The sequence below is a fragment of the Chanodichthys erythropterus genome, chromosome 21 (genome assembly GCF_024489055.1).
Source record: "Chanodichthys erythropterus isolate Z2021 chromosome 21, ASM2448905v1, whole genome shotgun sequence".
Lineage (NCBI taxonomy): Eukaryota > Metazoa > Chordata > Actinopteri > Cypriniformes > Xenocyprididae > Chanodichthys > Chanodichthys erythropterus.
In genome coordinates, this window is record NC_090241.1 from 5,300,318 (window position 1) to 5,505,441 (window position 205,124).

Here is a 205,124-nt window from a genome sequence, read left to right on the forward strand (position 1 = left end):
GAAGGAAAAGGACAACCCAGTGTGTGGGACATTATCCATTTTTCTGATGCAAAGATACTGATGATATAAAAACATCAGACTCAGAAAGCTGATAGAAGTCTGCTAGAGGTGAGAGATTTGATACCACAATATGATAAAGTCTTAGGTTTGTAGATTTAAATGGACAATTTACACTGGACTTTATGGCATGAGTAGTTCCCCTCTTTTCTTTCGTGTCTCTCAGCATGGCTGAGGCCGGTGTGCGTGTTCCTTCGGACCAGGTGAAGATGAGCGCCATCTCTGATGAGCGAGTGGACTTCCTAAGGGAACAGGCCTTCACCGTTCTACGACTCAAAACAGACAAATGGAACCGTTTTATTGGATTGGAGGAGAATCAGAGGGCTTTGCTTGACTTCCTGGACCAAGGCTGGCGAGAGTATCTCATTTTGTTTATGGGACCAGGAGGAACTCTTCATGCAGGAGATGAACAGGTGAGTATATCAAATACACTAATACACGCTCATCTTCAATGTTGGGACTAACAGAAAGATCAACCTGCCTTGCTTTGTTCTATGTGTGGCATTAGGATGCCGTGTAGCATTTCTTCTGGAAGTGTTTCTCATGTTCAGTGCACTGATTGGGTTTTGGTATTCGAAATAAGTCATCACTTGTTTCGAGTGCTTTCGCTTCTGAAAGCACTACACCCGTCTTTTCCTCCCCAAAGAGCTCCTCTTCCTGGAGGGCCAAGCTTCTGTGTGTGCTTAAAAAAAAGAAGGGTGTCATCTCCAAAACCACCTTCAGGACCCAGCTCTGGCTTGGAGAGGTTGCAGCACAACCCATGGACCACGCTCCTTTGCTCATCTCTCAGGTAACCAGAAGTCTTTCAGGACTGTTGTGTCTTTTAGAATAGAATGGGAAATTATTCATGTTAATTACATTGAAATCATTTTAATATATAATAAATGTATTATATTATATTATACAGAATTCACTCAGTTATCTGTCTATCTATCTATGTATCTATATACAGTATATATATATATAAATATATATATATATATATATATATATATATATATATATATATATATATATATATATATATATATATGTCATTGACAAATAAGGTTTTTAAAAGTGTAAAAAAAACATAATGGAGATATAATATATTTTGAAGTTTTATTAAATGTTAACAATAAGATTATGTTGTTTTTATAATCAATTAACACTGCTTTTGTCATTTTTTACAAGATGGACAAAATTTGTCACCAAAAAAGTAAATGAAAACGTCTCGGGTTACGAGTGTAACCCTTGTTCCCTGAGTAAAGCACCTCTGTATCCAACCAATGAAAAGACGTGACGTCAGAGACGTCACGGATCAGGAAGCTATAAAGCACACCTGAACACAAAGCACGCCAGCTTCTGTAGGTTGTCTGAAGCAAGCGCACCAGGTATGCGGGAGATACGGCCACGTGACGTAGCGTCTCGTTCCCTTACTCAGGGAACAAGGGTTACACTCGTAACCTGAGACGTTCCCTTTCGGGGGAACTATCGACGCTACGTCGGATGACGTGATGGGAACGCAATCCCAACTACGCCGTCTCTCCAAGTGCCTGGCTGCTATCTTGTAGCACCCTGGCCCCGGGAGTGATATTAAGATGAAGATTATAAAATCTGATAAAGGTGTGCTGGGATGACCATCCAGCCGCACCACAAATGTCGTCCATAGAGACCCCAGACAGAAGAGCTCTGGACGCGGCCATACCTCTCGTGGAGTGAGCCCGCACCATCAAAGGGCACGGGCGCCCCACCGTCTCATACGCAAGTGAGATGGCCTCGACCAACCACTTGCTCATCCGCTGTTTAGATGCTGGACCCCCCTTCTTAGGGGACCCATAACACACAAACAATTGTTCTGTTTTCCTCCACAGGGCAGCTCTGTTGACATACGCATCTAGTGCTCTTACAGGGCAAAGCAGATTCTTTCTTTCCTGATCCACATTTGTGAAAGGAGGCGGGCAGAAAGCCTCCAGTACAATGGGGCCTGGGACCCTCGTCGGAACCTTTGGAACATAGCCCGGCCTGGTATGTAGAAAGGCTTTCACCATACCAGGCGCGAACTCAAGACAGGATGGAGCGACTGACAGCGCTTGTAAATCACCAATTCTCTTCAGAGAAGAGACGGCCAAGAGAAAGATAGTTTTCAGTGTCAGGAACTTGTCTGACACCTCTTCTATTGGCTCGAAGGGAGCCTCAGCCAGCCCTTGGAGCACAATGGTGAGGTCCCAGGTCGGGGTCTTTGTGCGCACCACAGGTCTCAACCTGAGTGCACCACGGAGGAAGCGTACTACTAAGGGGTCTCGACCCAGTGAGGAGCCCCCTTCAGGGATATGATGAGCCGAAATAGCGGCGACATATACTTTCAGCGTGGAAGGGGTTAAACCTTCTGAGAACTTTTCCTGAAGGAACCGAAGCACGTCTGAGACTGAGGAATGGACCGGGTCCAAATTATGCTGTTCACACCACAAGGCGAACACTTTCCATTTGTATAAGTACAGCTTCCTCGTGGAGGGAGCTCTGGAATGAAGGATGGTCTCCACAACCTCGGTTGGGAGACCAGTTTCTATGAGCCTTGCCCCCTCAGGGGCCAGGCCCACAGTTTCCACATATCTGGGCGGGGATGGAGAATCGTGCCACCCACTTGAGACAGGAGATCCTGCCTGAGAGGAAGCTCCAAGGGAGAGCCGTGTAGTAGAGACATTATGTCTGAAAACCATATTCTGGTCGGCCAGTAAGGGGCCACCAATATTAGGTCGACCTTCTCCTGGCGAACCTTTTGCAGAACTCCCGGGAGCATTGAGACTGGGGGGAATGCATACAGACGTAGCCTCGGCCACGTCTGCAGCATGGCATCCAGCCCTAGAGGTGCTGGGTGCTGAAGTGAGTACCACAGAGGGCACTGAGCTGACTCCTCTGTGGCAAAGAGATCGACTTGAGCTCGACCGAAAGTTTTCCATATCACCTCCACCACCTCGGTGTGGAGTTTCCATTCCCCCGGTCTCGCGCCCTGCCTCGACAGGGCGTCCGCTCCCACATTCAACCGCCCGGGGATGTAAGCTGCTCTCAGGAGCAGGAGCGCCAGGAGCGCTGATGGTCCTCCCACAGACCCTGAGGGAAGCATCTGTCGTAAGCATTACACGACGACCAGAAGTCCCCAGCACGGGTCCCTGGGTTAGGAACCAAGGCTTCTTCCACATGACCAGAGCACAAAGGCATCGCCGTGTGACTTTGATCATGCGAAAAGGATTTCCCCTCGGGGAAAACCCCTTGGTCCTGAGCCACCACTGTAGGGGTCTCATGTGCAGAAGGCCAAAAGTAATAACGTTGGACGCAGCTGCCATCAGACCCACCAGTCTCTGAAACTGTTTTACAGTGAGTGACTGGCCTAACTTCACCCCTTTCACGGCCCCGAGAATGGAACTCACACGAGCAGGGGACAACTGCGCCTGCATCGTGGTGGAATCCCAGATTACACCTAAGTAGTTTGCAACCTGACTCGGGACCAGCACACTCTTTTTGGCGTTGAGCCTCAGCCCAAGTCTCTTCATGTGCGACAGAACAACATCTCGATGTTGAACTGCCAATTGTTCTGTTTGAGCTAATATCAACCAATCGTCGATATAGTTCAGCACGCGGATGCCCTGGAGTCTCAGCGGAGCCAGCGCTGCATCCACGCACTTCGTGAACGTGCGGGGTGAGAGGGATAGGCCGAACGGAAGAACCCTGTATTGGTAAGCTTCGCCCCCGAAAGCAAACCTGAGGAACTTCCTGTGTGAAGGATGGATGGATACATGAAAGTATGCGTCTTTCAGATCTATCGCTACAAACCAGTCCTCGGACCTGATCTGAGGGATGATCTGTCTGAGTGTAAGCATTTTGAACTTCAGCTTCTTTACAGATCGATTTAACACACGTAAATCTATGATCGGACGCAACCCTCCATCCTTCTTCGGAACAATGAAGTAGCGGCTGTAAAAGCCCGACATTTTGCTGGGAGGGGAAACCCTTTCTATAGCCCCTTTTTGCAAAAGCGTCGTTACTTCTTGCTCCATCACCAGAGACTGCTCTGGGGTTACCACCGTGGGAAGCACCCCGTTGAACCTGGGCGGTCGTGAACCGAACTGAATTCTGTAGCCCTGTTCATGAGCAGCACCCACTTCGAAACATTCGGGAGATTTTTCCACTCTTCCAAATATTCTACTAAGGGAACCAGTCTCTCGAGACTGGTCTCTGGTGTTTTTTGAGCACTTGGCTCGTCTATCTGACGCGGCGCACCGGCAGACAGGCGAATCACGTGCTGACCGACCCCCCTCGGAGGATCGGTGGAGACCGCTGCGCCCTGACTCACACTTGGTGGCAGGGTTGGCAGAACGGTCCCCTGAAGGCACCGAGGAGGACCCGATATCCGAATCCTCCCGGAGGGGGCTGCCCTCAAGAAGTCCTGTGACACTAGTGTCAGGACTTCTTCTTTGAAGCCTTCCGGGAGATAATGACGGTCCTCAGATCCGCCCTACCTCCGGAAGGCTTTGCCTGTGCCGCCCGTCCCGGTCCCCAGGCACTGCGTGGGGGAGTACGGGAGGCGACACTGGCTTTTTGCTGCGCTCTGTGCGCGGATGATGCTGAGGAGCTGGCTGTCGGCCGAGGCTGCTCCCGCCCAGCAGCCTCGGGGGGATGAGCGCGGCGGGGAATAACTTTAGAAAACGCCGCCGTCTGTTTACGTGACTCCTGAAACCTGTCGACGACTGTTGACACTGCGTCGCCGAACAGGCCATCAGGAGACAGCGGCGCGTCCATGAGCGTGTTCTTATCACGTTCCTTGATGTCCGACAGATTCAACCATAGGTGCCTCTCCGTGGCCACCAGGGCTGCCATAGAACGGCCGATGGATTTGGCCGTTTCCTTGGTGGCCCGGAGAGCTAAATCTGTGGCTTTACGCAACTCATGGATTGCCTCAAAGGACGCTTCCCCGCTCTGATCAATTTCCCCCAGCAGGTCGGCTTGATATGCCTGGAGGATAGACATTGTATGAAGGCATGCCGCCACCTGACCTGCTGCCGAGTAAGCCTTGCCCACCAAGCTGGATGTAGTTTTCAGAGGCTTGGTGGGCAGCGCCAGAGTCTTAAGGGACGACGCGGTCTCGGGCGAGAGATGGCTCGCAAGCGTCTCCTCTACCCGAGGCATCGCCCCATAGCCATGATTTTTTAGGCCAACAATATTGCTGTACAGCGATGTCTGCGGGCTGTACAGCCGATACTGCACGGGTCTCTTCCACGACCTCGACACCTCGGCATGGAGGTCGGGAAAGAACGGGAGACCCCGGCGCTGAGGCAGTGACCGAGGGGGAAGAAAGCGTTCGTCCAGTTTACTTTTCACTCTGGACTCGGCTTTCTCCGCAGGCCATTCTATATTCAACTTTTCAACAGCCCTGGTCACTACCTCTAATAACTCCTCATAAGCCGGTAAAGTTGATGGCGGTACATCATCGACACTCTCTACATCAACCTCCTCGGAGGAAGATATATTGAGCATCGGTGCCTCTCTTCGGGGGGAAGAAACCGCTACGCGTGCTTCCAACACCAAAGGAGAGACACTGGGTCTAGCGGGTAAGGGAAGCGATAAGGCAGGGCCCGTCTCTTCCCCCTCCGCTAGATCCATCTGTGAACCCCACGAGCGCAGCCTACGCTGTGCCTCGGCAACAGCGGGACCGGACCCGCGGGGAACACTGGCCTCGGCGCCCTCCTCGAAGAGCGCTCGACGCGATCGCAGCACTCTGAGGGTGAGCCGCTCACAGTGCACACAGACAGCTCCCTCGAGAGCCGCCTGTGCGTGCTCAACCCCCAGGCATTTTACACACATGTCGTGTGTATCCCCTTCCACAATGAAGCGTGGGCAGGGAAGAACACACTTCTTGAACTGCTGCTTTTCTGCCATAATATTTCTTTATATGTCTTTTTTTTATTGTGCTTGAAACTCTTGTCCTCGGACGAAGAGATCACTGTGTGAATATATCAGACAGACAAACAATAAATAAGACAAACGAGATACAGAGAGCGCTTGCTGAAGACAACAGAAGCTGGCGTGCTTTGTGTTCAGGTGTGCTTTATAGCTTCCTGATCCGTGACGTCACCCGCCTCTGACGTCACGTCTTTTCATTGGTTGGATACAGAGGTGCTTCACGAACACAAAATACAGAGGGTTCCCATCACGTCATCCGACGTAGCATCGATAGTTCCCACGAAAGGGAACATGAATTTTTCAAATAATTAAGAGAGAGTTAGTTACTTTGCTTCACGACCTTTGCAGGTGTCTGAATGATGTCACATCCTATCACATGATACTGACTTGATCCAAAACGGTCCCTTTATATTCGGTTTCTTCGAATGACTTCAATGAAATTAATTTTTCCAGATATTCTTTCTCATAACAAAGCAGCAAATTACACATAATTTTAATACCATTTTGAACTATGTTGGTATATGATGTTATAAAATCATGTCTTAATAAAAATATATATACATTTATTACATTTTAATCACAAATTAAATTACTGTATTGGCCTTTGGGCGGTTTAACTGTTAGGTTAGTTGTACCTTACATACTTTGGATGTCATATCTTTTTTTTAATTATTATTAAGGCCTTTGGGGAAAAAAAAAGACGTCATTGACAACCATATATATATATTTATTTTTTTGAAAATATGTCTTTGTTTATTTTAAATAATATTTGTTTATATATATATATATATATAATTACTTTGACTTCAGCTTGTTTTATTTAAACTAGTAGATATTTTTTATTTTCATTTATGTTTTTTCAAGTTTTTTTCATCTAATATTTAATTTTCAATTAACAAAATACATTTTTAATACTTTTAGTTATAGTTAACAACACTGATTGGAGGTAGGCCATCCTATACAAAAGTTTGATGGGAGTGAAATCATAATAACTGAATAGAAATCCTCAGTCAGTGAGTGCATGTATGTGTAGGTGTTCATCTCAGTGCTGGGAAGTCCCCTGAATCAGTCCGCCTGGCCCCGGGTAGTTGGTCAGGACATTTGCAGGCACCTTGAGCACCTGCGCAGTGAAGCAGTCACACTGAGAGGGCGAGCACAAGGACGAACGCTACTGCCTCTGCCACTGTGTGTGGAGAGAAAAGACGAGCAACAGCTCAGGTGTGAATGTGTGTCTGTCAATCATTCAGTCAGTCATCTTTTTACAACATTTTAGTTTGTGATATCATATAACATTTCTGTGTATGTGTGTGTAGCTCGGATTCCTGTCTGATTGACAGGGTGTTACTGTACTCCATTGAGACCATGGTGATCCAGTGGTGTCAACTGATGAGCTCTGTGCTGCAGCGGGACTCGTCTAAGCTCCTGCACCAGGGGGACAACCCAGGCCCCACAGTGGAGCTCAGTTTCTGGACTAAACAGAAAGAAAACTTACTAGGAATACAGAAACAGGTGGAAAAATAAAGTTGATTTATTTTGTGTATGCTTTCATACATATTACAAATGTTCTGAAGTCAGAGTTTAGTGCTTGCAAGACAAAAATAATTTTCTGCTGTTAATTCAGCTCAACTCATTAAAAATACAATCTTTACTTGAAGATTTTCTTTTGTTTTGTCATCTAATTGGAAATGTATTAAAATCTCCCATTCTTTGGTGATGAATTCTTTCCAAGTATGGTCGGTTTTCAAAATATAAAAAAACGCCAGTGATTGTTTGTAATATTTGTGACCCCATTCTAACATTTACATTAATTATGACTGGCTTTAAAGGGGACCTATAATGCCCCTTTTCACAAGATGTAATATAAGTCTCTGGTGTCCCCAGAATGTTTCTGTGAAGTTTCAGCTCAAAATCCCCCACAGATCATTTATTATAGCTTGTCAAATTTGCCCTTATTTGGGTGTGAGCAAAAACACGCCGTTATTGTGTGTATCTTTTTAAATGCAAATGAGCTGCTGCTCCCCACCCCCTTTCCAGAAAGGGGCGGAGCTTTAACAGCTCGTGCTTCGGTTGCTCAACAACAACAAAGCTGGAGAATCTCACGCAGCCAAATTGAGGATTGTCAGTAACAGTGTTCAGCTTTACATTGTTCAAACCGGAGTCGACACTGATGGAGAGACTCAGGAAGAAGTTACAACTTTTAAAATGAAACTGGACGTTTCTGAATTATTAGTGGATAAATTTATGTAGTTGCTGTGGAGTTGATTCAACTCATCGACTAGCATGTGCCGTCATGTTCATCTTTTGTGCAAATCCAGCGTTGAACTGACCCTCGTTTGTGAAGCAGTCCGGCTTAAAATGACGGCATGACAACAACACTCTACTACAACAACTCTTCCTCTTCTCTAAAGCAGCCCAACATGGCCTCACCCCATTCGTTGCGTGTTCTCAGGGACAGGGTTTACGTAAATTTTGGGGTTTGTGATGTCACCAACCCGGGAAGAAGCTCGTCATAGTATATACCAGCTGTTTGTTGTAGTCATTAAAAAGCGATTTCTGTAATGATAATATCTCCCTTTGCATTGAACTTTGAGCGTCGTAACTTTGCAGATGTTGTTTATGCTCAAACAGCAACATTACACACTAACTAAAGTTAAAAAATTGAAGTCATAATCAAGGACCCCTTTGATCAAATATCTAGGTTATAGATTTTTCTAAAGTAGAGTTTTAATCAGTCTCTCTCTTTCTCCCTCTCCCTCCATCTAACTTCACAAACTAATGTTTACCAAAAATCTACAATATTAATGCGAGTACTGGTATTTCCTTCTGAAAAAGTGAATCAATTGTCATTTATTACAACCTAATTTTATGTTTATTTTAACATTTAAATTGACTGAATTTAAATGAATCCAACTCTGGTTTATTTGTGCAGCTGCAGAACCCAAAAGTTGATCAGGTGCTGGAAATTCTGCGGAGGATCAAGAGCAGTTACTATGCTTCCTTTTATGACATTATTCAAAAAGTCAACCATGGTAATCACATCTTAAATGTGTACAGACGCTCTCATTCTAACATTCTGACATTTATGTAAACTGCATTATATGTATGTTTTTATTTGCATAATATATTTTGGCCTTGTAGTTCAAATCTAGGCTGGTAAGTGAAGGTTGTAGGTTCAAATCCCACATTGGAAGCTATTTCTACTCTTTTTTCTAGCGGTGATGGAGGCAGAGGACATAGACCTACACTTGAGGACCTTACGGCGGCCCATAGCTGCGTTCGATGAACGGAGCTTCACTGATCTGGAGCCTCTGATTCCCACTCTGTTTCACACACTCGCTCTCATCTGGACACACTCTCACTTCTACTGCCGCCCACCACGCATCGTCACACTTCTCACAGAGTTCTGCAACCTACTCATTGACAAGGTGCTTTTGTTTGTTTGCTTATGTGAATTCTTATTAACTTCTTTTATTTTGTATGATGTGATGTTCATATAATGTTTGTATGTGTACATATGGTTCTGCAGGCTTCTGTGTATCTAATTCCTGAGGAGCTCTTCAAAATGGAGTTAGAGGAGGGTATGGACCGGGTTCGGAAGGCCATCCAGGTGTTTTGGACATTCAAGCGCAGTTTTCAGCAGCACAGAGACAAACTGACACCCACCGGACCCTATAGCCGGCCAGGATTTACGGTTAAGCCGTGGGACTTCCCCTCTGAGCTTGTGTTTCACCGCACTGACTGCATCATGGAGAGACTGCGCATGATTGAGGTGTGTGTGCACAAATCCATCCCCACTGAAAAAAAGCTCAGTATATAAATTTGTATTTTTCTGTTCTTGACTTTAGCAGGGAAAAAAACATGAAAAATCCAAATATTTGGCGCAAGAAACAAGCATGACAAGATTAAATATTAAAAATAAACATTAATGCCCAATGTACTCCTTCACACAGAGTTTGTAATATTGTTTTGATATGATCTGTTGTTATAATATCTAGAGGTAGTCAAAATCTTTTTTAAAGCATTTTTTTTTTTAATTAATCACTGTGTTGCTCTTTTCAGGAGTTGTTTGCCTCAGCTCTGGACTTTCTAAAGCTGGAACGGATTGAGCTGGGCGGCTCTAGAGGGAAGATTCTCAGTGAGATGGTGTACAGCATGAACGACGAGTTCCTGGACAGCTGGAGAACTCTGAGAGAGAGCAAATATGACCCACTTGACTACAACAACAAGGTATATAATATTGTGAAATATTATTACAATTTAACTAGTGCTGGGCAACGATTAAATATTTTAATCGTGATTAATCGCATGATTTTTCTGCGATTAATCGCAGCATGCGCAAAATTCAATAATGAAATCAAAAGTAGTGTATTGCGTAATTTTATTCTTTCAAAGTACTGCTGTATGAACAAAAGTGCAATAGAGAATACGAACCGTAGTCACACCTCGTTGCATGCCGGGGCGGCGTCGCCATTTTGACAGGGTCGCCCTCTATTACTCGTACTGAAATTAATACGGATTCTTGCTTACCTTTTGTTTTGTTTCTGCCATTAAGTGGAACGTTAACATTTTTAATGGTATCGTTTGCATGGAATAGAAGCTATTTTATCGCATCGCATGATCATTTTATTTATTTTTTCACTGAAGTTTTGTAGGATTTCGTTTACACTGTTGATCTGTTTACCGAGTCGCACGCTGGACGCTCACTGCTGCTTCAGCCATCGTATGAATATCATCGTATGAATATCCAAATAAATCTATGTAATTAACACACTGAGAAAAGTCGATTCATTTATTTGTTGGAAACGTTTAAATGATGCTTAACCGAACATATTGAGTAGGCCTACAATTGTTGTCATTGTAATTCCCCTTTTCCATGATCACAGATGAGGAGAATCAGAGATTATGGGTCAAATTCAGCGGACAGACGGACACGAACACACTGTATTTTTATATTTATTTTAACAAATGACAACCACACTAAGCTACCTTTGTAAAACCGTTATGAAGAAAATTTATGTTAATGTTTATATTTTGGTGTCATCCGTTTTTCTGCATGTGCTTTATTTGTAAATAGAATTTGGTATCTTTAATATCAGTCTAAGTGCATTAAGCGTTTTCTTTAGATGACATGAGAGGAAACCGTTTAAGATATAAACGTGCTGCATTCATATTTTGGGCTCATTTGCGTATCTCCACACAGTATGCTTTCATAAACATGTACAGAATTGTTGGTCACATGAAGCGTTTTGTTAAGCATTTGAATGTCCCCGTCAAGTTCTGCTAATTCACGAGCGCAGTGAGAGTCAGACTCGCAAAGGTAATGTTAATTATTAAACCAAACGAAATCGAAACGTTCAAAAACACTTAGCAATGTGATTCATTTATTGAGTGATAAGCAGTGGGTACCTTTTTCCATTTTTCTGTCCGCACCAGATATTTTCTTTTTCGCGCTGTAGCTCTCTTAGGCACACAACAAATGCTTTCATTGGTTGAGACGCGTGATGACGCTCATCCCAAGCAGCCAGTAGCCTACTGATAAACATCCCGCCCCTCCTGTGACCCATGGTTTGTGTTGTATTCGGTTGTAGTCTATCTATGTGTATTCAAACGCAGTGAGCAAAGGACTTTCAAAATAAAAAGTACGTTAACGCGCGATAAACTAATTGTCGGCGTTAATTAATTAATGCGTTAACGCGATAAAAACGCGTTAACTTGCCCAGCCCTAAATTTAACCCTTGTGCGTCATTATGGACATTTTGCCCGTGTTAATGCCAACTGCATAAATTTTGGCCCAGGTGTGTATTTTTATTGGTATTTTACTATTTCACCCCCATTTCCTTTAATAAATCTATTTTATACTAGGTACTCAAAATATTTTCTCTCAAAAATGTAGCCATTGAAACCCATTAAAACTGCAGGTTTTAATCCCAGGGCCATTTAACTATAAAATTATGTAGTCTTTGTTAATAGGCTTTCATCTGTAGGCAAGGCTTAAAATTTATACTATTTTTTTTTCCAAATGTGGTGCCATTTTCTCAGGTTTGGCCTGTAAAGTAAATCCTGTTTTCTGCTTATGCATATTATAGAGCCAATTGGATAAATTATGCAGTTATAATTGTGTAGTTGTTTTGGTAGGAATGTCAGAGTGTGGTTTATATGTGTGTATTAAAAAAATTGTGTGTGTGTGTAATATTTGAGAGAGAAAAAACTCTACTGTACTGTAACTGCAAATCACAAATCTAACCATTGTGTGTACCAGTGGACCACCACTGGCATCTAATGGGGAAAATTTGGTACTGCGCCCAAACAAAATCTTACTGAAAGCTCATTTTTTTTTAGATATAAACCTCAAATTTGGAACACATAGATTTATGCTTTTGATTTTCTAGCAATTTTAGCATTCAACATGTTTCATAAAATATATATTTTATATAAAATAATGTTTAAATAATGTTTTATGTAAATAATGTTAATTTTTATAAACTTAAACCTCTATAACGTCTTTCTCATTTCACTTTTTTTTACTTCAACAATGATCTGCCAACGGTCTTTAAAATGAGACCAAACTTGCTCCAAATCTTCAAATTTTTATGACAGTTTTTGGACATGGACATTTTTGTTCTCTTTGGACCTCTGTGTAACTTTTTAAAGTGATGCACAAGGGTTAAAATAGTTGTTTTGTATTTTAATAATATATTTTAAAATGTAATTTAATTCTGTGAAGGCAAAGCTGAATTTTCAGCAGTCATTTCTCCAGTCTTCAGTGTCACATGATCCTTCAGAAATCATTCTAATAGCCTATGCTGATTTGCTGTTCAACAAACATTTCTTATTAATATCATTGTTAAAAACAGTAGTGCTGCTTAATATTTGTGTTGAAACTATGGCACATGATACATCCAGGGTTTGTTGATCAAAAGAAAATTCAAAAGAATTCAGCATTTATTTGAGATAGAAATCTTTTATTACTCTAGAAATCTCTTTACTTCATACTGACAATTTTTTAGTGCATCCTTACTGAATAAAAAAAAAAATGAAAAAATCTTACTAACCCCAAACTTTTGGACAATAGTGAATGTGCTTCCATTCATATATATGTACAATCACACTCTCTCTGGTGTTTTCTAGGAGTTTGTCTGTGACTATAATCGATTCATGGAACAAAACAGAGACTTTGACCAGAGGCTGGGAACAGTGATAAACTTGGCCTTCCAACACTCCCCAGGCTTAGAGTCTGCTTTTAAGGTATCACACACACATACACACAGAGGTTCCGTAATGAAGGAATAGACTGCATACAGTCTGACAAGCACAAACACAAGAATTTACTCTTTAGTTACATAAGTGTGTTTGCAAAAATCCTCTCTTTCAGTCTCTAACAGTGAAAACCTGTGTGTGTAGCTCCTACAGATCTTTGGTACTCTGTTGGAGAGGCCGAGGGTTCACCAGCTTTTTGCTCCAAACTACTCTCAGCTGTTGGACATGTTCCAGGAGGAGGTAAACCTCTGTCAGCACATGCTGGACACCCAGAGAGAGAGGGTTTGTATGACTAATAATTTGTATGACAGAGTGAAATTTGGGAGAATTTCGAAATGTGTTTTAGTAGCTATTGGCGCTTTCAAAACATTGCTTTGTGAAGCTTCAAAAGCTTTATGAATCTTTTTTTTCCCCCCCGAATCAGCGGTTCTGAGATTGTTCCGATTGTTTGTCACTAGAGGACATTGAAGGTTCACCAGATCAGAGCCCTCTAGTGGAGAACCGTCTGAACGTTCATCCTTTTAATGTCTTCATCACTATTTTTTTTTACGTTTTTGCTTTTGTGCTCCTAACAGATGCTTCTTTCTATCCATCCTGTTCTTTCGTGATAGCAGTTAACGACACGAGAGCGTGCTCATGTTCACTTCTTACTTTCTATAATTCACAGATTTAAATTTAAATTTTATTTTTCTACAATATAATCTAAAACTGAAACTAAACTTAAAACCTTGAAACCCTTTTCGTTACTTAATACAATATTTCAGTGTTGTTTGAAATAATATTAATGTTAACTAATGAATTATTTCATTTTCTTATGAAACATAAAAAAAAACAAAAAAAATTCATCTGGAAGAAGGGTGCCCAAAATTATGTGTTGCATACCCCCCATTAAAACTCAATTTGATTATGTTATGAATTATATAACGGCTAGTTCTGGCATGATCAGGATTTTTCTGTTTGTGTCACATCGTTGCGCCAGTAGTTGGCGACAAATGAGTAGTTGTCTGTGAATCATTGTAACAGTGAATTGTTGAATCATCATTCATTCAAAATAATTGATTCAGTCAGCAATAAAACACCACTGTACAAACAAAGTAACGTTACATGAATAGGAGGCATGCGACTGGCTGTTGGTTGTATCTAGCGGTAACATTACACCGCAAATTATGAGTATGCTATTGAGCAAGGCGCTCAACTTCAAGTCTCTTTGGTTAAAAGCATGCTCACTGACTTTTGTGCTGTTGGTTGTGTTTCTCTGCAGCTGAGGAACGGCTGTCCCGTCCTTGGTAAAAACATGCCAGCCGTTGCTGGTAACCTGAAATGGTCTCAAGAACTCAGAGAACGGATCCTGTCAAACCGCAGTAAACTCAGCCAGCTTACACATATGTAAACAAAAACACATCACACATGTACAAGACTCACACAAATACACATCCATTTGCTTCTGGTGCCATATTTAACAATGTAATTTATGCTGTACTGTGTGTGTGCGTGTGTTAGGCCATTAGACAGTCCTGAGGCACAACAGGTGTTGCAGGTGTGTGAGTGTGTATTGGAGGTTCTGGATAAGATGGATGAAGAAATCTACACTAATTGGAGTGTTGGATTGGACGAGTTGTGCCACACACATCTGAATGAACCACTGCTGATATTGGATGAGGAGAGCAGCTTTTACAGCGTGAACTTTAACCCTGCTGTAAGAAACATTCACAAACTCACAGATTTCCCTCTTACTTCTATTGTTCTTAGATTTGGCCAAGTAAGCTATCTAGATCTGCTTACTAAGGAGACTTTTTTATTGTAGGATGTCCCTAAATTATACTTTAAAGATTTAGCTATCGTTTTGTCACACAAAATTTGTGTCCCCCAAAGTACAGCTGAGAAACACACATGTACTCAAACACTCATGCTTTCTCCATGCTGTGTGATGTGGTTGTTTTAGTTGACATCTGTTTTGAGGGAAGTTAAGTATCTTGGAATCCTGAAGGACCACAACATTCCCAAGGCTGCTGTGAGTCTATACTCTAAACGGGAAATTCTTCACATGGTGAGACTGTGTGGCCATCTGTTCCTTTATATTTGCCAAGAAAACAGCTTTGTTTATTCAATTCTTTCAATATTCTTTTGTCCCTCTCTCTCTCTGTGTGCATGTTTAGTACACCAGTACTCTGTTCCAGATCACTCAGTGGCATAATAAACTACACAGCACAATCCTGGCTGTTGAGCTGCGTTTGGTGCAGTCTGAGCTGGAGGAAGTGAGGTGTACCTTAATGCCAGCGTTAAAGGAACTGCGCTGGAGTGATGAGCACCTCGCTGACTACATCAAGAGGTACACAGCTAACAAAAATATTCAATTCAGAAAAAAAAAAAACATTCCATGATCTACACTGCGTTCCAAATTATTATACAAGTGACATATCAGTAAGATTTCAGTACAATAAAATTTCAGATTTGAGTTTTTCTAAGAAAATGTTTGTTTGTTTATTTATCCATGTCTTTTTAGATAACTGGTGTCAATCTCAGACAAAATAATTTGCCAGGTCTACTTAGGTAAATGGAAACTCTACTTAGAGGTTGTTCCACATTATTAAGCAAGTCACAGCAATATGGAGAGGAAGAAAGATCTTTCTGAAGATGAAAAGCATGAAATGGTACAATGTTGTGCAAAAGGCATGGAAACAACTAATATTGTGTGAAAACTGAATGGAGATTATCGAATTATCATAAGATCTGTGAGTGATTTAGAGCACAGCAGAACTCGGTCAGATAAAGGCTTATTAATGAAAGTTCCTGTCAAAAAAAATAATTGCATTAAAAGGGCAGCAAGAAAAAGCCAGTGTTGAGCAGCAAACAGGTATTTGAAGCTGCTGGTGTCTCTGGAGTCTCAAGAAGCTCTCCATGCAGGCTGGCAGTTGTGCATAAAGATGCCTTTTAGACACCACTAACCAAACCTCACAAAGAAAACATTTACAGTGGGTTTAGAAATACATGAAGACTCATTTTTAAATAGTTTTATTTACTGACTAATGCAGTACTACAATGGATGGTCTAAATGGATGGATTTCTGGATGGTTGGTGAATGGCCACCACTTTCCAACAAGACTGTGACGTCAGCAAGGAGCTGGCGGGTGAGGATTTGTGCTGGATTATTGGGAAGTAAGATGGAGGGTATTTAAATGACTTTTACAAGATATGTGGAGCTCATAACTGGCCATTTTCAGCTATGGTATAAAAAGGAGGATAGTGCCTTCTGAAATGCAATGCACTATCCCATGTTGCACAAAAACACCACAGCAATAAAACTGTTTGAAAATGTATTTCTACGCTCACTGTAAATGTTTTTCTTTGTGAGGTTTGGTTAGTGGTGTCTAAAATGCATCTTTACGCACAACTGCCAGCCTGCATGGAGAGCTTCTTGAGACTCCAGAGACACCAGCAGCTTCAAATACCTGTTTGCTGCTCAACATATGTTTTATTATAGCTGCACTTTTAATACAATTATTTTTTTTGACAGGAACTTTCATCAATAAGCCTTTATCTGACCGAGTTCTGCTGTGCTCTAAATCACTCACAGATCTTATGATAATTCGATAATCTCCATTCAGTTTTCACACAATATTAGTTGTTTTCATGCCTTTTGCACAACATTGTACCATTTCATGCTTTTCATCTTCAGAAAGTTCTTTCTTCCTCCTCATATTGCATGAGAACTGTGACTTGCTTAAGTAGGGTTTCCATTGACCTGACCAATTATTCTGTCTGAGATTGATAACCGTTATCTAAAAAGACATGCATAAATAAACAAACAAAAACATTTTCTTAAAAAAACTAAAATCTGAATGTTTATTGTACTGAAATCTTACTGATATGTCACTTGCATAATAATTTGGAACGCAGTGTATGTATGAATACCATTTTTGTGCTAACATCTTAAGAACACTATTAAAGACCAGATTACTTTGAATGAACATTTTATTAACATTACTGGAAGAACATTTGCTCATAACTTTGAGAGAACCTTGCTAGAACGTTAGCTAGTTCTGAGAACATTCATGTAATGTAACATGTAACATAACATATATTCTCAGAAATTCAGAAAGTCTATGTTTGTAATAATTGGTCTACTATGTAAAGGTGCTTATGTTAACGAGTACTCTTGTGTGTGCTTGTAGCACACGTGATCTGGTGCGTGGTGTGTCGGAGCGTGTGCAGAAGAGCAAGGTTAATTTGGAGAAACTGCAGGGGCTGATGGGAGTTTTCAGTCACTCTGCCTGCATTACGCGTAGGACTAATCGTCGTGGCAATCTACTCAACCTCACCGATGTAGAGGAGAACTTCAAGCGGCAGTATGCTCTCATCGCTCGCACAGGAGAAAAGATTCATGAGCTTGTGAAGGTGTTGCTTTCACTGTTTGATTCAACACAAAGAAATAATGACAAACAATTCTGAAGCATGGCCAAGGAACCATTGGTTGATAGAGAGAGCAGGGATCCTGTTACACATTGCCTAAAATAACACATTTTTTACCATATTAAGTTAGTTCTATACTTTACATTAGGAGTGGGTGATATGACCAAAATCTTCACATTAAGAGAAATTTTATTTCAGTGATAATCAGTGTTAGAGATAACGTATTACAAGTAACGCGAGTTACGCAATCATTATGTAATTACTTTTTCAAGTAACTAATAAAGTAATGCATTACTTTTACATTTACAACAAAATATCTGAGTTACTTTTTCAAGTAAGTAACGCAAGTTACTTTGTTTTCTCATGTGTTGACTGACAGCTCTCCTGTCCCAGTGTTGAGACAAATCGGGAGTAATGTGGTTTGTTTGAGCTGCGCCCTCTACTGTACAGGCGTGAATTTGCATTTCCTTCAACCTGAGGCTTATTCATTTCACTTTTGGTGTGAAAGGGCCTTAACATTTGCCAAAAATAGAACTTTTTCTTTTGTAATTAAAAATCAAAAAAGCAAGCCCTGTCCAGGAGAGAAAAAGTAATGCAAAAGTAACTTAGTAACTCAATTAGTTACCTTTTAAGGAGTAACATAATATTATAATGCATTACTTTTAAAAGTAACTATCCCCAACGTTGATGATAATACATGTCATAATATAGTTTATTTTATCTTTGTTGTTTTTTTTTTGTTTTTTTTTTTTTAAATAAGAACAAAGATGCAAATAACAAACAACAGGCCAAATACAGTAATGCCAATTCATACTGCCACAACAAATGGCATCCAATGGCAACATATATGTTTGTCGGGTTTTGTCAGATCAGTATGCTAGCCCTGGTGACCTATTTTGGCAGTGGTCTCCGCTTGTTTTCGCTGAACACTTTGAATCGTCATTTTGCTATTTGCTATTTTGCAAAATAGCAAATAGCAAAATATTTGCTATTTTGCTAGTGTAATTGTATTTATAGTAGATTCTCACATGATTTCTTTCTTTCTGTCTCGTTCAGGAGAACGCTGAGCTGCTTGGTGCTGATTTGGACTCAGAGGCTTGGCAGTCCTACACAGAACATGTGGACAGAAACATTCTTACTGGGTTCTGCAGCGCTGTGCGATGTTCCCTGCAGTACTTGGTTGAGAACACGGACCCAGCACTCCACATTGATCCCCTGTTCGAGGTTCAGCTGACACTGACCTCTGACATGACCTTTCACCCCTCGCTCAACCTCTCCAAGAAGGGCAACTTCTATGATATCATTGACCAGATGGTGTCAGATATTTTTAAAATGGCTTCTTTCATAAAAAGAGTGGCCAAGAGCAAACAGTCTGAGACTTACAAGGTATGTAAAAATATATCTGTATGCATGTCTTGCACATATGTTTATGTTCACAGTGTATGAACTATAGGAAATTTTTTGTCATGCAAGCCTGCCACCTGATAAACTGACTAAATGAGTATTGCTTTCTGGAAAGATTTATAAATATTCTTCATGAGACAACGAGTCTGACTGTTGTTTATGTCAACTATTTCCTAGGCGGATGTAGATCAGATACCTGAGCTAGCGGAGTTGGCTCAGCTGGTGCGATATCGTGCACGTGGGGCCATTGCTAAGGTCAAAGAATTCCAACATTCCTTCGATTCCTATCGTTACCTCTGGACTGGAGACAGGGTGGAGTTTATGAGGCAGTTTCTGCTCTATGGACACGCCCTCTCTGCAGAGGAGGCGGAGCTTTATGCAGATTACGAGCTGCCAAAGAATCCACCCAAACTGCAGAACTTCAGAGAGCAGGTAGATGTCAGTCATGGAGTGAGGATTAAAATACACAATATTTTGTGTAATTTAAATAAATTATATAAATATAGAAACTTGTTTTAATCTTAGACTAAAATAAACAGTAATTGTGACTTTTTTTCATAATTTCGACTTTTTGAAGATTTCTAGGAGGCTATTTCTCATTACTGCTACTTTATTCAAAAGTTGACTATTTCTCACAACTGAAACTTTATACTTCACAGTATAAAAACATGACTTTATTTTTCATTTTAAACTTAATCTTTCAATTATTTTTTTATCAAGTGGCAAAAATGGGAAAATACCAAACAAAACAAATTGCACGTATGGATCTACTATAATTTCCCTTTTCTTTTTCTCTCTTTCACACTTATTTCTCATCAGATCAGTGAGTTTGAGGATCTTTATGAGAAGGTGTGTGTATTAGAGGAGAAAAGAGTTTTCTGTGGCTGGTGTCAAGTGGACATAAAACCTTTTAAAATATCGCTGATGAACATCATTAAAAAATGGAGCTGGATGTTTAAGGAACACTTACTGAACCATGTTAATGCCAGGTAAAATTTATTCAGAAGTGTCTTAAAATTCACTTCTTGAACATTTTTGGTGAAAAACTCCTTAATAAATCGTACAATCAAAGCATTGGAAATCATGTTTGTTTCAATTATAATAATGCAGAGCGACCAATCACATCTTTCTCTGTCTCAGTGTGCAGGAGTTAGGATCATTTATTGAGAATACAGAGATTGGGTTGGCAAAGACTGTAACCGATGGGGATTATGCCAAACTGGTGGACATCATGGGCCACCTGATGGCCATCAGAGACCGCCAGCTGAGCACAGAGCAACAATTCAAACCCCTCAAAGCTACCTCGAACCTGCTTAAAACCTACAACCAACAGCTACCTGAGCATGTTTACATACTGTTGGAGGTAACTTCACCTACATGCATCTGATTCTGCTGCTTAAATACACACTGCTTACATACCACCTCACATGCCCATGTGTTTTCACAGTCACTGCCGGAGAAATGGAAGAATCTTAAGAAGGTGGCATTTACAGTAAAACATGAGGTTGCTCCACTCCAGTCCAATGAAGTTGCTGTCATCCGCAGGAAGTGTGTTCGGTTTGAGGTGAGGGGCTGAAATCAGTAAAACTATAGCCCTATTCAGACGGTAATTGTTTATTATAGGGACGTAAGGTATTTTCAACATTTACAGGGGCTAGTCTGTGATTTTATTGCTGTCTGAATCCAGAATGTCAGTATTTTTCTCCCACCCACCCACGTAAAATGCCTGATCGAATAACCTACTGTTTTTGACAAATGCCAAGGTCGTGTGGTAATTCAATTGCTGCCTGAATCCAGTTAACAATAAGAGATCAATTCAAAATTTGCCATGAAAATTCGCTGCGAAATACCGTACAATAACTGTTGCGCTTCACTATAATTTGCATGCATTTTAAAAATGTACACTTTTATTACTGAAATATTTTCAAGTACAATATTTCATCACCGCTCCACCGCAGTGAAAGGAAAAAGAGAAACCTTTGAAATGGGCCGTTACTGCAATACAGTTTTACAATGTATTATATACAAATACATACATTAAAAATATAAACCAAGCAGCTTTACGTTGTTTACATCATGTAAATAAGTGGCTGCATTAACTTATTTCCACTAATTGCCATATTTTTAAAATGACAAAATGCAAGACAGAAAACCATTTAAACTATAACGTGTCTATTTTCCTATTTTTAAAAAGGCGATTGAAATAATCACATAATAAATAAGATATTATTTTGCTATTATCAAATTAAATATGAATTCATTTGTATTATTCCAAGCATAACCTATTACATTTTATTTACAATAATGCGACAATGTGAGCAGTGGGTTCCAGCAGGGTTCAGTCACTAAACTCACTTCTCCAGCATGAATAAATCGCCATCTGAACACATGAGTTTCAGCACTGAGGTGCCAAGCAAATTTATTTTTACAGACATCCATGTGGGAAACAATTACCATCTGAATAGGACTTATGAAGAGAAAATTACACTGTCATCAGCATAATAAGCTTGCAATAATTAGACCTGTTTTGGTGATGCATTTGGTTTTCTTTAATGTATTACACTGTAAATTCCGTTGATTTAAACGTTACCAAGTTAAAGGGATAGTTTGCCCCCCCCCCAAAAAAAAATAAAAGAAAAGGAAATTCTGTCATCATTCACTCACCCTCATGTCATTGCAAACCTATGTTAATTTCTTTATTTTGTGGAACATAAAAGATTTTTTTTTTTGAAGAATGTTGCTAACCCAATTGTTTTCTCATTGACTTCCATTGTAGTTTTTGTCCTTACAATGAAAGTCAATGGGAACTGAAACTGCTGGGTTACCAACATTCTTCAAAATACCTTTTTATGTTCCATAGAAGAATGAAAGTCATAGAGCAGAAAAAAATCCTTATTGTTGAGCACTTCTGAATATAGAGGGGTGGAGATGTTTAGCATCTGTGGTTTGTTTCCTAGGTTAAACAGCATGAATTCAGGGAACAGTTCCGCACTGAGCCCATATTCTTTATCAGCCTGGAGGAGCCATACAGACTCATCGACAAGGTGCTCTCACAAAAAAACTATTTTGTGTCTGAGTGAGTGAGTGTGTATGTTTTAAATAGGTTTTATTTTTCTGCTGAAATGTTTGTTCTAGCCCAGATGGTGCTTGCTTATTAAAAAAAATATGAATGTTACACATTCTACATAAATGTGCATGTATAAATGTCTTTGTTTATCTGCATTTGTGTGTAGACTAATCGTGCGGTGGCTCATTTGGAGAGTGAGATGTCTAAGCTTCAACAAACAGCCAATCTGTTTGAGGTCAGTTTCCCTGACTACAAACAGCTTCGACAGTGTCGGTCAGACATCATCCTAGTTAAAGCAGTCTGGGATATGGTTATGTTTGTCAAGGTAATCTTTACTACACACAAGATCCACAGCACAAAGTACTCCCAATAACCCACTTACACAGAATACACTCATACAGAAAAAGTAATTTAAAGTCTTTGTTGAAATTTCCAAAATGTTGACCCAATATTCTCCTCTTCGGAATGATGGGTAATGTAGTCCTGCATCTCAGACTGGACTAAGACTCCATGGAAGGAGATCAATGTGGAACAGATGGATATGGAGCTCAGAAGGTTTGCTAAGGTACAGTTTACATACTAAAGTTCTGTCTGTCTTCAGCGTTCACCATATGCAAAAAATGAGAACAGAACCAGTGGTCAAGGAGTTTGTTAATATACATCTAGATGATAAATTAAATGGGGCCTTATAGTGTCTGTTTATTGTCACTTTGTGATGAATTGTCATAGAATAACAGTGCCTGTATATGTGTGTGAATGTGTAGGAGATGAAGACTCTGGATAAAGATGTGCGCGCGTGGGACGTCTACAATGGTCTGGAATCCATTGTTAAGAATTTGTTGACATCACTGAGAGCTGTCAATGAACTTCAAAACTCTGCTGTCAGAGAGAGACACTGGCAACAGCTCATGCACACAACAGGGGTAACAAACACTGACATCAAAAAAACCTGTTAATGCCTAATAAATATCATGTGAGAAATAGAGAGAGGAGCTAACCTCTCTTCCTGTCCCTGTAGGTGAGCTTTGTGATGGATGAGAACACCACACTTGGTGATCTCTTAGAGCTGCAGCTCCACCGTGTGGAGGAAGAAGTGAAGAACATTGTGGACAAAGCAGTCAAAGAGATGGGAATTGAGAAGGTAGAGAGATTTAAAGTATTTTTCAGAAACTCTGAGGCATTTCAGGATCACAATAAAATGTATCCGTTGTGTGTACAGATCCTGGGTGAGATCCAGCAGACATGGTCCATGATGTCTCTGTCGTATGAGACGCACACAAGTACTGGAACGCCTCTGCTCAAAGCTAATGAGAACCTCATTGATACCCTGGAGGACAACCAGGTAACTTCCTGTATCAGTCAACTGGGTTTAGTCGAAATCAGTTCAGTGTAAATCTGTACATTCTCTTCACTTCACATTTTTCTGTTTAGTTTGGTTTTCTTCTGATCAGATCAATTTAGTTTGGTTATGATCAATGTAGATCAGTCTAATTCCGATCAAATCAGTTTTGATCTATTTTGATCTGATCTTTTCAGTTTGGTTCAATTTGGATCAGTTTAGTTCAAATGGTTTTATTCTGATCTGATCTGATCTGAATTGATTGGTTCAGTTAAAGGGTTAGTTCACCCAAAAATGAAAATTCTGTCATTTATTACTCACCCTCATGCCGTTCCACACCCGTAAGACCTTTGTTAATCTTCAGAACACAAATTAAGATATTTTAGTTGAAATCCAATAGCTCCGTGAGGCCTCCATAGGGAGGAATGGACACTTTCTCTCTCAAGATCTGTAAAGGTACTAAAAACATATTTAAATGATTTAATGTGAGTACAGTGGTTGAATATTAATATTATAAAGTGACGAAAATATTTTTGGAGCGCCAAAAAAACTAAATAAAGACTTATTTAGTGATGGCCGATTTCAAAACACTGCTTCAGGAAGTTTAGGAGCACAGTGAATCAGTGTGTCGAATCATGATTCAGATCGCGTGTCAAACTGCCAACGGCTAAAATCACGTGACTTTGGCGCTCCGAACAGCAGATTCGACACACTGATACATTATGCTCCGATAAGTATTGTTTTGAAATCGGCCATCACTAAATAAGTCGTTATTTAGTTTTTTTTGGCGCTCCAATAATTTGTCGCTTTATAATATTAATATTGCACCACTGTACTCACATGAAACGATTAACGAAGGTCTTACGGGTGTGGAACGGCATGAGGGTAAGTAATAAATGACAGAATTTTCATTTTTGGGTGAACTAACCCTTTAAGTTCATTTTGGTTCGATTTGGTTTGGTTTAATTTGAATTTCGTTTAAATCAGATCAATTTAGTTTGGTTATGATCAGATCAGCTCAAAATCGAACCGAGCTGATCTGATCTGTTCAGATTAGTTCAATTCTGATCAGTTTAGTTCAATTCAGTTCACTTTCAGTCAGATTAGATCAATCTGATCTGAATTGATTGGTTCAGTTCAGTTCAGTTTGGTTCGATTCAGTTCAAATTCCATTTAGATCAGATCAGTTTAGTTCAGTCCAAATCCAAATCAGCTCAGTGTGGTGTGGTTATGATCTGTCCAGGTAAATTCAGTTAATATCATTGTGTATATGTGTGATCCTCAGGTTCAATTGCAGAATATTCTCATGAGTAAGTATGTGGAGTATTTCATGGTGGAGGTGAGCGGCTGGCAGCGGAAGCTGGTGGTGGCTGATCTGGTCATTGGTACTTGGTTGGTGGTTCAGCGCACATGGGCTCACCTCCAAAGTATTTTCACCAACTCTGAGGACATCCGGAACCAGCTGGCCCATGACGCAGAGCAGTTTCAGGGCATCCACCAAGACTTACAGGTATTGTGACAGGGTATGCTTGAGTTGCCAGGGAGATCAGAAATGTATTAACACAAAACCTTGTTTCAGGGTTTAATGATCACTGTCGTGGAGAACAATAATGTGATAAAAGTCACTAACCAGCCAGGCTTCTTGGAGCAACTTGAGACTCTTCAACAAAGGTAATGTGTGTGTTAAACTCTCATTAAAAATTGCAAATCACTGTCAGTGTGAACGCCTTTTAATACTCCACCATAATAGATTATTGTAAAACATGAATAATTTTATTGATGTGTTTCTGTATATTGCAGATTGTCAGTGTGCGAAAAGGCTTTGGCTGAATATTTGGAGACAAAGCGTTTGACATTTCCACGCTTTTACTTTGTCTCGGCTAGCGACTTGCTGGAAATAGTTTCTAAAGGAACTCAGCCTAGACAGGTTGCTGCTACATTAATGCACCACACATCTAAATAATGAAAGAAAAAAGTGTCCAGTTTGTGTTTATCTTGTAAAAGAATGTGTGTTGATGCATTTGTTTGCAAATGTGCACAGGTGACACGACACCTTCTGAAGCTTTTTGACAATCTGGCTGATCTCAGCTTTAAAGAGGATGATGATGGAGCCACAGATCCCAAAACAACTGTTGCCTTGGGAATGTACAGTAGAGAGGGAGAGTATGTGCCCTTCTCACAGCCCTGTGTGTGTGAGGGACAGGTGAGACACAATGACACATACACAAAATTTAATCTTTAGATGCTGTAGTTGAAAAACGTTTGTCTGTCTATCGTGTAACAGGCCGAGTGTTGGCTGAATACTCTAGAGAAGGCCATGCGTTCTACTGTTCGCCAGGAGATCTCTGAAGCTGTGGCAGCATATGAAGACAAGCCACGAGATCAGTGGCTATTTGACTACCCGGCACAGGTCTGTTAGTGAGGGTTTGTTCCATTTTAGTTAATGATTTCATTGACTTAAGTGCTTTGAGGTAAACTTAAGCAGTTTTGAACTCACCGTTTTCAGTGGCAGCTTTGCTTAAACCAAATCATACACTTGCTTTCTAAGGTTAAAAATGTGGCTGTTCAAAATGAAGGAAAACAAAACGTCTCAGGTTACAGATGTAACCCTGGTTCCCTGAGTAGGGAACGAGACGCTGCGTGGTAACGCATTGGGAACCTTCTGCGTGATGTCGTCACTGAAGCACTCATGTATCTAACCAATCGCGTAGCGAGACTTCAGAGACGGGTGACGTCACGGACCAGGAAACTATAAAGCATACCCGGATGCAGAGCACGCTAGCTTCTGGATAAGTCTGAGACAAATGCTCGCAAGTATGCAGGGGGTACGGCAAGAGACGCAGCGTCTCGTTCCCTACTCAGGGAACCAGGGTTACATCTGTAACCTGAGACGTTCCCTTTCGTGGGAACTGTCGACGCTGCGTGGTAACGCATTGGGAACGCTATCCCAACTGTGCCGTAGCGGCAAATACTTGCCAGGTTATCTTGGCAGAACTGATGACCCCGGAGTGGAGCCAACATCAAGGTTATAAAACCTTACAAACGTGTGCTGACATGACCAGCCAGCCGCGTCACAAATGTCACCGATGGAGACACCTGACATCAAGGCTTTTGATGCCGCCATACCCCGCGTAGAATGGGCACGGACATTCAGAGGAGAAGGCTGTCCGGCCGCATCATATGCAAGTGTGATGGCCTCGACCACCCACTTGCTCATCCTCTTTTTAGATGCAGGGCCCCCTTTTTTAGGGGACCCATAACAGACAAAAAGCTGATCAGTCTTACGCCACAGGGCAGCGCTGTGGACGTAAGTATCCAAGGCCCTCACAGGGCAGAGCAGATTTAGTTTTTCCTGATCCGAAGATTTAAAAGGAGGAGGGCAGAAAGCCTGGAGCACAATGGGACCTGGAACGTGGGTAGGGACCTTAGGGACATAGCCCGGTCTAGGATGCAGGAATGCTTTCACCATTCCTGGAGCAAATTCAAGGTATGAGGGAGCAACTGGCAGTGCTTGTAAATCTCCTATCCTTTTCAGAGAAGTGATAGCAAGTAGAAAAATAGTCTTTAGAGTGAGGAACCTCTCAGGAACCTCCTCTATTGGTTCAAAGGGCGCCTCGGCCAACCCTTGTAAAACCACGGCCAGGTCCCAGGCCGGAACCCTTGTGCGCACTGGAGGCCTCAACCTCAGTGTGCCACGGAGGAAGCGAGTGACCAGGGGGTCTCGACCCACCGAAAGGCCACCTACAAGGGGAATATGAAAGGCAGATATAGCCGCAACGTAAACCTTTAACGTTGAAGGGGATAGGCCCTCCGAGAACTTTTCTTGGAGAAATGTAAGCACGTGGCTAATAGAGGCGTGGACAGGGTCCACATTAATACGTCTGCACCAGGCAGAGAACAGATTCCACTTGTATAAATAAAGCTTCCTCGTGGCGGGAGCTCTGGAGTTTAATATGGTCTCCACAACCTCGGTTGGGAGACCAGCATCTACGAACCTGGCCCCCTCAGAGGCCAGGCCCATAGTTTCCATAATTCTGGGCGGGGGTGTATTATCCGGCCGCCCGCTTGTGACAGGAGGTCCTGTCTGAGGGGAAGCTCCATTGGGGAGCCGTCTAGTAGGGACACTAGGTCCGAGAACCATATTCTAGTTGGCCAAAAGGGAGCCACCAGTATTAGGCTGACCCCCTCCCGGCGTACTTTCTCCAGAACTCCCGGGAGCAAGGCGATCGGGGGAAATGCATACAGACGCCGCCTCGGCCACGTCTGTACCATGGCATCCAGCCCCAGAGGTGCTGGATGGGTGAGGGAGTACCAGAGTGGACACTGGGTTGACTCTCCCGAAGCAAATAGGTCGACTTCCGCTCGACCGAAATTTTTCCATAGGAGATCCACCACTTCTGGGTGAAGTCTCCACTCCCCGGGCCTCGGGCCCTGCCTCGACAGGGCGTCTGCTCCCATATTTTGGCGCCCTGGGATGTAAGCTGCTCTCATGTGTAAGGGTCTCATGTGCAGGAGGCCAAAAGTTATCACGTTGGACGCAGCTGCCATCAGACCCAACAGCCTCTGGAACTGTTTTACAGTGAGTGACTGGCCTAACTTCACCCCTTTCATAGCCATAAGAATGGCACTCACCCGAGCGGGAGACAGATGTGCCCGCATCGTGGTGGAGTCCCAAACTACCCCCAGATAAGTGATAGTTTGAACCGGAACTAGCACACTCTTTTTTGCGTTGAGCCTCAGCCCAAGCCTCTCCATGTGACGCAGAACAACATCTCGTGGCTGGACTGCCAGTTGCTCTGACCGAGCTAGAATCAACCAATCGTCGATGTAATTCAGCACGCGGATGCCCTGAAGCCTTAGCGGGGCCAGAGCCGCATCCACGCACTTCGTGAATGTGCGGGGTGATAACGATAGGCCAAACGGAAGAACCTTGTACTGGAAAGCTTCGCCCCCGAAAGAAAACCTGAGGAACTTCCTGTGAGAAGGATGGATGGACACATGAAAGTATGCATCTTTCAGGTCTATCGCCACAAACCAGTCCTCGGACCTGATCTGTGGGATAATCTGTTTGAGTGTAAGCATCTTGAACTTGAGCTTCTGGATTGAGCGATTTAACACGCGTAAATCTATGATAGGACGTAGTCCTCCATCCTTCTTTGGAACAATGAAGTAACGGCTGTAGAAGCCTGACAGCTTGCTGGGAGGAGGGACCCTTTCTATAGCTCCTTTTTGCAAGAGTGTCATAACCTCTTGTTCCATCATCAGAGACTGCTCGGGGGTCACCACTGTGGGAAGGACCCCATTGAATATGGGCGGGCGAGACCCGAACTGTATTCTGTAACCCTTTTCTATCATGAGCAGCACCCAATTTGATATATTTGGAAGTAGTTTCCACTCTGCCAAAAAATCTACTAAGGGAACCAGTCTCTCGAGACTGGTCTCTGGTGTTTTTTGAGCACTTGGCTCGGTGATCTGACACGGCGCGCCGGCAGACAACCGAATCAAGTGGCCGGCCCTCCTTGAAGGACCGGCGGGGACCGCCGTGCCCTGACGCACACTGGGTGGCAGGGTTGACGGACTGTCCCCCTGAGGGTGCCGAAGGGGAGCGGGGATTAGATGTATTTTTTCCCGGCTTCCTCCGGAGGGGACCACCCTCATTGGGTCCTGACCCACAGATGTCAGGACCGCTTTGAAGCCTTCCTGGCGATGATAACGGCCCGCAGGTCCGTTTTACCCTTGGAAGGCTTCTTGTGAGCGGACCGACCCGGTCCCCAAGCTGTTTGTGGGGGAGCTCGAGTGGCCATGCTCACTTTCTGTTGCGCTCTGTGGTGCGCTGAGGAGCTTGTGGACGGCCGAGGCTGCTCCCGCTCAGCAGCCTCGGGGGGAATAGAGCGGCGGGGGATGAACCTCTGGAACGCCGCTGATTGTTTTTTCGCCTCCTGGAACCTCTCGACGACTGTATTTACAGCGTCGCCGAAGAGGCCCGCAGGGGACAGCGGCGCGTCCATAAGGGCAGCTTTGTCTCGCTCCCTTATGTCCGAGAGGTTCAGCCACAAATGTCTCTCCGTAGCCACCAAGGCTGCCATAGACCGGCCGATTTCTTTGGCCGTCTCTTTGGTGGCACGGAGAGCGAGATCAGTTGCCATCCTGATCTCTTGAATACAATCATAAGTGGCCTCCCCGCTCTCATCAATCTCCCCCAGCAGGTCTGCTTGATATGCTTGAAGCAGCGACATGGTGTGTAGACATGCCGCCGCCTGACCTGCTGCCGTGTATGCTTTGCCCACCAAGCTTGATGTTGTTCTTAAGGGCTTGGTGGGCAACGTCGGGGCTTTTAGTGACGATGCCGACTCGGGCGAGAGATAGCCCGCAAGCGTCTCTTCAACCCGGGGCATCGCCGCATAACCGTGCCGTTGCAACCCCACTATATTACTATATACAGACGTTTGGGGGCTGAATACGCGGTGCTGCACGGGCCTTTTCCACGACCTCGACACCTCGGTGTGGAGGTCCGTGAAAAACGGCAAACCCCGACGCTGGGGTAGCGACCGAGCGGGCAGAAAGCGCTCATCTAGCTTACTTTTTGGTTTCGGTTCTGCCCGCTCTGCTGGCCAATCAATCTTTAACTTGGCCACAGCCCTGGTCACTACCTCCAGGAGCTCCTCATATGCTGGGGAAGAGGATGGCGGGTCCTCTTCCCCAGTCTCGACGCTCACCACATCAACCTCCTCGGAGGAAGAGAGGTGAAGCGCCGGTGTCTCTCTCCGGGGGGAAGAAACCGCAACTGTGCAACTCTTGTCCTCAGACGAAGAGATATTGTAATGATACGGGACAAACAACCCCAAATAAGACAGACAAGATAACATAGAGCGCTTTGTTGAAGACACAGAAGCTAGCGTGCTCTGCATCCGGGTATGCTTTATAGTTTCCTGGTCCGTGACGTCACCCGTCTCTGACGTCTCGCTACGCGATTGGTTAGATACATGAGTGCTTCAGTGACGACATCACGCAGAAGGTTCCCAATGCGTTACCACGCAGCGTCGACAGTTCCACGAAAGGGAAAGATAATTATAATAACTCATGTGTATGATCAATCAAATTAAAGATGATTTTTATAGTTGGAGTGTTGGAGTGAACTAGTTCCATGTTTTAAAAAATGGCAAAATGGTAGAATTTTTTGATATAACTAGTTTGATATCTGTTTTTTTAGCAGTAGTCTGCTGAAGAGAGCTAATGCATTAAAGGATTAGTTCACTTCTGAATGAAAATTTCCTGATAATTTACTCACCCCCATGTCATCCAAGATGTTCATGTCTTTCTTTCCTCAGTCGAAAAGAAATGAAGGTTTTTGAGGAAAACATTCCAGGATTTTTCTCCATATAGTGGACTTCACTGGGGTTCAATGGGTTGAAGCTCCAAATTGGAAAAGGTCCATTTTCTAAAAAAAATATAAAAATGTATATACTTTTTAACCACATATGCTCATCTTGCACTAGCTCCGCCCTGCATGACGTAATCATGTTGGAAAGGTCACGTGTGACGTAGGTGAAAGTACAGATTCAGTCTCTGCAAAACAAACGTGCAAAAATTAAGCCAAACGGCCTTTACAAAAAAAGGTAAAACAATGATATCGGAAGATTTTGAAGTTTGAGGAGAAAATTAGATGGAGTCTTTCGCCCTACCGCGGTACTTCCGCCTACGTCACAAGTGACCTTTCAACATAATGCGTGGTGCATCGCAGAGCAGTGCAAGATGAGCATTTGTGGTTAAAAAGTATATACATTTTTTTTTTTTTTTAAATGACCAATCGTTTTGGTAGATAAGACCCTTATTCCTTGTCTGGGATCGTATAGAGCCCTTTGAAGCTGCACTGAAACTGACATTTGGACCTTCAACCCATTGAACTCCAGTGAAGTCCACTATATGGAGAATAATCCTGTAATGTTTTCCTCAAAAACCTTAATTTCTTTTCGACTGATTAAAGAAAGTCATAAACATCTTGGATGACATGGGTGTGAGTAAATTATCAGGAAATTTTAATTCTGAAGTGAACTAGTCCATTAAGTGTTATATTGCATTAAGCATTGTATATTGTAAGAACCAATAGAAGAAATCATAATCATTAAAAGGAATCTCAACCAGAATTAAAATTCTTTTATGATTACTATCCTATCACTTTGTAACTTTATAGACATTATGTAGCCCTGTCCCTTTTCAGCGCTGTACTCATTGTGTTATGTCTTCTGTTTTGTATTTTCACAGCATGAAGATAAGATCTTACAGATTTATAAATTAACTGCTTGTTTTAAAAACTTCCTGGTCTACTGACATTTTTAATCAAATCCGCGTTAAACATTACAATGCTCATGATAACTTTCGTTAACTCTACAATAAGTAAATCCACTTTACCCTCTAATTACTCTTTGACAGAGATGCCAAAGATATATATATAGAGAGCTACCACAAAAACAGAAGTTCAAATACAAAATTTTAAAGATTGATTTTTCTGGTGCATAAGGCCTATACTTTAATATAAAGAAAATTGTTTTCAGATCTTTGATTTAAAGGTTGGATAAACAATGTTATATGAAAGCAATAATTTAACAATTATTTAACAGATTAATTCCACATGTTTGTGCATTTGTATGTGTCTGGTTCTCAGGTCGCTCTGACTGGCAGTCAAATTTGGTGGGCGATAGATGTGGGCATTGCCTTCGAGAGGGTGGAGGAAGGTTTTGAGACTGCCCTGAAAGACTACAACCGAAAACAGGTAAATAAAAATATTATCATCTCACTTTATGTTGATAGCTGAGGAAATCACTGTTGTTTGTAACTGACTGTAGATCAGTCAGCTGAACTCTCTGATACACATGCTACTGGGTGACCTCACTCCTGGAGACCGACAAAAGATCATGACCATCTGCACTATTGATGTCCACGCTCGTGATGTAGTCGCTAAACTTATATCTCAGAAGGTAATCAAAGCATTAAATATGTGTTCTGTTGCTTAAAATAAGAGCTTGGAAAGAGGAAGTATGATGACATGTGTCATAGGTGACCAGTGGACAGGCGTTTGCGTGGCTGTCGCAGTTACGGCACAGATGGGATGAGCAGCAGAAGCACTGTTACATCAACATCTGTGACGCACAGTTTCAGTTCTCATACGAGTATTTAGGGAACACCAACAGACTGGTCATAACGCCACTCACTGACCGGTCAGTGTCACACATAGTTACTAATTAGATTTGTGCAGTAATCTTATTCCTGATCTTATTTGACTATGCTGGTCATTGTACCCGTAGATGTTACATCACTCTGACTCAGTCTCTGCACCTCACCATGAGTGGCGCCACCTCTGGTCCTGCCGGAACTGGCAAAACAGAAACCACCAAAGACCTGGGCCGATCGCTCGGGATTATGGTCTATGTGTTCAACTGCTCAGAGCAAATGGACTACAAGGTGTGCAGGCCATGATACATCGGTCTCAGGAACACTACTGGCACAACTCTCTTTACTTTATGTATTGTTTCTTTCTCCTTCTTCCTTCCTCTTTCAGTCCATAGGTAATATCTATAAAGGTTTGGCCCAGACGGGAGTGTGGGGTTGTTTCGATGAGTTTAACAGGATCTCGGTGGAGGTTCTGTCTGTGGTTGCTGTGCAGGTGAAAACCATTCAGGATGCAGTCCGCAACAAGAAACAGAGGTCAGTTTCATCTCATTCCATTTCAGCTCATTTCACACCATTCATTATCATCAAATCCTATCTTGTCCTGTTTCATAACGTTATATTCTATCACATCTTCCTCTATTCCATCTCGCCCCACACTATTGTATCCTATTCTATTTTTTTCCATACAATCTTACACTATTCCATACCATCCAATCGTGTCTTGTTCCATCACATTCTGTTTAGTGCTGTCAATCGATTAAAATAACTAATTAATCATGATTAATCATGATTAAAAATTTAGTTTTTAAAATTTTTATTTTGTAATAATTTCACAGTTACTCTCCAAATTAATGGAGAAACAACTTAAAGACAGTATATTTTAAATATTTGTTTAATGACATCTTTTTATGAATAAGGCCAGTATCACTGATACTAATATAGATACTGACTCTATGAAATAGATTTTTTTTTTGAAACATTAATTATAGACAATCAATATTACAGTATAACTAGAAGCTATTTCAACATTTTATTAGGCTTTAAAAATAACTTTTAATTTAAGTGAACTTAAAACAATCTTCACATAAATATACAAAAAATCATATTATAAAAAAATGTATGTGGACAGGTAGGAAATATACAGAAATTGTCAGAAATACAGAAATATTCACTGCATAAATTATAAATTAAATATAGATTAAAGCTACAATTTTCTCTAGTACCTTTATTCTTTTGATTAACATTAACGACAGACATCACAGCAACTGGTTTATTAGGCTGCTGTCACTTTAAGAGCTGCCGCTTCCGAACATGACATGGATCTGACGTGCATCTCACAACTCAAGTTCATTTAAGATGATATTTAATTCATTTAAGACTGGTTTTATGAGGATACTCAACAAAACGGTCATTTTGGCATAATTCTGTGTTATCGTTTGTTCGAAGGCGAAAGAGAACTCGATGCTTGTGCGTGTCTTTCTGTGTGTCACAGACACTACATTCACAGACAGTGCGCTCTCGTTTTCCATCCTATTCCATGCCATCCATTTCCATTCCATTCTATCTCATAACATGTCAAACCATCTCATACTCCTCCATTCCATTGTGTATTAGGTTCCACTTCCTGGGGGAGGAGATTGAGTTGAGGACAACAGTTGGGATCTTCATCACTCTGAATCCTGGATATGCAGGGAGGACTGAACTACCAGAAAACCTCAAAGCGCTTTTCAGGTTCAGGCTCTGGTTATGCTATTGAATGGAGTGAAATGGACAATAATAATGGATTTTGTGAAAAATAGATTTCATTGTCCATTAAACATGAACTCTATCCCTGTGTGTCAGGCCATGTGCCATGGTGATTCCTGATTATGAGTTAATCTGTGAGATCATGTTGGTGGCTGAAGGTTTTATAGAAGCACGTCTGCTCGCACGCAAGTTCATCAGCCTCTATACGCTCTGCAAAGAGCTGCTTTCCAAACAGGTACACACACATTTATTGATACACTTATTGCTTTTGTTTGTTTTAGACCACTGTGATCTTTTAAACAAGATCATTGTTTTTTGTAGGATCATTATGACTGGGGCTTGAGGGCCATCAAGTCAGTCTTGGTTGTTGCTGGGTCACTGAAGAGGGAGGACAGGAGCCGCCCTGAAGAGCAGGTGCTGATGGGAATTGTAGTTTAGACATTTCTCTGCTTTATATTTGAAATGTATTCAGTAATATTTGTTCTGTAATGTGGTATATGTGTATTTTTCAGGTGCTGATGCGTGCTCTGCGAGACTTTAACCTGCCAAAGGTTGTGACGAGTGATGTGCCAATATTTTTGGGTCTGATAAGTGATCTCTTTCCTCTTCTGGACATCCCACGAAAGAGAGACCATGAACTTGAGAAGAACGTACGCCAGTCAGTTGCAGAACTCCACCTGCAGCCAGAGGAGAACTTCATACTTAAGGTATGTGTGTCGGATCATGTGAGAAATGTTTAAAGGTGCCCAAGAACGTTCTTTCACAAGATGTAATATAAGTCTAAGGTGTCTCCTGAATGTGTCTGTGAAGTTTCAGCTCAAAATACCCCATAGATTTTTTTAAATACATTTTTTTAACTGCCCATTTTGGGGCACCATTAACAATGCACTGATTTACACTCGGCGCCGCCCCCTTAAATGGCGTGCTCCCTGCCACACCCGCTGTCGACTATATTACAGCGCATTTACAAAGTTCACACAGCTAATATAACCTTCAAATGGATCTTTACAAGATGTTCGTCATGCATGCTGCATGCATGCTTCGAATTATGTGAGTAAAGTATTTATTTGGATGTTAAAGTTTTATTCTGAGTGAATTTGAGGCTGTCCTCCGTGGCTAAAGGCTATTGCTACGCTGTTGGAGAGATTTATAAAGAATGAAGTTGTGTTTATGAATTATACAGACTGCAAGTGTTTAAAAATGAAAATAGCGACGGCTCTTGTCTCCATGAATACAGTAAGAAACGATGGTAACTTTAACCACATTTAACAGTACATTAGCAACATGCTAACAAAACTTTTAGAAAGACAATTTACAAATATTAGTAAAAATATCATGCTATCATGGATCATGTCAGTTATTATTGCTCCAGCTGCCATTTTTCGCTGTTCTTGCTTGCTTACCTAGTCTGATGATTCAGCTGTGTGCAGCTCCAGACATTAACTGGCTGCCCTTGTCTAATGCCTTTTATAATGTTGGGAACATCATGGGCTGGCATATGCAAATATTGGGGGCGTACACCCCGACTGTTACGTAACAGTCAGTGTTATGTTGAGATTCGCCTGTTCTTCGGAGGTCCTTTAAACAAATGAGATTTATATAAGAAGGAGCAAACAATGGAGTTTGAGACTCACTGTATGTCATTTCCATGTACTAAACTCTTGTTATTTAACTATGCCAAGGTAAATTAAATTTTTGAATCAAGGGCACCTTTAAATGTTTCATGGTTTTGCATATAGATACCCCTTAGTTGTAAATCTTCTCCCCCTCTGTTTCTTTACACCATTTCTACTTACAGGTGACCCAGCTGGAGGAGCTGTTGGCAGTGAGACACTCTGTTTTTGTAGTGGGAGTACCTGGAACAGGAAAAAGTCAGGTCAGTCCAATGAAGAAATAAAGAAAAAGGCACAGAGATAAATGTTTCTGAGGGTTTGATGAGCTCTTGAGTTTCTAACTAATTTGCTGCTTGTTGTTTTTCATACACAATACTTGATATTTAGAGAGCCTATACTAGCCAGCTCAATTGTGTTGAGTGGGTCATGTTGCTGTTTCAGTAAACTAATTATTTATGGTTGAATTATGTGGTTGTTTACGGGCCAGATTCTGAAGACACTGCATAAGACCTACTCTAACATGAAACTGAAGCCCATCTGGTCTGACATCAACCCTAAAGCTGTCACCACTGATGAGCTGTTTGGCTTCCTGCACCCAGCTACACGGGAGTGGAAAGATGGTGTGTGTGTGTGTTTATGGGAGTGTGGTTTAATTTCTGCGTTTGAAGTTCATCTCTGTAGACAGCTGTCAGCTGTGGTGTGTATGTGTTTATATGCGGTTGTTTCGCTAAACTTTTGAGTGTGTTGCGTTTGTCTATTGCTATGAGGATCCATATGTCCCATAAAGATCTGAAATAAACAACATGGTGGGGAACTTTAATTCATAAAGGGGCAAAATCTGATTTTATTTTAAAGGTGCCCTAGAATTAAATATTGAATTTACCTCGGCATAGTTAAATAACAAGAGTTCAGTACATGGAAATGACATACAGTGAGTCTCAAACTCCATTGTTTCCTCCTTCTTATATAAATCTAATTTGTTTAAAAGACCTCCGAAGAACAGTCGAAACTCAACATAACACCGACTGTTACATAACAGTCGGGATCATTAATATGTACGCCCCCAATATTTGCATATGCCAGCTCATGTTCAAGGCATTAGACAAGCCAGTATTAACGTCTGGATATGTGCACAGCTGAATCATCAGACTAGGTAAGCAAGCAAGGACAATAATAACTGACATGATCAATGATATCATGATATTTTTAGTGATATTTGTAAATTGTCTTTCTAAATGTTTCGTTAGCATGTTGCTAATGTACTGTTAAATGTGGTTAAAGTTACCATCGTTTCTTACTGTATTCATGGAGACAAGACTGTCATTACTTTCATTTTTAAACACTTGCAGTCTGTATAATTCATAAACACAACTTCATTCTTTATAAATCTCTCCAACAGTGTGTAATGTTAGCTTTAGCCACGGAGTACTATCAAACTCATTCAGAATCAAATGTAAACATCCAAATAAATACCATACTTACTTGATTAGACATGCTGCATGATGAACACTTTGTAAAGATCCATTTTGAGGGTTATATTAGCTGTGTGAATTTTGTTTATGCTGTTTAAGGCAAGCGCGAGCTCCGTGGGCGGGGAGCACGAGAATTCAAAGGGGCCGCGCACTGAATCGGCGCATATTTAATGATGCCCCAAAATAGGCAGTTAAAAAAATTAATAAAAAAATCTATGGGGTATTTTGAGCTGAAACTTCACAGACACATTCAGGGGACACCTTAGACTTATATTACATCTTTTAAAAAGACGTTCTATGGCACCTTTAAATCTAAACATTTGATTTAAATCAAACACTACCGTTCAAAAGTCTACGATCAGTAAAAAAAAATATATTGAAAGAAATTAATATCAATTTCAAATAAATGCTAATCTTTTGAACTTTCTGTTCATCAAAGTAACCTGGAAAAATTTATCACATAAATGTAGAAAATATTACGCACTGCAACTGTTTTCAGCATCAATAATAATATGAAATGTTTCTTGAGGACCAAATCAGCATATTAGAATGATTTCTGAAAGATCACTGAAGACTGGAGTAATGATGCTTTGCTATCACAGGAATAAATTACATTTATAAACATTTTAAAACATTAAAATAGAAAACAGTTATTTTGGTATTTAATGCACTAAACTTCATATATATTAATGTGTGGCTTAAGTGTTCAGATACTTTTTGGGGCCACTTTCTGTGTGTATAAAAATGTGCGAGAAGGTGTGTTTGTGTGATCACAGATCCTTGGTTGTTTCAGGTCTGTTTTCTTCCACTATGAGAGAACTCTCTGCCATATCTCATGATGGACCGAAGTGGATTGTTCTAGATGGAGACATCGACCCCATGTGGATTGAATCACTGAATACTGTCATGGATGATAACAAGGTTGTTCGTCATGACTTAATAGTGCCATAAATGTGTGTGCTGTGTGATTGTTTATATTTATTTATGTGTGTATGTGATGTGTATATATTAGGTGCTTACCTTGGCCAGTAATGAGCGGATATCACTGACCCCCTCCATGCGTTTGCTGTTTGAGATCAGCCACCTGAAGGCTGCAACACCAGCTACAGTATCTAGGGCTGGAATTCTTTACGTGAACCCTCAGGATCTGGGCTGGAGTTCGTGAGTGACACTGACCTATACTAAACCAATTTCAATCTTAATGTACAGTACCGTTCAAAAGTTTGGGATCTGTGCGATTTTTTTAAATGTTTTTGAATGAGGTCTCTTATTCTCACCAATTCTGCCTTTATTTCATAAAAAATACAGTAAAAATAATATCCTGAAATATTGTTACAAGTTAAAATAACTTTTTCTATTTTAATATTTTTTAAAATGTAATTTATTTCTGTGATGGCAAAGCTGAATTTTCAGCAGCCATTTCTCCAGTCTTCAGTGTCACATGATCCTTCAGAAATCATTTGATGCTTAAGAAACATTTCTGATTATTATCAATGTTGAAAACAGTTTTGGTTGAAACCGTGACACATTTCAGGATTATTTGTTGAATATAAACCTCAAAAGAAGAGCATTTATTTTAAATAGGAATCTTTTGTAACATTATACATTTCTTTACTGTCATTTTTGGTCAATTGAATGCATTCTTGCATTAAAAACTTAAATTATTACAGAAAAAATCTTACTGATCTTGGGGTCATTTAAATGGTAAACTAGTTTTTTTTATCAAATACTACAGTTTGTGTTTGAGACACTCACTTTAATTAACAGGTATGTGACAAGCTGGATAGACACCCGTCAGGCCCAATCTGAGCGAGCAAATCTCACTATATTGTTTGATAAGTATGTACCCTACTGTCTGGAGCAGGTCAGATGCAACCTTAAGACGATCACACCTATACCTGAGATGAGCATGGTACAGGTAAGAGACACACAGTCCAACACAACTAGGCTACATATAAATATATATAGCCAAACTTTTCTGTTCGTTTAATGTGTGCCTATTGTTTGTATGCATCAGACCCTGTGCTGTCTGCTGGACTGCTTGCTGACTGATGAAAACACCCCTCCGGACTCTCCCCGTGAGCTCTATGAGCTCTACTTTGTGTTTGCATGTGTGTGGGCCTTTGGAGGAGCTCTGTTCCAGGACCATGTTAGTCTGCAAATTCAGGAACACTGTTTGCTATAAGCCACATATCTAATGTGATCTTCACTTAGTGATGATCTATATTTGTGATACTCTATCTTTGTTTTTTTGCTTCGGCGCTTGTCAGCTAATAGACTATCGTTCAGAGTTCAGTCGTTGGTGGTGTAAGGAAATGAGAGCTGTGAAGTTTCCCTCTCAGGGTTCAGTGTTTGATTACTACATCGACCCCAACACCAAACGGTTCACTCCGTGGAGTGAACGCACACCTCCTTTTGAGCTGGAACCCGACATCCCTTTGCAGGTCAATTACGAAAAAAAATACAGAATACAGAAAATATGGTCTGTCTTATATACTTTGTTTTCATAAAACACAGTTTAATTTCCTGCATGGTCTAAAAGGGACAGTTCAACCAAAATTCAGAGATAAAGCTGCAAAGATTCACCTCTTAAAATTGTGTTCATGTGTACAGACGGTGCTGGTGCAATCGGCAGAGACGATCTGCTTGACATACTTCATTGAGTTGCTTCTGCAGAAGGGGAAGCCAGTGATGTTGGTAGGAAATGCTGGTGTAGGAAAAACTATCCTGGTCTGGGATAAGATTTCTAAACTTAAAGAAGAATTCATGGTGGCCAAAGTACCGTTCAATTACTACACAACCTCAGCCATGTTACAGCGTGAGTAAGATGATGAAAGTTGTGTATGTACACACCATATTCTTTCATAAACACAAAGACAATAACGGAGACATTTGCGACAATATAAAAAAAAATCACTTCACATTTATGCATGCCAATGCATGGACACATTTGCAAGGTATGCAGGAGGACATCATCATACAAATTACAGGCATTATTTCCAATGTAGGTGTACTGGAGAAGCCTCTGGAGAAGAAGGCAGGGCGGAACTTTGCTCCTCCTGGTAATAAGAAGCTCATCTACTTTGTGGATGACCTGAACATGCCTGAGGTAGATGCGTATGGCACTGTTCAGCCACATACGCTTATCAGACAGCACCTGGACTACTCACACTGGTATGAGAAAATGTGCATCCAAGCATATAGATGAAACATTTATAGTTTTTAAATGTGCTTTTGATTAAATTAATGTTTCTATTTTGTAGGTATGACCGTCAGAGACTAGTCCTCAAGGAGATTCATAACTGTCAGTACATCACCTGCATGAACCCAACAGCAGGAAGCTTCTCAGTTAACCCTCGGCTACAGGTAACCATAACAACCGATACATATCCAGCCCTCATCTGAAAGTAACCATAGCAATATTTCATCCTTGATTATATGTAATTATAACAACCAATACATATACAGTCTAGAATCCAGTGTAGACATGAATTGGACAAGGAGTTGTGCAGCATGTTATATGTTCCATTAAGTTCATCTGGTCATCAAACAGTACTTCCTGGTTCCTGGCTTACCTGGATTCTATTATTATTGATAAGTCATCAGCGTAGCTGTGATAATAAAATGCAGATGGTAGGGCCCAGTAATGTCGTGTATATCGAGAAAATGAGAGGGCCAAGTACTGAACCCTGAGGCACCCCATTGTAAGTCGGTAAAGGAAAATTTGGTGTGTTTAAGGCTTCAGACAAGTCCAGCACAATACTGAAAAGTAGACTATAGGTAACCATAAATTCCAACTCACATGAAACCCTCAAGCACAGTTAGCCTGCCTTACAGTTTCATTAGAAATGCCATGTTTTTACATTCCCCACTTCTTTCTATCTTCATTCTTCCCTCTGGCAGAGGCATTTTTCAGTGTTTGCTGTACATTTCCCTGGTGCGGAGGCTCTGAGCACTATATACAGCAGTATTCTGAGCGGTCATTTCCAGCAGGGTGGCTACAGTTATGGCGTTAGTCGCATGGTCGGCACACTTGTCCAGGCTGCCATTTGTCTACATCAGAAAATGAGCCAGAACTTCCTGCCCACAGCCATTCGTTTCCACTACATTTTCAACCTCAGAGACATCTCTAACATCTTCCAGGTGTGTGTCTATGGAACTATGGCCTACTTTGTGGCCACTTTATACACATTAGTGTTGACATGCTTGTCTGTGTGTGTAGGGAATTCTCTTCGCTCTGCCAGAGCATGTGCGGTACCCTATAGACCTGGTGCACCTTTGGCTCCATGAGTCTTCTCGTGTGTACTCAGACAAACTGATGGAGGAGAAAGACGTTGAGCTGTTCAACAAGATTCTGCTAGACACAGGCAAGAGATACTTTGAGGTGAGCAGAACTTTTTAAATCCCAGGTGGGGTCACCTGTGAACTGGAAGACCAATTATCTAAAAAGATCTTTTGCTCTTTCTTTTTCTTTCTCTGTGTAGGGTATAGATGAGTCTATATTTATCAACCAGCCATTGATCTACTCTCATTTCGCTTTTGGTGTGGGCGAGCCACGTTATGCACAGGTGACTGACTTGGAGAAGCTTCAGAAGACCCTGATGGATGCTCTTGAGCACTACAATGAGCTGCACTCTGACATGAATCTGGTGCTGTTTGAGGAAGCCATGCAACACATGTGAGCCTGCTCGAAAATAACAAAATCACACAATTCAGGTTTTAAACTGTATTTAACATAATTTTTTAACATTATAAATAAAACATAAAACAGCTCATATAAAATTTAGTTTGACTTTCTGAAGTTGACAATCAAAAAAGTTGACATTTTCTGAAATGTGAGCACCTCATCTGTAATCTATATTATCGCTGAGAAATATATTAAAAGTATATACTTATACTTTTATACTTATAAAATATACTTATATACCTGTTTGGCTTTTATTTCGTTGCAAAGATGTCTCTTTATATAAAGTTATATATATATATATATGTACACAACCGTTCAAAAGTTTGGGATCAGAAAGATTTTTAACATTTTTAAAAGAAGTTTTGTCTGCTCACCAAGATTGCATTTATTTAATTAAAAATACAGTAAAAACAGTAATATTGTGAAATATTATTACAATTTAAAATAACTGTTTTCTATTGGAATATAATATAAAATGTAATTTATTTCTGTGTTGGAAAAGCTGAATTTTCAGCATCATTACTCCAGTCTTCAGTGTCACATGATCCTTCAGAAATAATTTTAATATGATGATTTGCTGCTCAAGAAACATTTATTATTATTTTCAATGTTAAAAACAGTCGTATACTTTTTTTTTCAGGATTCCTTGATGAATAGAAAGTTCAAAAGAACAGCATTTATCTGAAATACAAAGCTTCTGTAGCATTATACACTACCGTTCAAAAGTTTGGGGTCAGTAAGAATTTTTATTTTTATTATTTTTTCAGCAAGGATGCATTAAATGACAGTAAAGACATTTAAAATGTAACAACAGATTATATTTCAAATAAACGCTGTTCGTTTGAACTTTCTATTCATCAAAGAATCCTGAAAAAAAAATATTGTACACAAATAGTTTGTACATCTGTACACATTAAATGTTTCTTGAGCAGCAGATCAGCATATTAAAATGATTTCTGAAGGATCATGTGACACTGAAGACTGGAGTGATGATGCTGAAAATTCCGCTTTGCCAACACAAGAATAAGTTACATTTTCAAGTATTTTCAAATAGAAAACAGTTATTTTAAATTGTAATAATATTTCACAATATTACTGATTTTACTGTATTTTTAATTAAATAAATGCAGCCTTGGTGAGCAGACAAAACTTCTTTATAGAACATTAAAAATGTTACCGATCCCAAACTTTTGAACGGTAGTGTATGTCCAACTATATCTGCATACGTATAGTATACTTGCGTAGGGTGATATGCTATATAGTATAAATCTCAATAGCTTGATTTCTTGTATGACTGCAAAATGTAAACCATATCATCACCCATCTCTAATCTGTGAGCGTTATATGTGTGTGTTTGTGTGCAGTTGTAGGATAAGTCGTATTCTTGAGTCTCCTATGGGGAATGCCTTGCTGATTGGAGTTGGTGGGAGTGGGAAACAGAGTCTCTGTCGGTTGGCTGCTTTTCTCAGCATCCTGGAAGTATTTCAGATCACACTGAGGAAGGGTTATGGCATCAGCGACCTGAGGGTAACACACCCACACTGCCTTTCAATTATCTCTTTTTGTTTGAAGCTTAATAAGATTGTGAAAAGTTGTCCTAATTCTATCCTTATTGCTTTCTTTGTAGAGTGATATCGCTGCATTGTACATAAAGGTGGGAGTGAAGAACATCGGCACAGTCTTCCTGCACACAGATGCCCAGATTCCTGATGAAAGATTCCTGGTCCTGATCAACGACATGCTAGCATCAGGTACGCATTGCAAACTCCTCTCATATTTTCTTCTTCCTTTGAATCCTGAAAGTAACTCTCAGTGTGTTTGTGTTTATATATGTGTTTGTAGGGGATATACCTGACCTCTTCAGTGAGGAAGAGGTTGATATGATCATCACCTCTATTCGTGTGGAGTTGAGGGCGCTTGGTTTTCTGGATACACGTGAAAACTGCTGGAACTTCTTCATTGATCGTATACGCAGGCAGCTCAAGGTTGGTTTCCTTATTAAGAAAACTGTATTCTAAGTATATATGATGTATGAATATGTGAATGTCATGCCCCTTCTGCACTGTAGGTGGTGCTGTGTTTCTCTCCGGTTGGCTTCACTCTTCGTACACGTGCACGGAAGTTTCCGGCCATTGTGAACTGTACCTCCATTGACTGGTTTCATCCTTGGCCCCAGCATGCACTGCAGTCCGTCAGCAGCACTTTTATACAAAACATCTCTGACCTGGAGGTAACAGTCTAGGGACAGTGAGGGTGATATAAAATAATTAAACCATAGCAGCATTCTAATTTGCATACTTTTGTGCATTAATTTCACCTGTGATTGAAAAGTACTGTATATACCGTACTTAAAAACTGTGTCTTAAAGGGATAGTTCACCCAAAACTGAACATTATCCCATGATTTACTCACCCTCAAGCCATCCTAGGTGAATATGACTATCTTCTTTCAGACAAACACAATCAGTTATATTTAAAAAATATCCTAGCTCTTCTAAGCTTTATAATGGTAGTGAACGGTGCAAAAAATGCATTCATCCATCATAAATATAAGTTAATAAAGGTGTTCTGAAGCAAATTTTTAAAAAATTTTTGGATGAACTATGTCTTTATATTTTATCTAAAAAATGCAGTCTTGGTCAGCATAAGAGACTTCAAAAACATTAAAAAATCGTACCTACCCAAACTTTAAGACTGTAGTGTAAATTCATTAACCCAGACATGCTTTTCTTTTGTGTAGCCGGAGGTGAGAGTGTCCATCAGTGAGTTTATCTCATTTGCTCACACCAGTGTGAATGAAGTCAGCGTAAAATATCAGCAGAATGAAAAACGTTTCAACTACACCACACCCAAGAGCTTCCTGGAGTTCATGAAACTTTACGGCAACCTGCTGGGCACAAAAAGAAGGGAATTGAGACAGAAAATGGAACGTCTGGAGAACGGCTTGCAGAAACTACTGAACACTGCATCACAGGTCAACCTGAAGGAGCTGCAAAAATTAAATTTAACCTTAAAATAAATGTTAAATAAACCTAATCATTACACCATATTCTCAGTCCCAGAGCTTTAAGTTGGACATTATCTGTCTCTCTCTCTCTCTCTCTCTCTCTCTCTCTCTCTCTCAGGTGGAGGATCTAAAGGCTAAATTGGCCACACAGGAAGTGGAGTTGCAGCTAAGAAATACTGATACTGAAGCTCTCATCGCTAAAATTGGCCAGCAGAGTGAAAAACTCAGTCAGGAGAGGAGCGTAGCAGATGCAGAGGAGCAAAGAGTGAAACACGCACATACAGATATTCCCACCCTCATGCACAAAATCACACACATCGGCATATTAGAATATTACATAATTCCCCGTCCTTGTTTTTTTATATTAAAAATTCTATCGATGGGTAAGCATCATAATAATTATTGTAAAATGTGTAATAATGATTGCAATATCAGGTAGAAGCAATCCAAGCAGAAGTGACCAAACAGCAGCAGGAGACTGAAGCAGATTTGGCGAAAGCAGAACCGGCTTTACAGGCAGCTAATGCAGCGCTCAACACACTCAACAGGGTGTGTATTAGTGTGTTTACTAGTGAATATATGTACTTAACTATAGTTTGGGGATTAACGAGTGTGTGTTTTGTCTTCTGTGTTGAACTGTCCTCTCGTTCACAATCCAAAAGATCTGTTTTGATGAGCAGACTTGATTTGTTTTGTCCAGAGTAATTGTGTTTATATATGTGTGTGTTTGAGTATAGCTGAATCTAACAGAGTTGCGGACGTTTCCCAATCCTCCCGCCATCGTATCGAATGTGTCTGCAGCTGTTTTAGTGCTGCTGGCTCCTGCCGGCCGTATCCCAAAGGACCGCAGCTGGAAAGCATCTAAAGTTGTCATGAGTAAAGTGAGTGTGTGCAGAGCTGACATTTAAGATTTATTCTCATGGTTTCCATGAGTCAGATTTGCAAATGTTTCTGACATTTAATTTTAGCCATGTTCTTGAAATCTGGCTTTTACCTCGTATTCCATCTATAAGCAAAAGGCTCAAATTGCCCAAATTGGAGCACAACAATTTTCATCGAACGCTGAGTGTTGAAGTTGTCAAATGGCATATTGATTGTCGAGATGTATGAATTATTTGGTACTGAAACTACTGTATACTGTAACTCGACAGGTTATGCAAAGAGGTAAATTGGGTATATTTATTCCTTTTTTTGTTTCTGTGCCTGTTTAGGTGGATGACTTCTTACAGGCGCTGGTTAATTTTGATAAAGAACATATCCCTGAAGCCACAGTGCGTGTGATCAAAGACGAGTATCTGAGTGATCCAGAGTTTAATCCAGAGTTTGTCCGTCTGAAATCCTCTGCAGCGGCCGGTCTCTGTGCCTGGGTCATTAACATCATCCGCTTCCATGAGGTTCTGCTCCTTAGATAATTAATCAGATCCAGTGCAGTCCAATTGCATTAATAACTATTTATAATTAGCAGTAATATGTAATTATTAACTACTGAAGTAGAAACTACAACATGCAAGATTTTAAAATGAATGCATCCATATAAACACTACAAAAACTCAAAAGTTGCCAGTGTGATTTCACTTACTAAAGATTGGTAACAGAGTGCTGCTAATGTCTTTTGTGGGTGTATGACTCTATTATCATTAAGTTTTTGTGGTTGTATTGTTTACAGTGTGTTTTTCTGCTTCTCTCCTCCATGCTGTTCTGTCCAGACGTATGTGAGTAAACACTTGCTGTTTTATTGTTCAGGTCAATAAATTATACAACAACATAGACAAACATTTCAACGTGACCCAACTGAGTATATATAACTATTTAAACTTGGAATTAATATAGAACCTGGTATGTCTATTGTGATTTATAAATATATAAATAGACAACCATTCATAAGTTTGAGGTCAGTATGTTTTTTTGTTTTTTGCAAGAAATTAATACTTTTATTCTGCAAGGATGCATTAAAACATGAGAGTAAAGACATTTATAAGTTACAAAAACATTCTATTTCAAATAAACCTCCTTTTGTATTTCATGCTCATCAAAGAATCCTAAAAAAATCTCTAGGTTTGCACAAAAATATTAAGGAGATCAACAGTTTTCAACATTGATGATAATAATAATAAGTGTTTCTTGAGCACCACATCAGCATTTAGGATCATGTGCCACTGAGGACTGAAGTAATGGCTTCTGAAATTTCAGCTTTGCCATCACAAAAAAAAAAAAAAAAAAAAAAAAAATTTTAAAATGTATTAAAATAGAAAAAAGTTATTTTGAATTTTAATAATATTTCACAACATTACTGTTTTTACTGTATTTGATCAAAGAAAGGCAGCCTTGGTGAGCATAAGAGACTTATTATTATTGTCACCTGTGATTATTATTGCATCTTCAAGTGTTGACCTTCAATGTCTGCCAATAATTTTGTTTTGCCGAAGAATCATCCATCTCCAGTACAATCCAGTGCTCATTAAACAACTCCAGAGTATAACATTCTGGTATTGTGTTTGTGTGTTTAAATATGTGTTTGGCTTTAATTAGGTGTTCTGTGAGGTGGAGGTGAAGAGGATGTGTCTGTCTCAGGCCAACGCGGACTTGGTTGAGGCTGCAGAAAAGTTAGAAGTCATCAGAAAGAAGCTGGCCGTAAGTCTCTCTCGCTTGCTCTCTTTCCCTCTCTCCAACACAATATCCCATCAGTGTTTTACAAAGATGCACTGTATAATGTCAAATGTGTGTGTGTGAAATGTGGAGGAGTTGGATGATAGTTTGGACACACTGAAAGCTGCATTTGAAAAAGCAACCTCGGAGAAACTCCGCTGTCAGGATGAGGTGAACCACACCAACAACACCATCAAGCTGGCCAACCGTCTGGTCAAGGGTTTAGAGGTCAGAATACAACACACTTCTTTTGTCTTTTAGACAATATTTGTATGTGTATGTTGTCACTAATTTTAAATGTAAAACTCTACAATACATGCCGCTATAAACTACGTATACATTTTTAATCAGCCATCATGTTGGTTATCGTAAAAACTGTTATATATCTACCATTGATATGGTAAATTTCTGTATGAGGCATACCAAATGTGCATTGCTGTTGGAGATCAATCATTTATTTAAATTTTCCATATCAGGAAAAAATGTGTTTTTATGTAAATGCATGTGTATTTCAGTCAGAAAACGTACGCTGGGTTCACTCTGTGGCTCAGTACCGCGAGCAGGAATCCACTCTGTGTGGAGACGTTCTCCTCACTGCAGCCTTCATCTCATACGCTGGCTCATTCTCAAAGAGATACAGAGAGGAGTTACTCTATAACCTCTGGATGCCTTACCTGCGTGCCCAGAAGGTACGTGTGTGATTGTGAAACTGTTTATCTTGAAAACTGATTTTCTGTCATTGTTTCCATATCAAAAGGATATTGTGGTGCTAAAAATGTGTATTGTTTCACCTGTTCAAGTTCATATACTACAAAATTAACATGCAAAGAAAAAAAAATCTGAAGTGTAAACTTTACATAAAATAACAGGGTACTTAAATTATTTAGTCAAGTCAAGTCAAATTTATTTATATAGCGCTTTTACAATTGGTAATTGTTCAAAGCAGCTTTACATATTAGAAGCACAGAAAAAGGGAAGTGGTTAAAAATAAGCTGTACAAACAAGCGTGGTAATATGTAACATATACAAGATGGTGCTACATTAAGCCAATGTCGGCTGACTCCCAGGGGTGGAAAAAACCCCCTAGGAGAAAAACCCAGCGTGCTAGCACTGGGAAAAAAGTCCTAGGAGGGAAAAAACCCCTTGGAAGATATATATAATATATGTAAGTGGATACGGGGATTAAAAATCTGAATTATAGATGCAGCCAGAATTGGATCTTTAGGCCCATTGTCTCCTGGGCTACGTTGTAGTCAGGTCCAGACGCAGGTTCTCCATCTGATCTGGATACGGCCTGGATCCAGCACCCGGCAAACCTCAGGATAAGCAGAGAGACAGATATTAGCGTAGATGCCATTCTTATTCTGATGTACAGGTATATCTAGTGTTATAGGAAATGTTCTCGGTTCCGGCCGACCTAATTATTGCAGCGTAACAATCCTTTAACGGATTTGAAAAATGTTAATGTATTGATAATGTGTTATGTGTATGCAAGAGCAAAGAGATGTGTTTTTAGTCTAGATTTAAACTGACAGAGTGTGTCTGCTTCCCGAACAATGCTAGGAAGATTGTTCCAGAGTTTAGGTGCTAAATAGGAAAAGGATCTGCCGCCTTCAGTTGATTTTGATATTCTGGGTATTATCAACTGGCCTGAATTCTGAGATCGCAATAAACGTGAAGGACTATAATGCACCAAGAGCTCACTTAGGTACTGGGGAGCTAAACCATTTAGAGCTTTATAAGTAAGTAGCAAGATTTTAAAATCGATACGATGTTTAATAGGGAGCCAATGTAATGTTGACAGAACTGGGCTAATATGGTCATACTTTCTGGTTCTAGTAAGAACTCTAGCTGCCGCATTTTGGACCAACTGTAGTCTGTTTAAAAGCCGAGCAGAACAACCACCCAGTAGAGCGTTACATTTAAGTATTTAAGTAAATAATTTATGTTGACACTTTTATAGCATTTTATTTTTTCCCACTCATAATGTATGTTTAGTTTTTTGTTACCATTTTAACCCTCTTTCTTAGAATTAAACAGGATGTTTTTGCTACAGAGCCTTTACAAATTGTATGCCAGCTACCTTATGATGTTATAATTGGATAACCTGCTTGTGAAATGAGTATCAATTTTAGCCGCTTTTCCACCATCAGGCCAAATGGTTCTAAGAACGGTATGGAATGGTTCCAGTTATATTTCCACTAGAGCTTGGTCTGGCACGGCACGATTACAAAGCATTCTTGACCTGGAATTTTCAGCATGGTTATCTAACTGTGCTGAAACGAGCTGGTAGAAGGCGTGTAGTGACATTGCCACTTAATGGCCAGCAGCCATATCACCCTGTAGACCAAGACTGGTTGCCGACTGAAGCAAAGCAGGGTTGAGCCTGGTTAGTATCTGGATTGGAGACCTCATGAGAAAACTAGGTTGCTGCTGGAAGAGGTGTTAGTGAGGCCAACAGGGGGAGCTCCCCCTGTGGTCTGTGTGGGTCCTAACACCCCATACTGTAACAAGCACCGTCCTTCAGATGAGACGTCAAATCGAGGTCCTGACTCTCTGTGGTCATTAAAAATCTCATGGCCCTTCTCGTAAAGAGTAGGAGTGTAACCCCTGTGTCCTGGCAACATTCCCTCAATTGGCCCTTACCAATCATGGCCTCCTAATAATCCCCGTCCATTAAATTGGCTCTATCTCTCTCTCTATCCTCTCCACTTACAGCTGGTGTGTGGTGAGTGCACTGGTGGATGCTGCACACTGGTGGTTAAGGAGAGATCTCCGGATATGATTGTAAAGCACTTTGGGTGTACAGTAGTACATATGAAAGCGCTAAATAAATGCCTCATTCATTCATTCACTCACTCACTCAAGACTGATCGTTTGTCTGTTGCCTGTTCTATTTGAGTGAAGTAAACACAAGTTGATAATAATAATAATAATAATACATCTATTTTGTATAACACCTTTAAAGGGGCTCTATGTAAGATTTTTACTTTAATAAAGCATAAAAATACCCCAATATGTTTGCAGATATTTAGGAAACATGCTAAGTTTACCTACTTGTTTCTCAGAAAGACAAAGCTACAGCTAGAAATTCTACTTTGAAATGTGCCTTCAGTGTCAGAATGTCTGTTTTTGTTTTGGTCTGTGCGAAACCTCGTGCTGCAGTTTATCCAATAGTATTTCGACATCACAGGTTGCCAGTTGGCGAAAAACACCGCATATTGCAGCCATGGAAACCAGCAAACAAACTGGTCAGAGAATCGGGCAATAACGTCAGCTGCGCGTTTCCGCTCTTCTCTGTCACGGTGAAGTGACACACACCCGCGCGGGCGCCTCCTCACTCTCTCGTCTCATTCGCTCCGGTTAAGTAGTGCTTGTACTGCGCATAATTTTAGTAATTCCCGCTGGTCTCGCGCTTTCGGTGTGAGTGCGAGACCTGCGGGAATTACTAAAATGACTACTGATCTATTTAAGTGAAGCGTACAAACCACGCTCAGTCTCAAAACAGAGACACAAGTACCAAAATAAGCACCTTCCTACGCTTAAACTGTCAAATACATACAAACGTATGTCAAAACCAGCGGCACAGGCAATCTTTGCGAATATTCAGATAAACACAGCCAGTTTTGAATCATTAAATAGCTAAAGAAAGCGAACCCATTATCGTGTGTAACATTATTGGGTCCGTTGAACACCGTTCATAAACTCTTAAAGGGACAGCAGTCCAATATTCCTGCTGCTGTCTGTCATGTTAATCAAAGAACAAGAGACAAAGAAAATCACTTTCTGCTCTTGACTGAATACGCTTTATAACTTTAATGGTAAGAATTATTTACAATAAAGACTACAGAAATTAAGGTAACCAATGTAAAATAACACTGAATGTTCTTACCTGAATAAAAACCCAGTTAACCCGAAAAACTTAGTTTCATAGCTCTCTTTATTCTATTGCATTTATTTGAGCTGTTTATATTTTATTACTGACTTTTACTTGTTTTTTTTTTTAATGAAAATAAAACTCCTCATTGAAGAAAAGTAGATTTTTTTTCTATATGTTGTCAATTATAGTTCAAGAAAATCGGAATCGGCAAAAATCGGTATCGGCCGATCTCACTAACAAAAAATCGGAAATCGGAATCAGCCAAGAAAATTGCAATCGGTGCATCTCTACTAAAAAGCCTCTGAATCCATCTAAATATCTCTATGAACAACAGCATATCAAACAGATAAATCAACTCATCAGCTTACAGTGTCTCCTCAGCTTTCATTGTCAATTGCGCTCCCTATTGTTGCTGGCAACCATATGCTGTAAAAGGTGGCAACCCGCGTCTTTGAACGAGGGGGCGGGCCAAACAATATTTTGAATTTGGACTGCAGTACCTATTTTGAACACTGGGTGTCATTCCTACATAGAGCCCCTTTAAAAGATGCTTTCTCTAAGCATTTTACAGGAAGCCAATGCAATGATGCCAAAACAGGGATTATATGGTCAACAACCCTAGCCCCAGATAGAATTCTAGCTGCTGAATTTTGCAGATATTGAAGTTTGTTAATACAAGATTTGGAAACTACAAAGAGAAGAGCATTACTATAGTCTATATGTTAGAAAACAAAAGAGTTAATCAACCTTTCAGCAACAGAAAATGTCAGCATAGATGGTAGACGTGCAGTATTTCTGAGATGGAAGAACGTGGTCTTAACAGTGTTCTGCACAAAAAGCTCAAATGACTCCAAGGAAACACCATCAACAGACAAAGCTAAAGATCCAGCATTTCACAGTGGATGGGGAGGTCCCACTTTATATTAAGTGGCCTTAACTACTATGTACTTACATCAAAAACTAAGTACAGTGTACTTATTGGGTTCATTTTGAATTGCAAAACACTTTTGCTGCTATTGAGTTGGGATACGGGTAAGGTTAGGGAAAGCTTTGGTGGTATGGGTAGGTTTAAGGGTAGGGGTGGGTCAACAGTGTAATTATAAATGTAATTACAGAAATTAATTACAGATGTAATTACATGCAGGTGTTTTTAAAATATAAGTACAATGTAAAAACATGTATGTACACAATAAGTGCAATGTATCAAATGATTAATTTAAATGTAAGTACACAGTAGTTAAGGCCACTTAATATAAAGTTGGTCCAATGGGGAGATCCAAGAAGCTTCACTTCAGATTTTTGGAAATATTCAAGCACAGGAAATTGTTAGACATCCATATCTTAATTTCGAAAATGCAATTGGAAAGATGGGAAATGTAAATAGCAACGCGGTACTCTCATACTGTCTGTAAACTCTCATACAAGGCAACGACTGATGCATTTGTATTACATTCCAGAGAGCTTTGTTCACAGTGGAAAATTAAATCAAATCTGTGCCGGCTGGGCCGTATCGGCACGAAATGGAACGGTTAAGCAATGAGAACAGTTTGGCCCAACGGTGGGAAAGTGTGCTTAATGCAGCAACTTTGTTGTCAGGTCCATTGTAGATGGCCCTTCTCCATCATTCAATAACAGAATGTTATTCTATCTCTTAAAAAGATATAAATATTAGTATAAAAACGTAATCTGTTCTTCTCTTTCTGTATTTCCTGATGACTTTCAGGTGCCCATCCCTATGACTGAGGGCTTAGATCCCATCTCCATGTTAACAGATGGTGCCACCATTGCTAAGTGGAATAACGAGGGTTTGCCAGGTGATAAGATATCTACTCAGAATGCCACAATCCTGACTAACTGTGAGCGCTGGCCTCTGCTTATTGACCCCCAGCTGCAGGGCATCAAGTGGCTCAAGAGTCGCTATGGCAACAGCCTGAAGGTCATTAACCTCAGCCAGAAGGGGTGAGCGGTTGGTGAACATACAACAGAAATTACATCCCAAGAGGTTTCACACAATGTGAAAATAGTGACCTTATAAGTATTACATAATATTTTTTAGAATATTTATAATTATTATTAATTTTTTAAATAAAGATTTTGTGCACAATAAAATAGGACATTTTCATCAAAATGCAATAACTGTCTCTGTGTACATTTGATGGATTTAATCCTTATGGATAAAATCGAAGCTTGTCCAACATTCTCTCTCCTTTTTACTTAAAAAATGCAAGTAAATGCATTGCTAATGCCATTTCATGTTGTCTTGGTGTTGTCATTTATTTTAGAAACTTAATTTACTCTGTGTCTGTTTTGCTGCAGGTATGTGGATGTGATTGAACAGGCCGTGGTCTCAGGAGAGCCTGTATTGATTGAGAATCTGGAGGAGACAATTGAACCGGTTATTGATCCACTGCTGGGCAGACACACCATCAAGAAGGGCAGGTAGACCAGCACAACACAACACCACAAAATATATTTACAAAAACACTAGTAAGCAAAAAGTATCAATATAGCGAAAATATAGCAATATAACAAACATTAATCTTAGCCTCGTCATGCCTCTTTTCTCCCCTCTGCAGATGTATTAAGGTGGGGGATAAGGAATGTTATTTCCATCCTGACTTCCGTCTGATTCTGCACACTAAGCTGGCAAACCCACACTATAAACCTGAGATCCAGGCCCAGACCACCCTCATCAACTTTACTGTCACCCGGGACGGGCTCGAGGACCAGCTACTCGCGGAGGTGGTCAGCCTGGAGAGACCAGACCTCGAACATCTGAAGGTGTGAATGTGTGTGTGAGACCTGAACAAGCTTTTGAGTAAAGTCTTACTGATAGCTATCTGTGTGTATTTGTGTGTGTCTGCAGTCAGAACTGACTAAACAGCAGAACACATTTAAAATCGAGTTAAAGCAGCTTGAGGATGAGTTATTGACACGTCTCTCTGCGGCTGAGAATAACTTCCTGGGAGACAACGTTCTGGTCGAGAAACTCGAGAGCACTAAACATACAGCTGCTGAGATTGAGATGAAGGTTTGTATATTTTCAACTATTTTTCCTGGAAAACCAAATATGTGGAAATCATTGTCAAACATTTCTCCTTCCTCCACATTTCTCACTGACTCGCATTAGCTCTGTTCCAACCCAAGTGAGCTGCCTTGCTACTGAAGGCATGTGCATGTAACGGATCCTTAAAGGGTTAGTTCACCCAAAAATGAAAATTCTGTCATTAATGACTCACCCTCATGTCGTTCCAAACCCGTAAGACCTCCGTTCATCTTCAGAACACAGTTTAAGATATTTTAGATTTAGTCCGAGAGCTTTCTGTCCCTCCATTGAAAATGTATGTACGGTATACTGTCCATGTCCAGAAAGGTAATAAAAACATCATCAAAGTAGTCCATGTGACATCAGTGGGTTAGTTAGAAGTTTTTGAAGCATCGAAAATACATTTTGGTCCAAATATAACAAAAACTACGACTTTATTCAGCATTGTCTTCTCTTTCCTTTCCATTGAATTGATTCCATTGAATCCATTTCATCCTTCTATATTAAACTGTGTTCCGAAGATGAACGGAGGTCTTACGGGTTTGGAACGACATGAGGGTGAGTCAATAATAACAGAATTTTCATTGTTGGGTGAACTAACCCTTTAAGATCGGAGTAGGATCAGATGGAATCTGCTGACATTTTGTCATTTCTGCACTGGTTTTGTAGGAAATCTTTTGTGGGATTAGATTACACTACCATTCAAAAGTTTGGTTGGCCAATTTTTTTTCCTTAATTCAGGAAGGATGTATTAAAGGCAAAATATGTAAGATTTTTGGATTAAAATATTCAAAAAACACTAGAACATTGTTATATATTTTGTTGACTTGTGTACTTATATTATCCCAAATGTTTCCAAGAATGTTTAAATAAGCATTTTTAACCAGGACATAGACCATGTCCATGCGTCGCCTATCAGTGACGTCATACCTGCGTTACTCTCGATTTCCGTTTGGATACATTTATAGACAGAACAATAAATTATTGTTATATAGCTCAACATGTTTAGTCTTGTTTAATGCTCCTTTCTTGATTTTCTGCGACTGCATGTTTTCACCATGCCTCAGAGAAAAACAATATTTTGTCAAGTAGCTATCATAGCATAATCAGATGCAGCTTTATTTTTAGTAACAGTAATACAGCATTTTAATTTTCAACACACTCAGATGTATCTAATATGATAAACACTTGCTGCTGAACTACACACTTGATATTATAGCTGAAAAAATAATCAAATTAGCCAATATACAAAATGAACATGATGTTTATTTATGTGTAATGTGGAGAACTTTGTGAGTAATAGACATCAGTTCTGTGATATTTGAGTTCTGTGGTCACAGATTGGCCCAAGCAAAGTATTGTATAATGTAGCATAATTTTGAACAGTCTTCGTTGTTGGGAGCGTTGATAGGCGCTCTGAGCTTCGGGACAGAGCTATTATTGTTGTTTTTTAACCACATTCCCTTGAACATTAGACAAGCCAGAGATTTAGAGTTTTCTTTTCCCTTTCTCACACTCTTTTTAGTTGGCATTTGTTGTTTCTTCTCAGTTTGATTCAGCTTTTGTGTTGTGTAGGTGTTGGAGGCGAAGGTTAATGAGGTGAAGATTAACGAGGCTCGTGAACACTACCGGGCCGTGGCTGTCAGAGCATCCCTCCTCTACTTCATCATCAATGACCTTAACAAGATCAACCCCATGTACCAGTTCTCCCTCAAGGTGTGGCCTTGTTTGTGTGTGTCTGAGTGTGCAGTCTGTAGGACAGGTGTTCAGGTCTTCCTGGAAATATTTAAAGCTGAGGTGTGTAATTTGTGCACCATTATCGTCAGCACAAAGTCCCTCTCCCAACTCAACTTGGCTGATATAGTGTTTGATGTTCGAAAAAAACTACAGAATCAGTCTCACGCTTTTCAGGGAAATCAATTCATTTTATTGTTTCATTAATTCCATTGACTTTGCTTTTGTGTGTGTGTGTTTGTGTTATCTTTGTTCTGCAGGCATTTAACGTTGTGTTCCATAAGGCAGTGCAGAACGCAGATGCCTCTTCAGATGTAAAGACCCGAGTAAACACGCTGATAGACTGTATCACCTTCTCTACATTTAATTACATCAACAGAGGCTTGTTTGAGAGAGACAAGCTCACCTTCGCAGCACAGCTTACATTTCAGGTAACACACAAACTCTTACTGTCATTAAACACTCTTAACGGTCTGGGTAAAACACACACACTATAATGGATGGGTGTGTTTTTTTTTGTTCTGACATACTTTTTGTGGCGTTTGTGTGTATCAGTTGTTGTTAATGAGTAAAGAGGTGGATCCTCGGGAGCTGGACTTCTTGCTGCGCTTCAACATTGACCATAGTTACGTCAGCCCAGTCGACTTCCTTTCCAACACCGCCTGGAGTGCTGTTAAAGTAAGCACAAACCTAGAAACACACACACAAACACATGCTCAAAGAGGTGTCAGTTATCACTTGCAACACTCCTGCTGTCTTCCTGCAGGCAATGAGCTTCACCGATGAGTTCCGTGGTCTGGACCGGGACATCGAGGGTTCCCCCAAACGCTGGAAGAAAGTGGTGGAGTCGGAGTGTCCGGAGAAAGAGAAACTCCCTCAGGAATGGAAAAGCAAGAGTTCGCTTCAGAAACTCATCCTCATGAGGGCTCTCCGACCCGACCGGATGACGTATGCTGTCCGGTAAGTCTATGACATGCAGTATGTGTTTAATAAAGACAGAATGAAAGGGATAACAGAATTGTAGGGAAACAGATTAAAGTAGTTCACCCAAAAATTAAAATGTCGTTTGAAGCCCATTAGACTTTCGCTTGTCTTTGGAACACAAATGGAGGTAAATATTCTCTTATGCTTTTTGTCCATCCATTGAAAGTCCAGACAACTGAAACTTTCACACATTATAAAGTACATGATTAAAATAATCAATATGAATCAAGCATGTGTGAGCATCCGTTTACCATATTTAGAGAGCTCTGTTTATATAAGCCTAAATTAAATCTGTTCATCATATAAAGCAGTCGTGTCTCTTCAGAACACCTGGATTAAAATGGACTATGGATCATTTTTGCAACGTTTTGAAGTTTGAAAATGTTGGTTGCGTTGACTTTCAATGGGTGGACAAAAAGAAATAGAGAAATACCATCATTTATTTTTTCGAAGATGAACGAATGCCTTATGTGTATGGAACGACATGAGGGTCAGTAAATGATGACAGAATATCATTTTTGGACTGACCTGTTAATAATCACACTAAATAATGTTTTAAAATCCTCCTGAGACCCAAGACTTTTGACTGTAGTGGACATTATACTATAGCAAATTTCACTGACAATGTACGTGTCACAGTTTTAAGTCTGTCCTGTAAAAGAGCAGATTCAGGGCTTTTCAGAGATACCAAATGTTTGGAGGTTTCACCATAACTCCCTCTCCTTGGTCTTTAAAAATGAAAATGAAATATGATATTTTGTAATTAACATTTAGATCTGATTAATTTTCAAATTGTTTATCATAAATCATCACCTCAGGAAATTGTTATGGGGCTTCTAATCAGAATACGACTTTCTGTTACGAAATAGGATATCGGTTTCATACGTCCATTGTAGTGGACACCAGGACTTAAAGCATGTAAATCAGGCATTTTGGGAGACAATAGGGAAGAGAGGGAATATGGAAAAAATTGATGAAATATGAAATATTAGATATTATTATGAAAATGTTTCCAATTATTACTCCCATTATTACGCTTATTTTTCATTACATGTTGCACTAAAAACATTATTATACAAATTAGATATAGTGTATAAATGCATTGTATTGAATGGGAAAACCCATTTATGGCCATTTTACACACATTTCACATAAAAGAAAACAGTATATCAAATCATTCTATTATATATTTCGTAACATAGTTGAGAATCATCTTTATACTGTGTTTGGTTAAAGAAAATCCTGAAACCTAAAAAATTCCATTGTTTTTGCTTTTCATGCCTAGTTATTTTTTAAAATAATGTCCATTACAGTGGACAGCATAACATATACAGTACAGTTCAAAAGTTTGGAACCACTAACATTTTTAATGTTTTTAAAAGAAGTTTCGTCTGCTCACCAAGGCTACATTTATTTAATTAAAAATACAGTAAAAACAGTAATATTGTGAAATATTATTACAATTTAAAATAACTGTTTTCTATTTGAATTTATTTCACAAAGTAATTTATTCCTGTGATTCAAAGCTGGATTTTCAGCATCATTACTCCAGTCTTCAGTGTCACATGATCCTTCAGAAATCATTCTAATATGCTGATTTGCTGCTCAAGAAACATTTAATGTGTACAATTGTACAAAATTTTTTCAGGATTATTTGATGAATAGAAAGTTCAAAAGAACAGTGTTTATCTGAAATCTAATCTTTTGTAACATTATAAATGTTTTTACTGCCACTTTTGATTGATTTAATGCATCCTTGCTGAATAAAAGTATTCATTTCTTTAATTTCTTTTCAAAAAAATAAAGATAAAAATTCTTACTGACCCCAAACTTTTGAACGGTAGTGTATAATGCTACAGAAGCTTTGTATTTCAGATAAATGCTGTTCTTTTGAACTTTCTATTCATCAAGGAATCCTGAAAAAAAAAAGTACACAACTGTTTTCAACATTGAAAATAATCATAAATGTTTCTTGAGCAGCAAATCAGCTTATTAGAATGATTTCTGAAGGATCATGTGACACTGAAGGCTGGAGTAATGATGCTGAAAATTCAGCTTTGCATCACAGGAATAAATTACTTTGTCAAATATATTTAAATAGTACACACAGTTATTTTAAATTGTAATAATATTTCACAATATTACTGTTTTTTACTGTATTTTTAATTAAATAAATGTAGCCTTGGTGAGCAGACGAAACTTCTTTTAAAAACATTAAAAATCTTAGTGGTTCCAAACTTTTGGACTGTACTGTATATATATATATATATATATATATATATATATACACAAACATGCCTGTGTGTGTGTGTAGGAACTTTGTGGAAGAGAAACTAGGTGTACAGTACACCGAAAGCAGGAAGATGGAGTTTGCACGTTCTTTCAAAGAGTGCGGCCCTGCTTCCCCTGTTTTCTTCATCCTGTCCCCTGGAGTGGACCCCCTAAAAGATGTTGAGTCCCTGGGTAAAAATTCATACTGGCTCTTCTTTTATCTCATGCATAACCCAGTAAAACCGTAGACTGTAGTTCCGAAAAATTAGTGTGTGGACTGACATTGTGAAGAAAGCCTGTGTGTATTTCTGTGCATGTTATGTGTGTTTAGGGAAGAAGCTGGGTTTCACTATAGACCTGGGGAAGCTCCATAATGTGTCTCTGGGACAGGGCCAGGAATCTGTGGCTGAACTTGCCATGGAAAAGGCCTCTAGAGAAGGCCACTGGGTCATTTTACAGGTGTGTCTTTGTGTATGTTATCTGTATATTTCGGTTGTTTTATTCATATATCTTATGCAAGTGCATGCATTTTGTCTAGAACATTCACCTGGTGGCAAAGTGGCTGGGAAGTCTAGAGAAGCTTCTCGAATGTTGCTGTGAGAACAGTCACCAAGACTACCGAGTGTTCATGAGTGCAGAACCCTCTCCCACTCCACAGGAACACATCATTCCACAGGGAATTCTGGAAAATTCCATCAAAATCACTAACGAGCCACCCACAGGCATGCTGGCCAACCTACATGCTGCTCTGGACAACTTTGATCAGGTAAACAACATGAATAAATGTCTCAGGGTGACATTTCTGTTTTTATCATGCTGTGCCGGTGGCTCCACCCCTAGTGAAATGCTATTGGTCCAAAATCCTGCTTAAATAGCTGTATTTTATACATCAAATATGTTCTGATAGGCTGTGACGAACAAAGGAACACAATTTTGTAAGGCTTCAGACTTGTCTAGGATGAGATGTAACAAAAATCTTTGCTTATGTGTATGATTAAGCCAAATGAGAACACTGAATTACAGGAACTCGTTTGATTACATGCTAATTTGTTTGTGTGCGTCCATGTGTGCAGGACATACTGGACCAGTGTTCCCGTGAGCAGGAGTTTAAGACCATCCTGTTCTCTCTGTGTTATTTCCATGCTTGTGTGGCTGAAAGAAGGAAATTTGGGCCACAGGGTTGGAACAGGAAGTACCCATTTAACACAGGGGATCTCACCATATCAGTGAATGTGCTCTATAACTACCTAGAAGCCAACTCACAGGTGTGTAATTAACTGTTAATTAACAGAAAACAAACTTCCCCATTCAGATCTCGAGAGGTTTCACTACATCTACTAATTTAAACAAAATGTAATCTTAATGTATTGATTCCATGTACTGGTAACTGATATAAACGTGTTTATTTTACTAATATGGTGAGAGAGTGTGTATGTTAACAAACTTGTGTTGCCCAGGTACCATGGGAAGACCTTCGTTACCTGTTTGGTGAGATCATGTATGGAGGTCACATTACTGACGACTGGGACAGGAGGCTATGCAGAACCTACCTGGAAGAGTACATGCAACCTAATCAGGTACAACACACACACACACGCACACATGCACGCTGAATGACTGCAAAAACACTCTACAAAGAGTACCACCACTGTAGTCAAATACAAGTCAGCATGGTAATATTGTATTTGATTGATCAGTCCATATTGGATATTTATCAGGGATATTTACTTTTGGACTCTTAATTTAAGATTTAGATTAAATTAGTGCTAGATAATAGCAAAAATATCAGTAAATAGCACTATATATTATGACAAAGAATCATCGTTTAAGTTTGCGTGTTGGTGTACATTTACAAAGGATCATCTATTTTTTATAATGCACATAATGTTGTGATGCTTCAATCCACTTCTAGCTTTTAAAACGATCTTAGTTTTTACTGGGGATGGACTATATATTGATAAAATATAATTATTACTTTTTTTAATTAATGTATCTTTAAGTTACTTTAACTGTTGTCTAATGATCACTTAAAATGAATCTTTCAAAACACTGATAATTTAACACTGTTAAATGTAAGAGCAAACCTCAAAATGAATATCCATTACATTACAAAATTCACTTTTAGCAATAAAAATGATTGATTTTAGTTTTTAGTGTTGTATTTTAAATGTACTAAAACAAAATAGTATTTAATCGGTAACACTTTACATTAAGGTCCCATTAGTTAACATTAGTTTGCATTAACTTAACTAATATTAAGTAGCATTGAGCAATACATTTGTTATAGTATTTATGTATCTTTGTTAACACGAGTTAATAAACTACAATTAGTCACTGTTAGTACATGCTTAGGTCCATTAAATAATATTAATGACTTTTGATTTTAATAATGTTGAAATCATCTATGATTAATACATGCTTTAGAAGTATTTTTCAGTGTTAGCTCATGTTAAAGGTACAATATGTAAGACTTTTGGATTAATATATCCAAAAACCACTAGAACAGTGTTATATATTTTGTTGACTTGTGTACTTATAATATCCCAGATGTTTCCAAGAATGTTTATTTCTCTGGACTGAACCAATTTTAACCAGGACACAGACCGTGTCCGTGTGTTGCCTATCAATGACATCATACCCACATTACCCTTGATTTCTGGTTTTATTTTGTAGAAACCATGGAAACACCAAAGACTCTTTATTATGTTTTATTAGACACGTGAGCAACTGTCTGGATACATTCATTGATAGAAAACTAATCATTGTTATATAGCTCAACACAGTTAGTCTTATTGTTGAAATCTTGTTTTCTTAATTTCTTACTGCAGTGTGCAACAAGTGTCTCACAGCAGCCACCGAGCGAACGCACAGAGTAGCAATATAACAACTGTCAACACTCAAATGTATGTAATATGATAAAAAGTGCTGCGTTATCCCACATACACATGACCAGAAGAAACGGAAACACTCGTCTGCGGCGTAATAAAAGTTACGCTACTCACGAGTCATGTGTTGGCGCTCGTCCCTCATTTGCAGTCGCTCCAGCGACCTCAATCCGCTCCAATGGCTTTCAGCCACACCTATTAATAAATCTTTAATACATCAGCTCATCCATGAATATGATTTCTGCCCGAGTCCTGTCAGATTCTTTTCCACCGACTGTAGACGTGAAGACAACACCTGATTCCACGAAATCAACGCCTTTGTTTTGAATAAGCGACCTCTAGTGGTGAAAATTACATATTGTGCCTTTAACTAATGCTAATGCCAAATGAAAAGTTATTGTATAGTATTACTAGTATAAAATTTTATTATCTTCCATTTATTGGCCAAAACATGAAAATATTTATCTGTATTAGTATAATTTGATTTTCAATATTGCTTGATCCCCGTTTATTTTGGCTCCTGATAAAAAAAAATCATCACAAACTAACACTTTTCCCATTGTCCTTCCAGTTTGACAGGAAGTTGTCACTAGCCCCAGGATTGGTTGTGCCTTCTAACTTGGATTACCAAGGCTATCATGTGTACATAGATGAGATGCTGCCCCACGAAAGCCCAGTGCATTATGGGCTTCATCCAAACGCTGAGATTGAGTTTCTTACAGTGATGTCAGACAGCCTCTTCCACACTCTTTTGGAGCTGCAGTACAGAGACGCCAACATGGGTGAAGGAGCCTCACAGACCACTGAAGAGAAGGTCTGTTTCTGAGCTGTTGAAAGGGTGCAGATCATTGGTTGAGGTAATGGATAGCTTTGTACAAAGGTTTAAACCATTGCGGTTTCAGGTTAAGACAATCTTGGATGACATCCTGGAGAAACTACCAGAAGAGTACAACATGTCTGACATCACGTCCAAAACAGCTGAACGCTCGCCCTACATTCTGGTGTGTTTCCAGGAGTGTGAGCGTATGAACATGCTCCTCAATGAAATAAGACGCTCACTCAAAGAGCTGGACCTGGGGCTGAAGGTGTGCTATTATTGGAATTTTTCTGTGTCAGTTTATCGATTGTATTATGGTAGCATTGATTTCAGATTTATGAAATCTGCTTGGTCACGGCCTCTACTTGTTTGCGAGACCAGGCTTTTGATTATTGGTTTAAACTTTATTTTCTTATTTTCTCTGGTAGGGAGAGCTGGCGATTTCATCAGAGATGGAGCAGATACAGACAGCTTTGTTTTTTGATAATGTTCCCGATACCTGGACCAGACTGGCCTATCCCTCTATATACAGCCTCGGACAGTGGTGAGCAGTATTCGTATCATTGATATACTATTATAGTGTTTTATTAGATTTTATTTTTATATTTTCTGTTTTTATTTTAATTTTAAAGTTTTAGTAAATTTGTTGTGTTTATGTATTTTTAGTTGATTTAGTTTGTTTATTTTAGTACCTCAACTTACGAAACGAAAATGAGAAATGTTGTCTTGGCTGGATATTATAAATTTCTATAAATTATTATTATTACATAATGTGGACAAAGTCCCCACTGATCACAGATGCAGAACCTGATTTTGCTGGGTCAACATTTTTGTTGATCCTGGAACAACATTCAAATCAGATTTGAGGGACAAGTTTACAGATTATGTCAAGTTTAGGCTTAACATCATGAATTGGTGCTTCTACATCAGTGTTATTCATCTATCATTTCCCTCTGATTTTTGGGATAACTTATGGGTAGGGTTAGGTTTAGGGGTAGGAATAGGGTTAAGACTAAATTTTCAGACTAGAATGTTGTTCCAGGATCAACAAAATATGTTGACCCAGGAACGCATCTAACTCAGCAAAATCAGGACGTGCGATAACGCAGATCACTCTAAATTGTAATGTTGACATGCATTTCCCGTAAAGCTGCTTTGAAACGATTTGTATCTTGAAAAGTGCTATACTAATAAATGTGAATTGAATTGAATATTATGAGAGCTTATATTGTATTGTAGGTATTATATAGATATTATTCTCACTAAGTTTTGGAGCTATATAACAGCTGTACTGTTTTATTATCCCAATATGTGTATGTGATGTCTGTGTGTGTGTCCAATCAGGTATAACGACGTGTTGCTCCGCTGTAGAGAGTTAGATAGCTGGACTCATGATCTCTCTCTGCCTAGTGTGGTCTGGATCTCTGGTTTATTTAACCCTCAGTCTTTTCTAACAGGTGCAGTAACACACATACACAAGCTAATAAAAAGATATAGATATACACTACCTTTCTAAATCTTGGGGTTGGTGTGATTTTTATTTTTTAATGTTAGATTTTTTTTTCGTCTCTTCTGATCATTAAGGGGCAGTTCACATATCGTGTAAAAAAAAAAAAAAACGTGGAAAGCGCGGCCGTGTCGCTTTCTCCTTCCTTCCAAAGCGCTTGCGCTCCCGTGGCATCTGTCGTTGCTATGCAACCATGAACTGCGCTCTTCGGGACGACGAGGAAGTTTCAGCAAAGGATGATTTCTAGCCCTTGCATTAGCTTTAGTACTAGATATATTTATAGAGATGAGACATAAAAACTACACTGTACAGCTATGATCAGCTGTTCGGCTGAGCTTTCAATGTTTTGTTACAGGATTATTCATCTCGATGCGCCTGAAAAAATGCATCGCATGCACGTCACAACCGTGTCACTACCATTATGAGCGCGCCTACATTTGAAAAACGAATTTGAGCGCGCAAAAGAAGCGATCTGTGAACGGCCCCTAAAACAAGGCTTAAGGCTACATTTCTTTAGCAAAAGTAAAAACAGTTATATTGAGAAACATTATAATAATAAAAAAAAAATTACGTTTTGATATATTTTAAAATGTATTCCTGCAATGGCAAAGCAGTAATTACTCCAGATTCAGAAATTACTAAAATTCAGAGATCATTCTAATATGCTGATTTGGTGCTCAAGTATCATGTCTTATTTTATCAATGTTGAAAACAGTTCTGCTGCTTAATATTTTTGTGGAAACCGTGATTCTCTGAAGAATAGACAGTTCAAAAGAACAGCGTTTATTTCAAGTCCCCCTGAGGTCAATAATTTTATCCCTTAAAACTCATCGTTGTTCACTAAAGTGACATATTTAAACATGATTTACTGTGAAAAAAATCTTCATTCCTTAAAAAAGCTTGAATGTATCTCTACACCCTTGCTTCATTTAATATACGTGGATCTATGAGTATGCTAATTAGCCCCGCCTCCACTCGCTCACACAAGCTCAGAGATCCACTCGGTCAGCTTACTGAGGTAAACGCTGCACAAAGGTATCGCTTTTAACAACGTCGGATGCAACGGTCATTAATATGATTTGCCTTTTGCTCGACTATGTTATCAAACAACTTATAATGTGTTGCTAATGTTACATAAACCACGTTCCCATTCATGAGTCAGACAGCTGCCTTCTAACAATCAGTATCCTTACAAACACTTTGAACAACTCAGAACGTCAGTGGTATAGTTCATCATAATATCATAATATACATCATAAACCTGTTATATTGCTAAATCTACATATCAACAGAAAAATATATTCTCTTGAGACTCCCCTGCTTCAGAGCGATCATAGTTAATGATATGCTAAAGCCCACCAGCACGTTGACATGATTGATTACAAGGTAGTTTGTGACGTCCCAGACAACAGCGATTTCAAACCGTGTTTTTGAGACTGTCAAAAAAATGTTTTAAACAGAAAATACTCAACATGAATTTGAACATTAAAAACTTGATTTTCACCACAGGGGGACTTTAAAATAGAAACCTTGTGTAACATTCTGTCTTTACTGTCACTTTTGATCAATGTTATGCAACTTCTTCCAAACCCCCATCCCCCCTCCCTGCCTTTGTAGCCGTGATGCAGAGTTTGGCACGTAAGAACGAATGGCCGCTGGACAAGATGAATTTGACGGTGGATGTGACCAAGAAGTTCAAAGAGGAGTTTAACCAGCCGGCCAGAGAGGGAGCCTACATCTATGGCCTTTACATGGAGGGTCTGTATCATTTCTATCAGTCAGAACCCTCAATGAATCAAAATGCTTTTTTATATTATCTTTGCCATTAAGGTGCATTTGATTCTAAAGCCAGTGTTTGTGACTGCAGGTGCACGCTGGGATATTCAGGGTGGGACAATCATAGAAGCACGCCTGAAGGAACTGACTCCCAGCATGCCTGTTATAGCGGTTCGAGCCATCCCGAACGACCGCCAGGAAACACGCAATACCTACGAATGCCCCGTCTATAAAACCAAACTGCGTGCGAACACGTATATCTGGACCTTCAGCCTTAAGACCAGAGAGAGGCCATCGAAATGGGTTCTTGCAGGGGTTGCTCTGCTGCTTAGTGTGTGATGCTGAGAAACACTCATGTGTGACCGCAGGAACAGAAGTCTTGCTTTAAACAAGCAAAACTTGTTGGTAAAAACATCGCCTGATCTTTCTTACTCTACAATGTGCATTAGTTTAAACAGTTTTGGCTTGATTTAAGCTACAGAGTTAAAATCTATTATATTATTGTCATATTTCAGTGGTGATTTGACATGCATGCAGACATCCAAAACTTGTGTAAACCTGGAAATAAAAGAGGATTTTGAAAAATGTGAAACAAAGATATGCTGTATATGAATAAGAAATGTTTAAAATACTGCACTATTTTTAGGACACATTAAATTAGGATGCCTTTTTGTAAATTAGAAAATAATGCAAAACAGGAATAATTTACTAGAGGATCATATTTTTGGATGTTACTGACATTTAAACTTGGCAGTCGGTTTTGGTCTTTCCCCATTTCTCCCTATTATAAAGGAGCTGTACTGTCCCCGGAAAGGTACCAAGATGGCCACAGCATGAAGACTCGCGTCAAAAGTATTTTGCAGATGGAGGCACATAAAAGGTGTCTCATTTAGGTTTTCCACAGGTTCTTAGAGAAATAAAGTGATTTTCACATAAACAATCTTGTGCAACATTGTAAATTAAGCATTCTGTCCTTTATTAATTTACAGAGTTGTGCATTAACTCTTGTAATATTCACAATATACAGCATAAATATAATACATACCAATATACCCAAGGAAGAAAACATTCTAATCTGCTGTTATGTGTTGCATTGTATAAAATACAGTGTCAAACATTTAAAAAAAATGCATAAAAACAATTTTGTGAACAGCACTAGTTTTAAAAAGTGACACTGTACAAGATGTTTCAAAGAGTTTGTGCAAAAGATCGCAATAATATCGTATCCTTCTCTCGCTCTCTTCCCGCACTGGCACGTGTCCTGGCCTCGTCCCAGAAGCACCCCTGCGGCAAACGCACTCTGGCCAACTTACTAAAACACGAGACATGACTTGGACCGTCTCACAGGAAACTGTTGGGTCAACACATGCCGTGATCACAGCGGTCACACGAGCCAGTGATGATGACGGCCAAACACATATCTGTGTGATGGGAGATGAGGATTTAGAGCCTCTTTCGCATACACTGATATGTCCTGATGCTCCGCCTCCAGATTTCAGCCTACCAATCAGATTCATCCGTTCATGCAGAAGCTCTAAATCTGGTGACCCTATGAGTAAAGTACTAAATTAAGACATGCATACATTTTTCTGCTCTTTTTTTCTTTTTTTGTTTTAGCTGACACTAGGAAGACAGTGTGTTTCAATGCATCTCATTAAATGTGGATTAAGTGATTAATTCAACTAACTAACTTTGGTTAAACATGCAGTCCTTCTACACATGAACTCACTGTCATGTTATACTGCAAGACTAAAAGTGTGCGTTTAATAGGTTCTGTTAACGTAGATCTATCTTCTGGAAGGCCAGGGATTACTGCTGCTACAGAGCAAGAGCTTTCTCCTGCAGATCGCATTGTCCAGAAATATTTCTACAGATAAAAATTAAACTATAACACTGCTACAGCCTTAGAACGTAAGAACCTTCTAAAATGAATCTGTATAAAATGAACTGCATAAAGAAATGAGAACAAACGCATATATAACATAAAAGGGCTTTTTACAGGGCCAGTTTTAACCCTGGGTTAAGCAATTGTATTAGCACTGCCTTTAACCTTGGAAAATGAAGCGTTAACCTTGCTTTAAAGGGTTAGTTCACCCAAAAATGAAAATTCTGTCTGTTACGTTCCACGTATGTTTTTGTATTTTGTTTTAGTTTTTTTTTCTCTCTCTCTCTCTTTCTTATCTGTCTGTCGAGTTTTAGGTTGACGGTAAAGCGGGGCTCATCTTGGTGACGTCATGACGCTCTGACGTCCCAACCAGCGTTCTGCCAATCTGCGGGTGGCTGATCATTTAAAAGGCTTCGGCGGCATTCCACCTGCAGTGAGCGTTTGGGCTTGGACCTCACTCACGCTTGTCGAGCCAGAGCCAGTCATTCTTTGTGTTTGCGAACTGTTTATTTAGTCTGTGGTTCATTGAGACAGTATCTGGTTGTTTGTTTCTGTGTAATAGTTAAGCTGACGGCGTTAGAGAGTGATACAAGTCTCCTGTTAAATGTTTGAGTCCACTCGAAATCTGGCGTGAAGTCATTATCTGTCAATCGAGTGGTTGACAAATAATGAAACCCTTCTCCTGCAGACAAGTCTCTCGTGCGAAATGTTTGAACGCATTCGAATTCTGGCGTGAAGTCATTATCTGTCAACCGAGGGGTTGACCGATAATGAAACCTTTTGCTGCGGACAGCTCAGAGATAACATCAACCTCACTGACCACGGTGAATTCCGCATAGTGCGTGTCAGCTAGCAAATAATGTTAGTTATAATGCGGGTGCTCGCCTTCCCTGTATTTTTGTTTATTTATTTAGTGGAGTTTTAGTTAAGGCGCCGCGCCGAAGTTTTCGGTTTTGTTTTTACATTTTATTTTTGGTAGTTAGTTTAGGGGCGTGGGCGCTAGTTAGTGGGTTTTGTTCTGATTATTTCTTTTCTTTGGCGACATCCTCGTTCTTTCCTTACTTTTACTTTGTTTATGTCTTACTTGTTGACTTATCTCTACCGTGTTAATAAATATCGGATATTAATTGTTTCCCTTGTTGTTTGGTTTGTTCCTCCCCACGCCTCAACAGCTGTGTCTCATTTAAATGTTGCGGTCATTCCACTGAACAACTTTAAGCACGTAACACTGTCATTCATTACTCACGATCATGTCGTTCCACACTCGTCTTAAGATCTTCGTTCATCTTCAGAACACAAATTAAGTTATTTTTGATGAAATCCAATGGCTCAGTGAGGCCTCCATTGACAGCACAACAATTAACAATTTCAAGGTACTAAAGACGCATTTAAAACAGTTCATGTGACTAAAGTGGTTCAACCATAATGTTATGAAGAGAATTCTTTTTGTGCACCAAACAACAACAAAATAACGACTTTGAAGCTTTGAAGCTTTACGAATCTTTTGTTTTGAATCAGTGGTTTGGAGCGTGTATCAAACTGTCAAAACTGTCCAAACCACTGATTTGAAACAAAAGATTTGTAAAGCTTCGAAGCTTCATGAAGCAGTGTTTTGAAATCGTCCATCACTAGATATTGTTGAGTAAAGTCGTTTTTTTTTTTTTTTTTGGCGCACAAAAAGTATTCTCGTCGCTTCATAACATTAAGGTTGAACCACTGTAGTCACATGAACTGTTTTAAATATGTCTTTAGTAGCTTTCTGGGCATCTGAAAGTGTTAATTGCCTTTCTGTCAATGCAGGCCTCACTGAGCCATCTGATTTTATCAAAAATATCTTAATATGTGTTTCGAAGATGAACGAAGGTCTTATGGGTGTGGAACGACATGAGGGTGAGTAATTAATGACAGAAATTTCATTCTTGGGTGAACTAACCTTTTAAGAGTGCTAGAATCCAAAGGTTGTTTAGTTGTTTAAACTTGAGTTGTTTAGCAACAGACAACCAATCATAAACTGCCTCAGCGCTTACCTCATTAAATATTCATAAGCCTTTCACGAATCTCAAACAGCAGCAGCAAATGTGTTAACTGGAGCGGACAACCTGAGCAGATCTATGTGGCGACATTTCCTCGGATGGACAAGCAGTTGTTAAAACAGGCTGTGAGCTGCAAGTATGAGCAGGTCAATAAAATTGATTGCAAATAAGATTTGCCCAGGATTAAAATGACCCTTTAAGTGTTAAAAACCCACAACTGTTTCTGTGGTGATGGATCTCTCATCTGTGGTTTGAATTACCCTCCATGAGGGCCAATAAATGGTGACATTCACTTGGACCAACAAAGTTTTGTCAAATTCAATACTGAGACATGATACTGCAATACTGACAATGCTAAAATGTTTAGTTGGCTCTGAAGGGACAGTGTGTCATTGTGGAAATCTGATATGGGTGGAATAATGTGCTATTTTAAAATGATGACGATAGTGTTCATGATGAGGCTTTGCTTTGCAGAGTTCAGTTCAAGTAAAGATTCTTCCTGAATACCAGGAAATTCATAGTTAAATACATATATAAATCTCAAATATAATATAAGGACAAAAAACCGAGCTCATGTCACCAATTTACCAATGCAAGTGTTTTTTTAAGAAACATGCAAAAAAATAAACAAACACTGCATTTTTTTGCCCTAGCATGCATCTTTCTTTCATTAACATGGTTGTATGTCCAGTACGTTACTTCCTGAACACCGCTCTATTTATATATTATTTACAAATATGAACAACCTTTAAGCTGATTCGTACTGCATTAATGCATCTGTTCACCTGCTTTTGTTTGACTACAACATTTTTGAAGGTAACTATATAAGGGACATGGAAGGTTCTTTGCATATGACTCTTCGGTTTTGTGTTCTCTACCCTGAGTCTAGCTGGAGGGTGGTTTTGAAGGGAGGAGGCTGAGTTTACTGTAGTTTGTTCTGTCTATGCATAGTTACATGAAAGCATACAGGAGTGTGATTCCTCTATGAGGAATATTAGAACTCAAACCTCATTATTGAACACTGCTCTTACTGTACTTGTCCCTATGAATTCTGTTGTTATTGAACTCTGCTTCATTACCATCAAAACCTTTGACCTTATGTTACTGCCCTGGAAGTCCAGGATCAGAGGAGGGCCTGTGGAGACCCGGCATCAATCCGCCTCCGGGTGACGAATCTGGGAACGACGCTTGTCTGATTGACATTTGGAAAGATCTTGGCTGCTGTGACGCAGAAGGCTCATTTTCCAGTGGTTTCAGCTCCGCCTCCCACTCTGAGTCTGTCACTAACGGAGTTGCCGTGCTGACATCAGAGGTCATCTCCATGGTTACGGCAGGCATGGAGTCTTTGGCTTTGTAGGCGTTCTCTAGATCAGGACTCTGCAAAGAAGAAAACAGATTAAACATTTCTGCAGTTCAAATGTAGTATGTTAGTATTCTATTGCAAATTCAATCAGCTGTAATCTCCTTCTTGACTGGCAAAAATTTGAGATCAAATTGCTCTGATATGGTGCACAGCACTTATACGTGGGCGAATGCTCTCTCACTGTCGATTAAAATAAGATTCTGCTACTGTTTTAAACTATTATTGTTCCATACTGCATATTTTCACACACTATTTTTAAAAATAGTATGCCGTAGCATTGCTAGACAGTTGCTAGGGTATTTCTGGTTGTTATTAGTCAGCTGTAAAGAAGGGTGACCAGATGTTTCTTGATTTTTGATGTGATGTGCCCGGAAATATCCGTTTAACAGCACATTCAAAAACATGCTGCAAAAAAGCATGGCCAACATAGCCTACAAAAGCACAAACATTAAACAAAAGTTGAAAAATGTAAAAATAAATATATATAACTACATTTGTAATTACTGAATACAGTATATTGTGGAAGCTTGTTTTCACCACTAAATAAAAAAAGGTTATTGCAAGTTTGCATCTCACAATTCTGACTTTTTTCTCAGAATTGTGAGATATAAACTCACAATTGTGAGTTATAAAGTCAGAATTGTGATATAAAGTCAGAATTGTGAGTTATAGTCAGAATTGCATGATAAAAACTCTTTTTCCCCTCACAAAGTTTGTATCTCAGAATCATGCAATTCTGACTTTATAACTCGTAATTATGACTTTATATCACACAATTCTGACTTTATAACTCGTAATTATGACTTTGTAAGTTTGTATCACACAATTCTGACTCTATCTTGCAATTCTGATTTTATAACTCATAATTATGACTTTGTAAGTTTGTATCACACAACTGTGACTTTATAACTCGTAATTATGACTATATCACACAATTCTGTCTTTATAACTTGTAATTATGACTTTATATCACACAATTATGACTTTATAACTTGTAATTATGACTTTATATCACACAATTATGACTTTATAACTCGTAATTATGACTATATCACACAATTCTGTCTTTATAACTTGTAATTATGACTTTATATCACACAATTCTGACTCTATCATGCAATTCTGACTTTATAACTTGTAATTATGACTTTATAAATCGTAATTATGACTTTATATCACACAATTTTGTCTTTATAACTTGTAATTATGACTTTATAAATCGTAATTATGACTTTATATCACACAATTCTGACTTTATAACTTGTAATTATGACTATATCACACAATTCTGTCTTTATAACTTGTAATTATGACTTTATATCACACAATTCTGACTCTATCATGCAATTCTGACTTTATAACTTGTAATTATGACTTTATAAATCGTAATTATGACTTTATATCACACAATTCTGTCTTTATAACTTGTAATTATGACTTTATAAATCATAATTATGACTTTATATCACACAATTCTGACTTTATAACTTGTAATTATGACTATATCACACAATTCTGTCTTTATAACTTGTAATTATGACTTTATATCACACAATTCTGACTCTATCATGCAATTCTGACTTTATAACTTGTAATTATGACTATAAATCGTAATTATGACTTTATATCACACAATTGTGAGTTTATATCTCACAATTTTGAGGAAAAAGTCAGAATTGTGAGATAAAAAGTTGCCATTACCTAATGTATTTTTATTTCATGGTGGAAACAAGCTTCCATAGTATATTTATTTTGTCAAACTGGAAATATTAAATACAATTAGAAAATGTCAAAAATATTTTAATACAGTTTTATTTGTCATATGTTCTCATATTTGCTTTGTTTTATTTTGTAAAGTCATCATTTTGTTGTAATATCCGCCTTATTTTTCATGTAAGAGCAGTAATTTATAAACTGAATGTGTCTGGCTTCCGGTGTCTGCTTGTCATGCTGCTTGATATTGCAAAATAATATATGTTATTTTCATGTACTGTAATTATAAACACATTGGTTTGTAGCACAAATAGTTTGATCATTTACTGGACTTAATTTTTCATATTTATTTACCTATAATGGCTAATGAATTGTGCACATTCCAAGAAAACACCTTACTTCCACATTTTTCACAGTGTAAACTGTATTAAAACCAGTTAGCATCAGTTTGACCCACAAACATCATAATTATTAATTATATTATTTGGAACCCACAACAATTAAAAAAACGAAAAATACAAAATTGTATGTAAAAAAACAAAGACATTCAAAAATCTACTTTAACGGTGTTTTTAGTAATTGCAAATCAGTTGCTAGGGTGTTCTTATTGGTTGCTGGGGTATTCTGAGTGTATAACGTGCAGTATGCACACTAGCTTTCCACAGCCGGTGTGTTACCTGTGTCTGCATGGCGGTGACGGGCTGCACGGGTTTGTGGTACTCTGGGCTGACGGCCACAGTGCTGTACGCTGGAGGTCCAAGAGCGCTCTGCCTCTGGAGCAACTGTAAAATAGCCTGGATGTCTGATGTCATCTGCGCTTCCAGCCTACACACACATATATATATATATATATACACATACATACATTGACGCAGAAGTACAATACCGTCCGTGACCAGCAGATGGCGGTAGGCACAATTCTATCAATAGCACAAAATGTTCTGGATGATAAAGTTGATGCTTTAACTTGTATCCTCTTTATTTACTCTTTCATGTGACCTACTTTATGTCCATTTCTCTCTCTCACCTGTTCAGGTGTTCCTGTAGTAGATCCAGTCTTTGCTCCATTTCACCGAATGTGATGTCACTTTCACAGTCGTCTCCTCCTTCTCTGTCCTGAGATTTCGCTGAGTCATCTGCATTCCCACAAGGCCATTCTTCAACACGCACATCTAGAGAAACACAAGTCCCAGTGCAATTAATCACAGACACACACACAAACATACCTGATACATACAAACTTAATGCATCATGCACATATGTAAGATTAATTGGGTTCGTATGTGTCAATTGTACTGCAATCATACACACACACACACACACACACACACACACACACACACACACACATATATATATATATATATATATATATATATATATATACATATATACACACACACACACATCACATACACACTTTAATAAAACATATATCACTCCAATAAGACAAATTATACATCACATGCGCACACACACACACACACACACACACACACACACACACACACACACACACACACACACACACACACACACACACACACACACACACACACACACACACACACACACACACACACACACACACACATCATTAATAATCTCCACACTGCACCAAGTGTCCCCTAATATAATAGCCGCAATCCCCAGAAGCCAAAAGAATGTGTTTGTGTGTGTTTGCCTCAACAAGATATTACACCAAGCTCAATCTAATCATGAGCTCTAGGGTTGTTTTGTAATATTTAGAGATCTGGAGAAAGAATGAGAGAAGGAAAGAGAGGGAAGTTCTCTGGCTGTATAATTATATCAGCAGTCATTAGCTCTGTCCCAATTCAGAGGCTGCATCCTTTGGAGGACTCAAACTTCAAAGGCCGTGATGGTCAGACCGAGCGTTGTTAAATGGGATGGTCTAGCTTACGGATGATTGTTCTTGTCGCCTAGCAACTGTGACAGCTGCCGTTGACGAGTGGCAGAAACGATTGTACTGGACTGTTGAAAGTTATATTCAACTGTCTGAAAACAACACAGGATTTATTATCTGTCTAAATATGTTCACCATGGTCTATTTCTGTAGATAATAAAGAGTATAAACTATATAAAATCACATCTTAGTAAGATGCAAGTCAGCATTTGTATCATTGGATATTCGAGTAAGTTGAAACCCAATATTTACTTTTAGAAGTGTAATCCGACAATTTCTTTTTAAAAAATATCCTGTTGTCATAGGCACACAATAAATTCTGGCAATGGTAGGCCACGAAGGATCCATCTGTTGCATCCGTCATTGCTCAGGAAATGAAGGACACATTACGAGGACACATTTGGGACAGCCTTTGTGACACAATCGTCCTTCGAAGGATGCAGCCTCTGAATTGGTACGTGGCTATTTTTCATACATTATAAAACCTCTTCTTCGCAGTACACAGTCTCAGTAAAATTGCAGCACTTGTCTGAGTCATTGTTTTCTTCAGGTTATTTATGAATTCAATTTATGTACTCAGTCTGTTGTTATTATACTAAATGCATTCATAATTCCATATAATACACCTTAAGATGTGGTCACATTAGTGCAATTTTGCAGGCAAGGAGGGTCCAATATCTATTGTCAAAAGTGTAGTGATGTATGAAGCACAGCTTTTAAACAAAGCAGCTTCTGTTGGTCAATGTGGTGAATGCGTTACTAACGTGAATCAGTAGCAAAATCTGTGTGGGAAAATTTTCAGCCCTTGTGCAAATTTTCAGATCGTGTGGGATTCCTGTTGAAATGACTAGATTTCACCTGTGAAAAGTTACCTTTTTAAAAAAGCAATATGTTATAAACCTGTTACAAACACATTTTCATGAAATCATTCTAAATGGCAAACTTTCTCTAGATCAGGGATTGTCAAACTAGGGCCCATGGCATGCTAGAAAATGTGAGGGAAAAAAAGAAAATTATTTTTAAAAATGCATTTTTAGCAATATGTAAAGACAATGTGTTAACATTTATCAGATTGATTACTTATATGTTTAAACATGTTGCTTTGGAATGATATTCATGAAAATAACTTTACAAATAAATCCAGATTTAAACAAAATAATTCAAACATCTAACTAAAATGTCACAATACAAAGGAAATAGTCTGTTGCTTTTTAGCACAGTTACAATACAAAAGCTAATTTAATTTAGGAAATGTCTTTTAAGTTTTTCTGGTGAACTATGCCTGACTTCTCTTTATCTGCACAAACCCCGGCCCTTTCTTACAATCGACTGCTAACTCGCATTCAGATCTGCCTCCATCCAATCAACAAGTGATGGACAGAATGAAGTCCCACACTACATTCTTTACTTTTTAGATAATCCATTTCACTACTAATGTATGTCACAATATAGAAGAAATGATCTGTTGCTATTTCTGTTTCACTGCAACTTTAAATTATCATAAGGGATATATTTTGAATAAAAAATAGGACTGGACGATAACCTCGATTAATTAAACATTTTACCTCGATTATGATTAATGAACAATTATTTTGTTTGTTTGCTGGGTTTTTTTGCCCTCGTAGTTCACTGACAAATTTTGTACTGTTTGTACTGTACTGTACTGTTCTGTAAATATGCTTCAGTTTGTACTGTACTGTAAATATGCTTGACTATTACAAGTGGGATATTTTTTCCTAATGAAAGAGTGCTCTGATATGGCAGCTCACTTTCAGCAGTTATTTTGTCTATGGTTCATAACATTTCTTACAGATTTCTGTTGTAAATCAGACACAGATAAATTAGCACAGTACTAGTACATATCTGAACGCATTAATGAGAGCGACTGCGTGTGTGAATTAGTCATACCGTCTCTCTATTAATTGTGAAGCTGTGGGTTGTAAGTAGTTACTTCAAAAGTAGAAAATTATATGCTATAACTTGAGTTTCTAAGCTACTTTAGAGATAAATCACAGGACAGCGTTGTGCGCGCGATCTTCACATGATGTGCGAGCTGTTTGTATGAGTCTACGTGTGCCACAATGCAACAGCGTAGCAGCTCATAATGATAGGGTCAAAAATCATTTGAGTGTTCATACTGGCAAGCCTTTAAACACATACAATTGACAAACTTTCGTGAGGATGCAGTCTCACTTCAGGGATCGTCTGTGTGTCTTGACTCTGTGTTTGAGTTTGCATCCTTGTTGCTTCCATGCCGCTGACTGGACAGGGTGGAGTTATGTGACTACACATGCGGTAGTTTGTTTTTAAGGGGAAAGTATTAACAAGATTAAAAAAACAAAATAACCGACATGGGAAAATTACGTCAGTTAGAGGTTCTGAATTTCTGTTTTGATTACTTTTTGATTAATCATCCAGCCCTAATAAAAAAATCTACAAATAAAAAAACATATGATTACTTTTGTAACTGTTCACAATGAACAGATGAATTTCAATTTGTATTATAAGGCATTATAAACATCTTGATACAGTATGCTTCCAATCACTTTTTTCCCACAGTAGGACACCCTTATGAATGAGTATGTTTATGTATACCTTTATGGAACAGACTGTTTTCAACACAATCTCTAGTGTATGTGTCAGGGATGGTGTTCAGGTTGTAAGGAAGGGATTGACCCAAACTCAAAGGCCTCGCTGTCTCTTCCTCACCCTCCTCTTCCTCCTTCTCCTCTTCCTCCTCTCCAGGCAATGAGCGAACCTCGTGATCTCTTCTCCTTTCCCGGTCTGTCCCGCTCGGTCTGCTCGGAGAACCTGAGGGAACACAAAGTCCTCACAGCTTTACACAAATGGTTCTCACGGTCACTCTCCAGATTGCACCTTGAACAAAGAAAAAAAGAGAGTGAGGAATGTGCCAGTAAGAGAGTGAGAGATTTGGCTGAGATAAATAATCCAAACAGTGGGTTATACAGGGACGGGGGATAAAACGGCTCTTGACCGTTCAGGTAAAATCTGGCAGGGTGCAACCACACAATAACAAACATCTGTCTGTGGCCAACAATCACCATGGCAACAGCTTGAAACCCAGTGGGAGAGAAAAGAGATGGGTGGAAAGAGGAGGGGAGGCGACGGGGGGAAGGGAAACAAAGGAGGGACCGAAAAAGGAGAGAACAATGGAAGAGAGGAAGACAGAAATGTGAGCAGAACATGAGGAGAAGGTCCTGACCTGAAGAGTGGTTCCTTTTAAAGCAGGGTTTAGTCCTGACGTCAGGGTCTTCAGTGTCTGAATCACTCACGGCCGTGTAAAGGTTCCTGTGTGGAGCTGTGGCGCCCTGCCACACACAAGAAATGACATTACATTAGGAAAAGCATTAAACAGCATTTAACTTTATTTACTGCAGCAACATTAGTAGGGGAAAAACAGATTGGCTTTCTTCTGAGGAGCCCAAAAGTGGATTTTTCTGTAGAAACTTCCTGCCTATTCTTTAAATATAATGACAGTCAAACTGCCATAAAAGAGATAAAATTGCATCATAAAAGTCATCAATAGACTAATTTGGTAACAAGTGGAGGAAAACAGGCAAAGTCTCAGGCACAGAATAAGAGAAAAATGTTTTGTTGTGCCCTTGGTGGATGTCAGAATCGGAATGCAAAAAATATAATCTTAATTTTTATAGAATACATTCGTTGAAGATGTCCTTAGAAACTAAACGCAGACATTTATGTTGCAAGTCACAGACAGGACTGATGATATCGGCAACGATTAGTCTACTATTAAAGCGTAAATTTGATGTAAACAGATATTCATATTTGCAGTTCATACATAGCAGTTACAGCATAAAATAATATTTAAACCTATACCATTTTAACTTAGATAACCTTTAAACATAGCCTATAAGATTTTTTATCTCACAATTCTGAAAACTTTTCACAGATCTTTTTTTCTTGCATTTGCGTGTTTATATCTCCCAATCAAAATCTGAGGAAAAAAGACAGAATAATGATTATATCTCACAATTCTGTTCATCCTTCTAAGAATTGTGAGATATAAACTAGGATTTGCGAGAAAAAAAGTCAGAAATGTGAAATTTAAAAAAATTAAAACATTATTTTATTATCTTTTATTCTGTGGCTTCCATTTTATGCTATCAGGTAGGCTCCACCAACAAAAAACATCATCGCTGTTTGCAAACTCGTGCCAAGAGGAATTACACATCAAAACTGAAGTCATTATTCACTGAAACACAATGGCTCAAGGAGAGGGATGATTATCAGAATAACAACATAAATCTTATGTCCATTCGTCAAAAAACTACCTAGCTAATTGTATGGATTCAGAAGACTTAGAATATACTGTCTCATTGTCCACAACAATATTCAAAAGCTCCATGATATTTCTACATTATTTACTTGATAAGGATCTTTACAAAAATATATTACTCACAATTTCAAGACCCATAGACATAAAATGTTTTATTCATTTACATAACTTTTCCTTATAACACTTTTAAAATTAGCCTTCCTCCTATATCCAGGTTTTTAAAGACCCTGTGCTTTTCACTGTATGCCCAAAACTACAGTAAATTACCCATCTAGGATTAATAAAGTTATTTAATTATTGTACTAATGTGCTCATAGTTTTTGAAGATGTTTATACTTAGTTTCCATAAAAGGTTGGGGTTTGACTGCGGAGGGAGCTTTATATAGTGAATGTTAGTGTATTTTGCATAGTAAATTCATCTGTTTTTTTGAAAACTGTAAGTACTTAGTAATAGCTTGCTGTTCTACCTTGGTGTTCTCATCGCGCAGGTTGAACGTGAGCTCCAGATTGGACAGGAAGTAGTCAGAGAATTCAGGATACATGTCCAGAACCTCCAGAAGATCCTCTCTGTGGATGGTGTGCAGGTCGCAGTAGCTCAGTGCCCGAACATCTGCGTTGGCTTTCCCTGGCTTGGCGTACAGATGAATCATCTCTCCAAAAATATCATTCTTACCTGAGAGGTGGGTGTACAATGATCAGAGAAGAGAGGGAAGAGAAGATAAAGCAATGAACAATGAAGGAAATGGACAAAGAGTGAGAAAGGGGAAAGCAAGTTTCCATATTAGAGCGTGTGTGATTGTATGTAGGCAAAAAAGGTTCATTGTCTATTGTAGTAGTGATATATGAGGCACAGCTCCCAGAAGTCATTTAAAAACCAAGTAGTGTTACATGGATTAATGCGATGAATCCGTGTGACCAACCTGAACCCATTGCAGAATCTGCATGAGGAAATGCGATTCTGAGTTTAGATCTCTCAAAGAAAAACATCTCTCAGTTCATAATTTTTTTTTCTGTTTGCAACACATTTTTGACTTTTTTTCTCACATTTCCAAGATACAGACAGACACTTTTATCCATGAAATTAACATTATCATTTTCACGACCTGTGCCACATTGTTTAAAAAGCAAATACACGCGCGCCCATCTCTTCACCCATGGGTGTGCTGGTCTGAAAACAAGGTGTGGTCAGGTGCATTGTTGGCGTGTTGCTATTTTGAGACAAATGAAAATGACTGCACAATTGACCAACAAAAACCCAGTCTTAAATCAATGGCACAGTATTTTTGTTTGTTATTTAAAGGGCATGTTAGTAATATGCACCTTTAGGCAGGTGCACAACGTGCGTACACTCTGCTTGTTACACACATAGGGAAGCGCAACAGCACATAAACATGCCAAATATTAAAAATAAAAGGCCTACATGTCATAATGGATAGTCATTGTATGTATCAGAATTACTTATTCATGCAGTAATGACAATGAAATTGGCTAATTATTTGACTAATCATGGCAATACACACATGTATTTAAACTGACTCGTCAGGTTGAGAGTGTCTGTATTCCACCATGGTGCAAGCGCAACTGACTTTTAAAGGGAATGGGAGATGACACCCTGATTGGTTTATTGCATGTTACGCCCAAAACACACACATAACTCATTAAGAGACTAGGTACAACCTTTTGGACCATGCGACTGGCGCACCATTTTTTTCCGTTGTTAAACTAGCAAAATGGTTCCCTTTCATGGTAACATCAACGCTGCGTAGTCACTTTGGGAACGCCTCTGCGTGATTACGTCTTGAAGCACTTGTGTAATTGAACCAATAGTGTAACGGTACGTCAGAGCGGGTGACGTCACGGACCAGGAAACTATAAAGCACTCCTGAGAACAAAGAACGCTAGCTTCTGCATCTTCAGCAAGCGCTCTGTGTATTGTGTGTCTTATTTGGTGTTGTTTTGTCTGTTATACAGCTCGAAAATAACTCTTAGTCCGAGGGCAAGAGTATTTTCAGTCCACCAAGCACTTATATATATATATATATATATATATATATATATATATATATATATATATATATATATATAGAAAGACACATTTATAAAATATGGCGGTAGAACAAACAGGCAAGCAGCAGTTCATTCAGTGTGCTTCTCCCTGCCCTCGCTTCATCACGGGCGGGGATACACACGAGTTGTGTGTAGCCTGTTTGGGAGTGGAGCATGCCCAGGCAGCTCTTGAGGGAGCTGTCTGTGTGCATTGCGAAAAGTTAACGCTCCATACACTCCGTTCACGCCGGGCGTTCTTTGACAAAGATAAAGAGTGCAAACTGGATGAGCGCTTTCTCCCTGCCCGGTCACAGCCTCAGCGTCGGGGATTACCATTCTTTCCCGACCTCCACACCGAGGTGACGAGGTCGTGGAAAAAGCCAGCACAATATCATGTATATAACCCTCAAACATCTATATATTCCAATATATTGGGGCTTAAACAACATGGCTATGGGACGATGCCTCGGGTTGAAGAGACGCTCGCGAGCTATCTCTCGCCCGAGTCCGCGCCGTCCCTAAAATCCCAGACGCTGCCCACCAGACCACTAAGAACAACATCAGCTCTGGTGGGCAAAGCATATGCCTCAGCAGGTCAGGCCGCAGCGTGTTTACACACGATGTCTGTCCTTCAAGCATATCAGGCTGACCTGCTGCAGGAGATCGATGAGAGCGGTGAGGCGAGCTTTGATGTAATTCAGGAACTTCGTAAAGCCACTGATCTATTTCTCCGTGCCACCAAGGAGACGGCAAAAACAATCGGTTGCTCTATGGCAGCCCTGGTGGCAACGGAGAGGCATTTATGGCTAAACTTATCAGACATAAGAGAAAGAGATAAGAGCGTCTTATTGGATGCGCCGCTGTCTCCCCTGGGCCTCTTCGGCGACTCTGTCACTTCGGTCGTCGAGAGGTTCCAGGAGGCAAAAAAGCAGTCAGCGGCCTTCCAGAAGTTCCTTCCTCACGGCTCTCTCCCGTCTGAGGCTGCTGAGCGGGAGCAGCCTCGGGCGTCTAGCAGCTCCTCATCCGCGAAGAGAGCGCAACAAAAACAGAGTGTTGCTGCCCGTGCTCCCCCGCAAAGAGCTTGGGGACCGGGACGGGCAACGCAGCCGAAGCCTTCCCGGGTTAGAACAGATCTGAGGACTGTTATTATCGCCAAGAAGGCTTCGAAGAAGTCCTTACACCAGTGGCCCAGGACTTCCGAGGGTAGCCCCCTCTGGAGGGGGTCCTGTATTAAAATCTATAAAATTAACTCCCCTCCGGCACCCTCAAGGGGACGTTCTGCCAACCCTGCCACCTCGTGTGCTTCAGGGCACAACGGTCCCCACCGACCCTCTGAGGGGGGTCGGCCAGCGCTTGATTCGGCTGCTCCCTGCCGGTACGATTTAGGACGTAAATAGATTTACGTATGCTAAATCGTTCAGTACAAAAACTCAAGTTCAAGATGCTAACACTCAAACAGATCACCACTCAGATCAGGTCCGAGGACTGGTTTGTGCAATAGATCTGAAAGACGCTTACTTTCATGTGTCAATCCATCCTTCACATTGGAAGTACCTCAGGTTTGCTTTCGGGGGCGAAGCTTACCAATACAAGGTCCTTCCCTTTGGCCTATCCCTTTCACCCCGCACCTTCACGAAGTGCGTGGATGCAGCCCTGGCTCCTCTGAGACTCCAGGGCATCCGCATACTGAATTATATCGACGATTGGTTGATTTTAGCTCAATCAGAGCAACAGGCAGTTCTACATCGAGATGTAGTTCTGTCACACATGAGAAGGTTAGGGTTGAGACTCAATGCCAAGAAGAGTGTGCTTCTACCAGCTCAGACTACCAACTATCTAGGGGTAGTTTGGGATTCTACTACGATGCAGGCACATCTGTCTCCTGCTCGAGTGAATTCCATTCTCTCAACCGTGAAAGGGGTGAAATTAGGCCAGTCACTCACTGTAAAACAGTTTCAGAGACTGTTGGGTCTGATGGCAGCGGCGTCCAACGTGATACCTTTTGGCCTGCTGCACATGAGACCCTTACAGTGGTGGCTCAGGACCAGGGGGTTTTCTCCGAGGGGAAATCCTCTCCGCATGATCAAAGTCACGCGGTGATGCCTTCGTGCTTTATACATGTGGAAGAAGCCCTGGTTCCTGTCCCAGGGTCCTGGTGTTGGGAGCTCCTTGTCATCGAGTAAAGCTAACGACGGACGCATCTCTCACAGGCTGGGGGGCGATCATGAGTGGTCGCTCGGCTCAGGGTCTTTGGGAGGACCATCATCGTTCTTGGCACATAAATCGGCTGGAAATGATGGCAGTATTTCGAGCACTCAAATACTTCCTCCCAGACCTGAGGGGCCACCACGTGTTGGTCCGTTCAGACAACATGTCGGTGGTCTCATATATCAACCATCAGGGGGGTCTGAGGTCTCGTCAGTTGTACAAATTAGTCCTTCGGATCCTCCTGTGGTCCCAGGGGAAGCTCCTCTCCCTGAGAGCAGCTTACATCCCGGGGCATCAAAATGTGGGGGCAGACATCCTGTCGAGGCAGGGGCCGAGGCCCGGGGAATGGAAACTCCACCCCGAGGTGGTGGAGTTGATATGGAAAGAATTCGGTCGCGCAGAAGTCGACTTATTCGCCTCGAAAGAGATGTCTCACTGCCCGCTGTGGTACTCACTAACTCATCCATCCCCCCTGGGGTTGGATGCCATGGTTCAGACGTGGCCGAGGCTGCGTCTGTACGCCTTCCCCCCGATTGCTCTGCTCCCCGGAGTTCTGGAGAGGGTTCGGCGGGACAGGGCCCGTCTCATATTGGTAGCCCCGTTCTGGCCAACCCGAGTATGGTTCATGGACTTAGTGTCCCTTCTAGACGGCTCCCCCATGGAGATTCCAATCAGGCAGGACCTTCTGTCTCAAGCGGGCGGCACAATAATTCATCCCCACCCGGAGTTATGGAAACTGTGGGCTTGGCCTCTGAGGGGGCCGAGCTCATAGAATCGGGTCTCCCAACTGAGGTTGCGGAGACAATACTCCACTCCAGAGCTCCGTCCACGAGAAAACTATATGCATACAAGTGGAAGCTGTTCGCTACTTGGTGTAGCCAGTCTCAAGTGGACCCGTTCCACTCCTCTATCAGTCACGTACTGCAATTTCTCCAAGAAAAAATTCTCGGATGGTCTAACTCCTTCTACATTGAAGGTTTATATAGCAGCAATCTCCGCTTATCACGCTCCTTTAGAGAGTGTTTCTGTGGGAAGAAACCCACTAGTCATACGTTTTCTCCGTGGCACCCAGAGGCTGAGGCCGGCTGTACGTACAAAACTCCATCCTGGGACTTAGCTATCGTACTCGAAGGGCTGTCTGCGGCTCCCTTTAAACCTTTGGAGGAAGTACATGAGAAGTTCCTCATGCTAAAAACTGTATTTTTGCTGGCTATTACATCTCTTAAAAGAATTGGAGATCTTCAGGCACTTTCAGTTGCTCCTTCATGCTTAGACTTTGCGCCTGGAATGGTCAAAGCTTTCTTGCATCCTAGACCTGGGTATATACCCAAGGTCCCTACTCATGTCCCAGGGCCTATTGTACTGCAGGCCTTTTGTCCTCAACCTTTCACAAATGAGGATCAGGAAAAACTAAATCTGCTCTGCCCAGTGAGGGCTTTAGACACCTATGTCCACAGAGCTGCCCTGTGGCGAAAAACAGAACAGCTGTTTATATGTTACGGGTCCCCTAACAAGGGAGGTCCCGCGTCTAAGCAGAGAATGAGCAAGTGGGTGGTTGAGGCCATCTCTCTTGCTTATAAGTCATCCGGACAGCCCTCGCCTTTGGCCGTCCGGGCACACTCTACCAGGGGTATGGCTGCCTCTGATTTCGGGGGTTCCCCTCAATGATATCTGTGATGCTGCGGGGTGGTCATCTCATCATACCTTCGTTAGGTTCTACAACCTTGACTTGGGCTCCACTCCAGGGTCCTCAGTACTGTCATCCTGAAAGGTGATTCAGACAGGCATTTGGTCTTATGGCCTAGTTGGGATAGCGTTCCCAAAGCGACTACGCAGCGTCGATGTTCCCATGAAAGGGAACATCTCGGGTTATATATATATATACTCCCTGCACGCCTGTGAGCGCTTGCTTCATCCGTATCAGAAGCTAGCGTTCTTTGTTCTCAGGGGTGCTTTATAGTTTCCTGGTCCGTGACGTCACCCGCTCTGACGTCCCGTTACACTATTGGTTACACAAGTGCTTCAAGACGTAATTGCGAGATGCTTACTTAGTGAAGTTCCTAAACGCAATTTAGGGAGGAGCGAGCCCATCTAATCTTCCAATCAAAAGCATATAGAGAGCTCGAGTTGAAGATGCTTCAGTGGACAGCAAGCCAAATTAGCTAACCTAATACCCTAAAGATTATATGGGCAAACAAACTCGTTAAAAAATTGTAAAATATAAACTGCAGAAATAAATTTAGAATTGTGAGAAAAAAAAAATCCGCAATTACCTTTTTCATTCCGTGCCAAAAACAGGCTTCCATTGATTGCAAACTCACAATTTGGTTACAATGTAACTTGACACACACTGATGTGAGCGCATATTTCTGAAAGCCCCTGCAAGCTTCTTGAGGACATGTGCCAACAGAAAAGTCGAGGCCTGACAGCACATTTCTGCAGCGATACATATCAAAGGTCAGACCTGACAAACAAACGACAGCCACCTGGGCAGTGGCCACCTGCCACCGTATCTAAATCCGGCTCAGGGTCGTGGCTAAAACAATTTGTGCTGTATATTGCACATTAAGTATTTGAGGTAAGGCTATAAGCAATATGATATTAGAGTAACGGAGCCCGAGCCAGAATTATTGTACAGTGATTAAGTGTCCATCTGCAACACTTTCATAAGACAACAGATTCTTGCTGAGGTAGTGAATCCTCATCTGAGACCTAAGAATACATACAAACCAGGAGGTAGCTTCTCTCAGCAATTTCGTGCAGTGTACACCAGGTTTCTGCTGAGTTGCATGAGTATGTTAGTGTGTGTGTCTTTTTTTCTTCCCCTGGCCTTATTCTGTTAAAGCCAGCTTGCGTAGGAAGAGAGATGGACCATTTAAATTCGGCTTACCCTGCTCCACCTGCCCACTGCACCAATGTGGCTGGAGCATGTGTGCACGAGTGTATAAATGTGCCTGTAAATAATGAAACTAGCACTGTCACTCATGGCTCTCCGTCACACTAAGTGACACTTCGTAAATCTAATGAACAAGGGAAACATGCACCACACTGCTGCCACTCTCATTCCCTCATCTTATTTAATTACAACCTTTCTCTCCCTCATTCTCTCATTTTCCCTCAGCTTTCCTCTATTTCAGTCTCTCTCTATCTATAAAAACATGATGAGCTCATCACAGGAGAGATATCCTTGAATGAAGGACAGCACTTCTTTCATTAAGTCTATTATTACATTGTGAGCCTCTGAGCTGTTTATATTAAATTTAGATGAGTGTGCAAGAACCATACTGTAAGACCCAATTTCCACAGCATTTCAGTAATCTGCTATTTGGACAATGATACTGTATATATATATATATATATATATATATATATATATATATATATATATACACACAGGGGTGCACATAAGTTTTTCAGTCTGGTTCTCATGAGAGCACCTGGAGATTCGGGTTGGTGCTCACACTGCACATAGTGTGACCCATTAAATATAACTTTAAAAAATAAAATAATTAATAAAAGCATTATTGCACTTTATTTAGTTCGTTAAAAAAAAAAAAAAAATAATAATACTAATATTATAACACTATTATATTTTAAAAATAAAAAATAAGTATTAAATAAAAACACAATTATTTTATAGCACACTTAAAAATACAATGCTGATATAAAATAATTGTGTTTTTATTTAATACTTATTTTTTATTTTAATATATAATAGTGTTATAATATTAGTATTATTATTTTTTTTATTTTTTTTAAATGAACTAAATAAAGTGCAATAATGCTTTTATTAATTATTATATTTAAGTTATATTTAATGGGTCACACTATGTGCAGTGTGAGCACCAACCCGAATCTCCAGGTGCTCTCATGAGAACCAGACTGAAAAACGTATGTATATATATTTTATTTGTATATATATATTATTTATTATGTATATATATTTTTATTTTGGTCATGCAAGCGCACCACTTATCTGCACCCCTGGATATATATATATATATATATATATATATATATATATATATATATATACAGTCAAACATTTTTTTATATTTTTAATAAACTGTATTAATGAATGAAATGGCCTGGCGATCAAAGGACAACATTTTTGTGAAAGTCGTGGAACAAACTCCATTTTAAATATAGATTCTAATCAAAGTGAGATGTCATCACCATGAAGTTTTGATGGTTTTACTAGCAGGTTTACAAGCTTACAGTGAAGGTTTGTTTAATTGTTCATCGCTCACCCAAGATAGCCACCACTATATCGTCTCTCAGAATCTCGATGGATCCCCTGGCGAGAAAGTAGAGAGCTGTGAGAACGTCCCCACAATGCACCAGCGTGTCACCTGGTGGGGCATGGGTGGTCTTAAAGCGCATCGCCAGTGCTCGCAGACATCCTTTGGTTGCTCCACGGAATGCTTTGCAACTTTGGAGCAAACTTGTATTCAGATGAAGACAGATATCAGCCTGCAGGCACTCTGGAAAGCCCTTCAGTACCTGCAGAGAGGGGAAGAGAAAGAAAAGGACAGAAGGAGTATTCCCCATGGAGAAGAGGAGAAGGAGGGCAGAATGATTGCAGGTTTTTAAGAGCTTTGCGTTAGAGCTCAGATTATACAATGCTAATATAGCCCTGTCTCCCTCAACTGCAAATACATAAAAGATGAAGCAAAGTATGAATAGATCTGGGAGCCTTTGTTTCTGCTGCATTGCATTGTGTTTGACTTTGATTTGCTTTTGCTTCATATAAAATGATATATGGCACATTAAGCAGAGGAAAATGCAACTAGCACTTATGTTCTGACTCATCTAAAAGAAAAATGTCTAAAAAACACTATGTTTCTTGTTTAAAGTTAGATTTGGGATGTCAGCCAGTGAACAACAAAGACTGTTATGGAAAGCATAAATCTGCAGTACTGACTGACTAAATTGACTGACTAAATAATCTGATGCCTAATAAAACAGGAAATGTCAATATGACCTAGGTCCATCAAAGTGAAACTAATTTAATAGAAGGAAAATAACTGAAAAAGAAATGCCTGTGTGCACGATGAGTCACAATACCCATGGCCATTATCTTTGTAAATAGAGTTTTTGATTTAACATCAGTCTTTAAATGGACCAGACTTTAATTACTTTGATTGGCTATAACATTTAGACTACGCTTACCTCATAAAACGGTATGTATTTGACCGACACTGCTCAAGGTTATGCACAGTTAAAAATCAACTGTATGCTTCAATAAAATATACAGACATTATGGAAAACATTTAAGGGATAATGAATGCAGCTTTTTTGATAAAAAGCAAACATTACTCTATACCTCCTGCTCACCAGGGTGTTGAAGTCAGTCCGTTTGAGTGCGTATAAGAAAGAGACAATGCATATCAGATCACTGCGTAAACACATGAACACATTTGACATTAATACTGTGTGACTGAGATTGTGTGATGTTAGAAACACTAGATAGCTTAACACACTGACACATATACACTGATTGTTTAATGCATGTCTTCAGAAATTCATGTTTAGTGAAATAAAGCCTGACTCGTACCATGTTCATGTCGATGCCATTGGTGTATGTCCATGCGTGTTGAAAGTACTCCTCCAGTCTTTGTCTCAGCGGGTTAGGGATCTGATGGAAGCGAATGAATTCTTTGACCCGAAGCATCTGCAGATGGTATCGAGCTGTTCCAGAGTACAGGCGCTGAATTATAGCAGACACATTCCCAAAGATACTAGCATACATCAGAGCTAAAACACAAAGCGAGAAAGCAAAGGTCAGGATTCAAGTCATTTATAAAGTCAAATCAAGATTTTTCTTTTTTTAAAGTTTCTGAAAGTCTCTTATACTCACCAAGGCGGAATTTATTTGATCAAAAATATATTAAAACTAATATTGTGAAATATTATCAATTTAAAATAACTGTTTTCTATTTTTAATGTACTTTAAAATGTAATCTATTCCTGTGATGACTCTTGATGACTCTTTACCTTCGCCCACGGCACACCTCCAAGGGCTCGGAAAGAGCTCGGAAATACTCGGTACAGTGTATCTGTCTTTTATAAATCTGATAAAACTAAAGGATGCTAAACTACTCTATAGATACTCAAGATTAACATGAGATTGACCGAAACTGTGTGTGTTATGCACACTTTAAGTATTCTTTGATGAACAGAAATTTCAAATGAGCAACATTTATTGGAAATAGAAGTCTTTTATAACATTATATAATGACTTTACTGTCACTTTTTCTCAATTTAAAAGATATTTGCTGAATAAAAGTATTAAATTCTTTGAAAAAAAAATTAGATGAACAGTAGTTTATAACGTTCCAAACAACCAATTAGATTTGAAGGACAGTTTAAGTTTACAGTTTATGTCAAGTTTAGGCTTACAACCAGAGTTAGGCGCTTCAGTGTTATTCATCTATCATTTCCCTCTGATTTTAGGGATAAGTTATGAGTAAGGTTAGGTTTAAGGGTAGGGATAGGGCTAGGACTAAATTTTCAGATACGAATACAAATATACAAAATATGTTGATCCTGGAACATGTCTTACTTAGCAAAATCACAGTGACCAGGTTTAAGAGATTGAATATACAGTTTGTACAGTATAAAAATCATTATGTCTATGGAATTTCCCCATAAAACATGGAAACCCACTGTGTGTGTGTGTAACCTGTTTGGGAACTACTAAGATTAAACTGACATAAAAAGGTTGTTCTGTCTGCTGTACTGGTGATTTTGATGGCATAAGTTAGTTTTAAAGGTGCGACATATTGATACCCACAGCCAATGAGCATGACACAGATGGAGAAGATCTTCTCTGAGTTGGTATTTGGCGACACATTTCCAAAGCCCACGCTGGTCAAACTGCTGAATGTAAAATACAGAGCTGTCACATACTTGTCCCTGATTGAAGGGCCCGAGGAGCGGTCACTGACGTTGTACTGCTTGCCGATGGACATGCCCAGATTATCCAACCAGCCAATCGTGTGTGCCAGATAGGGCCTTTCCACATTGCCGATTGCATACCATATGCAAGCCAACCAATGAGCAATCAGCGCAAATATACACATGAGGAGCATGAGGACAGCCGCCCCATACTCTGAGTAACGATCCAGTTTCCGTGCCACTCGGACCAATCGGAGCAGTCTAGCAGTCTTCAGTAGTCCAATCAGAGTCGTGGTCTGAATGAGAGTGAAGAGCAATAATGTTACATAATGTAAATAAAATATATATATATATTGCAAGAAAGCTAAAACAGCCTGTCATACATTCATATCTCTATCCATATTTGCGCATTATAACTCAGCTGTTGCTGTATTTTATATTTAATACCTTTTTTTTTTTTTTTACATTTTCACTTTGAGGGTGTTGGATTTGTTAAAATCCAAAACTCAGAGTGTGAACAATATGAATAGCATGAAAAAGCATTAAATTATAAAACGCTTCAAATAAATCAACCCACACATACATATGCATATACATATGCTCACCTCTTCTGATCCTGCCTCAAATATGAGCAGGTCAAAGGGTATGGCTGCCACCATGTCTATGAAGAACCACCCCTTGAAGTAATGCACAGCTATCTTAGCTGGATGGCTGACCACCTCCTCGTTGGTGTTGACGTAAGTAGTCCGGAAATTGATAAGAATGTCTACGATAAACATAATGTCCACTATGAGGTCCACCACATTGAGAGGACTGCAGGAATAACCACACTCACGTCTCCTCTCCTCCTCCAGGTCATTGAGCAGGAAGGCCGCACTGTAGGGTGTGAAAATAGCGGTGTAGATGACTAGCAGCAGAATCAGCCAATCCCAGACTGCCTTAAAGGGGCTGTAGTGTAGAATGGTGAACTTGTTGATGCGTGGTGTCTGAAGCTTATACTCTGGAAGCACGTCGGCGCCTAGCGACAACACCTGTAGAATAGAGATGTAGTTACTATGACAGCAATAGTGCTTTTATATTTTGCAACTATTAATAGCACAATATAATATTAGAATCTGCTAAATCAGAAGCTGGAAACAACGCAGTGACTCCTGTATGAAATGCACACTATACAGTTTGTAGAATGTTAAGATCATTTGTCTTTAGTTTGGATTCAGCTATTCAGTTAATTTTTTTAATTAGAAATTATATTATTAGTATGGCAATTTGTCATGTTCATGGATTCTACAATGTCTTAAAATTTGGTATAGCATACGTTTACTTGACAACATGCACCCGTGCTGAAGTTTATGCAAATCATAATGAGCATGTTATCCGGAATTATCTGAAAATGGAACAAATTGTTATTCAGTTTAAGCCAGTTTTTTTCAACCTAAAACATTCCAGTTTAATTTTGAATTTAGTCTAAATTAGGGATTTTTAATCCCAGTTTTCTGATGTTAAGACTTTTAGACTTCACAGTATAAATAAAATATAAAGTATTTAATATAATTTTACCTGACACCCGGCACAACGTGGCATCATGCGCGCCAACAATTTTTCCCATCCTTAAACTAGCAAAAGTGGATTCGGACACGCCCAAAGCGCTTTAGACCATGTGCTTAGATCGCTAAAATAGGGCCCTTAGAGTTTTTGCTACTGTACCTTTAAGACTAAAATCTGAAACTTGCATTTTTTTTGTACTGGCACAGTTCATACCATTGTTCAAGGCAGACCATGTTCCTGAACAATAAATAGCCACTGATGCATAAACGTGGGAGGTAGTATGTTAATGTAATCCTAGTTAGGTGCCAATATAGTGAAAATTTCTGATCAAACCATTTTTGCAGCTTTGTTTCAAGAAATAATCTATTTGGATTGGTGAGGATGCCTTAGATCTTGAATGTTAAAGTATGTCTACTTAGTACATTGAGCTCCTTCCTTTTGAAAGAGCATGGTACTGTGTGTCTACTTTGTAGAAATTTGGGGAAACTAAAGAAAGAGAGAGAGCAATACATCATTGCTTATGATTCAAATTTCATGATCCAGCTTTCAGATGGTAATGTGAAAAGCAGAGAGAAGGCCACATGGTGACAGGTCACGGCTGAGGCAGCCATGAGTTAATAACGGACCACAGCACACCATCCAGCCGGAGAAAAAATTACATACAGAAACACTGTTATGTCCTTCCCATCAGGGAACCAGCCTGAACGAACAGGACCAGTCTGGGTGTTCAGTAAGCAAACGAAAGCACATCATTATTTATATCGCATAATATTACAGCATACAGAAATTCCCTGGATGCCTATTATTACAAATGAGTCAACAGCAGCTTTTGGTCTGTAAAGCATGCTATGACAGCATGTGTGTGGGGCATACTAGGACAGTCTCAATGTCACAGTGGCAATTCTCATACACTGATACAGAGAGGATGAGAGAAAATTTCCACTTTTGAATCTCATTTGATGAAAACCATGAAAAGGACTTCAGAGAGTTAACGAGGAAATGTTTCAAATATATATATATATTTATGAAAGATTATAGGCACTATATATATATATATAAGTCTCTAATGCTTAGGAAGGTAGCATTTATTTGATTAAAAATGCAGTAGACACAGTAATATTATGAAATTACAATTTAAAATAACCATTTTCTGTTTAATATAATATATTTTAAAATGTAATTTATTCCTGGGATGGTGAAGCTAAATTTTTAGCAGCCATTACCCCAGTCTTCAGTATCACATGATCCTTAATATTTTTGTGGAAACTGTTAAACCTTTTTCCAGGAATCGATGATAAATAGAATATAGAATATGAAATAATATGAAAATAGAATATGAAAATATTTCAAAGGAAGAGCATTTATTTAAAATGGAACTTTTTTTTTTAATATTATAAATGTCTTTACTGTCGCTTTTGATCAAATTAATGTGTCCTAGCTGAATAAAAGTATTAATATACAGACCCCAAAAACATTTATTTTTTATTTAGTGCACAACACTCAAAATGGGTAAAATGTCTCAAAATGGTGCAGGTCACAAATACTCTGCATTGATCAAGTCCGTCATAATTAGTTGAGCAATTGGCTGTAAACCATGTGTTCTCCTAATTACTATATCTGTCAGCGTCCCTGGGTATACGTAAGCACATCTGTGTGTCACTTGACAAGTTGTGTCCTGCCAGAATGAAGTTGTCCATGCAGTGGATAAATAAATGATTGGGATTTAATTATTAATCAATAGTGCAGTGCAGTAATCAAACTCTTGCTTTTAGTGACCTTTGTTGGCTTACTTCACATTCACCTTTACTGCACAGTAGATACTGTGGAGAGCTTGGTTATTTTTATGCTTTTATGAATGTGTTAAAAACACATGGTTGAATGTGAATATAAGTGACTACTTTGAGCTCATGAGGAACTTTTTAAGTTTAATATTCTGAGGATTTTATTATTATTAAGAAGAGAATAACAAGATGTATTAAAAAAGAAATAAAAAGGGTGAATCAAAAAGAGTGAAATCACATTCTGTATAAAGGTTGAGGGTGCGTGGGAGGCTGAATTTCAGGATTAGATGCCAAGACCCAGTTTAATTAGAGTCCAACTCTCCAACACGACACAAAGAATGGAAAAGACGAAACAAGCCATCTGTGTGTGTAACTGGCCATCTGGTTAGTTACAGGCAACAAGTCTATAATGTGGCAAACAAACAACAACAGCACCACTGACAGAAATAGACAGAAGAGGAGGGAGAGCAATACAAAATGTGCCAATATTTTGCATATATGTGTTTAGTCATTAATGATGCATGTATGCATATACTGTACATTGTCAAACCTACTATGCTATGTACTAAAATAAGTTTTATTTACTTCATGTTTCATGATTATTTCCTACAACTTATTGGTTCCTTACAATGTATGTGGTTATAAAATACATGTATGTTAAATACAGTTCTTTTTCCAACTTCGTTCTGTGTTTCACTATTGGGAATTGCCTTGGGCGTGACCAATTACGGAAGCTCCTGTGACACCACGTCTGTCTTTGACCTTTAAACCCACCTTTATCACTCAGGTCGACACCTATCGAAATCATTTGCGCTTTCTTCCCGTGAGGGACTATAATCTTTCTCAGTAGTACATCCGAATTTTTCCTGTTTTCACATAACTAACTGTTCAACAGGCGGACTGACATTTCCTCCACCGAATGCAACATCAGTTGGATGGATTGTGTTGAGTGACATCACAAAATTTAGAATAGTGTCAAGGCAAGCTATTCTTCAGACTAAAGTGTATTAAATCACGACAGTAGTAACTTAAGTGGCATCAAGTCATCTTCAGGCTCCTCTGACCTCCTCAACTTAGACATGGATGACAAGAAAGAGGAAGATAACTCTACCTTTCTGGCCCAACAGTCTAGACCCTCCACCACAACTGACTCGGCCTCTCTCAGGCAGACAGTAAGCTGCACAAGGTGTGTAAATGAGCCGCGGTGAAACTGGGCCTCGCCTGGCCCGTGACCCAAGATGCAGAAGGAGCAAAGAGGGACCTTTACAATGGAAAAAAGCTACCACCTGCTCAACCCACAGACAGACAGCTCCTGCTCGCTGTGCTTGCTTTCATGAAAAGGATGTCTTGCCATTGGTCAAGCCCCTTTAAGAGTAGGTGGAATTAATTCAAACACAACCGCTCTCTCACTAATGCATTCATATAAATGTAATCTTTACTTTGCAACTTTATCTTTATACAGTAAAACTGTAATATACTATGCCAAATAACTGTTTTCTATTTTAATATACTTTTTCTTATTTATTCCTGTGTTTGTAAAGCTGAATCTTCAGCAGCCATTATTCCAGTCTTCAAAGTCACATGATCCTTCAGATATCATTCTAATATGCTGATTTGGTGCTCAAGAAACATTTCTTATTATTAACAATGTTGAAAACACTTGTACTGCTTAATATTTTTCTGGAAAGGGTGATACTTTTTTTCAGGATTCTTTGATGAGAAGTTAATTGTAAATGTCTTTACTGTCATTTTTGTTCAATTTAAATTATTCTTGCTAAATAAAGGCATTATTTAAAAAATATATATTACTGACTAATAACAGTAGTGGACATTTAATTTAGCTGATACTTTTATCCAAAGTGACTTACAAAGGAAGAAAACTACAAAGCGATTCACCTTAAGCAGGCAAGAACAAATAAAGTGCTAAACAAACTTTCAAACATTGTCTAGAACAGTACAGGTTAGAACAGGGAAGGATTTAACAAATGGTGAAAGTGTAGAATTTTTTTTTTTAGAGTCAACATCACCAGCATGCAGTTAAGTGCTTATGAAAGAGTGAATATTTCAGCCATTTCTTTAATATTGGTTCGAGTAGGGTTCAGAAGGCCATGAACGTGAATGTTCAGGAACATGATTTCATGCCTTTCTATAATAATACAATGATGTGCCATTCACTCAGCAACTTCAGGCTTCTGAAGTGGACGAAAATTTCTAAAAGTGAGTGGTGGCAAGTTGTGTGTGCAAGAACACTGTTTTGGCTGTGCTTCAGCTCTACGTGACTGTGTGGATGAATATGCATATATCATAAAACAGTCACTACTAGGCTTAAGAGATACAGTGGTGGTCAGAATTATTTGGCACCCTTGGTAAATATGATCAAAGATGACTGTAAAAATAAATCTGCATTGTTTATCCTTTTGATCTTTAATTCATAAAATGATAAAAAATCATCACAATGAGTAAAACCAAAGAATATAGTTTTGATGGGCAACAAAAGATTGTTGAGCTTCACAAAATAGAAAATGGCTGTGAGAAAATAGCTGAAGCATTGAAAATCCCCATTTCCACCATCAGGGAAATAATTAAGAAGTTCCAATCAACTAAAGATGTTACAAATCTGCCTGGAAGAGGACGTGTGTCTAAATCGTCCTAATGCGTGGTGAGGAGGAAAGTTTGAGTGGACAAAGACTCTCCAAGGATCACAGCTAGAGAATTGCAGAGAATGGTTGAGTCTTCTGTCTCAGAAAGCCTAAAAAATGATCAAAACAGCACCTACATTCCCACAAGTTGTTTGGGAGGGTTTCAAGAAAAATCCTTTGCTCTCATCCAGAAACAATCTCCAGCATATTCAGCTGTCAGACAAGACTGGAACTTCAAACACGATTGGCTTCTACGGTCAGATGAAACTAAAATAAGAGCTTTTTGGCAGCAAACCCACCAGGTGGATTTGGTGCAGACATGGATAAAAAGTACCCCATGCCCATGGTTAAATATACTGCTGGATCTTTAATGTTGTGGGCCTATTTTTCTGCTGGAGGTCCTGGACATCTTGTTCAGATATATACTGTAGTATCATGAATTCTATCAAATACCAACAGATGAAAAATCTAAATCTGACACTTCTGCTAGAAATTCAATAATAGGCCATGGTTGGATCTTCTATCAGGACAATGATCCAAAACAAACACCAAATCCAACACAAAAATGTGTCACTGAGCACAAAATGAAGCTTCTGCCATGACCATCCCAGTCCCCTGACCTGAACCCTAAAGAAAATGAGTGAAGTGAACTGAAGAGAAGAAGCACCAACATGGAGCTGGAATCTGAAGGATCTGGAGAGATTCTGCATGAAGGAATGGTCTCTGATCTCTTGTCAGGTGTTCTCCAAACTCATCAGGCATTATAAGTGAAGACTCAGAGCTGTTATCTTGGCAAAAGGAGGTTGCAAGAAGTATTGAATAAAAGGGTGCCAATAATTGTGGCCATCGTGTTTTGGAGAAAAAACATTTATTTCATAATGTGATTTTCCCCCAACTTTCAATTCTTTTCCTTCAATGAATTAGATTTTTGCTCATTTTATGAATTAAAGATCAAAAGGATAAACAATGCAGATTTATTTTTACAGTCATCTTTGATCATATTTATCAAGGGTGCCAATAATTCTGACCACCACTGTATAACCAGTTTAGATGGAATGGATCTCAAGCTGACTTGCTTTGCTGACTTGACATTACTGTAGCTATACCCATTAATAGACACGGTTCTTCCTTCTAAATAAACTCCAGCACAGCGCTACAACAACCCATAATAAAAAAGACCCTTCACAATAGATAATGCTTTACAATGAACATGTTAGAGAGCTACATATGGCAATTGATCAATAAAATAAACAACATTTCATATCCCTCAGTTCTCGCCATCTCTGAAAAGCCAAACCAATGTTGATTCTGGTTTTATTACGAGCCCTGTTGCATTCTCTTTTTGCCAGCAAACTCTCCTCTGTTCTGCATTATTTTTTATATAACGGTGATTCCCCGGAGGTTCGAGATTTAGTGTGCTCCATGTCAACCTTTCTCGTTAAACTACTTTTGAATTTTGTTAATTTTTTACAAAAAAAGTTACATAGCATACCTTTAATTATTTAAATGACTTGTTTTGCAGTGTTTTGAGAAAGGTTGCAACAGTACCCTAAAACAATGACTAAATGTTGATTTGGCAAATTGGTTATAACTTTTTGTAGAAAGATTTTATTCACTGAAATAATGTGCACTGATGAAAACACAGCATCAGATCACTTGGTGTTCGTGATGTGAAATCTCTAAGTGGTGTCTTCGAATTCATATTGTCAGAAGTCAATATTTTGAAGCATGCAATTCACTGTGGTCTCTCTTCATTACCCACCATTGCACTGGTGAATCTGAGGGTGAGATATGCCTCATCATATTATCTTGTCTTTTCACCACACCGGACACGACGGCCACACTGCGCAACAACAGCTTGAGGCAGCTGGAAGCGAAAAAGCGAACGTTGCAAATCCATTTGTCCTTTGTGTCTGAGCACTTGGAGTATGTCAGAAATAGAACGGGGCATCAGTTTACTGTCAAGGATTTGTCCTGTTGCATTGCACCACATCCAGTAGACAGCATCACCGATTATAATGGGTTCTACTTCTCGACACATTGTTTTGGTATTTGTGAATATGAAGTAGATTAATCATCTGCTTTACATTTACCTGGCACTTGCAGTCCTTTCACAAACTTGTCCATGCTTAGTGCATAACCATGCATCATTAATTTATTTTACACGGCTCCCTGCAATACTCAATTCTGATTCTTCAACTACACCACCTAGTGGTCTGTTATTGCACAACAACAACCGCTACAACTGATAACAGACCGCTCAAGCAGGTACTGCAAGTCATCTTGTGGTAATAAAATGTCAAATTAATCAAGTAGCCGCATAATAAGTGGGATAATTACGCAGTTGGACCTTGTATAACACTGAAGAGGTTTCTTTTGCATAACAATCTTCTGACTGTACAGGGGTCGTGCCCCCCAGTTTGGGAACCACTGATAAAGTGTGTGTTAGTCCTGCCTAAATTTTACTCCCAGCTGCAGGCCTCTTCTTTCTATAGTTATTGAAACAACTCTTTATATGTCTGACTTTCCCACAGAGAGACACTAATATAGTATTTAACAGTAATTAATAGCCTTTTGTGAGAGCACTTTGTTAACTCCACTTTGTTTGGGTGCTGCATTTATAATAGTAAATGTCTCTCACCTGTGTGACCTTCTCTGTGACATTGTGTGTCCGATCTTTGACCTTTGGTGCAATGATGGTTTTCTCTGAGGAATGCGGAGATGATGCCCGCTTGTCATTGCTTGTCTCTGAGAAGTTTAGAGTGATGAGAGGGATCTTGTTGATGGTGCTGTACTTGGTGAGGTTTGAGTCAGACGTGGAGCCCAGAAGGCTGGACTTGATCTGATTAAATGGACCTGAAGCACACAAACACAAATTATGAGCAGGGTACAAATCTCGTCTAGCATGAGTCACTTTAATAGAGACATCAACACTGTTCATTTTAAGAATCTGCATTTCCAGACCAATATTATTAAAATTATCACTAACAACAACAATAACATTTAAGTCAGTTGCAAACACAAAATACAAAGACAGCAGACGCACAGACAACAGAGACATGCCAACGATTAAATCAAAGAAGTGAAGCTTTAGCCATACCCCCAGCCATCCAAGAGCGCGACACTAGCCAATGAGAAAAGAGCGAAAGAAAGAGGGAAGGGGAGCAGAGAATGATTTAACTTTTGAAAAAGTGAGGAGGTCAAAGGTTAAGAGAATTTGGTATCATCTCAAGAACTCTACTGATGTAAACAGATCGCCGAACTGAAATGGTCCACACAGTCTTGTAAATCGGAAAGATTTATGTCAAGAAAGCTTCCAGAATCTAAACAATCCATTCTCCTGTGGAATACATTAACCTTAACTCCAGGGTTTGAAAACCATGTTGGTTTAGAAAGAGATTTAGAGAAAGAAAAGGTTGAGGAAGAAAAGAAAAAAAGAAGAAGCTGCAAAAGCTGAAACTTAGTTCTTAAAAAAGGTATTTCTATCCCATGCACTTTCATGTCACGTAAGTCATTACGCATGCAAATTTCTCCTCTGTCTCTCTGTCACATGTACACTTATTTATCAGTATTTTCTTTGAAAGTATTCTGTGGTTGTAAATTTGATGCATTTCGGGAGCATTCAGTGTAAGCCCGGGCATGCTTCATACAGGCAGGCAGGCAGGCATGTGCTGAGTAACAGCTCTGTTACCTTTAATACTACGCCCATTATCTGAGAGAGCAACAGATCATGGATGGACAGGGTGAAAGGAGAGAAAGACAGTGAAAGGCAGTCACCAAGCATCAATGATAGGTGAAATATATTAGGTTTTTAAACTGTGCGTGAGGGTATGTGTGAGTAAAGAAATCCTGAAGAAGTCCTCAGAAGAATAGCAGAACCTAAAACTCATCTTGTGGGGATGAACCCAGATGGAAAGTGGGTTCATAAAGGTTCATAAATAATTTAGGTGGGGAGGAACTATTAGCATAAATAATGATTTTGGTTGGATTTAAACAAATATGAACTTCCCAATATTTTTGCTACAATTAGAAAACATCCTAAGGGGAAAAAAAAAATAATAATAAAAAAATAATTTTTATATGTATCCTATATTACCAGTTAAATTAGTATTATCTTTCAAAGACCACTTTCTTAAAGGGGGCCATGACATATGAAATCAAATTTGTCTTGATCTTTGACATATTAGAATCTTTGTACCGTTAAAACATTCTGCTAGTTTCATACCTTAAAACATCCTCCTCATTATAAACAAAGCATTTATTAAATCCAGTAACAGCTCGTTTGGATATTGTGGGATTTACTCACACGCAATAACAAGTGGATGTTGATACTGTTCTATGCAATGACATTAGGCAATCTGTTTACTGACAAGCCTTAAAGGAGCCGGATCATTAAAAAACGGATCATTTAAGACAGAGGGTCAGAATGAGGGTTGAAAATAATTGTTTTTACACAGACATTTGTTGTTGTTTTGTGCAAAATCCATGTCACGACCCCCTTTAAAGTGGCATTTTTGCTCATATAACAAATGTGGTTACACTATTTTAAGGTGACCTTGTTACAGTGTAATTATGCGTACATAAATACTGAATAATATTAATTAACTACATGTACTTTCTATAGGGTTATGATTAGGGGTGGTTTAGGATTAGTTGCATGTAATTATGCATAATTTTATTTATTAATATAGTATCTACATGTAACGTGTAACAAGGACACTAAAATAAAATGTTACCGCAAATGTACACTTTTTTAAATTATATATTATGTAGAGACCAATAGTTTTAAAATGTGCTTAAATGATAATGCTGTGAGATGGTTTACTGGAAATTAGGGGTGTGACGAGACAAGTAGCTCACGAGACGAGACACGAGATTGAGTTCAGGAGAACGAGACAAGATTTTTACCCACTATTTTTAAGAAATCCTCTTTCTAAATTAACTAAAATAGTGAAGTATTGTTCTTCCTTAGTTCATGTAAAGTTAACTAACGTTAACTAATGAAACCTTATTGTACCTAAGTGTTACCATAAAAATGAATAGCAGTTTTCTTTTAGTCTTAAGTGCAATCAATAAGTGCAACCATAATCAAAGCACTCTCTCAATATTCAAAGCGCTTTTCTTCAAGCATGATACAGAGCTGAGAGATGCTTACAACTACACAGCCCAGCCTAAGTTAGCTTTCATATTGGAAGATTATGATGCATGCATCAGGGAGCCGCTTTCAAATGTGGGGTTTTGACATCGGATTTGAATACGCGGTCGCGAAATTGAAAGTAAACGCGAGCGTATAGGGAGCGGCAGCAACCGTTATCCAACTGAATTAAATGGTTTTTATTTCTATAAAAAGCAAAATGACAGTGGAGGCATAATGTAAACATAGTGGTGGCATATTCTTTCCTAATTTCACCTTCACACTATCACGAGACTGCTTTCCGCCTCGACAAGAAATTTTCTCACAATTTAGTCTCGCGAGATCTCGTCACACCCCTACTGGAAATCTTTTTCCAAGTTTTATTAAATATCTTGGTCAATAAACAACCTTTAGACAATTACCAATCAAAATTATTATCATATTAAATAAAAATATCATATTAAAACAAGTTTCCTTGGACTATATATTACTTTTGATATGATATGCAAATGTGTGCATAATAAGATTGTATTTTGCATATTAAAATGTATATTTGGCATTTCATTCAGATTAAAGCAATGGAAATCAGGTTTGTAAAGTACTTGAATTATGATACTTCATTAAGTATTACTTTGGGGAATTTGTACTAGACTACTAATGAAACATGCATTTCTAGTATCACATTATCAAAAGCAGCATATTTTTTACCTTACTATTTATATTTCAAAGTACAGTCTACATATTTCACTGGTTATCATGATGGGATTCTATTAAAAACACATATTTTTAGTCACATCACGTTCCTGTGAATTTTATTGCACTTTTATTTAACACAGCCAATAAAATCAATTTCAATGTGAAACATAATTGGCCTCAGCTATAGTCAATCGTCCTTGTGAAGATATATCTCTACAGTCACAACAACATTTTAGGCCTTTGACCCAAAGCAATCCTTTTTAATTAAGTTATAGCTATTGCTGAAGAAGAACGTGACCCGAGTGCAAATATGGTCAGTCCAAAAACAATGATATTCAAGTTCCAAATAACTATAAAATGAGCTGCAGTTGCATTTAATGCTCAGTAATTTCAGGTAACAAATTTCAGGATATAGGTCAAAGTTTAACACCTGCTGTATCCTAGAGCCTTACAAAGTCATGGCATTGAGAAAATTATTAATTTATTGAGAAAATCTGCCCTGTCTCTTGAATTCATCAGTCAGTTTCAAGGGTAAGTACAGTTAAATGTGGAAATCTTGCTTTGACTCAAGTATATTTTTGGCTAGATACTTTGACTGAGTAAAAGTCTGACACTGCGCCCATACCCAAGTATAGTTCTCAGTACTTTTTACACTCAAGGAAATATCTTACCCTATTCATATGTAGTACCTCCTTTTTTATTTTAAAATGTTTCTAAATTAATAGCAGCATGCAGATATAGGATGATAGAATTGTAGTGGACAAGTTACAATGGATATATATTACAATGGATATAATAAAATCAACAGATGTGAATGGGAAGTCCCCACAAAGATGAGCAAACAGCGTATACTGTATGTGTAGCTGTTTTTATTTTCTGCTCCTTCCAGTTCATCGGTTGCTGTGATTTTACCAAATCAAGTCACTTTAACAGAACCACAGACTAAATGTGTGTAAAAAGTCTTAAAAGCTTATGCTTGTGTATTTAGAAATGTGTGCATACCTTCGCTAGCATGGCGATCACGGTACGTCCTCTGTGTGTGCGTGCTAAGTCCTTCTAAATCTTGTGTAGATGATGCTCTCCTAAACGTGCACATACTGGCCTGTGATGCCCTCCTGGATGCAGTCGGCAAAGGCTCCTGGGGGTCCACCCGTTCCCAGGGGCCCCGTGGAGACGAGTGATCCTGTGGCCCTGAGATCGGCGAGCATGACCCCAGATAACTCTGGCCAATCAGAGCCCGGGTGTCGTTTCCGTAGGAGGGGCTACAGCTCTCACCGGTTGGTGGATGGAGTTCACGTGGAGAGAGGGAAAGGGAGAGAGATGAAGAACAAGAAGAGCGTTTCTCATTCTGATCAGCCGAATGGATGGTCACCTCATCCGGGTCTTCTTGGGGTAGGGATTGCTTACTCACTCCCAGCATGCTTAGTGGCGCAGGCAGACGAAAACGGAAGAAACGTCCTTTTTCTACAAAAAAGTGACAGAGCAGGTTTCAGGGGAGGTAACAAGAAAGAGGCATTGTTTTTTTATATTGCATAAAATGTAATAAAAAATATATGTGTCCTTCTCTAGGGTTGGAAATTAATGCCACCAAGGCCAAGCATATTCCCCATTTCTTAGACTGAAATAAAACTAAAGGGCCTGGCACACATAACTAGCATGCACACGGTTCCTATGGCTCTCTGGTACATTTTTTGTTGCCGCAGGGCCTAAAACTAACTTTTTGCTACACCTGCCAATGGCCGGTGACTTAAGAAAATCTTTTACTGGCCATTTAACAGCCAGTTATGACAGTTATACCAATGAAAATTCAATATTCTCCATTCCAACTTAGATACCACAGCTTAAACTACTAATTTAACTAAAATAAATTTAAAACATTGTTAAAGACAAGAAACAGTACTTTTCAGGTACAGACATTGAATAAAGTAATCAAATGTAAAATAACACTGGATAGTCTTCGCTTCGATTAATCCTTATTAAAGTTTCAAAAGTTATTCAGTCAAGAGCAATGAGTGTTTTTTTCTGTCCTTTTTTTATTTGATGAACATTAAAAACAGACAGCATCAGCTGCTGTCACTTTAAGACCTCATGCACAGATCCAATACACTAATACTGTACACATGCGTTGTCTTTCTCGACTGTTTGCGTTTACTCAAGCCATAACTGCCTGTATTTACTAGGATACTCATGGTGCGTTCAAGCCATGTCAAAAAGATCGTATTTACTAGCTGAACAACCACAAAGTCGTAAATATGAGTTGGGAGTTTCTTTAAGCCCCGATCTGTACGAGTTGGGGGTGTGTCAGCGAGAAACATGGAGGAATACCACAATATTATAGGTATTCAGCAGTGACATTGTAAGGCTTTTCTATTTTATATTTCTATTTTATAATATAATTTATAATAGAACAATATAATATGTAACGATAAAGTTTACAGTGGCTTCATAAATCAATTAAAAACATAAAAAAGCTAAACAAACCTGATGCACATTATTTGTTATTCATTTTCTATAAGTAGAAGTGCTGTATTTTTGTGAGAGAAAGCACATCGCAATCTTACTCCGACGAAAGTGACTTGAACGCACCTGCTGTCGTAAACATGACTTCCAACCTCGTAAATATGAACTTCCCAGGAGGACTTGAATGCACCATCACTGATTCATGCATTTTTTGACATAATTTTGTATGAATATGTCCATTCAAGCACTAAGATGTGGCTTTCTGGAAGCGCACTTTGGATTTGTGTGCACACAAAACTGTCCACACAGTGAGCAACGAATTTGTGTCTTCTGCGCTTAAATATTTAAAGTGTCAAGGCTTGAACTTTCGTGACTGCTCCGAGCATTGTTCATGTTTGTTCTGGTTCTTGTTCTCACAACATTGCATAGTTTTACTTTCATAAAAATGTTACCAGTCAACTGTCAATTGACACTGTTTCATATACTAGTTTAGTTTTAGTATAGTTTTACTCATTTTTACTCACATATTGTGCTTGCCGAGTGTTAATATTAGGCCCTGTTTTGCTGGTATATCTGCTGGGGGAGTGGGGGGGGCTGAATCATGTCCTTTGTCTCCTGCATGATGGGGGATTTTCTATGACGTACATTTTGCTTGCATTGTTCAGTATTCATTGTTACTTGCTCTGTTGGGTGCTATTTTGTACAGCAGCAGCATGTTGTTTATGTATTGGCAGTAGGAAGTGAAATTTCTTAGATTTCATTAAAACATCTTCATTTGTGTTTCCAAGATGATCAAAATTCTTACTTCAAAATTCATAAGGGTGAGTAAATGATGACACAATTTTCATTTTTGGGTGAACTAGAGCCGTTTCAGGGTCTCAGCCATCAGGTGAGAGGTGGCAATGAGGGTCATTGCATTATTTACATAGACGCAGTGAAGGAATAAAAAAAAAATGTAGAATACATATGATTATTTTTAACACCAGAAGAACTAACAATACTTTAGATGTATAGTGCAAATCGCAGCATGACAGCAGTTGTCAAACAAGGTTACTGTGATGGGGTCTATGCAAAAAAACTCTGAAGCCACGTGGTCCTACCCACCCCGTGAATCTTTAACAAGAACTGCCTGAACATTAAACAAGCAGAAATGTCTCTGTTGGAGGGAAAACTGGGGCATCAGCATCAATGAAATTCAGAGAAAAGACGAGATGAAACATGGATTAAATTAGAGTTCTCTCTCTGTCTCGTTCTCCTCTGGAGGGTAAGACAGCCCAAGGACTCTACATGGATTTCATTACCTGAGCTTTATACCAACAACAGAGAAAATACAGCTAAATTATTTATGAACCAGTGAGACCACCTTAATCAAATATATTATTGGCAATACCACAACACTGGGTATAAGGGAGCTTTTTGAAAGCTTGATGCCCAACAAAAAAATTACTGGTGTTCTAAGAAAGCTCATGATATCTGTTTCTGTTGTATTCGTGTTCTTGACATGACATTTCAAGGAGTGTCAGCAGTTTTCTACAGTCTGAGGCTACGTCTATACTAATCTGGATACATCTAAAAATGCATCTTTTTCCCTACATTTTCAGGAAATTTTACTAATGGCAAATCATGAGGGCAATTTCATTTTAGACCATACATGGAACAATGATTGAGTGTAGTAAGTGGTGAGGTATTTTGCTAATAAAATGATCATGCCAGAAAAATAACGTTAGAACCGTATTATGTCTGGTCTCTCGGTATCATCTCAGTGTTGTAAGATGATTTCTGCATTTTCAGATGTTTCGGTGTGGACGAAAAAATTGATTTAAATTATTTAAAACTTTGATGTGAATGGAGAGCATTTTCCCCCATCAGCTGTTGTTTGTCACCACCTTTTGCCCCGTTAGCGACGGTCCTGCTTGCTTGCACTGACACTTTGACTCTGAGTGCCGAAGTACCGGCAACATGTGAGATGTGCCGGTATGCAAGAAAAAGTGAAGGTACACTAAAGATTAAAATATAGAATAGGTACGGCCCACTTTGAGCACTGGTCATGGCTGTTTTACATCTTCTCTCTAACCCTTAGTATTAAACAGGCTAATTTATGCCACCACTGTTTAGACACCTGTGTAAATTACTGTACTTCTTGATATGTGACATGACATTTATGCTATGGTGCACTAATTTGCAAGCTGTAGATTTGCATTTGGCTGCAATATAGTTTTTACTGCTTCATACTTCATTAACAGCCTCCTTGCAATGCCTGCATCATTTATTAAGACAATATAAATTCTTACAATCATGAAATGATCAAGGACCTTGACAAAAATATTTCTAACATATTTCTGACATGGGTATTCCAGGATGTGCATATTCTTATCTTTATCATTCTCATTCTTAACATTAGTTCTTCTGCTGTTAGGAATAATTGCATGTATTCTACTCTTTCATTACCGAATAGTATGAATATGCACTGTTTAAATGTACTCATCTGGCTGACATCAGAAAAAAACTTAAAGTGCCCCTATTATGCTTTTTCGGATATTACCTTACATGTGGAATGCAAGCAACACAGCTGTTTGTGAATGTAAAAGATCTGCAAAGTTTAAAACATCAAAGTGCACAATAAATGGAGGTATAGTCTCACAAAAGAAATAACCGATTCTGAACCTGAATTGGTCAGTAATTCTAGTCTTTCTTCCTGCACAAGCCTACATGGGTGATATGCTCCAGAGAATCGTTAGGAAAGGAAAAATGTCACGTCGCATAGAAATATTTCACCCAAAAGGCAAGTCCGTGGATCCACACATGCAATTTGCAAATTTTGCAAGAGATTTATGCCGGTGAAGAAGTCTCAAACCACAGTCAATTATTCACCGAAAGTGAACGCAAAAACTGACCGAGCTTTTGGCATCTGACACTGCATTAATGGTGCATTAATTCTCTCAGACACAAGGAAAGCTGAATACCTTAGTGCTGATAACAGTATATCAGTTTAATTTATTGGCTTAATATTAATGATAGTGTAAAAATTAGATTTTTTTTGTAAGCTTGAAGCTGCTTATGATTTTCATCAATGACTAATTATTGTGCTTTATTAGGCCTATGGGAACAAAACAAAATGCTGAAGAACAGCAAAGCCCTTTTTTGTCTTGGCTTAAAAAACAACTGTATAAGACTGATGCTTCTCTTTTATAACAAACACTCTTGACAATTTGTGAATAGATCACCTTGCAATTCAATTTTGATGTGGGATTTCACTGAGTCCTCAATCCTCATACATGCATCGGCGTTGGTTACGTGGTGATGTTGTTATGAAATTAGAGAAGGAAAATGAATTGATATCGTCAAAAGCATCAGCCATCTAAAATTTCTCTGACAATCATTGATACACAATTCTATTGTCCATCAGCACAACCCTATGTAATAAATTTGCATAATGCCAGCCTATGGTCTTCACTCGCTGCCCGTGAACAACGTCTACTTTGACCCACCCTCAAACACTGTAGCTGAGGCCTGGAAAGTTTGGGTCGTGTTATCGGCATGTAGAGATGAGGATTCAAGCTCGAATTGATATTGTAAAACTGATGCCTTAATTACTGTTCATATAACTATAAGTGCTGAGGAAGCCTACGGAGCTTGTATTCAGTTATGGTAATGAGCGTTTTGTTTCCGACACATGCTGTAAGCAGAAGACCAATCACAATCACTGAGCCATCTGACCAATCAGAGTAGGCTTATGGAAAGAAGGGGTTTAGAAAGACCGAATCCTTTAGTGAACCGTTTCAGACACTGTGAGAAAAGAGTTAATGCTGCAATGTGTATTCTGAGAAAATGAAAGTGTTTTTTGCATGTAAACCTTTTATAGGAGACCTGCAAAACAATATTATGAACCTTTAAAACAGTATAATAGGGGCACTGTTATTACACATTTCATTTCATTCAATGCTAAAAGAAGTTATAAGACCTCGATCTTGTACATAAGTTATCTTTTTTATATTATTACCAAGAATCTTTATTTTCTTTTATCTCTGCAGCGTGATTTTTCTCTTTCTCCATTTCTCTCTGTCTGTCTGTTCCCTGGGGTTTCAGTGCCACGCCAGCATTAATTAAAAGTCTCTAAACTGGGCTATTTATATCACTCTTTCATCAAAACAACCTAATGCACCCCACAAAAGAGGCTTTTTTGACTGGGACATCCTTCAATTTTTGATCAGAGTAAAGCCTAATAAATTATTGACACAATCAGGATAGAAAGGCTTGTACATTTTACTAGCTAGTTTCTCTCTGCTTTGCTGGTTCAGTGCACATCTTCTAAACTTAGCCGTCAACCTTGTTCTCAGAGGAAGCGGGATCTAGGAAATCTATATTCATCCCAGCTGGAATTTTTCGCCACAGCTTTTTAAAGCATCATGTTCTGTGTCTCAGCATAATACTGACTACACTGCCATAGCAAATCATCGGTTTATAACAGCCCTGACTAAACAGTCTCTCTAACTTGCTCACATATGAACACACGCAGATGTCCTTTTCAAAACATTCCCAGTTGCTATGATACCACAGAGACAGTATTAGCATTGGATATTAATTGGATTTCATAGTTCCGATGTGACTTTCCAATACAGAGTTAGAGGAGGACATCAGGCAGGGTTTGTGTTTGTGTGTGCACATGTGTGTAAACTGATGCTGTAGCATATTTTGCAGAAAATGCAGTGCAGCGGTTTTATTGCTTCCAGGTCTTTATGAACACTTGTCATAATTATAGCATGTGCACACATACTGTTTGCATTGGGTGGTTTAGTGTGCACAGTTGTCCTATAAATGAAGCACCGTTCAGCACCTGGCCTCAGGGATCCAAATAATTGTAACACTGTGTTACATAAATAATTTCCCCCCACTTCATTTCCTTTCTAGCTGACTGGGTTTGGTTTTGACAGTGTGTGCTGGTGAGCCAGAGCAACTGGAGCAAATAAAAACCTTTCTCTCTTCCTCTGCCTTCTCCATATTTCTTCCTGCACACCTCTCCATCCATTCCTACTCAGCAACCACACGCCATTTGTTTAAATGGAAGAGACAGGAAGTAAGCAATTAAGACAGATGTTGTCAATATACTGCAATGATGGAAATGAAAAAAAAAATGCATTACAGATAGTGAACGAGAAAAGAAGCAATCTTACTTTGTTCTTGTTTGGATGGGGAGGTGTGGTTGAGTCGGTCTAGTGAATCCATGCTACCCTCCTTCAGCACGTAATCAAAGCTCAAGATGAACATCATGACAACACCCTCTTCGTTCTTCACTGGAATGATATGTGTCGCACACAGGAAGTCTGATCCTGCGGATGTAAAGAGACAAAAACATTATTTTTTCTTCATTATCATCTTTTGGTTTTGATAGCAAATCAAATCCAACCATTAAGTTCAATGAGCATCTTTGTATTTTTTAAATGACCACTAACCTCTGATTAATTCTGGTTAATTGTGATTACTTTGTATTAATTTGCTTAATTAGTATACGATTACTGATAAATAAACAGAGGCATATTGTGGTTGTGGAGAGCAGGTTACATTCGCTACTTTACTACATAAACAAACATGCAGTTTCGTGTGCAGATGTTGATGCTCATTCAGTTTGACAGGTTCAGGATTCATTCCTGACAGGCAAAGATGGGGGTCGCCATGGTAACTAAAGGGCAAGACAACCCTTGAGAAAAGCACAATGGAGCAGTGGCTCTGATTCGTTATCACATTTGATAGAAACCTGTGGATTGATGAGTTGATCATTACTGGGGCATGAGGGTTATCAGATGTGCTAATTAGCCATAGTCCGCCATCTCAAGACACAATTATCCTCATCATTGTCATAACCATGATCATTTTTTAAATCATAACTCAGTTTTTCCAGTGCATTCATATAAGCAATTAACTTTATTTGGTGTTTGAGAAGACAAGATTTGCACACAATATCACTGTTTCTGCAAAAAGATTCCCTCTTGATGATTAAACTCCACACAGTTCTTGGCACTGACCATGGATTTATTTATTTTTTTTAAACAATAAAAGCATATCCCATGTTCTTTAGAGATACAATATTGTTGAACACTGAATTATTATACGAATCTATCACAGTGTTTTTCAACCTGGGGTTCAGAACTTACTAGGGGGCCTCAGTAAACTTTAAATTGAAAACTTAAATAAACTTAAAGTCACTTAAAATTGTTTAAATTAATAATTTATTATTAATATAAGTGATATTAAGGTTATCAATAATATATTAAAACAATCTAAATTAAAATATTAAAACGGCAGGAATCACAAAATTAATTTAACGGTTATTTTACCTTAATAATACATTATAGTTAGCATCATGATCATGGTTTAATGTTATTTCTAGTAAAGAAGTATGGCTTTTAAACACACTGTAAAACCGAACAGTGAAATTGATTAAATGAAATGAGTTCGTTTCATTTAAATAATACTTAAAGTTCATTGCACTTAATAGAAAAAAGTTGCGTGAACTCAAAATTTGATTGTGGTAAGCTGAACTTAATATGATTGAGTTGCTGCAGATTTCTAATTCCCAGCATACTTGTGTAAGGAAAATAAATGTTGAAATTAAGTGTTATTTTGTGTGTTTTTGCACAAGATTAACATAGGGAGACATAAGTTAGTGTTTAATGTTGTGATATTTACAGGGGGTTCTGTTATGTTTTGTAGGGTTACCATTGTGGTGAAGAGTAGAGCCTGTGGTTAGGTTGAGGATGGGCTGCAAAACTTTTAAGACCACATTATTGGTATGTTGTTTGATTATATACATGCAGTATATAATGACAGTCTCTTTGATAGTTATAATAGCATGTATTATTTGCTATCTAACATTTAAGGGTGGGGTAAGTAGATTTTGAAAAACACTGTTCGGAAATTAGTCGAGCTGACACCAACAACAAACGTGTAACCAATCAGCATTTCGAGGAGACAGAACGAGTAAGAGGGAGATTTGAAAAGAAAAAAAAACTGCAGAAAGAGAGATGAGAAACAATACAAAAGAGCTCAAAAGAATATCACTGGAATGAAGGGTTATGACTGGGCAAGATCTTTAGGACCCACAGAGAGAGAGCTAAGCAGGAAGGCCTTGATTCTGCTTCACATGTGAATAACACTGAGTTTGAGTGTCATTGATTGTCTGGAGCTGCTGTGCTTGGCGACTAACAACAAACTCTTGTTTGTATTTACTCCAGTGTACTGTACATTCATTTTTGGTGCTTCTTTGTTGTTCGCTCATCATCTGCACTTTATTTTTCGTGAAGCATTTTGTTGTCCGTCAGCTCGGATAAACAGACATCCACTTTCGCACTGCATGTGTAACAGTGGCCAGATAGTGAGAGTTATGCAGGCCAGAAGCGGACGGGCCGGGGTTAGAGACTAGTGTTGTCAAAAATATTGATATTTCGATAAATAGCGATACTGAAATATCTGAACGGTACCAATACTAATTTCCCGAAGTATCGATACTAGCCGTGCTTTCACTTTCACTTCTCTCCAAAGGCGCGTTGACGACCACCACATGCACACTCGCACTCGTCTCATTTGCTCTGGTTAGCAAAAGTGAAGTGAATGGAAACATGGCGAGTGCCAGAGTGCAACGCCCGCGCGACCGGCTTTGGTTGATAAGGAACACAGCAGAAGTGCTATCTGGAAATATTTTGCATATGAGGCAAATGAACATGGAAAGCCGAAGGACACAAGCAAGCCAATATGCAAGAGATGCTACAGAACAGTGCTAACAAAAGGCACTAACACCACTAATATAGCAAATCACCTGAGAGACCGACACCCGGATCTGTATAAAGAATTTCTCGAGGTTGGTATTATTATTATTATACATTACTGACACTCTATCCTCCAATTTGATACTGTTAAGAGCTTTGACACAATCTGTATTGTTAAAAGCAAAGCAATATATAAATAAAGGTGACTTGACGACTTCATGTCGATACAGTGAGCACTGTTTTCGCGTGTGATGCACGCACGTTTGCGTTTAAATCTGTTCATCAAATAACGTTAATGTATTAACCAGCTTTTATGACCGATGAGCAATGCATTTGTTACAGTATATTTTAATCTTTGATAACAGTAGGTATTAGGTAATAAAAATATAACGGATCATGTTAGCTCTGGTCCAATGAAAAAATATTAACAAATAGAACTTTGGATTTTAATTAGTACATGTATTAGTGAATGTTAGTTTAAATCAACTTTTAACTTTGATTAACAAATGTTTTGTAAGTATTTTTCATTGCATTACAGTAATGGGTGTCAATCTCACTCACCTCTGTATAGAAAATCTGCATAAAACTGCAGCAACAGATTCCATTTAATTATTTTGTTTACTAATTTGATACTTGATGCATAAGATTGCACTGATTTTGTTTTTGCTTGAAGTTTAAGTATCTTTTGTTGACATTGTGATTTGATTTTACTTGGAAATACAAAAGATTGCACTTTTTTTTTTACTTGCAATTTATTGGTTTTTGAATGTAATGCAATCTGAGAGGCTTTTGAACAAGTGCACTACCTCAGGACAGTTTTGTTAATGTAAAATATATGTTCTAGACTTGTTATATTTAGCTTTAAATAAAAAAATAACCCCTTAATATTGTGGCAGTTTTTTTCTCTGTGGTATCGAATATCGATATTTTTCAAGGTATCGTATCGAAGTTAGAAATTCTAGTATCGTGACAACACTATTAGAGACCGACTCGGAGCAGGGTGGTTAGCGTTGGAGGGTGAGTTTTGGAGGCGGAGCAATGAAGAGAGGGGTGGGTTTGGGTAGATTTCAAATATCAACAATGTCCAACAGCGTTTTTCAAAATCTACTTACCCCGCCTTTAACCAAGATTGGAATGTGATATTTATGTAAATGAATTGTGTGTAATTAACATTATGATGAGTGGGGCGAGGCTGAGAACTGTGGGAGTGAAGGGATGCCGTGATGTGATTTTTTTAATGCACCTGTGCACCACATTGGCCTTGCTCCGCTTCCACGGCTCTCGGCCCCACCCCGCTTGTCACAAAAATTTAAATTTCTAACTCAAAAAAATGAGTTAGCTTACTTAAATGTTTTGAGGTTATAAGTTTTCTCAAATGTTTTGAGTATTCTGAATGTATTGAATTTTACAGTGAAGTTGTCCAAATTTTGTGTAAAAGGGTTGTATAGATCGCAAATCTCACATAAGATGGATAGAAAGGAACACAGCTCTTACACTGACTAAACATTATTACATATAATATAATATAAATTTATAATATAAATTGATCTGACCTCCTTAGTAAGCACCTCCCTTCATTCACTAATACATTTTGAGTGGAAAAGTTTACATTATACCCTTCACACTGAACATGGAAAAGTGATCTCAGCTCAACTGTGTCACATCACCAATGGTCACTGTCGCTCATGGACGCTGCAAATTGCTGTCAGTGTGATTGCCCTTTCAGCGCAATGAGGTTATCTGCTTTGACGGCTACTCGTGTTAGTTTTTTGAGAATCATCTCAAGAACAATCAGAGAGCAGTACAGAGTTTTCCATGACATGAATTCCCTGTTCGATTATTTTGGCCTGCAGGAGCAGGATCAACTCAATTCTAGAATCAGCTCAATTCACAATGAAATCGGTTACAGAGTGGAGCAGAAGAAATAAGTAATGTTCGTTTGTGTGTTTATTTGGGCATGTGATCTATAAATATGTGAGAGTGAGCTTTCGTCTGGTGTTCCTAGAGTTTCTCTGTCAATCTGTGATATTATTAGCAGTTGTGCAAGCATACACACATACACACTACAGACCTTCTGTAATCACCACCGGCAGGATATCTATAACGCACAAACACTCACACACCTGGAATTAACGACAGCAATCAGTGCTTAAAGAGCTCAGATAAACAACATCATCGTTATGGCAACAGCAATGACACAGTTCAGAGCACATGGTTATATGTTTGGTTATATATATGTGACCCGGGTCCACAAAACCAGTAATAATGGTCATTTTTTTAAAATTGAGATTTATGCATCATCTGAAAGCTGAATAAATTAAATACAAATATTTGTTGGGATAGGACAATATTTGGCAGAGATCTGGAATCTGAGGGTGCAAAAAAATCTAAATACTGAGAAAATCGCCTTTAATGTTGTCCAAACAAAGTCCTTAGCAATGCATATCCACTCACAAAAACTCACTCATGGTAGGAAATTTACAAAATATATTCATGGAACATGATCTTTACTTAATATCCTAATGATTTTTGGCATCAAAGAAAAATCGATAATTTTGCCCCCTTCAATGATTGGCTATTGCTACAAATATACCTTTGCGACTTATGACTGGTTTTGTTGTCCAGGGTCACATATCATGGTTATATATCATATATCATGAGAGTTTTTTTGACTGCTGTGCAAAGGCAAATCACAGTACATTGTATACATTTACTCAAAAATTAATTATGATTTTCAAAAGAAGCATGCACGTTTGACATTTTGGCTGGTCAGAAATAATTTTCTTGTAATGATAGCAATAGGTTTATGTTTCTCTTCAGGTTTAAATGCTGCTTTAACGGTGCTTTAAATGTAATTTTAAAAATACAGTGCTAATTTAAAAGATAGTAAACAATTTCCAGATAATATTTTACACATTTACACACTCATTTTTCACAGCATAAATGGGTGTTTACAAATGAAAAATATTGCTGCCTTTATATTTTAGGGGGTTCCACAAGGAAATCATCATATTGTAGGGTGGCATAGAAATTTTTGAAATGTCCCTGCTGTGAAACAGGAAAATTCAAAGAAAACAGAATGTGAAAACTGATATAAAATCAATCGAAATGTAATCCAAAACATCAGAGTTGCAGTATAATGCGTTTAGGCTTTGATGGGTGGCATAGCTTTGGAAAAAAAAAAAATAAATTAAGTTAACACTTCTACACTATAAACCTTAATCAGGGTAGACATCATATTTCATTTAACTTGAATGAAAATGGAGCTTTGAGGGATAGTGCTTTCAACGGTTTGTTGGTTTTACTGTTGTTTGCCTTTCAGCCTACAACATGTTGACAAAAAATCTCTGCTCAGTCAATTGAAAATGACATTTATTATTCCAAATTCATATTCAAATTCTATTTTCAATTTCATGAACTGCCATCCTTCTGTTAGATAAAATCTATAACAGAGTGTGTTCTCTAAGGGTACTGTGCAGTAACACAGTACACAGCATCTAGTTGAACAGGTGTTCCAAATAATAGTATATTGAGTATTTTTGCACAGCTAGAACACTGTATTGAATAATTAGTATCCAGGACTGGAGGTTTGAAAATGAATGATACTGATAAAGTGTAGTAATGAATTTAATGTAATCTCTCCCTCTCGTTCTGCAGTTGACGAATGGAATACGAGAGGCAGGTATGCCCAGAGTAAGCAGACTATGACCCTCTACTACATCACTGTCAATATTACCACATAATGCAATACATCCTGAGAGAGGGAGAGAGAGACAATATGATCACTCTAGGCCATGGGAAAAAAACTGCAAGAAAAGCATTTTGTGCTCCAGTAGTTAGCTTTTATACTTTACCATGTCAGAACCTTTCAGATATGACAGGTGATGGGCAAATGTTTCACAGATTTTCTACCTCCACATCTTGAATCTTACCCTTCAGAAAACTGAAAACTGTCTTTTCACGCATTTACAATTGATGAAAGGAGCATCTTGATATGATAAAATCTAATGACTGAAAAAAAGTACAAATATAAAATTATAAAGACTAAAACTGCAGCTACATTATGCTAAAAGATATGTAATTTTTACCATAAAAGTGCAATCTAAAAACTAGTATACTAGTATATATGTTAAATAAACTAGTCTGGAGTGTTAATTTACAGAGTTTGCAATGCCATTTGGATTCTTTAGATACTGGCTTAGCTCAGTCGTGCAATAAATTCTATTCCACACAGAGCATAGATATCCGTTTTACAGCATGAATGTTTGCAGAGTGCAACAACCTGCCAGTTTTAATCTCAAACAGTCCTGGTTGGTTATGTTCGGTATTAACCTAGGTGAGAGGCAAATTCAGGAAACCATCGAGGGAATTCTTGTTTGCGTGTGTGTGTAGACTGAAAGCACAAGAGAAGCTTAAAAGATTAGCCCTATGGAACTGAATAAGTGCTTGAATTTCATGCTGCTGCGGTGCTGTTTAAATTAATTAAGTAGTCCAATATGGGCAGATGAAAAACATTCAGCAAATCTTATATAATTATATATATTTTTAAATAAATTACACACACATATATTATATATATATATATATATATATATATATATATATATATATATATATTAGTACATATTATATTATTATAATTATATTATTTAAACCAATTTCCCTTTGATGCATGTACAAAAATGGCTCTTTTAATTACTTAATGAAAAGGTCTTTGCATTATGTAGGAAGAACAATAGGTCAATTATGTGTAGTACAACACTAAAATCAGTCTCACGGTTTGAGAATGAGTATGATGGTGTGAATGTATGGTATATATACACATAAACAAACTTGCACACGTTTGTGAAATGTGGATTTACAGAGGTATTTTAAAATCGCTCCATTACCATGACCTCCATAAATAAAGAATGAATCTGTTGACTCAATGACGTCTTTAAGGAAATGTGATCTAATGCTTGTCTTGAGTGTGTAAAGGAGGAGAAACCACAGTCAAACTAGCAAGATACACTGAGAGAGGTTAACAGGGCACACCAAGCTCTCAGCATTAATTATTTTAAACTATTAAAGAGTTTAGACGTGCTGTTGTCCATTGCTACAAAAAGAGCAGACCTGAAGTTCTGGATGCTGCATTTATTGATGATTGATATTTTACAGCATCCCCACTTTTTCAAAAAAAAAAAAAAAAAAAAAACAGTTAACCAAAAAGTCTGCTTCATGTGGTAACATTTAAATTAACTGGTTTTTATTTAAGTCAAAAATGCCATTAACCTGAGAAATTAGGTTGAAATTATGGGTTAAATCAAGTCAAAATGGTAAATGCTTGCATTTGTTTCTTCATTATCAAGATTCTTTTGTACTGTGTTTTACCTCAAGGAGATATTTCTGCCTGATCTGAGCCTTATGTATGGATTTGAAAGTACTGATTTTTGACTTGAATAAGTATATTTAGATGTTACCAAAAGCAAATGGTTAGCAAATGGTTGCTAAACAGTTTATCATGTAATCACATTGTGTCTCATTTAGGCCTACTAATCGTGCATATGCACAAATTTATGAGTGATATCACAGTATGAACAAACAAATCATGATTTATCAGAAACTTTCGTACTAAAATTAATCATGTCATACACCTGCAAAGTTGGATCTGAACATTTCTATCAGTTTCCAAGTTTCCAACTTCAAGGGCCCTATTTTAACGATCTAAACGCAAAATGTAAAGCGCACGTGCACTCAGGGCGTGTCCAAATCCACTTTTGCTATTTTTACGATGGAAAAGCTGTCCGTGCGCTGGGGCGCATTTTTGAAATGGGTTGTCCCTATTCTCTTAATGAGTAATGGCCGTAACGTTCAATAAACCAATCAGAGTGTCATCTCTCATTCCCTTTAAGAGCGAGATGCGCTCGCGCCATGGCGGATTGCTATTTACATGGCGGAATTTGTTGGCGGAAAAGCTGAACGCTTTTCAAGCGAAGAAACCGATTTGCTCGTGTGGGAAGTTAAAGCTGGCTTGCAAATGCAGGCTTTCAAATAGCTCCACGCGATATATATGTATATATATGTGCGTTTATTGGCACGATTGTTCAATTAATTAGCCAATTTCGTTCATCATTCTAAGTAGTAATAGGCTGAATTGAAAATAGGTAGCCTAATTCTAATACACGCAATGACTAGGGCTGGGTACCGAACTCGATACTTTTTAGGTACCGATCGAACTGCCTCGATAATACCGAGTATCGAAAAGTGTCTTGTCATTCGGTACCAAATTTCGGTACCTCAGAATGGAGCCGATCGAGGAGAGGGGCGGAGAAATGCTTTCGCTGTCTCGTTGAGGAGCAAGTAACGTTGCGCTACATTGTTATTTATATCTAAATATATAAAACTATACGCGCTAGAGAGACCCTATGTGCGAGAGGGCGATTGAATCAACGGTTTCGTTTTCAGTTTATCTCCGAATGGACGGGTGAGAAACGGCTGTTTATGTGAGCAGCCGGTTCACTACAGATACTGTTAACAGAAAACAAAAGTGTAGCACTGCCTGCAGAAACAGCGGAACGCGCAATGTTTTTTAGACTAGTTATGGACAGGTACAACACACAGCAGCTTTACATCAGCGTTCTTCCCTCAAGTCTATGGAAACACGCGACCGGTTCGTGACAGGCTCGTTCGCCTGCACGAGCACAGGCTCTGCCTCTGGCTCCAGAACGCGAACAATTCTGCTGAAAAAGAGAAAAAGAGCCTCACATACTTAATTTTTTCCATTGAAAACTAAACTTTATTAAAACTATTTGCACTGATTTATTGTGTTGGGTAAATTTTGTTAATTTGTGCTTTTTTTATTCCCCGCAGTGGCTCAGGAGATGAGTCTTTGAGTCTGATAAAAAGTCAACAAAGTTAAAATATAAAACCAAAGATTTTTTTGAGGTTATGTAATCTTGTTTAAACAGATTTTATAAAACAGGTACCGAAAAAGGTATCGTTTAGGTATCGGTATCGAAGTCAAGGTATCGGTATCGTCTCGGTATCGAAAATTTTTGAACGATACCCAGCCCTAGCAATGACTATTCATCATTACATTTTTATATTTATGTAGCCTACACAAAAATATTATTTTACACTGTAATCCTTTTGTTTTTAATATTTGGCATGTTTGTGTGATGCGCATCCCTGTGTGTAATAAGCAAAGTCAACGCGCACTGTGGACGCGCCCAGAGGCGCAGTTTCTACCAACGCGCAAAAAAATATTGCGGCATTGACTTTAGACTTTAGACCAGGTTTGAGTTGGTCTATGGCGCAGTCTATTTTCAGCTCCTTAAAATAGCAATGCACCTGAACACACCTCTTTTTTAGACCAGCACGCTCATGGGCGCACTAACTGGCGCAAATGCATTTACTAATTTAAGGACGTGGCGCTGAACGGGAAAACACAAACGGCACCGGACGCAAACTAGCAAACACACTTGCGCTGCTCCTTGTGTTGAATTGCGCCGGGTGTATTAAAGGGCCCCAAGTGTTTTGTTTGTATGTTTTTCTTTTTTTTAAAAAAGATTTAGAAGAAAGTTAGACATTTTAACTTTCTGTACTGAGCAATAAATCTAGCCAGAGAATAAATGTTGTATTGTAACACAAACATTTCTCAAAGGAAATTCTTTTGTCTTTGATGAAATATTACTGTCATGTGGAACCAGCACTCTTATTGTAGTACAATTTTAGCAGCATTTGTATGAGTTTGATCATACTGCTCTCTTTCAAATTCTGACAAGTTTCTCTGAGCAGCAGCAGCTGCATCGATCAGGCGACCATCACAGCATGAAAGCAAAAGTAAATCAGCTCAGGTACCGCTCGGGTTGCAATCTTCATTTCTCACACATAGTGAGCTGAACTGTGTAATGTGTTGGAGAAGAGTATCATAATTTTGCAGCTTTTACACATTGTCCCCTCGAGTTGAAGGAGACGCAGACTACAGTTTTACTGTCTGAGTGTTCAGCTGTTACTTGAGATGTTGTGCCCCAAGGAGATATATGTCCACAATGACACTTGTACTACTAAATGTGTTTGATGAAAAAGTCCAAGCAGGAACTCTAAGAAATAATGTCTGACAGATCATATGGATCATATGTATTCCCAAAGACATTGTTCCCTTGCCCTTTCTTAAGGTCACATGCTTTCTAATCTGAAGGAGATCATTCTGTTTTCTATAGAATGCAGGTTAATGAAATGATTTTAAGGTGTGTGTGTGTCTGTGTATGTTCATTTTCTTCTGTATATGAACATATAGAATGTATCAAGCTCAGTTCTTGTTTCAAGATGATGGAAATTTCATTAGATTAAATTTCCACTATCAATAATTAAACCTACAGAGCCTGTGGAGACTTCTTTAAACAGAGTAATCCATACGCACCTACACACCAGCACACACACACCAAGACACACAAGTATTCACATTCACCTGTCATACGTTTTCAAATCAGTACATACAAGAGCATTCATTCATTTCATTAGGTCTACCTTTTCTGTTTTTCTTTATGGAACCGGTCACATTTTTGCCAACAGATGCTTTCCTGAGCAATACATTCAGTGGTGTTCATCATTACTGTGCATGTACGTGCCGATGTGCTTGTTTGCGTTTATGTCAATAGGTATACATTACATTTATGAGTATATCCTGAATATATTGGGTGAGGAAACTGTCTGGCTGAATTATTCATTGTCTGCAACCTCAATTTCCCAGCGCAGCCATCCAATGCAAACACACACACACATAAACACACAGGTTCAAACACTGTGACTGATTGCCCTTTGAGGAGAGTGTGAAAGGTTGGTTATTACGGTGCTACAGGAGAGAAGAAAATACTGTAACATACTCACACAATGGATGTCAGCATGTCAGACAGCCCCAAATGAGCTGCTTCTGCCTACTTTTTCCAAAAATTTCAGGGTTTTGCTTGTTTGTTTGTGTAAGACAGGGTGAGAAAATGAAGGCTTTGATTTCTCTCCAGTTGTGTTCATTTTTAAGTTTATCTACAGTGTAATTTAAAGACTAATTCAACCCATCTAATTCAAAATGGATAGGATGAATTTTCATTTCATGAAAAAAAAGATTGGTCACACTTTAGTTTAGTGTCCAATTCTCACTACTAACTAAGTATTAACTACAACGTTTGCCTCAATAAAGTCCTAATTTCCGCTTATTAATAGTTAGTAAGGTAGTTGTTAAGTTTAGATATTCGCCTTATTCACCTCGAACGTTCTAAGGAGCTTGAGGGGTACACCTACCACTTCCGGGAATTCTCGCGTTGCGATTTCTCTTAGTGGCAATGGCGCGGCACTGCTGTGTTCCCCAGTGCTCGTCACACAGGAAAAAATCCAACAGTGGACAAACCTTTCACCGTTTTCCAGATGATAAGGGACTACGTCGAGAGTGGATAAAAAATATCAGAAGGCATCCTGGTCACTGGCATAAAGTTGGTTTGACGTCAGACGTTTGATATTCGCAAATTTAAGAACTGTCTCTAAAGTTACATCCGATATCGGTATGCACGATTCTGAACTTCAATAACATTTGAAGGGAATAATTAACAGCCATAAAACCAGCTGTAAAGTGTTCATCTACATGTCAGCTATGATGCACACCTTTTATATTTTTTATATTTATTAAAATAAACTGTCAAATCATGTGTAAATATGGCTATTTTTCACTACTGTATATACGCTCATACATAAATATGCCATAATTTAATGCTCAATAATATTTAAAGGGAAGAACTAACAGCCATAAAAACAACTGTAAAGTGTTCATCTACATGTCAGCTACGATGCACACCTTTTTTTAAATTAAATTTTTTAATATTTATTCAAATAAACAGTCAAATCATATGTAAAAATGGCAAGATTCATAGTCGTTTCCATTGCTGCTACTGATTGATAGTACTGTATCGGAGTCCAACTTCAGGGTTTGTGTACCCCTCAACGGCGTTCGAGTTTTCAAAATGGCCGCCAGGTGCATAAGGTGAATTGGGTAGGATTATGGGATGTAGAATATGGTCATGCAGAATAAGGCATTAATATCTGCTTTATAAGTACTAATAAACAAGCCAATATCCTAGCAATATGCATGCTAATAAGCAACTAGTTAATAGTGAGAATTTGACCCTAAACTAAAGCGTTACCCAAAGATTTTTATTGTGTTAAATAATTAAAATATCATGAACCTGTCAAACTTCACCAAAATCCAATGATTGATACATGCTTGGAAATGTTCATTATAGCAACTAGGCAACTTGTAAACAGGACTTTTACACTGAAAAAAAAATCTTAGCCCAAAAATGGGTAACATCTTAATAACAAATTAATTATATTATTTAACATCACTAAATCAGCAAAAAATACATTAGGTTACACTAAACTCAAGGGTTAGATCAGGTAGAAACCGCTCTACTTTACAACTTAATGTACAACTTTTTACAGTGTAAAAGGCAACGTGCACCCAAACTCATAATTTAGCCAGCTCTATGATGGTCCGTGGACATACTGTCTGAGGCTGAGGCAAAATAATGTGGCATGTTGTCTTGTAGGACTAAAGATGAGGCATGTCATGTTAACAAAATCCCTATCTGAATGTGGAGCTCATGGGTTCAGACTATCTGTATGTCTTTACAGAACTCTAACACCCATCTGCTCAGTGCTTCTCTAATTCTGCTCATGGTGATGAGACAAGGTTTATAGTCTGCCAGAAAGTATATGTGTTGATAGGGATAAAACACCCCAGTGTTTCCACTAACCGACCCTTGTATTCTTGTTCCTTTCGCAGAGTGCTAAAAGCATTCACAATCTGACAAAGCATGTTCATTCTTGGCTATAAAAATGATAATAATAATAATGACTTGTGCTGATGGGGTTTGTTCTCGCTATATTGCTGTGGGTTCACAGTACAGCAGTGCAGTCTGTGTCTCTGTTCCCCTGAGCAGAGACTCCAAACATCATACCTACCAAAAGCACAAGAGCTATAAATACCTCTGTGTGTGTGCGTGTGTGTGTCCTCCTCTCTATTCTGTCTGTGCCAAAGTGAAACTGTAACTTTTAATCTGCACATAATAGAAAGAGGATCTGTATCGACAGATTTCATTTTCACAGAATTAAGTTACAAGATAGAGAGACACACGTGTGAATAATTCCAATTTTATTAAGAAGTAAATCCAGATGATTATGTTTGCTAGAGGAACTGAGTTCGGAAAAAAGGAATAATTGAGCCAGATGTTGTAACGGATTTTTTATATGTGTGAACAGATCATTATTTGCCATTCATCACTTGCCATTTCTATACTAACAGAATTTATACAGCCTTTGACATGGTTGTGTTCAGTCTTTAAAATGACTGGTACACGGAGCTACGTGCTGATTGGTGGAGCCGTGTGTTAATAAACACAGCTCATTAATCATATAGAGCAGCCTGCAGGGCAACATGACAGCATATGTTCATTAGTGAGCATAGTGCAAAGAATAAAAGACAGAGAGAGTCATGGGTCACTTTTTTCCAAACACTTCCTAATCTGAAAATATACAGTAATGAGCCAAGACCATTTCTTAACCCACAAACACAAACCTCAAAGTCATCTAAAAATGTTTTGGTCACACTTCATTACTAAACCAAACTATGATGCTTCTCAGAGTAGTGGTTTATGTCATGATTTGTATTATTTTAGAACTGTACATTTCTGACACATGGACATTATTTTGACACACTCACCTCTGATAACAGATTACTCTAAACTGTAATGTAGAAACATGCATTATGTATAAAGCTGCTTTTAAACGATATAAAACACTATAACAAACTTCACCATGGTAAACTGGGCTAACGTTTCATTTGTAAACGACTTTGTTAGCTTATTGAATAACGAAATTAAAATTATTTAAAATTACATTAACATTAAGTTAACTAATGTAAAATTCTGTTCAGGTGTAGTTAACGTTGGCCGGAAGCCTAGTTGAGAAAATAACATTGTATGTTAAACAAATGTTTTATGGCTAGTCACCTTTGTAGTTTTAGCATTAGATTGTTATATTTTTTTAATGGAAGTTAAGATTTACTGCATTTTTTTGTGGTGCTTTAAAGGCAACCGCGACAAAGCATTAAGAAAGACATGAGCATGCCAGCCACACCGAGACTGAAAATTCTTCTTAAGAGAAGACTTGCCTGATTTTGAGAGGTTTGTTTATTCCATATGGTGTGTAAAAGTGTGTCATTTCTCCATAAAAGTGTGTCATTTCTACTCCTTGTTTTTCAGGGAACACATTTCTCCCTGTGTAAGTGCTGTTGTGTAAATATTCTATGCATTTATTTCATAATTAATTCATAAATAAAACCCATAAATGCCTCAAGTCAAGCGGATGGTAAAGAGGATTTTCATAAAACTAAGGATTCAAGGACCTCTTTTCATAACAAGCAGCCAATGAGGGTTTTTTTACACTTGCTTAATGTATTGGAAGCATCATTTTGTATGTTTTTTTTACTTTTAGACTACATGTTGTATAATCTGCTGATGTGTGTACTATGTTTATTTACGACGATCTGCTGAAGCTCAAACTGAGCATCAGAATGGAGAAGAAAGGTGACTTAAGGGACTTTGAACGTGGCATGGTTGTTGGTGCCAGATGGTCTAAAACTGTTGGGATCTACAGGGATTTCCATGCACAACCATCTCTAGGGTTTACAGAGAATAGTCAAAAAAAGAGAACATATCCAGTGAGCGGCAGTTCTGTGGGCAAAAATGTCTTGCTGATGCCAGAGGTCAGAGGAGAATGGCCAGACTGATAGAAAGGCAACAGTAATTCAAATAACCACTTGTACAAGAGAGGTCTGCAGAAGAGCATCTCTGAACGCACAACATGTCGAACCTTGAAGCAGATGGGCTACAGTAGCAGAAGACAAACCGATGCCACTCCTGTCAGCTAAGAACAGGAAACTGAGACTTCAATTCACACGGGCTCACCAAAATTGAGTCTCAATTTCTGCTGCGACATTCAGTCATGGTATGGTCAGAATTTGGCATAAATACCATGACAGCATGATCCCATCCTGCCTTGTATGAACCATTTAGGCTGGTGGTGGTGGTGTAGAGGTGTGGGGGATATTTCTTGGCACACTTTGGTCCCCTTAGTACCAATTGAGCATCATTTAAATGCCACAGCCGTTGCTGACCATATTCATCCCTTTACGACCACATGATACCCATCTTCTGATGGCTACTTCCAGCAGGATAGCGCTCCATGTTACAAAGCTCAGATCATCTCAAACTGGTTTCTTGACAGTGAGTTCACTATACTCAAGTGGCCTCCACAATCTCCAGATCTCAATCTAATAGAGCAGCTTTGGGATGTGGTGGAAAAGGAGATTCATATCATGGATGTGCAGCCAACAAATCTGCAGCAACTGCATGATGCGATCATGTCAATATAGACCAAAATCTCTGAGGAATGTTTCCAGCACCCTGTACCAGCAAGGTGTAATAAACTGGCCGATGAGTGTATTTACTATTTTTATTTTTTTTAACACATTCTCAATTTCTTAGTTTTTAAAAGATTAATTGACTTACTCAGGAACAGCTTATAAAGGAATTGAGTTGAAACCACAATTTGTAAAATGTTGCAAATACAACAAAAAGAGCACTCTGAAGAGAGGAGTGTATTTGCAACATGAAAACATGTACAAAAGCTGAATGTAAAAATGCTGCAAGAACTGGGTTTAGCAGAATGTTATTTATTTTATTATTGCTGAATGAAATCCTTTGCAGCAGGGAATTTGCCAAGCCAAAAGTGTATAATAGTGCCAGTGCTCAGACAGGAAGACTCAGAAGAATTATTCACATTCTACTGCAATATAAATGCTAAATAAGGCATGACCCATTCTCATGAGCACCTAGCTTTGTATGTGTATGTATGTGCGTGTGTGTGTCTGTGGAGTGTGTGTAATGGAATAAGCATCCTCTAATATGACCACACACTCAATGGTTATTCAGTGTTTTTTGCAGCAATTTATAGGCTCAGCAAAGAGCATTCTTCTAATAAAAAAAAAAACTTTGTTATTTAGGGCTCTGTAACGAATTCGGACTCATGGTAAGATCCATTTGCTAGCTTTATTAAATGTGAGCGTGGTCGTACAGGCAGGGTTAAACAGGAATAAACAGGAATAGCAAGGGACAGGCAGAATCGTAGTCAGGATACAAGCAAGAGGTCGAGGCAAGCGGCAGACAGGGATAAACAGGGTAACAATCCAAACAGTAACAGGCAGAACAGGCAGAACAGACAGGGAAACGCTCAGAAATGCTACAATAGTAAACAAGACCTCACGGTGAGGTGGTGTGAGTGAAAGTCCTTTATAGTCCTGTTAATGTACTGCAGCTGGGTGTGGTGATTAGTGATAGTGATTGGTGGAGTGAGTGCAGGTGATTGGCAGAGAGGATTATGGGTAATGTAGTCCGGGAACTGACAGGAACAGACGGTGATCATAACAGGCTCAATATGCACAATGGCATTTGAGTATTTGAATTTATATTTTCCACACCCATATGTGCAATATTTTGGGCAAAATAATAATGCAAATTTAAATTCAATCATTTCTTACTTACAATTCAATTTAAAAATTAAACTAAATAAGTGATAATTGGCTTAATTAAAACTGAAATATGCTAGCTGATATTTTTAATGTTAATAAGAGCAGCAAAATGATTTTTTGAAATGTCATTTTTCTTAAATTCATTTACACTCACAATTTGACATTTAAAAATGAATTTTCATTGATAATTTGTGATGAATAAAGCAAATGTAACAAGTTTGTAACAAGGGTTTATCCATCCATAAAAACTGACACAAGTGTCTTATTCAAACAGAAATTAAGTGACATTGTGAGGTTTTTACCAACAGATTGTGCGTAGTTTAAAAGTGAATAATTTTGAATGTTATATGATATCCAGTTTCCGAAACAAACACGTTTCTGGTTTGGTGTTAATTAAACTTTAAAGTCACCATTAATGGTAGGGTAGGCAATTTGGAGAGGCTAGCAATTTACATACAAAGTTAATGCAAAGACACAAACAGACACGAATTCGCACTGGACGATGCAAATGATGCGAATTGGGCAACGCGATTGCTGCAAATGAGCGATATTCTCCTCAATCGCGTCTTCCGCACAAGTTGAAAAATTTCAACTCGAGTGGGAAATTTGCATGACACGTTGTCACGCAAAGCCAATCAGCAAACAGCTTATTGACACGTCTGGATGGACATGTCCGGTTTTATCAGAAAATGAAAGAGAGCATTATTGTAGCCATCTGCGGGCACCCCGAATGTTATGACACAACTTCTTACAGAGGCCGGACAAAAAACAAGATAGCTTGGAGAAAAGTAAATAAGGAAGTTGTGCTACCTCGTAAATGATAAAAATATGCGTCTGTTTCTTTGATTCTAGCTATGAGTTTTACATTACAATGAACTGATTAGCACTGGCATTAGCCAAAGTTGTTGTTGTTGATGTGCCTGAAGACACTCTTCATCGCGCAATGTTTTTATTTGAGCGGATGACGTGGAAAACAAGTAATCCTAGAGTGAGTAAATTGATGCAAATATTTGCTTCGTTTTTGATGTTTACACACCATTAGTTTTTAATCAAAATATCTATGAAGACATTTCTCTCTGAGCAAGAATGGGACAATCTGTCACTCACATGAGATTGCAGCAATTACAAACCACAACCATCCAATAATCCAATCAATTCTTGATGGACTAAATAAAGCCCCACCCTACATATTTTCTTGTTCAAGAAGCCGTTTCACTTGGATATACATCAAAATAGAACTTCCATTTAATGCTGATTTTAATGGTGAGGCTTTTGAGATAAATATGGTAAAGCACCAGTACATATAGCTGAAATTCTAAAAAAAAAAATATATAGAAGAACTATGTGAAGCTTAAAAAGATTATAAACAGACATAAGGATGCTTACGTCTTAACTCTTTTTGTTCTAATTTTAATCTTTATTTTTATGAGTGATTGAAAAGAAGGATGAAAAACGAGGAAGGAAAGAAAACACAGAGAGAAAGATACAGAGGCTTTCTAAAAATGCTACATTGTTCACAGTTTAATGCAATCACAGTAAAAGCCACTAAAATCACAATTAAAAAAATGTGATTTTTCAAGCAGGTCCAGGACGTGCTGTACTGTGGCTCAGCGAGAGGAGAGCAGCCTCATTTACACCTCAGAGAGAGAAGTGAATTTATATGCTGTCTCTAGGGTGGAAACCAGCATAATGACATGTCCAATAGTTCATATGATATCTAAGAGGCATTCAGAACAGAGTCGACAGATTTCGTTGACAAAGGGAGGTCTAGAAAGAGAAGCTCAAAGTTTCCCCAGGGACATAACTATGAAGAGAAGCCAGGGAGTTTAATAGAGAAGGGATGTCAGATAAATTGCGGCTGCTTTTTATGCTGCTAGCATTATGATTGACAGGATTATATGAACGATCTGTAGCACTTCAGTTAGGAAGTATTTAAAAGACTCTTAAACTGCTACTGAATTTTTAAAAGGCAATAATGATCTATGATGGCTATAATGCATTATATCCTTTTTGTATAATGCACTATTACAAATTTACACTTTCAATTGTGAGTGAGTGTAAGAGTTGTGTTAAGACTTTGCAGAATTGTGGTTTGCCAAGACAGAACTAAGCGGATTGGCTCTCCTATTACAATTCTCCAGAGAATCAACATATGAGAGATGTAACACAAGGATGGACATATGAGATAGGGAGAATATAAGAAGTGCCTTACATGCACTGCAGTAACCAGATAAAAAACATAAGAACAGAATATTGAGTTGAATATATTATTGAATGAGAGAATTCTCGGCGGGTGGACAGGGAGTCTTTTTGTACTGCTGTAAGGAAGCTTGGATGTACAAGAGATTCAGTATACTAGATGCTGAAGAAATGATCTTGGAAAAAAAAAAATCAGCATTTGCTTTAAGAACACAGTTTCAGACCTGAAATTGTTTAATGTGAAATAATGTATTAATTCATATTACCTCCTGGCACTCAGCAATTAATTTTGTCCTGTAGAGGACATTTGTTTTTTTCTCTCAGAGCATATATGTATATCCTGATGAATACTCTCTCTTTTGCCGGTGATATTATATTTGGCAATTACAATTGTATTTGCTTGGTTTGCCATTTTCTTGTAAATTAACATGCCAAGAAATTTTCAAAGCAGATTATAGCCCCTTTCACACATACAGTCTTTAGTGGTAAATTACTGTGTGAATGTGTGAACAAGACCTTTTCAAAAATACTGCTAACTCACGTCTATTATGCAATCTGTGAACAAAGCATAAGACTACCATTATGAGCTTGTACAAGATCAGGATGCAATAATAAGAAGTCATGCATAAGAAGTCTGCTATGAGCCAATCATAAAGCTCAGATACAATGTACAGAAAGCTTTGCTGCTTTTTAATTGTTTTTCATTGTAAACATGCACTAGTTGTATGTCTTTGCCCATTGCGCCACATATCCCGCACGTTTTTAAAAATATGCATATCTTTTCCTGCCTTCTTTTCCATACATCAGCTGTGGCTCTGCAGGTGGATACTATCGGATAATATTGTGCACCGCCTTGTGTTTTTAAGAGCAAAAACAGGTTCTGTGTGATCAGCCTGTCACTCAAGCCAAAAAAAATATTCTCAAATTGGGCAGATAGTGAAACTAAAAGGCAGGTGAATACAACTGCGCAGCGTTTAAAGGTCATTTCAGATGAGTGACATCACAGAGCTTACCAGTATTTTGGTGCTGATGGCCCCTTAAAAGTAAAAAGATTAATGCATTTGCTTGTGTGAACAGCATATTTGTGTATTTTCAGAAAATGGAAGAGAGCATTATTGTAGCCATCTGCGGGCACTCCGGATGTTATGACACAACTTCTTATTCATACAGAGGCCGGACAAAAAACGAGATAGCTTGGAGAAAAGTAAGTGAGGAAGTTGTGCTATCTGGTAAGTGATAAAAATATGCGCCTGTTTCTTTGATTCTAGCTATGAGTTTTACATTACAATGAACTGGTTAGCACTGGCATCAGCCAAAGTTGTTGTTGTTGATGTGCCTGAAGACCTTCCTCATCGCGCAATGTTTTTATTTGAGCGGATGACGTGGAAAACAAGTAATCCTGAAAGTAATCTAGAGCGAGTAATGCAATGCGAATATTTGCTTCGTTTTTTATGTGTACACACCATTAGTTTTTAATCAAAATAACTCTGAAGACATTTCTCTCTGAGCAAGAAAGGGACAATCTGTCACTCACATGAGATTGTAGCAATTTAAAAACAACAACCATCCAATAATCCAATCAATTGTTGATGGACTAAATAAAGCCCCACCCTACATATTTTCTTGTTCAAGAAGCGTTACACTTGGATATACATCAAAATAGAACTTCCATTTCATGCCGATTTTAATGGTGAGGCTTTTGAGATAAATATGGTAAAGCACCAGTACATATAGCTGAAATTCTAAAAAATATATATATATATAGACGAACTATGTGAAGCTTAAAAAGATTAGAAACAGACATAAGGATGCTTACGTCTCAGTACATGTTTTTCACTACAAGAGAGACTACAGCTGAACAGGGCAAAAAAATGATCTCAGCTGTTTCTCTGTGATCTGAGGCAAAATTTTCCAAGACATCACGAACTATCATTTCATTGACACAATGTCTTTTCTCCTCAATAATTCAACCACACACTCTCTTGACATTTGCTCTCTCTCTCTATCTCTTTTATAGTCCATATCCCAAGTATCAGTTTATTCCTAGAAAGACCATATTAAAAGGAAATAAAAGTACCAATGAATAAAAAAATTACATGTCCCAAAATATATTACAGTGACACACAAAAAAAATTATACATAACCTGTCTCACAAATCAAAGTACATCATTAATTTGGATCCTAAAGCTGAAGAGTGTAATTTCTGTGCCAAAAGTAACAACAAATGGAACTGAAAAAATTGTTCTTAAACAAGTTTCACTTCCTGTCTGCCATTGGTCAGCCAAAAGATAGCTCCGCCCAAATCTCACTCTTTTGGATAAGATGTTGTTTATGTGTCAGGCTAGTCGGGATTCACACATAGTTTTAATAGCGTCACAAAGTGTGAATCAGCCTACTAACTTATAATTGTTTAATGCCATATTTTCTTTTTTTCTTGTTCTTTTCCATTAGGCAACGGGCTTATTTTTCCTTTCACAGATATTTCAAATGGAGGTTATATTAACCAAAACATTAATATACAGCGTAACATTTAATAAACTCAACCCACAGACTCTCTCAGGTTCACTGAACTAATATAAAAATGTAAAGCTCACACACTCACCGTCCTTGCGGTGGTAGGTGATCTCCACTTTGCGTTCCTCCGAGCCCATGAGAGCCTGTGCTACCTGCGCAATAGCATGCCGCTTGGTCAGCTGTCCGTGCAGGAAGTCGCAGGTGCACGGCTTCTGCATGATGTCCGGCCTGGAAAACCCTGTCATCTCACAGAAGGCATCATTGCAGTAGATGATGGCACAGTTCTGGACACGTGCATTGGCTATGACAAATCTCTTGTCTGTAGAAATGGACAGAAGAGAGTTATTGGGGTAAGGAAAGTGTGTAAAATGAGATGAGGTGAATTAGTAAATCAATTTGAAAGCTTTCAGAAAAGTGTTACTTATGCTGCCTTAGTGCTTTTGGCAGTGTGTACTTATGTAGATTAGCAAATGTAGGGTTGTAAATTTGAGTAATTAGGCTGAATTTTATGACGTTACATTGTGATTGTTGACAAAGTCTTTGCTTTTCGAACCAATAAGCATATAAGCACAATAAACAACACACTCTTTTTTGCATTTTTAGACAACTTATATAAACCTACCAACCGGGCAGGATGGAAATAAACCTCAATGCCTCAAGGAAACATGAAATTATGGAACAATTTAAAGGATTATTCAGGGTTCAGTATGTTTATCTTAATCAACAGAATTTGTGGCATAATATTGGTTGTACTTTGTATCTCCTTTTGTTTAAAAAACAATGGGTCAAATTTGTTTCAAAAGTACAGCCAAAATATGCATTTGCATGAATTTAGTGTTTAGTATTTAATGTTTAGTCAAATGTTTAGTAACTTTTTTCCCCCCTGTAAGGTTATGTCCAATTTCCCAAAGGTATCACCATGACAATGCAATCCTAAAATCCTAAAATGACTGTAAAAAATTATTTAAACAGCTTTAAAGATCAAATAATATGAATAAAAGGAATTAATGTACAGTAAGTGCTTCACAATTCTTTTAAATTCTCAAAAAAAAGGTTAAATTTGTTTCCATTTCAAGTGCCCCATGAACTCCATTTATATTTTTGTTTTTTTATGAAGCCAGAAAATATTTTTTGTAGTAAATCTGGTAATCAACACTGACTGAGATTAACTGAACCCAGAATATTCTGATTAAGGAATATTTGCACAAATTGTCATGTCAACAAATATATAGACACAATACGGTCTCAATCTAACACATTGTGCCTATTTTTACCCAAATTAAAACATTTATGCTTTCTTGTGTCCTCCATGTTGTCTACCAGAAACTGTCCTTCTATATTAACAGATATGTTTGAGAGAAAACAGCAGAGACAGTAACACATGGAAGAGAAAGATTCTGGCAGTGGACACTTGGCCCCTCAGCTGAGTGCCTGTGGTAGTGTGAGTAAACATATTAACACTCAAACACATCACACAAACGGTGAATGTGTCATCTGACATGATGTTAGCCGAACAATGGACAACATAAATGGACAGTTTCCTCCCTAAAGAGCCAAACACTATCCAAAATCTATTGAGCTGTTAACCACTTAACTAATCAATGTTTACATCAGTGAGAGACGGTAGCAGTAGCTACAGCACTAATAAATCAAAGTATCCATGTCTAAGTTTGTACATCGAAGAAAGGCTGAAACAAGTTGTACTTTCAATGTGTGGAGGTAAATTCCCACTATTTAGAGGTCACTAACAAAACTGAGACATGCAGCTCTTATTGTTGCATTGAAAGTAAACAAACATTAGAGCAACATCTGGAAGGTGACACTCACTTTGACCCTCGAATTTTCGGATAATAATCCCGAGAAATGTGTTCTGTGGAGCGACGTGACCTCGTCGCACCGGCATAATTGACGGCTGGTTGTGCGCGAGAACCCCTCGATCGCGCGCCCCTTTGAATCCTTTGAACGAGCTTCACGAGCGCAGCGCGAGGAAACGCGTCTCTTTGTGAGGGGTCATTCCGGCGACGTCTTCTCCTTCTTTCCACCTTTAGATTGTCGCTTTCCGTGATTCATTCCCGTTTTGGTCTTCACCGTTAGTCGTCGTTTAAAACGAAAGATGAGAAACGAGGCGCTCTATGAGGAGGCTTTGAGCAGCATTTCAATCGAACTGAAACCCACCAATGTGACGAACGTCCACAAACTGACAGCAGTGACGTCTGTCTCTCCGCGAGGGGCCCTCGCGCTTTGCGCGCGACACTGTGCAAGGAGATGCGCGAGGAAACGGTATCTGTGTTGCGCGAGAGAAGCCCTGAAGGAGGGCACAGTTCACACGGATCGCTATCCGCAAACCACGTCAAACAACACAACACGTGGGGTTTTCTTTTTCCACCTTTAGAATATCCATGACAGTGAACTTAAGAGCGGCTGCGACTAAATTAGTCAGGTCAATTACAGTGTGATTTGGATCTGTAAATTAAAGGGTGTTTATGCAAAAAATGCGATGATAAATGTAAACTTTAACGTGCCAAACAATAGTAATAGTAACAGTAAATGGATTCGACCTTTGTAAAGTGCTTATTCGCATGCGTGGTAAATTTGGGACTGTCCATGGTGCTGGAAATACTCCTATTGAAATGATGTCTACCTCGACAGCGTCCTGTAAAAAGGTTAAAAAAAAACTTAGAGAAAGAGAGGAAGATTCCATAAGTCGGGTGAAGTAAGGAACAAATAAGGAAAGTGATCAAAGGTTTCTTTGCTTAAAAAAAAGGATATCTGACACACAGCCTATACTTATTTATTAGCCTACTCTTTTCTATATAAAGATAGAAAGAAAATAGAATAATGCTAATTAAACCATACAGATAGACTTATGCTATTTAGATACAATTAAATATAGAATTATGCGAATTAAATCACAATGCTAAGGCCTTATCCATATTCAAGTTTATTGACTGTAAAAACATGCGCGCGCGCGCGCGTCCTCCTCCTCCTGCAACACAAAGAAATCACGTCAGCACTTTCCGCCACCTTAACGCTGACTGGATTAATGCAATTAAATGTTTGTTAAGAGATCATTAAAGCGTCTCCGTGACCTCTGATGTCATGGAAATGTGAGGAAACCCCCGCTGAGGGAGAGATAAAAGGAGAATACATCAGTGCTGGCATCTAGTGGTGACAACAAGAGAATGCTTTGTGGAGCTGACCTGCTGGCAACAAAATTAGTCAAAAAGTGTACAAACAAAATTTGATAAGATATTAGATACACACTACTACTCTATAGTTTGTGGTAGGTCGGTAAGATTGTTTTTTTTTTTTTAAATGTTTTTGAAATATTGAAATTTTCACAGTAAAATACTGTTTACCACTGAAACATTGATATACCATAAAAATGCATTCTGGGTAATATTTGTCATTTTAAAGGAAAAAAGGCCTATAGGTTACTTTCTCGAAAACGACAAATACCCAGCATGCACTGTAATATACAGAAGTAATATACTTCTGTATAAGTAAAAACAATGCATTCTGGGTAATATTAGTTGTTTTACCTATAGGTAACCTATAGGTTAGTTTCTTGAAAATGACTAATAATATTACTCAGAATGCATTTTGACGATATTTTACTGTTTCAATGAAAAATGGTATTTTACTGTGTAAATTTGTTTTCGATTTTTTGTTGTTGTTGTTGTTGTTGTTATTTTTAGAGTGAAGGCTGCCTTTATTAAATCAATCCAAATACAGAAATATTATGAAATATCATTATAATTTAAAATGATAATTTTCTATTGTAATATTTTTTAAAATGTAATTTATTCCTGTGATGGTGAAGCTGAATTTTCAGCATCATTACTCCAGTCTTCAGTGTCACATGAACATTTCTTATTATTATCAATGTTGAAAACAGCGGATCCGCTTAATACGTTTTTGTGGAAACTGTGACACTTTTTCATGATTCTTTGATGAATAGAAAGCTTAAAAATAGATTCTTTAAAATAGAAATCTTGTGCTAACATAAACGTCTTTGCCGTCACTTTTGGCCAAATTAATGTGTCCTTGCTACTATTTTCTCTAAAAAAACAAACAAAAACATCTGAAAAAAGAGGAACAACACCAGACGTAGGTCTCCTTTTGTTTACCATTTTGTATCCCTTAAGCTGGTGTTGTTATTATGTTAAGCCACAGTGTGAAAGGAATACACAGAGGAATCTCAAAATCTAACATTTGTGAGTTTTGTGTCAATTAATGATATGAATATAATATTAAACAAACCAATTTCCTTCAGTAAGTGTGCATCTTGTGAGTGATGTGCATTCCTCTTATCAAACATGGCTTCCATTCCTCTGCAACTGTCTCTCCAAGTTTATGTTCTACATGAGAGAAAGTGTCAGGCATTCTTTGGGACTGAATGTAAATCAATAAAGCAATGCAACAGAAGCACTTACAGAAAACTAGCCCTTTCCTTCATTAATTATCAGTGCAACTCATCAATATTCAACTGTATGCAATATTCACAAGAATGAAACTTAGAAAGTGACACAGACCCCTGTGGTAATGTCTGCTCCGCTGTAATGGAGAGGTTTACTGGCACATAAGGAAACACGTGTGTATGTGTGCGTGCCAATGTGCACGTGTGCTTGTAAGTGTTTGAGCCTAAGTTAAAGTTTCTCAGAATGTCAAATGCATAATACTACTGGATCCAGTTTGATTTCTGTCAGTTGTTTAAACAATTAGTAGACAGAACTTGAAGGACAGAGGAGAGAGTTTGTAAGATAATGTGTGTAATAGTGATTTGTTTTTTTGTAGGTTGTGCTTATCTGGAAATTGATTTAATTGAATGTGTAATTCTGAGCAAACCAATTGATAAAGCTGGTTTAAATTGGAGCAGCATTTAAAATTGAAATGACTCCTGACCTATTCAATACAACTTACATCAATCTCTAAAAATCTTAGATTTATAAAAAAAAAAAAAAAAGGCAGTGGTTGCCAAAAATTTACCATAAGTATATGATGACAATGTCTCAGGCATTATGGGATGGCATTTTAGTGCCTAATAAAGCCTATAACTTATATAATGTTAATATCTTACATCCTACATCTACTAAAATGCAAAAATTCAACATAAATCCACAGTGTGCATAAGTAATATAAACAAAGAAGAAAAAAAATAGATAATCAAATATGATGTTACACTGGGGGATGACATTTCAGTGCTTTTCATTAGGTTAAAAACAATATTATTGTAACGTATATGAGAGTGGGGCAATGGAGTTGGAGATCCATGTGCAGGCTTTATTCATAAGAGCTTAGTTGTAGTGAAGTGAAGTGAAGTGACATGTGGCCAAGTATGGTGACCCATACTAGGAATTTGTGCTCTGCATTTAACCCATCCAAGTGCACACACACAGCAGTGAACACACACAGCAGTGAACACACACCCGGAGCAGTGGGCAGCCATTGCTGCAGCGCCCGGGGAGCAGTTGGGGGTGCGGTGCCTTGCTCAAGGGTCTCACCTCAGTCGTGGTATTGAAGGTGAGGAGAGCGCTGGACATTCACTCCCCTCACCGACAATCCCTGCCGGACCTGAGACTCGAACCCATGACCTTTGGGTTACAAGTCCGACTCTCTATCCATTAGGCCACGACTGCCCCTGTACAGGCAGTAGGTCAAACCCCAGCAAACAGAAACAGGAAGGCAAGGCAAAAGAGTAGTCTAATACACAGGCAAAGGTCAAGGCAGGCAGCAAACAATCATCAACAAGGAATCAGTCCAGGGTCAAAAACACAGTCTAGGCTAGGCAAGGGACATGGGACACGGGACACGGGACACGGGACACGGGACACGGGACACGGGACACGGAGACAAGGTTGGATACAAGGCTAAACAATACTCAGCAATGTGTGTGTGTTTGACTGCAGCTTATAAAGTGTCACTGATGGGAAACAGGTGTGAGTGTGTGATTAGTTCCTATCTGGGGAATTGTGGGAAATGGAGTCCACATAATGAGAATAGAGCACGGACCCAGGGCACATGTAACATTTATTAACAAGTTAACAATTGTCACAGTCACATGGACTTTCAGTTTGTTTGTTTGCATTGTCACGTGTTCCTTTGTTCTGTTTCCCGCCACATTCAGTCACCATGGACACTCATTGGACCACGCCCCCTTGATAACCAGTTTAGCTTGTTTGTGTCATTGTATTTAAGTTCCTGTCTGTGTTCAGTTGTTTGTCGGGTCTCGTTTGTATTTGGATATGTTTGGTGTATGCTCTACTCTGGATTCTGTGTTTCTCCCTGTGGATTATCTAGTAAAGACTTATTATACGTTACTCTTCCTCGTCATGTGTTTGATATACCAGCATCTGTAACAACAATATTTTACATCGTCATCGAGCATCTATTTACTTGTTAAACATATCTATTTTTACACAATTAAATTAAAAGGTAATTCATACAAAAATAACTTTACAGTAATTTAATTAAAATCAATGTAGAATAAACTGCAAATCTTATCTGTTAAATTTATTTTCTCAGTGTTTGGTAACAGTTTTTACAATCTTGACAACAATTACAGGTAATTAACTTTCTTTTGCATGTATTTTTACCTTTATCTTTAGATTGACATATGTTCTTACATTTGCACTTATATTTACATTTCAATCATGACAACTCTGAATAGTTTTAGCATGTTATGTACTTGGCCATGGCAGACTAGGGGTTTTTTTGTTTTGTTTTTTTGCTAGTTTCAGCCCGACACAGTTATCATTTTCACGTCCTGCGCCATGTTTAAATAGCAAAAGCAATTACACCCATCTGTTTGCCCATGGGCGTGCTGGTCTGAAAACAAGGTGTGTTCAGGTGCACTGTCGGCACGTTGCTATTTTGAGGCAACTTAAACTTTTACCTCGTGCACAAGCAGATCCGTTTCTTTGCTAGAGAAGTGTTCAGTTTTTCCGCTTGCAAATTCTACCATGTAAATAGCGAATCCGCCATGGCGTGAGTGCAACTGACTTTTAAAGGAAATGGGAGATGCGACTCTGACTGGTTTAATGCACACCTATGACCTATTAAGAGAATAAGTACAACCCTTTTAGACCATGCGCCGGGCACACTAACCATTTTTTCCGTCGTTAAACTATCAAAAGTGGACACGGACACGCCCAAAGTGCACCTGTACCATGCGCTTTAGACCATGCGCTTAGATCGTTAAAATAGGGCCCATTATCTGCTACGCTGCTGTAGAGCAAGAATGGATTTGCTACTGCTAATAGATACACCGATACGCTGCTGTGAACATGTAAGATATGCTGCTGCTGCTGCTGTTGCTGCTACATAAATAGACAGACACAAATCCTGTAGCAGATCTAGGGAGGTAGAGCTGGGGGAGGTGGAGGATTTCAGAGGAAATCTGATAGCACGCTGCAGGACTAGCTTACAGCAAACAATGAACCAGGCTATTTAAATGTTGAGCAAACAATCTCATTGGCTGCAGGATCAGCACTGGCCAATCAGCTTGTGCCATGCGGTAATGATGTGATTGCTTGCAGACTGCATGTAAAGGACCTATGCCATCGGGAGTTTCATGATTGAACTAGATATTTATCCAAAGTGACTTACATGTGAGGAATACAATAATGCGATTCATCCACGAGAAAGCAACAATATGAGAAGTGCAAAAAAATATAGTTTTAAACATATAAATTCTTAATCATCGTTGCATGGTCATACATTAATTTGCTCAGTGTTGGGTTTGCCACACTTCACCCTACTGGGTTTCGTTTCTTACTTTCAAATATTTACAGAGTGGACATTTAAAGACATCTAAAGAAACCTTACACAGCCTCTAAGATTTCGTCTGCCAAACCTTTATCAATTAAACACAGGCTCAGTCCCACACTTTGCAAATTAAGCACTGTTTTGATAGCACGTCTGTATCACTGAAACATGGTCTGACATCTAACCTCTGACCTTGTGATGATGACAATCAGCTGTCTGACAGTAGATTAAGCTGAGCTTGAGCTGTACAGTTGTACAATATGGAGGAAACAGCATGCATTACACATTACATGTATACGAATGATGTATGCAAATGTTTGTCTACTGACATTTATCTTTCATCCACATATACTTTTGCTGATCACACACTAACCATACAGGTCAACAGGAAGAAATGTGTCTAGTAAAATAATTCATTTTAAACCTGCAAAAGTATTTTAATATTAGTTTGATGTCAGAATATGGTTATTGTTGATAATTAATAATAAAACTATTAAAATAATTTTGTTAAATGAAATTAAAATGAATTTAAAATTTAATTTTAAAATTTAAACAGAAATTAGAAATGTTGCATTGGCAACTAACTGAAATACACCAATCAGGCATAACATTATGAGCACTGTCAGGTGAAGTAAATAACTCTGATTATCTCTTCGTCACGGCACCTGTTAGTGGGTGGGATATATTAGGCGGCAAGTGAATATTTGAAAGCGCCAACAGTGGGCATCATAATTGGACCATGGTGCAATGGAAGAAGGTGGCATGGTCTGATGAATCACGTTTTCAGTTTTAACAGAACACATGGCACCAGGATGCACTATGGGAAGAAGGCAAGCTGAAGGAGGCAGTGTGATGCTTTGGGCGATGTTCTGCTTTCTTGGGTCCTGCCATCCATGTGGATGTTACTTTGACACGCACCACCTACCTAAGCATTGTTGCAGATCATGTACACCAGGGATGGACAACTCCGGTCCTGGAGGGCCAGTGTCCTGCAGAGTTTATCTCCATCCCTGATAAAAACCTTACTTGCCTATAACTTTCTACTAATCTTAAAGACCTTGATTAGCTGGTTCAGGTGTGTTTGATTAGGGTTGGAGCTAAACTCTGCTGGACACTGGCCCTCCAGGACCCGAGTTGTCCATCCCTGATGTACACCCTTTCATGGAAACTGTATTCCCTGGTGGCTGTGGCTCTTTCAGCAGGATAATGTGTCCTGCCACAAAGCAAAAATGGTTCAGGAATGGTTTGAGGAGCACAACAATGGGTTTGAGGTGTTGACTTGGCCTCCAAATTCCCCAGATCTCAATCCAATCGAGCATCTGTGGGATATGCTGAACAAACAAGTCCGATCATGGAGGCTCCACCTCACAACTTACAGGACTTAAAGGATCTGCTGCTAACATCTTGGTGCCAGAGATAGCAGGGCAGCGAATGGGGGTCCGACACAGTATTAGGAAGGTGGTCATAATGTTATGCCTGATCGGTGTTAGTTAAGTTAGTTAAGTTAGAAATAAATTAAAACCTAAAACTGAGCTAAAATTGAAAAATAATAATAATTAAAATTAAACGGTAATATTTAAAAAAATACATTTAAAAATGACAAAAGACATAAAATTACTAGAAAATTTTAACTAAAATTAGTGAAAATATAAAACTAAAAGATAATTCAATATATAAATAAACCTATAATAGTACAATACTAAAGTAAAACTGTGTCAGGATGAGTCATTGAGACTCATTCTAAACAATGCAAGCAGGTTTTCATTTAAGATAAGAAGATGAATGTATTTACATTGGAATGAGTTTTCCTATGTTGTAAAGAATCTCATCCAACAGCAGATGGCAGCATATTTACATCTAATATACCTATACTCCAAATTTTTAACTCCTCAGACCCTGCTAGTTGTAGCACTTCAAAGAGGCAGGGGTTAAAGTGTGTTGTAATTGAATCACTGCATGTATGAGGCCTCACTTTTTTAAAAAAAAATTTGAAATATAAACTTCAAGAATTAAATACTAGACAATATAATTATTCTACAGTGTTATTCTCCTCTACATTAACATAAGCAATATGCAACAAGCAATATTTTCCTTTCCAAGAAAGTTTCAGGTCTTATCTAGTGAATGAAAACTCTTTAAGTAATTAGGATGATGGCATTTGCACTGTAGGTAGAGGCACAGCCACAGGGAAAAAAAAAAAAAAAAAAAAATCGAAGAGAACTAAATTATTCAGGATTTAGGTGTTTGCTTATGCGCCCTTCATTCCCATCATTTCAAACAAACAGGCACAAACACCCACACATAAGACCTGCGCTCCAATTTACAACTCATTGTTAAATTAAAAATTTAATTATAATATAATGGATTTAATCTTGTTCCCCCGTCTAGCTAAAAACAAAGATAAAAGAATAAATATATAAATAAATCCCCCCATTTACAAAGTCTGTTTAAAGCGAACTTTTGATTGAAAACAGTTTGATTTAATTTTTTTCCTTTTGAGAGAGAGCATAATTACAAGCTTTCTTCAACAGTTCAAGACATGACCGTCCAACCTTAATTTTCTTTCATTAATGTGAGTAAAATCATAATTTGTCCCCTGAATTGCAGTTTGTCTCTCTAGGCTCAAGGATTTTCAAATGATCATGTCTCATTCTTTTGATTATGCTGCCCACACTGCCCAAGTGTTAAGATGCACATGGGTAGTTCACATAAACGAGGTTGGGAGGTCTATACAATACAATCATCTAAACAAGATTTTGCTAATTCTTTTCTTACTGTTACAAATGCAGATTTGATGACCATATCAAGAGATAGACATAAAATATGTGTAAAAGATCTCTCAAAAAAATCATTTAAGATTCGGAGCACAAATGAATCAGTGTATCGAATCATGATTCAGATCACGTGTCAAACTGCTAACGGCTGAAATCACGTGACTTTGGCGCTCCGAACAGCACATTTGATACACTGATTCATTTGTGCTCCGAATCTTCCTGAAGCAGTGTTTTAAAATCGGCCATCACTATATAAGTCGTTATTTTTGGCGCACCAAAAATATTCTCGTCACTTTATAATATTAATATTGAACAACTGTACTCACATGAACTGATTTAAATATGTTTTTAGTACCTGGATCTTGAGAGAGGAAATGTCATTGCTCCATATGAAGGCCTCACGGAGCCATCGGATTTCAACTAAAATATCTTAATTTGTGTTCCAAAGATTCGGTCTTAGGGGTGTGGAACGGCATGAGGGTGAGTAATTAATGACAGAATTTTCATTTTTGCATGAACTAACCCTTTAACCAAAAAATGATGCATCTCTTGATGGAAATAAATGTTGTGATCAAGATCTTGTATTGACAATGCAAGAGGTGAGCACTCTGTAAAGTCTACTCCAGCACATCCCAAAGACTTTCAATGAAATTAAGGTTTGAACTCAGAGGTGACAATTCATGTGTGAAAATGATTCTTCATGCTCTCTGAACGATTCTTTAACAATTTTAACCCTGGTGAATCTTGACATTGTCATCCTGGAATGTAGCCAATATATGTCTTCCTATATGGTTGCTCTATCTTTAAGGGTTAAAAGAACCGTTGCCAAACATATAACTTGCTAGAAACATAATAATCACTGTAATAATGATCCATTCATAGATTCTTAAGTATCTGCCTATTAAAATCCAAACAAGGTCTTTTTTTTTGGGCCGGGCAGTGTATTAATTTCTCATACTGTATATTAATCTTCTACTTTATAATATTATATAGCCTATTTATATTCAAATATAAACCTAAAATCTTTAAAACCATTTTTATTCATAAACTACCCATATATTTTGTAACATAACTTCTTTTACTGACTGAATTTGACATTATTTGTCTTGTTTATTATCAATACAGAAAGACATTTGGTATGTGAAGATGAACAAAAGACAAGAAAAGGAGAGAAAGAAGGAGTGAATGCTAGATCGAGATCAATATACGTGAATCAATCTGATTCACTCACACAGTAAGATTGATGTTTTCTTTTTTTAAAAATCTTTTGTCTCATTTGTACTTGCAGTTTGTAGTACATCAGTCAAAGTGACTGAGTCATAAAGACATATGTCAATCATCTTCTCGTTTATGACCTCTCAATAGAGCGATGCAACTCCTACTTGAACTCAGAGCGGTTCTCGAACATCACGAGTCAATCAGCTCCACTCCAGAGGTGGTCTGGGGGAAGGGTTGAAGTGTTGTTTAGTCATAACGTTGGGCTCGCTCATGTCACGCACATTTACAGCCGTGGTTATTAACTACTTTGTCCCACACTAAAACTTTGAGGCTCGGCGTTTTAAAGGTTGTCCATCCTTAATACGTTTCCTGTTCCACCCGCATGATCAGCCAATCGGAACAGAGCTTAATGAATCCCCTGCAAGGTTAATTTGCTCAGTAATGGCATTAAACGGATATATGGAAACAGTTTCTCCTCTAAATACCAATTCATTACATCTACGCTTATTAAGAGCGAGGACTATGAAATTATGGCCAGCGTCGCCACATTAAGAGTCATTAGCTCCACACTCTCGTATTTGCCTCAGCGAGGCTTGTCAGTGAAAGCAAAAAGGGTCTGGATCTCCTTCCACAGAACACCCGTAATTACTTCTCGCAGTAACCTTCTATCCAAACCTCATATTTTCGTAATTCTGCCCCACATTTGCATCTTTCCATCCCTCCGTTGCATACTTAGTCAAGGTCTATGAGTGGGCCGAGCCATCTGAGCGGGAAAATGAAGTGATTAACGAAAAGAGCTCTTCCTGACTGAGGGGTTCGAAGAAATGGATTCGCAGCATAAAAAAGGAATTTAATACAGAAAAAAACTCATTATTCCAACCCACTCATTTTTTGTTAGCGTTCTTTATGCGAGGTTGTAACATTTCTCTCTCTCTCCGAGAATTCGCCACTTCAAATTGTATCTCAAGGTTATGTGTGTCTAATGTTAAGCTTTCATTTTAATTTTCAGCCCTCATCCTCAATTAGATTTCTCTACCTGAGAAGGTGTGTGTGTGTGTGTGTGTGTGTGCTGGGTCTCTGTACAGGCTTGATTAGAATGGTGCTGTTGTGGTTTGAAAGGCGGTAATTACATAGTTTCTCTCCTTTTTCTCTCAACCCACTTTGGTCACCCAGAACCGCTGATTATAATGGATCATAGATTCTTCTTTATTGGCTTTTGTTTTATAGAGCCGATTAAACAATAATAACAATAAAAGATGCAATTAATTGCTAAGGTAATTAATGGTAGTTGTGATGGCCATCAGTGTGTATGCCTGTGTGTGTTCTCAGCTATGCAATTTCATAATTACCCACCACACACGCACGCATGTTCGGAGAGCTAGAAAGCTTTGATAGATGTGTAATGCTGAAGCGCTAAAACGGAGGCGAATTAAACTCATAATGTAATTAAACAAAACTGCTATGCATAATTATTAGCGAAAAGCTGATTGCAAAAGCTGGGGGTGTAATGATGTCAAACTTGGTGCTGGCTGAGGACATTAAGCATGTGAAGATATTAACCGTCTTTTGGAAAAGCATTAAATTGACATCCTTATCGACACAAGTTATTAAAGTGGTTTGGATTAGCTGCCTCTCAAAGATTCAAAGATACATCTGCGTGTGTGTGGCGTTTCTGTCCTAGACTCAATCGCGCAGAGAAGGATTTGTGATTATTCACTAGGGTTAGTCGGAGATTGGCTTTCCAAAGCACAGGAAACAGAATCGTCCATTCTGAACACAGAAGCATAGAGACTGTTCAGCCGTCAACCCCACTTGACTTTCTTGGAGAGAGCCCTTTCTCTGTCTCCCTCCCTCTTTCTCACACACACACACACGCCGCTGACATGCATATTGACCCCAAAGTTGCGTGTGCTCACTGAATTCAGATGGTATGCTAATTTACAGAGCATGGAGAGCACCCGTGTAGCGGCTGTTCCGTCTCCACGCATGACTGTTTGCTGGTCACTGCGTAAGCATCCACACAGTGCAATTATGAAAGAGAAACAAAGCCTTTCCTTTGTCTGCACAACTCAAGTATGGAGATACTTAGGCTGCCAAATGCGGCCGAGACATGCTGTGTTTAATATGCTGAGACTGAAATGAGGAGACTCTAGACTGTGGTTAATTATACCTTCATGTGCACTGCGCAGACGAGGATGTACGGATCTTCTGAACGCCTGCATCGGTGTCTGTAGCTATAAGTAATCACAGTAGACACAGTAATTTCAGAGAAGGGCACTTACACATTAGGTAAAGCTTTGACAGAGTGCTTGATGGGTAGGAATGTAAAAGATCCATTTGGAGGGCATGGAAAGAGTTTGAAAATCAAGTGGGATTACTGTGAATTTTATTGCAACACATCATGCCCCTTGAAATTAGTTCACCCAAAAATGAAAATTTTGTCATTAATTACTCACCCTAATGTAGTTTCAAACCCGTAAGACATCTTGCTTCATCTTCAGAACACAAATTAAGATATTTTTGAAGAAGAGGTATCTGCTCCTCCATAGACAGCAATTTAACCACCACTTTCAAGGTCCAGAACGGTACTAAAGACATCATTAAAATAGTCCGTGATTGCAGTGGTTCAACCTTCATCAAGCGACGAGAATACTTTTTGTGCGAAAAAACAAAACAAAAATTCCAGGTTCTACGGCAGAACGCAGACTCGTTATTTGCTGGCTCCTGCGTCAGCATCACACGCATGTGTTGTGCTGCTCACATGAACAGCGTCGGCCAATACTAAGTCTGCGTTCTGACGTAGAACCTGGAAGCGCTGGATGTAAACAGCCTAGGACACTAGCACAGAAGAGAAGGTATTGTTGAATAAAGTCATTATTTATGTTTTGTTTTTGTGCACAAAAAGTATTCTTGTCACTTCATAACATTAAGGTTGAATCACTGCAGTCACGTGGACTATGTCTTTAATACCTTTCTGGACCTTGAAAGTGGTGATTATATTGCTGTCTATAGATAAGTCATAAACCTCTCGGATTTCATCAAAATATCTTAATTTGTGTTACGAAGATGAATGTTCTTACGGGTTTGGAACAACATGAAGGTGAGTAATTAATGACAGATGCTGCATCCCAATTCGCCTACTTATACTATGCCCTAAAAGTATGTACTTTTTTGTACATACTTTTGAGTGTGTAGCGGAAGAGTATGCAAGCTTTGGGACATACTACTTCGTTATAATTGCATCTTTAACGGGAGCACTGTCGCTTAGTTACGTGCAACCTGTAACCATTTAAACTGCCCTGTCAATCATCTTGTCACAGTTAAAATCCTCCACATTCAATTAAATTTAATTTCCCATGTTTCGGAGATAAATGCAGTTGCACATTAATCTGCCAGTCATGGGTCTTTCATACGGAGAACTCTCCTCATGTTTGCATAATTATGCATTTAAAAGTTCATGACTAAACGCACCGTTATAAAAGTTCACAATGCTGTTGCAGATTAAGTATAATGTGGATAACATTTAATAAATATTTTTTCAACAGGTTAGACACTGATTATTAATAACTCAAACCCCTTTATCTTAACGGCTCTGCTTAACCGTCAGTCTCACACATTCGTCATTTTTGTAGTTTTTTAACACTTTTTATTTGTGTTTGTAGTTCTGATCAAATCCTCATCCACAGCTCAATGAATTGTGGGCAATATTAGCCATTAAGAGTGTGCACGGATCTGCACTTCGGATTCTACCCGGAAAAAGTAGACCATCCGGGTATCTTTGGAATACTCATTTCAACATACTACGATTTAGGACACACTAATTCTATAATATACGAACTGGGATGTTGCAAGAATTTTCATTTTTGGGTGAACTAACCCTTTAACTTTTGTAAAGTGACATATTTTCTAGTGAAATAGGATATTCTCTCTTTTAAAATGTAGAGTTTTTGCCTTTATTAGAGTGGACAGAAACCAAAGTATGGAAGAGAGGGGACGCGATCAGAAATCTAAGGTTTGAACTTGGGCTGCAAAATATTTGAAAAAAAAAACAACAACAGCGTAATACTTCTTTCTGCAATATGAAAAATTACAGAAATTTAAATTAGACTTAAATGGCTTTGTTTGGAAATAATGAATCATTCTAGAATGACTGGTGTGATTTTATTGCGAAGTCCATCTGCACAGAACATAATAAAAATGTTAAATAGTTGCAAAATGACTTATTACTCTGAAGACTTATAGTGTGATCCATCATTTTAGGGCTGAATGAATTGGGTAAATTTGAAAAAAATATGGGTGTTTGCAATGTGTGCGATTGTATAGGGCCCCCAAATCACAAAATTCGCCCCTGATATAGGCACTCTCTCATGCTGACTGGGACATGTGGGACAGGACTTGATTTTGTCAATCAGGAATTGCTCATGAAAGTAGGCACTCCATACTAGAATGAAGCCAGACTTTGGCTGAAATTTAAAGTTTCATAACATCAGCCAAAAAGGAATGTTGTTATGTGACGCAACTTATTTCATTTTTATTAAAGATTACAAAAGCCAAAAGATTTTCTGGGAATTACATGTACTGATGAACCATACACAATAAGATAAGAAATGTGTATTTCTAATGTTTTTGCCACCTTATTCATTCAATGGTGGAGAGAAGACTTAGCATGTGTGCTACCACTAGGCCACAGTTATCTTTTATAATGCTACCATTTGCTTTTGTAGAGATATATTTCCAAATAAAATCAGAATGCACACAAATAGATAGGTACATGATTGACTGGTGTTTATGAGTCATAGCAAATAGACAGATACATGGATCTGTTTTACAGGCCTATATAAAAGCAATCTGTTTCATACTGTAAGTACCTGTTGAGTTATGGGCGCTGACTCAAGGTCAGCCTGTCAGAATGTTCTCTTCTCAGATGGCATTTACTGTGAGGGAGAAAAAGAGAGAGAGGGAGAAATAAAAAGGTGGAGGAGGAAGGGTTCGTCCGCTGAAGGGTGGCTTTAGAAATGTATACCGACAGCGAGCCTTTACAGAGAGAGGGGCATCCGAAACTATATATTTATAAACCAATGATATTTGCATGTATGTTTCCACAAGAACAGACGGAGAGTGGCAAAATTGGTGATCAAGAAAAAAAAAAGAGAACAACTGTGTCAAGGATTTGAAAGGTTGTGTATGTGTGTGTGTGTTTTAAAATGATCTCACTATGTGGGATTAAAGCAGTAATGAAGCACGCTCAGACCATTAGTCGTGTAATGTGTCTCCAGAGAGACAATGCATCACACACACAGACGCACGGCCAGCATTATAGAACGAGAGGCCGGTACATTAAAGCTATTTGTATTTCAGTGGGTTAAAACTCACTCTTTACCTCATTTTCAGCCAATCAGATGCAATGCCAATGAGGAAAAGGGCTAAAGTGCAGTAAGTAACAGACACGGTGGGGCCAAAACTTATAAACCTTATGTATTTATTCCTCGTTGGACACACATTTCGCTCTTTGCACCTGTAGTTGTGTAGCTCAGACTGAATGCGGGCAAGTCTGAATTTTCCCCTCGAAACAGCAGCGTCAGAATGGGGTGGGGGGTGAGTAGTGACGTCACTATGTAGCGAAGACTGAAAGTTAATGAATATTGAAATTGAATAAATGAATATTAATTAGCACTGGGTGTTGCTGATAGGTTTTTTTCCTAGACCTGGGTTCCTCAAATCCGGCCCTAGAGGGCCACTCTCCTGCAGAGTTTAGCTCCAACCTTAATCAAAATCACCTGAGCAAGCTAATCAAGTTCTTCAGAATTGCTAGAAAATTACAAGTAGGTGAGTTTGATCAGGGTTTGAGCTAAATTCTGCAGGGCAGTGGCCACTGTTGCCAATTTAGCTATTTTGTCACTAGATTTAGTGCCTTTTGAGAATTTTTTCAAAAGCCTAGCGACCAATCTAGCAACTTCTTGGACATATCTAGATTCTTATCTCACTCTCTGATCTATATTTATATTTATATAAATCAGTGAAATCACCATTATGATGTCATCTAGTGACATTTAGCAATCAGATTTAGCTAATTTCAACCCTGTCCCAACCCTTTAGGAACCCTATCCTAGACTGTCCTGTCACGTTACTTAATCAATATTGAATTATGCACAATAAAAGTTACATGCTATTATGCTATTAATAAAGTTATTTTATCAAAATATAACGGGGAAATAAAGTGTTTATATCAACCAAATGTGTGTACAACTCATTTAAACCATTGGTTCAAATCATGATAGGCTATTTCTCTACATACGTGCCAGGTTGGTCTCCTGAGATTTGAGTGGGTTTCAAGGGTTAGTTCACCCAAAAATTAAAATTCTGTCATTTATTACTCACCCTCATGTCGTTCCACACCTGTAAGACCTTCTTTCATCTTCGGAACACAGATTAAGATATTTTTTATGAAATCTGAGAGGTATATGACTTGTCGATAGACAGCAATATAATCAACACTTTAAAGGTCCAGAACGGTACTAAAGACATTGTTAAATGAGTCGTCATGACTGCAGTGGTTCAACCTTAATTTTATGAAGCACCGAGAATACTTTTTGTGCGCAAAAACAAAATAAAAATAACGACTTCTTTCAACAATCTCTTCTTTTCCCTGTCATTATCCTTACGCATGTGATGCAGTAAGCACAGTGAAGGCTTCTGTGTTTAAGTCCGAATGCTGGCTCAGTATTGGCCAAAGTTGATCACGTGAGTAGCATGACACATGCATGTGATGCTGATGCAGGAGCCGGCCAATAATGAGCAAAGACTAGAATAACACAAGACGCGTCACTCGTATTGTTTTGAATGGGATAAAGTGCAATGCAAAATATGTTGGAATAAGTCCCACCTTCTAAATAAGAGCCAATCACCGATTGGTAAAGTCATCGCGTCACTGCAGCAGCCGTCAGAAGCTACGGTTCCTATAGAAACAGTCAGACGCAAGCCTCCGAAATGAGACATAAGAGGACTGCGCATACGCATTAGCTTGATCCAGCCTGAAAAATAAATTTTTTTGTCATGATTCGAGCATTTAGAAACAAAACTTGTTAGACAGTTGTTGTCAGATTTCATTGGTGATTTCAAATATGAAATTTAATTGAAAGCTTGGCAAACAGCTTTGGAGAATTTGATGTTTCCCCATTCAAAGAAATAGGAGCTTCACTTGCATGCCTGAGAGGCGTTTCAAAGATGCCTGCCGAATTAAATTACTTGTCTTAAAGGGTTAGTTCACCCAAAAATTAAAATTCTGTCATTTATTACTCACCCTAATGTCGTTCCACACCTGTAAGATCTTCGTTAATCTTCGGAACACAAATTAATATATTTTTGTTGAAATCCGATGACTCAGTGAGGCCTCCATAGCCAGCAATGACATTTCTTCTCTCAAGATCCATAAAGGTACTAAAAACATATTTAAATCAGTTCATATACATGATGTAAGTTTGGGGTGAAAAATAACCCTTTCATTTTGCTCAATTCAGTGCTTTGTTTATTTTGAAGCATATATTTATTTCATCATTTACTCACCAAACATTTCTTCCAAACACGTATGACATTCGCTCTTCCATGGAACATAAACGAATACAGCTTGAAGACTGTTTCATGAGCAGGGGCACGCGCTGTTTTCACAGGATTGTAAATACAACGCAAATTTTTGTTCAGTCACATTTATTCATTTTCAGGCTGTAGCAATTTATTTGTAATAAACGCTTTAAGTGGGATATTAAAACGTGTTATTTATATGTTAAATTAATGTTTTTTAAAACGCGCAGAGTGTGACGCCATTTTGTGACCGTTGCAGTGATTCGTCCGCTACTCCTCAGCGCAAGTCCACTTTCGGTGTTGTAAGGTAGGCAGGTTTTTCTGTGCTCAGTTTTATTTCCTGTCAGTGTGCAGGATCTTTTATTGTATATGACAGAAACAGCTCAATAACCCTTTTATTTAAAGGCTTAATCTATGTCCCGGAGACCGGCCTGTTGCATTACGATTGCAAGCAATGTCAAAAATGTGATAAAGTCAAATGCGTGGTCCATATGCTGTTAAAACTAGCGTTCTCATCGATACGCTTGTACTTCGTTGAGTTTTTACGTGTTTTATAGACTCAATATTGTGTCTTATTCAAATGTGGTGAACCCATCGACACCCCCAACTTAAAACGTCTTCCCGCGCCCCGTTCATGAGCGTTCACAAGAGAAATAGCCATGTACGACTCGTGAATGAATTCTTTTGAATGAATCGGTTGATCCAACTTAAAAAACGTCTGAATCATCCATTCACAAACGCGATTTAGCATGCTTTTAATGGCTTTAAATGCCTTTAATTATATTTAATGTACACAAATAAAAAATTTTTTTAAAGGTTTTGTGTTCTATTATCCATTGCATTACAAAAAACAAAAAAACTAATAGTGAACAATGCTTTGAGGGGGTTTCTAATCTGCTGAGGTAAAAACTGTAAATATTTCTTTCTTCTGACTGCTGAAATCCATCTCTCTGTATTTACCCATTTTGTTCTTTCATTTAGCTTTATTCAGTTTGAATAATTAAGTTACATGCAAGAAGATGTCAATGTTTCTCTCTTGACAAGAACGATGTAATTCTGCCATTCATTAAATCTGGATAGATAATCAAATTAGACATCTGTCTTTCCCTCTTAATGCTGGACACTTTTACATGTTTTATAATAATATCAGGTTCTAATAATATAGCAAATTATATCTAAAATGCACTTTTACTGTTAACTAACAGAGGAACGATTTATTTAAATATCAGACAATGGGATTTTGGGCTAAAAAGGGGGCCCTGATTTCTGGTGAGCCTGCCTTGGAAGATAAACGTATGTTTCACGAGTAAAAGACACACAATCAAATGTGACCGTGAAAGCAGAGACAGAAAAAAAGAAAAAGAAAATATATATCTCTGAAAGACATCTCTATGAAATAACAGCTCAAATCAAAAACTAAATGGTATATTTTTAACAGTGATGAACTCATTTGTGAACAAGGGGTCTCAATGCCTGCCAAGGCAGCACTATGATTATTCAAATGAGTACTCTACCTTACATTTTAATGACTTGTGTTGGGGGTAATTAAGGTGTCTATTAAAATAGAGAATCGTGATGATGAATACATCTTCATTCTGGCTTAACCACAATAACATGTAGATAATTGTCTGAGATTAGAAGACATCATCACTGTTATCAGCCCTCATCTAGAACAAAATGTTCCCGCAACTCAGGCACATTAAAAAAGGATCAAATGCCAGGGCAGCTGATTGGACCGTATGATGAGCTGTAGGTCTGTCATTTTTTGCTCCGAGCTCCGAATGTAAATCCAAGATGGTCAGGCCTTTTTGTAGAATTTTTTGTGGCTTTTAGAGATCTGAGAAAAAATAAACTACATTTTACATTTTCTAAAGAAAATGTGAGCGATGCAAAACTGTTATGTGGTCGACAGGGTGTTCTGGGTTTCTCTCCAAACCCAAATAGAGAATGAGAATTGTACACTAAAATGCTAAAAATTGACTGTGTGTTTTTCAAGAAGAACGTAAAAATACTGTTCATAATGAAAAGTACTATTTATATAATAAAACTGATGGTTGCCTTATAGCAGACATTTAAAAAACAACCACATATGTTTAATCTGATAATTATAGGAGTTTTCAGCTAATGTAACCAACACCTTAACCCTCACAGACAATTAATAATAATAATAATAATAATAATAAAATGTATTTTTTATTTTTATACTGTTTTTACAAATTAGGATGTCCCCAAAAAGAGGTTTGGGGAGATTTTGTCATGTTTAGCTCAATTCTGGTACAAATTTGTCTTCAAAATCTGGTTAACTAGGCACAGATTAAACAACTCTGGCCTTTCATTCAAATGAGGGTGTGAGAAAGAAAGAAAGAAAGAAAGAAAGAAAGAAAGAAAGAAAGAAAGTTAAAAAAAAAAGATTAAACATGTTTCATATCTGTTAAAGTAAGAAATACAAACAGGCACACACAAATGGCTACATAATTTGAACTTCATTCCAATACTATGCATAATTACCCCGCAAATGTACCGTCGTCCAGAAAGCCTCAAAGCACACACAGACATGCACACTGGCATTTAGTGCCGTTTGTGTTCATTCACCCCATGTCAAATCCATCACACACACACCCACACCCACACACACACTGGAGCAGTCATTTCATAACTGCATGGTAAAATAAAAAATGAAACACTTCGCTTATTACTGGAAATTTAGGCTTTCAAATGGTCAAGTCCCTTTGTTATTTGCATAATTTATTCGTGTTTTTCTTTCTCTCTTCTGCCTTTGCACAATTTCCCCTAATTTGCATAGACTGTCCATTTAAGGGTTCTTAAATGGAATTACTGCCCTGCATACTTTAATTGTTGAAAATTACATTTAACTTGCAATGAATAATAAAAAAACAAAGCCATTAAAACATAAGTCACAGTAAGAGAATGTAAAAAAGTGGGAAAAAAGAAAAAAATCTAGGGTCTATGAGAAGAAATAAAACCTCACTACAATTGTGTTCATCGGAAAGAAGAAAGTCATATACACCTAGGATGGTTTGAGGGTGAGTAAATCATGGGGTAATTTTAATTTTAAAGTGAACTAATCCTTTAAAAGTGTTTTTGTCAGATTTCTGGATTCGTTCACAAAGTAAAACTCATTTATGTTTTAGGTCCATTGAAAACAGCAAACAGGGCCTTAAGATAAACATATTTAATTAGGAAATTGTTTACAATACTCCAAAAGTCATGAAAACAATCACAATAGAGTCGATTGAGAATATGGCAACACACTCTCTCTGTTTGACTGCAGTAAACTCACAACTTTGTTCTAAACGTAACTGTATTTTATATACTGAGAACACACGCTGTAAAATGTCATATTTTGAAATGCAGAAAAGAGTGACCAACCACTAAATGTGGTGTTTACACAGTGAAACATTATGTGCGGTTTTAATGCACCTTTAACACCAATTCCAGCACTCAAAAATATCAAACACAGCTGTCCAAAGTCTTGGTGTATAACAAAACAACTTAGTGCACCATTACTGCAAACACTACAGGATTTCAGAGGTTTCTGGCCTGGGGTTTTTGTTTATGGTTGTAAAAGTGGTAATACACTTTATGATATGCTTATGATGTAGTTTTCGATATCTCTCATTCCATGGCACCTATTCTCACCTTGCTGTCTGCAAGGAGTATTTGATGACCCATTACTTCAGTTTAGTTACATCACTTAGCACAGTCACACTCTTTTCCTAGTTCCAACAAAAAATCCTCCCAAAGTATAAGAGGGGTTTAGGTACATCTTAGAAGGATGAATCTTTTGTTGGAGAGTAGTGAAAGGTTTGTCAAGAGCTCCGTTCCCAAACCTAGTGAGCAGACTACATAGGCAACATCCTAATTATTATGGAACCTCATAAATGACTGCTTTGAAATATTTTTCAATGAAAAGGGTCACTTACATGCCACACAAATATTAGTCTACTCATGCAAAGAGCATGAGAGACCCAACTAACACTCAACAGTTGATTCCAAATCATGTTAGCATGTAGCTAACAACCTGTTACTCTAATGAGCACAAAAATACAAAACACAAAAAATATTGGGTGCAATAGTCCATTTACTCACTAGGTTTAGGAAGAGTTGTGCATAGAATGCTACAGACTATTGGATTTTTAAATTTAGAAGTATGCAAGGAAAAAAGCCAAACAAGTTACTTAGTGCCTTACTTTTAATACCAAACAACCCTTTAATAAGATGACAGATGGTTAGATCAGGAAATGATGTAATATTGATAATTTAACCTAATTTTCAAAATGATCAAAACACAAATGGAAAAGCTGTAACCAGGATAAAACAGTGGTAATCTCTTCAAATGACAGCAATATATAAAACATGATGTGGAAGAAAACATTTCTCTTTAAAAATAAAGAAATATAAATGGCACTTTTGGTAAACAGTTGAAAAAGAGTTGGAAAAAATGCCTGTGCTTTCATCTATGTCTATGGAGAAGTGTACTGGTGTATGTCCTAATCACTGAAATCTTATACAATAACTTACATAATTCTCACATTTTAGTTTTAAAGTTTGTGATCAACAGGAAAGTAATGAACAGACACATAATAATACCACAGAAACAAAACAGTGACGTGCCCCATTGCAGAGCGAGATTCATCATCATGACTGAGGTCTGTTTCATTCAGTTTATAAAGAAATTTAATTTGGTTCAATTCACAATTCAATTTTCACCTGGTAGATCTTAAAGCAGCCTTTTCAAGGAATTCCTTCTGTTTGTTTCGTGGAATGAAGCCAATTCACCCTCCTGAATTGAAACTGCACAGAAATAAAATGTATTCACACAGAGGGAGTCATTTTGGTTGAACATTTCCTTGTGATTTGGCTCCCACATTGCTGCTTTGTTGATTGACTTTCATAAATAAGTATAATATCTCAATTCCCTTTGGTGGGGTTCATAAAGAAGGGAAAGGAAGTAAACAGAAAGATCTGTAGTGAGGTCAGCCAAACCTATTTCCAGTGCTTGGGATAAAGTAAACTCAACACTATTTTTAAAAATGCACAAAACCTTAAGTGAAGACAAACACGCAAAATGATGTGGTCTCCTTCTCGCTGAGCATTTTCACACTTGGCCCTTAAGGCAATGTTTTATTTTTGGTAGCCAAGCAGGCCGAGACCATCTCAGGAAGTAGCCTGAATTGTTTGAATTCCATTTTGTTTTTTATGTCTGCAGTAATGTTTCACTCAATATGCTTCTTTTTCAAGATAGCCTGCAACATTTTTTTGTGACAACAGCAGAAATTGGTGGAATAGACAGAACAGCACAATATAACTCAATGACTGATAATTACTGATATTTACTAAACATTTTAAAGCAAAAATTTAAAGCTGCAGTTTGTAATTTTTTTAGCCCCTAAAGTCATCAAATAAAGTTAGAAAAATAAAGACTGTTTAAAATCAAACATTTCCCTCCACTTTCCATTGGTTGGACAAAAAGGAAGTGCCGCCCCAACTTCACACCAATGGTTAAGCCAGTGTTGGTAGGTTGTGCCACTAAAACAAAGCACCACAGACCCACAGTGTTTACTTTTTTGGGAAGTCAACATTTTTCTCTGCATATTAGCCTAGAAAAGGAGAACATAATTTCTCATCGAAAAAATTACACACAGCAGCTTTAACAACCTACAGAACTGGGAAAAATGTTTGCATAATGTTTCGTAGAATAATCCCGTTCTACAAAGACGTCTGGCATCAGATCTGTATACTCTCTTAAAATGCTGTAAAAGAGCACACAAACTGATCAACAGACCACCTGGTTCAAGTCGATTGAATTGGGGGGTTTTCCTAAGGACGGTATGTGAAAACGCCCTCTTCTTCTTCTGTTACACATACAGGCATACGCCATTTATCTGACAGACACTTTCCTGAGGTTTTATTTATCTCTCCCACACTCACACACATGGATTCTTTAAACAACCAGGATTTGTCAGTTCTCCTGTGGAAAAGGGGCAACAGGATTTACAATTAAAGCTCACCACATAAATAACCATGACAAGGCCAAAAACACACGCACACACAGACTGTACACCATGGCAATATGGTCAACCATAGCTAGTGTCCATCCACCACATCTTTTACCGTGACTCCTTGTCTCCATGGCAGCCACAACACATCCATTAGACATATAAATTCCCTTGATGTACTCCTATCTCTCGGAATAGAGGAGTGAACTATTTCCATCCCTCTCAGATATATGTGTCCATCATGGAGGATATACTGGTCTGTCCGTTCCAGCAGAGTGAGGAGGTCATTGTCTCGCAATGACCGGTTAGGCTTGGCTAGGAGGGGCATAAACATCATTGTCCTCTTTCCAGAAAGGAGAAACTAAACTTCTCCTGTCCTGTGGCTCGAACTGCATACCAAGAGACTTCCAGGACAGAATTCCCCATGATGCAGCTGTATTTTCATGCCCCTGCACACAATGGCTTTAAGCAAGTCCCTCCTTACTACCTCCGATCCACTATGGGGAAGCACTCACACTTCATCAACTCAAGCATTGCTGGTTGAGTGTGAGCACATCTCTCAGGGTGTGTTTGCGTCAAGGCAGAGATGTTGGTGAGAAGTGACAACAGAATTTGAGGTAGATGGGAAGTGCTGTCCGGATGTAGCGTTGTTCCGTCCGCTCATGGCTACTGTGAGAGTCTCCAGGCTTCTTAAAGAGTCGCCGTGATTAGCTGGCTTGAAAGATGAAGATGTTACATCCGTTGATTGGCTGAACCCATTTTGCTTGTCCACCGTTTCATCTCCTGATGCTCTGTAGAGAGGGCTGCCTTCAGACCTAGAGTCTGAATTAGAGTTGCCGCCAAAATCAAACTCCTCAAACACTCCAATCTCGCTCTGAGTTGATGGATAATATGACTTTGAAAGGTTGTTAGCACTTGGGGCATCACTTTCAGAGACACTACCTCCCATTCTGGTGGTCGGATATGAGTATCCCACAGTTGGAAGAGGGTTAGGAGGAGTTATACCTGAGGGCAGGTACACTGAGGGAGGAGGGGGAGGACTGTAGCCAGCAGGAAGAACGCCTTGTGAGGAGTAACGGGGATTTGGGTAACTGTATGCAGATAGGTTTTGTGAGGTGTTAGCACTGTAGGTTGACACCAAACTGGCATGGGAAGGGGTAGGGTGGAAAAGAGAGCCACCGTAAGTTCCTACAGGCTGCAGGAAGGGAGCGCTGTAGGGAGTGCTGCTGTATTCCTGATTCCCGGACTGACTGTTACAACTGCTGCTGGAGAAACAAGGTTCCGGAAGACTCCCGCTGCCTATAACTGGTGAGTTGCACGCACTGACGGAGACATCCGACACACTGAGCGGTGCTTTGGGAAGAAGTTCGGGCACACAACCCAACGGAGGGTAGATGCTCTCCAGCCAGGGCTCTGCCTCCACCTTCCGTCCATTAAGAAGGGGGGGACCGTTATTCACAACACCGGGCCCCCTAATGCTAACAGAGATGGCTGTGTCTGGATATCCCATAAGTCCACTCTCACAGGGTAGATCCAGAATGGCAGAATATCTCTCTGCATATCGCTTGAGCAAGTTAGAAGCGGTCAGAGCTGAAATGTCATCGTTTGCCCATGAATGTTGGTACGCTGCAGCTGAGGTCGAACCCGTTAGCCTTGGATCCCTAAGTGCTTCGATCTTATGCCCTGGTGAACGAGTGGTGGAGGTGATGTCATAGTGTTGCTCTGCCCACTGCGACTGCTCAGGGCTCCACTGCATGGTCACGCCTGCCAGTGGAAAAAAAAAAAAAAAAAAATTAAAATTCATGTCAATTCATACATGTGGAAGTTCATTAAATTCTGAAATATAAATAACATCATAAATGAAAGTAAAAAGAAAAATAGAATTTCTATTACAGCCAACAGCCTCAGAGTGTGCGGCCCACATGAACTTGCCAATCGAAATGTAAACATGACATAATATATTTCTGTAAAAAAAAAAAAAAAAAACATCACTAATTATACTTATTAGTCTATCTTATTTCCATCACAATATAAATTAGGTCTGTTTCAAAAAACACCACTGAGAGAAAATGTGAGCAATTTAGGTTAATTGACATTATTAGTGAATTACCGCAGTTCCAGATAATGACCAATTCTGCATAATCATCTTGTCAAAAAAAAGACAAAAATCATTTTACAAAATTAAAAATAATATAAAATATTAAAAAGAAAGACAATAGAAAAAGGCTTTTAAAGCACACACTAGCAGCTATCGGAGCTGTTTTGCGATCTTTAGATTGACAGTGAAGTTTAAATTCAGCTGTGTACTGGTAGAACTTGATTCCCCCCCACATACACATCGAGAATAGCTTTAATGATATCATTAAGGTCTGATACTGAGATACAGCAGAAGGCTTCATCTCAAGTGGATAAAATAAAAGCTCTTTAATGTAATCAAGGAACCTCACATTACACTCTCTCTGTCTCTTTCTCAGTTTCATTGACTCACGCACACCACACGGGAACATAATATTTCAGCATACTGTAATAACGACTGATCAATAATGTAGCTCTCGGCATTAGCAACCGAACCCGACAACAGATGTTACCCCTAAAAATACTGTATCTCTGTCATTTTGGCTTCATGCATATAGTACACACACAGTACCGCACCAAGATGTTAGTTTTCGAAACAAAGAGCTTTTCTTCCGCAATGAAATTTGGCATATGGCTGTACAGAGGGAAAGAGATTGGGGGAGAGAAGGGAAAAATAGAAGAAAGAAAGAGAAATTATGTCCTTAGCCATAAAATATTACACATACAATTAAGTACTTCTAAGATAAAGAAACATTGGATTTTCTCTGACCTTGCACGTACAGCGGATTTGCAAAGCCTTGTACATCAGAAAAAATATTATGTTTTGTTGAAATAAAAGAAAGAACGAAAGAAACACTCTCCATATTACAACAGATGGATATTGATTTTGGACTGATGGAGCAAAATTTACATGTTCTATCCATCTCAATTAAAAACTGCCCAATTACATTCAATTCTATCAAGCAGCAAATCCTCCTGATCGATACACGCAACTTGAGGTCAGTCAGTGTCCTCTCATGGGAAAAGGCTGGACTTACTGCAAACACACACACACACTGGCGCCGTTCCCCTGGAAGGACTTTAACTGACATAAATTAGGACTTTGAAAGTCACTCATATTTCTCATTGCATTAGCAATAGCTTTAACTGTTAGAAACTAAAGTTATATAGTTCAGAAGATACCTAACCAAAGTAAATTACAATACTGGTTACAAATCACACTAATGACAATTAGCAAGACAGGTGGCTGAAAATGAAGAAAAGCACAATAAAATGAAAAATGATTAAAAGCAATATCAATAACAGGTCTGAAAGAGCTAAAAATGTCCTTTAACAACTTTCTAATTGCTTTTTTCTATTTTAATGGTTGACACTAGCGAGGCATAATTATTTATTACATGCTCTCCTATAAAAAAGGATACATAAAAATAGTAAATTCACAAAACTAACAAAATACAAAATGTTCTGTTCTACAGATATCTTTCAATGTCAACCTGTGGGATTTGTATTTTATATTTACATTCATGCAATTGACTTATGGATTTAACCAACGTGATTACAATCCATTCCAAATACATTTCATTAGTTTATATATTCCGTAGCAGTTGAATGCTTGACATTGGCATTGTTATCTACATGCTACGCTGTATGAGCTACAGGATGTCCAATTGCTCATAAAAGCGATGACACCCCTGTCCTCAACAAGCCACATGATTTGAGGTGTCTTGCAGAAATAGTTTGACGAGAAGAGCAACGCGGCAAACTGGTTTGTTAAATTCCTAACCCTGAGAATGAACAATTGTAAGCACCAGTAATTAGGACGAAGCAAGAGTAAAACAACCTTTAGAGGATGAACATGTCATCTAAAATGAAGCCTCAATTAGAAACCACCTCAGTCAAACCTCTTGAGATGAGTGCAGAAAATCCCAAAACAGTGCATGAAGGGTTCTTCATAAGAACACATACAACTTCAACTGTTCTACAAGACGAAGATAAAGTACTATTCATCATGAAGGGAGCTAGTTTTTTAATTAAATATGAACAAATAAATATTCTCTGGCTTGTTTGCCTACATTACAACCTCACCCAACAAAGTCTAAAGTCAAAAGCAATGTGTTGTAAAGTCCAATATTTGCTGTGGTTTGGTGGAATGTTCTCTCAAATGCTCTCTTTTTTTGTTGTATTCTACAGAACTACCTGGACAATCCCATTAGCCGCAAAGCTGCTGATCTAGTGTGTGTGCACTTTTGTGTGTGTAAAATGTTTTGTGCTGGTGCTTTAGAGAACGACTTTCTGTTGTTCCAATATACCCCCTGGCTACAAATCCTCCGCAGAAGGCCCATCACTCACACACACATGTTGGTATATGTGGTTTACGGGGACTCTCCATAGGCATAGTGGTTTTTATACTGTACAAACTGTATATTCTATCCCCCTGTACAAAACTTTCTGCATTTTTTGAATTTCAAAAAACACAGTTTATATGTTTTTAAGCCATTTGGTTAACAAAGACGCAGGAAGTGTCCTTATAAACCATGGTTACATTGTAATACCCATGTCATTATACATATTTGCATCCTCATAAACCACATATGCCGCACACAGCCATGTCTAAAGCAATGTTCCATACTTTAAAGGCAGACATTTCATTAACTGAAAGGAATCTTCACTTCATTGACTGAAAACGTGTTAGTTGAGTTGTAGCATCTCTATAAGCAATGCTTACACTGTGTGTTTTTGCGTGTGGGTGTGTAAATGCATATAGCCTACTATTTAAAACCAGAAGCACATCGACAGACAGTCTCACTTTTCCTTAGTGAAATCTCAGGTTTCTCCAGCAGCAAAATCAATACATCACATAGACTCACTTGCACACACTGCATCCATAAAACATTTTTATTGAGTAATTAAACAGCCATTACTGTTGCCAACAGCAAAACAGTAAAACAGATAAAGCCCCTCAAAGAAAGATCTAGACTAAATAACTACACACAATCTAATCCAGACCACTGACTTAAGTAAGTGCCTACTGAAGTACAAAATTCTATTTTAAACATGGGTTCCTGTTTTTTTATTATTCACAAACACAAGACAATGACTCAACAGAAAAATATCCAATTCAGTCCCAATAGTTTTAGGGAAAAGGCCACCAGATAACAGAATTTCATGATTATATTAAAAGGTGTAGTTAACACAAAAATGAACCTTATGTTGTTCCAGACCTGTATGATTTTTCTTTGCTCTGTCAAACACAAAAGGAGATGTTAGGCAGGATAATCACAATGCACTATTCCATACAATAAATTGAATAATGACCAGGGGCCGTCAAGCTCCAAAAATGCCAATAAAGCACCATAAATGCATCATAACAGTAGGCTATACAACATGTGATATATTCCAAAATGTCTGAAGCCATGTGATATTTTTGTGTGACGGACAGACTAAGAAGTCATTACTTAAAAATTTGAAAATCTTCCTCTCTGCCATAGATCTCAAATGTCATTTGCCTCATTTAAATAATCATACAGTCCTGGTCAGAATTATTGGCACCATTGTTAAATATGAACGAAGAAACCTATGAAAATAAATCTGCATTGTTAATCCTTTTGACCTTTTATTTAATAAAAATAAAAACAAATTCACAAAAATCTAACCTTTCATTGAAATAAAACAATTGAGGAGAAAAATCTCATTATGATTTTTTTTTTCTCTAATACACGTTGCAACAATTAATGGCACCCTTTTATTCAATACTTTTTGTAACCTCCGAGTCTTTACCTATAATGCCTGATGAGTTTGGAGAACACCTGACAAGAGATCAGACACCATTCCTCCATACAGAATCCCTCACACTCCCATCTTGTGGTTCTACTGCCAAAAAGCTCTTTATTCGATCACAGGACCCGGTCCCGTTTGAAGTTCCAGTAATGTCTGACAACTGAATAAACTGAGTTTGTTTTTGGATGAGAGCAGAGGATTTTTCTTGAAACCTTCCCAAACAACTTGTGATGTAGTTTTTATTTTTTTTTCTGACCCTAAGACTCAACTATTTTCTGCAATTCTCCAGCTGTGATCCTTGGAGAGTCTTTGGCCACTCAAACTATCTGTGCATTAAGACAATAGACACACGTCCTCTTCCAGGCAGATTCGTAACATTTCCTATTGATTGGAATTTCTTAATTTTTGCCCTGATGGTGGAAATGGGAATTTTCAATGCTTTAGATATTTTTTGCAGCCACTTTCTAGTTTATGAAACTTAATAATCTTTTGCTGTACATCAGAACTATATTCTTTGGTTTTACCCATTGTGATAGATGATTAAAGGCACACCATGTAAATTTTCGCCGCTAGAGGTCGCTTATTCCAAACAAAGGCGTAGCTTGATGATGCCTTGATTTTGTAGAATCACAGGAGGTGTTGTCTTCACGTCTACAACTGGTGGAAAAGAATCCGGCAGGACTCGGGCAGAAATCATGTTCATGGATGAGATTATTAATGTTACTGTAGTATGAAGCAGAGCAAGACGTTGGAGTTATTGATAATGAGAGACGAGTGCAACACGTGCCTCGAGAGCAGAGGAACTTTTATTATGCCACAGTCGCCGCTTCCGCTGCTACTCTACGTTCGCTCAGCGGCTAATATGAGACAATGGTTGCACACTGCAGTAAGCTAGATCGATATTAGGCGTGGTACAACATGGTACTATTTAAACAATAACACTTACTGTGTTGAGCTATATAACATGATTAGTTTTCTGTCAATGACTGTATCCATCCAAACAGTTGCTTACCTGCCAAATAAAACACGTCATATACTAAAGCGTCTTTGGTGTTTCCATGGTTTCTACAAACCAAAATAAAACCAGGGTAACGCGGGTATGACACGGTCCATGTCCTGGTTAAAATTGCTTATTTCTCTGGATTTAAACATTCTTGGAAACATTTGGGATAAAGTAAGTATAGTCCTGCGAAACAGGAAGTGTGCTAAAAACAAAAAAAGTAAATATGAATATACTTCAGAGATATTTTACTTATAAGAATTTCTAGGGGTACCAATAATTGTGCATGCCCAACCTGTATTAGAGAAATACATTTATTTCATAATATGATTTTCCCCCACATTCATTAGTTTTACTTCAATGAAAGGTTAGATTTTTTTTTTTTTAATGAAAGATCAAAAGAATAAACAAAGCAAATTAATTTTCACAGCCTTCTTTGATCATATTTACCAAGGGTGCCAATAATTCTGACCATGGCTGTATATTCAAATTTGGCACATCAGTTACAAGACAGGAGAACCAATGTTAGGCATCACTGACGTCAAATTGGTGTGACATAGTATTAATATATATCAGTGTGACTAAGATTTGAGAGTTGCGACAGTGGTGAAGATTATCAGTCAATAATGACTTAAATTTGTCATTTCAACACACAAAGCTATCATATGGCTGAAGACTTATATAGTTGTGTGACTATTATGAAGTGAAAGTGACGTGACGTGTGGCCAAGTATGGTGTCCCATATTTGTGCTCTGCATTTAACCCATCCAAGAGCACACACACACAGTGGACACACACCCATGGGAAGCAATTTTTGCTGTGGCGCCCAGAAAGTGATTGGGGCTTAGGTGCCTTGCTTAAGGTAATGAGAGTGCTGTTGGACTCGTGACCTTCGGGTTGCAAATCCAACTCTCTAACCATTAGGCCACAATTACCCCTACACCTACGTAGTGCTTATTTTTGCCCCATTCACATTGTATGGAAAAGAGCAGCATGCACTCTGCTTAACTACTTCTTATATGTATGTTCCAAAGAAGAAAGAAAATCATGGGTTTGGAGAAATGTGAGAGTTAGCAAATGGTGACAGAATTTTATTTTTTGGATGTGCAATCCCTACATAATATTTTTCTTTTTGTGCTCTGTTTACTTCTCTAGAAATCAGCCAAATACTGCATGCCACGAGCCACAGTACTGCATAGATCAAGATCATATTATCCATCTAAAAATAAAACAGAAAATCCATTTGATACAAAACCACTCTCTTTTACTTGACACAAAGGGCATACTTTTCAGTGTGTGTGTGTGTGTGTTAGCAGTTGTGAACAGTTCTCCTGTTGTGCCAGGCTGTTTGACCATTGTAAGAGTGGCAGGGTGGAAGCCCTCTAATTCTTCTTTAATGTGAATGAGCTATTCACTCTCAACGTCCTCTCTTCAAAACGCCTGACTTTCAGCCCTGGCCTGCTGAGTGCTGCAATAGAGAGAAAGAGAAAGAGAGGGAGGTGCAGAGAAGTATGACAGAACATAGCCTCAGCAGCGAAAGGTCTATGAAAGTTTAAGCTCAGAGACTGAAACAAAAATTTTGTTTTGTAAAGACACTGTAAAATGCCGCAAAAAGGTTAAGAGTAGGGATATGAAAATATGAAAATTTTAGCCGATACGATAACCGATAATTCTTTATATTTGACAGCCTATAACCGATATATTGGCCGATAAATCTAAATGCAAATTTTTATATAACTTTTGAGAGCCTGATTACAGAGACAAAAGTCTCACCATTAAAAGCCGTGTGCCAAGCACACAATTTTAATGTTCTCGTTATAATTTGATGTAGCCTATATGCTGTACATGTTGCACTTAACTGTATTTCCCTTTTTTGAAGTGATTTCAATCATATTTCAAGCTATTCAAAACCATCAGTGTGCATCTGAAGTGTCTTAGATGAAGGAAATAATACATTATTTATCGGCTTTAATATATCGGCCAAATTTTCTCATTGGGCCGATAACGATAACATTAAAGGATTAGTTCACTTTAAAATGAAAATTACCCCAAGCTTTACTCACCCTCAAACCATCCTAGGTGTATATGAATTTCTTCTTTCAGATGAACACAATCGGAGTTATATTAATAAATATCCTGACACATCCGAGCTTTATAATGGCAGTGAATGGAACGAGTGTGAAGCTGAAGAAAGCGCATCCATCCAAAGCAAAACGTACTCCACATGGCTCCAGGGGGTTAATAAAGGCCTTCTGAAGTGAAACGATGCATTTGTGTATATGGAGATTTAAAAATTCTAAAGTAAAATATCTAGCTTCCACCAGACCGCCTTCTGTATTCAACTTAGGAAGAAAGTGTAAAACTCTCGCAGTTCAAAAAGCTTACACTACGTCCTACACCTTCCGTATTCAACTTACGAAAAAAGCTTAACTGACACGACATCAGTTACGCTTTCTTCATAAGTTGAATACGGAAGGCGGTCTGGTGGTAGCTAGATATTTTACTTTATAACTTGTAAAATATGGATATTTTTCTTACACAAACGCATCGCTTCACTTCAGAAGGACTTCATTAACCACCCGGAGCCGTGTGGAGTACGTTTATGATGGATGGATGCACTTTCTCAAGCTTTATACTCATTGGTCCCATTCACTGCCATTATAAAGCTTAGATGCGTCAGGATATTTATTAATATATCTCCGATTGTGTCCATCTGAAAGAAGACAGGTGAAACTAAAAGTGAACTAATCGTTTAAAAATGAACATATCTCAGTTGATACCGATATATATTGTGCACCCCTAGTTAAGAGACCATTAAATTAAAACTTTAAGGTGAAACCAACCACACATACAGCTCCAGTTCAATAATCTCACAAAAGTCCTGTCAAACGTTCTGTGCAATATCATTTGAATTATAAAGTGTGTGCAGTTTCAACATTAAAGTCAAAATTCTTAAGGCCCCCAATATACTTAAAGCAAAATCAAAGAACGAATGGGTGTGATGATATTGAGCTGGTTCAAACATATCCACACTTCTGTGATCGCTTGAGTAGTCTTTGAAAACTCTGAGATTAATTTCCTGAAAGAAAATTGCAATGAATTTTGTTGTGTTTGTTGTGTTTTGAGAGGATAGTGCACGTTTCTTTTTTGAAAAATGTTGTCATGAGGTATATCAGGCCCTTTATTGCTTTCTTACTGCTTTTGTAATCTTTATTGACAATGTCATTTTAAAACTGGCTCTTCCTCAGAAACAATTTTTACATTTTCAGGCAGTTGAACATCTATTAAGACACTTTTCAATTCCAGTTTCCAGTGGGTAAAATCAAGATCCACCCTACATTTTTTTCCTGTTAATTATCCCGTTCTACTTGGAAATATGGAATTATGTGACTTAAATAGATTGCAAACTGAAATTCACATGGACACTTTTCTGAAAACTGTAAACGCTTATAGGTTTGTATCAAAGCATAACTTTATTTGAGGAGTGTTCAGGAAACTTATTTTGTAGTACCGTTTTGTAATAGTAGTGGCACAGAAATCAGACACTTTAACTTTAATTTAAATGAATCAGACTGAATCAAACATTTCAGAAAGACATTCTTAGCAAAAAAAAGACAGACAAGGCAACTCATTTCTTTCACTTCCTACCCCTTCTCTTTTCTGCAGATAGATTATTTAAAACCTCCATAAAAGACATAGCTAGGGCTTAAATCACTTTCATATCTCTCTAAACGAGAGACGAACGCCTCGCATGTCAATGACCAATTCAATTCCACACGCCATTTTCCTCTGCTAATTAACACAGTACCGTGTTCATTTAGAGACACAATACAGAGCACTGGGCCGGGGCAGGCTGGGCGGCCGTACGCCGTCTGCTGCTGACATCGGCCTTTAATAGGGCTTTAGCATATTAAACAGCTCAATCATCCCTCATATGTGCACACACACACACGCACACACACACACAGTGAAACTAGAGGGATGCACTAGTTTTCTGTGTAATAGGGACAAACAAGAGAAAGTATGAGATATAAACTGTACGAGAAAGTCTACATTATAGTCACTCAGCGACACTTTCTTCTTGTCGCTCAATATCTTTAGATGTGTGAAGGGAGGGATGGGGGAATGAAGAAAAGTGTGGAGTTAGATGTAAAGGGTAATAATTTCATCATGCACTGTCAACACTAAATTTTTAACACAATCTAGCTGTCAAAAATAAGGAGGGACAGAGAGACAGGATACTATCAGAGCATTTAAAAATTAAAGTAAAGTGTGCCGTCAGCTCGGTTCAATAAGGCAACATACCTCACCAAACAACACTTGCTGTGAGGCAGACAGCACAGATCGAGCTGTTCACACTCGTCTATTAAGCACAACTGTATGGAACACAATGCAAGAATGTCAAGAAGCTCTTTTTTAAAGTTTTTAACTTGTAGCAACAACCAAAGTTCAATGATATGGAATTAAAACTGACAATATATTGAGTTCTAAAGCCCATTTTTGTTGTAATTTCATAATGTAATGTCTTAAATAACATTTTTACATAAATACATTTTTAAATTGATTGACAGTAGTCTTAAAATATCCTTTATAATTCACTAAAGATGATTCTATAATATAATTAGAATTTCGTTAATTAATTTTGTTTTTTATCACTATTAGCAAAGATGGTGTGAATTTTAATGAATTTAGTTATAAAATAAAAATGTAAGAAAAATTTTGTTTTTTTTAATCTAATAAACAAAACAGTTGTAAACCAAATATTTTCTTCAGAATATTCGTTTTTATGTTTTTCAGTGTCCTCGATATTGTATTCCATCCTGTTAGTCTTTTGCAATATCCGTTTAACTAACAAAAGCCAGTTCCTAAATTACATCATCAGGAAGTGTATAGGGAAAACAACAGCACAAAATAGTGGCAAGTATCAGCAGTGGACTTCAAGTTGACACCCTCATGTAAACTATAACGCTCAATTCCTCACTGTACAACACAAGCATATTTATTTATTCATTCAAACAGTAACGGGAATGACCCTATATTCTTCTGCCAATAAACGGATAAATCCCAGAAAACACTCTTAAACACTGATTAAGGCCTCTGGCACACACACAAACACACTTTTGAAAGTGTGTGTGTGTGTGTGTGACAACAATTTTCATAATGATAGGCCATAACTGTGTCTTGAACATTAAGAAATTAAAGGATTTAAAGAGATTTAAGGGAGTAAAGAAAAAGAAAGAAAAATTGTAGAAGAACTGATTTATTGTAAAGTAACGCATTTAAACTATTAGGTGAATTTTGACACACAAAAAAAGTAGTTTGCATCACTGGATATTACTTTGATATTGTTTTGATTTGATTGGTCATCTAAAAAAAAAAGAAAAAGACATTGATAAGAACACACAATTTCGACAGATAAGTTATATCTGATTATTGGGGTGACAATGTCTGTGGTGTTTACAGTCCGTTAAACCTCACACAAACCTACATTCAAGTAATACATGATTTGGTCGATTTATGAGCATTTTCAGTTGTGAGGACCACTTCAAAAGTCCTCACAATTCTGTTTTCAACATGCTTCACTATATTTGTAGGCCAAAAAAAGAACCTGTACAAACAAGCAGGACAATAAAACACAATATCACTCAGTGATTGATGTTATCCAGTTGTCTCATATGAAAGTATAATAAGAACTGCGCACATAGTAGTTTAACTGTCCGTTTCTAATTCACAAACGCCCATCAAACTTGTGATTTATTGTGTGACACATGCAGACAGATAAACAAGCACTCATACAGACAAGTCGACAGCAATCTGCTCTACCTGACTGAGACACAGACAAAGAGAGACAAGGGGAACACTGAAATATTGGAAAATGAAGTGTTGTCATTTCGCAATACATCTGAGTCCAAATTATGCACATCTAACTAACCGCGCCACTGTGCGCTCACGGCTGATTTCCCGCCAGAATCCCATCACAGCTCGAGCATTTATTACGCGCTCGTGCAGCAGTCACTCTGCCCGCGCGCCCGACTGGAGATACAGCGCTACATGATTGCGGTCTGTAACCTCCAATCTCAACTCTCCTTCCCCTGACGCGAGCCAGGAAAATGCTATCATAGCACTGAAAATCAATCTGCGTCTAGCACGAACGGTATGAATGAAATATCTACGAATGGAGGAACAGATTGGAAAAACGTTTAAGTAGGAAAATATAGGCTATAAATAAAAAGTGAAGTAGTTTTATTTTATATTTAAGAGAGCTGTTGGTCTTCGATTCGAGTCCGGCCTGGGACATGTCCACATCCCCTCTTTCCCTATCTAATGAAGGCAAAAATCAAAATAGCCTAAAGAATGAAGCATACAGGTACAGATGCAGATTTGCATGCATTTTCAAACAAAACAGAGATATGACCTACCATATACACCGCTGATCATATTGCTTGACATCAGCGAGGTGAGGGAGAAAGACAGAAAGGAGTGAAAGGTTCACTTGTAGAGAAAGTGTTTTTCAGTAAGTTGAATGACACCGCATGCAAACAGTGTTTTGAGCGGACAGGAACCCCAAACTGTGGAGAAAGAGAGAGGGAGAGATGAATGTGATGCAGCAGAAAATACATTTACTATTCTAAGTATATGAAAATGCTAAAAAGGTTGTCATTGTTTGGGCTATTTAGTTGTTAATTTAAATAAAATGTAATGCTGTTTTTTGAATTTTCTTTATTTAAACATTTCATATTGTTATATGCAAATATTATTTTAACTAGATTTCTTGTAAACTTGTTAATTCGGATTTAACAGTCTAGGTTATTTTTTTTTTAATTTCTTTAATTACTGCAATTAAGTTATTAGCCTATATTAAATATTATTTAAATACGCTAGTCTTGTGAATAGTCTCGCAAAGGAAACAACTGATTTAAGCGCTAAAGTAGGATCATATTGAATTGTGCTGATGGGTGAGAATGGCTCTGTCACTCTCGCCTGGACACACAACACACACGCATCATCAATGCTGCCTTATTACAGAACTCAACTCCAATAATAAAACTTCTTGCCTAGTGCTCAAACTGCCGTAATTTCATGCTATTAAGAGCCTCGCCGAACAAAAACTGCGCGCTGTTTTGCTAGGGCCTGTGTCCGAGTGTCCGAGCGCGCTGTCCGTGCATGGCATGGCCTCTCTCTCTCTCCGGTACAAACGGACAGCTGGTGGACACAAACAAAGTGAAAGATTTACCTGTTCAGCGCCTGAGAACGGCGACAGCGTCCAGCCGTGCTGCTGAGAGGGGATGGGGGTTACTCCGAGTCGGTGATGTTCTGGAATGCTTCCAAGTCAGGGCTGGAGAGACTGACCACCACAGAATCACTGACCACATCTACTGCCATGTTGGAATTCCAGAACCTCACGCCAGCTGCCGAAAAAAAGCGGAGAAGCTTCATCTCTTACTGCGCATGCGCTCTACCAGACTCCAACTGAGAGTCCAGTTTCTCTCTCTCTCTCTCTCTCTCTCTCTCTCTCTCTTTCTCGAGTCATTTTAAACACTATCAAAGCTAGCGGATTTAAACATCCTTTGGGAATTCACATAAATATACAAATATAATTCCTATCATTTGTTTGTAGCAAACGACAACATTCGCTGACGTTGTTATACAGATTGTGACAAATAAGGGTACAGTCATTGGAAACAGCTGGGAGAAAATATTTGATGTTGTTGTCATAATATGAAAATTAGACTGTAGGCCTGTTAATTAATAGCATATTTGATAACAATGAAATTAATTGCAAGGTATTTTTTTCTGTGACTGTCAAACATAACATAATGCTGGGTTGGTTTGAAAATGGACAAGGTTGGGTTAAATGTTTGGCCAACTTGCTGGGTGACTATATTGCTTGCTTAAAATGAACCCAAAGTATGTAGGAAATCAACATTAATTAATATGTCTAATCAATGAACATTTATTAAAGCAATAAGCCCCAAGAAACCGTGGTTTGCAGTGAATTTCTAACAGCTAAGGGGCGTTGTTAGGCATGATGCAGAGCGGAGTGCATAAAACACCCTTAGCTGTTCTAAATTCACTGTAAACCACGGTTTCACGGGGCTTACTGCTTTTATAAAATGGTTACCACACAATACAAATATTAAAAGCAAAAATTATGTATCAATGCAACTTTCATTAAGTAAAATCATTAAAAGGCTTCCTTCCGCTGTGAAAAATAGTCCCTGACCATGAACAGCAACTGAAGTTACATTTATTACGCCATTAGATGGCGGCAAAGATTGTCTATGAGCGAGTCACTCGGCCGCAAAGACTTTTATATTGAAACTTGTGAACGTGGAACAAACGCAAATGACAAATGCTTTGACTAGCACTCTCAGTGTCAGCAGGGCACGGGGAAACCCATTAAATGTTAAAAGGACAAGATCGCAGCCAATATTCAAACTGATTTTTTATGAACATAGGACTGACCTGAAGGAAAATGCTAAATCTGAATGCAGGTAATACACTTTGCCACTCGAAATCTCTCTCACAATACTCTTCTACATAATGCAGTAAGCTTCAATAAACAAAATCAATTGAGAACAAACATGTTTACGTTGCTAATAGTAGACAGACGCAGCAACATAGCGTACACACTCAGTGATACTTATGTAATGCGGTCAGCTGTATCTTTTCGGGAATTTTACAACGGCTTTGAATGCTGCTCAAACAATCAGAATCAAGGGCCGGAACTATCCTTTTTTTAATAATAAGTTTAATGGATAATAATTAAACAGAAAACATTTTTAAATTGCTTATTAATAAATGTTCACCTTTGGACTATTATTGTTGCCTCTAGTAATTATGTGTCTGATTTTTAATTTCTAACCTATTTTGGATTCATTTTAAGCCAGACATATTGTAATTTTTAAACAATAGTTGGGTTAAATAAAACTGCAGCATGCAAACATTTAACCCAACCACTGGGTTAAAACAACAAAATGGGTTTGTCACATTTTCTTTTATCTCCTTTCCTTCCTCATACTATTAAAGGTGATAAAGAGGATCTTTTCGTCGACTGAGAAACCAAAGACTTTTAGTGAGTTTTTTAAATGAGCGCATGCGTAAGAACAACCCCCCCTCCTTTTGAGGGAACGCCTCCCAAAACTTGTGCACGAGTATTGGAACACGAGTGTTTACCACCGGCATTCACTGTGTCGTGTTAGTGGATTCATTATGTCGGACTCACCGCAGGTAACTCATAATCTGTAGTTGTTACTCCTGTCTCCTGACAAAAACATTGCATGCGGCGCCTGTGGAGTGTGGAAAGTTACTGGAGCGCGCAGCCGCGCACGTCTCTCACAAGGAACGTCACGCCAGTGATTGACAAGCGAGAGGGCCAATCGTTTACGCGATGGTCACGTAAACGATTGGCTGATGTTTTTATTATTATTACTTTCAGTGCACCTAATAAATAGTCTTTTATCAGTTAGTAAAGACAGTTTCAAGTAATATTGCAAAAATGTATAAAACAAAACATCCTCTTTAGCACCTTTAACATGCCTGGAGGAATGAAGTGATGGCCATTATAATCGCAGTGCACATAAATGCGTGTTGCCTATATACGCATTTGAAGTGGTATATTAGGGTATGTAATTCATCAGTCACTGTATATTAAATAAACTATAAGCATATATAATGTGCATGAGAATTCATATTAAGACATCCCAGACAAATTCACCATGCATTCACTGTGTGGAAAAAAACTCAAGCCCCCGTTCTCCAAGCTCAACATCATCTCATTCTAATCCACATTTCTTATGTTTGCTAATTACAGAGCCACTCATGTCCCCGTCTCCGATTATCATTTCGCATAAAAGGCACAAGTTTAGCATAAATTACGAATATTTCTGCATATTAGCCAGTGAAGCCGTGACATGTTAATGACCCTGGTGTCAAACAGCAGAGAAAATGAAAGAGAGATAATCTGACAGAATGAAAAACGGAAAGAATAAACAATGAAAGAGACTGAGAAAAGAAAGAGCACCTTGACATTTAGAGTTGTTTTAATTACTTTTCATTTAAAAAAAAATCAGGCAAGTTTTCATTTCAAAAACATTGACACATCTGAAAGCAGTATAAGCAAGATTCAAATAATTCAATAAAGAAAATAACACAGACAACCAGCAATATTTGTATATGGTTTAAGAAAACAGGACTAAATGTGAAGATGTTGCATGAGGTTGGGAAACTTTGTTGTGATTACAACATTTGCTTGCTTCTATTGTCCATTTCTAGACTAAATATAGTGTCTGTCTGTTTGTCTTTTCTCTCTGTCTTTCTGGGTAAGGGCAGAGAGGAGAGGCCATCCGCACAGCATTGTGGGGGTTAGAATGTGGTGACATCAGAGGAAATGTCAGAGATTGTGGGAGGCAATGTTAAAGAGAAACTCAGCTCTGAGCCTGAAAGCCTAACTGACATTTGTGGACAGTCGGAAAGGTCAGGCATACCTTCAGATGAAAACTATTACTGCTTATACAGTACACAGGTGGGTAAAATAATACTGAGAGACTACGAGTTTGATATTGCGTTTATACATCAGTTTGATGGCATGAATGTGTGAATAAATAAGAAACAACAATGGGTGTGTCTTAAAAGGATGGTTCACCCAAAAATGAAAATTTGATGTTTATCTGCTTACCCCCAGTGCATCCAAGATGTAGAGGACTTTTTTTCTTCAGTCGAATGCAAATTATGATTTTTAACTGCAACCGCTGCCGTCTGTCAGTCAAATAATAGCAGTGATTGGGAACTTGAACAATAAGAGTCGAAAAAACTTCCATAGACAAATCCAAATTAAACCCTGCGGCTCGTGACGGCACATTGATGTCCTAAGACACGAAACGATTGATTTGTGCGAGAAACCGAACAGTATTTATATCATTTTTTACCTCTAATACACCACTATGTCCAACTGTGTTCAGCACTCGCTTAGTGAGGTCTGATCGCGCTCTGACAACGGAAGTGATGTCTCGCGCTCATTGAAATATATGGGCTTCCGTCACTTCCGTCATCACAACGCGTTTTTTGACCTCACTAACAGGAAGCTGAACGAAGTTGGACATAGTGGTGTATTAGAGGTAAAAATTATATAAATACTGTTCGGTTTCTCGCACAAACCGATCGTTTCGTGTCTTAGGACATTAATGTGTCGTCACGAGCCGCAGGGTTTAATTTTGATTTGTCTAAGCAAGTTTTATTTACTGTTATAGTTGAAGTTCCCATCTACTGCTATTATTTGACTGACAGACGGCAGCGGTTGCAGTTAAAAATCATAATTTGCGTTCGACTGAAGAAAAAAAATCACCTACATCTTGGATTCATTGGGGGTAAGCAGATAAACATCAAATTTTCATTTTTGGGTGAACTATCCCTTTAAAAAACCCTCTTGTGTGGAACTACTTCCTTCTGCCGCAGAATCTAATCTCAAATTGACAGTGTAACAGTTGAGCCCAAGCCTGAAGTAAAAAGCTATAGAGTGCAACAGTCGGGTTCCAGAAGTAAAAACTCCATTCATTTTTTTCCATAGGGAATGATGCTGTACAGAAAATTTCACCAATCAGAGAGTCAGAATCAGAATTGTTTCAAGCAAAACGTGCCAGAAGATCTCTTTAGCCCCGTCCATTCCCATGAAGCACTGCGAATGTTGTCATCGAGTTGGTCTCTCTCATACCTGTCAACACTACCGGTTTTCCTAGGATTCTCCCGTATTTCACACCCATCTCCCTTATCCCAGGAAACTCCCATAATTTGTATGGCCCAAACATCGTTATATGAGTAATCACATCAATATATTATTCCAAGGTTGTCCAGTTGCCAGATTTTGTATGAAACACATTCTACTCACATAATCAACACATCATACAAATTTCAACACATTAGTGACCTCAACCCAAGTACATGTCTCTGCAGGACATTAATGATTGATGGGCGAGGCCATAAACAGAGGGGCGTTTTTGAGAACGTTACCTGATTTGCCCATGTCAGAGTGTGGGTAGGGTTTAGGGGTGGGGTCGAGTGAAGGGGATCATTTTCATTGCATGATATATAAACACCCACCAGTCTGAAAACACCCACAAATACAGAAACGCCTCACACTCCATCAACCTGGCAACCTACAAACCAGTTACGCAGTTGATATCTGCGCAGATAGTAGAAGTGAGAAGTTGAATAATGCATCACTGGTAGAAATGGGAGGAAAAGACTCTGTGGTGCTCCTGCGAAAATAAACAAAATATACATGTAAATTTTAACAACAGCTGGATGGAAGAATTTAATTTAATCTCGAAGCCATATGGACAATTCCCACACCTTTTGCAAAGAGTGTCATGCTGATTTTAATATCAGACACGGTGGGAAAAAATTACACAGAAGGGGACACCGGCTATTTCAACCTTTAGTGTAATGTAAATACATGAAATACATCTGTTTTTGTTACATGTTCTACAGTTACATGCAGCACAGTTTTAATAATAATACAAATAAATAATACAAATAAATATAGAGAAACATGAATAAGTCATTATCATAATTAAATATTTCAATATATATATGCACATTTTGCAATAAAGTTAAATATATATATATAGAGTATTTTTATATTTCTCCATTTTTAAATCGATTATGCTCCATTTTGTAATCAGTTATACACAATTATACCTTTGTATTTTGGTCTGCTTTTCAAATATATTTTTACTTCCAATCAAAGTTTGCAATGTTATGTTTCAATGACACTGAAAAGTGGGGAGGCACTAATGCACACTAAGTAAAAGTACTAAAAGTTTATAAGTAAAAGTATTGTGCAAAATCAGCTACATGCTATAATGATTATGAGAGAGAGATGGAATGAGCGAGTGTGATTACCTGCATCTGATACAGCATTCATTCTTCAGGTCAATCTCATATTCATAAAACACTGAGGAAAGCGATATCTTTGCTTTAGTATACTTTCAATGGTTATGTGGATTTCCCATGACAATGCTGGTTGCATCTTACAAGACTGCTGTTTTGGCCGCTGTTAAGGCCGTTTTAAGCGACCGCTGACATCTTGGAGCTCACATCTCAGAAAACGTAGAAGTTTTTTGATTGGGCGCAATATTTATTAATAATTTTATGTATCATATTTGAAGTTTAAACACTACATTCTCACCTTAAAACTTAAACTTAAAACTACATTCCGTGACACAACAACAGTAGTATTTGTAAAATGATAGTGGGTTCACTCCTCCGCCATGACACTCGCTGTGAGAAATGCTGCAAGTGGAGTGATACAAATGGTGAAACAGTTCCCATGGTGATACTGGTAGAAGTGCTGCATTCACGCCCATGTCGTAATTGCCGTAAATAAAGTTCAGTATGCTTTAGAATTGCGCTAGTGGTACTTTGATGTCATACACCGATCAGTTTGCACATTGCTGCTTCAAGTCAAACACACCTTAAAGGGACAGTTCACCCAAAAATGAAAATTCTGTCATCATTTACTCACCCTCAAGTTGTTCCAAACCTGTATGAATTTCTTTCTTCTGCTGAATACAGAAGGAGATATTTTGAAGAATGTCAGTAACCAAACAGTTGATGGATCCCACTGACTTCCATCATCTGTTTGACTACCCATATTCAAAATATCTTCTTTTGTGTTCAGCAGAAGAAATAAATTCAGGTTTGGGGGAAGGTTGAGTAAATGATTACAGAATTATTATTTTTGGGTGAACTATTCCTTAAAATCTGCAGTGGTCAGGCGGTACAGTGGCCACATGGTACAAGGTCTGAGAAAATTGAAAAAAGACCTCTCAGCCAATCATATTTGAGGATATATATATATATATATATATATATATATATATATATATATATATATATATATATATTGATCAGGCATAACATTATGACCACCTTCCTAATATTGTGTTGGTCCCCAAAACAGCCCTGACCCGTCAAGGCATGGACTCCACTAGACCCCTGAAGGTGTGCTGTGGTATCTGGCACCAAGATGTTAACAGCAGATCCACATGCACCCAGCCATCCACGTGATTCATCAGACCAGGCCACCATCTACCATTGCTCCGTGGTCCAGTTCTGATGCTCATGTGTTGGCTCTTTCAGCAGAGGACAGGGGTCAGCATGGGAACCCTGACTGATCTGCAGCTGTGCAGCTCCATACACAACAAACTGAGATGCACTGTGTATTCTGACACCTTTCTATCAGAACCAACATTAACTTCTTGAGCAGTTTGAGCTACAGAAGCTCGTCTGTTGGATCGGACCACATGGGCCAGCCTTCACTCCTCACGTGCATCAATGAGCCTTGGTCGCCCATGACCCTGTCGTCGGTTCACCACTGTTCCTTCCTTGGAGCACTTTTGATAGATACTGACCACTGCAGACTGGGAACACCCCACAAGAGCTGCAGTTTTGGAGATGCTCTGACCCAGTCGTTTAGCCATCATAATTTGGCCCTTGTTAAACTCACTCAAATCCTTACGCTTGCCCATTTTTCCTGCTTCTAACACATCAACTTTGAGGATAAAATGTTCACTTGCTGCCTAATATATCCACCCACTAACAGGTGCCGTGATGAAGAGAGAATCAGAGTTATTCACTACCTGTCTGTGGTCATAATGTTATGCCTGATCATATATACATATGTGTGTGTGTGTGTATATATATATATATATATATATATATATATATATATAAATAAATGATTATTATAAATGATATAAATGATTTATTTGTGAACATCAAATTTTATATATATATATATATATATATATATATATATATATATATATATATAAATATGTGTGTGTGTGTGTGTGTGTGTGTGAATTATCATGTGCATATGTTATTTTAAATTCATTTTCACAGAGATAAGATATATTATAATATGGACTATATGTACATTATTAATATACTACAGGCCAAAACTTACTTTTAAGCTGCTGTGTCACTGAACTCAACGACCCATCAAAGTCTTTCAGATTTCATTGGATTTTTAAGTGCAGATATCTGTCTGACAGCTTCATCTGAGGCCTGTTCCATCTGAGACAGACTTTATGTAAATAAGTTTGGCTCTGATTGTTAATTAGGGCTTTAGGTGATCAGTATTCATGACTGTGCGTGGCGCGTTGCTCTCGCCGGGCGTGTCTGTGCTGCGCGGGGGTTGGGGGAGCGCTGATCTGGCTTCAGTGACCAGTAGGAAGTATGCACGCCACAAACTTGCCGGAATACTGATGAAGGAGGTGAGAAAGGCACCAGTCCACCAGGGAGAACTAGACGCTTCCTCCATCTCATGCACCACCAGTGGACTTTGCACAAGGTGCATATTTTAATGCGAGAGCATTTCAATCAGTTCCCTCAGCATACTTAAACACATATAGTTCAAACTAGCTTATAAAATAGAAAACATACATAGGTCAGATGACCAATAAATCCCACCTAACCCCCAACCGGCTATGGCAAACATATACCCGCAGTGTTTACGGCCACTCGTAGGTTTCAATAGCCCAATTTGATGAAAAGCCCCTCATTGTGCTTAGCGGGGTCCTATTCAATCAGCCATGCCTGTTGAAAAACCATTCCTATACACCACAGAGAGGTGTCTCAGAGGGCAGGAAAACACGCCTTGAAAATAAGAGAAGGAAAATCTGAAATGGCTGAAGGTCTAAAAGGTGGAGATGCAAACACTCTGCAGGCTGTTGCGGCCTTGAGAGAGTCCTCTTCAAACAAAAAGCCAGGAAGATAAATAAACTTCATAATTTTTGATGTCTTTGACAGCCCAGAGAATAAAGCTACACTGACAGCTTTTCCTTCAGTTTTATGATGTCTATAAAACTTGTCTTGACAGACAGAAAACATGTTACTAGCAGAAAGTGGATGGTATCTAAAAACACAAAACACTGTGTCGCTGGATGAAAAAAAGCTCTCCTCTGTGATTTGACCTTTGACCTTCATCATTAAGAAAATGAGAGTTGAAAGGATCAGCAAGGTACAGTATGTGAGTTACAGTATGATCAGAGAGGGAAAAAGTGTTTGGCATGCCTGTGACAAAAAAACACATGCACAATACATGGTTAACAAGCACTTATTGCTCTTGGTAAATACTGCCCCCTAGTGAACATCCCAACAGTTACACTAAATGAGCTTAAAAGCCAACATGTTACAGCTAGATATCATTTTCCCCAATTTTTCATTGAAAAATTGTGTGACAGTGAGTGATCTGTCTCTGAATGAAGATGGCAGCCTCCAGATCATGTACTTCCAGGAGTTTATGCAACAACTGAGCAAATGCCATTGAGATGAATGGGAATGCTAACTGCTTTCTCCAACTATTATATACCTACTGTACTTACTGGGACCCTAGCCATATCTAAGTATATCATTTTGTGGACTTAAACCAAAAATCAACCATCTAGCACCTTGAACGCACTACCAATTACATAGCAATCAATTCACAGAAAAAAACATTCACAACACTTTAGCATAATAGTTGCATGGTTTTTGCTGTGAATATGCAAAAGCACATAATGGTGCACAGCAAAATTTTAGTAAATGATTACATGAATTTCTGTAACACTTTATTTTACAGTGCCTTTGTTACACGTTACATGTAGTTACTATTGTAATAACTACAAATAATTACATGCAATTAACCCTAAATCCAACCCTAACCCTATTGTAAGTACATGTAGTTAAATTATATTACTCAGAACTTAAATCTATAGTTACACTGTAACAAGAACTCCACGAATTTCTCCATTAGTGCATGGCTTTGGATGACATCTGTAGTCATACAGTATAACACTTTATGGTGTTATTTGAGGTTTAACATCACCACCAACTCTGTCAATGATATTTTTCTCCAAATTTGAATGATGAATCATACGTTGCCTGTGAATTTTACAAGCAGATTTTTATTTACTTGTGCTCAAAAATACAAAAGACAACATATAAAAAAAATAGTATCTTGGCAGGTTTCTCAGGAATAATTTCTTTGGAAAAACAAAAAAGCTTAGAAAAAAAACAAGCCTTCATTAATATACAAAATATATACATAATATGAATACATGCATGTTTCCCTCCCAAGTGTATTTGTTTGGGGCAAAGTTTACTCTTGGCATAATATTATTCCTGTGAGAGTCAATTAAAAAGCTGGAAAATATCAAGTTTTATGAAAGAATTCTCAGGACACGTGAAAATCAGATGACAGAACAGGAAAACGCAGGTGAAGATTCATAATGATTAAAAACAGAATCAAATAATCCTATGATAAGATATGAGGAGTTTAAATATCGGGAGTGTGTCCTGCTCTTCATTCTGATAAAGAAAACATCAAATGAACAAATTAACAATCCCATGTTCAGAATGGCCATCAATTACCTGGAAAAAAAAGAAAAAAAAAAGACACCATAGTAAGTTCCATCTTTCTGCAAGACACTTACTGGCAGACGTATAGTTTTTTTAAAAATATTATACTATACTAAGCATAAAGCAAATTATTGAAATATAATGTAGAGGTGGTTTCCTTTAAATATTTTTTTCTACTCACTGTTTGACCTATAAACTTTTTTGTTTTCAAGCAAAATCAGTGGCCGCTTACATGACACGGTTTTCAACTAAAAACAGAAAACGTTTTTATGCTTTTGGCCATTCATTTACATGATAATGGAATTTTGGGGGGTCTGAAAACAAACTTTTGAAAAATGGTTTCAAACCATTACTGTCTCAGTGTAAACTACAAAAAAAAAAAAAAAAAAAAGGAGCAAATTTTGCAATTTTGTGAAAGCGGTGACGTCATGTGCATGCGTTTCTTTACAAAGTGACATCGCCAACTACTGGCCTGGCAGCAGAATACAGCATTTTTAGTTTTTCATGGATCCATGTCAACGGGAATCATTTTGACAACATTGTCGTCTGTACAAGGTTAACACAAAGGAATTTTTTCCCCCTGATGAGTTCATCATTGCCGTGTAAACGTACCCTTAATAATATTAAATAATTGTGGTTAAACTCATTTAAATCTCACCATGAAACTGTATAATCATTAAATCTGGTAAATACTGTATGCTAACAAATAGGGTGTAAAACATTTAATTAATTAAAACTAAAATACATTTAGTAATTTTTTAATGGAGCCTTCAGCACCCCATGGGAGTCCCCAGACCGAGGTTTAAACCTCTTTTCTAAAGATTAGCACACATCAGTCATTCAGGAAACCACATGCAGTACATTGCATTATTAAGTTTTGTTGAGTTATTATTGAATTACGTAAAAATTTCAAATTTCATTAAGACACAAAACTCAGCTATGAATGCTGGAATGCATGAAAGAATGCATCAATAACTATAAACACACATGTGCAATACAAAACATGCTTAGAGGAAGGAAGATGCCCATTAAATAAACAAAGACTATTATGAGTGTCAGACGTCATTTACATTACAAACTACACACACACACACACACACACACACACACGTTTGTTTTTGTGAATTGTGGGGACTTTCCATAGACTTCAATGCATTTTACACTGAACAAACTGTACATTCTATCCCCCTACCCTGCCCCTAAACCTAACCCTCACAGGAAACTGTGCAAACTTTTACTTTTTCACAAAAACTCATTCTATATGATTTATAAACCCATTTACATTGTGGGGACCGCTGGCTGGTCCCCACGATGTAGGTGAACTCAGGTTTATATTACATCATGGGGACATTTGGTCCCCACAATGTAATATAAACAAGTACACACACACACACACACACACACACACACACACACACACACACACACACACACACACACACACACACACACACACACACACACACACACACACACACACACACACACACACACACACACACACACACACACACCTCTCATTCCCTGACCCAGACACACCTTGCCCTTGCGACAATGAACTAACCAATACATTTGAAAGAGGCTTATACATCCTTTTCGTCCGGTTAGTTTCCTGTTGGACGAAAAAGATAAACACCACTACTGTTCTAACGTTTATGGTTGGTAAGATGTTACTGAAAATATTTTATGCTCACCAAGGCTGCATTAATTTGATCGAAACTTTTTTTTCAGGATTCTTTGATGTGAAGAAAGAACAGTATTTTTAAAAAAATGGATGTGGCGAATGGCCACTTGGTGGCGTTATAACAGGAGAAAAAAAAAAAAAAAAAAAAAAAAAAAAAAACAGGAAAATGTCAACTACTTCTCCTTTAGTACCATCAATCTGAAAACGCCCAAGGTGCCATTGACACGTCTCAAAAAACATGTCCGCCATTGGCCACTGAAATTTGAGCAGCTATCAGACAAGGTTAACAAAGGCCAATCCGAACAATTTTTCACGTACTCCTGTGACATTCGTACCACATGATAGAACTCCTCATTCTAAGCAACTTAGGACTGCCGCCGTCCACCGAATCGTTTGTTAAACATTGGAGATTTTAAAAACCAACTTTGGCGAACTAGTCCAAAATCGCCTGTATTGGTTGTAAATGGTCTTTTTCAATTATTGGTCAAGATGGTTACAGGCTTGCCAATTAAAACATATTACCTTTTAACGCATGTGCTTAAAGGCCTTAAGACGCTTGAACCCCGATAACTGCTGCTCGCAACAATATTTTTGAAATTGAAATCTTTTAAATGTCTTTGCAGTCACCTTTGATCAATTTCATACATCCTTGCTGAATGCAAATAAAAAACACTGACCCAAAACTTTTGAACAGTAGTGTATGTTTTGGCCCAATAAATTCCATCAAACATGTGAGGTGACAATGAAGTGCAAAGACATTTGAATGTGGAATGTAATTTGGCAATTACTCTCTGTAACTATTCACAACATGCATATAAATGTTGATGATTTCATTAATATTAATAACCTATTCATATTTCAGTGATCTTCTTTACTCACTGTGAGTGTGCATGGGCAGCTCTCATCTTCTAGAGCAGTTGGGATCCAGCCCTGGTTTGGAACGCTTAGCCCTCTGAAATACAGCCAAGGCAAAGAGAGACACTGCTGCTGGAGGGCAAGGGTCAACGCTTGAATGTGATTTAGATAAAAAGGAGGTTTTATGAGGTTCTGAAGTAAAGCTGCAATTGTTTTCAGCACCGGAGGCGTTCGGTTTAGTGTTAGTTTGTGTAGAGTGGGCTTCTGGGTAAGGCACATATTTGGGCTTTGAGTTAGCACTCAGATCAAGGTTTGCCCATTGCTCAAGGTCTTCATCACAGGACTGCATTTCTTGCTCACTCCCATTTTCTATATCCTCTTTGTATTCGCTGCTGTTCTCATCCCAGTTGACAGGTGGTGGCGGTGAGGGAAAATCCATTTCTTGCATTGTGTTCTCTTCTTGCATGTTTGTAAATTCTCTTTGAATTCTTCCCCAAACATCAAATCGCTTCATACCATCATCACCATTTAGGAACTTCCTTCTCCTCTCTTTGTATTGCTCTTCCCAGTCTTTCTCTTCTTCATTCTCCACCGAAGCATGTTCTTCCGTCTCCTCTCGCTCAACTAGGACTGCGTTTGGATCGATCGGTGTGCTGTCAGCAAGTTTATTAGCAGGTTTTGAAAGACTAGACCAACTGTCTCCTGGTTCTAGATTATTTATCTTACTATCGAAATGTTCTAGATTATTTAGGCCCCTTTGTAGTGAACTCTCTAGCTCAATGTTTTTTGGATGAGTTTTACATTGGTCCTCTTCATCTTTCAGTTCCAAATTCTCACTCTCAATGTCCGTCAAAGCTTGATTCTCTTTCTCCAGGTGCTGTAGATCTACAATCGCTGATAAGTGCTCACTTTTGTCTGAACCTGTACCCTCATTTCTAAACATTTCAGATGCGACTTCTTCCAAAAGCTCTATGGTAGGGGTCTCAATGGCATCTGGGTCTCCAGGACATGGGTCTTCTTCAGCTTTAGCGGCGTCAGGTGTCTGTAAGGTTAGTGGCACCTCAAAGCACTGCCTGCTCTGTTGACGTCTCTGGGGAATCACGGTGAAGGTGGTCAAACCTTCTCTCTCAGAGGGACTCCTCAGCAGCTGACAGTCAGGAAGTGCCTTAAGCTCAGCCTCAGGGCTGTGATGCTCAGAAAACACACCCGTAGAAGAATCTTCTGTTGATTGATTCTGCGATATAGAAGAACTAAAGAGGAAATCGAATAGGCAAATTTAAAGGGGGGAAAAAGAACAAAAAAATAAAAAATAGTGAAATGGTTTCCTGGCTGCTATTATCTGACTGAAACCATCCAGAAAATTAACTTTAGAGTATATTTCTATATTTCTAAGGAAGTGCAAATCATGAATAATTGTATGCAGACAAAATTAACATACTTTGCAGAAGACAGCGTTCTGTGATGCCGTGCCTGCAGAGATTCCACGAGTTCGCTCATAACTTTAGTGATTGCAGGGCAGCGGTCAGTTATGTGAGCTCTGTATTTGTCTGAACGCCTGTCGTCCCTTTGAGCTTCCTCTACTGAAGCGAAACAAAGTGTTACGGCAAAGACACAGAACTGTTTTCACGAGTGTGTTTATCTGTGAAACCATCTCATCTGTAATCTATTAATTCAGCACTTTGAAACAACACAGACAGCACAGCGTACAGTATATATTTTAATTTAATTTATTCAGATATGAATCCGTATTAGCAAATTGAATTTCAAAAGTTAATTTGGCAAAAAAGAAAAAAAAAAACTTAATGAAATTCTGAAGAAAAAGAACACAAAAGACAAGCACACAAAACATTAAAGACAAATATAACAACATTAAAATGATTCTAACTAAAAGAAAAAAAAAAAGCTTTAATTAAAAAAAAAAAGTGATTTATTTCAGGCTGATGAATTCATTTTGAATTCCTAAAATGTGAATAATTTAAGATTAATTCTTAAAAGCATCCCTTATGACCTGACATGATTGACATTTAATAAAGCTGAAATGCGATTATGTTGATAAAAATATCAGACTGATTACAACCATCTTGGGAGCTGTGTCCAACTGAGCAGCCAAACACAACTCAGAATTAAGGCACAATTATTATGAGAAAGTGCTACAGATTTGCCTGATAAACACTGAATGAGTTTACATTAAAAGGAGAGTTCACACAAAAATGAAAATTCCCCAATGATTTATCCACCCTCAAGCCATCATAGGTGTATATGACTTTCTTATTTCAGATGAATACAATCAGAGTTATATTAATGTCCTGTCTTTCCCAAGCTTTATTATGACAGTGAATAAAGGATGAGATTTTGAAGCCCATAAAAGTGCATCCGTGCATCATAAAATTTAATACAGGCCTTCTGAAGCAAAGCGATGTGTTTGTGTAAGAAAAATATCCATATTTAAAACTTTAAAAACTAAAATAACTAGCTTCTGGCAGACAGCCGTACGCATCGATTAATGGTGAAAGAGTGACACCTAACGCAATGTAGGAGTATTGTAAGCTCAGACGCCTCTCGCTGCTGGCCAACAAACTCAAGCTCCTCTTCTCTTTTATTGAAATCCTCTGACATTTCTCTTTAAAAATGTTAGTTTTAGACTTCTGATTCATGACCGGTGTTTTGTTTTGCTCTCTCCTCTGTGCTTCCGCGTTTGTCATTATGTCGGGTCAGAGTTCACTCTTTCGCTGTAAATCAATGCGTACAACCGTCTGTTGGAAGCCTATTATTTTAGTTTTTAATGTTTTAAATATGGATATTTTTTTTACAAATGCATCGCTTTACTTCAGTAGGCCTTTATTAACCCCCCGGAGCCACGTGGATATCTATTATGTGGGATGGTTGGACTTTTTTTGGGCTCATCCATTATTCACTGCCATTATAAAGCTTGGGAGAGTCAGGACTTTATTTAATATAACTATGATTGTATTTGTCTGAAAGAAGAAAGTCATATACACCTAGGATGGCTTGAGGGTGAGTAAATTATGGGATAATTTTCATTTTTGGGAGAACTATCCCTTTAAGAACACTAGAATGAAACCCAAGTCATAAATTGACACTGACTGTTATTGTCCTGAGTGTGTAACTTTAGCTTATCCTCTAGAATACTACTACAGTTTGCTAACTAACAAGGTGAAAAGGGCACGTCACATTACATTTCAACCTTAATACGGTGTAAGCTAGAGAGAGTGACATTAAACAAGGAAGCCAATTAAACAACAGAACAAGACAGAGTTCAGTGCAATGTGCATAAGACATGAAGGCGATGTAAAAACAGGAAAAATAGCCCATCACCGACAACAGCAGGAACAGAAGCAAGCATGGAGGAGAAGAGGAGCAAAGGATGTGCTGCCTGTTAGGCGCCCCCTCCTGGTAGGACAGTGTAAAACAAGAGCAAATAATTAATCCAACAGTTGGGTTATGCCAACTATTAAACCAACAGCCAAATAATTATTGGATGAGGGGGGCAATTTGGCCATTAATTATGGAGGGAGATTTGTCCTCAATATCTATGGTAGTTACTGCCCTTTTTTATGCTCACATTTGTTCGAGCTTGACTATGCTAACATTTGAAAGCATTGGTGTCTAGGAAACCAGCATTAGCAGGCACACATTTATTCACAAATGCATAAACACAGAAAACTGCAACGCTAATGAACAAACTGTAGCTTGTTTCTGCCAAAGAAAAATAAAAATTAAACAAATACTTAAAACTGAAATAACTTCAAGTTATAAAGTCTGAATTGTGAGATATAAACCCACTCAAATCTGAAAATTTCACAAGTTTATATCTCTCAATTATTTTTTTCCTCCCTTGAAATTTTGAGTTTATATCTAAACAAAAAAAATAATAATAATAATATATCTAAAAAATAATTATTATTTTTTTAATTCTTGTCCTGTGGCAGAAATAAGATTCCATTAAAATGAATGCATACCTTTGTTGTCTGAATCGGATGGGGCGGGGCCATCACACGGTGGGGGCGGAGCTCTCCGTTTAGTCCTTTTAAGTGAGGACTCAGTGGAAGATATACGACTGAGCTGACCCTGAGAAAAGCACATGGAGGTTTGGAATAAAATACTAACATACTGCTTCATGCATACGACAGTAAATATATCCCTTAAAGTGAAACAGTACGTAATTTTAAACAATAATATGCTGTAGTTGTCACATAACCATTACATTGCTTGTCAAATTCAGCAAATCATCAAATGGGAATTAAAAACAATTGTTTAATGTATTGATCATAAGAAATTATTTACATTCTTTTTGAAAATATCATGAGCGAAAATTCTATCAAATAATGAGTATGTGTTATTTCAGTATAATTTATACACTTTTATAGAATACTGTATACAGAATACTGTATATGAATATTTTGAATTAGCTTTTTAGTTTATTTTATTTGATGTCATTTTTATTAGTTTTTGTTTTTTTTAGGTTCAATTTATTTTTATTTCAGTTTTACATTTGGTTAAGTATTTTTTTTTAGTGCTTTTTTAGTAATTTTAGTGCTTGAACTTATTTTAGTTAGTTTCCAATTCAACACTTCTAAAGTTGTGCCAGTGTTGTTATCGTTAACAAAAATGAAATTTAAAACAAATTCCGTTAATTCAAATAAAGCTGAAATAAAAATAAATTTTAGATGAAAAACATACTTGAAAGTTAAAAATTTAAAATGTTTCTTTGGCAACTAACTGAAATAAGTTTAAGTACTAAAATAACAAACTAACAAATAAAAATAAAGCCAAGTACAAATATTAAAATAATAAATAAAAATGATAAAAGCACACAACAATATGACTAATTAAAATGAAAGCTAAAAATATAAAAACAAAAGCCAATTCAAAATAATCAAATGAATACTATAATAGCATATCAATAATACTAAAATAACACTAACGCACGCTAATAAACAATTCAGATGTTAATGGTGTCGTTTTAACCTCCATTTCATTGCTAAACCAGCTGATCAGCACATTAATTCCACGCCAGCTGATTCAGGTTTGGACTGGTATGGAGATGCTCACAGCATGCCCACCTGTTTTCCAGCAGGGTCAGTCTCTGGTAGGTCGGAAAAGTCTCTGGTGTGAAGTCCACAGACACTCTGGGACGCCGTCACAGGAGGCCGCGGAGCACGTCTCTTCTTTGGCATGTCGGCAGGGACCATGGGTAAGGCTGAGTGGCCATTAAGACCATTCACCCTGTCCGTACATTGGCCGTTCAGTTCAGAAGCACTATCAGTCACAGCCTGAAGAAGAAAAAAACAGCAGGAATATAATTTCAATATGCACACTGAATTACTGTCCATAAACATGAGATCATATACAACGGCAAGCTGAAAGATGAACAGATGCAGAGACAGATGGGTGGACCTGCACAAGTGTTTTACAGTGTTACAGTTCAGTTATGATCTTCCCCTCATCATTTCCTGAATATGACAACCAGCAGGTTGCACAGACTGCAAAACCAGACAGACTGACAGGTGTACAAACCTGCTCAGATGTTTTCTTGCTCTTCTTGAATAAACCAAAGAAACCTTTGTTTCCCTTCTTTTCTTTGACTGGCGTTTTCTGTTCTTCCTCACCACCTGGACACACACAAAAGAGCCTCGTAGATCAAACATAAAACCTGAGCAGTGCAGAAATAGTTGGTTCAGTGCTATATTAAAGAGCAGGTAACAATTATATTTCTGTGGTTGTTTGGACTGGAGCTTTGTACCTTTATGAGTTGATACAGGGTCAACAGGAACCGCTTTAAGAAGAACATAAAAAAAAAAAAATCAAACTCAACTAAAAAATATTACTATTACTTTAGTATGCAACAAAATCTATATAGTACATTGATTGTAGTATGCAGCAGTATTACATAATCACACTATTGTGCTTTAAAACAGCCCTATTTTTCCCTTTCTTTTACTGACCTTTCATTTCCTTGGCATACAGCTCCCTGACTCCATAGTCATTCAGCGTTTTGGTGAGATCCAGGGGTTCCTCTGACTGATATGTCTTTAGTAAGATGGTGTCATCAGGGTTGAACTCACACTTCTCACACACCGTGGGCATTAACTCAATCAGCGGCACTGTAGGATTGACCCGTACTACTGCCTTATGGGACTTCTTGTAGTTTATCAGAAGACGAACTGTTGCCTGGAAAATTCAATTTTTAGTTCAAACTTTTAATGACGGGTCTGTGAGACAAGTCATCCCTGCTGAAAAATCCAGCATGAATTCCATGTTGGTCCAGCTGGTATAGTGCTGGTCTAGCTGGTGGACCAGCATAGTCATGCTGTTCTCAAGCAAAACTGAACTGGTGTGGCTGGTACCACACTAACAGCACTCCCACTTCCCATGCTGGGGACCAGCAACCCATGCTGATCCCAGAATCCAAAACACACCTTATTACAGTGACCAGCAAACGAAGAGACCAACATGATTCTCCACTTTATAGTGTGCAAAAATTAGTTTGTGAAAAGAGTATGATGTCTGAATAAGCAGCATTCATGAAGCAGTCAATGAACGACACTTGTTCAACCATACTGTTCCAAATATAGTATGACCCTGAATATAAGACGACCCCTTTTTTTGAAGACCAATCTTGGCTTTTATAAAGGAAATGCTTTATTTGAAGATAATTTTTCTGTATTTTTCATATTTTAAAACCCATCTGGATACAACCCCTTATGAATATGCCTTTCATATTTTAACTTTTGTATTGAAAGTATGGTAAATACAGGTGCTGGTCATATAATTAGAATATCATGAAAACGTTTTTTTTTTTATAGTAAATCATTTTTAAAAAATGAAACTTTCATTTATTCTAGATTCCCTACATGTAAAGTAAAACATTTCAAAAGTTTTTTTTTATTTTTTTTATTTGTTGATTAGAACGTACAGCTAATGTACCATCCCCACAGTATAAATTCCGGGTATCTCTTGTTCTTTGAAACCACACTAATGGGGAAGACTGCTGACTTGGCAGTGGTCCAGGAGACAGTCATTGACACCCTCCACAAAGAGAATAAGTCACAGATGGTCATTACTGAAGGTGGTGGCTGTTTACAGAGTGATGCATCAAAGTATATTAAATGCAAAGTTGACTGGAAGGAAGAAATTGGGTAGGCAAAGGTGCACAAGCAACAGGGATGACCACAAGCTTGAGAATACTGTCAAGTAAAGCCGATTCAAACCCTTGGGAGAGCTTCACAATGAGTCAAATGAAGCCGGAGTCAGCGCATCAAGAGCCACCACACTCAGACATCTTCAGGAAAAGGACTACCAAGCCACTTCTGAAACAGAAACAATGTCAGAAGCATCTTACCTGGGCTAAGGAGAAAAAGAACATTTTGCATTTCATGTTGAAATCATGGTCCTAGAGTCTGAAGGAAGACTGGAGAGGCACAGAATCCAAGCTGCTTGAAGTCTAGTGGGAAGTTTCTGAAGTTAGTAATGATTTGGGGGGTAGTGACGTCTGCTGGTGTTGGTCCATTGTGTTTTATCAAGTACAAAGTCAATGCAGCCATCTTCCAGGAGATTTGGGAGCACTTTATGCTTCCATCTGCTGACAAGCTTCATGGAGATGCGGATTTCCTCTTCCAGCAGGACTTTAGCACCTGCCCACAGTGCAAAAACCACTTCCAAGTGGTTTGCTGACTATGATATTACTGTGCTTTATTGGCCAGCCAACATGAACCTGACCTGAATCTATGGGATATTTTCAAGAGAAAGAAGAAAAACAAATCGATCCAACAACATACAGATGAGCTGAAGGCTCAAAAGTGCCTCAGCAGTGCCACAGGCTGATCACTTCCATGCCACACTTCACTGATGCTGTAGTTTGTGCTGCCGACCAAGTATTGAGTGCACAAATGAACATACTTTAAAGAACTTGAACTTTTCTGTTTTGAAAATCCATTTTTTGATTCATCTTAGGAAATATTCTAATATTTTGAGATACTGGATTTTGGACTTTCATGAGCTGTACACTCTTAATTATCAAAATTAAAAAAAAACAAAAACAAAAAAAAAACAATGAACTTTTTCACAATATTCTAATTCTATGACCAGCACCTGTACTGGTAAAATGTACCAATAATCACATTCAGAAATAAACACTTTATGGTATACCATAAAAATAACCTGTAGTTCTCATTTCCTTTAGATTTCACAATGACTGATTTCTAGACTTTATGTGCAGTGACAGATTAATGTTTTTCCTTAGGCTGATCACATAGTGCTGAAAAGACAGCAGTTTCTCCCTGAAGTTGGAAGGCCAGCGCTGGGTAAGACTTGTTTTGCAGTGTAATGCTAATCTTGTAATGCTAAGTAATAATGCAAATATTGACAGGCAAACGTTTCTTTTGCAATATCGAGTGCCTTCATCTGGATGACAGCTCTGGTTATGGGCAGCCCCTCATTTCTTTTTCTGCTACGTACTGACATACTTGCCTGTCAGTTTCTTCGAAGCGGCCACTTTTAGGACCGTAGCAAGCTTTTCTTTGATTGTTAGCATTTTAAGACTTTTTGGGTTCATTACACTAACATTACACTCTCACACCATATTTCTTGGCTGCTTAATGAGAGTTGTTTGATGACTCTCTGCTGGGGGGGGGGCACATTCATTTTACACGTATTTGGTGCTCCCTATTTTTGTGGGTGTATCATTGACATGTAAAAGTTTAGACTCTGAATATAAGACAACCCAATTTTTCAGACATATTTCCAAGAAAAAAAATACTGTCTCATATTCGGAACAATATGGTATGCAAGTATGACAATTCAGATGCCTTTATGCACTTTTTATGCACCAAATGGGTACAGAACCCTTGATGAACTGCTTGATAATTGGAGAAAAAATACATAAATAAATCAGGGTAAAATGATGAAATAATATGGATATAAAATCAGGCTTTTGATCAGACTTACCACAGGAATATTAGGTTTTTTCTTGTTAGCATCACTCCCTTTAGTTTGCAGGACAACTCTTTCAAACTCAAGAGATCCAATCATGGAGTTGGGTTTGAAATTGATGTGGTTTTGATTTGTGGAGATAAACTTGATGACATGATCTGATGGAGCGAGGTGGTGTTGAGCACACAACGCAACCAGAACATCCATAACTGGTTTACTGTAAGCGCAAACACACACATATAGCCAAAATAAAACATGACCTGACAGTCATTCCAATGTAAGGATTGATTAGAATGTATTTATCACCTTTATTTTTTCCTGTTCTCTCACCTGCCATGCACTGTGGCTGTGGTCTCCTGTCCTCCTGGGAGCAGAACAGTCAGAGGGATGTCCCTGTCTGTGAGATCTTCTTGGGGATCCATGGGTGTGTGCTGTAGGTAGTATGAAGGACAGATGACACTGTAGATTTTGGGTTGTCCAATTGATGAAGCTGAAAAATGAGATGTTAGGTCACTCAGAGAACACCCCACACTCTTTATCCAATTAGAAATATAGGAGAAAACCCATCCGGATACAACCACTCATGGATTTGCCTTTCTGGTAGTAGTTCTTTGGAACAGAGGCATTTATGGCATCCACAGTTACACACTCATGGCAGAATGTTTTGATGAATCACATCACTAACCTGTGTGAAAAAGCCTCTCAGTGTCTCAGCTAGGGCTGTGCAGGGGAAATTTCCAGGTATGTTCCATCGACTGGGACCCCTTTAGAAATTGAATCAGATTTTACTGTAGTGGCTTTACTTTTTAAAGCATGTTAAACCCATGTTCATTGGAGCATTAAATCAGTGATATCTTGAATTAGCTTTGACTTTAAAACTAGCTACTTTTCATGTTGTTAATTTTAACGCATTAATTGCCTCTAAACTCCCTTCAAATAATACCCAACTTTAGAAATTATTAGAATTATTTTAATTTTAACTTTAATTTTCTCCCAAACTACAAAACAGCTGACAAATACCATTCAAAATCTAGGGCCAGTACGATTTTTTTTTAAAGAAATTAATACTTTTATTCTGCAAGGATGTATTAATTTATCAAAAGTAACTGTAACTTTAAAAAAAAAAAAAAAACATTTAAAAAAAAAGTACATTTCTATAATATCCTTAAAGTGCTCTATTTTTGTTTGTACTTAATATACTAAAAATTCATCTGTAGTACTTCTTCAGATGATCTTAAGAACATCTAAGTGTGCTCAACTGTGCGATTTTGCAACACCATGGAATACGAACTAAAATGTGCTTTTAATATACTATCTCTGTATTTAAAAAAATGTATTTAGATGCCACTTATAGTACATTTGAACCCACAGTGTACTACAAGTGGTAACTACATTTTTTAAATATAGAGATAGTATATTAAGTATATTAAAAGTATATTTTAGTTCATATTTAATGCCGTCTCAAAATAGCACAGTTGAGTACACTTAGATGTTCTTAAGATGATCTTAAGAAGTACTAAAGATGCATTTTTAGTATATTAAGTACAAAATTAGTGCACTTTAAGTATATTATAGAAATTTACTTTTTTCACCTGGGTATTCATCAAACAATCCCTTCTGGAAAGAAGAAGAAAAAAAAAACAGTTTCCAATATTAAGCACCACAACCATTTTCAAAATATATGAAATAATATGAAGTGTTTCTTAAGCACCAAATCAGCATATTAGAACGATTTGCAAAGGACCTTGTGATAATTCAGCTTAGCATCACAGGAATAAACTGTAAAATTTACCAAAATAGAAAATGCTTTGTAGATTACAATCATTAAACCGTTTAACTCTGTTACAAAAGGTAGAGTGGACGAAAAATGAACAAATAGTTTTATACAAACCAATATTTGGGACCAAACTAACTTGATTTTCTGAAATTTGCAACCGTTACCCACACTGAAGCATTTTTTCTCATTGAAAACTAGAACTTTTTTATTAAGAATGTGTCTAATTAATGTTCTAATGACACAAATCAAGGTTTTAAAGCTCACTCCAACATGTACAAAACTTTGATAACTGTTGAAAAATGTTTTTAAGGGGTTTCAGGCCCTGTTCATGGAACATGCCATTACAAATGACGTCCGAGTTACAGCTGAATTCCTACCTGGAGTAAAACAAAAATGATTATAAACTCCCACCTGAAGTAAAACAAAAACAGCTTAATTAATAAAATGTACCTATCTTGACAGTGACGAAAATTAAAAATAAAGTAGCCAACGCCTTTGGGTGTTTGTTGCTCGTTTGCTGGAGCGTCACGCTGATCATAACCGGGCGTGAGCGTTACTTCACGCCTCCCTGCCGCTGATCATCGAGGCAAAGCGGAGTAATGCCTATCAACTGTGAGAATTTCCCATGAGAACGAACTCGACAAACGCTTAATAAAACGCCAAACGCACGTGCACCTGGTGCGCATTTACCAGCCATGGCCAACCAATGCTCGGTAAATTCACTCGGAAATAAACATTTGGTTATTTTAAGCAGAGATATTTAACCAATATCTGCCCATTTTAGTCTTCTTTTATTCGAAAAGTTCGCAAAATGTTACTTACTATACATTCACTACAACTTAAAAGGGTTTGTTACATTACAGCAGGATTAACTTAAGCACTATCTGTAGCTCACCCGGTGCGAAAGTGAAGTGGGCTATTCATGGACACAATTTCACAAAGTGTGGCACCTGTATCTTATTTATGTCCTTACCTTTATGTCCTTACCACAGTCTTCTGTCTGGGGTTTCCTCAAACACCTGCCGTTTCTTTCTAAATAAAAGAAGGACTGAATGAGTAAAGAAACAGAATGAATGCAAAGACAAGCTTTGATAATCCTCTAGTGTTGTCAGTACCTTATGGACATGCCCAGTGCTGTGACATCAACAAATCTGTTTCCTGTGTGTGTTTGAGAGCGAGAGAGAGAGAGAGAGAGAGAGAGAGAGAGAGAGAGAGAGAGAGAGAGAGAGAGAGAGAGAGAGCGATCATTTCTGTTTTGAAGCTGAGTTGACATACTAATTAAATTTAACTTAAAGTCACAATGAAATCAAAATGGACAATACTTATTTTTTTATGTATTTTGCAGTATTCTTTATAAATGATTTATTTGTGCACATTACTATTTTTTTTAAATAACTTCACAAACTTAACTTAAATTCACAAATCAAAATACTTTTTTGCTGAAGAGTAATTTTATAAGTCGGGAATGCTGTCTTAAAGGGACTGTTCACCCAAAAATAAAAATAGTGGCATCATTTACTCACCCTCAAGTTGTTCCAAACCATGAAGAAGAATATGGGAATATGTATGAAGAAGAATATGGGAAAAAATACAATGGAAGTCAATGGTTCCCATCAACTGTTTGGTTACCAACATTCTTCTTTTGTGTTCAGCAGAAGAAATAAATTCATACAGCTTTGGAACGACTTGAGGGTGAGTAAATGATGACACAATTTTCATTTTTGGGTGAACTATCCCTTTAATTGTTTGAGAGAAGCTGGTATGTCGGCATGAATGGATCGAGCTACTTGCATTTCCATGTGCTCTTGTTAACACTAGTGCACTAGGAATCTTCAAGAACTTGTGGCGGCTAATCACACGAGGGATGAGTAATCAGATTATTGTGGTTGTCTGTTGTCTCAGAGTGTGTAAAGTCTCAGCTGCTGAAGCTGATTCATTTCAACACTTGCTTTCTCAGTAGGGCCACACAGAAGTGCAGTAATTTAGTTCTATCATGAGGGGAAAACGTTTCGTTTGTTTTGTAAGCACCAAAGGGGTTTCTACTTTCCACAGCCCTGAAGGACTCATCACAGTAATTACGTAACATGTATGTTACAAAAATGCTCTAGTGATTTAAAGGACTGTGGTTTCATTGTAGCAAAGAAGCACACACACATACACACAGCGAGATGCGCAAATATAGCCTTGTGTGTAGATGTGTTTACATTTCACGTCGATAACATGACCTTATTCCCCTCGCAGCAGGTCACAATGCCATCTCTCAGTAGATTGTTTATTTCACACATCCTCTGACCAGCGGCCAGCTCCACAAAGAAAAGTCAGACCTTGAATCTTTTTTCATGTGTCTGTTTGGATTTCAGTCCATGTGCCTATTCTGGCATCTGAAGAGATATTCATGAACTTGTGTGTGTGTGTGTGTGTGTGTATTCAGTGTCAGAGGGGTGAGTAGAGGATTTCAGCATGCCCATTCTAATGAAGGCATGTACGCCACACTTTAGTGCTAATGTAACTATCCAGTCAGTGTACACTGGGATTATTTTAGGGTATTTCTATTATTAGAAAATATAGCCCATTTTAATCTAATGAAAAATATGACGCTGTATTTTTCATATAGAATTTAAAGAATCTCAAAAACAAATGAGTTTGCATTTACATCACTTCATTTTTTACCATCATTTAAGGGTGTTTCTTTAACTTTGAGCACTTTTTTTGTCCTAGCAACGTTAAAAATTATCCTGAAATTCAATTAAAATGAAAGGTTCTTTAGGGAACCAAATATGGTTCTTCTGTGGCATTAAAACTTTTATTTTTTTATTACTTATTTTTAAAGGGTTAGTTCACAAAAAAAATGAAAATTCAGTCATTAATTACTCACCCTCAAGACCTTCGTTCATCTTCAGAACACAAATTAAGATATTTTTGATGAAATCTGATGGCTCAGTGAGGCCTGCATTGCCAGCAAGACAATTAACACTTTCAGTGTCCACAAAGCTACTAAAGACATATTTAAAGGTCCCGTTTTTCGTGTTTTTTTGAAGCTTTGATTGTGTTTATAGTGTGCAATATAACATGTTCATGTTTCGTGTGTAAAAAAAACACAGTATTTTTCACATAATTTACCTATCTGTATACCGCTGTTCCCACTGTCATAAAAACGGGCTGATGATTTCCTTGTTCTATGAAGTCCCTCCTTCAGAAATACGTAACGAGTTCTGATTGTGCCAGCGGTTCCTGTGTTGTGATTCGACAGCTCTGAGCGCACCGTGCCCGGAAAGGTCACGCCTCTTACCATAACGTGGAGATGCACGCGCTCAGTGTTATTGTAAACATGTCTTTAATTTTACCCTATCAATTTGAGCCGGAATCAGACCCAGTGATTGGACTGCGGGATGAAAATAACAGCGTTTCGACGACATGGCGACAAACACACTCTACAAACGCAACTCTTGTGTATTCCTGTGGGCGGAGGTTAGTCAAAAAACTGTTTTAGTGACGTCATTAAAGAAGGAAGTAGAAGGATGTAATCCAAACTGGCCGTTCGATGTAGGCGACTTCTGTTAAATAAAATATCTCGCTTGGCATTGAACTTTGAGCTTTAAAATTTTACAGATTTTATTTATACTCTAACAACAACATTACACACTAACTAAAGTTTGAAACATGGGATCACGAAGAACGGGACCTTTAAAACTGTTCATGTGACTACAGTGGTTCAACTTTAATATTATAAAGCGACGAGAATACTTTCTGTGCACCAAAATACAAAATAATGACTTTATTCATATCCCATATTCGTGATGGGTGATTTCAAAACACTGCTTCATGAAGCTTCGAAGCTTTACAAATCTTTTGTTTTGAATCAGTGGTTCGGAATGTGTATCAAACTGCTAAAGTCACGTGATTTCAGTAAACGAGGCTTCGTTACGTCATAAGTGTTTAGAAATTTGATACACACTCCAAACCATTGATTCGAAACAAAAGTGTTTTGAAATCGCCCATCACTAGATATTGTTGAATATAGTCGTTATTTTGTTTTTTGGTGCACAAAAAGTATTTTCGTCGCTTCATAACATTAAGGTTGAACCACTGTAGTCACATGAACTGTTTTAAATATGTCTTTAGTAGCTTTGTGGGCATTGAAAGTGGTAATTGTCTTGCTCTCAATGCAGGCCTCACTGAGCCATTGGATTTTATCAAATCTTAATTTATCTTAATTTGTGTTCCGAAGATGAAGGTCTTACAGGTGTGGAACGACATGAGGGTGACTAATTAATGACAGAAATTTCATTTTTGGGTGAACTAACCCTTTAAAGTTGTCATGAAACAGAAGTTGCTACAGATTTTATGTAGCCACGCCCCTATTGTGTTGTCTTCTGGTTTGTATTTTCACAGCATGAAAGTAAGATCTTACAAATGTATGAATGAGCCGCTCGTTTTAAAAACTGACATTAACATCCGCTTCCAACATTAAAATGCTCAAGATAACTTTCGTTAACTTCATAATAAGTAAATCCACTTCACCAGCTAATTACTCTAAATTGACAGCGATGCCAAAGAAATAGCCTTCGCGCCAGTAAACATGTCATCAGAGAAGATTTGAACTTTAAAGAGAAGATTTGGCGACTTTAAAATGAAATTTCCATCACAGGATAATACACCTATTATCAAACAGCAAACATATCACATTTTTAAAATTGCACAGGGCCCACATTTAAGAAACACCACAAACAAACAACTCTTTCAGTCATTTTAAACGTTTAACATTCATCTGAATGTCTATTTCTAAATGCCTGCATCCAGGCCCGGATTAAGAACACATTGGGCCCTGGGGCTATAGCAACACTAAGGGCCCCCTTTCATATGATTGCCATGCCACAGTGTCTTGTACCACAAGAATTTTTTTTTTAATTATTATTATTTTTATATTTTTTAAAAATTCCTTTTATCAAATCATTTTATATAAGCACACTAAATATTCCATGCTATTAACATATTTTAAAAAATATTTAACATATAAAATATTTAACATATTTTAAAATTATATTGCATATATTGCTGACACAATAATTCTTTCCTCTGATTAACACAAAATAAACTATTTTGAAGAATGTGGGTAACCAAACCGTTGATGGTCCCCAGTGATTTCCACATTATATTTTTTTTTTTTCCTACTATGGAAATGAATGGGGACCAGCAACTGTTTGGTTACCCACATTCTTTAAAATATTTTCTTTTGTGTTCAACAGAAGAAAGAAACTCATTCAGGTTTAAAACAACTTGAAAGTGAGTATGTGATGACAGGATTTTAATTTTTGGGGTGAACTATCCCTTTAAGCACAAGGGTCCGCATGCTATTAGGATGCTGTCACTTTAAGACCTGCACGCGTCCGATTTTCTCAACTCACTTCAGACATAACCAACTGTGTTTATGTAAACCTTTTGTGTATTTGACAGTATTATAGCGCAATCAGACGCGAAAGATGAAGTCCAGTAGTCAGGTGCTGTTTGACAGGCTTAAGTGTGTGTGCACGCTTCGGGTGTATGGGGTTGGGGTCAGAAAAAGCGCATCTCAGAACAGCACACGAATGACAGGTTTAACTGGCTTTTAAAGCACATGCAAATAAAGAACTTGTGATTGCGAATAAGTGCAGTGTCCCGTGAGTAACTCTACCGCTGTGTTAACGTGTGATGTGAATGTGTCGAGGTCGAGATGTAGGCCTACGGATGCGGCACCAGAACTGCAACTGATAAAATGTACTTCAAAGGCAGAAAGTGGAGACAAGTCACACGACATTGGTGTTCGTCAAAAAAACAGTAGGAAAGTTAATTCGGGATTTTTACACGGGTGATGATGATGAGAGAAAAACACTGACATTCTGAATTCAAACGGCAATAAAATCAACCGACTCGTCCCTGTAAATGTTGAAAACACCTTACGTTTTAATGAGAAACAATTACTATCCGAATAGGGCTTAACTCGTAATAAAAATAATAACTTGATGCAGCTGCTATCTCACCTTTTTCAACGTGTAAAGCACGCAGATCGGCGACGGTGTCGGGTGAAGATAATTGTGAGCTGCCGCTGCACGCGGGGTCTTCCACTGGCTCGGATGTTTTATGTGAACCGAAGCAGTTAGTTTTGTAATTTTTGCTGTAAGATTAGCATCCCTTTTCTCCCTTTCAAGCTTATTTTTCATTTTTTGCGCAACACTATCACTTTTTTTAATCATTTTGAACACCAGCGAGGCTGAACAAGCAATAAAGGCCAATTTTCTAGTCTACATGCGATGCGATAGCATAATGCAAAGAGGCGTTTCCCGGTGTCATGTCGCGAATTGTAAAGTGATTTTGATTGGACAGTGATTTATCAGTCAGGCACATTTTCCAATCATTTTTTCTTGTTATTTATTAGACACAAATCAACCACCTTTGACTTGTCAATCTCATTTCCTCCAGCCAATCACGGGCCCCCTCTACCCGCGGGCCCTGGGGCTTCAGCCCCACCTAGCCCTTATGTTAATCCGGCCCTGCCTGCATCGTTTGTTCAGTCGACACTGGCTGAAGAATGTAGAGCCATTCACTAAACGTATTTATCGGTTTGTTCATCCGTTCGGCAGGGCAAACACTTCTGTCTCAGCCAGCTGCTCCATTGAGAGAGTTTACCCGTGTTCTGCCGCTCGACGGGCTGGTGATCCTTCAGTACGCCCTATGCCTCGATGACAACCCGCGGGCGAGAGCGCTTAATGAGGGAAGCTCAGTGAATGTCAAAACCAGCGCGATGCGTCATGCATCACCACAGGCCCTGCGGAGGCGCGACGCGCTGGCACAGAGCAGTGCGGTAATGCAGTAAATCGCTGATCTTTTCTGAGTGTTTATTTATACGACTGACACCATACAAATTTACCCGTGCATTCATCCACACTAAACATCTAATGAACATCCGAAAAGAACCCGATAAGTGTCTTAGAAATTAATAAAGTCCGCTTATGTGATAGTAAGAAGCTGTACCATTCCCCTCTGTCGCCACCAGGGGGCGCCGTCGCATTGTTTGGAGCAGTGTGCCTCTCCCATGCCTCAGGTGAAGTGTACGCTAGCAACCTCTTTCAAGCATGGATAAAGATTATTCATTTTGACCGTGTCTGGTGAATTCGAGGATTTGAGGAATGCACAACCTTAGTCCCTATACATAAAACAATAATAGTTAACTTGAATATGTAAAGTGCTGGATATCTGAAAGTGCAATGCAGTCCTGGATAGGCTGAGAAATGTACAAATAATGTTAATATTTTTTAATATTGTCCAAATCTTTTTGTTCCTAAACATAATATAACAGTTTTGTTTGTGTGTGTAGTTAATTTAAATGTGGTACATTGTTTTATAGGAAAAATAACAATGGGGAAATCAAGTCATGTTTTAGTAATTTGCATAGAAACATGAGACAATAATATTCTGAGTGCAGAATAATTACATACATCACAGACCCAAATATAAAATTAAGTTTAAAAGTAATATTCAGATTTAGATATAGAAAGTAAACGTGTATGTTAATTATAAAGCTTTTGTAATATATGCATACAAAATCTAAAAAGGATTTAATAGTTATTATCAGAATAAAGTCATGTCTTACAAACATTGTTTTTTTTTTATAACAGTAGCATTTTAACTGAAGCAATTCAAACAAAATGTCTAAAAAATACTAATCTTTAAATCTGAGATGTAAATTAGAATATTGGACAGTTGTGTTGACATTTTAAGCAAAGAAACACAGAGAAACCCAGGGCTAGTTATCACACTTTTAATTCAGTAAATATTTACCAGGGTATATTTATTAAGTCAATTTCTGCATAGGCACATAAAAGGCTTGTACTGTTGAGCATTGGCCAAGAAAAAAAGATAGGCCTACAGTTCAATGAAAACACATTGACCTTCTGTGACAACATGTCACAACTTGCCATTTAAATGCCCTATTATAGCTTTTTCAGGTAAAAAAAAAAAAAAACAAGACTAAAGAGGTGAAACATAAAGCAATTCAGTAAACATCAATAATGTGAAAAACACATTATTTGTCCTCTGTGCATCCTCGTGTAATTCGGGGCCTCACGTGCAGGTTCTGGCGAAAGCTGTGAATTGACTCTGGAGTCGAGTCGTGAGGCTCGCGCACGCGTCACTCCCACCACCCAAGCCACCGATAACCGGAAGCGACTATCATCCGTGATATTTGGGGAGACGAACGACAGCTGAGAGCGCCTTTTAATGGATAAAAACATCGCCGCGTCTTTTCAATCCGTTTGACAACAACCGCGTTTTAGTGGGAGAAAAAACACAATAGAAGGAACTAAGGGTAAAAACGAAGTTATTGGAACCCACCGTCATCCAGGTTCGAGCCTGGCAGGCACTGCTATGGTAAGTAAAAGATCAATTCAGAAACGTCTAGAAAGGCCTGGCACATAATACTAATATTTTGCCTTACAACTCAGCAGATACAATTGAGAGGACTAGGATTGTGGAAATATTAATGTATGGCTGTTGTAAACATTACCTCAGAAATATATATTTGATTGTTAAAAGGCATTTGGTGATTAGGACTTAATGTCCTAATATGACGATGCATTCATTTAAAGGTCACTCTCTGGCTGCTCACATCAAACACAATGGGATTTTGATCAAATGACGTAAAACAAAATAATGAATCGTATCCATATTAAGATCATAGAGGCTGAGGCATATGTTTGCGCAGTAATTGGGATCATCCAGGAGTTTAAACGGGATTTGGATCGCTGGCATTATCGCTCTTAGCCATATCAGGGGTTTTACAAGGGATTTGTGAATGTAGCAAAACTGGACAGATGTTTGGGTTTCTGTCCTTTGGTTGCCTATGGAGATGATGATGATGATGATGATGGTGGTGGTGCTGAATCTATCCAAATTAGGGAGATGCTGCTTGAGCGAAGGACTGCAGTTTATTGTTTTAAGCTTAATACAATAATGGCTCTTGTTTTGAGGATTTCACTAGACGTTTGCATTTCCACCAAGCAGATTAATTATATTGATAATGATTGTCATTGAAAAAAGAGGAGCAAACACGACCCCCTCCTTCCCTCACATCTCCACACCCACCCACCGCCGCACACTGGCAGTACACGAGAAGGGGTGAAAAACACAATCCCAAGACACCATTATGAGCCAATTTGCGGTGTTAATGTGAACCTTTATGCCTCCGAAACTCGTTTACGTTGGAGACATTTTTGGTCAGTGAAAAAAGGCACGCCCAGAGACGTTTTCTCTGTCGCCTAGACACCGTTTAACCCTTTGGGTGGGTTTCTCGTTACGTAGAATTACATCAATCTCGGTTCCTCAGTCGGTGTCGTCAAGGTCGGAAATGTAGATGTGTTGTGGCCCCAGGCGGTGTTTTTGACACAAAGCTCCAGAAATGGCCGTGTAAATGGTACATAACAGTCATGTTCGGAGTTCGTTGTGTTTTGGGTGGACCTCGAGTCTGCGGATTGGAAATGAACGGAGACGTCAACATGGCGACAGCTGCTTCGCCCCTGCGCTCGAGATGAATCCTCATCTATAAAGGTAGGGCCCTCAAGCTCACCTTGGGCTTCTGTCACCATTCAAGACAAAACATAAACATCACATTTCGATTAAAACCTTTTTGATGTGTTTAATGTGAGGTACTCAAATGTTTGACTTGTTGAAACAGTATAGGCTACTTAGACGAAAATGCTCCATTTTAGTCCAATTTGAACGTTGCTTGCAGTTTGCGTTCATTTTATTTTTATTATAAACAATAATATAA

General features: G+C 38.4%; 5 protein-coding genes across 10 annotated transcripts; 2 read left to right on the top strand and 3 right to left on the bottom strand.

The window, feature by feature from the left end:
- The first annotated feature begins 6,505 nt into the window (after positions 1–6,505).
- Positions 6,506–13,745, top strand: LOC137011424 (dynein axonemal heavy chain 11-like). The gene is made up of 10 exons (XM_067374260.1): positions 6,506–6,511; positions 7,028–7,212; positions 7,308–7,503; positions 8,924–9,023; positions 9,208–9,419; positions 9,521–9,763; positions 10,054–10,221; positions 13,123–13,239; positions 13,396–13,533; positions 13,710–13,745. Exons 1-10 carry the CDS (start codon positions 6,506–6,508, stop codon positions 13,743–13,745), a joined length of 1,401 nt encoding a protein of 466 aa, XP_067230361.1.
- Positions 13,746–14,517: 772 nt separating this feature from the next.
- dnah9l (dynein, axonemal, heavy polypeptide 9 like) lies at positions 14,518–67,537 on the top strand. Of its 3 annotated transcripts, XM_067372898.1 has the most exons (74): positions 14,518–14,637; positions 14,752–14,947; positions 15,194–15,298; positions 15,408–15,580; positions 17,424–17,646; positions 18,718–19,047; positions 19,243–19,497; positions 19,885–20,054; positions 20,206–20,428; positions 20,513–20,629; positions 22,023–22,109; positions 22,299–22,457; positions 22,614–22,697; positions 22,897–23,055; positions 23,151–23,273; positions 23,352–23,474; positions 24,757–24,981; positions 25,051–25,142; positions 25,272–25,398; positions 25,513–25,674; positions 25,756–25,881; positions 32,134–32,241; positions 32,315–32,446; positions 32,526–32,686; positions 32,774–32,930; positions 33,028–33,173; positions 34,254–34,370; positions 34,482–34,620; positions 34,707–34,799; positions 34,898–35,092; positions 36,184–36,261; positions 36,486–36,618; positions 38,264–38,391; positions 38,483–38,631; positions 39,238–39,388; positions 39,488–39,619; positions 39,741–39,914; positions 40,084–40,288; positions 40,479–40,644; positions 40,734–40,836; positions 41,374–41,613; positions 41,693–41,854; positions 41,955–42,148; positions 43,522–43,684; positions 43,785–43,908; positions 44,000–44,142; positions 44,226–44,387; positions 44,897–45,130; positions 45,282–45,428; positions 45,599–45,712; positions 45,901–46,044; positions 46,375–46,557; positions 47,693–47,794; positions 47,903–48,037; positions 48,325–48,498; positions 53,413–53,648; positions 54,006–54,128; positions 54,266–54,470; positions 54,556–54,720; positions 56,311–56,451; positions 56,730–56,900; positions 57,025–57,147; positions 57,236–57,429; positions 59,768–59,916; positions 60,056–60,183; positions 60,263–60,490; positions 60,798–60,989; positions 61,182–61,301; positions 63,181–63,423; positions 63,512–63,694; positions 63,855–63,970; positions 64,771–64,883; positions 66,551–66,691; positions 66,801–67,537. In XM_067372898.1, the coding sequence occupies exons 1-74, from the start codon at positions 14,546–14,548 to the stop codon at positions 67,046–67,048; spliced, it is 11,658 nt and encodes a 3,885-aa protein (XP_067228999.1). In that variant the 5' UTR covers positions 14,518–14,545; the 3' UTR covers positions 67,049–67,537. The 3 variants fall into 3 exon arrangements, with proteins under 3 accessions (XP_067228999.1, XP_067229000.1, XP_067229001.1); XM_067372899.1 differs by lacking the exons at positions 14,518–14,637; positions 14,752–14,947; positions 15,194–15,298; ... (46 more) ...; positions 45,599–45,712; positions 45,901–46,044 and adding an exon at positions 46,830–46,875 and having other exon boundaries at positions 46,452–46,557; XM_067372900.1 differs by lacking the exons at positions 14,518–14,637; positions 14,752–14,947; positions 15,194–15,298; ... (46 more) ...; positions 45,599–45,712; positions 45,901–46,044 and adding an exon at positions 46,870–46,906 and having other exon boundaries at positions 46,457–46,557.
- Positions 67,538–71,396: 3,859 nt separating this feature from the next.
- kcnh7 (potassium channel, voltage gated eag related subfamily H, member 7) lies at positions 71,397–134,390 on the bottom strand. Its single transcript, XM_067374261.1, has 15 exons — positions 134,269–134,390; positions 132,530–132,760; positions 110,526–110,681; positions 103,897–104,352; positions 99,706–99,920; positions 91,705–92,130; positions 90,996–91,395; positions 89,757–89,956; positions 88,450–88,702; positions 80,413–80,618; positions 78,851–78,956; positions 78,223–78,438; positions 74,731–74,875; positions 74,381–74,528; positions 71,397–72,004 (listed from the first exon to the last, which is right to left on the bottom strand). Exons 1-15 carry the CDS (start codon positions 134,342–134,344, stop codon positions 71,729–71,731), a joined length of 3,510 nt encoding a protein of 1,169 aa, XP_067230362.1. The 5' UTR covers positions 134,345–134,390; the 3' UTR covers positions 71,397–71,728.
- Positions 134,391–155,986: 21,596 nt separating this feature from the next.
- LOC137011307 (fidgetin) lies at positions 155,987–172,047 on the bottom strand. 2 transcript variants are annotated; one of them, XM_067374056.1, is made up of 4 exons: positions 171,886–172,047; positions 171,071–171,220; positions 159,692–159,762; positions 155,987–159,562 (listed from the first exon to the last, which is right to left on the bottom strand). In XM_067374056.1, exons 3-4 carry the CDS (start codon positions 159,720–159,722, stop codon positions 158,358–158,360), a joined length of 1,236 nt encoding a protein of 411 aa, XP_067230157.1. In that variant the 5' UTR covers positions 159,723–159,762; positions 171,071–171,220; positions 171,886–172,047; the 3' UTR covers positions 155,987–158,357. The 2 variants fall into 2 exon arrangements, with proteins under 2 accessions (XP_067230157.1, XP_067230156.1); XM_067374055.1 differs by lacking the exon at positions 159,692–159,762.
- A 9,611-nt stretch (positions 172,048–181,658) lies between these two features.
- On the bottom strand, positions 181,659–196,420 carry cobll1a (cordon-bleu WH2 repeat protein-like 1a). Of its 3 annotated transcripts, none has more exons than XM_067374632.1 (12): positions 196,296–196,420; positions 194,231–194,309; positions 193,876–194,035; positions 193,561–193,762; positions 190,560–190,785; positions 190,358–190,390; positions 190,132–190,226; positions 189,678–189,887; positions 188,574–188,682; positions 186,032–186,170; positions 184,618–185,843; positions 181,659–182,066 (listed from the first exon to the last, which is right to left on the bottom strand). In XM_067374632.1, exons 3-11 carry the CDS (start codon positions 193,965–193,967, stop codon positions 184,640–184,642), a joined length of 2,310 nt encoding a protein of 769 aa, XP_067230733.1. In that variant the 5' UTR covers positions 193,968–194,035; positions 194,231–194,309; positions 196,296–196,420; the 3' UTR covers positions 181,659–182,066; positions 184,618–184,639. The 3 variants fall into 3 exon arrangements, with proteins under 3 accessions (XP_067230733.1, XP_067230731.1, XP_067230732.1); XM_067374630.1 differs by having other exon boundaries at positions 186,032–186,173; XM_067374631.1 differs by lacking the exon at positions 196,296–196,420 and adding an exon at positions 195,773–195,885 and having other exon boundaries at positions 186,032–186,173.
- Positions 196,421–205,124: the final 8,704 nt, after the last annotated feature.

Excerpts from the sequence above, each read along its gene's own strand:
- LOC137011424 (XM_067374260.1), top strand. Across the intron at positions 10,222-13,122 it reads CACTTGACTACAACAACAAG|GAGTTTGTCTGTGACTATAA; the intron begins GTATATAATATT and ends GGTGTTTTCTAG. Across the intron at positions 13,240-13,395 it reads GCTTAGAGTCTGCTTTTAAG|CTCCTACAGATCTTTGGTAC; the intron begins GTATCACACACA and ends CTGTGTGTGTAG.
- dnah9l (XM_067372898.1), top strand. The coding sequence starts at position 14,546 with ATGCCAGCCGTTGCTGGTAACCTGAAATGGTCTCAAGAACTCAGAGAA. Across the intron at positions 42,149-43,521 it reads GAGGAAGCCATGCAACACAT|TTGTAGGATAAGTCGTATTC; the intron begins GTGAGCCTGCTC and ends GTTTGTGTGCAG. Across the intron at positions 53,649-54,005 it reads ATTAACCTCAGCCAGAAGGG|GTATGTGGATGTGATTGAAC; the intron begins GTGAGCGGTTGG and ends GTTTTGCTGCAG.
- kcnh7 (XM_067374261.1), bottom strand. The coding sequence starts at position 134,344 with ATGCCGGTGCGACGAGGTCACGTCGCTCCACAGAACACATTTCTCGGG. Across the intron at positions 74,529-74,730 it reads CTACAGGAACACCTGAACAG|GCTGGAAGCGCAGATGACAT; the intron begins GTGAGAGAGAGA and ends ATGTGTGTGTAG. Across the intron at positions 72,005-74,380 it reads TCACCGCCATGCAGACACAG|AGTCCTGATCTAGAGAACGC; the intron begins GTAACACACCGG and ends TCTTCTTTGCAG.
- LOC137011307 (XM_067374055.1), bottom strand. The coding sequence starts at position 171,101 with ATGTCAAGCAATATGATCAGCGGTGTATATG. Across the intron at positions 159,563-171,070 it reads TATGATCAGCGGTGTATATG|GCGTGACCATGCAGTGGAGC; the intron begins GTAGGTCATATC and ends TTCCACTGGCAG.
- cobll1a (XM_067374630.1), bottom strand. The coding sequence starts at position 193,967 with ATGGATCCCCAAGAAGATCTCACAGACAGGGACATCCCTCTGACTGTT. Across the intron at positions 190,786-193,560 it reads AAAAACCTAATATTCCTGTG|GCAACAGTTCGTCTTCTGAT; the intron begins GTAAGTCTGATC and ends TGAATTTTCCAG. Across the intron at positions 186,174-188,573 it reads ATCCGATTCAGACAACAAAG|TAGAGGAAGCTCAAAGGGAC; the intron begins GTATGCATTCAT and ends GTTTCGCTTCAG.